At 53.4% G+C, this 278,271-nt stretch overlaps 7 protein-coding genes across 8 annotated transcripts; 4 read left to right on the forward strand and 3 right to left on the reverse strand.

The window, feature by feature from the left end:
• Positions 1-2,051: 2,051 nt before the first annotated feature.
• On the forward strand, positions 2,052-52,898 carry SDK2 (sidekick cell adhesion molecule 2). Its single transcript, XM_054394081.1, has 45 exons — positions 2,052-2,130; positions 21,882-22,041; positions 31,233-31,339; positions 32,631-32,778; positions 33,989-34,122; positions 35,295-35,406; positions 35,568-35,758; positions 35,930-36,013; positions 36,088-36,282; positions 36,482-36,598; positions 36,781-36,948; positions 37,219-37,321; positions 37,580-37,756; positions 37,844-37,980; positions 38,176-38,323; positions 38,395-38,535; positions 38,630-38,811; positions 39,078-39,193; positions 40,647-40,842; positions 41,108-41,206; positions 41,402-41,593; positions 41,683-41,804; positions 41,874-41,983; positions 42,072-42,222; positions 42,360-42,597; positions 42,681-42,796; positions 42,991-43,180; positions 43,398-43,496; positions 43,967-44,161; positions 44,254-44,455; positions 45,053-45,156; positions 45,270-45,340; positions 45,487-45,622; positions 46,280-46,336; positions 46,467-46,568; positions 46,755-46,870; positions 47,462-47,648; positions 48,082-48,219; positions 48,316-48,477; positions 48,608-48,733; positions 49,566-49,730; positions 50,065-50,205; positions 50,842-50,980; positions 51,314-51,440; positions 52,545-52,898. Exons 1-45 carry the CDS (start codon positions 2,052-2,054, stop codon positions 52,896-52,898), a joined length of 6,534 nt encoding a protein of 2,177 aa, XP_054250056.1.
• Positions 52,899-65,057: 12,159 nt separating this feature from the next.
• CDC42EP4 (CDC42 effector protein 4) lies at positions 65,058-65,987 on the forward strand. The gene has a single exon (XM_054393912.1). The coding sequence runs from the start codon at positions 65,058-65,060 to the stop codon at positions 65,985-65,987; it is 930 nt and encodes a 309-aa protein (XP_054249887.1).
• A 5,957-nt stretch (positions 65,988-71,944) lies between these two features.
• C29H17orf80 (chromosome 29 C17orf80 homolog) lies at positions 71,945-75,949 on the reverse strand. Its single transcript, XM_054394082.1, has 4 exons — positions 74,590-75,949; positions 74,084-74,191; positions 73,360-73,476; positions 71,945-72,836 (listed from the first exon to the last, which is right to left on the reverse strand). Exons 1-4 carry the CDS (start codon positions 75,947-75,949, stop codon positions 72,808-72,810), a joined length of 1,614 nt encoding a protein of 537 aa, XP_054250057.1. The 3' UTR covers positions 71,945-72,807.
• Positions 75,950-76,247: 298 nt separating this feature from the next.
• FAM104A (family with sequence similarity 104 member A) lies at positions 76,248-84,367 on the forward strand. 2 transcript variants are annotated; one of them, XM_054393837.1, is made up of 5 exons: positions 76,248-76,329; positions 77,985-78,081; positions 81,921-81,962; positions 82,240-82,302; positions 83,931-84,367. In XM_054393837.1, exons 1-5 carry the CDS (start codon positions 76,283-76,285, stop codon positions 84,156-84,158), a joined length of 477 nt encoding a protein of 158 aa, XP_054249812.1. In that variant the 5' UTR covers positions 76,248-76,282; the 3' UTR covers positions 84,159-84,367. The 2 variants fall into 2 exon arrangements, with proteins under 2 accessions (XP_054249812.1, XP_054249813.1); XM_054393838.1 differs by lacking the exon at positions 81,921-81,962.
• An 830-nt stretch (positions 84,368-85,197) lies between these two features.
• On the reverse strand, positions 85,198-94,957 carry COG1 (component of oligomeric golgi complex 1). Its single transcript, XM_054393745.1, is given in 16 exon segments — positions 85,198-85,338; positions 86,682-86,757; positions 86,858-86,967; positions 87,402-87,510; positions 88,086-88,213; positions 88,523-88,684; positions 89,561-89,707; positions 90,381-91,169; positions 91,314-91,524; positions 92,269-92,422; positions 92,502-92,672; positions 93,330-93,511; positions 94,376-94,416; positions 94,418-94,599; positions 94,602-94,620; positions 94,700-94,957. Coding segments are annotated over 16 exon segments (2,880 nt in total).
• An 8,094-nt stretch (positions 94,958-103,051) lies between these two features.
• SSTR2 (somatostatin receptor 2) lies at positions 103,052-104,167 on the reverse strand. Its single transcript, XM_054393867.1, has one exon. It carries the CDS (start codon positions 104,165-104,167, stop codon positions 103,052-103,054), a length of 1,116 nt encoding a protein of 371 aa, XP_054249842.1.
• A 7,638-nt stretch (positions 104,168-111,805) lies between these two features.
• Positions 111,806-212,152, forward strand: SLC39A11 (solute carrier family 39 member 11). The gene is made up of 10 exons (XM_054393895.1): positions 111,806-111,819; positions 113,028-113,141; positions 114,168-114,206; positions 120,202-120,360; positions 139,556-139,700; positions 168,811-168,981; positions 190,083-190,152; positions 210,384-210,482; positions 211,756-211,914; positions 212,074-212,152. Exons 2-10 carry the CDS (start codon positions 113,034-113,036, stop codon positions 212,150-212,152), a joined length of 1,029 nt encoding a protein of 342 aa, XP_054249870.1. The 5' UTR covers positions 111,806-111,819; positions 113,028-113,033.
• Positions 212,153-278,271: the final 66,119 nt, after the last annotated feature.

The raw sequence follows: 278,271 nt of genomic DNA on the forward strand, positions 1-278,271 counted from the left end.
TGAATTTATGGCCCTGGAGACAGGAATTCCTGTTCTCTATGGAACAAAGCCCTGATCCCACAGGGGCTTGGGAGCGTGCTGAGCATTTTCATGGCTTACTCCCTGCTGCAGCGTGTGTGGTGGGACCTGGGGAGCAGGGTCCAAGTGAAGTGTGGGGTGAGGTTGGCTGAGCTTGCCCCTGGCAGGGCAGCTTCTCTCCCTGTGCTTGTTCCAGCCTGTACTGATAAACACCTCCTCGAGGGGTGAGCCAGGATTGCAGCCTCCCACAGCACATCGATCCCTGTCATCTCAGTGGAGAATGCCAGCCACGGAGCTGATTAATGCCGGGGTGGGCAAGTGCTGGGTTATTGTTCAGCCTCTCTTCATGAGGTCGATGGGAAATTTGGCAGGAGCTCTCTGGATCTGCAACGTGCACACAAGCATTGTGTGTGTCCCCCCCACCACCCCCTGAGGACTCTGTGTGATTTACACGTGAGTGGGTATGATGAAGTGGAAATGCACACCGGTGCCTGGGCACTAATGCACACTGTTGGACTGATGCTTGGGAGTGCTCCATCTGTCCCTGCCCTGATGTGACCCGGCCTTGCTGGGCCTGGCTTCAGGCTAATCTGCTCATGCTTTCGTTTCACCTTGATCCTTGTAGGTCCCTTGGCTCAGAGATGCTGTATGTGCTCAGGAGGCTGATCCAACAGTCAGGGTGAATATTTCCTTCTGTGTGGATGGTGTAGGTCCTTGGGTGTTAAAGCTGACTGAGCTGCTCTCCCACACCTAATGTACTGTACTGGTATAAAACACAGGTATCTCTGAAGGATGTGCATTCAAGGCCTGATCCTGTTAGAAGGTCTGGGCTTGAGGAATTGCAGGATCAGGCCTGAAGAGGTGATGTGTTACCTGGGAGGTGCCATTCACTCGTCTCGGGGGTTAGAGCTTTTACATTTTGAGATCCTTAAAATGTTCACTTCGATAATCCTGTGGCACCGAGTACTGTTTGCGAGCTACATCGGGGATGTGCTGTGTTCCCTTCCAAAGGACCGGCCGTTGATGCCCTGAATGCTGTCAGAGGGGCTAGGGACTGCGGGGAGTAGGGGGCGGCTCCAGGCTCTTGGAGAGACCAAAGCTGCAGAGAGGAGCTGCTGCTTCCACAGCCGGGGGGGAGACCCGCACGAACAGGGGGCGGACGTGGGGGGACGCGCCCGCCGCGCCAGCTCCCCCCACGGCTCCGTGCGCACCCGTCCGCGGCCGCTGGGTAGCGCTCGGAGCCGCGTCGTCTCCCCGCCTCCCCGGCTCGGGCTGCCCCCGGCTCCGCCGAGCCCCGCCGCCGCGGCTCACTCCGCTGCCGAGCCGCGCAAGGAGGAGCAGGCAGCCGGCCGGAGCGCCGAGCAGGGTCGGCTCGGCGTCGCCAACCCTCCTGCCGCGCACTGCCGGTGGCCCCGAACCGGACTCCGAGCCGCCCAGTGCTGCCGCCGCACTTTCCCCGGTTCCGTGCGGCTGCCGGGGAGCAACGAGGGGAGAACCAACCCCCGTCGCCCGTAAGCCGCCGAGGTGGAGATGTCCCCAGGCAGGAGCTGAGCGCTGGGGAGGGGCCGCCTGCCGCCCCCTGCCCCTGGACCCCAAACTTTTCCGCGGCTGCAGTGCGCTCGGCTGCGAGAGCGGCAGGGATCCAGTCCCCCCATGATGCCCGAGCGGGCAGGAGGGGCCGGGGGCTCGCAGCCCTGCGCTTCCCGTCCCCTTCCCTGACGCGGGGCGCAACGCTTGGGGAGGGGCTCGGCTGCCGGCCCCGCTTCGGATTTGGGGGTCTCAGCTCTGCACATCGCCGGAGAAGTTGCACATGGTGGGGAGCTGCCTGCGGACCGCCCCCGCCCCACGAGGAGCCTTTCACCCCTTCGTCTTCACCGCCCCCTCCCCGAGCAGCGCTGCTGCGGGTGTCCCTGTGCCGGAGCCCCGAGGACTCACGGGTGCCTGGAGCAGCGGGGAGCGGCGCCGCAGCCACCCGGATTATAAAGTCGGGGAAGTTGCCCCCACCATCCCCGCAGCCACGTCTCGGCGGAGCCATGGCCCGGCTCGGGAGCTGGGGGCTGCTCTGCTTTGCTTTGCTCACTCTGCCCGGCCTCCCGGGAGCTGGCGCCCAAGGTAAGGGGGTGAAGCCGCGGGGATACCCTCCACTTCCGATTCGTATGATGGGGATTGACCACGGAGGGTTGGAGTCGGAGAGGGTCCCAGTGCTGCTTCCCTCAGCCGAGCCCCCCCACCCTCCCACGTTGGGGAGGCTTTGTGCCAGCCCGGGGGGATGGGGGCTGAGGTGACCTCGGAGCTTCTGCCGGGGGAAAAGGGGGCTTAGCGTCGGTGGTATTCAAGAACACCACCCCCCACCCCAGGAGCTGGGCTTCGAAACCCCGCCGGTTCCGAACACAGCGCGGTGTTCGGGAGGGCTCGGCGGGGGTGAGAAGCAGGGCTGTGTTCTGTCGCCTCCTTCACCCTGCCCCATAACTGCCCCCCAGGCTGACGACTGGGGGGCAGATGTCGTGCTGAGCATGGGGGTAGAAACTGCCTTGGACCACTCTCGGGAGGCTAAGCGTCCCCGCGGATGGTGAAGGCACCCATTTCATCCCCTCTCGGGGCATCTCCACTGCACCCTAGACCTGGGACACAAATCTGGGGAGCTCCCAGAGAACACACTTTGCCCCGGGGTTGGTCCTATCGACCTCCAGCCAGCTGGTGAGAGCGGGAAGGGGGGTGAGGCTGCAGGGAATCTGCAGCCCTGAGCCCCCGTGGGTGCCCGGGGCTCCCTGTGCACCCGGCCAGTCCTAGGGGCGAGGCAGAACTGCCGTGCAGGGCAAGTTCCTCTCCACGCCATACCTCTGGGGCTCTGGCATGGCATGGTCTGTTTTTCAGCTGCTCCCGATAGAGATGTAGAAATAGTTTGTGGCCCTTCGGGGTGCAGGTGGGGTTCAGAGATGGTAGGGGTCCTTAGGGTCCCATGCCCTCCCCGCGGGGAGCTGCGGAAGAGGCTCCCATCAGGAGCATGGTCACCTCCATCCCCACTACTCGGACCCAGCAGATCCAGCCTGTGAGACGGGAGGGGGACACAGTGGGGCATAGCGCCGGGGGTCCTTGCCCGCGACATTTCTTGCCCTTGTTTGCGGCAGCAAGTGGAGCCAGAAGTCCCTGTGTGCTGCCGTCCTCCCGCTCCCCCTGAGCCCTCCCCCCCGAGCCTCCCCCAGCACTGCTATAATTTCTCAGTAATTAAGTTCAGAACATAACATCTAAAGCGGCAGTATATTATCCGGGCAGGCCCTGTGTGGGGAGCTGTGAAGGTCTCTTTGATTGATTCACTCCCTTGCCGAGTTTCTCTTCTCCTGGCTGGCGTCTCCGGCTGGCGGGTCCCCCGTGCTCTGTTTGTTCCCCGCCTGCGGGACGTGTTTCCCTGACCCGGTCTCCTTTCCATTTCTCCGTGGGCGCTGCGAGGTCTCGCCATGGGGTGGGAGAAGTGGGGCTGTTTGTGCTTCAGCCTTCTCGAGGGGTGGGGAAGGGGCTTTGCTCCCCTTTCCTGGTGCCGGAGCTCAGATTTGTGGCTTTGGCTCCCTGCGGCATGTGTCACGTCCCTGCGGGCGGTGTGACATTGCTCCGTGCCTGGCCCCGGTGCTGCATGGCAGGTGGCAGCCACGGGTGAGCAGTGGATGCCTGTGGCGAGGGGAACATTGCCAAAGCCTGGCATGTGCTCATCTCCCCTGCTGCAGATGGCACCGGTGATATACCAGCGGGGTCACCTCTCTGGCTGCGGTGCCCAGCAAATGTGGGCTGCTAATGCCACCACGGCCCATTGGGGTGGGCTGGGTGCCGGGGGAAGAAAGCTGGTGGGATGCCCAGCTTTGGCCTCCAGCTTAACCTGGCTGTGGTGGGGCAGACAGGGCAGCCTGGTGTGGGCATCCCTGCAGGGCTGGCAGTGCTTTGTGCCAGAGCTATTGATTCGGTCAGCCAAAGAAAATGGGATCGATAGAGAAGGGAAGGAGGAGGAGATGGTGTGAGACCTCCCTGGCCAGGGCTCCCCGGGTGTGAGTTGAAACACTTTAATACCTGCAGTTGGTAAAACAAAGGCCCTGCACTGCTGAGGAGAGAGGGGACGGAAGTTTAATTACAGCCCGTCTGTGCTGTGTAATTATTAATTAGCCACGGCAAAAAATAACTTATTGATTAGGGGCCTCGCGCTAATTACCCAGCACTGAATGCGGTGCTGGGTAGAAGGCTAATCAGTCAGAGCTGCCCGGGCAGGAGCTGTGTCGCAGTGCGATCTGTGCTGGGGCTGGTGCCATGGCTGGGGGGCTCTGTCATGGTTGGAGGGGCCATGGGCAGCCCACTGCTGCCAGCTCTCCTGCAGCAAAGGTGCCTTCAGCTGATTAAGCAAGACAGTAAAGGGCCCATCAAGTGCTGGGGGAGGTATGCCTGAGGGGTGCCACCCCCTGCTTCCCACTTTTTGGTGGGTTGAGGTACCCTCAAGGGTGCAGCTTCTCACCTGTGGTTGGAGGGACACAGCCTGGGGCCCACTATACTGGCACAGCATCTCTAATGGGATTGAGGAGGTGGTGGCCAGTCCCAGGAGGGATTTGGGAGGCTTAAGGTTCCAGACGGGATTTGGGGCAGGGGCCTGAGATGGGCAGCTTCCACCAAAGAGGCTTATTAGAGGCTTGAGTGGGGGGGCATTGGCACCTTCTGTCACCCATGCATGGTGCCTGGGCACGTCCACATGTATGGAGTCCCACAGGGCAGAGCAGGAAGGGGGTTCAGCCCCTGCTTCTTCCCAGGGATGTGGTACTGGTGATGGGCTCACACCAATTCCTCTGTGTAAGGTGCTGCTGAGCGTGGGTGCCTCTGCCCTGGCTCACCTTTGCCCACGAGCATGGCTGGCATGCTTGCTGGTGGCCTTGTGCAAAGCACCAGCTCAGGAAGGAAAGTGGCTTTTAGGGGAGAGGAAGGGAAGATTAAATTTTGATGCGTTTTTGGAAGCCATTAGTGACCAGGCACAGTAATGAAATTTTGATGACCTGATAACTGTAAGAGGAGGGGACATGGTCACATCCCAGGCAGCCTGTGTCGCTGTGCCCCATCGCTCTGCTTGCTGCCTTGGCTAGTCCCCAAAGGTTTGGGCTGCCAGTGATCTGAGCCATGGCAGCACTGGGAGCCACCACTGTGCCCATGGACTGGGAGCCAGGTCCCTGGGGGGAGACCAAGCAGGACAAAGGCTGCCAGTCAGGGAGGAGGATGGCTGTGGGCTTGTACCCATAACCAGCCAGTGCTGCTGGCACATGCCAGTGAGCTGAGCAAGCTGGGTGCATCCCAGTGGCTCCTGCCCCAGTGCCAGCCAGGGTGGCAGTGTTGAGTGGTGCTGGTCCCTTAGTGATGGGGATTAGGCTGTGGTGGCTTTTCTGCTCAGCAGGAGCAAATGAAGGAGCTGGAGGAGAGAAGGAAGGAGAGAGGGAGGTGGTTGCAGGTTGCTTGTGAACCTGGGAAAATGCTGATAATTAAACTGGGGAGGAGGGAGGCTGCCTCGTGGGGTGGTGTGATGAGGAGTGACCCTGCATTTTAAAGAACTATTTCCTTGTCCCCAGCCTGTGCCTGGAACTGATCCCTGATGTGTCTGGTTCCTGCCTTGGGGTGAGCTCCAGCTACAACACACTTTACTGTAGGCTCTACACAAACTGTTTGGGGTGCACTGATACCTTGCAATAGTAGCACAGGCTGTTGCCTGGGGTGAATAAGGCCCTGCACAAACTGGGGTGCAGAGCTGGGTGGGAACAAAACCCTTTGTGTGCTGGGTCCCAGCTGGGGTGAGTGAGCAGCAGGTCCCCTTGCCTCTAACAAGGTTGGGGAGGTAATGAGGGCTCAATGTGTCACTGGGTGAAAAATGGTCAGTGCCAGGCCAGTAATAAATATGCTGCTGTCAGTGGTGATGTGATCGTGCTAACAAAGGGCAACCTGAGCCCCTGTGGTGGTGCTGGGGCTGGTGTCTGGGCACAGGGTGGTGCAGAGGGGCTGGTGGCCACAGTTCTCTGTGGTTCCTGCACATGGCACCAGGTCTTGGTCTTCTAGAGAGTCTGTGGGCATCCAGCACCCCCGTGGTGGGTGTGGGGAACAAAGGGATGTCCTGGAAGCTGCTTCTACTGTGTAGGTGTACTGAGTGGAGCTGCTGGAGAGGACACCAGGCCAGGGTCACTCAGAGTCATTGGAGATATGGTGGTAATGCCAGGGACCTTCCCCATTCCTGCAGCTTCTGATTTGTTTTGGGGTTTCCACCCTTTGCATCCCTAAAGCCATACATGGAGGTGGATCCAGACTTGGGGTGTGTTTCTGCTACCCTTCTCCTTGCCAGCAGACAGGAATTTGCTGGCAGCAGCTCTCTGCCTTGCTGGCTCTGCTTGGCATCCCTCACACTCTGAGCATGCTGGCAATGCTACCTGTATGGACACAGCCCTGGGCACCCCTGCATGGGGCTGTGGTACCAGTTGTCAGGGTGCACCCTGCTCCTTGTTCTCAGTGATGCTCTGGGGGGAGGGGTGGGTGTACACCCCGTACCTTGCTTCCAGCGATGCTTCACCCTTCTCCTCTGCCTGCTGCTGACCACCTGTCCACACCCAGAGCAGGCAGAGGCCCCCTCGGTGGCCCCCTCCCCTTGCCCTGAGCCCTGCAGGGTGCAGGAATGCCTGCGCCTGGAAAGCCATGCCTGGCTCGGGTTGCCTGGGAACTGGGAAACCTGATCCCTGGGAACGGGGCCGAGGGCAGGGGACATTCCTGGGCTGCAGCTGGTCCCCTGGCCCCCTTTGTCTCCCTTCCCTGATGGGGTGGCTACACCCCTGCCCTCGGGCCCCCCAGGAATGGACACTTGGGGTGTGGGGGGCTCTTGGGCCTCAAGTGGGGCTATCCATGGGGATGCTGTGACTGACAGCTGCCAGCTGCTTTGGGTTGTCACTGCCTTGCATGGATCAGTGTCACCTTCTGGTCAGCAGCCGCTGTGGGCTGGGGAAGGCTGTGGGCACTGGGACCAGCTGCTGCTGAATGCCAGCAGCTGGGCATCCCTACCAGCAACGGGGATGGCACGGTGGCAATTCTAGGAATGTTGGGGTCTTCTGTGCCGAACCCACCCTCTGCTCCTCACCAGCAGTCATTGTCCCTGTTGTCCATCTCAGTGCATGGCATCCGTCTCGAGCATGCTGACAGCTCTCCCACTGCCCTGTGGCAGCTGGGGTGAAACCTGAGGTGCAGGGCAGAGGTGGCGGTGGGCATGGTGGGCAGAGGATAGGGATGTGGTGCTGGCTGGTGTCCTGCTGCCCTGCATAGGCAGGCACACGTGAGCAGCTCCGTCAGCTCTCATCCATCACTGCCTGCCCACGCAGAGGGGCTGAGGCCCCCGGTGTAGGGAAACCTTGATGAGTTTGACCATTAGCAGAGAGAAACGGCTGAGCTAATTTTAGCTGGGATGGCTAATTGCTTTTTCGCACTGCTGGGTGAGATGACAACCTGCAAGTCCTCGTCTGTAACCTTGAGCCCTCCTGACTCCATGCAGCAGCCGTGCCTGGGTCCTGCCAGGGCAAGGATGAGATGTGGGTTTGGTCATGGGAGTGCTGGTCCCTAGAGGGGGTTCTCCAGGACACTCAAGTCCGTGCTTGATACTGGCTAAGGCTGGGCTGCCTGGCAGGGTCCTGCTAGCCCTAGTTGCAAGGATGGGTGTCGCTTGTGCCTCTGAGGGAGTGGGGACATGTCGCATGGAAAGAGACCCTGGCTGTGGGATGAACCTCCCCCCCCAGCACTCAGCAGCGTGGTTAATGTTCGTAGCTCAAGCTGCTGAAGGGAAATGCTGGGTTTAGAGCCTCTTCACTGATCAGGGCACTATGCCTGCACCTGGGGATTTGAATTGCCTGAGCCAGAGGGCAGTTTCCTGGGGTGAGCATGGGGCTTCAGATCCATGTGCTCCTTCTGCCTGGTGTCTGGGGTGGCTGGAGGAGCTTGTTACCTTCTGCCCCCATCCTGCTGTGCCATCACCCTCAGCTCATCCCAGTTCGTCCTGGGAGAGGAAACTGGGTTGAATCTGGGGCATGCGCTGGGCATTAACTGGGTTTTTATGAGGTCATTTATGTCCCTCATTCATCCTTTCCGGGAGCCTGTGTGTCCCCTGCGGGGAGCAGTAGAGCGCTGGGTTGTGTAGGTCCTCAGGGCTCAGCCTGTACCTGCAGATCTCAGCGCATGGTGGGACTATCAGTGCTTCCCCTCCTTCTCCCCCTCCCCCTCTTTCTTGCTTGTGCTTACACCGTGGGGTCAGGTTGAGAGCTTGGGGAAGGTGAAAGGGAGTGGGTCCTGCATGCACATCCCCCAGCCGTGCATGGAGGTCTGTCTGGGGGACAGTGCTGGGACAGGAGCTGGTGTGGACGTGCTGCCGGATCCCGGCCCAGCGTGGGGCTGGGATGGGTGGATGGCTGGAGGGGGCTGGGATGCAGTGGACACAATAGCTCTGGTTTCAGCAACCCGCCTCCTGAATGCCTGAAAAACAGCTGATGGCCGTGAAGGGGGATGAAATGGGATTAGCCGCTGTTTCCAAAGGGAGCGCGTCCTGCCGAGCCCGACAATGCTCCCGCTGTGCCCCTGCTTCATGCCTTGGTGTGCCAGCCCTGGCTCCCTGGGGCTGGGCTGCTGCCTTCTGCCTTGACTGTCCCTGGGGGTCCTTAGGGCTTGCCAAACCGCCAGTGCTCTCCATTTCTGCCCGTCCCATAGCGGCACCGAGGGCTCAGGATTTGGTTTCTCACTCTGCCCCGTCAACACCAAGGAGGTGCTGGGGTACCTCACCCAGTCCATACTGGGGTGGTATCAGCTTGGGGCTGTCCCACCCCAGCGAGCAGCGCTGCTGAGTGCCCAGCCTGATACAGGGAAGCAAACCTCGTGGTGCGAGGGGCTTCGCGGGGGGAGGGGGTGTGCCTGCTGCCCCTGCAGCCCTCTCTGAAGGCAGTTTGCAGTGAGTGCTGGGGATGGGGTGCAGAGGGGAGTATCAGCACGTTGCGGGCAGGGGCTGTTTGTGGCCCCAGCTGCAGCGCTGCCGGGGGTGGGGGGCATGTGTGTGTGCGTGGCACCGTGCTCGGTGGAGTGAACTGATGTTTATTTTGATAATGAGTTCTCAATGCATTCGCAAACTAATAAAATCAACTCATTAAGGTGGGATGTTTAATTCAGAGCTCTGCCGTTGGGAGAACCCCTCCCTGCTGGCTGAGCACTGGGAAGCGCTGAGCACCTGGCCTCTGCCTGCACACCTTGGGTGCAAGGGGAGGAAGTTGATGAGTGCCTTCCTCTCCCTGTTTTCTCCATTTTCTTTGCTCACACGGTGGAAAGAAGGGCTTGGGTGGAGGGGAGGGGGCCAGCAATGGGGAGCTGTGCTGTGCAGTGGAGGGTAGAAACAAAGCAGGAGCAGCAAGCAGGGGTGATGAGCTGCTGGAGCACTTCACCTGGGGCGGTGGTGGAGTCTTGCTCGCTTGGCTTCTCCCCATAAGCTTCATGTCAGGCTGGGCAGCGGCGCTGGCTTTGCCGCTGGAATTGCTGGCCCAGCCTAGCTGCCTTGGCTGGAAGAGGCCCTCTGGCAGGGAGAGCCACAAGTGTGTAAATAAGTGCAGTGACCAGGGTTTGCTGCTTCTCTGCTCTAGAAATTCAGGGCTGTGGTGGATGGCTGGGTGGGGGATTGCCGGTCTGTGAGCTATTCCTGTCCCCCATCTGCTAACTGAGGTGTCTGGGAAGGGAAAAGCTTTGGAAAAGGCTTTTTCCAAAGGAAACTCTGTGCTTGCTGTCATGCTACAGCTATTCAGGTCTCAAGTAAGCAGTGCAATGACTAATTAATACTTCGGAAAAAAGGATGTCTGGACAGCACCCCAGCACGCTGGCGAGTGCCTGGTGCCCGCTGGCTTGAGGCTGTGCCACAGGGAGGGGGGACCACAGCCACCAACACCTTCATCCTGCTTGGCACAGGGGGAGCTGGCAAAGTGTTTTCCATCCCGCGGGGCCGGGGACTTAATTACGTCAGTGCCATGGGAAAGGCTGAGTGGGGTTTTTCTTGTGGTTTCTGCCTTCTGTTTTTCTTTCCCTGCCGTATTTTTGTCGGTTGGGGAATGCTGCCTTGTTGAGATTCTCAGGGTGAGCCTGGAAAGCGGCTGTGTGTCTGTCTGCAAGGGCTGTGCTGAGCATCCTGCATGGCTGGGAGGTGTGGGGAATGGAAGGAGCTTGGGGATAGCAGGGGGACAAGGATGGGTGCCCCTTGCAGAAGAGATGTCCCAGCTGCTGTTAGAACTCTCATGGGATCTGTCTGGTGGTGGCTTTGCTTTCCCGTCTCACCTTGGCTGTGATGGCTCTGGGAGTCACTGCAGCTTAGGGCTGTTTTTGCCTTCCAGGAATATCTGGAGGATGCTCTTGATGTGATCCGTGGGGTCAAATCCAGCCTGAAGCTATGCTGGGCTGCACTGGGTTTGTGTGCCATCCATTCCACCCAGTGCTGGGAGCAACCTGGGGTTGGAGTCTGGGGCTGTTGGGACTTCACAGCTGGGTGTGGAGCTTGTTTCTCCCAGACTCTCAGGGGGAAGCTCTGATCCTGGCTGGGAAGTCTCTGGGGTAGGAAGGCCCCCTTCACTCCTCAAAGGCTGTGGGGAGGGGGATGAGTGTTTGCCTCCCCTTCTGGCCGGGCAGTGTCTGGCCGGTGGCAGTGGAGGGTGTTTGGAGGTGGTGGCTCTCTGTCCTCCCCCTTCCTCATCGTTTTGGAGTCTCTCCTGGGGAAATCAGCTGCAGGATCTGGCCCCTCTAATAGCGTTGAGTCACTCTCCGGGTGTCCGTGACTCACAGCAGTGACCCAGATACAGCGGAGCTGCGGGATCGGGAGGATCTGGAGCATTGGCAGGAGTTTGCTGGGGAAGGAGTTTTGGCCAGAGCCTGGATCCCCGGCTGGGGACAAAGCTGTGCCCTGCATGGGGACATGCTTGGTGGAGGGACAGGCTCACTGCAGCCCATGGTGACCTGGGATGTGCCCCCAGGCTGGCGGGGGCGGGGGGTTCTCCTGTTCCCCAAGGAGCTTCTGTATGTGGCCTCTTTGCTAGGGGTCTCCTGCAGCTTCCCGCACTTGGGTTTGGATTTGGAGCCCCATGCTGTGGGCTGTGCTTTTGGGGCCAGGTTTGAGGCCAGGCATTGGGGTCTGGGGGGGTTGCCTGCACAGTGCTTCAGAGCATAAAGCTCTGCTTGTTTGCCCCTCTGGGCTCTTAGGCTGGGAGCACACAGTGGTGCTGTGTCCGTTTGGGGTTCCCTGTGAGGGGAAATGTTGTTTTTTCCAGCCAGGCTGGGCAGGCAGAGGGGCTGGGTGTGCGAGGGCAGGCAGGGACGGGCAGGCACACAGCCCTGCTCTGTTCCCAGCCACGGCCTTGCCGTGGGGCTCAATGTGATGCTGTTCCTCAGCCAGGCCTGACGTCTTTTCCTTGGCTCCAGAAGCATCCCAAGCCTTTACCTGGCCAATATCAGCACTGGGCTGGGTGCTGAGGGCTGCCCTGCATTGCCTGCCTTGGGCAGAAGCACAGGAGCCAAGAGGGTATGATGCTGGCACAACCCCAGCTTTGCCACAGTGAGAGAGGGTCGCAGTGAGAGAGGGGTCAGTCACCACGCTTGAGCCCCTCTGATGACTGAGATGTGCATGGTGTTTAGGGAAGGGATTGCCAGGGTGGGACTGCAGAGAGAGGTGGTGGCATCATCTCCAGCACTGCTGGTGGGAGAAGGGAGATCCTGAGCAGGCACCATGGTGCTGCTGAGCTCAATGTCCCTTTTGCAAACATCCCTTGGCTTGGGGCAGCTGTGCTCACCCTTCCCCATGTGCCCCATCCCGGGGGGTTTGGCCAGGCATGGTGAGGCCCCCAGCTCATCCAATGGCTCACTGAGCATTCCAAGAGCCTGGCTGTGGCTTGTTATGGAGCCATCCTGCTTTTAATTAACAAATTAAAATCCTAGTTAACAATCCAGCCCCAGGGCTGTTGGAGGCTGGGAGAAGCTGGAGCATTTGTTATGGAAACAGCAGTTAATTAACAAATAAATAAATAAGTATGGGCCTGGAGACAGATGTGGGAGGAGGAAGGGGAGATGGCAGCAGGGTCAGGGTGTCCTGCTGGCCTGGCAGGAGGCAGTGCAGGATGAGGGCATCCATCCATCCATCTGTCTGTCCTGGGGGATGCCATGGCCCTGGTGAGCAGCACCAACCCTGCTTGGAATCACTGGGTATGAGGAGCTATCCTGGTTTGTGCTGGCTGTGTCTTGCTGAGTTTGGGGCTTCTGGTGTCTGCCTGGGCTTTGCTGAGTGCTTCTGGCCCTGGAAATCAGACCTACTGCCTCTTCTTCTGCCCTGAGGCTGGGAAGTGTGGTGAGAGAGCTCTGGTGAAGATGGATGAGTTGTGACACTTGCAAAACTGCTGTGCAGTTTGCAGGTGACACTGGTGTGGTGCTGGGGACTGTGTGAGGAGCATCACTCCTTGGGCCACTCCTGCACCCCAGGATGGCTGCAGTCCCCATCAGTGTCCCCTTTGTGCTGAGCTGGATCTGGGCAGGGGCATTTGGGCAGCTCCCCGGGGCTGGGTGCAGCCAGGGAGGGGGTTGCTGAGGCCATGCTCCCCGGGCTGTGCCCTGCAGTGGTCAGCTTGAATTAACCACAGGGCTGTCAGCAAGCCGGTGCCTGCTGCCGGTGGGGATTATCGCCGCGGGTGGTGGGTGCTGATGGAGCTGTATGGGGCTTGGGGTCCCCCTGCTGCTCTCTGAAGCACTGTGGGTGCCTGGCTGGTGCTGCCCGAGGTGGTGTCACCCTGCCTGTGTCACTGCCAGTGCCAAGGACGGGGTAGTTGCAGGGACTGACGTGGGGATGTGACCCTGCTGCCAGCCTGTGCTGGAGCCCTGCAGGGTTTTTGCAAGGGGTGAGGAGGTGGTGGAGCTCATATCTCTCCTGCAGCTTCACCTTTCCCAAGGCTTAAGGGAAGAAAATCAGTGTAAAAGCCGGCTCTGCAAATTCTGCCAGTGTCACACGGGCAGGGGCTGTGCTCTGCTGAGCAGCTCCTCCAGGTCTGCATCTCGCTCAGCCTCCCACCTAATCCAGTTAACACACCTCTGCAATCGGCTTATGGCATGTAAGAAACCCCAAATCTCCTCTGAGGGAGGGGCAGGAGAGTGGGGCAGCAGCACCAGAGCTGTAGGTTCTGCTGGGTCTGGTCTGGCTCCTTGCTTGGGTGGCAATGGTGGGTCTGGCTCCCCTCCACTGCTGGACCCCTCCTGCTGTGTTGGTGTCACGTTTGCAGCCTTGCTGGGAGGTGGTTCCATGCCCCAAGGGCTCTCCCCCTCCAGAAAAAGACCTTTTTCCACTGCAAGGAAATTGCTAAAGCAATTGCACAAATGTGCACAGGATGGGATAGGGATGAGAAGGTGCCCAGCCCCACTTGCACCTCTCTGGGAGGGCAGGAGTCATTGCCTGAGCCTAGGGGGCTGTGTGCCCTTGGCAGACACCCCCTCCTCTGCCTGTGCCCCTTTGCCATGGCAGAGCAGCAGATGCCCATGCTGGGAGCAGACTGATGGGCTCAGCGTGAGGCAGCAGAGCAGAGGTGGATGTGCTTCAGCAGCAAGGTCGTCACAGGGTGAGTGCTGATGGCAGATGGCTGGAGGGTACAGGGTGCCCATGCAGCCCCTCAGCTACACCATCCTGTTCCAGCCCTTCCCCCAAGGTGCCCAGTCGTAGGCTGGATGGGCATGAAGCCTGGCACAGCTCCAGGGTTTGCTGCTGGAGATGCTCCTGCATCCTCTGGAAGGATCCTCTGGATGCAGGTGGTGCAGCCCTGCACTGACCTGCTGAAGGCTGGGGCCTGAGGGACCTCTTATGTGCAACAAAGATGTTTTGTTCCTGTGATCTCAACGTGATTGGGGCTGAGTGAGGGAGGCTCTCCAGGCTGTTCTGCCTCTCTTAAAAACCCTCTTAGCTCTGCTCTGCAATTGCTTTAGGAGAAGCAGCTCCTTTTTGGCATGGCTGCCAGTGCCCACCGTTTCCCCACTGCTTAGGGCTTGGCTTGGGCAGGGGTGCTGCAGGAGGGACTGAACTGAAGCCCCCCCTGCCAGTCTCAGACCACTGGGAAGGCAGAACTAGCTCTGCCATGCCAGAAAAATCACAGCCAGTGTGGGGTTTTCTGAGCAGCAGAGGGCTGTGATTAGCAGCCTCAGCATGGAGAAGCAGGAGGTGTGGGGCACCGTTTTCAGGTCTCCCTCCATCCCAGCTCACATTTGCTGCCTGGGAACCCCCTATGATGCTGGGGGAACTGCTGCAACTAGGATGGAGCTCAGAGGAGGTCTGGGGTTGGAGTCTGGTACAGAGCTGCTGCCGGGGAGGATGGTGATGTGCGTGGGGCAGGGGCCACCCTGGGATGGCATCACCTGGGGTAGGTGTGTGGGTCCTCACTGGCATCCCGGAGCTGCATGTGCCCTTGGGAAGCTGTGTGCAGTGGGAAAGTACCTTGTGGATGAGGAGAAGGGAGACCTGCTGGGCCAGAGATGAGGGACAGTGATGGGGGACCAGATGTTCTCCTGGGTGCCATGACAACTCAAGGGCATCCCTCTTAGCTGACCCCACAAGGAGCTGTGCTGTTGCCCTGCTGCCTTCCCATGCCTTCAGCAGGAGGAATTCCCACACTTGCTCTTGCAGCTTCATGCTGCCAGTGAGCACTGAACCCCCAGACTCTGGCTGTGCCCTCTAGACAGTGCAGGCAGGCGAGTGCCATCCATGGAGGCTGTGGATAAAGGCAGTAAGTGGGTGAGAAATGGAGCTTGGCTTTTGGGAGCCACCTCCCTGGTTAGCAGGCTGTGTCCCTAAGCCAAGGCAGTGCTGCTGGAATAGCACAGGTACAGGTGTGGGTGAGGAGGAGGAGGAGATGGAGCAGAGCTGCCGAATCCACTGGAGCATTGGAAACTGCATTTCATGGCTGGGTGGACTGGGACAGCAACCCCAGCACCGCTTGCTGGGTGCTTGGAGAGGAGATAAGATTTGATTAAGAAGGCCTCCATTAATTTATGGCAAGTACACTGATGATAGCAGAGAGCTTGCTGGTGATTAATAGCAGAAGGAGAGTTTTAAAGCTCCTGGTCTCGGTGAGGGGAGAAGGGGAGGGGGAAAGCAGGGGAAGGAAGGGAGCAAAGTTAGTGGTGAAGGATTAATGACATACCTGCCTCTCTATGCCTTTTTCTGAATAAAAAGGAAAAGGAAACCTGTTAAAAGAGACACCAGAGAGTCTCTCAACTGTAGAACCATAGAGAGAATTGTTTTGATTGGAAAAGACCTCTAAGATTATGGAGTCCAACTGTTGACCCAACACCACCATGGCCATCAAACCATGTCCCAAAGTGCCATGTCTACACTTTTTTTGGAACGTCTCCAGGGATGGTGACTCCACAGTCCCCCTGGGGAACCTATTCCAATGCCTGACCACCATGGGTAGAGGTGTGTGGGGTGGCCTGGCTGATCTATGGGGTGGACATGGGCAGGATTGTGCTGGGTATCTTTGGCACTGCTCCATGTGCCAGTGGGGACAGAGATCATCCTGTGTCACCCCATGGCCACCACCCTGGCCTGAGAGGACCAAGGGATGGCTGAACTTTCCCCATGGCTGACCCTGTGCTTCTGGACCAACCCTTTTTGCTGCCAGGGACTGAGGGCTGATGCTGGGATGGATATTGGCTTTAGTAGGTGATGTACTGGGGAGGATGGAGCTGTCTTGCCTGGTCTGAGTTACCTTAGCCTACACTGTGCTGTGCCACACATGACTTCTCCCATGGGGCCACAGCACTGCCATGCTCTGCTGAGGTTGGTTGTGTGAGCAGTTAGAACAAGGGTGCTTTGGCATGGTGCCTCTCATGCTGTCCTGGGGCACCAAAGCTCTTTGCTGCTGGGTTTTGCTGACAAACCTGCAGTTGCAGGGTGGTGAGATGAAAGCTGGGCTCTGCCAGGAGCCCCATGCTGGTGGGTGTCTTGGCATTGCCCCACTTAGGGGCCTGGTTCCCCTGTGGGGAAGCACTGCTGGTGCTTCTCCATCACCATGCAGCTGGGTTTGGTACTTTTCCTGTCACCCTTTCCCTGAAGTCGAACCCAGCATCGAGTTGCTGTAGGAGAGACCATGAGTTGGAGGGGACATCAATCTACTGAAGCATGATGTGGGCACCAGGGCATGGTGCTGGCATGACTGGGGGCTGCCAGTAGGACAGATGGGTTCTGGCAAGCAAAGGCCAGAGGTGTGGGGAGTTTGGGTGGGGATGTCTGTTCTCAGCTCAGGTGTTGGCAAGGGGACAAGTGGGGCTCATAAGGATGCCCATGCCATCTCAACCCTGAGCTTGGCTTCACCTTTGGCAGCCCCTGGCTGCCTGTGTCCCCTGGGTTGCCTGAGTCCCTGCTTAGCAGCACATCGTGCTCCACAGCTCTCCAGGTGCTGGGAGCGTTCAGCATTTCAATTCTGTTTGCTTTTTATTAATGGGATGAAACCTCCTCTCAGGAATACTAATGGCTCCAGCAGTGGTGGAAAGCTCTACTAATCCCCCAGCACCTGCTGGCCACCCACTCTTCATGGCCCCTGCCACCACCCCATGTGGGGACCATGCTGGGGACACTGGGGTTTTGTGGTGACAGGAGCTGCCACAGCAGGGCTATGCCCTTGGTGCCCACAGGGACGTGTGCCATTTGATCAGCCTTATGGCTTTACCAACAGCCACTGAAAAATTGATGCCTCTCAACCATGGGCTGGCATCTGACAAGCAGAAAATGTAACTTAGTCAAGGGCTGGCTCCTTGGGTGCTGGTGTGGCATGGAGCTTCACCTGTCCCCAGCCAGGTCCCTCCCTGGACATGGGCCCACCTAGCTGAGGTGGCCACAGAGGGGACGTGGTTTGTCCCCTTGGCCAGGATGGGTCTCCTGGGTGGCCACAGAGGGGATGTGGTTTGTACCCCTGGCCAAGATGGGTCTCCTGGGTGGCCACAGAGGGGACGTGGTTTGTCCCCTTGGCCAAGATGACTCTCCTGGGGTGATCTCTTGCTGCACCCACCCAGGGCTGTGACTGCTCAGGGATGCTGTGGTCCCCCAGGGGCACCATGTTTGGGTGCCAAGAGGTGTCTTGGTGCTTTTAACCCCTTCCCTGCCACACTGGCTGCAGGTCTCCCTGCTTCCTCCCTCCAAACTCCCCCCCTGACATCCCTTCCCCCCTAAACCCCCCCAGATGTGGAGCGGCTGCTGCGGCGCCAGGGGGAAGCTGTGCCGTGAATATGTTACCCAAATGAATAATAAAAACAAAGGAAAATTACCCTCTTATTGAAACTCCTTTTATGAATAAAACAATTATTCTGGTAATTGAAAAGATGTGTCGTTAAATTAAATGCAGTGGTTCCTATTAAAATTTTAGTGGATTGCTGCTTCTCTCCTTCTTTTTTTCCCCTTCCCCCCCCCCCCCTTCTCCCTTTTTCCTTCCCTGCCTCCGCTGGCGGCTAAAGGCTGGTAATTATAGCAGAGGGTTTCGCTTTCTCTTTATTGTTTTTTTAATCTCTTCGTGCTGTGGAGAGCCAGCAATAGTCTGATGCAGAAGAGATTTAGCTCCATCTCCCCATGCTAATGGGTGGGGTGGGGGGGGGGGTGGGGAAACAGGGTGGCCAGAGCAGGAGCTGTGCTAGCGGTCCCCGAGGGATGCCATCCTGCTGTCTGCATGGTGGTGATGCCCTCAGGAGGAGCACTGCAAAGCTTGGGGACCAGGGACACAGCTCTGTCCCTCTCCTCCCCATACTGTGTTTGAGGTGCAGATAGTGGAACAGACTCTTCTGTGGCCTGATGCTGTGTGCTGGCTGCATCTTGGCAGGACTGAAGAGGTGGGAAGGGAGGAAGATGATGGTGTGGTTTCATCTAGGTTGAGTGTTGGTGCTGGTACCCAAGGGTTGGTTGGGCTTCACTGGGTGCTTGTAGCCCACAGGGATTTATTCCAAGTGGAGTGTTAGTGCTGAGTGCTGGTACCTAGGATTGGTTGGGCTGCAACTTAGTGCTTGGAGCCCACAGGAACAGTTGGACTGGATTCAGAGCATCCCACCAGCACTGGTGGGCATTGGCTTGGTTGGGCAGTGCAGTACACCCTGCTGTTTCTCACTCTGATTCATGGAATTAGGAGGAATGAACGCTAAGGTGATCAACTTCTAATTAGCCAACTGGGGATGGGAGCAGCTGGGTGTCACCTCCTGTCCCTGGGGGCCAGCAGGGTGGTGACCTTGTGCTGAACAAGGGTTGAACCCAGGCAGGGAGGGGCACCTGTGCCAGCCAGTGCTCGTGTGAAGCATCCACAGCAAAGATGGGAGAAGGACCTGGGTGTCCCATGAGCTGCTGCTCCTTCCTGGGTGGCTGAGGGGACCTGTGGAGTCAGGCTTTGTGCTCTCCTCTCTTCTCAGCTTGCTGGAGTTCACCAAGCATGGGCTGGTCGTACCCTCCTTCCCACCCCCACCAGCAGCTGCCTGGCAGAGCCCTGCCCTTGGCAGGCATTCTGGGATTCCTCTGGGCTTAAAAATCCCTGTCCCTTCCCATCAAGAGGGATTTGAAGCTGGGGAGAGGGGACTTAGTTCCCAGCTCACCCATTACACCCAGGAATTAGGATCCATTACAGCTCTTTCAGCAAGACCAGGGCCCCCCTGCCTTACATCCACACCCCCTCCCTGGCACTAATGCACCAGGCTCAGGCCCAGCTCCTGGCAGCCCTTCTGTAAATAAAGTGCAGGGGCAAAGATTGTGATCCCATTAGGCAGGATTAGTGCCTTGTGAGGCCCTGGCATTAAAATGTTGTGGGCAGTGGAGGGAGAAGGCTGGGACCATCCCTGCTCCTGTCCCCCTTCCCTCTTGCTAGCTCTTGGCATCCTATTTGTCCTATCCATCACTGCTGGCAGCTTGGGTGTGATGGCTCAGAGCCACTGGTGTGGGCAGGATGGAGATGGCATGGTTTGGTGGCACCTTTCTGAGTGGAGGGGACCGTGCTGGCCTGGCATGGCATGGCACAGAACCCGGCTGGTGCTGCTGGCAGATGTGCAGATGTTCCTGGGGATGCCTCTCGCTGCTGTTTATGTTTGGAAAGTGATGAATTTCTGCACCAACTAATTAGTCTCTAATTAGCAAGTGAAGTGTAAACAGTCACAACAGATGGGGGATAGGCGGAATTAGCAGTAATGACCCTTCCTTTTGGGGGGACATGGCTGTCACACACTGGGGAATCCACCCACTGGGTCCAGGGCTGGGGCAACTGCAGCTCTGTGGTGAAGTAGCGGGCATCCTTGTGCCCCCCAGATTTGATGGTGCTGGGGCTTGTCATGCTGCCAGGATGGTAGGAGAGAGGAACTCTCCCCGGACTGCCAGGAGCAGAGCTGAGATGCTGTGTGCTGCTAGGAAGCAGAGGGAAACTGAGGCAGGGAGGGCTGCTGGAGGGGCTGTGCAGCCTGCCCTGGGTGATGCTGCTCAGGCAGGGTTGGTCTCAGTGATCTCTGGAGGTCTCTTCCAGCCTCTAATGTTCTGTGATGCTGACATCAGCTCCCTCTACATCCTTCTTCCCTCCAAGCCATGGCACTGTGTGCTGCTGCTGAGAGCTGGGGGGGCTGGTGGGCAGGTGAACACTGGGAGCAGCTTCCTTGTTTCTGGAGTTCTCTCTGGAGCACCAAACCAGCTATGTTCCCCTTCCTGGCTTCCTTCTGCTGCCCTGGTGCTGGACTGAGGTCCCTGGTAGGGTGCTGAGCTCCTGGGTGGCCTCACCAGCTGGGAGGATGATGAGGATTTCACACATGGCTGCTCATACGTGCAGCCGGAGCCGCTCTGGCACAGACACCCCAGGGGAGCACGGCCAGATCTCAGTGCCACCTTCACCCTCACAAGGATGCACAGTGCTCCCGGGCCTCCCAGCCCTGCTGCCCCTTGCCATGGCTGGGATGGTTTTGGCTTTCCCAGGGCTGCAGAGGAGCTGGTTGTGGTGAGGGGGGCAGGAGCCTCTGGGTGCAAGGCGGCTGCCATGACCTTGGCGGGCGGATAACGATCGCAGGATCAATAGCGGAGTTAGGAGCTGCCTCTCCTCCTCTGCACCGTTTTTCACCCCTTAATGCAGAACAGATGGCTGGGGTGCTTCAAAGCGAGATGAGCCTTAGCTGCTTAAAATCAAATTAGGTTGTATGCAAACGGCGTGCAGGCCCAGGGGGGAGGGTGTGCCAGGAGCACCCTGCTCCCCAGATGCCTCCCAGGCGCTCCCCAAACACCTCCCAAAGGCTGCTGCTGGCTGTGGTGGGGAGTGTGCACTGAACGTGCCACATCTCAGTCCCACTCTGCCACTGGCAGACTCAGCCAGGCCCTGGCAGCACAGCTCTGTGGTCTGGCTTTCTGGTCCAGCCCCTGCATGCGTGGCCAATATGCATTGCCTGGGCACCAGCCTGTTTTGCAGCAATGCATCTGCTGCATCTTGCCCAGCTGAACCTCCAGGCTGGTCCATGGTTCATTTACTGGTTTTGTGCATGAGGTGTTTAGCCCTGGAGCTAGCCTCTGGCCCTGCTATGGCCCCACCTGAGCACTGTGGTAATCCCAGCTGTCTCCAGCCCAGGGTGGGCAAAGCCTTGCTGTTGCACGTCAAGGTCCTGCCAGGCCATGGTGGGGACATATGTGCATGTCACTGCTCCCATGTGTGCAGAGTGTGACCCATGCCACTGCCAAACCTCAGATCTGGGGCACTGAGCTGCCATGGTGCCCGTGGGCACCCTTATGCCCCTGCAGCTGGGGTGCTGGGTGGCTCTAGAATTTGTACCCAGTGTCCCATGTCTGCTTTGTGGGGTGCCCTGATGCTGAGTTCCAGCCTGGACCTGGGGCAAAGGCACTGGGAAAAGGACTGCCCATGCCAGCCAGTGCTGCTGAAGGCCAGAAAGGAGGATTAAATTAAGGAGCCATGAGCAGCTCCTTCCCTCCTAATGATTTGCCTGGCAGTCAGCACTGCTGTGCCCACCCTGGGGACAGGGTAGCTGGGTGTGGATCAGATGGGTATTTCCACATGGATGCAGCAAGCAGGCACCCCAGGGTGTGCAGGAGCTGGACCCTGCCAGGAAGGAGAGGAGAGAGACCCCCTCAGTGCACATCTGGAGGTGTCTGAGTGCTTCTGAGCTCCTGCAAACTTCTGACACCGCCCTCAGAGTGCTGCTCAGGAGCTCAGAGGTGCTCAGGGCATTGAAGCAGGTGGAGCCCACAGGCATGGGAGCTGCTTTGGTGTCAGCTCACAGTGCAGAGAGCCCTGGCAGGAATTCAGCTTGCAGACACAAGAAAGCAAAGCCCTACCCCAAAGTAAAAACCTAAAGCCGTGATTGAAAGCGCACTTGAAAGCTGCTGGGGAATATGAATGTGTCTTTGAAGTAAAAGGGCTTCCATTTGTTAAGCAGAAAATGGAGCTGTGTGTTTGGATTTATAGTTTTACTTAGCAAATAAAACAGGAGAGGAGTAAGTGTTTCTGCCTCACTCTGCTCCCAGCCCCTCCACCCCCTTCACCCCCCCGAGTTAAAAGCTCAGTGCTTCTGAAATGCTACAAAGGCAGCCGGGAATAAAGCAAAGCAAGCAGCTTAGATAAACCCTAGATGGGCTAAGCTCTTGTCAACAGGCTTGGGAGATGGCTCAAGGCAGGGAAAATGGTCAGTGGAGGGGTCTGGTTGGGACAGGGAGCCAGCGAGGTGACCCCCAGCGTCCCCCCCTGCTCACATGCTGCTGGGTTGTGGTCGTGCTGCTGAGGAGCTGGCAGGCGATGGGGCTGGCACATCTCTCATCCCCTCTCTCTCCTCTCTCTCCACAGATGATGTCTCTCCATACTTTAAGACAGAGCCAGTGCGGAGCCAGGTCCATCTGGAGGGGAACCGCCTGGTCCTGACGTGCATGGCAGAGGGCAGCTGGCCCCTGGAGTTCAAGTGGCTGCACAACAGCCGGGAGCTCACCAAGTTCTCCTTGGAATACCGGTGAGTCCCCACTGCCCAGCAACTGGGGCGAATCCTGCCTGGCACACCAGTCCCTTCTGCTAGCCACCATGGCACAGTTGGGTATGGCTGGTGCCCCTTCAAGACAGTGCCACGGTGGGGAGGAGGCAGCCATTAGCATGCCAGGAGCTGCTGCCTGTGTTTGGAGAGCAAACAGTGGATTTAAGCAGGGCACCGCCAGGGAGGAGGTGTTGGCACAGGCAGGATTAACACTGGGCTGCAGATCACGGCCGGCTCGTGGCTCACCGAGAATGGCCTCACCAGGGGAAGGAGCAGGAAAGGTTGGCATGAGAGATCACCCTGGTTTTGGGCATACAGCTCCATGTGCCAACTCATCCTGCCAGAGAGCAGCTGGGCTGTTGTCGCAGCCTGCTTGGAGCTCTCCTCTAAACGAAGCCGGGCACCTCTCGCGTCTCCTCTGTCTGCGTGTGTCATCCTCTGGGTTTTAATCAATAATTCAGCCTGAGATGAGCCCTTCCCCTTCTAAAGGCGCTGAATCCAAAGGCTTCCTGTTGCTGTAGCAACGCGGCACTGCTCCGGGGTGCCAGGAACACAGACAATGTGCCTGGGTGACGTCCCCTCCCTGGTGTCCTGCTGGGTGCTGCGTCCCCTCCCCAGCACTGTGTGCTGTGTCATATGCTGAGTCCCAGTGCTGTGTGCTGTGCTGAGTGCTGGGTCCCTTCCCTAGCACTGTGTGCCATGCTGGGTCCTCCCTGTGGCACCATGTGCCATTCTGGATCCCCTCCCTAGTACTGTGTGCTATGCTGGGTGCTGGGTCCCCTCCCTGGCACTGTGTGCCATGCTGGGTCTCCTCCCTGGTACCATGTGCCATTCCGGATCCCCTCCCTAGCACTGTGTGCCATGCTGGGTCCTCTCTGTGGCACCATGTGCCATTCTGGATACCCTCCCTAGTACTGTGTGCCATGCTGGGTGCTGGGTCCCCTCCCTGGCACTGTGTGCCATGCTGGGTCTCCTCCCTGGTACCATGTGCCATTCCAGATCCCCTCCCTAGCACTGTGTGTCGTGCTGGGTCCCCTCTGTGGCACCATGTGCCATTCTGGATCCCCTTCCTAGTACTGTGTGCCATGCTGGGTGCTGGGTCCCCTCCCTGGCACTGTGTGCCATGCTGGGTCTCCTCCCTGGTACCATGTGCCATTCCAGATCCCCTCCCTAGCACTGTGTGTCGTGCTGGGTCCCCTCTGTGGCACCATGTGCCATTCTGGATCCCCTCCCTAGCATTGTGTGCCATGCTGGGTCCTCTCTGTGGCACCATGTGCCATTCTGGATCCCTTCCCTAGTACTGTGTGCCATGCTGGGTGCTGGGTCCCCTCCCTGGCACTGTGTGCCATGCTGGATCTCCTCCCTGGTACCATGTGCCATTCTGGATCCCCTCCCTAGCACTTGTGTGCCATGCTGGGTCCTCTCTGTGGCACCATGTGCCATTCTGGATCCCCTCCCTAGCACTGTGGGTACTATGCTGGGTGCTGGGTCCCCTCCCTGACACTGTGTGCCATGCTGGGTCACCACCCTGGGACCACATGCCATGCCAGGTTCTGAAGCAGTGGCCATCCATGGGGACCCTCAAACCAGCACACCAGCTATGGTGGCTGCAGCTCTGCAGTGTCCCCAGTAACCCAGGCTTGGTGCTGTGTGTTTGCAGCAGTGCTGGGTGCTCTGTGGGGTGGGTCCCTTGACCCACTGTTAAAGCTCAGAGATCTGTTGAGCCCCACGATTCCTGTAGCTCATATCATGGTGGCTGCAGTGGGAATGAAGCAAAATGTCAGCCTTTAACTGAGGCTGTGGGGATGGTGGTCTCAACAGGGTGGGGGAATGCAGAGCCCAGGCAGGGGCTCCTTGAGGGCAGCCCCACAGCGCTAGGGCAGAGCCACCCATCCCAGGCAGGAGAAAGACACCAGAACACTGACCTCTGTCTTGTCCTCAGAGCAGGTTGGGGGCACTTGGGGGGCACCTCCGAACGCAGGATGGGGCCTTCTGTCTTCCTTTCCTGGCTTTGCTTCTGGGTTTCCTTCAGTTTACCCTTCTGTAGGAAAGGGGCCAGTGCTTGTGTCTCTGCTCTGGGATTCCCAGCAGCTCTGCATCCCTGTGTCCCTGCACCAAGGTGACTCCCTTTCCCCGGAGCCCCCCAGCCCTCGCCTCCAGCATCCAGCCAGAAAGGATTAAGGGAGGAAGCAAGAAAATAAACAAACACACAGGGAAAACCCAAACAAGCCGAGCAGCAGCTAATGAAGCAAGCAGCCTCTATGCAAATCTGCAGATCGCTGCCTGCCTTTAACCCCTCCGAGCCGCGGCGAGGACACAGCCTGCTGCCATCGGTTTCCCTCTGCCCGTCCCTGGCTCTCCACAGGGATTTCCTATGTGGAGATGACAGTCTGGACATCTCTCCTGGAACTGAAGGCTGCTGGTGGAGAAGGCGAAGTACCAGAATTAGTTATGATGGGCAGAAATTGAATTTTAATAGAGATGTCGGTGGCGTGGAGCCAGCCTGCTCAGGCAGTGGGAAGGTAGTAATTAAAAGTTAACGAGTTTAGAAAAGGAGTAATCCTTGGAGAGGGGAGGGCTGGTGCTGATGGCCGAGGAGGCTCAGGGATGCTCCTGTCCGTGCTGGGGCCAGGAATGCCTTTGGGTGCATTGGCAGTGTGGCTGAGGGACGTGGGCTGCAGCTGGTTCTCTCCAGCTCAGGGCTGGTGTGTATGCCACGGTGTGTCCCCACTCTGGGGGCAGGAGGGGCTGTCCCCAGGTCCTGGCTGTGCCTGTGGTGGGATGCTCTGTGCTTTGCAGCAGGGCTGTATGCTGTGGTGGGGGTGTGCCCACGGTGCTGTCTGGACGGGGTGGCATCACCTCATTATTCCCAGCCAGGACAGTGTGTCACTGAGCATTTCATCCTCATCATCCTCACTGCTCCTCCTGAAATCCTCTCCACCCACACCACTGCTGCTATCGCCCTTGTGCATTTTACCCCTTTTGCCGGGGGGAGGCTGTGATCTGGGCTTGCATCTTGGTCCTGCACTCCCCATGAACCACCCTGGTTCATTCTCGTCTGCTGGTCAGACGAGCTCACACCACATTTTAAGGGAAGGAGCCTCTCTCCCCGTTTGGCAGCGTGTTTCCATGGCGACCGCCCTTTTCTTCCCGCAGCGATTCAGCCGCCAGCCTGCCACCGGAGAGACCTGTTGGTGTGCAGCAGAGGGCAGGTCCCTTGCCCCAAGCCAGGGAGAGCCAAGGCAGTGTCTCTGTGTGCAGGTAGAGCTAACACCTCAGGAGCATCCCTGGTGGCCATATCGGGATCGGGCACCAGCCTGGCTTCATGTGCATGCAGAGCCATCCTCCCTCAGGAGCATCCCTGGGGACCACCGTGGGATTGGGGACCATGTGCATCCAGAGCCATCCTCCCTCAGCAGTATCCCTGGGGATGAAGTATGATCAGGGATGAGAGAGAGAGATTTGGGACCACCTTGGCTCTGCGTGTGGAGCCAACCCCTTGGGAGCATCCCTGAGGACCACAGAGGATTGGGGACCAGCCTGCCTTCACCCACATGCTGCCTCCATTGCCGGCTCCTGCTCTGGGGGGTGTGGAGACAGCTCTCCCATGGGACCCCCATAGTGAAGCCCCATCCCCTCCAATGCCTGCTGTGGCCTTTTGGAAGGTGCTGGCAGGGCAGGCGGCTGGTGGAGGCTTGCCTGCGTGCTGCACTCCTGTGCCCTGGCACGCTGGCACTGTTCTCTCCAGGGCCAGCTCTGTTTTTCCGTGCGTAATCTCGCCGGTGCTGGGCTCTCTTGCGAGCTCTCCAGAGCCTGACTTCTTCTCATACCAGGAATCATAACATGCAAATCAGGCAGCTTGATGTCTTTAATGAAATCCTCGGAAGGAAAGAGCTTCTCTGGTGAATTGAGGATATTTATTTCTCCTACAAGAAATTTAACATGCAGATTAGTTGGGTCTGGTAATTTATCACATGAGATTGTCCTATTAAGGGTTGCATCGAGTCCTGCTGCCTTCAGAAATTACCTTATGCATAGATTACCTCTGGACAGACTTCCATCCATAGAGATGCATCTTCTACCCACTAAATCAGCCCTCTTGCCTCTCCCCACGTCCCTCCACAGCTGGTGTGGGAGCCCAGCAGCTGCTGAAGGATCCTCCACCTCTTCCCAAGAGCCCAGATCCCGTTTGCTGGGAGCTCAGATCCTGGAAAGTGTAATTACATCTCCAGCACTGCCTGCTTTTGCCGCTGCGGTGCTCACCGCACCTGCCCCCAGCTAAACAGGGTCTGTCTGGCTGAGCCTCCTGGAGCTCAGCACAGCCCCATTGCCCCTCACCAAGACCCGCTGAGCCCAGGGGTTGGTATTTCAGCACATGGTGCTTTCTACCCATCCCCATCTGCTTCTGTGCATGGGGTGGGTTGGCAGGAGCTGCTATGTGTTGGCTTTCAGAGGAAGGGCAGACCTAGGGCTCTTTTCATCCCCCATCCTGCTGGGTTGGGATGTCCCCAATGATGCATAGAACTTGGCATGCAGTGCACACAGGACCCCACTGAGCTTTTAAGGCCTTTGGAGGACCCTAGAGTTTTGATTCCAATACTTAACCCCCAGATTATCTATAATGTGGAGCCAGTACCCTTTCAGAAACACAGACCTGGGGGAAAATGGGGTGATTGTCCCCCAGCTCCCTGCTGGGACCCCAACTTGTGCTGCTGCCCACCAGGAGCACATCCCTGCTCTGGCTGGACCAGCTCTTTGCCAGACCAAGGCTGAAGCCCAGCCCTCTGCTCTGGGGAGCTAATTGCCATTTGATAATCTAATTAATTAGAGCTGATGTACATCAGAGAAGCTTCAACCAAGCTCAGTGGGAGCCCAGCAGTGAGTTTCTGGTGCCTGTGGCTCCAGCCTTACCAGCTTCCTGTTCAGCATTGCTGCATGTGGCAAAGCCTCCAGCAGTGCCAGTGAGGCAGCACCAACCTGGTAATGGGCAGCACAGGGTGGGCTTTGCTGGGGGTCCTTGTGCTGTGAAAGCTCCAGCTCCTGCCTTTCTCTGTGCCTTGTTTGGCTTTGAGGGGGACAGGGGAGGGCTGGCAGCAATTGCCAGGCACAGGGGGCATGCAAGAGGTGTACAGGACGAAGATGATAATTGAGATCTTTTTGCCAAGATCTTAAGTGGGCTCATGCAGCTGCAAGAAAGAGACTGAGGAGGGGCCTTGGACCTGAAGGTGCCACTTGAGCTGTGCTGGTGGCCGAGCTCCCGGTGAGGGATGTGCTGGAGCCCTCTAGATGCTACAAGAGGGATGGAGGTTTGTGTGCTCACTCCTCTCCCCGCTCTGCACGAAGGTGGCAGATTAATACGAGGGCATTAATTACTAAATGGCTCATTGTTCTGGCAGGGCCAATTGAGGCTGCGATTTACAGGGCTGTCGGCACCCGCCGAGTTCCCCTGACCGCAGGAAAACGCTTCTGGCAGGCGGAGAGGTGAAGCAGCTCCAGCCACTTGTGTCAAAACAGAGCCCTTGCCAATCAGGAGCTAATTGAGATCCAATAATCCAGTTAAGAGGGGGCTGATGAAATACCAGGGGGTTGTTTAAAAAGACGCCGAAGGGGAGCCCAGGGCGGGGCTGGGCGCGGGCGGAGGTTCCGGGCCGCGGGGCTCAGATGCTGGAGTCGTTAAACCTTTGCTAAGTGTGTTTTAATGCTCACTTGACATTTCATTATCTCACAGTAACTATTCAAATACATGTCCCCTCCAGAATTAATTAGTCGTTATACAGGATATTAATCAAAGGGGACCGTGCCAAAACCCGATCCAGCTGTTGCTGTTACTGGGCGACATTGGAAGAAGCACACAGATTTCTGCACCCTTCTGATTTTCAGTTTGATGGATCGAATCTTTTGGCTGCTGCTTTTCCCGACCCCTCTCCTCCCCTTCAATCTAATAATGATTAGGCAGCGTCAGCCCCGCGCTTCGCAGCAACCCCACAATAACAGAGCATCAGCCAGGGCTGGGGCACGGCTCTGCCGGAGCGGCGCCCTGCCGTGACTCAGGTCACGGTGCATGCAGCCGGCGTGCCCACCAGAGTGCCCATGCTGCCAGCACCTCGCTAGGGTTGCACAGCGAGGGGTGTTTGTGGCTGCTCACGGTGCTGTGACCTGCCCTGCCTCACCATGGTGGAGCTTTTGGGTCTTTTTAGTCTGGAACGGTGAACACTGAGAGGAGTGGGAGGGGTGTCTCCTAAATGCATGTAAATATCTAAAGGGTGGGTGGCAGGAGGATGGGAGCGGTCTTTTTTCAGTGGTGCCCAGTCGCAGGCACAAAGTTGAACACAAGAAGTTCCATCTAAATGAGAGGAGGAACTGCGTTAGGGCTGACAGAGCACTGGAACAGGCTGCTCAGACAGGTGATGGAGTCTTCATCTCTGGAGACACTCAGAGCCCACCTGGACATGTTCCTGTGTGACCTTCTTGAGGTGAACCTGGATTGGCAGGGGGTTTGGACTCAATCATTTCCAGAGGTCCCTTCCAACCCCTACAATTCTGTTATTCTGTGAGCTGATGGATGGATGGATAGATGGAGAGGTTGTCATTGCTGACATTCAGCCCATCTATCTGTCAGCTCGACCCAGTGCCAAAGCCTTCTGCTGACCAGCGGTTTCTGCAGACCCACTGGTTCCCTGGCACAGGGCTTCTGGCTCCCGATCCCCATCCTGACCCTGAGGCTGCGAGTGGCACAATTGCTTCCTGCCCGAGCCTTGGGGACTGCCACTGGTTTCCATCAGTGTGTTTTCTTGAAGCCTGGGTCACTCCTCACTTCGGAAGTGTTTGTCCCCACAGACAATGCCCTGTCAGCCTTCGTCTCTGCAAGCAAACCAAACAAGCCTCTGGAACAGTGGAGTCAGCAGCAAGGGCTGTGCTGGGAGCAGGGCCAGACCTCAGCCCTGGCTCAGTGCAAAATGTGCCTCCGGGTCAGGGGATGGGCAGAGTGACCCGGTTGAGGCAGTGCCCATGGGCACCGGGCACCAGGATCAGCCCCAAGTGGAAGAGCTGCTTGCTTGGCATGGAAAAGCAGGTAGCTCCTGGCCATGGAGGAGCAGCCGTGGCTGTGGCTTGTGGCTGCTCAATCTGGGGGTGGCTGTGTGAGGTGCTAGGGCTGCCTGCTTCACCCCTCCACCCCCTCCTGCCCTGCAGCACTTCCCTCTGCGGGGGTGTGTGTGTGTGTGTGTGTGTGTGGAATCGGTTACCATGCCCTGATGGGGGAAGGAAATCGAATTGGAGTGGTGGTGGATAAAAGCCTGGGTGGAAGCCGAGCGGCAGAGAACAAAGTCTCTGCTGTCTTTGGTTAATGACTGCGGGCCAGGCTGCCCGGTAATTGATTTCCTTTCTCCGGGCTATTTTCAGCCTCTCAGGTGTGTGCAAAGCTCCGCTTCCCGGTAATTCCTGCGGCTCTGGTGGCATGGGCAACAGGACCTGTTAGTTGGGGCTGCAAGGTGTCCCCATTGCGGGGGGGTCGGGAGAGTGGGTTAAGACTCCCTGTGCCCACAGAGGTGTCCTGGCTCCTGCTGCGTGATGACAAGACGCTGCAGTGACCTGTGTGTGGGTGTGGGTGATGTGGGTGGTTTGGGACCCACAGAGTAGCCCATGGTCTGTGCCTGGGGCTTTGCAATGGTCCCCTTCTCCCAGGATGAGGGTTTGGAGGGGATGTGGCAGCAAGGATGTGGTAAGGGGATGCACAGGAGGTCTGTGTGGGAATCTGAGCATCAGTGAGCGTCTGTCTGTCCACCCACCCACGTGCAAATGTGTGTTTAGGAGCCATGGTGCATGTGTGTGATTTATGAAGGAGGACACCCCAAGGAGAGCAGGGCCATTATTCCTGGTGTCCGCCACAGCTCCTGACAGCTCCCTGGAATTGAAATATCTTATTTAAAGCCTCTGGGGATCATTTTTAAATATCAGCTGTGACACTCAAGGACTTGTTCTCAAAGGGCAGTCTCCCTTCTCCCGAGAGGATGGGTGACCCCTAACACACCACGTGGGTGTTGGGGGGTGGGTGTTGGCAGAGGGTTTGATGCCAGCCCTGCTGTGCCCACCACGGCTCAGCAATGTCTGTGGGCGATGTAGGAGTCCTGTGTCCCCAGTGCCATCTTCCACACTGGGGAGGTGGGCACAGGGGCCCGTCGCTGTTCCTGGCAGAGGGGACGTGCTCCTCATGTCTTATGAAAGTTTAATTTACTCTCAGTTATTAAAAGAACAAACAAAGCTCTGCCGAAAGAGCCCACGGCGTGTTTTAATGCAAGATTAGATTTTGGGCAGGGAGGGCTGAGCTTGGTTCTTTATTTCCTTTCTGCTTTATCTTGGAGCCCCACTGGGGAAGGTGATGCAGCAGCCCCTCCTTGTAACCCTCAGGGTCACCCATCTGCAAGGGGGCCCAGCCTGTTTTGGGGGGTGAGCTGGAGCACCTGCATCCCTCTTGGGAGCTGGGAGGAGTGCTTGGTGGAGGTCTGGTGGCAGCAAAGTCCAGCTTAGGGACTGGGGCAATGCTCAGGGGCAGTGGGTGAATCGAGATGTGGTTATTTCCTTTATCTGTTCATCAGCTGCTGGTGGCTGATAAGAGCAGCGGCTGGGGCTGATAAGGCAGCTCAGTGCCGGCTGATTGGAGCAGTGCTGGGCTCAGCTGCTTGTGGGGCTGAAGTGGAGAGACCCCAGCAGGTCCTGGCAGACCCCAGCATGCTTCTGGGGTTCAGTGCAGGGGTCAGGACAGCAGGTGCCAGGTTGCTGGCTCTGCTTTTGGCAGCTCAAAACCACATGCCCAGTGCATCCATGAGTCTCCATCCATGGCTGCACTAGGCAGGGGATGGACATCAGCTCATGTGTGCATGCAAGGTACAACAAAAGCAGCTCCTGTGTGTGTGGCCATAAGTCCCTCTGTGGCAGTGAGGGACACTGTATTATCTGCTCAGCGTGCACACATGCATGCCTGCATGGACACAAATACACATGGACTAAACATACCTCCAGCAGCTGCTTCTCAGGGAAAGAGCTGGCACTTGGAGCAGGGGTTGCTGCCTAGTGGTAAATGGCAGGCTTGTGGAGGACTTGTAGCCTCTCCCAGGGGCTGTGATGGTGGCTTGGATGTCCTCCACCACTGCTGAGGTGGCTTCTCTCTTCCCCAGGTACATGATCACCTCACTGGACCGAACGCATGCCGGCTTCTACCGCTGCATTGTCCGCAATCGGATGGGAGCTCTGCTGCAGCGCCAGACTGAGGTGCAGGTGGCCTGTAAGTGACAGCCCTGCTTGGCAGGGCACTGCTCAGGGACCTCCGCTGCTCTAGGGGAGCAGCTGGGGATACCCAGCTTGGCAGGGGACCTGCCAGGGACAGCCAGCTCTCGAGCACTACAGAATGGCTCCAGCATTGGTGCATCCCAAGGCACACACAAGTATGGAGGATCTCTGGGGTGATGCTGGTGGGGATGGAGCTGTTGCTGCTGCTCCCATTGCCCAGTCAGGCCATGGTGATTGGATCTTCAGGGGGTCACGCCATGGGCAAGGCAGAGTGTGGAGTGCTGGCAGGGTGTGCTGGAGCTGGGGAACCCATGGCACCACTGGCTCCCTGGAGGGGCAAAACCGTTTGCTGTGTGAATGCAGTCTTGCTCCTGCTTGGCTGTGGGGAGCACTGTGAGCAAACTCTGTCATCGTTACTGGAAGCAAATGGGGTACACAAGGTGGGGTGGCTTGGCACAGACACTGCACAGGGGTCTGTGCTGGGGGGTGATGCAGAGGCATTATGGGGAGTTAAGTAGGATAGGAGGCTTCTAGGACTCAGGACACTATCTTTGTGCCCCTAGGGGACCTGCCCCTCTCTGTCGCTCCTTCCCTCTGGGGTGCCCCCGGTCCTGCCCCCTTAAACACCTTCCTGAGGAGCAGTGACAAATCAGGAAGCTAATGAGAAATTAATACGGCAGCTGTGCTAACAACTAATGATAATGGCAAAGTCATTAAAAAAAGATTCTTTACATGTTTTTAATTACAGCAATTAAGGGAAGTCAATAAAAATCCTCTGCGCCCCTTTCTTCATGCCCCCTGCTTCACTCTGCTTTCCTCAGCTGCTGTCTGCTGCCAGCCTGCCAATGGCTGGGCAGGATGCAGGCAGTGGGTGCCTCAACCTTGCCCATGGAGCCAAGGTCATGCAAGGATGCTCCAGGCAGGGAGAGACACTGGGAAGCCCCTGGACTGGACCCTCCTCACTGCAGCTGCACCCAATCCTTGGTGGGGCACACATGGGCTGGGGTGCTGACGATGGAGCTGGGCAGCTCTGGGTACTGCAGGGATGGATCCTGGTGTGAACACAGCCCATGGGGTCTGAGCTACTCCACTACCACCCCATCCCAGCCAAGCTGAAGAACAGAAAGCAGACCCCAGGGCACCCCCTCTTCATCCCTGGGAGGAGACCACCCCCATAGCCCCCAGCTCTCCCCCAGCCAGACACAGGACTGCATCCCGATGGGTCCCTGGGTGCTTTGTAGCCCCTCTCCCTAGCCCCTAACATGGTTCTGTCACATGTTCTGCAGACATGGGGAGCTTTGAGGACAGCGAGACGCAGCAGAGCGTGTCCCACGGGGAGGCAGCCGTCATCCGGGCCCCCCGCATCGCCAGCTTCCCCCAGCCCCAGGTCACCTGGTTCCGCGATGGGCGGAAGATCTCCCCCAGCAGCCGCATGTGAGTACCCCTACAACCCCCTCAGCATCCTTCCAGCATCCCCCTGGCATCCCCCCAGGGTCTTCCTGATGTAGCTCTGGCATCCTCCCCAGCATGCCACTGGCATAAACCCAGCATCCCCCCCAGCATCCCCCTGGCATTTCCCCTAGGATCCCTCTGTCTTACGCCTGGCATCCCCCCAGTATCCCCCTGGCATCCCCCTGGCATCCGGGAGGGGGGCTGCATTTCCCTCGGCTGCCGCTGTCCTTGCACTAAGGATGTTTAATGGGTATCTGGAGTGCCTGGTGCTAAAACCCAGGCTGGGGGACTGCTGGCTCCCTTTGTCACGGGAGAAACTATTTTTTTTTTTAAAGAAATGAAAATAAAGAGCGAGGAAGGCAAGGGGAAATGGGCACAGCCAGTGTGACAGAGCTGGGCACACCACATGCCCAGGGGTCCAGCGGGACTGCGTCAGGCCCCAAGCGCTGCCGGAGCGGCGAGCTGGGCGCTGACAGACGCAGCGTGAGGGAATTGAATTTGTAACCCACATTATGCAGGAATTGAACTGGTCTCCTTTTCGATTTGCAAAGCAGGATGGAGGAGATAAAACTCCTTTATCTCGTATTTAATGGTAAAAAACTGTATTTCTCAAACCATTTTATGGTTCCAGCAGATTAGATCGTTCCATAAGAAAAAAAAAAAAAAAAAAGAAAAAGTCCTATTAATCTGCGCTGTCTGATGTGCTCTGCTTGCCAGGAGGGGTCTGGGGCTCAGTCTTGGAAGGTCCCAGCTCTTGCCTGGAGCTTGGTTGAGCCAAGCCAAGCCAGTGCCTGGGGCAGGTGGGAGGCAAGCTGGGGGTCACAGAATCACAGAATTATTGAGGCTGGAAAAGACCTCTGAGATCATCAAGTCCAGCCTCTGACCTAATACCACGATGTCAGCTAAACCATGCCACCAAGTGCCACATCCAATCTTTTCTCAAAGACCTCCAGTGATGGTGACTCCACCACCTCCCTGGGCAGCCCATCCCAGTGCCAGTCAGCTTTTCTGTGGCCATGCCTGTCTCCGGACTGGGGGTCCTGTCTGGCCCATGTGGATGCCCCAAGGCTGCTGGGGGTGCTGGGGGTGGGTGCAAGGGTCCCAGCTCACCACATCACTGTCCCCGTTGGGTTCAGTGTTGTCCCTGCTGGGTTCACATCCCCATCCCATGCCAAGCCTCCCGTCCCTGCAGAGCCATCACGCTGGAGAACACCCTCGTCATCCTCTCCACGGTGGCCCCGGATGCAGGACGTTACTACGTGCAGGCGGTGAACGACAAGAACGGTGACAACAAGACGAGCCAGCCCATCACGCTGACTGTGGCCAGTGAGTGCAGGGGACACTGCCCCCTCCCCAGCCCCACTCCCCCTGCGCTGCCTGGCTCTCCCCCAAGTTCAATTTGCAGTAAATCTCTTCAGAGGCTCCAGCTTCTGCTGACTTCACACTTCAGCCACCTCAAAATTTATTTAGGCGCTTGGGGCTGTGCTGCAAACTCTTAATTGTGTCCTGGGCAGAGCCTCCCACCCCATCCCATCTCTGCTGCCAGGGCTGGATCTGTCCATGCCCCAGGACTAGGGGATGGGATGGGATAAGGTGGGATGGGATAAGATGGGACAGGATGGGGCAGTGTAGCCCCAACAGAAGCAACCTTGCTGCAGGACATGCTGCCCTGTTTCTGCCTATGTTCCCCTCTCAACTCATACTGCTCTGGATCACTTCTTGCCAGGGGGACACAGAATCACAGAATTGTCAGGGACCTCAAAGATCATCCAGTTCCAACCTGCCGGCCATGGGCAGGGAAACCCTCACACTAGATAGACATCCCTATGGCCCCATCCCTCCAGTCCCCTTGGACTCTGCAGGACCTGGCTGAGGGTCCCTTGGTCTTTGTTGAGGCAGGAACAGCCCATCCCAGGGGCATCAGTCCTCCTGGTATTCTCCCTGCATCTTCCCTCCCACGGCTCCGTGGGGGGTTTATCCCTTTCGGTGAGGGCTCTGCGTGTCCTCCTGCCCCATTAATCTGTTTGTTGTTTTTTTTTTCTCTACCTCGGCCTCCTGCTGTGCAATAAACAACCTGGAGCCCATGTTTATGGATTCAGCTCTATCAGCAGCTTTCAAACCGATCGCATTTTTACAGCGCCTACACGAGGGTTTTTTATTGTTGCAATCATTTTGCTTTATATACTTCCCTTCTCCCTCCTCCCTGCCAGCCAGAGCTGCTGCACATCCTGGGGACCAGGCTAGTGCCGTGGGGGTGCCACAGGCTCCCGTGGGAAGAGAGAGCTTAGGGAGAGCTGAGTGAAGGCACCCTGATGCCAAGGTTGGACTTGCTTCTCTTTCCTGTGGAAGAGCAGAGCCTTTGGTCCCTGCCACCTTTGCCTCCTCCATGCCAGGCAGTGGAGGCACAGGGCTTTGGGTGCCACGTCAGCCTTGCTGAGATGCTTTGGGAATGAGCAGGGGATTTCTGATGGCTGTCTCTGTGGTGTTTTTCTCCCCAGATGTGGGTGGCCCAGCAGATCCTATTGCACCAACCATCATTGTCCCACCCAGGAACACCAGTGTAGTGGCTGGCACCTCAGAGGTGACCATGGAGTGTGTGGCCAACGCCAGGTATGTAGCAAGATGAGGATGGGGAATCTCCCCAGGGCTGGGTGCTCCCAGCTCCCCCCAGGTCCTTTCCTACCACAGAACTTGGGTCCTGTGGGATGGAGAGAGGTGGGGGGCCCAATGGAGGCTGAGGCTGACTCTCAACATGCTCCTGGCCCCTGCAGGCCACTGATCAAACTGCACATCATCTGGAAGAAGGACGGGGCGCCCCTCTCCAGTGGCATCAGTGACTACAGCCGCCGGCTCACCATCCTCAACCCCGTGCTGAGCGACAGTGGCTACTACGAGTGCGAGGCTGTGCTCCGCAGCAGCAGCGTGCCTGCCGTGGCTGAGGGTGCCTACCTCTCTGTCATGGGTGAGGAGCTGGCAGTGGGCAGCCCAAACCATGTGTGCAATGAGTTGGGGTGGTCTCAGCCCCAGGGCTGAGATGGGAAGCAACAGGGTCATTCAGGATGGTTTGATAGTGGGTCTGGAGGGCCTGAGATGTAAGTCAACTCCCTGCCCATCACTGGGCTTCCCTTTGCAGAGCCACCGCAGTTCATCAAGGAGCCAGAGAGGCACATCACAGCTGAGATGGAGAAGGTGGTGGCCATCCCCTGCCAAGCTAAAGGTGAGCCACTCCCCAGCTGCCCTTCCCGTGCTACTACTGTGACCCCATGCCTAGCATGGCCCTGTCCCTTGCAGGTGTGCCTCCACCTGAGATGGCCTGGTACAAGGACGCTGCCCTTATCCAGCTGGAGAAGCTGTCCCGCTTCCAGCTCCTGGCAGATGGCAGCCTGCAGATCAGTGGCCTGGCCCCCGATGACACCGGCATGTTCCAGTGCTTTGCCCGCAACGCGGCCGGCGAGGTGCAGACCACCACGTACCTGGCCGTGACCAGTAGGTGCCAGCACCCCCTGCCCTGGATGTCACAGTGGGATGAGCCTGGGACCCTTCAGCTGGGCTCCACAGGGTGCTCAGGGACCCCAGGAAACCCTGTTGTGGGGACAAGATCCTCCGTGCCCTGGGAACCGGACAGCTCCAGGCTGAGCACTGGGAAGGGCTTCATTGGGGGGCTGTATGTCTGTCTGCCCCACAGGCATTGCTCCCAACATCACCAGGGGGCCCCAGGACAGCACGGTGATTGATGGCATGTCTGTAATCCTCAACTGTGAGACCTCGGGGGCCCCACGCCCGGCCATCACGTGGCAGAAAGGTAAGGGGGCTGGGGGCACTGAGCTGTGGGCAAGGCTGCCCTCCCAGCCCTGTGGCTGCCCTGCCCGCCCCTGCCTGCCTGCATGCCTGCAGGGCATCCTCTTCGAGCTCCATGGCCACCAGGATCAGTGGCCACTGGGCTTGGGGCACTGGGGGCTAATGAGGCTCCCCCGTGTCACCCAGGGGAGCGTATCCTGGCCAGTGGCTCGGTGCAGCTCCCACGTTTCACCCTCCTGGAGTCGGGCAGCCTCCTGGTCAGCCCTGCGCACCTCTCCGACGCTGGCACCTACACCTGCCTGGCCACCAACTCCCGTGGTGTGGACGAGGCGTCTGCAGACCTGGTTGTCTGGGGTAAGGCACCTGCCAGTGTGCCCATGTCACCCGGCCCTGGCAGCCACCCTGCCTGCATCAGCAGTGCAGGATGGACCCTGCACATCTCCATGGGTGCCTGGGTGCTGCCTCCCACTGTGCATGATGCGGGATGGAGCTCTGTGGGGATGCCAAGGGTGGGCACTAGCATGTGGCCAGTGGGTTTGGATGGATGCAAGCTTGGGCTGTCCCTGGTGATGCCACCCCTGCAGCGCTCTGGGCAGTGCCAGTGACTCATCTTGTCCCCTGCAGCAAGGACACGTATCACCGACCCGCCACAGGACCAGAGTGTCATCAAGGGTACCAAGGCTGCCATGAGCTGTGGTGTCACCCACGACCCCAGTGTGGATGTCAGGTATGTGTGGTGGGGCTGGGAGGGCTAGGGGGGTCTGGGCATCCTCAGGCTGCCTGTCTGCCATCACTGCTGCCTGCATGCCTGGGGAGGGAGCAGGGAGATGGTAGGTGCTGCCATTCCCAGCAGCTGGTGATCCTGCAGTGCCACCTGGTGCCCTGTGCACAGGGATCCCGGCGCACCGGTGGGACCCCGGTCCCTTCTCCTTGTTGGGGGGCTGCAGGGTGCCAGCACTCCTGGACATACCTTACCCTATCACAGGTATGTCTGGGAGAAGGATGGGGCACCACTAAGCCCAGAAAATGGCCCGAGAGTGCGCCTGGACGAGATGGGCACCCTCCACATCTCCCAGACCTGGTCGGGTGACATTGGCACCTACACCTGCAAGGTGGTCTCAGCAGGGGGCAACGACTCACGCAGCGCCCACCTGCGTGTCCGGTGAGACCCCCACTCATCCCTCCTGGCATGCCACACTCTGGGCTGTTCCCCATCCCTAACCACCCACTCCTTCACCCCCCTGTCCAGGCAGCTCCCCCATGCCCCTGAGAGCCCTGTGGCCACCCTCAGCCCCCTGGAGAAACGTGCCATCAACCTGACCTGGGCCAAGCCCTTCGATGGCAACAGCCCCCTGCTCCGCTACATCCTGGAGGTCTCTGAGAACAGTAAGGGGCTGCTCCCTCCTCCCTAGCACCACTGGCCCCAGCTGCACTGGCACTGGGTCTCTGGCATCACCTGGGAGCTGTGGGCAAGGGATGCTGCAGGGACCTTGAGAACCACAGGGCTCAATAGCTGGGCAGGGGGCTCAAGTGTCCCACAGCCCAGGTCCTCCACCCTGCTGGCCCCCTCTCCCCACACAGATGCACCCTGGACTGTGTTGCTGGCCAGCGTGGACCCCGAGCTGACATCAGTGATGGTGAGGGGCTTGGTGCCAGCTCGCTCCTACCAGTTCCGCCTCTGTGCTGTGAACGATGTGGGCAGGGGACAGTTCAGCAAGGACACAGAGAGGTGAGCTGCAGCCGGGGGGTCCTGGGCAGGCTGGTGGCCCTGGGTGCTCACCTCCACCTCATCCCTTGCAGGGTGTCCCTGCCCGAGGAGCCTCCCTCTGCACCCCCGCAGAATGTCATTGCCAGTGGCCGCACCAACCAGTCCATCATGATCCAGTGGCAGCCTCCTCCTGAGAGCCACCAAAATGGTGTCCTCAAGGGCTACATCATCCGGTAGGCACCAGCAAAGGGAGTGTGGGTGTCCCATCCCCAGCATCCCAGGGGCTTGGTGGGGTTGCTGGCAGCTTTGACAACCTCGGGTCCCCAGGTACTGCCTGGCTGGGCTACCCGTGGGCTACCAGTTCAAGAACATCACCAACGCTGATGTCAACAACCTGCTCCTGGAGGACCTCATCATCTGGACCAACTACGAGATCGAGGTGGCAGCATACAACAGCGCTGGCCTGGGGGTCTACAGCATGAAGGTGACCGAGTGGACACTGCAGGGAGGTAGGCAGGGGTGGACAGTGCCTTGGGATTCACCCTAACAGCAACAGGCTGTGGGTGGCAGGAGGATGGGTTTGAGGGTCCCGAGAGAACTGGGATGTGCTGGGGAGCGATGAGCAGGGGCTTCAAGCCAGGGCAGGGTGGACTCAGCCATGGGGCAAATTAAGGCACCAGGGTGGGTGCTAAAGGTCCTGAGGGGCTGGTTCTCAGCCACTGGAGGAGATCTCGTGGAGCTGGAGCTGCTGCAATCTATCGCTTTGTCCCAACAGTCCCCACAGTGCCCCCGGGGAATGTGCAGGCTGAGGCTACCAACTCCACCACCATCCGCTTCACCTGGAACCCTCCCAGCCCCCAGTTCATCAATGGCATCAACCAGGGGTACAAGGTGAGGGATGATTCCCACAGGTCTCCCCAGAACCAGGGCAGGTGGGGTGGGAAAACTCTTTGCTGATCCTCACAAAGTGCCTTGACTCCTCCTCGCTGAAACCCCAGATTTGAATTGGTTCTGGCCTGACTTTTATTTACTGAGATTTAACACTTGCGTGGGCTCGGAGTCTCCCATGTTCTGTAATTATTTCCAAGTTGCAATCAATTCACATTTACATTAATTAAATTGGATGAAAACATTAAACTTGTTTCTTAATCCAATGGAGGAAAAAAAAAAAGGGAGAGAAGTTCAGGAATTTAATTGCCGCTGAACACGATAACCGGAGCAAGGAGGATGTTTAACGTTCTTATTAAACGCCACTTAGTATTTTTGATTAGTATTTTTAGGGCCTAATTAGTGTTTAATTAAGCTTGCTATAGGCTATGGTGCACAATAACCAATTAAAAGGCCCAAACATCCCTCCTAAAGGCAGGCGAGCGGCTGGCTGCGCCTCGTTATCGATGGGAGTCAATCGCGACGCGCAGGCTCCGTATTGGCAGGCGCGGGGAAGCGCTGGCTGAGGGAGGCATCCGGCCTCCCCGGCCCCCCTCATTGATATTTAATCAACTCTGAGTAAATAACGGGAGGCCAGGGGTGCCTGGAGGTAGTCAAAGTGTCTCTGGAGATGTTTGAAACCTGCCTGGGTGTGTTTACAGATGGCGTCAGGTTGGAAGTGACCCTCAAAGGGCATCTTGTCCAACTCCCCTGCAGTCAGCAGAAATGCCTCCAACTGGATCAGGCTGCCCAGGGATACATGAAGTCTGATTTTGAATGTCTCCAGGGGTGGATGGGGCTTCAACTATATCCCTGGGCAATCTGATCCTGTATTTTACCACTCTCATTGTAAAGAACTTCTTCCTAATGTCCAACCTGAATCTACCCTCCTTTGGTTTCAAACCATTGCCCCTCTTCCTGTCACCACAAGCCCTTCTAAATAGCCCTTGCCTGACCTTCCTGTAGGTTCCCTTCAGATATTGAAATTCAGCTCTAAGGTCTCCCTGGAGCCTTCTCTTCTCCAGGCTGAACAGCCCCAATTCTTTCAGCCTGTCTTCATAGCAGAGGTGCTCCAGCCCTCTGACCATCTTTGTGGCCCTCCTCTGGACCCACTCCAGCAGGTCCATGTCTCTCTTGTATTGGGGGTCTAATAGCTGGGCAAAATACTCCGAGAGAGGTCTCATTGGAGCAGAGCAGAGTGGCAGAATCCCCTCACTTGTTCTGCTGGCCATGATTCTTGTGATGCACCCTAGGCTGCCATTTTTCCTGCATGATCTTCTCTGGGTGAGCCTGCCTTGGAATGGGGCACTGGACTCAATGATCTCTGAGGGTCCCTTCCAACCCTACCATTCTGTGGAGGGTGGTGCTTGGGGTACCGGAGGGGACGCCTCATGGGCTCAGCTCTATCTCCCTGCAGCTCATTGCCTGGGAGCCGGAGCATGAGGAGGAAGCGACAGTGGTGACAGTGCGCCCCAACTTCCAGGACAACATCCACGTGGGCTACATGACAGGGCTGCGGAAGTTCGCCGAGTATCTCACCTCAGTGCTGTGCTTCACCACGCCGGGGGACGGCCCACGCAGCCCCCCCCAGCTGGTGCGCACCCACGAGGACGGTACGGGGGGCTCTGCGTTCCCCGCGGTGCACCCTTGCCTGCCTGTGTGGCTCCTGGGGAGGGTGGGAGCAGTCCTGAGGTGGGGAATTGGTCCCACTGGTGCTGCCAGTGGGGATGTGGAATGAGGGTGAAGCTGAGCGGTGGGAAGCCCTATCCAAGGAGAGCCCTCTCCATGCCTCAGTCCTTGCAGAGGTCCTGTGGGTGCTGAGGGCTCCTGGCCCTTGGGTGCATGGCTGCCTGCTGAGCCTGGGGTGTCTTTGGGCAGTGCCTGGCCCTGTGGGACATCTCAGCTTCAGTGACATCCTGGACACATCCCTGAAGGTCAGCTGGCAGGAGCCACTGGAAAAGAATGGCATCCTGACAGGTAAGGGAGGAATGGCAGGTACCCAAGTTCCAAATCAGACCTCTTCCCACCCTGCAGCCTCTGCTCCCAGTCCCCTTCCTACCCCACAGCACCTCCTCCCAGTCTCCTTCCCACCCTGCAGCTTCTCCTCCTGGCCCCACTCAGCTCCTTGGTGTGGGCACTGATGGGGTCTGATGTCCCCGGGGCACGTTTCAGGCTACCGGATCTCGTGGGAGGAGTACAACCGCACCAACACGCGGGTCACTCACTACCTGCCCAATGTCACCCTGGAGTACCGAGTCACCGGCCTCACCGCCCTCACCACATACACCATTGAAGTGGCTGCCATGACCTCCAAGGGCCAGGGACAGGTCTCCTCCTCCACCATCTCCTCAGGGGTGCCACCAGGTAAGTGCAGCAATGCTGAGATGTCAGCAGGCTGCAGGCAGTGCTGGGGATGAGCAGCCAGTGCCACCCACCCTGCTGTCTCCCCACAGAGCTCCCTGGTGCCCCCACCAACCTGGGCATCTCCAACATCGGACCCCGCTCTGTCACGCTCCAGTTCCGCCCAGGCTATGATGGCAAAACCTCCATCTCCCGCTGGCAGGTGGAGGCACAGGTATGGAGTGGCTTGGGGTGGGGGGGTGAGGGGTGCTGGGGTGCAGCTCACCCCACTCCCATCCCACAGATGGGCCAGAGTGGTGAGGACGAAGAATGGGGAGTCATCCACCAGCTGGCTAACAAGCCTGATGCCCGCTCCATGGAGGTGCCCAATCTGAAGCCCTACACCTACTACAGGCGAGTGGCCAGGATGGTGCCACAAGGTCCTCCCCAAGGGGACCGGAGCCCTCTCGCCCCCACTGTGACCCTCCCTCTCTTCTCTCAGTTTCCGCATGCGGCAGGTGAACATCGTGGGCACCAGCCCCCCCAGCCTGCCTTCCCGGAGGATCCAGACCCTGCAAGCCCCCCCAGACCTGGCACCTGCCAATGTCACCCTGAGGACAGCCAGTGAGACCAGCCTGTGGCTGCGCTGGATGGTGAGGGAGGGGATGCAGCTCAGTGAGGTCTGTGCCCATGGGCACAGGGCTCACAGGGGCAGGTGGGAAGCTGAGGTGGGGTGGAGCTGGGCTGGCTGTGGGAGCTGAGGAGTGATGGTGCCTGTGTCTGGGCCCAGCCCCTCCTGGAGCAGGAGTACAATGGGAACCCCGACTCGGTGGGCTACAGGATCCGGTATGCGCGCTCAGACGGGCGAGGGCAGCCAGTGGTGCACATTGTCCACGACCGTGTGGAACGGGAGTACACCATCGAGGACCTGGAGGAGTGGACCGAGTACCGCGTGCAGCTCCAAGCCTTCAATGCCATCGGCTCAGGGCCCTGGAGCCAGCTGGTGGTGGGACGCACCCGGGAGTCAGGTACTGCTGCCCATCCCATAATGCTGAATACCCACCCCAGCTGGATCCAGCCGCTGACCCCCCACTGTCATCCTTTGCTCCAGTGCCTTCCTCTGGCCCCAGCAACGTATCAGCAGTGGCCACCACCTCCAGCAGCATGCTGGTCCGATGGAGTGACATCCCTGAGGCAGACTGCAATGGCCTCATCCTGGGCTACAAGGTGAGCTCCTACCCCAGCCCTATGGCCTGCCAGCCTCATGTGGCTTTCCCTGGGAGGAATCACCCTGCAGACTGCCAGGTCCCTGCTTGTGCCACCTTCAAGAGATGGTGCCTAGTCGTGCCAGACCTGGGGAGTCCAGGGGGGTCCCAGGGGCTGTGGCACCACCCACCCATGTCACACAGGGTCTGTTGCAGGTGATGTACAAGGAGAAGGACTCGGACACAAGTGCCCAGTTCTGGCTGGCAGAGGGCAATGCCTCCCGCAGTGCCCAGCTGACCGGGCTGGGCAAATACACCCTGTATGAGATCCGTGTCCTGGCCTTCACCAGGATCGGTGACGGGGTGCCCAGCTGGCCCCCCATCCTTGAGCGGACACTGGATGACGGTGGGTAACAGCACCTGGATGGGCAGAGAGACCCAAATGGGTTATGGAGTCCCCCGGGTGCTTAAGGCCATCCCATTCCATCCCATCCCTGTTCCCTGAGGTGATCTGTTTCCCCCCTGCCTGGGCCACCCAGGGCTGCCATCCTTAGGGGACAGGAACTGGCACTTCACATTCACTTGGTGCCCTCCTCACTGAAATCCATCTCTCCCCTCTCCAGTGCCTGGACCCCCTGTGGGGATCCTTTTCCCTGAAGTGAGGACCACCTTGGTGCGGCTCATCTGGCAGCCACCTGCGGCACCCAACGGCATCATCCTGGGTAGGTGGGGAGCTGTCCCAGTTGTGCCATGCTGGGATGCTTTGCAGATAGATGCAGAGCTCCCATAGAAGCAGAAATCAATATGAGAGGGCAGAGACCATCTCCTGAGGTCCTCCAAGCTTCTTGGAATCAATTGCCCCCAGGCCTGGGGTTCCTTCACAGCAGGCTGTGCTGCATCCCTAGCTGGGTGTGAACTTTCCTGTGCAGGTAGCCAAAAACCTCTCATTGCTAGCAGTATGGGTGGGCAGGGATGGAGGAAGGAGGCATGCATGGGGGGAGAACAGGGAGAACAGTGTGGACATCCAGACGCAACTCATCTGGATGCCTTTCTGTGTGGCCTGCCCTGGGGTGATCCTGTTTTGGCAGGGGGGTTGGACTTGGTGATCTTCAGAGGTGCCTACCAACACCTACCATTCTATGATTCTATGGTGTCCCCTCCACTACCCCACTGTGCACTCCCTTCCTTGCAGCATACCAGGTCAGCCACTGCCTCAACACCACTGCAGCCAACGCAGCCAGCGTGGAGGTGCTGGAGCCCAGTGCCCGGCAGTACACAGCCACCGGGCTCCAGCCCGAGGCCACTTACCTGTTCCGCATCACGGCACAGACCCGCAAGGGCTGGGGCGAGGCAGCTGAAGCCCTCGTGGTGACCACGGAGAAGAGAGGTAATGGGGTGAGGTCAAGCCCATGGTGGGGTGAGGGGGCTGTGCATGCCCGTGGTGTGCCCGCAGTGCTCCCAGCCCCTTGTCTCTTCCAGACCGGCCGCAGCCCCCTGGGAAGCCGCTGGCGCAGCAGGAGGAGGTGCGAGCCCGCAGTGTGCTGCTCTCCTGGGAGCCTGGCAGTGATGGGCTCTCCCCGGTCCGCTACTACACAGTGCAGAGCCGCGAGCTGCCCGACGGCCAGTGGGCACTGCACTCTGCCTCCATCAGCCACAATGCCACTGCCTTTGTGGTGGACAGGTGAGCCACGGGTTGGTTCTCAAGTGGTGCCAGGGAGATGAAGGACTCTGCTTTGGGTTCAGTTACACAGAATCCCGGAGTCCTAGATTGGCAGGGGTTGGAAGGGACCTCTGGAGGTCATCCAGTCCAAACCACCTGCTAAAGCAGGGTCACCTAAAACAGGTTGCCCAGGATCATGTGCAGGCAGGTTTGGAATCTCTCTGGAGAGGGAGACTCCACAACCTCTCTGGGCAGCCTGTTCCAGTGCTCCAACACCCTCAGAGGAAAGCTTTCCCTCGTGTTCAGATAGGACCTGTGTCTATTGTCACTTGTCCTGTTGCTGGGCACCACTGAAGAGAGCCTGGCCCCATCCTCATGACCCCTGCTCTTTAGATATTGATAAGCATTGAGGTGATCCCCTCTCAGTCTTCAGGTCTCTCAGCCTTGCCTTGTCAGAGATGCTCCAGTCCCCTCATCATTTTTGCCACCCTCTGCTGGACAATGCAAATGCTTGCAGCAGGGTTGGGAATCACCAGCCAACGGGCCCTGCAGGAGGGAGGGTGGCACATGGATTCATCCACCAGCCTCACTATCACTGCCCACTTTGCTTCCATCCAGGCTGAAGCCCTTCACCTCCTACAAGTTCCGTGTGAAGGCAACGAATGACATCGGGGACAGCGAGTACAGCGAGGAGTCGGAGTCACTCACCACCTTGCAGGCAGGTCAGCACAGGCTGGGGCATCCCCTCATATCCAGGGCATTTCCCTGCCATGCTCAGGCATCTCCCTGTGGCTGGGGCTTCTCTGAAGCCTCACCACCTTCTTCTCCCTGACAGCCCCTGAGGAAGCCCCCACCATCCTCTCCGTCACCCCCCACACCACTACGTCGGTGCTCATCCGCTGGCAGGTACCATCCTCCCTGCTTGCAGATTGTCACAGGACCAGTCACCCACCTCCTTGTGAGGTGGCACCAAGGTGTCCTGGGGACAGACATGTTGGGGTGCCAGGGAAGCCCCCAGGTCAGAGCAGCCTCTCGCTCTGCTCCCCACACAGCCCCCAGCTGAGGACAAGATCAATGGGATCCTGCTGGGTTTCCGCCTCCGCTACCGCGAGCTGGTGCACGACAGCCTGCGCAGCTTCACCCTGCGTGGCATTGGCAACCCTGGCACCACCTGGGCTGAGCTCACCCGTGAGTGCTCGTAGTGCCACTGAGCCTGGGGACATGTAGCTTGGGGGGTGACCCAGCCAAGATGGGTGGAGGACATGGCAGGGCTGCATCCTGTACTCCATGGCCTCTCCTGGGTATCAGCCTGGAGCTGTAAGGGTCAGACCACGGAGCTGCCACCAGCCCCTTGATGCCACCAGGTCCATGACACGCTTAATCTGCATTGTCAGTGACTCAGTCCTGCTGTCCTCAGCCCCCATATCCCTGTAGCACAGGTGTCCACATGTCTGCATCTAATGTGGGTGTTTGCACCTAATGTGTCTGTGACATCCTGCTGTGTGTCTGAGTGTGCTGCCATCCTCAGAACCTGAAGGGAGTGGGGTTCCAAGATCTCTGGGAACAGCAGGGGAAGGATTGACTCAGCCAGAGTCAGACCCCCATGGAGACCCCGATGCTCAGACCTGGCTCATGCCACTTAAGCAATGGGGCTGGAGGATGGAAAGGCTTCTTGGTGCTGTGACAGCCCTGTTGGCACCTGCAGGTGGCAGGACCCTTGCAGGGGACCCCTGGTACACCCCAGGTTGGGTTATAATGCTGGAGTGAGTGCTCTAAGGTGGGAGCCCTCCCATGCTGTGTGTGGAACTAACCAGTTTCCTGCTCTCCCTGCCCCCTGCCACCCAGCTGTCTACGCTGTGCACAACCTCAGTGAGGTCTCCCTCACCCAGTACGAACTGCACAGTAAGTGACTGCTCCCCGTGCCCGTCCTGTGTGTGTGTCCTCCCCACTGTCACCCCCATGTGTCCCCTGGGACCCCCACACCAGTGGCCACAGGGAAGGCTCTGCTCACCCCTTCTCCCTTTTCCTCCAGACCTGAACAAGCACCGGCGCTATGAGATCCGCATGAGTGTGTACAACGCGGTGGGTGAGGGTCCCCCCAGCCCCCCCCAGGAGGTCTTTGTGGGTGAAGCTGGTGAGTCTGTGCTGGCCCTGCCTTGGTGGGGGCTGCCCACAGCTGGGAGCTGCAGGGAGGGGGGCCCCACTGCCCTTGTACCCCATGCTTGTGCAAAGAGAAGGCAGTGGTGCCTGATGTCGACAGGGGCTTTGCCTTGTCCTGGTCCCAGCAGGGTTGTGACACTGTCCCTTTCCTTTGGCACAGTGCCCACTGCTGCACCACAAAACGTGGCTGTGCAGGCAGCCACAGCCACGCAGCTGGATGTCACCTGGGAACCACCACCTGTCGAAAGCCAGAATGGGGACATCCAGGGCTATAAGGTACGGCATGCTATCACCTGGGTGGGTGACAGGGACACTGGGTGCCTGGGAAGGTTGGGCTCCTGGGAGGTACTGTGTATGTCGGTGGGAAAGGGAAGCCGGGGGAGGTGCCGCGTGTCCATCCCAGCGCTAAGCGGTCAAGAGGCGGCAGGTGGCGCAGTTGGTTCTCGAATGCATCCGGGATGCTGCCGGGATGCTGCCGGGATGCTGCTAGGATTCCCAGTCCTATGCTTTGGGCACCTCTTCGGCCACGTCCGTGATGGTTCTTCCTTCTCAGCCACATCCTTTGATGGCTCAAAGGTGATCTCAGGGCACTTGGTCTGCTGAAAAGTGGTGCTGGATCCTGAGCCAACTGCATGTGGGTGTCATGTCTGATTCCCAGCACAGCCTGGAATCACCCTGGAAGAAAGATCATTCCTTCCCCTCTGGCTCAGCACCGGGCTGGCACTTTGGCATTGGGGCTTAGCAGCCTGGGCAGGGCTTTGTGGAGTGTTTAGGCACAGCAGAGGGCCTGGGGAAGGTGAGATGGGCTGAATCCATGCATCCCCACACCCCCTGCTCCTGCTCCTGCTCCTGCTCCTGCTCCTGCAGATCCACTTCTGGGAAGCCCAGCGGCAGAATGAGAGTGCACGGGTGAAGACCCTTTTCCTGCCTGAGAGGGGAGTGAAGCTGAAGAACCTGACTGGCTACACCTCCTACTGGGTCAGCGTCGCTGCCTTCAACGCTGCAGGAGATGGGCCCCGCAGCACCCCCGTCACAGCACGGACGCAGCAGGCAGGTGGGGCCCGTGGTAGCCCTCTGCTCAACACAGTCCCCTGGGGAAATATCTCTGTGGGTCTAGCTCTGGTGACGTCCCTGGGTGATGTTCCTTCATCCCACCCTGGCTCCAGATCCTGCAATTTTGAGCAGAGACCCTCCCTAGGCTCAGCACAGAGTGTGGGTTGTGGGGGGACATGGAGGTGAAGGTCTTGTCTGAGTCTTGGTGAGGATGAAGGTCTCAGGAGGAGAGACAAGGAGGAGACTCATACCCCTGGCTGCACTCAGTGATCCAGTGGAGGTGGGGACATTGAAGGGTGGCATCAGGATGGTGTAAGATGGTGAGAATGAGTGCTGCAGCCCCATTAGGGTAGAGGCAGGGATTGCGGCTGGCTTGGTGCCTGGAGTGCCCCTCAGGAGTACTGAGCTGGCCCCTGCCACCCTGCTCCTCATAGCCCCCAGTGCCCCTGGATCCATCCGGTTCAGCGAGCTGACCACCACATCAGTGAACGTCTCCTGGGAACCACCACCACTGCCCAATGGCATCCTCGAGGGCTACAGGCTGGTCTACGAACCCTGCATGCCTGTGGACGGTGAGGGCACAGTGGGGGCACCGTAGGGAGGCTGGGGGCACTGGGGGGAGCTGGGAGGGCTCCGTGAAAGACCCGGCTCAGCCTCCATCCCTGCAGGTGTCAGTAAGATCGTGACTGTGGACGTGAAGGGGAACAGCCCACTGTGGATGAAGGTGAAGGACCTGGCTGAGGGTGTGACCTACCGGTTCCGAATCCGGGCCAAAACCTTTGCCTATGGGCCGGACGTTGAGGCAAACATCACCACGGGGCCTGGGGAAGGTAGGGGGGGATGTGCAGGATGCTCTGCCAGGCTGAGGGAGGAGATGGGCTGGGGACAGTTCCCCCGGTGCCACTGAGGCTGCATGCCACTTTGTACTGCCGTGCCTCCAGCTCTGCTCTGGGTCCCCAGGTGCCCCTGGCCCCCCTGGTGAGCCCTTCATCTCCCGCTATGGCTCAGCTATCACCATCCACTGGTCAAGTGGGGACCCTGGCCAAGGGCCTATCACCAGATATGTCATCGAAGCTCGTCCTTCAGGTACTGCAGCTCCTCTCTGCTTTCCACCCCCACCTTGATACTGGCGCTGCCTTGGGTTCAGGCGAAACTGAGGCAGGGAGTGCTGACCTCTCCCAGGCCGCCTGACAGGTTGGGCTGGGGGTTAGGATCCAGGTGTCTGCTGTGGCAGCCATATGCTGGTCCACGAGGACCAAGTGGACACTGACTGGGCTGATGGAAAGGGGCTGGTGAGTTGTGGAGCAGCACCAGTCAGATCTGCTGTTTTCATGGGCATGGAGATCCTGATGCTTCCCCAGCAAGGCAAGGGGGTTCAAGGGGTTCCAGGGCTATTCCAAAATGAGAGGGCCCTGCTCCTGTACGGGCAAGGTCAGGCAGGGCTGGTCACCAGGACTCCCCATCCCCATGGCAAGGAGCCAGCAGGCACAGCCACACTGTGTCCTGCAGCCCCAGGTAATGATTTCTGCCTGCCACAGAGACCACAGCTCTGATGATCATTAATAGATCACTAATGGGGATCGGTGCAGCTCCCCATGTGGAGGTCAGCACCTGGGAGGGAAGCCCCTCACTCCCATGAGCACATGGGACTGCCAGGGGTGCTACAGGGCTGTGGTGGGAGCAGGTCCCCAGGGAGCTGCTTTGGCCTGGTCTGTGAGGGGGGCAGGTGATCGATCAGCTCTGTACATCACTGTGATTTGTTAATGATGCTGCCACAAGCGAGCTCTGTGCCTGCTGTGGCCAGGAGGGCCAGGCAGACAGTGAGGGCACATGCTGCTGGAGGCAGGGAGATCAGCCTCTCCTCATGGGGAGTCCCACAGAAATGGTCCTCACCTCCCAGGCCACTTCTCTCTTCCAGATGAGGGGCTCTGGGACATTCTCATCAAAGACATCCCCAAAGAGGTGACCTCCTACACCTTCAGCATGGACATCCTCAAGCAGGGGGTCAGCTATGACTTCCGTGTCATCGCTGTGAATGACTATGGCTATGGGACCCCCAGCACGCCTTCCCCCTCCGTGTCAGGTAGCCAGCAGTGGCAACACGTGGGTGTCCTCGTGGGGATGCTGTCACCCCTGTGCTGGAGGAAGAGCCCCAGCACTGCTCTGTTCCCATGGCCCATGCTGAAACCCACATCCTTGACCCTGCCTAGCTCCTACAGAGCCCCAAATCCTTCTGCCAGCAGTGCCTACCAGTGTTCCCCTTGCAATGCCTCCTGCTATCCCCCTTTAACCAGCTTCCTGATGTCAGTCCAGGTCTCACAAATCTTCCCAATGCAGCCCCATGCCCTGCAGCAGAATCTTCCCATCTGCACTGGTTTGCCCCCCACACCCCTCTTATCCTTCCTGCTGTGCCCCAGCCCAGAAAGCCAATCCGTTCTATGAGGAGTGGTGGTTCCTGGTGGTCATCGCCCTGGTAGGGCTCATCTTCATCCTGCTGCTTGTCTTTGTGCTCATCATCCGTGGGCAGAGCAAGAAGTATGCCAAGAAGTCCGACTCAGGTGAGCACCAGGGGTGTGGTGGGTGGTGCTGGGACCCTCTGGGGTGCCAGCTGTGGGGTGCAGATCCTTGACCCTTTCAGAGTCTCCCTGCCTGCCATTAGGGTCTGAGCAGGGTGATGGGAGCCTGCCTTGGGGCACAGCTCTTCTAGAGACCTGGTGACATTTGATAAAGATGCTGTGGGCTTCCTGGAGAGTGCTGGGAGCTCAAGATTAAATAACTGACTTGTCCTGTTGTCAGCTGGGGAGGCAGGGCAGCGCAGGGGCTCGGCAGAGGTCACTGGGATTAATCAAACACAGCTCTGTTTTCTTAGCTGTATCAAGGGCTCAAATTGTGGGGAAAATCCAGACCTCCTCGTTAAGCAAACAGAGCTGCTGAGCCGGGAACCAGAGGCGACGGGGCAGGGCAGGGTGTGAGCTGAGGCAGGCAGGCTCGGCACGGCTGGTGACACTGGGCACGGGGCTGTGTACCTGGGACTGGCACCTCACAGGCATCCCTAGGCTGTAGTTTCTCCAGTGCCAGAGCTGGCACAACCATCCCTGGGCCATTATCTAGCCTCCACTGTGCTGGGTCCAGACCCCTCCATGCTGTGCTGCCAGGGGAGGGTGTGGGAGGAGGCTGAGCATCCCACCCTACAGGGAACGGCTCCAAGGCGACAGCCCTGAGCCATGGTGAGATGGTGAGCCTGGACGAGGGCAGCTTCCCAGCCCTGGAGCTCAACAACCGGCGCCTCTCAGTCAAGAACTCCTTCTGCAGGAAGAATGGCATCTACACCCGGTAGGGACCCCTCTCTGCAGCCCCCTCCCTGGGCAGGGGGGAGTTTTTTTCAAATCATTGTGCCCATCCCTCCGTTGTGCACTTGCCATGGGATGGGCATGGGGCTGGCACCCTGGGGAGGTTATGCTGTTCTGCCTGTTGTGCCCCCTGCTGTGAGCTGCAGCCTGGATGTGCTGAGAGCTGAACAGCCTGAAAAAGGAATCCCTGAATGCTCATGAGCCATGGGCAGGGTCCTTGGAGGAGGCTTGGCATGGCTCAGGTCTTGGCTGGGCTCATTTCTATGTGGCACAGCCCCAAGGGGGAACCTGTACTGATCACCCACCTATCTCCAAGGTCCCCACCACGGCCCAGCCCTGGTAGCCTCCACTACTCAGATGAGGACGTGACCAAGTACAATGACCTGATCCCTGCTGAGAGCAGCAGCCTGACAGAGAAGCCCTCCGAGGTCTCCGACTCCCAGGTGACCACCTAGGGCTGCCTATGGGGATGGGGACGTGGGACAAAGGGACATGAGGACAGGATGGATGGTGCTGGGAGCCCTCCCTGAGTGTCAGCCCTACCACTTTGACCACCATGTGATGCACATTTTGGAAAAGCAATGCTGGTCCTGCTCTCCTGACCCCTCCTGCTTTTTAGGTAGCAACATCCCCTGTGACTTCATGGCACAGAGCCAGAGTGAAGTTGGCACAGCCCCTGGCCCGTGTGCTGGGATGTGGCACCGCAGGGGACCCCCAGGGCTGCTGAGGACAGGGGACGAGAGGGCAGAGGGGTTGGGGACTGTGCTGCTGCCCGGTCGCTGGTGGCAACGGCCGTGGCTCTGCCAACCCCACAAAATGGCATCTTTGTCTCCTCCGGGAGAAACGGGCAGCTGTGGCCGGGCAGGAGTGTGGCTGTGGGCAGCTCCCAGGGCAGGCAGCTCTGGGGAGGCCACAGGAGCATAGTCTCCAAGACAGATACTGGGTGGCATCTGAAAAGTGGAGGCTGAATCCCAGGAGAAGGTTCTTGGGGGGTCCCCATGGCTGTCCCCAGGCAGGAGGGGGACCGGCCCTGGGGGGTCCCTCATTGCTGCCTGCCTTGGCTGTTCCTTTGCCTTTGCACAGCAGATGCCGGCTCCACTCCCTCCTGCCTGAGCAGGACTTGAGTGGCTTTTGAGGAGCTGTGAAGAGCGGCGGGGGCTGGTGCTGGCACGGAGCAGCTTCCCCGCCGCCCTCAATGGGCCCTTTGTGCAGGGCCAGGGGAAGCTGAATCCAATTACCAACAGCGGGGAGGCTGGGCCGCCCAAAAACACCCTCCCTGGCAGCCTGGGAGGGGGGCATCAGAGCCTCGAGGACCCCCCCCTGTGGGGCCCCAGGATCCTGCAACCCTTTTGTTTGAGGTTTTGTTTTGCTTTAGCAAGAGGCAGAAATCACCCCAGTGGTGCTGCAGATGTTCCAGCTCCTAAAATCTTTTGGGCCATGCCCACCAGCATCCCCAAAAAGAGCCACCAGGGTAGCTCACTCTGCTTGCGGGGCTTGAGAGTGATGTCCCCTACCCCACGCTGACCCTCCCCATCCTGTTTTTTCAGGGCAGTGACAGTGAGTACGAGGTGGACCCAGGCCACCAGAAAGCGCACTCCTTTGTCAACCACTACATCAGTGACCCTACTTACTACAACTCCTGGCGGCGGCAGCAGAAGGGCATCTCACGGGCGCAGGCTTACAGCTACACCGAGAGCGACTCGGGGGAGCCTGACCACACTCCCCTCTCCAACAGCACCTCCACGCAGCAAGGCAGCCTCTTCCGCCCCAAAGCCAGCAGGACTCCCACCCCCCAGACCCCTGCTAACCCCCCCAGCCAGCCTGGTACCCTCTATCGCCCCCCCAGCAGCCTGGCTCCTGGCTCCAGAGCTCCCATCGCTGGATTTTCTTCTTTTGTTTGATATTTAAACAGAGGCAAAAACAACCAGAAGGGGGGGGGGGGGAGGGGGGGAGGAAATAGAAAATAAGAAAAGAAAAAAAAAAAAAGAAAGAAAAGCCCCAAGAAATCAAGGAAAATGAAGATAAGCAGCGAGGGAGAGAGGAGGTGGAGGAAGCAGCCCCAGGGATGGCAGCAGTGCCATGGGGGGAAGCAGTGCCAGGCTCTGTGCCATGGTGGGTGTTTGGCTTTCTTGGCAGTGCCCAAGCTAAATACCCAGCACCTTTCCTGGGGCTGGGGAGCAAATCCCAGCTCCTCTCCTTGGCCAAAGCTCTCTGCGTTCTGGACTCCTCAGCTGAGATGGTGCAGGAAGGTTTGGGCTGCCACAGGATTGCACCGAACTTTTCCATTGGCAACTGCTGTGGCTGCCCCTCAGCTGCTGCCAGCCTCGTCAAAGTCCCATGGGTGCTGCTGGGCTGGGTGCAGGGGCTCTCACTGTGCCAAACCCCAGCCCCTCTGCCAGCCTCCATTTGCGGCTCCCCCAGGGCATGGGGACAAACGGTGACACAGAGACTCTCAGCTGCAGAGGGGAAGAGAAGCTCTGCTGATCTTAGAACCTCTGGACATAAAACCCCCACCCTCGACCTCCCAGCCTCTGGGAGAATGGGGCAGACACCATGCCAGGAACCTGTGGGACAATTCATTCCCCCTCTCATTGGTGTTTGGCCCAGCACAGCCGCCCCAGGACTTGAACCCCAGGAGAGCCCTGCCAGGGTGCACATGGTGCTGATGTCCCCCTCCCCAGTTTTGCAGAGGCTCTGGCAAGGGCTCTGACAGGACAATGAGGTGACCACAGCCACCCCTCTCACTTCTGGTGGTTTGTTTTTTTTTTTAAATGGGGTTTTGTGCAGAGGCCAGGGAGCATAAGGGGCATACAGGGGCAGCGGTGCCTGGGTGGATCTGGAGCTGTTTTGGTGGTCTCTGCATAGCAAAACCCCACAGTGCCTACTGGTGAGTCAGGCACCAGCCTAGCAGGGCCATGGTGCCCAGGCTGAGCTAAGGAAGATGCCAATAAACAGCCTGAGGATCAGCTCGTCTTGCCTCTGTGTCACCCTCCTGCAGTGGAGAAGGGGCTGGCAGGATGTGTCTGTCTGTCCTGATGCCCTGGCTGGGCTTGTGTTGGCCCTGTGGTGCCAGGAATAGAGCTGGGCAAAGGGTTCTTGGGGCTGTGTTGCCAGGATACACCCAAGATAGGACCCAGAACATTCTGGGGAATGTGGTGTCCATATCCCTTTGTGTTTCCATCCTCTTGGGGTCTGTAGCTGGACAAAAATGGGACTTGGTGGTGGGGCAGGGGAGGAGGGAGATGACCTCACTGAACCAGGTGCTTTCAGCATCACCAGCCCCACATCAGCAACATCTGAGGCAGTTTCCAACTGCCCTCAGTACCTGCTCTGCCCTTCAGGCCTGGCAGGAAAATCCAGGTGATGCACCTGGGATTCATCACCCCCCTAGCAGCTAAGAGCATGAGACTGGGACAAGGGCTGGGGAAGGCTCAGAATGCTGGCAGCGCCAGCAAAGCACTGGCAGCACCAGCAAAGCACTGGCACCTGCTTCCGTGGCCAGGGGCTGTTCCCTTGCCAGGGGCTACAAGGTCCTGGGGCTGTGGGATCTGCATAGACTCCACTGCTGGCACATCACATGCCCAGACCCTCATCCCAGTATGGGAAAGAGTCTGGGGCTGCATTTGGGAACCAGTTGGAGCTGGGGATGTGTAACCCAGTGCCATGGTCCCACTTCACTCAACCCGTGGGCTGGAGAGACACTGCAGTGGCATCACTGCCAGGCTGTGGCCACTGGCAGAAGCTCTGTCCCCATCTTGGCACATCACCACAGCCCTGGAGCCAGAGAAGAGGGCGTTTCTGACAGGTGACTCATCTGACCTATTTGGGAGCTGGTGTTGAAGGGAATGCAGCACCCAGGGGTGTCCATCACTTCTCTGGGCAGCAAAGGGAACCCAGACACCCTGCTTGGGCAGAGGTGTTTGTATGGAGGTAGAGATGGGGTCTGTGTTTGGCTGGACAAATCCTGTCCCTTGTCTGCAGCCTGGCTCCAGCCCCAGGCATCCCAGCTTGTGCAAGAGAGACCTTCCTCCCACCAGGGCTGGGACATGGAGACGCCAGAGACAGACACCGGGCGGAGCAGGTCTGGGGAGTTGAGCAGCACAGGTGAGCTCCCTGTGTGAGGGATGCTCCTTGTGCAAGGGACACTCCCTGTGCAAGGGATGCTGCCCTCCAAGCAGGGCATGTGCCAGCCCCTGTGAGCAACCATGACCCAGGAAGCACCATCACAGCCCCTGGGCATGTCCTTCATTGCAGGACAGTGGGATGCAGGTCCTGGGAGGTACCATGCATGGGGGTGTGCCTAGGCTCTGCTCATTCACCATGGCCCAGCTCATCCCTGGCTGTAAGGAGGGGAAGCCAGAGGGTGAAGCAACATCTATGGCAGGTTTGGAGCTGGTGCCATGCCAGGAGAGGAAGCTGCTGGTGCAGCTGTGACCAGAGTGCCTGGGGCCCTGTGGCAGCAGCAGTGGCCAAGCCAAGGTGAGTCCTTTGTGCTCGTGGTTTCCCACAGCTGAAAGATACAACACCCGAGGAAGCAGAGGATCACACATCCTGGTGAGACAGCAGGTTCACTCTCTGCTCCCCAGGGAACCTCCTCAGGACAGTCAGTGGGCTGCACGGGGCATGAAGCCTAGTGTGGGCACAGCAGAGATGGGCCAAGTACTAGTGGCACTAGCAGGAGCCCTCTCTTCCCTGTACTGCCTCACTTTCCCCATGGCAGAGATGTAACTGGTCTGGCTGGGCCCATAAGGGAAGCTGACATGCTTCCTGTCACCTCTTTCCCACCTCAGATTTCACCACATTGCTGCCACAAGTGGCTCTTGCCAAAAATTCCTCCTGCCACCCCAGTCCTTCCAGGCAGGTCTGAGCTGCCTGTGCCCAATTCCACTGCTGCCTGCACTGCCAGCTCTCCTGGCTGCTCTGTGCAGCAGCCAGGCAGGGCGAGCTGTCGGCAGCAATCAGTCCCTGGGGACCAAATTGTCCTTGACGTCTCTCCCGACCGCTGCTTGGTAGTGGCCTGCAGTCCTCCCAAGGGTAAAGCACTGCTTGCTTATCAGGTGATAAGCCAAAGCAGGGCAGAGGGGAGAGCTGCAACCCCAGACCTCACTCGGTGGATGGGGCAAGCAGGAACGGTTCCCATTTGCTGCCCCACATGTGACTGGGAGATGTTTTTGTGCCAGAAACAGGGGTGGTGGCCTGCAAAGCTGGGCTGAATTCTGTCATTTCTTTTTTATTTCTTTGTTTTGGAGGAGTCAGGTTTGTTTTCTAGGTTGAGATAAGCTCAGGCAAGGAGGAATCAGAGAAAAGAAAAATGCTAGGTGTGCAGTGGAGGAGACCAGCCCTGCAGCCTGGGCTCTTCCTTTCCTCCATATTTCTCCAGTTCCCTGCCAGCTCTCAGGGCAGAGCCAAGTGTCCCCACCTTTCCCCTGCCTTGGGCCACAGGGACAGGGACAGCCTGTCCTGCCATGCCAGGGGCTAGATGGGACTCAGCGCATCCTCAGAGCCCCATGTGCCCCAGGCCCTGCTGCCTCCTTTGCTGTGCCAGCTTGCGAAGATCACTGCACAGGCAGAGCTGCTCGTGGCAAGGATGGCAGCAGAGTCCTCCTGGGATGGCAGGGAGAAGAGAGCAGCGAAGAGAGAGGACCCAGGTCTGTGCACCCACAGGCTTGGGTGCCCAGCACCCTGGCCCAAAGTGTCCCTGCGCTGAAGCTGTTGCAGGGAAGGGGTTTTCCATGGGTGCTGCCAGCCGTGGTGGATCCTTGCAGCAGCTGCGCTCCAGGTGGGATCCCTGCGGGAAGCTGGGCAGGCACCAGTTGTGGGAGCCTGTTCCCTGGCACTGCCAGCCAGGGGAGCACTCCAGGTGGGAAAGGTGAGTGGCTGCATGGAGAGCCTGCCTGCAGCAGGCTCTGACCTGTGTACAGCTTGTGCTGGTGCTCACCAGTGTGCCCAGGGGTGTGGAGGTGCCAACATGGTGCAGTCCTGCCAGCGTGTGCTGGTAAGATGAATAACTGTTCACCCCTGTGCAAACAGCAGGGGGAAGGGGTGAAACCATGCATCTGTGGGTGCAAACTGGTGTCTGTGGGGTTGGTAGGGGTTCTTGGGGAGGTTTTTGGCAGCAGCACTGGGGCTGGAGGAAGTGGGGAGGTCTATGGGGGCAAATGAACCATTCCTGCACCCTGGGATGTCTGGATGGTGATCCTCACACCCTGCTGTGGAGGTGGAGCTTGGGGAAAGCACCCACCTCGCTTGGCAGCTTATCCTGCGTGGCCAAGGCAGCATTGGCAGACAAAGCTGGCAGGCACTGGCAGCAGGAGGAGGGGATGGTGCTGCCGGGAAACTTGGGCACTTCTCCCTGCCCTGCTTTTCAAAGTGCTTTTCAAGCCTTTTCTTTTTTTCTTCTCCGCTTTCTAAAGCTGCTGAGAAGCAATAAAAGGAATCAGCAATGGGTTCAGGAAGGGTGGGAGGGCTGCAAGGACTCGCTCTTGCGCTCCTGAGGCTCTCAGCACCCCGACCTCACTGCCTTCTCCCCAAGGCTAGATCCAGTCCTGGGGCTCAGCGTGGCCCAAGCTGCCACAGAGGACAGGGAAGGGGGCCTGTCTCTCTCAGGCAGTTTTTCAAGTTGAGTGGGTGCCTGCTCTTCCCAGCCAGAGTTAGGCCAGCCCATGGGAGCCTTCTCTGCCGGCTCCCACCAGCCAGCTGATGATAATCCCTCCTGACTGTGCTGTCACAGCCGGCACCATGCTCCCGTGACAGCATCAGGTGAGGTGAGCAGCACTGCACGGTGCCACACTGGCCTTCAATCAACGCCTGCTGGCCCCACATGAGTGGGTAGAGCTGCTGTTAGGGGTGCTGGCAAACACTCCTCCTCTTCCTCACCCACCAATAAACCACTGCTGAGTCCAGCAGTGGCTCCCAGGCAACCCCTGCTCATCTGTGGGCATGAGGCTGCACCTCCTGCCTCAGTTTCCCCACAGGGAAAGCAAGGAGAACAAAACCTGCTGACCACACCTGCTATGGAAACAGCACTGCTGTGAGCCAAGCAAACATGGCCTGGGAAGCAGCCTGGAGGCATTGGCGGAGGTGGGGAGGTGTTGGACACCAGGCTGGTGGACAGAGGCTGTGCCCTGGGTGATTTGGTCCTGATGCTCAGCCCAGCAAAGCCTCTCCTCTGTGTCACTTCCAGCATCTCCACAGTGCCTCACTTGCCCCCACTGCCTCCATGGTTATGTCGCAAGTGGCTGCCTGCCCTTCTCATGGTGGGAAGTGTCTGCAGCAGATGAGCCATCAGAGCATCCGGTGCTGCCCAGCCCTGGCTGCTGCTGCAACCACAGACCCTGGGTTGGTGGCACCAATCTGGTAGAACTGGGGGAACATAGGAACAGAGCTTCTTGCACCCCTGACATGAGAAATCTTTGTCTCCCTGTGGCATTGTGTTGCAGCACTCAAGCCCCCAGAGTCACACAGCTGAGGCATCCCAAGACCCCACTCACCACCCCACACTCCCCAACCTGGCTCCTTCCACCAGACGCCACCAGATGCTCTGGAATATGCAAGAAACGCCGCATTAGGCAGATTGGGGATAATCTCATCTCCCCCGCCCCTTTCCTCCCACAAAGGTCTCCTTAATCCTTGAGAGAGGCTCTGCAGCCCTGCACTCTCCCTTTCAGCCCATCTCCAGCGAGATGGTGGCCATGGTGGTCCCACCATCGTGTCCCAGCCATGGTAGCCCTGCCATCACATCCCAGCCAAGGACCACCCAACCACCCCATGGCCTGGAGGGGCCTCACAGCCCCCTGAGGTGGATGGAGCAGTGGGGATGGCTGGTGACAGGGAGCTGGGGAGTGGTGGTGGGGGAGTGTGGGTGCTGCAGCCTCATGGATGTCACAGTCATGAGTGGAACAGGGCCACAGTTGCTGGTCTAGGGTTGAACCTGCCTTGCCCTGACGTTGCAGTTCGGCTCTTAATTCCCCTTAATTAATTAGAGTCGGTCACATCCCCCTTTGTCTGCCAGAGCTGCAGCCAGCCCGTGGCTCCGCTCCCGAAGACCCCACTCGGGACCCCTTCGGAGGAAGGAGATCTGGGACTCCCCACTATCGCAGACCCCCACACCTCGCCCAGGGGGACTGGAGGACCCCAACAATGACTCTACTTCGGGGGACACAGCTTCATCCCCACACATCCCGCGGGACACACCCGGGACCCCCACGGGCGGGGCCGCGCCCGGGACAAGAGTTGCCTCTCCCCCCGCCCCACTCGGGTTTGAATGGAGGGTGTGGGGGCTGTCCTGTGACGTGGCACCACACCATTGGGCCGGGCGGGGCGATGACATCATACCCGTGGCGGCGGTAGTGGGGGTGCAGCTCCGCTCTGGCTCGGCTAGGCTCGGCTCGGCCATGGACCGGCAGCGGGTCCCGGGCGCGCAGGTACAGGAGGGTAAGGAATGGGAGGGGGTCCGGATCACGCTGGGCCTTGGTTGAGCCCGGCACGGTTCGGTTCGCCTTAGCACCGGAGCACTCAGCCGGGGCCATTGTCCGGCGGCGGGCGGGGTCCCTGGGGCTGTCCCGAGCCCGGCGCCGGTACCGGACTGGGGGCGGCGGTGACCCCGCCACAAACACACTGGAGCGTAAGGCCGGTCCGCGACGAAAGGGTTAACGGGATACGGAGCCGTGTTTGCCCAGCGTGGGGCAACCGGTCGCGGCTCACCCCGCCCCGGCGGCCGCTTTCTCGCGGCTCCCAGGGGAGCCCCGACGCGGGGGTTCGCCGTGCCCGGGGCTGGTGGTGGCCTCAGCCGGGGCAGTGCCTGCCTGTGGTCCTTCTCGGAAAGGCTGATCCTTCCCGTGCTGGACCGGGTCCAGCAGCACCCCATGGCTGGCCGGGGCTGGGCTCAGGCGGGTGCTGAGTCAGAGCCGCCCGAAATTCCCCCTCTAGCCCTTCCCCCTGCAGCCTGGGACAGGGTCAGCGCTTCCCAGCCCGCTCAGCTCGCCATCCTTAGGGAGCACACGCCAGGTCCTCTGGGTGCCCCGGACAACACGTCTCGTGTCAAGCCTGGGAATGGGGCTGTCTTCCAAATCCACTCTGGTGCCCAGAAGAGTCAGGGGCTGGTGGGCAGAGATCCCTCATGGGGAGCTGGACTCAGCCCTCGCCGCCCTGGTTTGACCCTGGCGGTGGCCGCGTTAAGTATGGATGTTTCCGAGTGCCGAATCTATAGATCAGGAGGGCTGGTTTAAAGGCAGCTTGGATCGTTAGCGGTTTTAGGGGAACAACGGAGACAAGGAGTGAGGGAGCGAAGGGAGCTCAGGTCTCTGCAACCCGGGACGGGGTTTTCTCTCTGGCTGGACACGCAGTAAACAACTCTGTTTTGGACACAGCTCCCTCGGAGACCATGGAGTGAATCCAGCACCGAGGAGCTTCAGTGGGTTTAGGTCCTGGGGAGGGAGAGCAAAGCTGGCCTGATTCCCCATGGGCTGTGCCATGGGCTTGACCCAGTGCTGGGGTTCCTGCCGTGACCCCTTTGGGCAGCCCCACGGCGGTGCCCACAGGCTGCCCCGCTGTCGGCGGCGTTGTGCTGACTCTGGCGGTCTCTCCCTTTGTTCCCTGGGTTTTTGTCGTGAGCGCAAAGAGCAGCCATGGACCCTCTGAGTCGGCCAGCTGCGGGGTGCTGGGCCCCGTCGGCAGGTATGGTGCTATGGCCAAGCCGTGGGAAGCCTGCGTGTTTACTTCCCGTCCACCCCAGCGAAACCGCAGGAATTCGGAGCCTGGCAGAGGTCGGGAGGTCTGTTTAGCCCCGGTATCCTGTCGGACCCCAGCCAGACCCCGCTGTGAGAGATGGAGCCAGGGCCAGCGAGAAGATAACCTTTCCCCCCCCGGAAATGTCCCCTCCTCGCCGTGCAGAGCCTCAGGCTGGTTCGTGGCCCCATGGCAGGAGGATTTATGATCCTATGCTTGTTCTGGCGTGTCCTGCCAATGGTTCCTCGCTGAACTCTGGCTAGCTCCCGGTTGTCGGCAGTCCCTTGGGAGGCACTACTTTGCTTTTGGCACCAGCGTGCTGGCTCTGGGGCGATGAGTTCCTCAGTTTGGTGCTGATCAGAGTGCTGAGAGCCCTGGCTAGAGTCAAGCTTTGCCTCCCGGTGAGCTGTCTTGGTGGCCATGGCTCCGATGCTGGCTGCCAGCTGACTTTCCGCTTCCAGGCTGCTCCGTACATCCCACATCTTGAACTGGGATGCTGATGCCAGGGACAGGACCAGACCTGTCACCCGCTCTGGGAGGAGGCGGTCACTGGGGAGCCTGGGCTGCCCGCACTAACAGGACTGTCTACCCCCAGGCCCTGGGAAGACTCACAGGGGAGCCCAACGCCAGGGTGTGACAGCAAGCTGGTCCCCTCCTGGGGCTGACGGTGTCAGGGTGTGATCTGTGCCCTGTCTCCAGCAGTTGTCTGTCAGGCAGCAACATCAAAGGGACGTCTGAGCCAGATCCCTGAGGGGCATCGCACCAGAAAGTGGTGCTGAGAAGCCGGCGTGCCCTCCCTGCCCCTGTGCGGGTTCTCCCTGCCCCCTGGCAGTGAAGTTGGGGGGGGATGGCTGGTCCAATTCAGCCCCTGCGCCAGCAACTCCCAGGGTGGGGAGAGCATCCTCTGATCTCTGGGCTGGAGGGTGCTGCCTGGGGTGCTCTGCATGACAAAGCTGGGGAGGCTTGTTTGGAGCCAGCCGGGCCAGCTGGGATGCTTTCCCCTTCTGAAGGTTTGGTTCTCCCAGCCCCTGGGTGGGACAAGCCAGGGGCAGGATGTATGGGAATGCGGCTGGACTTGGTGTTGGACTGGCCTCTTTCTTTAAGCCGCTTGTGCCTGTAGTGCCTGTGGGTGACTAGTGTTGAGTGGGATGAAATGAGGAATGATGAGAGATGTCTTGTGGGAAGGCTTGCTGCCTGCTCTGTGCCTGGCTGGGGCTGCCCCTACCTCCACACTGGCTGCAGGAGCCCACTGTCCTGCAAGCACTGCCCCATCCAGGTGAAATCCTGTCCCCAGGGGCTTGATGCTCTCACTCCCTGGAACTCATGGTCCCAAAGGGCTGAGAGGATAGGTGGAAAGCAGCGCATGGCCTGTTGGGACACTTTATTCCTCTTGTTCTTGATGCACACTTGCCGATCCCATCCCCTCCCCTTTCCTCAAAGCCCTGCTGGGACTTGGCCATGCTCTGGGCTCACTGCCCCAGGACAGGCAATGCTGCCAGCCTGCCTGTGAAGTCTCTCAGGTTACAGAGCAGCTTTCCCTGGTAGGTAAGGCAGCAGCGAAGCCTTCCTGGCCTGGTTTCCTTTGTGAAAGTGTCGGGGGTGGGAATATCACAGGATCTGCTTTCCTCTTCCCCAAGTGAGAAGAAAAGGGCTCTGTGTCCTGCTCCCCCCAGACAGTACGGAGCAGGCAGTCAGGCTGCTCAGGCAGCAGTGTCCCACCACACTGCTGTCACCTCTCAGGGTGACCGAGGAGTGAAGCACTGAGGGATGGAGAGTGGATTTTGGACGCTGCGAAAAAGCTTTGTGGGCCCGAGTGGTGAGGGGAAACACGACAGCTTCTTTGGAGGCTGTGATGGTGATGGAGAGCTGCTGGCCAGGGAGGCTGCTGCAGCACACTGGTAACACTCCAACCTCCTGGTGGCCTCTTTGCCGAGCCTTGCTAAGTATCTCACAAATGCTGAACTTGGCCCCGAAATCTAAATACAAGGGAGGGACAGTCCCCAGATGGCCTAAATCAGCAGCACGGTTGCCTGGCCCAGCTGGGGAGCTCGCTGGGAGTGTTTGTTTTATGTAAAACCAAAGGCTGGAGGAATGCTGGGCTGGAAGGAGACCTCGTGAGGGGAACACGTCTGTGCCATGCACACACTCTGCTGGGTGGGTGTGAGATCCTGGGCAGGGCAGCAGGGCTCCGGTGAGCTCCCCATCTGCGTTCAGATGGTGTGAGCAGGAGAAGAATTTCACCCAGCTCCTGGTTTGGAGGTGCAGAGGGGTGGTATGGCTGCTCTGTCCCTTCCCCCATGTGCTCAGAAGGGTTCATATATAGTCATAGAATCATGGAATTGTTTTGGGTGGAAAAGACCTTTAAGATCATTGAGTCCAACCCCTGACCTAACACCACTATGGCCATTAAACAATGTCCCAAAGTGCCATGCTCACTTGTTTTTTTAACACCTCCAGGGATGGTGATTCCACCACCTCCCTGAGCAGCCTGTTCCAATGCCTGACCACTCTTGCAGTAAAGAAATGTTTCCTGGTATCAAACCTAAACCTCCCCTGGCACAACTTGACACCATTTCCTCTCATTCTATCACTTGTTACTATGGAGAAGAGACCAACACCCAGCTTGCTCCAACCTCCTTTCAGGTTGTAGAGAGCAATAAGGTTCCTGTTTCTCCCTCTCTAGGGTAGTGGGATCATGCATGGACGGACAGGGAGCATGGCCACTTGCTGCCAACTCTGTGCCATGGGGCATGCCCATGCTGGCTGGCCCGACATGGAAGCTGTGCGTAGGTGGGACAGGCACTGGGACTTTGCACCCCTGTGAGGTCAGAGTCTATCCTGCCTGCACGGGAATGGCCTGGCTGTAGCTTCCTAAGGCCCCACTGCTATGGCAGGGGACAGATGAGGAGGGATAGAGGGCAAGACCCCTGCCCTAGCTGTGCTGGGACTTGTGACCAGATGCTGTGATTTCATGTGGTGTCCTGCCTGAGTGGGTACAGGACAGGGTTGTGCGAGGGCAGTGCTGCCATCGCTGCCCATGGGCTGTGGCATGGGGCCTTGACCCTGCAAAGCTGTTCGGCTACACCTTGCGACTGAGTAGGAAATGGGAGGGATGTGGCCCCTGCCCTGAGGCTTGGTCAGAGGAGAGACATTGGGCCCTTCCCCATGTGTGTCATGGGGCCACAGTGTCGCCAGCAGTGCCTGAAGGGAGGAAGCGGGCGGCCATGAGCCCTTCCTCCCCAGCAGCCTCTCCCAGGACCACCTGGGGCTGCCTGGCGCCAGGGGAAGTGCAGGATACAGTGACGTGGTCACTGTCCTCCCCTTCTGTGTGGTCATGGGCACTAGGCTGAACAGATCAGCCGGTGGCACTGTGGTGGCCATGGGGAAGAGGAACATGACTCTCCACATCCCAGGGCCCTCGTTATCTCTGCCACACCCTTGAGTTACAGTAGTGACAGGTGGCCAGAGAGGGTAGGCACAGCCACGTATGGCCTCAGAGTGGGGTTATAGTGAGGAGCATCTTTGAGGGCTTTGTGGAGTTCAAGGGCATCGGCAAGGCTGCTTTCCAATGTCCCCATCCCGCCAAACACAAAGTGGTACCCGTGGAGTGCCTGCCTGTCCCCATCCTGGCCCCCCCATCCTACTGCTGTGCTGACGGTGCCTCCCGGGGGCTCTGCGCCCTCCTCGCACACTTCCTGCCGTCTGTTTCCAATTCCTCCTGGCGTCTGCTCCTCCCTGCTTTCTTCCAATTAAAAAAAAAAAAAATCCCAGGCATCCTCTCGGCGTGCAGCTCCCGGGCTGGACTGTCGCTGTACCCTGCTCTGGTGGGCTGGGGCTGTGCGGGGAGGGGACAGTGGGTACCCACCCACGGTACCCTGCATCCATCTTTGTGCCTCCTCACATGGGGCAGAGGGTTGGGAATCATCCTGCACCAGCTTCATGCTCAGGTCTTGCAGTCCTTTCTGCGTGCCTGGTCTGTGGATGGGGTCTAGGACCCACTTGTTTAGGAACTGTGGGGAACTTGGGGCTGTCTGGGGACCTGGCCTCCGCAGAACCATCATGGAGGCTGTTCCTGGCAGAGCTGAGTGGCTCTCAGGCCACGTTTTGCAGCCTGGCAGGGTGAGGGCTGGTGTCGTCATGAGGTCCATGCCCATCTGCTTCTTCAAAGCCTGACCACCTCCCTCTCTCCTATTCCCTAGCAGTGACCTGTCTGTGACACCGGTGGGAGCGCAGGCGCAGAGCACCGAGCGTGAGCACCAGCCAGGTCCGTGGGACACGCAGCTGCATCTTGGACACCCTGGTCGAGCACAGCAGAGCCCTTTTCCGGCGCAGCGATGCCCATCCTCAAGCAACTCGTCTCCAACTCTGCCCACTCCAAGCGGCGCTCCCGGGCCGACCTGACGGCCGAGATGATCAGCGCGCCCCTGGGGGACTTCCGCCACACCATGCACGTGGGGCGGGCGGGGGACGCCTTTGGGGACACCTCTTTCCTCACCAGCAAAGCCGGGGAGCCGGGGCCGGAGGTGTGCGAGGAGCCAGGCGCTTCCAAGCCCAGCCTGCTGTCCCGCCGCTTCCGCAGCAGCAAGCGCTCGCAGTCGGTGACCCGCGGGGACCGCCGGGACATGCTGGGCTCGTTGCGGGACTCGGCGCTCTTCGTGAAGAACGCGGTCTCCCTGCCCCAGCTCAACGAGAAGGAGGTGGACAGGAGCGCGGGGCAGCTGCCCAAGAGCCTCTCCTCCAGCCCCGTCAAGAAGCTCCCCGAGGAGATGAGCCCCGAAGACCAGCAGCGCGCGAACGGTGCGGCCGCCGGGCCCCTGAGCCCCGGCTTGGATGAGCGAGACTTCGGGGACATCACGGACCTGCCAGTTGTGGTGGCCAAGAGCGGGGCAGGCATGAAGCATGCCGAGTCCATCATGTCCTTCCACATCGACCTGGGGCCCTCCATGCTTGGGGATGTCCTGAGCATCATGGATAAGGAGCAGTGGGAGCAGGATGAAGACCCTGAGGGAGAGGACAGCCACGATGAGGAGGCGGACGCCACCTTGCCTGGCTCCCCAGTGCCGGCAGCTGTGCCAAGCCAGAGCCCCTCTCGCGGCACCGGCGGCTGCTGCCCCAGGGACAGCACTTCGGTGTCCAGCTGCACCTCGGGGCCAGAGGAGCGCAGCCCCATCCCCAGGCCACCAAGCCAGCAAGGAGGTCCCATGAAACGCCCCGACAAGGAGTTCTCGTTTGCCGATGAAGACGATGATGAGATCAGAGTATAAAACGCAGGCGGCCGAGCCGAGGGGTCTGGTTCTCGTTTGCGGTTGCTTGGACACGGAGCCGAACACCCTGGTGCTGCAATGGGTGGCACTGGGGAAGACTCATCTCCTCCCTTGTTCCCTCTCCCCATCCGATGGAGGATGCGCTGCAGCAGGGCAGCGTTCAGGGGCAGCCCTGAAGGTGTTTTGGCCCCCAGAGACCTCCAGCACATTCCAGGAGAGGAAAGCAGACTCGATTTTGGTTCTTTCTGTTGGACTTTGGATATTAGCTCTTCTCTTTTCTACCCCCTGCCCATGTAAAGCAATATAGGATTGAACAAGATGAGGCTTCCAACTTTTAGCCCCTTTAGTAATATATTATTTGTTGTTTGTTTGTTTGTTTCCCTGATGTACGGTTTTTACTGCCCTCTGATTTGTACTTAACTTTCTTTACTCTTGCTTTTGGTTTTCATGGAGGAGAGATTTCCCATGAGGAAGGACTTGGCTCTGGAGCTCAGAATGGGCTCTAGATTGTGGGAAGCTCTAGCTTCCCAGGTTTCCTAAGGGCTTTCTGCAGACCAAGAGCCTCCAGCCCTGTGCTGTGGTAGGGGCTGGCTGGATGGGTGGATACATCCCAGATGCCTGACCTGTGGGGGTGCCCCCAGACATTGGCTGCTCCCAGGGGTGCTGATGGGAGCATGGGTCTGTCCCCTGCACAAGGAATGCCTGGAAAACATCCCTGTGAGCCAGGGCGAGCCCAAATATTCTGTGTGCCAGGCAGCCACCATTGTGGAGCTTATCTGGGCAGTGCCAACACTGGGCTGCTGCAGGCAGGTGGCAGAGGAGGGTTTTATACCATGTATGTACAAATGCAAAGAATAAAAGGAAAAGGTAGTGACAGCAGTGGCCTGGCTTCCTGGGGGATGAGATGTATGGGGCCATGTGTTTGCTGCACAGCTGGGGACTGGCTTTCTCTGTCCTGTCACTAGCCCCAGACCCTGTCTTGCTGCCTGGCCCTGGATGGTGTCCTGCCCAGTGGCCAGTGCCCTGGCTGGCATTTGGGCACCCGCAGTGGCCACACGTTCTCTGCCCATCCATCGCGTGGGGCTGCCTGCAGCGGGAGGAAGCAAGGCGAGCTCCTGCTGTCCGGATCTGGCTCAGGGCTGGGACCCTCCGGCCAGGCTGGTTGCTGCCAAGGGACAGCCCTGCCAAGATGCTGCTTTCCTCCTTGCAGCCCTGTTCCCTGCCAGCCAGGGAGGAGGGGAAGGTAATGGTGGGGTAGGACTGGCTGTCCCCACTCCCATGGGCTGGGGGCCAGAGCTGGGGTTGCCCTGGGTGCTGCCAGCCCCGTGGGGATGTTGTCGCTTCTGGCATGGTAAGCAGGGCAGGTCACTTCCCATCCCACACCTCAGCCCCTGGTGCAGGTAGGGTTCTGTCAGGGCTGGGGCTGCCTCTGCTTCCCAGCACCACTGATGGAGCTGGACTGTGGTGGAAAAAAGCTCTGGGAGCAGCCCCAGAGCCACTTCTCAAGCAAATGGAGGGCATGGCTCTAGTGGGAGCACTGTCCAGGCTCTTGTCGCTGATGATGGAAGGGGAGGAAAGGATTTGGCCACTCTAGCATCTCCTGGCTGTAGAAGGGTGCTGGGTGCCCCTGTCCTGGAAGGATCTCCCCTGGTGAAACCAGTGGGAGCAGGCAAGTGCTGTGCCACAGTGAGGACACAATGGGGTCCTGTGCACACGCCAGGCCCTACACAGCAGCCTGTGGCATGGGACATTGAGCCATTGTCTGGGATGGGGAGAACAACAGCAGCTGGTGGCTCTGAGCTCACCGGGCTGCTTCTGCCCTGGTGACTGCAGCACAGCCCCCCCTTACCCTGTGCCAGGGTCCTGGGCCTGCTGTCCTCCCCCAACCCCTCCTGCTCTCAGCACCAATTCCTTGAGCTGATGGACCTGGTCCCCACCTCCTGGGAGGTCACCGGGCTGCTCTGGTGACCACCTGGATCCTTTTGTCCCTTAGGGATGCTCTCATGTAAGACAACGGGGCAGGGCAGGTCACAGAGTTTTGTACCCTCTCCTAGGAGCACCTTGCTCCCTGAGGCCTCACTAGTGCTGTAGGGAGGGGAGAGGTCCTGGGGTGCCCCAGCCCTGCCTGCCTGTGAGCATCACTTGGCCATGGCCATCTTTGTGACGCCTGTCAGCTCCAGCATCCTGCTTGGCAGCACCGCACTGCTGCGAGCCGACAGGGCAGAAAGCATCCACAGAGCAGGCATGGGACATGGCCACGCTCGATGGGACAGGATGGTGGCCCTGACACACCCTGAGCAAGCAAGCAGAGGGCTAGCACAATGGGTCCTAGGCTAGTGGGGGGGGTAACTAGGGAGGGCAGACTGGCTGGGCTGCTCCCACAGCCTGCCCAAAACTCTCCATCTATGCAGCACAGGGTGGGCACCTCAGTGCAGGGCATGGGGGATGTGTGTGGGACGCAGCTGGCATGACTCCTTGGTGCTGGGTGGGTGCACAGCACCCCTGTGCTGCAGCACCCGCAGGCAAAGCTCTGGCAGCACTGGTCCAGTGGATTTATAGCTAGTGACAGAATGGGAACAGGTCTCCATCCCTGATGTGTCAGGGCCACAGTGCTCCGGGCGTGTGCCAGGATGCGTGCGGTCCCGGGAGCTGTGTGGTGGAGGAGGGATGGAGCACCAGTCTAAACCCAGGGGCTCTGTGGTCTTTTCTGGGTGAGCCTCAGGAAGCAGCATGGCACCATGGTCATGCCTGGCACATGCTGCTACAGCCTGGCATGTGTGCAAGCTCCCAGCCCAGCAGCAAGGACTGAAGGGGTTTCTGATGGGAACCCAAGAAGTGCTGGGTCCTCCACTTTGCTTGCAACAACCCCAGGCAATGTTACAGGTTTGGGGCAGAGTGGCTGCAAAGTTGCTTGGCAGAGAAGGATCTGGGGGTACTGGTCGACAGCTAACTGAACAGGATCCAGCAGGGTGCCCAGGTGGCCAAGAAGGCCAACAGCATCCTGCCCTGGATCAGAAATAGTGTGGCCAGCAGGACCAGGGGCATGATCTTACCCCAGTCCTCAGCACTGGTGAGGCTGCACCTTGAGTACTGGGTTCAGTTTTGGGCCCCTCACTACAAGAAGGACACTGAGGTGCTGAAGCGTGTCCAGAGAAAGGCAATGAGGATGTTGAGGGGTCTTGAACACAAGTCCTCTGAGGAGCTGCTGAGGGAGCTGGGGTTGTCCATCCTGGAGAAAAGGAGGGTGAGGGGAGACCTTCTTGCTCTCCCTGAAAGAGGAGCCAGGTGGTGGATGGCCTCATCTCCCAAGTAACAAGTCATAGGATGAGAGGAATTGGCCTCAAGCTGTGTCAGGGGAGGTTTAGATTGAATGTTAGGAAAAAAATTCTTCACCAGAAGGGTCATTGGGCACTGGAACAGGCTGCCCAGGAAGGTGGAGTCACCATCCCTGGAGGTGTTTAAAAGGTGTCTGAATGAGGTGCTTAGGGACATGGTCTAACAGTTGTGCACAGGGAGATGTTAGGTTATGGTTAGACTCAGTGACCTTAAGGTCTTTCCCATCCAGGCAATTTTATGATTCTACATCAGGTGTGACCTGACCAGGGCCCTGAGGACGTGGGTCTGTCCTGGCAGTCAGCAGGCACTGGAGAGCAGGGCTGGTGGTGTGGTGCTGGTGCTGTTGTGCACCCAGCAATGCTCCAAGCACTGAACTCCCCCCCCCGCCATGCAGGATCCATCTCCTGTTACCTGAGCATTTCCTTACAGCATTCAGGCAACTCTGGGCCCAGTTTAAGGCTGAGCAGCAGCCCTGGTGTGAGGGAGCTAACCCAGCTCACAGCCAGCCCCAAAGCCCCTGGTGATGCTCCAGGGAGGCTCAGGCCAGTGCTGTGCCCCAGAGCTGGGGATGGAGGACAAGCAGATGTCGGTGCAGAGAGGCAAGAGGAGGAGGTGGGGATGTGATGGGGGCTCAGGGCTGGGCTCCCTGCAGCTGGGCTGCAGCACCAGGCCATCAGGGCTGCAAATGGAGCTCAGATGTGGGCAGCTTCACTCTTTAAATGCAGCACTCTGTGCTGCTGCCTTCTACTGGTTTTGCTCTGCCTCTGGGAGAAGAAGGAGGAGGGTTTCTGAGCATAGCTGGGGCTCAGGTTGGCTGCAGTGACCTGCAGAATGTGGTGCACCCTTAGGGGAACCTGTGCTGTCCTCAGACAGCCCCACTGCCAGCTCCTTTGCAGCTGTGCTCCCTGCCTGGGCTGAGCTGAAGGTGCAGGAGTGATGTGGGAGATGGTGGCTGGTGTGAAGAAGATCAGGTTTGACTCAGAGGCTGATGTAGAGGAGCAGGAGCTCAGCCCCTGCCCCTCCTGCCTATGGACAGTAAGTTTGGGACAGAGTACTGTGGCATTCTTGAGGTCTGTGGCATCCTTGGAGGGTGAAAGGGGTGCAGGAGTTTCTGGTGCTCTCTTCTTGCTGGTGCTTCTGGCTCTTGTTGCACTCACCAGGATACCTGAGTGCCTCTGGTCCTGCCTCCTCCCTGGGCTCTGGCCTGAGGGAGCTGGGTGGCTGCCTCTGGGCATTGCTCCTTTAGAGATGCAGCTGGCACAGTTGCACGTTGGCAGGTAGAAGATGATGGTGCCCATGTTTGGTAGGTGAAGGACCAGGCTGGGGACCTCAGGGAGCCTCTCCCACCCCAGCACCCATGTCCCTCGGGTCTGGCCTCGAGCAAGTGCCTGATGCCACCTCCTGTCTGTGGGATGAAATGTCACTGGCACCCACCTACGGCCAAGTAGGTGTCTCCTGGGCACCTTGGTTCCCCCCAACCAGCCCATCCTTGAGCATGTCACTGTGTCTGGTTTGAGTGAATGTTGTCCCACCCCTTGCTCCAACAGGTGAGTGCAGCAACAAGGACTGTCCCTTCTTGCACCTTGAGGCCACCACCAGGACCATGGGCTGTCCATGGTATGACTGGTTTCTGCAGGCATGGTGAGCTGCCAGGAAGGCTGCTGGGGGGAGCTGAGGCTGCTTCAAGGTGAGAATGGGAGGGCTGGGAAGTGCTATGGCAAAGGGCAACATGTGGCATGGGGACTCCCACAGTGCTCTCAGAACAGCTTCCTTGACTCTGGATGTCTTATTTTTCCCCCTGGGCTGTTTCGGGGTGCTGGACCCTGCCCCTTTGGCAGCTGGGGTGTCAACAGCTGGGGAAAGAGGCTGTATGGGGCTGAAATAATCTGACTGCATGGTGAGAGAAAGGTACTTTGGTGGTAGAAGACACTTGGAATGCAGTGGAACAGCCCTTGAGAGCAGTGAGCTCTCTTTGTCCCTCTGAGCCAGAGGTTTGTGGCAGCTGGAGTCCTCGGGTTGCTGCTCATGTGGGAGTTGTGCTGGAACAAGGCTTCAGTACAGTTGCTGGGGAATGATGTGAAAATGAACATGTGCTAACATGGCACTGAGGTGATCCAGCACAAAATTGATGCCTGCCTCTCCCTGTTCCCCCAGTGCAGTCAGAAAGGTCACTGCACCAGCAAGTGTGGGAAGACTCAGCTGGAAATGCTGCTGGGCAAGTGACTTGAGTGTTCCTGCAAGGACCATGGAATGAGGACACCAAAAAGCACCATGGAGCCAGTGAGACGGCAACTAGGGCACTTGTGGGACCAGAAAAGCCAGTTGGCTTTGCTCTGCACAGGCTCTCACAGCTCTCTGCACAAGCAGCAGAGAAACCACAGCTTCCCTATCCCAACTACAATTGGGCTTTTCACTTCTGCTCCCTCCTGCACAGCTGGACTGGGGCAGCAGGAGCCACCACAGGTCTGAAGGGGTGTGGGACCAGCTTAGTGGTGGGTCCTGGGCAGGTGAGGGTGTGAGTGTGATTACCCCCTGTGAAGGGGGCAAGAAACACCATGTGTGAGAGCAGACAGTAGCAAGGAGGAAAGGAAAACTCACAAAGTGGTTTGTTTTGGTTTTTTTTATTGCTGCTGAGAGGAGATTTGGGTGAAGCACCTCTGACACAGAATTGTTTTCAATAAAGGGTTCAAGTTGGGGTTTTTTCTTGGCACGTTATTTCACCCTTCATGCCTGTAACATGACCAACCCTTTTCCAGACATGTCTGCTGATGGCAGGCTCCAACTAGCTCTCTCCTAACTGTCCTCATTTGTCTGCTGTTCCATTGGTTTGCCCTTTGGGCACAGCAGCTAATCCAATGGATTTTCCTTCTCCAGAACTAGGGCGCTGCGGTCTGAGCGCTGCTGCTGCTTTAGTGCCTTCACCAAGGTGCTGCCTCAGAGCCTGGCCAGTCCCACCAGTGCTGTGCTGACAGGACCTGGGGGCTCTCAGTGGAAGGGTCCTGCAGGGGCCACCCTGCAAACACCATCCATCTTGCTGTGGAGTGGGGTAAGTAGAAGATGGGCACAACTCTGCCAACTTGATGGGGTGGTTCTGGCTGAAGCCCACTCTGTCGCAACCCATCTGCTGCCAAACACTCCAATTACACATCAATTAGGCTATTCATCTTAGGTCATGTTGTCCTGTGTCTGGTGTTCCAAAGTGAGCTATCTGGGCTTCTGTGGGCTACAGGAGTTCCACTGCACACAGCCCCCCAAGGGGCAGCTCTAACGCTCTCAGCACTAAACGCTGCCTGAACCACAGCGCAGTGACCACAGGCTAGCACTGTCACTTCTGTCTGCAGCAGGGTCACTGAAAAGCAGCCTCCTCAACGACTAAAAATCTGTCTCTGGTGATAAATGGGCTTCTGCTGGTTTGAGCTCCTATGTGGACACTGGTTCTGAGTACTTCTGCTGGCTCCCAAGCCAATCTTCTGTTCCAGCCTCCTCAGTGGTACTTCTGCCAGCGATGGCCCTCTAGAAAAACCCAGGAGAAAGCAAACCCAGCAGTGTCAGCATGGTGCTGTGCTTGGGGACTTCATGAGTGTGTGCTCTGCCCAGCAGCCAGAAGCAGAACGACTGCAGCCTCCTCTCTTTGTGCTGTGGAGCTGCACAACAGCAAGTCCTGCTGGGGAAACTACACAACCCCCAGCAAACCTCTTGTCAGTTAGGAATAAACTCAGGGAATGGGTGTGGAGTGTTGGAGAAGCTCTTCCCTCCACTTTGGGCAGGGTTTAAAAGTGCTTCTGACTCTTGCTGGTGTTATCCAGGGAAATGCTGAGAATCAACAACTGGTATCCCCACCTTTATTAGCTCAATTCCTCTGCCTGCCTCAGCCAGGTGAGAATGCTGCTCTCTGAGCTCTAAGATTTAGTCTTAACTGTCAAGTATTTGACTCATTTCAGAGCTGGAATTAATGTGAATGGCAAATGGAGCTTCCTGCCTGCTGCAGAAAGGGGAATTGCCTGAAATAAGATGGATACCAAGAAGGAAATCTTACTGATGTGCTGGTAGTTCCAGCCATAGCTGAGGAGGCAGTATCCAGCCAGCAGCATGGAGATCCCTGCTGGTCCACCTCTCTTCACGTTGATGTACTTGTTGTAATAGCTGCTCCAGGCTGTTGGAACAGAAATCAAGGGTCAAATCATGTGCAGGTTTGAAGAGTTCTATCTAACTTGCCACAAGTGGTCAGGTCTGTTGTGTCTTTGTGCCCAAAGAAGGGCAAAAAAGCTGGTGGAGCTAGAGCAGAAGTCTTGGAGGAGCAGCTGAGGGAACTGGGGTTGTTCAGCCTGGAGAAAAGGACACTGAGGGGAAACCTCATTGCTCTCTGTAACTTCCTGAAAGGAGGCTGGAGCCAGGTGGTTCTTCTCCCAGAAAAGAAGTGCCAGGACAAGAGGAGAGAGTCTCGTGCCAGGGGAGGTTTAGATTGGGCATTAGGAACAATTTCTTCCCCAAAAGGGTTGTCAAGCCCTGGAACAGGCTTCCCAGGGCAGTAGTGGAGTCCTCATCCCTGGAGGGATTGTGGTGCAAGGGGACATGGTTTAGTGGTGACCTTGCAGTGCTGTTAATGGTTGGACTTGACCTTAAAGGTCTCTTCCAACCAAAACAACTGTGATACTATGATTTACTTCTTCATAGGATCCAGAGTGGGCACTTGGGCCAGGCTGTAATAAGTAAATCACGTAAGTGATTTACTGCCCCAAGACCCAGGAATTCAGTCTCACCTTTCTGCACTCCTCCAAGCAGCCCCTGAGGAGAAAAGTCACAGGTGGCCAACCACATGGGAAGCTCCCCCAGCCTCATGTCCATCAGACGCTGTTCTGAGAGGGGACCTGTGTGATGAGAAGTCAGAGTGGCCAAAGGTAGGAAAGTGAGGACAACATGCATGGTGCTTGGGTTCCCTGTGCTGGGGGGAGAGCAGAGAGCTGAAATCAGACATGGTTGCAAGTGACTTGGGACCGACTGCTTGGAAAGGAACAGTGAATCATCTCCACCATAGAATGGGTTGGTTCCACCAGCCCAAACACGCAAGAGCCTGACTCAAACCTAAATAAAAACAAAGCATTGGTTTTGCAGCCTGGAGGGGTGAGCAGTTAACCTCCTCGGATCACTCCTGATCCCTTTTGGGAAAGCTCAGCATTTCCTACCCCTCCTCTGCCATTCACAGGGGACAGGTGAGCCTGACAGAGCAGCAAATCTCAGCAGCAAAGACTTTTGTTTCTCACATTACCTTGCTGCCTCCCTGAGAAACCACCGGACGGTGTTTCTGTTGTGACCCCCACGTCTTCTTGGAAATACTTCCCTGGAAAAATACTCAGCCCATGGTAATTAGGATATAAGTCTGGAAACCACTCCAAGCCCATGGCACCTGCTGACGTGCTCCTGCCATAGGCCTGGGAGGGACAGATGGGCTGGCTCTGGGAGGTGTGGAGCAAGGACTGGTGCAGTGCCAGCTCAGGGTCCGTCCTCACATTCAGGAGGGGCTGGGAAACGGCAGCCATCTGCTTCTCACTCTCTGGAAGCTTTTGTATGCTCGTTAGGTAATTTTTGGATGCCCCTTCCTCGTGACCTCTGAAATCTCCTCTCACTGACAGATGGAGGTCCTTGGTATGCAAAGCAGAAAGAGGGGCTTTATATTCCACACCAACTTCTACGTACATCTGTTTCTCTTCTGTCATGGTTTTGTCTATTGCCTCCTGCTGAAGGAGGTCACCGGGGTTACTTCTGCAGTCAGCTTCAGGGGCATCTCGAAGCAAGGGTGTTTTTGTTGCCTTTAAGCTAGTGCCCTTTTCTCCCTTTGAGCTCGCAGCCGCGTTCTCCGCAGCTCCAAGGCCACGTGTCTCTGTGTTTGGGGTTTCTCCAACAGCTCTTCCCTCCCGCAGGCCAGGCAGAGATGCGTCAGGACGGCTAACTGCACCGCCTGGATCCGGCCTTTCCACAGGCGAGCCGTGTGAGCTGGGGCTTTCTGCGGAAGCGCCCCTGCTCTTGGAGCCGCTCTTCTTCCTGATCACCCTGGCGCGGTGCTTCTCTATTACTATTTCCACTCCATCACTCAGGTTTTCGGGTACATCCTTCACCTCCTCAGGGAGCAAATCCAGCGACTTCGCTACGTCCTGCACCGCGGGCTCCACCTTCCGCTCTGCGCGGCGTCCGTCGGGCTGGCGGCGAAGCCCGGGGCTGGACGCTCCGCCTTCCTCGCTGGCAGCTTTCTTCCGCTCCCGGACCGCCGCAGCTGGCTCCGCGCATCCTTCTGCTGCCGTCTTCTTGGAGGCCGCACTGCGCAGCCCCTGTTCCACGATGGAGCTGGGCGGCTGCTTGCTGCTTTTACCGGCCGCTCCTGCCCGCGGCCTGCTGCCTGCCTCCGAGCCGGCAGCGGCTCCCGGGTTGGTGCTTTGGCCTAGGCTAGAACTTGACCCCGGAGCGCTGGTGGCGGCCGGGCCTTGCGCTACACCTGGGCTTGACCTCGGCCCCGGCGCACTGGCGGAGGCTGGTCTCGGCGCGGCCTTACAGTGCGGCAGGTGGGTGCGGAGCCGCTTGAAGGGCCTGTGGCAGTGCGGGCACAGCTCCTGACCCGGCGGCGCCGCGGCCATGGCAGCACCGCCCCGCCCCGCCCTCCCGGGGACCCTTTTCCCGTCAGGCACCGCCGTGGTCACCCCTAGTATGTGTATGTAGGGTCCTGGCCCTCACGCAGCACGCATGCGCGCCCTCCCCGCCCCGGCGCACGGTGTGACGCAAGGGGGCGTGCCCGTCGCGGGGAGGCTATTGCGCAGGCGCAGAGGGCGGGGACGCCGGAAGCGGCGGTTGGAGCCGAGCGGGGCCGCTTCTCCTCAGCGGTGGGCGGCGGGTTGCGCCGCGCCAGGCCGTACTGCGCTGCGTCGCAGCCTCTCGCCTCGCTTTGTCCAGCCTCCAAAACTCAGCTTGCCATGAGCTGCAGGCAGCCGCTGCCGAGCGAGAGGGGCGCGAGACAGAGGTGGGAGTCGAGGCGCTGTGGGGGAGGGGTCGCGGCCTGAGGGGAGGCGGCGGTTGGGAAGAAGGTCTGCAGTGAGGGGTAAAGGTTCGGCCTCTGGGGGCAGCCTGGAGGGGACAATTCGGAGTTGAAGGTGTGTGTGGTGACCGGGGGAGGCGAGTTGACGGGCAGGAGAAGGAGTGAGGGTTGTTGGTTTACAGTGCCCCGGAAGGGTTGTCTTGAGTAGCAGGCGGGAGCTGTGAGGTGTAGATGTGAGGGGAAGGTGGGGAGCGATACTTTTATCTCTGGAAAGGGTTAAAATGAAGCTGGGAGTGCGGCGGCGGTCAATGTTAAAGGTGTAGCCCGGGAGCTTTTGCGAGATCAAACGGCATTAGAGAACGAAGAGGATGTGGCGAGGTTTGCAGGGTTCTCGGCTTAGTGGGGAAGACTACGAGATAGGTTCTACCTAGGTGGAAGGCCAGGATTGGGAGTGAGACAGGAGGAAACGTGAAGTGTGTAGGAACTGGGCTGTGTGTGCCCAGTGAGGCAGCAGGGCAGGCTGTGGGGATGGATGTGTTGAGTTTGCTTGTGCACTGCAGGCGTAAGGAAAAGGAAAGAACGAAAGGTGATGCAAATGTGGAGTATGGTGGGGAATATCTCTTCTGAAAAGAGTGGTGCTAGGAGAGTCAGGAGTCGATGGGCTGTGATGGATGTGCACAGTGGTTGAGAGCGCTGTGGACATCCCAGGGGTAGCAGAGTGAGGAGGCAGTTCCTGGTTTGTAGGCGGGGACCAAGCTGAGTCTGCTGCAGAAGCTTGTTTGCAAGAAAAGACTGAGTTATAAATAACCACGCTTGACTCTATTTTGACTCATTGAAATATGTATTGAGTTTTAGGCACCAAACCCGCTCCATGTGATACTTTGGGTAGCTCTCAGTGTGCTGAAGTCCTGGTTGACCTGTGGGCTTTGTATTTTAGTATTTAGTATTATTTAGTGTATTAGTAATAAGATTCTGCAGACACCGAGGGAAGTTGGTTCACAAGAATTCTACGTTGCTGTTGTTGATCAACTGCTGTGAAGGAGCTTTGATGTCAAGTGAGGGTGGTGAATACATCAGTAACAGGGAAGGATTTGTCTTCTTTCACATGGAAAATAATGTTGCTCAGGAATATGACTTGACTTCAAATGCTGTCAGAGCAGAGAGACTAAAGAAAGTCCTCGTAGGCGCGAAGTGCAGACTCATGTAAGCAAGATGAGCCTAATTGGGTATTTATTGCAAGTGTGGTCACTGCTGCTCTTCCCGGGTGCTTTTCTCAGCCTGTCAGACATCATTCAAAGTCCCAGGCTTATTTTTAGATGTGCCTGAGTACTGAGAGCAGATGCAAGGCTGAGAATTTTCAAATGAGTTTATTTAGAAAGATGCTCAGCCCTGGTTTTAACACCAGGTGTGAGCTCATGTCCCTTAAACTGATAGAAGAACATCTGCCTGGCTTCTTGGTGGGGAATGCGATTGTTTCAGTTCAAAAGTGAATATGAAAGCCCTCAGCATATCGAGGTTTAGATGCATCATTAATTTAATGAGTTTTCCTGGCTTTTTTGCCTTTATAGAACAAAACAGAAGGTGTATCAGTAAGCTGATAACATTTTTCCCCCCTCTTTTTTCCCCTGAACTTCCTTCAGAAAACGCAGACGGAACGGAGGGGAAGATGAAAATCACGTTCCCCAAACAAAACGTAGCACTAGGAACACTGTCCTTCAGGACTCGTGGGACACCGAGGTGAGAGCCTTCTCAGGCATGTTGGGTCTCCTTTCATGCTGAATTTAAATAGCAGTTGGAATATGTATTCTGTGAAATGTCATTCTTGGAGAGTAGTTCATGCCAACACTTTTTTCTGCTGTGTGTCTGAGCTCATGAGGTTTGACTCTGTTCTCGACTTCAGATTGAAATCTGGAACATGTGGTTTGGAAATCAGCATGTTTTCCCCTGAACCCAGTTATCTGTGGACTGAATATTTTTGTTAATGTATTTCGAATACTGGTGTGTAGTACCCAAGTGAAGGACACAAGAAAAGCCTTTGCAGCCACTTACATATTGTTGTCTGAAATGAGGGCTAACCTCTCCAGGACCAAGGAGATGACTGGAGTGGATTGCAAGTGCATGTGTCACTTTGCCTGGCCACCTACTCTTCCAGCTTTGCTTCTAGTAACGTGATTGTTTGTGGTGGAAAGTCAAAAAAGCATTCCAGCTCCAACTGATGTGATACACAGAGTGCCTGCTGCAGGCAGTGCTACTTACCTGATGTTTAAAAATGCTCTGCTAGAGCTTGGCAGTTGAAACAAGGCTCGCTCATTCAGGGCTGAAATACTTGAACTCAAAACTATTTGCTTTCTGCTTGTTTACCAAAATCTTTTGCTGGGGGTGGGATAAATTCTCTTATCCTCTCTTCACTCACATGACAGGTGTTCTGAGAGAGGGCAGTTTGCTAGCTATGAGGCTTCTTTTAAAACCTGCTGATTTCCAAACTGCTGCCAGATTTCCTGAATTGTTGTCTGTATGAATCATCTGAAAATCACTTTCTGCATTTTCTAACTAGCGACATGGTTCTGCTGTAAAATGCTTATGGAAAAGAGACTGCAGAGCAGCAGCTCTTTCCAGATTTATGTCCCTACAATGTACTGAAGTGGTTGTGTTTTAAGGGTTTTTGAAATACCTTCGTTCGGTTTTGTACAGCCTCTCACTCTGAAGGTTGACTGCAGTGAATAACTACAAATTATTGAGTTATAGTCAACTATTAACCATACTTTGAGTGCAGAAAATATTTTGTGCTCTGTATCTGTGAGCAACATCTCTTCTGTCATATGGTAATGGTCTCAAATATATATTTACGTTTAGACAGCTACAAAGCTCTGTGTCCCACCATCCCTTTTGAGAGGGAGGCTCTTTTAACTGGGGTACACTTCACAAGTAGCTGATCGATAGTCAGTGACATTGAAAACTTTCTGACAGCCACAATGTTTATCACAAAGGAATTTGCTGAGATGGGAAATGTTCCTGGTTCCTGCACTGCTGTTTTGCCAGGAGTCAGACTTGCTGGGCTGAAGTTGTGTTTGCTCCTCGGGTATAACGGGTAGAACCATAAATAGTTGCTTGCCTCTGACCCTGAATCACTTGTCCAACAGGTTAAACACCTCTCCCTCTGTAGGGTAGTTAATGGCTAAACAAGCTTTGTGGCAGCAGGAGGAAGAATTTAGTGTGGAACAAGGGCTTGAAGTAGGAGTAATGAAATTTAAGAATATCAGGAAAAACCTTAATGGTGAGTGGCAGAAGCACCTTTGCTTGTTGTATAAACACTTGGCATTTGGGCAAAGCCACTAAAATGCAGCGATGGAAATAGTCTTGCAGCAGCTACAGGAGGTGGCTGATGACCTTAACCCTGCCTCTGTTTCGTTTGAGCTGCCTGTGAGTGAACAGCACGGGCCTGAACTGCCTGCAGAGCTCTATCACTGAGGCTAACATCAAGGCTCCTGCTTCATGCATGCACTCGCGGTGTCAAAGGATGTTTGTAACACGTTAAACCCTGATGTGCAGGCAAGGAGGATCTCTTGCTGCTGACGCTGAAGTGGAGGAATGTGCCTGCTGGACACACAAATCACTGTTCCCTTTCTGAAGGGGAAAAAAAAGTCTGCTGATGAATAGAGCTTTTTTTTTTTCCCAGTTGTTTTCTTGTAATCACTGAACTGAGCGTGCCCAGAAATGCAAGCTATGAGATTAAATCAGTGTTATTTGAATGTTTCTCTAAGGCCTTCCCATGCCAAGTGGAGAAATTCTTGTGCTTATAGTGCACAAGTGCTTCCGATTGATGTCACTTTGCAACTCTTGGCCATTTGTAATACTTCTGTTTAGTTTTCTGATGCTTTGCTGTTTGCAATGCCAGCTTATTAGAAATCCTCACTAGCTTTAGGATGGTGAACTAGGGCAGCAAGAGTGTGTAGGAGCATTTGTAACTTCAGAGAGTGAGTGAGGAGAGAATGACTTTTCATCAGAGGGCATGCTCCTGCTTTTTGTGATGTTTTAGCTTTTTGCCATTCTTCAGTGAAAAGATGACTGCTCTTAGAGAGGGTAGTTTCCTTGAGAGCATAACCTCAGTAGGAAAATCAGGCACTCATGTTACTAAAACTGGGCTTGGCCTTTGTCAGAATCTCTTTCTATTTTTTTCTGTTACTCTTCAGATACCAATGTAGGTTAAGATGGAGTTTGTTTTTTGGTTGTTTTTTTTTTTTTTTTAGTTCAGACATGGGCTGTGATGGGATGTTATTCCTTCAGTCCCTTACTTTGAATCCCACTGCTCACTTGAGCTAGATTTGATGCAAAAGGACATCACACTTTTCTCCCACTGGAATGTCCTTTCATCCAGGGGAGGGTCAGTTGCATCTGACTGACCCAACAGAAACTGAGATTGTCCTCAGTCCCTGTCAGCACTGCTGTAGGGATATGCAGTTCCTGCTGTTCTTGGAACAAAAAGGTCCCACACTTTGCAGTTCAGCCCATGGACAGGCCCGTGGTGAAGGCACTGGACTAGAACTACAGCAAAGGTTAAACATGAGCACAGTAGAGCATTTGCCTCTACATTTCACTCCCTGTTCAGCCTGCCCTCCACTGACCAAAAGGTTGCTATGGTGTTTTCCCTGGTGCTTGGTTATAAATCTGGGGAAAGCCCTTCGTGCTCTCCTGGCATTGCTGGCCTATTGAGTCCAGTCAGGCAGAGTTGTCCTAGCTCTTCTGAGGAGCCAGAAATTAGGAGAATGCACTGTTGTGCTCTGCAGCCTGGGGAATCACCAATGAAAAGCCCTTTGCTCTGATTTTCCCTGGGAAGGAAGAGAGTCTGCAGTGTTCTGGCTAACTCTCTTCCTTCCTGAATAACTTCTGTAAAGCCTCATTTCTTGTGGTTCCTCTTCACTGTTCTGACCGATGAGAGGATTCCCCAGAGCTCAGAAACACACACAGTTTGACCACTGGAGATTGCTGATGCATGGCAGCAGCATTGCAGCTCTACCACTCTACAGAGTTACTCTCTTGAGTAAGGGCTGGTCTTAAGTTCCAGCTAAACCAGAGAACGTCTCTGTCAAACTCCTCAGGAAAGATTTTGTGAGCTGCAGGGTCTGGATTGGTGTTTAAGTTCCCATCATCGTTCAGATCATAGAATCATTTTGGCTGGAAAAGACCTTTCAGATCAAGTCCAACCATCATCTAACTCTACCACGTCTGGTGCTGAACCGTGTCCCTCAGCACCACATCTGTCTTTTAAGCACCTCCAGGGATGGTGGTGATTCAACCACTACCCTGGGGGAGCCTGTTCCAGTTTTAGATGCTATGTCAGAGATCAGCAGATGAATACAGTTAAGTGAATGCTTGTTTGGAAATGATTTAAAACTTCTGTAGCTACTCAGGGTGATGAGTCAGGTAAACCTTAAAGCTGCCCTTTTGATACTTAGAGTGCTCATAAACTCATTGGGCTCCTTTCCTTCTCCCTTTTGCTTAAAGCTGTGTTTCATTGTGTAGATGCCTGCCGTTGCTGACATGATGACTTTAAGGATTCTTTTTTTGTCTAATTGTAGTCCAAATGCCTAACAGAATGTGCACCACAGCCTGGGGAAATGGTAGGTCTTTGATGTGATTTGGGCAATAAATGGGCTTCACGTGCTAGTGAATCTTTGCACTAGAGAAATGGAAATAAAGAGGGTCTGACAAACCAGCTCTGCCAACAGCCTTAGGTGTAGGAAGCACGTCCCAGGACACTGACTCGGTTTTAAAAAAAAAAAACCTAGACACACAGAAAAGAATCTTTACTAACTGCTCTGAAATGTTTGTTAACTTGTGAAACTGCAGCAGTAAGTAATCCTAGGTTCTCATTTTGATTTTTACCTTGATTTCCAGAAGGTGGCTGTAACGAAAAACAGTAAGGAACGCAGACTAAAAGGAAACAAAGTGTCCTGTGCGGTGGGTTTCTCTCCAAGGCTGCTGTGACTTGTTCAGCATTAACAGTATTTGTGCTTCTCTGTGAAATGAGATGGCCTTGCAAGCACTATTGCTGGTTCCTCTCTGTCCTTCTGGTGTTGTCTCCCTCTCTAGTGATAGTGGCTTTAGGAAGAGGAGCTGGTTGCTCATGTAGCTCCTCTGTTGCTTCCTGAAGAGTGATTTCACGCAGTTGTTTTCTCCTCCCTAGCTGATCCTAACACGCCAGCACAGTGCAGCCTCGGGGCCATAGTCTTGCTTGCTCTACTACAACAGAACTGAAGCATTTTTTTGGTGTTTAGCAAAACAGGGACATTGATATGAATTACCATGATTGGCTGTGGAGTCAGTGCTGTCAGGTTTCCAGTCAGCACTGAGACGTGGCCCACCTCAGTCACACAGCTCTGTCCTGGCCCTGTCTCACTGCTTGCTGACAGACATGTTTGGTGCAATTTGCATCATCCTTCAGATTTACTCTAAAATGAGGCCTTCTAGACGTGGTGCTGTGAAACTTTTGTGGGCTTCTTTACATTTCTTTTTCCTTGCTGTGGCCACCAAGCTTTGACTTCTGTAGTTTTAGTTTAATACATCCAACATGTGGGGTGTTTTTTTTTAGCTGCTGTCACTTACACCGGCTGCTTTCGTGAATTTACATCTTACAGGGTGGCAAGGTGGCCATTCTGTGGTTCTTAAGCACCTAAATCCTTGCAGTCTTGTCCTGAACAGCACATCACATGAAGTATTTCAGCTGTAATTAATGCAACTTTTCATTAGCAGCCCTTAAAATGGTGTAAGGTGGAATTTTATGTCATTGAAACACTGAAAATGATGGTTAATGCTCTTCAGCTATGACCATGAAATGTGTTTATCTTAAAGGCTGGCAAATGAGCCCTGTCCTCTCTGCAAGCTAAACCAGGAGGTTGCTTTTCTGCATGTGGAAGTCTTGGATGCCTGCCACTCTTTCACTGTTGTGTCAGCTAAATGATGGAAACCTACCAGTTCACATTGCCATTCCAGTACTGAACTGGGAGAAAAGTAGCTCTATGTGTGTCAAGGTGTCCAAAGACTTAAAATGGGTATGGTGTTGCTTTTGATTTATAACAGCCTGGTGCTTTGGATGCTTCAGATCTCATTTTAGAAAGTCTGACTTGTAGGACAATGCTTTGCATGGTGCTTACCTAAAATGTCTGCTATAAGAGCAACGATGAACCTTCCCTTTGCCCTGCCTGCCTTCACTGACACTTGCAGCCCAGCAGCCATCTTCTTTATTTTCCAGTTCTCAGCTGAACTCAGCAAACTTCACTAGTGCTAACGTGGGTCAAGGGGGCAGATCTGGGGGGCCTGAAAGATTGAAATCCAGTGCCCTGGAGGTCAGTGACCCTCTGGGTGAAGGCTGGCTCATCCCTTCAGCTCTGTGCACTGGCAGCAGCGGAAGCTCTGAATGCTGCCAAGAAAGCACTCGGTGGATTTACCTTAGTCCATCAGGCTGAACCTGAGCCTGCAAATCTGGGAGGGAGGGACTTACAGTAAAGACAGCTTGCTCACTTGAGGAGTTTGATGGTGGACAGCAGAGAAAACAGTGTGATTTTGCTGTGACCTTCTGTGTGTCTCAGTCCTCCAGCAGCGACAGCGGCAGCACGAGCAGCAGCGTCCACAGCCCGGACCGAGTGTACGGCGCAGAGAGCAGCCTGAACCCCATGGCGGCCGGCTCCAGTCCCGTCTCCTCACAGTCCTTCCATGAGCAGTCAGCGCTGAGCCAGGGGCCTTATTTCTACATTAACCAGATCCTGAAGGAAGCACACTTCCACAGCTTACAGAGCCGGGGGAGGCTTCCCACATGATGGACCACCAGATCCCCACCTTCTGTGAAGGGACAGCTCTGTAGATTTCATATTTCAACATAAAAGAAGTTTGTTAAATTGAATTGCACAGAAAGCCTGTTGCCTTTTAAGTCTATATTTGAAATAACAGGTTAACAGGAAATTGTTTACTTGTGGTTTGCTGCACTATTGCAATGCAAAAAGGGGCTTTGAAGCAATTTTTATAGGATTCTTGGGGTTTTTTTTTTGGGGGGGGTGGGGTGGGTGGGTGGTTATAAAATACATTGGCAAGAGGATACTCGAGGAATTCACATCTGTGTTTATAGGATTGCAAACTGTCCAGTTCCAATCGATTGCCTAATCTGTTTGTTAGCAAGTTGCTTTATGTAAAGTTCTCTTAAATGTTCATCTTCAGTTTTATAAGTCTTTTTTTTTTATTTCAATAAACTAGTAAAAAAATTGAGTTGGCAACATATTTTTTTGGAGGATTTAGAGTTAATGGGTAAGAATTAGATGTTGTCACTGGATTTGCTTAGGACTGCCCCATATGTGACCTTTCTACCCAGCCTGATGTGCCAGCACCTTGGTCTCTTTGATCTTTACTGTTGCAGTGCTGAAAAGAAAGCATCAAATGAGAACCAAGAAAGCTCAGGCAGCTGGAACTGAAATGTCAGGTGCCTGCTGGCTTCACCACGAGCAGGTTTATGGTGCCAATGGAGAAAAGGCTTTTGAAGGAGAGAGGAGCCTTTACCTTGCTCCAGTGCCCACTTCTAGCTGTGAAATGTTTTCTGTTAGCATATAGGGTGGTTGTGGTTGTTTTTCTTTAATTTGACTTAAGTTGTTAACCTTAAAGGAATAGGAGGTGAAAGAGCAGCTCCACCTCTGCTCCAGGAGCCAGATGGAGAGGACAGACCTGACCTGGGCCTGTTGGAATGACCTGGCTAAGGATGGAGAAGTAGCCCTCTTCTGACAGCACCAGCAGAAGCGTCAGCACTCCCCACTAAGAGGAGAGAGCAATCTCGGTGAGGATGAGTATGCAGACAAACTATTTTTTATTGCATCACTTGGTCATGCCCGAAAGCCATCCCAGCTTGAAGAGGGAAGGTGTGGCTATGTTTTCCTCCTCTGTGACAAGCTGCCTGAACAGAGAGCCAGGGCGTGCTGCCTCCTCTTCTGCTCTTGTGAGTGCAGGAGGTGGAACCTGTTCAGTGTTTAAAAGCAGAAGTGTCAGGACCTTGCAGCCTCTCTTCAGCTTATTCCATACCCCATCTAGAGTAGCTGCAAGAAGTGTAGGCTACAGCAGAACAGCTCCTCCAGGCAACTTGAGCCTGAACCACCACCCAAGCGGTGTCACTCCTGGGGTTAGTGACAGGCAGAGGCAGTTCCCAGGGGCTGAAGCACAGTGCCTTGCTGCTCTTAGCAAGGGGGAGGCTTTTCTGATGCCACTCAATGCTCAAAAATCCCCCAGAGCATTTGGACCTGCAGGGCAGGGGCTGTTGCTCAGAGACCAAAGGGGTGAAGTACACACAGTAGAAGTACAGCTGCAGCCTTTGCAGAGAACTGTTCTGGAGTAATTACGGGCTTGAACCTCTCCAGAACTTTTAGCATGAAAGGGGGAGCAAGCATCTGTCAGGGATTCTGAGGAGCATGGCTAGCACAGAACACACGTGGGCCAGCACACCACTTCCACACTGCAGTGCAGCTGGGGTGTACAAGGTAAGGAATACCTTCACTGGGAAGCTTTGGGCTGTTAAACAACCCTCATGCTGTGTCTAGTCCTTAAAGCTTCTGAGTAATAGAGAGAAGGAGCTGCAGAGGTAACCCTCTGCTCTGATAAAATCAGACCTCTACTCTTCTCTCCCACTTGGAAAGACGTCACCACAGATGGATTATTGAGTTAATAATAGCTAAAGGAAATGGATTACTGCTACAGGATGTGGCCCATTAGTGAGGTATTCCTTAGCTCTCCCAGTCCTCAACAGAGAGGTCTCCATCTAAGCAGATGTTTTAAAGTGGGGGAAACGTAGCAACAGAGTGGTTGTCTACTGCTAAAACTCAAACAGGACAACACAGAGCCTTTGCAGGAAAGCAAGACACTCGCTCACACAGGCTTTAAATACCCAGCCAGGCCTCCTCAGGAGTTAAGGGTCAGCATCGCACTGCAAAGGAGTTCAGACAGTTAGCTGGTGTCCTTCAATGTCTCTTGCAGCCATCTTCACATGAACTGTCTGTTATGCATTGATCTCAGAACGCCTCATCTGTGTAAGTCTTCTCTGCGTTTTCATGGTGGTTGTGGCCTGTGTTTTACCACAGAGCAGTGGGTCCCAAAACAGAGGGGCTGTGAAGGGGGGATTTTTTTTACGGGTCAAGGGGATATCCCAACTATCTCCTGCTGTGTTGCCGTAATGGTTCTCTCATTTTACACACACAAAAAAATCAGGTTAAATATTCACTCTTTGGTAATTTCCTTCTTTCCCTGCAAGCTCTAATGGTTGGTGAGAGAATGAGCACTGGCAAGGAGTTACTACAGCTCAGTTTACCAACCTGAACTCTTTCTGTGCTCCTGGTAGCAGACTTGCTCTTCCGTGAACTCGACATGCTCAGTGGCAGAAGTCCAAATCTTAAGAGATGGAAAAAGGAATTATGGCTGGTCACAGAGAAGCAGCAATTCCAGACCCACTTCCCAAAGAGGCAGCAGGACACACAGGAGAGCCAAGCACCTGATCTGGCTGGAGGCTAATGGCAAGATGTTGTGGAGCTCCTGGGAGCTCGGAGCACTGCTCCGGCTCGTGTACTGATTCTCCGTCCCCGTCAGCAAGCCAAAGAGAACCTGGAAAGCAGGAAGGAGCTGTTTGGTTTTGGGGTCACACAACACACTTCTGGTGAGTCTGTTGGCACACCTCTTGGGACTGGTTTTAAGTCTGAACATGAAGCATCTCCCTTCCCCCTTCAACTCTTGCTTCATTTAATTGGCACTGCTCGTTATGACCACAGTTGAGTTTTAGGCCTGTTTCAGCACCACTTAACCCAATTAGCATTGCACAGGCTCCAGTGAATCCTGTTAGATAAAGTTCAGCCACCTCCAGGCACAATGACGTGCTATGCAGCCAGCTCAGCCTCCTCTTATCTTCAGCTGGCATTAAACACCCTTCCCATTCCCAAGGAGCTGCCAGCAGTTATCTTTAGGCTTTAAGCAGTCTGTAAACCCTCCCCAGCTGCTCCTCAAAACCTGCTTCCCAATCCAGCCCTTCTCCTTCAACTTACAGAGGTCCGCTGGACCAGGCGGTTGAGGTTGCTGTTCAAGTGTGGAGTGAAAACATCCAAGTCAAATGGGTCAATGTGGCCCTCCAGGAAGTCTGTCACCTTCTCAATCCTAAAGTAGAGCGGAGGAGTCCCATCAGGGGTTACATCCTAGTGATGGCTGTTGATGCCAACAGGGTGGTTTCACTGAAGGTCCTTCTGAAGCAGCCCCAGAGGTGGCTGAGCAAAACAGGAATTGCTTGGAACAGCAGCCTGAAGGATTTCCAGCTCCAAACAACCTACATCATCTGCTGCTATGGAGGAATCTTCTCCTTGTGGTACCTCTGAGAGAGAGATGCCTCGGTTCAAGCCTGGAGCATCCACAAGGTTTTAACTCTTGGGTGGAAGCTGAACTGTTCTCTCCAGGACCACCTTCCAATGCTGTCCCTGCTGCATATGCAAGCAGGGAAGACCAGTCTGCTGCCTGAGATCTCAGCCACAAAATCCCACCCCTCTTCTATTTTGAGGATGAGCTTAGCTTGGCTGACAATGACAGAGCTTAAAGTCTGCATTGCCCTTCTGCCATGAGGCCCAAAGGCACCACCACTCCTGTAGGTAAGCTCCTACCAGCCAGGAAGGCTCCTGCTTTAAACCACTTCAGAGCCCCTCAAACTTCTGCTGGTATCTGAACCCCAGAACTGCACACACCTGGCGTCGTGCTTCATCCTGCTGCTCTTGGCATCCTCGCTCTTGGCTGTCAGGATGATGCTGAGGTACTGCAGATCGTAGAGCAACTGCAGAGCTCTGTTCTGGGTCATGGGGAAGGTGCCTGCTCTCTGCAAACAGGACAGTCAGGACATGGCTCTGCTCACACTCGGGGTTGTCAGAGGATTGCTTCAGGGGAGATGTTTAAAACACCAGCACCAGCCTAAGTGAACTGTTCTGAGCCTGCAGTCTGGTGTCTGATGCCTTTTTTTTTGCCTTGCTCTTGGGGGAGGCAGGGGAAGAACCTACCCACCCCTCCACCCCAGCAGCCACAGACAGATGTCTTCTGTTCTGAGGGACAGGAGCCTCTGCACCACTGCCTGCCCAGCAACCCTCCTCTCCCACAGTAGGTGCAGCAAGGGCTGATCCTGCTCACTTACCTTCTCCTGCTTCTCTTCCACAAGCTTTTCATAGGCAGTGAGCACTTCTGCCATGCAGGCTCTCAGCAGCTCCTGCAAGGTGACCTTGGGAAGAGTGTGACCACCGACCCTGTTCACCTCTTGGCACAGGCTGAAGAGGAGGCACTGGACATACCAGGAAGGCTGTTTAAGGAGACTCTGTTATCTTTGTGTGCACTTCAGCTCTCCTGACGTGAGCTTCTTACTTCCTCAGAAACCATAAAGCTCTGCTACTGAGACCCACCTGCCCCCACAGCATGGCTCAAGTATGTCAGGGGTTTTGTTTACTGACACATCAGGCTTTTGGTGATAGCAATCCTCAAAGTCCCAGGAGAACTTTACAGGAGGTATTCACCTGAGTGTAGGCAGGACAGAACTGCTTGTTGTGCCTCTTCTGTCACCACTGACCCTGCTCTGACCACTCACTACCTGGACTTGTTATTTACTCCCTCCTTCTTCTCCTGGGCCTCCCAGCTATCCTGAGTTCTCATCCCGATGCTCTTCTCTTCAAAAATCAGCAAAATTCACCTGATTAGGTTCACTATAAAAGTTCTATTACCCTGTCCAACCCCTCCTGTACTGTGCAAACAGAACTTGCTCTTGCCCAGTCCCTCCATGCAACTGGCACCTGTGTCATTTCTGCACCACCCCCATGCCCACAGAAAGCTGCAACTCTTGAGGTTTTGCAGAGTCAGTGCATCCATAAGATCTCTCTCCTGGGGGGCTCTGTGTATAAACCAAGTATCTTTCTTTGGCTCAGTTTTACAGGATCTGGGCCAATCAAACTCATTTGAATATCCTACAGCAACTATCTAATTTCTTTCCTCTGACCTCTGTCCTTCAGAGGCAAGCATCTCAAAGAGCAAATAAAGAGCACTGCAGAGTGTTTGCCCTCTGCTCATAACACCAAGCAATCTCCACAGCTGGTCAGCACCATCTAACAGATGGTTTTGGAAACCAGAGCTTTTCTCCTCCCAGCAGACTGCTGCTCTGTGTTTACTGAGAGGGCATTCCTCATACCTGCACAGGCAGCCGGATCTTTGAGGTTACACTGCTTCCAGATTCTGTCTCCTCCTGGATTTCAATTTCATCCCAATTGGTGGCTGTGGCCAAGACAGAGCCAGCTGTGTCGAGCAGCAAAGTGTGGGCAAAGCACTGAACCAGACCCTAGAATGTAAAACACAAAAGCAGCAGTCACAGCCAGCCAGCTGTACTGGGAGTCCCAAAGGGTAAGCAATCTGCTTCTGCCTGCAATGAGACCAACCTCCTGCATGCCCCTGCCACTCCAAAAGCAAATCTTCATGGAATCAGAGAATGGGTTGGGAGGGTCCTTTAAAGATCATTTATCCAACACCCCTGCAGTCAGCAGGGACGTCTACAACTAAAGGAGGGTCCTCAACCCAGGCCAACCTGACCTGGAATGGTTCCAGGGATTTGGCTTCTACTGGCAACCTGGGCCAGGGTCTCACCACCCTCTGTAAAATTTTTCCTTCTCTGTAGACTAAATCTCCTCTCTTTTAGTTTCAAACCATCACCCCTTGTCCTGTCACAACAGAGCCATCTTTCTTCTCAAGACCCTGTAAATACTACAAGGCCCCAACAAAGCCTCCCTGGAGGCTCTCTCTTCCAGTCTGAACAACCCCATCTCCTGAAGACCACTGCACAGGCTGCCACCTCTGAGCTGCCACTGCCTCCTGTCCCCACAGGCTGACTAAGCAGAGTGGCAGCAGCAGGGTGAGCTCTGATCAAGCAGTGAAGGAACAGCAGCCCTGACCACAAGCAGCTGAGTGAGTGAAACCCACAAAGGAAGCAGCTGTGATGAGAGAAAACAGCTCCTTACTTTGGTAACAGCTGAGCTCCAGATCTGGTAAGCAAACAGGCTCCGCTGCTGGAGCTCTGCCTTCACCTCCTGCCACTTGGCCTGCACAGGGGTCACCTCCTGGGCTTTCCCCTTCCCCAGCTTCTTGGTGGAGCGAGTTTCCTTCCGCGCTGGCTCCACGCTGCCTGACTGGCCCAGGATACACTGCTTCAGGTGAGGGCACAGCTCGGTCAGTGACTGGCAGAGTCTCGCCATGAAGAGGACAGCATTGAGCCTGGCATCACTGGCAGCATCTCCCTGCCCCCCCAGAAGGCTCTTGGCACTCTGGAGCTCCTCGTGCACACAACCCAGGAGGTGGTGGATGCAGGCGATGCAGTGGTCGCGGAGCAGCCCCTCCACGGTGCCAGCATCAGCGAAGCGGTCGAAGGCAGAGCGCGCCTGCGCCACAGCAGTGGTCTCCTTGGTGGCAGAGCAGCCTGCGGGAAGGTAGGACAGGAGATCATCCAGCCTGGCCTTCAGCTTTGAGTCCAGAGCCGAGCAGAAGCTCTGCACACAGGGTGTGAACGCCTGGGCCTTCATGGACAGGCCGCTCCTGGCCAGCTGCCCGCGGTTTGCCACGTTGACCCAAGCGGCGTTGGGAGGGAGGTCGCTGGAGCTCTCCGACCACAAGAACAGGGCCACGTTGTGCTCAAACTGGATGTGCTTGCTCAGGGCAGAGGTGTTGGATTTGACCTCAAGCTCCTGCAAGGCTAAGGTGAGAAGCTGTTTGGAGCCACTTGAGATGGATTCAAAGCCTTCTTTGGTCAGAGTCTGGAACAGAAGCAGGGGAGGAGAAAAATATAAGCACCCTTTGCATGTGCCACTGAGCACTTAAACCAGACACTGCAGGCACCAGGGGGCTGTTTGAGACAACAGAGCATGGCTTCTCATGAACTGCTGCAGCAGAGCACCCACCTCTAGCCTGTCCAGGAAGAGCTGCTGCAGCAGGTCCTCCCAGAAGGAAGCAGGCTTGTCCAAGAGGCGTTGGCACACAGCAGCCCAGTTCTGGCTCATGGAGTCGCTCGACAGCAGCTCCCACACCGCGTCACGAATCCCTGCCAGGCCTTTCATGCTCTTCACATAGATGAGCAGATTGCTGACCCCAGCCCTGATGTCATCACTGCACCTGAAGACAAAAGTTTTGCTTCAGTCTGACCTGCTCAGTGAGCCCCAGGCAAGGCAGAAGAGAACACTGATTACTGAGGTGGGGGAATTGTTAACCTGCCACTAAGAGGCTCTGCCTGCACAATCACCTGCAGGGCTGAGGGCTGGGGAGGCAGCTGCACCTGGGCTGTGGTGAGTATCAAAGCTGGAAGCAGTGTCCCAGGAATGGCCTAGGAAAGCTGGCAGGGCAGGTGGGAGCTCTAGAAGCATGGCTGGGGAAATATCCCATGGCCAGCAAGCAGACCATGATGGGCTGCAGCTGACAGCAGGGTCCAGGTGGCTCCATCCCTTGTCCACAGGGCAAGGCATGGTGGGATGGGGTGGGGCTGGCAACTCTATAAAGGGGCTCTGGCTGCCCTCACACAGTCCAGGGAAGGGCAGTGAGGAGAAAGGAGGGGCTGGATCAAGAGCCAAGTGAGGCTGGTAAGAGATTTTCTTCTCATTCTCTCTGTGTTTGTTTGCTGGTGGTTATAGCAGCATAAGGCAGCTCTAACAAGTATCCTCACATGCAGCCCAGGTTAGCTCAGAGTGCTTCAGCCTGGTTCTTAGGACATGCTGTGTTGCCCCTTGCTGTTTAACTGTTAGGGAGAGGGGATGCTAGGCCTGGCTGGAGTGAGCAAGCTTGGGTTTGCTTTGTGCTGCTGCCCTGGCAGAGAGGCTGTGAGAGCCTGGAAGAGCTCTGTGAAGGGGATGCTGTCCCACTCACATGGCAATCCACTTCTGCAGAGTGTCTCTGAGGTAGTCCTGGCTGATGGGGTGTGCCAGAGTCCGCAGGGCTGGCTGGAACTGCACCACGGACTCTGGGAGGTATTTGAACCAGCTGCTCAGCTTCACCTCCTCCTCCAGAACCCCACCTCTGCCTGGAAGCACATGGTCAGGGGATGAACACCACATGAGAGGAGCCTCCTGCCCACAAATCCAGGCTGCCCATTCACTCACCTGCTGGGTGCTGGCCTGTGGTGGTCTCCAAAGTGGAGAAGAGCAAGCCACAGGGCAGGGCTGGATCTGGTGGCATCCCTTCAGGCATGGTGTAGAAGAGAGCATGAGCCTGGTACAGGGTGGTGGTCAGCAGCTCTATCAGTGAACACACCTGAGCTTTTATACCTGCACCTGCAGAGAAACCACTTTCAGCTGAGCCAGCCCTGTGGCTCCAGGGATGGGCTGGAGCACAAAGGACTCAGCCCCAGGTACCACCTGCAGTTCAGAAAAAGGCTCTTTTCTCTGCTGTGCAAATATTTAAGTTCTCCTCTAGAAACGTGGGGTTTAGTATTAAAATCACCACAGGTTATTCAAGGGGCACCTTGATGGTTTGATCTGTGTCCAAACCTCTCTCTGGTTTCTATCCAGAATCCAGAACAATGCATTATCTACAAAGGTTAGCAGAATTTCACCATCTTTAAATACTGCTCTTAATTCCTGTGTCTTGTTTCTGGTTATGTCAACCTTTGAGGTCATTTTGTTCTTTACTCTTGGGGACCTTCCATTCCTGTTACCCTGGTTTCAGACCAGCCCATGACAGGCTTATTCAGCCTAGATATTTTTCACTCCATCTTTTCAACACCAAGTTGCTTCCTCATTACAGATGGGCCTGGCTTAGGACCTTGAGCACTGCTCATGTTTGTGGCCACTGCAGCAGAGTGATGTGCTGCATCTCCCCCATCATTAACTCTATGGGATCATTCTACCCTCTCCTCAGTGGGGCAAGAGGGAGATGAAGCCAAGGGGGTTACCTTGACCTTAAAAAGGAGGCAAGCCCATGGTACTGACCGTGGTGTGGCTGGTTGAGAAGCTGCTGGATGGCAAGCTTCCTGGCCAGGAGGAAGTCAGCAAGAGCCTGGCGTGGTGAACTGTCCTCCAGGAGCATGATGGCACACAGTGCTTCTGCCACTGCCTGGTCTGACACAGTCTGGTTCTTCAGCAGGGACTTGCTCTCCTGCAGGATGGTGGATCTGGCAAGGGAATGAGGTGGACAGTCACTCAGTGCTTGACCAAGTATTCAGGTGGTTACATGGTAACCCACCAAGGAAGGATGTTCTTTTCCCCAGGCAGAAGGGCACTATCTGAGTGGTATGGTTCCAGGTGAGGTTTCTGGTGCCTCAGCTGGCACAAGACACAGGGTAGCTGGCTCTAAGACATCTGTGAGAGAAACTTCTCATGTCATGGGCTCATGGGATGGTTTGGGTTGGAAGGGACCTTCAACGATCACCTAGTCCAACCCCTCTGCAGTCAGCAGAGACATCTTCAGCTAAAGCAGGTTGCTCAGAGCCACAACCAGCCTGATCTAGAATGGCATCTGCCACCTCTCTGGGTGACCTGGGCCAGTATCTCACCACTCTCACTGTCTCACTGTCACTCTCTGGTCTAAATCTCCCTCTTCTAGTTTAACCATCGCCCCTTGTCTGGCCACAACAGGCCCTGATAAAAAGTCTGTACCCATCTTTCTTACCAGCTCCTTTAAGTACTGAAAGGCCACCCTAGGGTCTCCCTGGAGCCCTCTCTTCTCCAGGCTGAAGAATCCAAACTCTCTCAGCCTATCCTCACAGCAGAGAGGTTCCAGCCCTCGGATCATGTTTGTGGCCTCCTCTGGACCCAATCTAACAGGTCCATGTCTCTCCTGTGTTGAGGACTCGAGAGCTGGACACAGTGAAGTATCAAGTCCAACTTCCCTGCCACAGGCAGGGCCATCTGCCACCAGACCAGCTTGCTCCAGCCCCCATTCAACCCGACCGTGACCACTTCCCTGGTAACGTGTCCCTCCACTCTGCTCCTCCTTTATTCCTTCCCAGGGCCACCGTGGCCTCAGGCTGCCCCACCTGAGGTGGCTGGCGGCGGCCACTTGCCGCAGCAGGATGGGGAAGCGGGCGAGGATGGGGCTGCTGCGGGCACGGGGCACATCGAGCTGCAGCTGCCGGCGGAGGTGGCCACCGAGCAGGTGGAGGCGAGCAGCGGGCAGGTACCGGCCGGCCTCCACGGCACCCCACACCTTCTCGGGGACGTCCAGCAGCAGCTTCAGCTGCGCCGCTGCCCGGTAGAATGTTTCCTGAACAGGCGGCCGAGCCTGGAGGGAAGGAAGGAGCGGGTCAAGAGCTGCCTCCGGAACCACCCCCAGCTGCACCGCTGTCTCTCGCCCCTCTCACCGGCGCTGCGGGGCCAGACCGGACCGCTCCGCCCCGTTGCAGGCCCCGCACGGCACCCAACAGGCGCTCGGCGCTGAGCCGCATCTCGGCGATAGTGTCCGCCGCTTCGATCAGGTCGCGGTACCGTTCGCCCACCATCTGCCGCAGCTCCTCCCGCTTCTGTTCGATGCCGGCCCGCAGCCGCCGTTCCACCTCCCGCAGCTCGGCCGCTGTGTGCGTCTCGAAGAGGGCCTCGGCTTCGGTGCCCCGCGCCGCCATAGCTGCCTCCGCCCGGAACCGGGGCGGTGCTGACGTGGGTGCCGCCGCTGCCGCCATCTTTGCGACGGGAAACGAGAGGGCACTTCCGGGCTAGCGGGTGGGGCGAGGCGAGGCACCGCCGTCTTTGTGACGGGAAGGGGAGGAGGACGCCGCCATCTTTGTGCAGGGCAGAGCCACGGCTGGGCGTCGTTGCCATGGCGACTCGGCCCCGGGGCCAGGGGAGGGGGGTGGGGAAAACACGAATTTAAAAATATTTATTTAATTATATGTCCGTTTCTCGGGGAAGTGGGCCGGTTGTCGCGTCCTGCGGGTGCCGCTCTCGCTCCACACAGCCCGGGAGGTGGGTTGCGCCAGGCTGCTTCTAACGGAGCGGGACCGCAGCCCTGCCTCAGCCTCCAGGCAGCGGGGTCGTGGGTCCCGTAGGGACGGCTGCGGGATTCTTCTGGTGTGTCTGCTCTAGAGGGGCTTACCCGATGCACGACAAGACCCGGCAGCCCTCGGGGGAGGCATCGGGACGGTGGTGGTGCCAGGTCTGCATGCCGGGAGGTGGAGGGAGCAGCCCCGAGCTCTCCTCCTGAGTGGCCTTTGTGGCTTCGGAGGGTTCTGTTCAAATAGGGAGGTGTCGAGGCTGCTGCTGTTGGGTTGCTGAGGTCTCCTTCTGCAGCGCTACTCTGTGCACTAAGAACCTGTGTGTGCCCAGGTCTCCAAGGTGGGCAACGGTATCCTGGTTTGTATCAGCAAAGCGTGAGCCCAGCAGGATCAGGGCAGGGATCGTCCCCCTCTGCGTGGCACTGGTGAGGCTGCACCTCGAATCCTGGTTTCAGTTCTGAGGCTCTCGCTACGAGCAGGACGTTGAGGGGCTGGGATGGGCCCAGAGAAGGGCAACAAAGCTGATGAAAGGTCTAGAGCGCAAGTCTGGTGAGGAGCAGCTGAAGGACCTGGGGTCGTTCAGCCTGGACAAAAGGATGCTGAGGGAGACCTGGATGTCTACAACTCCCTGAAAGGAGGTTGGAGCCAGCTGGGGGTTGGTCTCTTCTCCCTAGGAACAAAAAATAGGGCAAGAGGAAACAGCCTCAAGTGTTTCAGGTGGTTTAGGTAGGACATGAGGAACAATTTCTTCCCCAAAAGGGTTGTCAAACCCTGGAATAGGCTGCCCAGGGCAGTGGTGGGGTCCCCATCTCTGGAGGGATTGAAAAGCTGTGTAGATGTGCTGCTGAGGGATATGGTTTAGTGGTGACCTGGCAGTACTGGGTTAATGGTTGGACTCAATGATCTTAGAGTTCTTTTCCAACTGAAGCAATTCTATGATTTTCCCCTAGAATGCTTTCATCAAAACTTTTCTGTACTCATCTGATGTGTTTTTAGTAAAAACTAAATGTTCCTCTTGCACATGGTTTTGGCAAAATCATGCTGAATGAAAGTGTGTCAGAGGGGGGAAGTGGGACACAGCTGAAGACAAAAGCCCCTGTGAGTTGTGTTTTCTTTCTCTTTTATGCAGCTTGAACTTGCAATACCTACACTTCCCATCAGATCGCGTGGTTCCACCTTCCGCAGCAGACTGAAATCAACACGCTCTGCTTTTTGATTGCCAGGTCTTCCCTGGGCAGTTTCTTTGTGTCAGCCTGGGTGTGAAGACTTAATATTTTCTGACTGAATCCCAGAGCCAGCTCTCTGTGTACCTACTGCTGTGTACACAGAGATCAGAGCTCCCTGGAGCTAGAATACCTGTTCAGCACCTCACGCTGACTCAGCCAGCTGCAACGCAGTGTAGCAACAAGCTTGATAATTGCTGCCTTCCAAATGCTTGTTCCCAGAGGGAAATGCTGTCCCTGTTACCTGAGAGGCAGATCTTGAGGGGAATGGCTGTCTGCATGGCCTCTACCGGGCAGGAGAGCAGGGAGATGCTGGTGTGACCAGAGTGTGTGGTCTCAGGGGAGAGGCTTTGCTGCTGGAGGTTGTATCCCAGTCCTTTAGTGTTACAAATTGAAGGAGAGTGGGAAGAAATAATCTGTGGTGTTCAGGAGTGAAGGGATTTATTTGTGTGGAAGCTGTTGATGGCAGAGCTGGTCAGAGCTACACTTTGTGTTTATAGCAGAGTCAATTTCTTCATATCAGTGTTTCCCAGCAGTGTACCTCTTCTGTGAGCACTCCCACCCCTGCCTGCACACCCCTTCCCCATGCTCATCCGTCCAGCAGATTAAATCTTCACCCATGGCACTTTGCATTCCCTGATCTTATCAAAACCAGCCTGGAGGGTTTACCATCTTGGGATCAGAAGCTTCTCAGTCCAGCTGTTCAGTCTGGAGTGTCTGCAACCCTTTGTACTCAAAGAGCTGTTTGTGGTCATGCTTCATCTGTGGCCCATCTAATACAGGGGTTGATACCTCTACCTCAGTGCCCCAGGTCTGTGCTGACTGGGGAGTGATTTGTGAGGCTTTTGGGCAAATGCAATTCTCCTCCTGCATGGACCCTCTGAAGCTGAGACCACCCTATGGATGAAGATCTGATCCGGGTGTGTTTGGGAGGGTGACAGTGTGAGTTATCCTTGCTAGGGCTTCAGTGTTGGTGCCTCTCCTCTCAGGGGGGGAATCCAAGCCCTAATTGTACCCTGCTGTTCCCACCCAGCTCTGACAAATGCACACGGAGTCAAAAACTATAGGAAAACTCTTTTAATTCCCTCCCACCCCATCCATGACTCCCTCCCTGGAGCAGAGACCGTGGCAGTTGGGAGCCTTCGCTGCGGGAAGGTTTAGTTCACACTGAGACACCGAGAAATAATGCTGGGGAGGAAAGCAATACATAAAGCAGAGAAACACTCTCTGGTGTGCTCCAGTCACAATGTGTCACACACCAGACCCACGCACGCTATACAGAGCACAGCTAGAGATACAGAGGGTGTATGTACAGGAGGTGGGCAGCGTGGTGCAGTGCTGCTGGTGGGGCATGATCCCCACATTGCTACAGCCCTGGCTTGGCAGGGAAGGACTCTTGTGTTTAATGTAGAGGCTAAAGTTTGCCCTCCCTTCTGCCTGTCAGCATGGGAGCAGCCTCTACGGTCCCTCTTGGCCCATGCATGGTGCCACCAGCCCCATGGCACACAGGGAGGATCCAAGGGACCTTTGAGGGGCTGGGTCAAATTTGCTCCAGCAGTCACAGCAAAACAGGGGCTGCAGAATGTCTCCACAGCATCAGTATAATAAACTCCTTTGCTGGCATGTCCAGTATATACACATATGTACAATCACCCACCCCTTCCCTCCTCCTGGCCATGCAGTGTGGGTAGCATGGTTGGGTTGTCCAGGCTTGGCATCTCTCATCATCTCCTGATCAGGAAATGGCTTGAGGCAGGTTCCCTGTATCTCAGCTGGAGCCTGGCTGTCCCCCTGCCCTGGCTTTTTGCATTCCAGGTCCTGGAGCAGGCAGGGAGCAGGCTAAAATCCTTCAGGAGACACATGGATGAGAGGCTGGCAAGGGAGAGCAGAGGTGTTCTTGGGTTGGAAACCAACAGCTGTCATTTCAGATCTGGCAATGGGAAGGCTGTTTTGGGGTCTGTTGTGCTCTTTGCTCGTGCCTTGCTGGCGATCCCCTCTTGGAGAAGCCCTGACCAGGGAGAGCAGCCGTGGCAGCCCCAGCAGAGGGGATGGAGACTCTCCCTGAGTGGTTTCAATTCAGCTTCTTCACAGCAAGGTCTGTAACAACTCCCCAGGGTGTGAGAGTTGAGCCCTGCTCTCAAGCAGTGACACAGATCCAGAGCCTGGGAGCAATCGTTGCAGGGGCTGAAGCTGGCTGGGGAGCACAGGTTGCACAACTGTCTGCAAGGCTGTTTGTGTTTGTGCAGGTCCAGGAGGCAAGGGACCTCTCCATGGAGTTCCCAACAAAGACAAAGCTCTTCCTGTTGTGACGGAGAGTCAGGAAGCCCTCCAGAGTGCAGTGCAGTTCTTTAGGAGTTCATTATCTTAAAGAAGTCCAAGGCAGCTTTGGTGCTGATATGAAGAGCTGTAGAGATGCAACAAAAAGGCTCCAGCTGCAAACTCTTGGCTTTTGAGCTCTTGGGGGCACTGACCATCAACAAGCCAAGTTTGGTCTGAGGTGGGCATGGTTGGAAGTGTGCCCAGGGTGATGCTCAGCCCAGCCACAGCACCAGGCTTCACACCTCAGGGATGGAAGGAACAGAAACAGCAAGGATGCCTCCACACAGGTCAGTCCCATGGAGGCTTCAGAAATGCTGTGGAGCTGCCCCTCAGCTTTTCTGGGGTTCCTTGTCTGCATAGGGGGAAGCCAGTGGCTGGGAGGGGAAGGAGAGTTGGTTTCTCTCAGGCTTTGAGGGTGTCACACAGGTTCTGGCAGTCTCTTGCAAGAATGACCCACTGCAAACACCTCTGGTGACAGCCCCAGCCAAGGTAGTGGTCACACTCACAGCCCTGCAGCAGAGCGACCAGCCCCAGCCCTGCTCCGAGGAGGGTCTAGATCCATGCTCCCAGCACACAGGGGAGCTCTGTGGGACACACCAGTCCCTGCTTCCCATTGCCTCAGATATGTGATAAATCTGCTCCTGCTGCTCCAGCCGAGCAGGTGGGAGCTGTAATTAATCTCACTTGCCTGGGGACAGTCTGTGTGTGAAGTGGCAGTGGAGCCACTCCAGCACTTGCCAGGTTCAGCCTATTTGCTCTGCAATAACCAGGAGAGATTTCTTATTAATGCTGCCAACAGCCCTATGAGGATTTTCCAAACAGATCCAATATCAGGTCAAGTTCCCACTAAAATCAAGTGGTTGGGCAGGAAAACTTTGTTAGGCACAGCACTATAACAGTGTTGGTGTTTATTAGTCAGCAATGGGCCAGCAGAAGGTTTTATTTTACTGGTTTTACTGCAAGTGCTGGGCTGTGGTTCCCTCCCCTGCCTGCTCCACCAAGGCAGCACTTTTTATCCTCCTGCCCTTTTTTCCTGGAGTGAGCTGTGGTAGGGTGGCCATGGGGTGCCCTGGTAGCCCCCCAAAAGCCACCTCATGCAACTTCTTTGCAACATCCTAGCATTGGTGGCCATTGGGACATTAGTGGCAGCCTACCCATGCCCCTTGCTCCTCACCTGCAGCAACATTAACTCCAGCCCAGACCAGGAGAGCCCTTGGGTGCAAAGGAGGCAGGGAAGGGGTGTTTCAGATCACAGCCCTCTGGCACAGCTCTGAGCTGCCAGAATGTCACTACCTGGAGCAGTTTGCCACAACAAAGCTGACCTGGGCACATGTAGTGCTGGGCATGGGTCCTTCCCAGGACTTAGGAAGCTGGGCTTTCCATATCTGCAACATTAAATCAGCAGAGAGGAGATGATCCCTGCTGGGGAGTCCTGCTGGGGATTCTCATGGGTATGTGGCTGGCAACTGGCATCTCCCCCTGCCATTGGTCTGGGCTGTTGGCGGCAGGGCTTGCATGGTCAGGACCAAGGCAAAGTTGACTGCTGGTGGGTCTGGGTCTGCTGCAGGTGAGTGCTGGGGGGTGTGAACATCAGGAGGCTCAAGGCACCACCCTTCCCACTGCCTCTCTTGCTTTCCACACAGCTGACTCCTTCACCACCCACCAGGTATGAAATACCCAAAACTGTGCTGACGCATCCCCGCAGTGCTGACACTGAAGCCTTCTCCTGACAGAGGGCTTTGGCTGCACCAGGTCTGGCCATCACCAGCCAGTATTTCACTGTAGCATGACATGCTGCTTGTGTTTGAATTCCTGCAGCATCAGCAGGGCTGCCTGCACTGTCTCAGAGCCAGGTTTGGCTTTGCCTTCCCTTCAGGGAGCCGGCGCAGAGGTGCTGGGTGAGCAGCTGCCCACACAGCCTGGCACAGGCAGCGAGGGCCAGGCAGGTGCCCGCTCAGCTCTGAGCCCCTGAGCAGACGTGTTCCTTGGAGGAGCAGCAAGGAGTTAAAAGCAAATAAATGCTGACAACGCCCCACAGAAAGTCCTCCCTGAGCCTTGGGCCGTGCCTCCAGTGCTGGAGCTGGCGTCCAAAAGAGCTGTGCCAGGGAGCAGGCTTAAAGTCTGGCACTGAGCCCTTTTTCAGAGGTGGTAGGGGGGCACAAAATGCTTCGGTGGCACAGCATCACGGGTGTGATGTGCTGGGCAGAAACTCACTGCAGGGGCCTGGCAGAACCACAAGAGAACTTGTCCCAGGGCTGGCGCTCTCAGAGCATTGACTGGGGGTATGTGGCTGAGCAAGGCGGCACCCCAAAGCCAGTGGGTGGCATCTCATGGGCAACGCTCATCCTTTTCTCCTGCATGGCTAGGACTGTAAGGAGCAAGCTCCGTGTCTGCTGGTGATGGAGCTGGTGTAAGGATGTTGGGGTGGGATGGGAAAGGGGAGAGTGAGCAGGACCCGGCTGTTTTCTCCACCTAAACTGCTGTGTTCCCACGGCAGGAGCCTGTGAACAGAGCCTGGCCTCTGGCACAGAGGCTGCTCCGGGTGCTCTGGCAGGAAGAGAGCTCTTCTCCTGCTCCCCTGGGCTTTCCCCAACGCTCCCCCTGCGCTGGCCAAGGAGGGCGGCTACGCCGGGGCGGGACCAGGCGGTCAGGGCTCCCGAGCCTTGGGTTTATGTGCTGAGCTAGGAGTGGGGACAGGGGCAGAACTGAGTGCTCCAGTAGTCTTGAGAAGCTAAATGTACTCAATGCCAGGCCAGACCCTCCACCCTGACACTGTGGACTGCACCTCATGTCCCCCATTTCCCATGCTATGATGCAGGAAAGGGACTGAGTGGGCTGGATGCATGCTGCTCTACCCTTCCTCATGCTATGTTGCTGGAAGTCCTGTTGTCTGGTCTGTCTGGTCCCTTCAGCTCAGGGCTAAGTCCCTGGCACACCCCATCTCTTATCCCCCATCCTCTCCATCACCCCTTCCTCTGGCATGACTTGCCTGGATGGAGCAGGGCAGGTGCCACCAGCGACGTCACCGGCAGCCACTCAATGCTCGCTCACTGCTTGCTGTGGGACCAGCAGCTCCAGGGATCCTCAGAGCCAGGGCAGGATGAGTCCAAGTCTCACCCTGATGCAGAAGCTGGTGGCAGTGGGATGTGCTGCTGCCCATACCAGCTTGCTCCAAAGCCCCCCGGTGGTTTTCTGCTGTTTAAATGCTTCCGAGGATTTCCCACCAGGAGCTGGTGCTGGGGGATAGTCTGCAGCTGCTCAGCCAGCCCGGCCGTGGCTCACAGGGGACAGCAGCGATTTCGGCTGCTGGCACAGCATGGGACTGATCCCGAGAAGGAGCAGTGGTTGCCGGGGAGGGGGAAGGGGACATCCTCCATCTGAGCAGAAAACCTGCGGGCAGGTGACGTCACGGCGGGAGGAGGGAAAGGGCTCTCCTGCAGCGGGAGACGGTGGGGCTGGAGGAGGCAGAGTGGGACTGTGGTGGGGGCTGCCTGAGCAGCTGAACTGTTCCTCATGGGGCAGCCACCTCCGTCCTGGTCCTGGCATGCCGCCTCTGGGCCGGGTGGCTGTCACAAAGGATGCAGTCAAATAGCAGCAGGGAGTCTTCAGGGAAGGTGATGAAGTAACTTAGAAGAAGGGCAAAATGTAATCCAAATATCTTGTCTCCTCAGGGAAGGTGACTGCAGGTATCTCCAGGCAGGTATCTCCAGGGAGCTCTTGCCAGGTCTTGGCCATAATATGGTGCATCCCTGCAGTGGCATAGGTGTTGGCACACACCTGTGGCCTTGGCTCCTCCTGAGGTTGCCCTGCTGTGTATGTGTGTCCATGTGCAAGCACCATCCTGAGGCAGAACACTCAAAACCAATCAGCCCCGAAGCCAGCAGAGCCACTCTGGTGATACCTGTGGCCCGTGGTGGCACTTTGGTGTTGAAATGCACTGCATTGCTACAAGTTGTCTTTGTTTGCCTGGTGAGGCAGCTCCTCTTGAACAGTAGATCCTTCCCAGCACTTGAAAGCCAACTCACCAGCAGCTCAGGAGGAGCCCAGCTGAGGACCCCACCGTCCATCAGTGTGTCACCGCCATCCTCTAAGCTGGCTCTCCTGTCCTGACTCCGTACATCCCATTGCCATTTGGGAGCAAGTGGGAAGAGGAAAGTGAAGGAAGGACAATCTTGCTGTCCTCTCAGATGCTCGTCTGCAGGTCACCATTGAGCAGGGTCCTCTGGGTTTCTGTGGTCTCGTTGAGCCTGGATTTGTCCTGCTTGCTGTCGCTCCGGTCTGCCTCATCCATGCCACTGACCTTCACCAGGCAGAGGACGTTCTGAAAGCTCTTCTTGAAGTTGTCAGACAAGAAGGCATAAAGGATGGGGTTGGCACAGCTGTTGGCGTAGCTGAGGACCACCACAAAGTCGAACATGCCCTTGAGAACAGGCGTGGGCACGATCAGGATGGAGACTGAGGAGACATTGAAGATGTAGAAAGGAAGCCAGCAGAAGATGAAGACAGCAACCACGATGGAGACCATCCTGGTGACTTTCTTCTCAGACTTTTTCCTCTTGGAGGAGCCCACTCTGATGCCCGAGGACTTGACTTTGATAATGATGAACAAGTAGCAAAGGCAGATAATGGTGAGAGGCACCAGGAAGCCCAGGATGAAGGCATAGATGATGAAGCCTGTGTACCAGGCACCCGACTCTCCTGGCCAGATGATGGTGCAGCTACTTCTGCCGTGATTATGCTGCACCCCAGCATAAATCATGATGGGCATGATCACCAACAGGGAGACACCCCAGACGGCCACGTTGATCATTTTGGCTGTCCTGGGCCGCCTCCACTTGGCAGATTTAATGGGGTGGACAACAGCCAGGTACCGGTCAACGCTCATAACTGTCAAGCAGAAGATACTGGTGAACTGGTTGATCCCATCCACTGTCATGACAATTCTACAGATGGCTTTGCCAAAGGGCCAGTGCACCAGGGCAACCTGCATGGCCAGGAAGGGCAGACCGAGCATGAACAGCTCGTCTGCGATGGCCAGATTGAGGATGTAGATGTTGGTGATGGTCTTCATCTTGGCATACCGAAGGATGACATAAATCACCAGGGTGTTGCCACACAGCCCTATGATGCAGACTACGAAGTAGATGAAGGTGAGGATGGCATTGCTGGTCAGGTCAAAGTGATGACCTGTGGCGTTCTGCGATGTGTTGGTGGCTGCCTCCACAGAGAAGTTATCAAAGGAGGAAGCTGGGGAGAACCAGAATGCGGTGGCATTGGGCAGCTCGTATTCCAGCTCCATGGCTGGTACTGCTGGTTCAGAGGAGCCGAGATGTCATCTTCCCTCACTCTGGGGATAAAGGAGAAGATTCTAGAAGTCAGAGATGGAAGTGTCAGAATTCCTGAGGAGGACTTGCCCACCCTGCTGTCAGGGTCGGTGGGAGAGATGCTCCCCAGAGGGGCTTTCCCCAAACCAACCACCCCATGCCCGCTCCGGAGCGCGTGCAGTGCCAGCAGTCAGCTCCGGACACACCACAGCTCCTGCTGACTGGCGCTATGGGAGTCCCAAAACCCGGCCGGTGAGTCGCCAGCTGATGCCCGGAGCACCAAGTACGGGGTAAAACCTGCCAGTCCTTTTCCCTCCCGGCCACGACCCAAGCCGGGACAGGCACCCCGAGCTCGGACGACTCCGATGGGCGCTGAGGAGAGCAACCCTCGCTCCCGGTTACCCACCCTGCACTCCCTGCCGCTGTAAGGGGCACGGGGGCGATGCAGTCCATCCCCCATCCCGGTTTACCTGCTCCCGCCGTTGCACCCCGGGCCGGCGGGCAGCGAGGGGGTCACCGGCAGCGCTCCGCTCTGAACAGCCCCTCACTGAACAGCTCCGCACCGTTCCGCTCAGCTCCGCGCTCCCGGCGCAGCTCCGCCGCTGGACCCAGCGCACCGGCTGCGCCCCGCCCCGTGCGGGGCGGCTCTGCGGGGCCGGGGCGGGGACAGCCCGAACAGCCCCGCTCTGCCCACCCTGCCCTGCTCTGCCCACCTTGCTAGTTCCCCTCCCTGCCTGCCCACCCTACCCCGCCTGCACTGCTCTATTGCCCACCCTGCCAGCTCTCCCCTCTGCCCACCTTGTCCTGCCTACCTTCCTCTGCTTTCCCTGCCTGTTCTGCCCGCTCTGCTCTGCTCTCCTTCGCTCACCTCGCCTGCTCCCCTCCCTGCCTGCGCCGTCCACCCTGCCTGCCTGCACTGCCTTCCCTGCCCGCTCCGTTCTGCCCACCCTGCCTGCTCACCTCCGTGCCTATTCTGCCCATCCTCCTCTGATTGCCCTGCCCACGCTGCCCACCCTCACCGCCTCCCCTGCCTGTCCTGCCGTGCCCACCCTGCCTCCTGCCCTGTCAGCAGCCTGTGAGCCAAGCAGGGCACCTGGGCTGCCTGTGGCTCTGGCTGCGAGCCATGCGGTCTCAGGATTTGTGCCTGGAAGTGGAGCATCTCTTGCCTGTGGAGGCTGCTGGTGTGTGGCAAAGGGTGCCCAAAACCAGGGGCTCATAGGGGGTCCAAGGGACATAATCTGGAGGTGTTGTGCAGGTGATAGCATGGGTGCAGAGACCTTGCTCCACCTCGGAGCATGGCAGGATTTGCCTGGCTCCATATGGCTTCCAGCAGAAGGAACCCCACATGGCCACGCATCTCTCAGCTCTATCCTTTTCTTCTTTGCCTGGCTCCTGCTGCAGAAGCTGACTCTCCCCAGTTTGATTCTAATGATAATGCAAAGAGCTCAGCTTCTGATGGTTCAGGGTCACCAGTGAGGAGGGATGGAGCAAGGTGATGGCAGCGTGATGGCTATGCTGTGACCCCAGCTGGAACTCCCCAGGAGGTGTCTGAGAATCCCAAAGTCTTCTGGGAAGCTGGGAGTACCTTGACCTTAGGATTTTGGACTTTGCCACCAAAGGCAAGGCAAGGCAAGTCCTTGATAGCTTGGGACAGCCTGGGGGAGGTGGGAAGGTGAGGGGGGATTGGTCACGGCTTTGGAGCCTCTGGGGAGTTGAGCAATACAGGTGGCTACTGCCTCAGCCTCTCCCTCTGCAGTTACCCAGTAACAATGACTACAGGAGGAAAACCAAAAAAGAGAGGGTTGGGGGAGATAACCTCTGCTCTGGTTTGTTTGAGATCTTGAAAGCAATTAAATAATAGCTATTGGTTCCCCCCTCCCCTTTCCATCACATACCAAAGAGACAATAGAAAACAGGAAATTAAGAGTGACTTGGAACAAAGAGCCCAGAGCAAAGCTGCCGATTGTGGCAAGAGGGGCTGAGAGGTTCTTGTTTGCACTTAGCCATCCACTTCCCAAGGTGAATCTGAAGACACCAGGTCCTGGAGCAAGAGTGAGAATCACGATCAGCCTCATAAATTTTTAGGAGACTGGGAAAAGCTTCTGAGGTAAATGATGTGCAAATTATTATCTCAGTAAAAGCGTGCGAGGAGGGAAGAGAGGGAAGAAGATGGTTTGGCTGATGGATGGGGGCCTGAGTCTCTGCAGGGTGCTACCCACTGGGGTTGGGGTATCCCAAGGAGTAATACCTGTGCAAGCCCTGGGGCCAGTTCCCTGAGATGCTGCTCCAGGCAGTTGTCTACACAGGGACCTGGGGACCACCACTGTGGTGTGCCTGCTGGAAATGCAGGCAGAGGTGTGGGCAGAGCAGAGATGCTCCCTGATGTCAGGGAGGAGGAAATGCAGCACACCAGCATGCCACAGGAGAGGGGGTTGATGCCTTGTGACTGTTTCCTGGTTGTTTTATCCTCTCAACTGGTTCCTGTGCCCAGGAGGGATGTCCTGACTGTGCCCTTCCCTCAGCTCTGCGTTGGCAGCCGTCACCAGTGGGACTGGTAGTATTGAGTCTTGCTGTGCTCCTTTCCAGTGCTGCCTCCTTGAATTTCTCCCCTGAGTAGGTGATGCTGCTGCATCCCTCCCTGGGGTCCCTTGGCATGCAGCCCCTGCAGTTGGCAAATCTTGCTCGTGCTGCCGTCCTTCCTTGCCCTGGCACCCAGACCAGCTCCCAGCTCAGATTCAAAGCCGTTTCTCCCAGCATGGTGCTGAGAGTCATCTTCCCACTCTGCTGGAGGCCTGGAGCAGCAGGTGGCTGAGGCAAGATGAATGTTGAAGTCCCCGAATGTCTTCCACTGGTGGTGGGGCTGCTCAGAGCTGCCTGCAGAGCCTTAGGGCTTCAGCCACCCTCTGCCCTTCACTTTCACCTCTGTGGAAAGCTGGTGTGGGAAGCAGGGGCCAGAGAGCTGCATGATCTTGGCCAGAGAGCTCCTTTGGTTAAAATAAGATCTGAGCTTCATTAAGAAAACACCCAAACTAATGAAATTATGGGCAGTGTGAATTAAGGGGCTGAGCTGAGCTGATAGCCATGCAGTGAGGAGCAAACAGGAACCAGCTGAATTGGGAAGCCATGCTTGAGCCTTTCAGAGGTACTTTTTTCTTTTATTTTATTATTTTTTTTAATTCTGCTTAGATTTAGGTTGAATTAAAGCCTAGCATTGAGTCTGATCTGTATCTCTGGGTGGTCCCTGAGAGATGTACCCCAGCAGCTGCTTTGGTGCTGGCAGATAAACTCCTCTTTGTCCTTTAGCCTGGGAAGCATTCACTGTGCTGGCAGGGCTGGAGAGAGGAGAGATGCACAGCCTCTTCCCACATGGCTTCAGTGGCCAATACAATCCATGGGATAGGGGCATGGGGATTACGTGACCACAAGGCAGTTTTTAAAGTCTTTCCAAGTTTTCTGCCCTCCTTTCCCAGCTGTCCTGCAAGAGTCCCCATGGAAAAGAGTGTTTTCGACCCCTGTCCTGGAAATGAGTGTTGTAAGGAGCTGGGCTTTGGTTGCCAACAGAGAGGTAGGGTGAGTTGCCCTTTCTCCCTGATGCATGGAGGGGAGGCAGTGAGATCTCCAACAGTCTGCAGGAGTGAAGGAGCCTGTGTTGGGCCTGTGTGGCTGTCTGATGGTGGAGGCAAACTGGGAGGCAGCTGCCATTCCCTAGCAGTCAGGATTTGCTCCTCAGTGCAGCTCACCCTGCAATTTGCTCCTCCTGTGCTCTGCTCACTTGCAGCATCCTGTGCTGCTGGGGCAAGAGATGGGGGCTGTGTGGGGCCAGTCACACACTTTTGGGTCTCAAATGGGTGCCAGAGGGTCCCTGCACATGTCCTGCTTGTCTCAGCCCTGTTCATTGCTATCCTCAGGAGTACTGCACCCACAGTCCTTCTTCTGGTCTCCCCCATTGTCTCTGTAAATGACTGATGGCAAAAATTACTCTGGATCCTGCATGTGCTGGGGGACAGGATCCTGCAAGTTGAAGCTTCCTCTCATCTCCTTTTCTCTGGGTACCTGGCTGCAGTGTCCCATGGTGTGGTGGGAAAGACCTTTGCAGGGAGTGAAATGATGCCACACAGCCTCACTGACTCCACTCACAGTATTCAGGGTGTAGTGCCAGCCTGAGGAGCCTCAGGGCTTCTCATCAGTTTGGAGAGAAGTGCCCCCAAACAGCTCTGACTCCATTCATAGAGCATCCATGCCCAAGCTCCCTGCCATCATAGAGACTCCACTGTTCCCTGTGGCTGTAGGGACAGCGCCAGCACAGGCAGAGATGACTGAGCAATGGGTTTAAACTAGAGCAGGGTAGGTTTAGACTGGTCAGTAGGAAGAAATTCTTTACTAGGAGGGTGGTGAGACACTGGAATGGGTTGCTCAGAGAAATTGTAGATGCCTCATCATTGGAAGTGTTTAAGACCAGGATGGATGAGGCTTTGAGCAACCTGGTCTAGTGGGATTTGCAACTAGATGATAGATGTGGCAGGGAGGTTGGAACTCGATGATATTTAAGGCTCTTTCCGACTCAGGCTGTTCTCTGGTATGACTGTGGTGTATCCTCTCCCATGAGCACTTCAAGTGCTACTGTTCTTTCCCTGCCCTTTCCCTTCCCATCTCCTGCCCAGCAGAACAGAGCTTTGGTGACTCTGCTGACGCCGGGCTGGAGGCTGCCTGGCTCAATTACAGAGCTGTCTGTGATGGGGGAGGCTTTGCTTTCTGATAATTATCCAGACAAACAGGCCTGGACCATCTCCCTGCACCCCCCGAGGCAGGGCAGAACCTGGCTGGTCGAGGCTGGACAGACGTGATCTCATCGGGCAGCAGTGATTGATGGGCAGAGAGAGGAGCTGCAGCCTTCACCTGCAGCCAGGATGGGCAGCAGCATCCACACCCTGCGGGATACAGCTTTCTTTGCAGCCCTGGAAGGTCGGAAGCTCTCCCATGGGAGCTCCACACCCTTCCCACACAGCTCTTTCCTCCCGCTCCCTCCTCTCCCCTTCTCACCCGGCCGTTATTTGCCTTTGTAATGACTTTATCGATCTCTCCGAGGGTACCGGGGCTGGGCTGCAGTGAGAGCTGCTGCACACACTCCCTGTGAATCATCTTGCTAAACCCTTGACGCTAATGAGCCTTTGGAAACGCAACCCAAACCCTCTGCTCCTGTCTGTGCCTCTCCCTGCTGTGCCTGCCTTGTCGGAGGCTCATGTGCATTAAATAGGGACTAAACAGCTCTCTCTGCATTTGGCAGCCAGGCTCCCTGTTCCAGCCTCAAGTGTCAGGGTTAGTTACAGCAGGCACCCCTCTGCTGGTGCCCACATCCCCTCTGGGTCCGAGCAGCCCCCGGATTGTAGCTTAGTTCTGGGGTGACTTTGAGCTCCCCCAGCCTTGCACCGTGTCCACCAGATCTCTCATGTGAGTCTAAACCCAGCAGAGAAGCATAAAGCTGTCACTTTGTTCTCTGTGCCCTTAGATGTGCCAAATAGTTGCCACTAGCTGGTGGGATGGAGATAGTGTGGCCCTGCATGGCAGTGCCTTTGAAACTGCTCTCCCATACTCTGTCCTCTGGAGTGGTTCTGGATGTTCTCATTCCCTTGCTCTCATTCCCCTGCCTTGATGCAGGTCCAAGCTGGCTCTATCCACCTCCTCAGCTTGACACAGATGGATTTGGGTTGGGAAAGAGCCCAGCCATGAGCCCAGACTGCACAAAGAGGACACAAGATGGGAGCAGAAGGACCCTGCTTGCTTTGCCCTGCAACAGGCACGGCTGAGGCATCTCCAAACCCGCCTCAGCCTGCTGTGCCCTGGGCCATCACTGAGCTGAGATGTGTCTCCACCTTCTGCCTGCCACATGTGCTCCAGGCATCACCAAGGAGTTTTATTGCAAGAAAATTAGACATTTGGGTCTGCCTGGTGGTCCCAGAGCTCCCAGGAGTCAGGGCTGTGGTGCTGCTCCTTTCAGCATCTCACACACCTTGAGGAGATTGCACAAGAATTTGTGCCCCTTTTGTTGATTAAGATGCATTTTAGAGACTCCAGGTAACACAGGGATGTGACTTTACTCTTGTCCTTCCTGGTGCTGCCCAGACAAGGGCCAGGGAGTGCTGACTCGCCATCTGCCTGGCATGGGGAAGGGGCTGGACTGCACCCTGTCCCCATCCCACTGTTATCCTGGAAAAGGTTATGCACACAGAAATGACACCAGGCAAGGTGGGCTGTGTGTTGTCTCTGCTGCTGTTCTGCACCAGGCCTCGATGCCATCACAACTGTCCCCATCGCTTGGGGCTGCCCACATGTCCCCAGGCAGGGAGATCGCTGCCAGATGCCCTCAGACCATAGCAGTGTGCAGGGCAGACTCCTGTGTCAGTAGTGTCCCCAAGGCTCACCAGCTGCCCCCAGCCCTGCCAGAGCCTCTGTTGTGGCTGGCTGGGGAACCCTGGGGCAGCGATTGGAGCTGCTTGTTCTGTCCCCATGTCCCTCCCAGCTGGCACCTCCAGCTGCATCTGCCTTGTTGTGGGAGCTAATGAAGGATGGAGGCAATTTCAGGGGAGATTGATTAAATCTTAAATCAGGAAGGTTTCAGATGGCCTTGACCTTTCCCAGCTGTGGCAGAGGAGGCTGATCAAAGGCTGTTAAGAGAGAAGCACTCTAATAAAGACGTGTTATGCTGCAGAAGAGCTGGATGTATCCTTTGGCCACCCCCCTGCGTCTTCTGGTGCAGCACAAGTAGGAGGCACCAGCAAGCCCCGAGACTGGGCTGACCCCCTGTGCTATGGCTGTCCTCTCCCACTTGCCAACAGGGCTGAGCTACTAGGGAGGAGTCCGTGCTGGGGCTGCTTCTGCAGGCAGCCCATCCAGGGCTGCAGTCTTGGCCAACGTGTGTCCCATGATGGGGCTTTGAGAAGACATCAACGAGAGTTTGAGGACATGGTGGTGCCCAACGTGCCATCTGAAGGCAGCGGTGAGGGTGGATGCCAGCAATAGTGGTGGGGGGGAGGGGGTTGTTTCCATCAGACTGCCATGTGCTGGTCATTAAGGTACAACCCATGGGATGTTGTGCATGGCTGATTGCGCTGCAAGGACACAACTCATCACACCGATGACAGGGACGTGCCTTGGGTGGCAGGAAGGGATGCTCTCAGGGCACCCAACCCAGGCACTAGGAGCCGCTTTTGAGCAGCCCAGCGGGAAGCCCGGGGTGGGGGGGCGGGGACGTCACCTTTCTGCGGGGCTGGAGGGGCTGTGCTATGCCCTGGGGGTGGCAGTGGCGGTGACAGTAGCAGTGACAGGAGAACTCTTGCCGCACCCGCCCAAGCCGCCCGCCCGCCCGCTTCACTTTGTACCCGCCTCTCGCGCCCGAACCGAAGAGCCGAAGGCGGCCCGCCCCCGCCGCGCTCCCATTGGCGGAGGCCTCGGTGGTGGGCGGGGCGGCGGCGGCGACACGTGCGGCGGCACCAGGAAGTGGCGGCGGGGCCGCGGTGGGGAGTGCCGGGCGGTGAGCGGGGACTGGGGGTTGCGGCCGCTCCGGGGGCAGCACGGCGGCTGCAGGGACCGGGGGGCGCAGGGCGACGGCACCAGCGTTGGGGTGCCTCCGGTAAGGCTTGGGGAGAGGTCGGTGGAGTGTAGGTGGTCTCCGTTTTTGGGGCCCGGGGGAGTGTTTGGGTCCCACCTTCGGGCCCAGCAGGGTGTTAGGAAGTCCCTTTTGGAGCCCAGGAGGGTGTTTGGGTCTCACCTGGGGGCCTGGTGAGGTGTTTGGGGTCGCCCTTTGAGGCCAGAGAGGGTATTTGGGTCCCACCTTGGGGTACGGTGGGGTGTTTGGGACCACCCTTTTGGGCTCAGGAGGGTGCTGGAGTCCCATCTTGGGGCCCTGTCAGGTGCTGGGGTTCCCCTTGGGGCCCAAGGGTACTTGGGGCGCCGGGGAGTAGGGGCTGTAGGAAGGGAGAGCCTCCCTCTCTCTGGAGTTGGGCATCTGAGGGAGGGTCAGACCCAGGCACCCACCGTACAGGGTTTGATAGCAGCCCTGGGGCAGGGTTGGGGGTCCGACAGGGCCTCGGAGGGGTTAAGAAGGCAATGGTGTGTGTATTTCTGATGTGTTTTTCTATGAATGTATAAATACATCTGTGTTTTGATATATTCATGTATAAATGTATAAATATTTGATGTATTTCTATGTCTATTTTTATACACATGTGTGTATTTTGTCAGCAGTGCTGCTCCCAGGGCCCTTTTGCCAGTGCACTGTGTGCTCAGATAACCTCCATCTGGTTCTCAGCAGCCACTTGGGCACAGCCCTGAGCCATATTTTGGCAGCCACAGGACTTGGTCCCGTTTTGCTTAGTCTCAGGACACCCTTAGCCAGATGCTGCAAGGGTGTTCGCCTTCAGCACGAGCAAAATTGGGTTTCAGCACAAAGAAGTGCCACCAAGAAGTGGGACATGACACACGTGCCCAGAAACCGCCCTAGGAGTGTGGGACAAAGTGTCCCCCTCGCTTGGTGAGGTTTGAACACCACTTCTTCCTGCTCTGTCCTGGTGCTGGCTTGAGAAGCTGAGCCCAAAGTCATCCTGGGGTTGTGCACTGCATGGGATGTAGTGGATTCCATCCCTCCTTGGTTCTTCCTGCTCCTCTGAGCTTGGATTAAATTGCAAAGCCTTCCTTAGGACAGGAAGGATGGTTAGGTTTGTTCTGTCCTCTTTGGTGGGGAGGGGTTTTTGGGGCACTTCCCCATTAACCAGGGTAGAATTTGTTATTCTCTGTTTTGAAACAGCAGGAGCTTCTCCTAATGCACCCTGTCTCTCCTAGGTCAGCATGATCCCGGGGCATGGGCCGGTGATCCAGTCGGTGCTGGGAACTTTCCTCACGTGGGGGCTGACAGCAGCTGGCTCAGCGCTGGTGTTTGTGTTTTCCAGCGGGCAGGTGGGTGCTGGGATCAGGTCCTCCACCCCCAGGAGGAGAGCAAGGTCTGGGATGGAGGGCTGTACCATGCCCGTGGGTGGGTTTGGCTGCCTGGTCCTAAACATGAAAGCCTTGATGTTGTCCCTGGCATGTCCTAGGGCAGGAGGAGAGAAAATCCAACTTTATTTCTTTCCTGTGTCAACACAATAGGAGAAAGAAATCAAATTCCTGAGGCTGAGCTGTGGTATGTGCTGTAGCAAAGCTCATGGTGCTCAGGAGATGGGGCAGAGCTGCAGGCAGGGCTCTGTGTTTGGAACACCAGGTGGTTCTCCTTAACCTGGTTTTGCTGCCAGGCCTCCAGTACCAGATTCGGGTCAGAAGCAGCAAAGGCATCTTGTGTTCCAAAATTAGAGGCCTCTCTTGCTGTTCTGCTCAAAACTTGCTGGGATGGATTTATTATTTATGCCTCTCTTGTGATGATTTATTCAGGAGTTCGTTGCAAAGTGAGATTTTCTTTGCAGCAGCAGTTAGGTTTTGTTCCTGGGGGAGGGTGATGTGCTAAAGAAATAAAACTGTGTTGGGAGTGAAGTGGGCAGGATCTGTGCTGGAGTACTAGAAGACTAATGGCTTTGTTTATAACAGCCTCTAATAAGAGAAATCAAAATCTTCAGGAGTAGAAATGCAGGGCAGCATGCACAGGTGGGCAGGAGAGCTTCTGGTTTGCATTTCCACATCCTTTGGTGTGGGCACTGGATGGGCCAAGCCCAGTCTAGAGAGTGTTGGTGAGTTGAGGGAGCCAGGATGCTCTTGGTGATCGTGGGGTGCCATCACCCCAGGATGCTGGGTTCCTCTGCCTGAGGGGCATGGCTCTTGCCTCAAAGCACAGAGACCACTTGGAGTGCAGAAATGGGGAGAAGAAAGTTACCTGAGCATGGCAGCAATGCAGCTGGCTTCACCTCTCTGCATGCTGGTTGCACTCTGCTGCTTCTGCCTGGAGCCCGTGGTGGCATTTAGTAACTGCTGTGGTTTGTGTTTGGTTTTTTGCAGAGGCGGATCCTAGATGGGAGCTTAGGCTTTGCTGCAGGGGTAAGTACAGCATCCTTCTACTCCTTATCTCTGCCTCTGTTCTCCTGCCCACACCTCTGAAGCTCCATCATGCTTCATTTGGTTGCCCACTCACATTAGTGTTTCTTGGGTAACTGCCTGAGGTGTGCAGGTGGAGCAGGGAAGAGCACAGTGGCAGCAGTGGTGGTGGTCAGGTCCTGTTATGTCTTGGTGCCTCTTCAGTGAGGGTGGCATGAGGAGGATCATGAGGATGCCAAGCTGCCCATGCTGGATTTGGCTTGCTTGTATTAAACTCTTCTCATTTCCTTGGGTTTCTGTATCGCTGGTGTGATGAAGATAGGAAGAAGAGGCTTTGTCCTGGAGCCTAAATGTGCAAAGCTTGCTCTGAGCTTCTTGCTGTCCTGCACAGCGTTGGTGTTTTAAGCCCTTGGGAGAAGGGGCAATAAAGACACTGCAGCTCTACATCCAGACTGCACACTAAATGTGGGGATTATTGCATCTTCCTTGAAGGAAGATATGAAATTGTGTGGTTTGAAATTGTGTTTGGGCTGGTGAATTTAGCTCTTCTCCTGCTGCCCAGCTGTTAGTGTGATGGGGAGCAGGTGAGGGCTCATTCAGACTTGTTAGATCACATTTGTTTTCCTTCAGCAGAGCTCAGTGGATGTGCTCTGTGTGGAAGCTGCATCTTCCCAGGGGGATGGTGAGTGCAGAAGGCTCTGCCAGGTGCCACTCACTATGTTCTGGCTGTGTAGCTGGCACCTGGAATGTGGGTGATGCTGTCAGCTTCTGGATGAACCCCAAGCTCAGTAGCGTGGGTGATGTGTCCAGCAGAGCCTGGCAACTCTGCTCATGCCAAGGCTGGGTGTGGAGCAGGGCTCCTTCCTCCCTCTGCACCCCCAGACGCTGTGCTGCCTCTAATCAAGACACAGTTTGAGCATTTGCAGCCCTGGAGATCGTAGATCTTCTGCTGTTCCCAGTGCTGGGAGCAAACCCAGTTGCCTGCCCTGGTGGTTGACATGAAAGGCTACAAAGCTCTCTGACAAGCTTCCCTGGAACGTGCCTGCAACCTGCTCATGGTGTGAATAATTCATCTTGCCTGCTGGATGGAGTGGATACTTGTGCCATCATTTGTAAATTAATCTGTGTTAGGAATTGTCTGCTCTGAAGCTTTCCTCTGAGGTTTGGGTTTCTGAGCTCTGGAAGACACACCCTTGCCCCTGCAAGCCAAGTCAGAGCCACTTCTGTGGTGGTTAGGAGATGCTGCTGGGGACACAGGGTGGGCTGGGCTGTCCTCTTGCTGTGGCATTGCTGTCTGCTGGCATAACTGTGCTGCAGGCAGGGGGATACTGGGGCATGGCAAGGTGTTTGCCCTGGCCGAGGGCTAGCTCGGGTGCTGCCCCATCCTGGCATGATGCTGTTCTTGCTGTGGCCACTGTGTCACCCTGCCAGGCCACTGAGTCATCCCTGCGTGGCAGAGGTGTGGCTTGGCTGGGGCAGCAGAAGTCCTGCAAACACTTGCTGTTCCCCCAGCTTCTTTCAATTTGCTGTGCTTGGAGCAGCAGAGGGGAGGTTTTTGCCTGGGGCTGCTGCAGTGTCTGGGTTGGAACATCAGTATGGACACCTTGTGATGACAGGTCCAGCTGGCAGAGGGTGGTGCCACACAACCCACCCACGAGCTGTGGTTTGTGAAGGTTTCTAGGCCATGTTCAAGGGCTTCAGCTGCCAGAGCAGGTGCTGGTTGGGGTGAGGTGTCTTTGTCACCCAGGATTACTGCAGCTCTGCCCTGATCCTCTGTGGCCAGGACCAGCTCTTCCAGAGGAAGATGCCAGAGAGCCAGAGGTGATTGTGCCAAGGTTGTTTCTAGGGCTGCTGGGCTCACAGGGAGCAGGTCCTTGCTTGGTGATTGAGGGTTTGGTTGCCAGTAACATGATGAAAGCACCAGAGGTTGGAACTTTTATCCTCCGTTTTGCTTGGTTTGCTCCAGATGTTCCCCTTGCAGCTCTGTATCTGACAGGGGCTGAGTTATCCCCCAGCCTGGCAGGTTGGCTTCATGTAGGGGGGGAAAAAAGCAGTTGGGTTTGATACCTGTTTGTGATGTTTTCTCTTTCTTCTTCACTTCACACAGTGGTGGTGCTCTGATCATGGACACTGCTCTTGCTCTAAAGGAGTTCTGTTTAAAACACCATGACTTTGATGTAGATCTCTTGCAGATATGGCCAGGCTGTTTCCCCAAGTGCTGGGATAGAGACAGAACTTAAGCTCCTCTTTATCTGTGCTCTGAAATCTGGGCTGCTGGGTTTAATTAAACTCCCTCTGTGCTTTGTCAGAGCTAGCAAATCTTTTTCCTGCACTTTTAGGGGCAAGGTAACTGCTTCAAATCTTGCTGTTTTGGTGCTTAGCTCAGGATCCCTGACAGTCTGTGTTCCAGGGAGTGAGCGAGGAGCTTTCTGAGACCAGGATCACCAGGGAAGTGGGATAACAGATCCTTCTCTGCCCTGTTGGTAACCATTTGCCTGCTTGTTTTGTGGGAACTTGCAAAGCAAAATAAAGTCAGGATTAGTAAAAATCTTCTCTACCACTGCTGAGCCATGAGGAGGATGTGGGACAGGGATGGCCAGGTGAGCTCAAGGATGATGATGTGGGATGCAGAGTGTTAGTTTGGGATCCAGAAGGTTGTGGCTCGGTGCTGCAGATGCATCATCTGATCAGGAGGGAAGCCAGAGTAAGCCTGGGCACAGGGTCAAACTGGGAGAGCTGCCTGCATGTGCTGGGAACATCCCAACTGCCAAGCGAAATCTCCTTTTGGCATGGCTCAAGCTGACCACATCTGATGGCACAAAAGTCAGACCCACATGGCTGGTTTTAATGGCACAGAGGAGCTCAGCTTCTTCCAGCCTGGTACCTCTGCTTGAGTGTCTGAGCATTTAGCTCCTTGCTGCCTCAGTGTCCTCTCTGGAAATCATGGATAAGGAAGGGTTTGCTATGTGAAAGCCTCTGAGGTGATGTTTCCATGGAGACAAGACTTCACTTCCTTGGGCATCTGATGTGGAATTCTGGCTTTTATCTTAAATCTTGATATTCTGACAGAAGACAATACTATAGATGTTCTCTGTTATCTTGGTGTTATCCTGGAGGTGCTGTTCTTGCAGTTCTCCTTCCCCTGCAGCCTTGCATGGCTATGCCTCTTCCTGGGTTGTGGTTTGATTCCTTCTGTCCCAGGTGAAGCAGAAAATTGAATATTCCCTCTCAGTGCTGCTTAAAACAGCATCAGCAATGTACAGGGCTCTGCTGAGGCTGGCTCTCATTGTTGGAGCCTTAATGAAGTCAAGCTAAAAGGTTTGGTGGTGAAAGTGTCCTGCCAGCTCCTCACCTTCCACTTCTCCTTCCCACCCTTCCCACTCGTGATCACCTTGAGTGTTCTGATCCACACCCTGTTGAGGTGGCTACTTCCTTTGAAGCTGCTGTTTGCATCTTGGTCACACAGGAGTGTGTTGAAATGTTGCTGCTTCCAGTGCAGCAGTGTGATACCAAAGTTGGTTGTGCAGGGCCTTGCCCTGCAGCCCAGCAGGACCAGCTGTGGCTGGGGATGGAGATCCTTGTCCTGTTTATTCTGCATTTGCAGAAGAAAAGCTCTGAAGCTGCGTGGGCTGAGCTGAGGCAGTGCTGGCTGCATGGTCTGGGTTGGGGAGGAGTGTTGGCACCCCAGCATTTGGGAGAGCCCAGATAGGGCACCCACATGGAGTCCCTGCCTGGAAGGAGATGCTGGTGCCCAAGGGTCAGTGATGGACACCTGGTGAGCCCAAGGAGAGGTGCTGGGGCACAGGGTGGTTATAAATCCTGCTGCCTGGCCCATTTTGAAGGTTTCCCTTTGGTGGGGGGGACACAGACCTGGGTTCAGTCATTTTCTGTGGCACAAGGCAGTTGAGTTTTGTGCCCAGGTTTTGTCTCTGGTTATGCTGACGTGTCCCAGGGAGGGGCTTGGCCTCCACAACCTGGGGTTGCTTTAGATACGCAGCTGCCTTCTGAGTTTTTTCTCCTCCCCCATCTACCAGAGTTTGTTCTCCCAAGAGCTGGTAGGTTTGCAGCCTTGTTGCATCTTGGCTCTGGAACACAAAGTCTCTTTGCTAAAATGTCCAAATCCAGTTTGGCAGGAGGTGCATGTCCTGGTGCCAGCGAGCTGGTGCTGTGGGTCCCCTGCTCCCTATCTTGGCTGTGCTGAGTGAGGGGAAGGCTTTGTGCAGAAAATTGGAGTCTCTAGCAAAGTGACTTCATGGTTTACTGATCTGAGAAGAGCCCAGGCAGGCTTTTTCTCTTCCTGCCTTTGACAGCAGCTTGCTTGGTGACGTTGGTGGGCTCTGGGTTCCTGTCACCAGCTGGACGATTGCACAGACTGTTGTGATTTTTGTGACTTCAATCAGGTTGCTGGCAGAAGTCCCCACCCTTTTCTTAGTTCATCAGCATGATCTGATAAGGGATGCTGCTGAACCAGAGGGGCAAGTGCCAGTGACACTGAACAGGGTGGGCAGGAGCTGGCATCCTTGAGCAGAACCTTGGCTGCTTCTCTAAACCTACACCTGAGCTCCAAGATGGGTTGAGGGGAGCCTGAGGGACATTGTCCCTTCTGTTGGCTGCTGCAGGTTAATGACTTCCAGCTCCTCCACCAGGCGGGGTCAGGAAGTCCCTCTGCATAAAAAATTGTAGAGCTTTTTCTTCCCAAACAAGTGAAGGTGCTTGCTGCATCCCAGCAGTTTGCTTCTCCAGCTGGTGGGGCTGGGGTGACTTTAAACTCTGTCATCTTCTCCCCCCAGAGCCTGCGTATGGCAAAGCTGGTGGGAGCTTCACTGCTGACTTCAGTGGTGATGGGATGTGGAGGCTGAGCAGTGTCAGGCCTCTATTTTCCACAGGGAGATCCTATCTTAACTTAAGCTGACAATATAATTCTGCAAAGCCTTTCCCTGTTGCTTGTGTTTCATGTTGGGGAGTGTGGTTGTTTTTTACAGGAGGTGGCATTTGAAATACGAAGTTTGACAGCTGTGGTTAAGCCTGACTTGACAGCCTGCTTTCTTCTTACTCACAACGAGCTGAGATTTACTCCATCCCTCAGGGTCTGGTGTCTCCAGCAATTGGCTTCTCCTTCCTTAGTTAGAAGTGATTTAAAATGTAGTAGTTTATTACACACTTCTCTCCCACAGCACTCATGCTGTCCCCTGCAGCATCTCCTCTGAGCATCCTGCAGGTGGGACTGTGAGGGGTTCCTGGATGGACAGGTGGGGTCAGCTTTTCCTTGTGGCATCCCTCCCACTGCTGTCTCCTGGCTTGCTTTGTTTGTTCCCACTGGATCCTGACCCCATACACCTTCCTCGGTGGTATCCTGGGATGTATGAAGAAGAGTGTGGCCAACAGGTCAAGGGAGGTTCTCCTGCCCCTCTACTCTGTCATGGTGAGACCCCATCTGGAGTATTGGGCTCCTAGTTTGATAGGGACAGGGCTATACTAGAGAGTGTCCAATGGAGGGCTACAAGGATGCTGAAGGGAGTGGAATGTCTGTCTGATGAGGAAAGGCTGAGAGACCTGGGGCTGGTTAGCTTGGAAAAGAGCAGACTGAGAGGAGATCTTATTAGTGTTTATAAATATCTGAAGGGTGGGTGTCAACAAGAAGGGAACAGTCTCTTTTCAGAGGTGCCCTGTGACAGGACAAGGAGCAATGGATACAAACTGGAACATAGGAAGTTCCACCTCAACATGAGGAAAAATTTCTTTATTGTGAGGGTGACAGAGCATTGGAGCAGGCTGCCCAGAGAGGTTGTGGAGTCTCCTTCTCTGGAGGCTTTAAAGCCCCTTGTGGATGTGTTCCTGTGTGATCCTGCTTTGGCAGTGGGGCTAGGCTTGGTGATCTCCAGAGGTTCCTTCCAACCCCTACCGTTCTGAGATTCCAAGAGTGGATTGCTGACCAGGGTCAAGAGCCTCACAATGTTGGTGCCTAGGTGGCTCTCACCACTCCCATTCTGTCTCCCAGGTCATGCTGGCTGCTTCCTACTGGTCCCTCCTGGCCCCAGCTATCGACATGGCTGAGGAGTCCGGCAGCTTCGGAGCCTTCGCTTTCTTCCCGGTGGCCGTGGGCTTTGCTCTGGGAGCAGCCTTTGTCTACTTTGCAGACCTGCTCCTCCCAGCACTGGTAAGTGGATGTTCCTGGGCCGGGGAATTCTGCTCTTCCTTCAGCTCTGCTTTGACAGGAGCTGCATTCAGATTGCTTTCTATCACAGGTTTAATAAAACTGAGTTTCCTCCAAGCCCCAGGCTGGCCCTGCCAGTGCTGAATGCAGCTTCAAGGCTGGCTGCACTTCCATTTTCATTTACTTTTTTTTCCCCTCCCTTTCCTATTTTTTTTTTTTTACTTCCTTCATGCTTCTGCTTTTGTTCTTTTCACTGGCAACATTTGGCAAGCAGCTCAGGTGTGACCTCCTGTTTCAGCCCAGGGGTTTAATTTGCAGTGCTTGCCAACCCTCTGAGCATTTCAAAATCGAATGAGCCATCCTACCCTTGACAAGTGTTGCTAAATAAATAAATAACTTGAAAGCTGTTGGAATTTTTTTTTTTCTTCAGTTCAAAACAGCAGAATGGCTTAGTCAGGAAAGATGCTTTCAGAAACTTTCAGAGAGCTGTGAAAATTTGCCATTTGTTTTAGTGGAAGGGAGGATTGTCTGTGGTTAGGAGGAGCGTGAGGCTTTTGGTTTGAAGAGTGGTACAGCTGTGTCCAGCCTGCAGCATCAGCTTGTCCTTTTGCCTTGCTTTCTGAGCCTCTCCTAACAGCTACAGTCAAACACATCCTCTGCTATGAAGAAAATTGCTTGATGTTATGGTGTGGCACTTCCAGTGCAGATGGATGCATTGGAGTGAAGCACAAAGACATAACAGCTGATGGCTGAAAGCCTGGCCCTGCTCCCCACTCTCTGCCTGCCCATGTCCTGCCTCTTTTCAGGGCTCCCAAACCTTTTGCAGGATGCAGTGTGGGGCTGGGGCTGCTGCTGGGCAGCTGGAGCCTTTGGAAGCTGGTTGCCATCCAAAACTGCCTTTTTCTTTTGCTGCCCCAAGGTCTCTTGCCTTTGTTGGCCTTGGCAGTGACCCTCGTTACAAGGTGCTGGATGGGGCCCAGGGTGTAGCTGATTGACTTCCTGGAGCTGATGTTTCCCAACAGGGAGGATAAACAGTTGCACCACAAACCCCACTTCTTCCTGATGCCTTGGTGTTCATCTCTGCTGCCTTTTGAAGTGGGAGGAGGAGATCAGGGGAGTGGAATTCTTTCATTGCAAAGAGCAGGATGGAGTGGAGATGAGGGTGGCCAGCAGGTGTGGTGGGAGAAGTGCAATATATATGAAAAGTACACAGTTGTATCTTGCTTTAAATCCATAAAGATGAGAGAGGAACTGCTGTGTCCTGGTTTCACACAGCTCTTTGCAGCGTGCAGGAGAGCACATCCCACTGCATGCTTGTCCTGTGGGACTTAGGGTAGCTGCATGTGCTAATGATGAGCTCAGAGAGGGTCTACAGCCCCTGGCTAATGCTGCTGCCTGTGGGGTTTGTTTCCTGCCAAAGGGGTGTCCCTGCACTGGGGTGTCTCCTGCAGCTAGGCAGCAGGCAGGACCCACCTTGTCAGAGCTGGTGACAAGCTGCAAAATGCTGCTTGTCCTTCCACTGGATCACTTGGGCAGGGTCAGGAGAGCTGAAGATGGATGAGCCTTCAGTTGATTCCCTGACCAGAGGCAGGAATGATGGCTTCTGGGGCTGTTCAGAAGCTCTGCAATAGGCAGGGGATGGGACTTTTGGGGTGCTTTAGGAAGAGGACAGAGTAGCCTGAGACTTGAAGTTATGTGGGATGCTGTGGAAGGGTAAAGCTTAAAGCTGAATATATTGAAATAAAAAAAAAAAAAATAGCCAGTGCCTGCTCAGTCCTGAGCTGTCCTCAGGGCTGTGCTGGCTGGAGAGTTTGGCTCAGGATATGTCTCCCTTCACTTGGAGCTCAGACTTCTCCCTCAGGAGCTAGTGCTGCTCAGACAAGGGTTGAGCCATTGCCCTTCACTTCCAAGAAGTTTTGCTTCTTTCCAAATCAGCTGAATTCCCAGGGCTTTGTTTTTGATCTCCCCCACTTAGTCAGGTGGGGAGGCGATGCTGGTGAGACCGTAGGGCACAGTGCCCCTGGGAGGTCAGGGCAAGGGATCTGATTTTAGCAGGCTGCTCTTTGCACAGGGAGCTTGCTCTCTGCCTGGCACTTCTCCATAATTGGTTTGCTGGATAGCAACAGGTAGTAAAAGCTGCTAATGACTCCTTATCACTCCAGCCCTGCTCCCCAGGGAGGGAGCAAGGCTCTGCTCCTGCTGGAGCTCAAGGTAGTGCCCAAGTGTTTGCTTAATGCCCGAGCTGAGGGTTAAACCTCCAAGACAAACTGGTTAATGGTGCTGAACAGCTGTAGTCATTAAATTCCTTACAAAAGACAAATCTAATCTATTACATCTTTATCTTTCACTGCTTCCTTCTGTGAACCCTTTAAAGTGTTTGTTCACCCTTTATGGAGGAGGAGATGCTGGCTTGGGAGTGCTCTGCTGAGCTGGTGGAGGACAGCAAACCCCAACAGGTCATTTGGGTGCATTTGGAGAGCAAGACCGTTGCAGAAACAGACCTCAGGAGGGCTCTCCCTTGCTTTGGCCACTGTCTCCTGGCATGGTGTGTTCAGCCAAAGTGTGTCTTCACCAAAGTAGGTCTCCTCACATGTGTTGATCAAGTGTCTTCACCAGCTGTGCTGGATTTGGGGGCAGGGGAGGTGGTGACAGAGCTGGGTCTGCAGCAGGATGTTGCTATAGTTCCTGGAATATCTTAAACCACTAATGAACAGCCCAGGCAGCCCATCTGTCTCCTCCCCCTGGCCATGGTGATGCTGCAATAGGCTTCTCTCCTTCCTTTGCTCCAGTTTAACCCTACAGTTACTTTTTAAGTAAGAACTTGGCTTTCAGGTGGTATTTGTGGGAGGCTTCTAGATGGAGAGGGGCAGATGATGGAGTGAATGAGATGCTATTGCCTTTGCTAAAAAGGGTTGGGGCTGAGGAGCTTCCATGCCAAGACCTGAAGCCTTTGAGGGAGAGTTCACTTCAAAACACTGCTCTGTGCTGTAGGTCCTTGATTGCTCAGTAGCTATTTTGGGTCTCCTGCACAAGAATGCTGGAATATTAAGTATTATTATTCTCATCCTTCAACTCTGTCTTGCAGCTCTGCTGACGTGGCTGGGTTTAGTTCAGAGTGGGATGTTTTATTTGGTTTCCAGAATGGATTTTCTTGCTTTAGCCTCTCTCTTCCTGGAAGAATCCAGCAAGAGTTCAGAGGATGCATCCAGGTTTTTCAGACAGTCCCTGGCTGCTTTGGCTCCTCGCATGCACATGTGTTGATGTTGTCTGTGAGCTGCCAGATCCTGCAAAGCTCTCCTGAGTTGTGTTTGAGTTTCCATGGGCATTGCCATACCCATGTGGTTGGCTTTGGGTGGGATGCTGGGTCTGGGCACAACCAAAGTGCCCAGGTTGAGGCTTTTAGGAGCTTACTTGCTCCTGTGTTTTCCAGATCACTGCCCTTAAATGCTCCTCCAGGCAAGCAGGAATTCACAGGCATGAAGAGACATCGAGGTGCTGGAGTGGTGCCAGATATGGGCAGTGAAGCTCTGGAGTCTAGGTTGTATGAGGAGAGGCTGACGGAGCTGGGGTTGTTTAGTCTGAAGAAAAGGAGACTGAGGCTCCCTTCTCACTCTCTACAACTATCTGAAAGGAAATATGAGCTAGGTGAGTGTTGGTCTCTTCTCACAAGCCATTACTGATAGGGCAAGAGGAAATAGCATCAAGTTAGGCCAGGGGAGGTTTAGTTTGGACATTAGGAAAAAAACTTCAACACTGAAAGGGTTCTCAAAGCCTGGAAGAGGCTGCCCAGGGAAGTGGGTGAGTCACACCATCCCTAGATGTAGTGAAAAGCTGTCTAAATGTGGCGCTCAAGGGTGTGGTGTAGAAGTGGCCCTGAGAGAGTTAGACAGTGGTTGGTCTTTTCCAGCCACAGTGATTCTGAGATGGTGGTGGGGTCGGGAAGGTGGCACAGACAGGGTTGAGGAGAAGGCAGACTGCCCACAGTGGGAGATAATGAGCCCCTCGTGGGCTGCACAGCAGCTGAGCCATACCTGCCCATGTGCCCCCAGCTATTACCTGCCTGGTTCTTTCCGCTCCCGGCTGTGTGACGTCCTCCTGGCTCCCAGATCGTTACACTAAATAGCATAATGAGGCTTAATCAGCTTCATCTCCTCTACCTTGAGGCTTCATTTTGCTTGGAAACATCTGTCCACACGCAGAAAGCAGCTCTATCACTCCCACCACGCTGGCTGCATGTCTGCAGCCAGAGCTGAGCTTGATCCAGGAACCCAGATGGGTGCTGTGGTGTTGGGGGGGCCTGGGGTCAGCCCTGAGGTCTCCCCTGGGAGGAGCTGATCACATTCAAGGGGGAGGGAGAGGGAGGGCAGATGTTGCAGGAGAAGCAGGAGTTAATGTGTAATCCAGGGAGGGAGCTGATGGGCCATTACTCAGTTACAACTAGGAGCCTGCCAATACTTCTCATGTAAAAGATGATTGGGGATGGGAGTATGGGGAGCCAGGGCTGTAATTCTGTCCTGGAAATACCATCTCCATTGGACTGGTTTTTCTTCTTGTCAGCAAGATGCAGGCTTTGTAGTTTGTTGGGTTTTTTTTCCCCCATAATCAATAAAGCTGCATGTGGTGGCTGGAGAATTCCTTAGATTTAAAACGAAGAGTAACTCCAGTGCCCTTTAAAAACCTTTCACCTGGCATGGTGGGTGCCAGTGCTGGCTCCTCATGCTGCAGGACAGACCAACAAGGCTGAAATTCCTTCCTGGGGGCCCAGAGGTTGTGTTTCATATCCATTTGGAAATATTTTTGGGCTGTGTTTTGCAGCTGGGTAATGGTTTTCAGGAGCAGGCTGGGGATCTTCACGTGGGATGGGAGGGAGCGGAGCTGCTGTGTAGATAGCAGGAGGCTGGATCCCATTAACCCTCTCCAAACGTAGCTGCTTTGTGCTCCTGCCCTCTTTTTCTTTTTGCAAACCAAAGGCTTGCAAGCTTTTTTGGAGTATAGCCTGGGATTGGGCATTTTGCAGAGTGGATTTTAGGCTATTTTTGGTGAGCACCCCTGGGAGAGATTTGCAAACTTGATGAAGAGATATGTGAGGGCTACTCTTCTGCTTTAGAAGGAGGGTGCCTTGCTTGGCTCAGCTTGTGCCTCCAGGATGTGCATTTTGCCTTCTCAATCTGTGCAAGTCACGTATCAGGGGAAAGCTGAGAGCAGTGTGTGGATGGTGAGGCTGCAGGAGGGGGAGGAGAGACCATCACACCCACTCCAGGCGTGGATGCATGTCATTTAAAATTGTAATTCCTTTCTCAGGGCTAAACCACAGCTGGATCAGACCATGGCAAAGTGTCTGTTTTGAGGGGGCTCCCTAGACAGTGATCCCTAGCACATTCCTGGTGCCCTAGGGTAACAAGGCAGAGAAATCCTTTAGTTCCCTGGGTGTAGCTGGAGGATGTTAATGATCAGCTCAGTGCTGGTAGCAGTGTGTGCTTCTCCCCAGCAAAGATAGGCAGCTTTAAATCCTGCTCTCCCTTCTGATTTGCATGGAGCTGGATCTGATGGGTTAATTGTTTCAGGAGGCAGTAAAAATGTGCTGGGTCTTGTGGCTGGTGTTAATTTATAATCAGAATCAAGGTTTGTCTTGGGCAATTTGCTGATTCCTCCGAGACGTGCCCGTCACAAGTTCCCATCCTTAATGTGCCTTTTCCTGTTCATCTGCAACTCCTAGAAAGTTAATTAGCTGCACATCCTCATTGCTGTGCGAGGTAGAGGCTTTGTTGATTCCACCATTAACCAAGGGGCATGCCTGTCTGTAGGGCAGCCCATGTGTATTTTCTGGCTTATTAAATTTTTGAGTGTGGGATTGAAGCAATGTCCAGAGAGCAGCCCAGGGACCCAGGTGTGGTGGCATGGGTGGCATCTTGCTGAGCTCAGGCAATCTTGGGGTTCCAGTGAGGTGGCTTTGGTGGTGTGGGGCATACAAAGTGACTCCCAACCCCTCTTTGACATGCAGGCTGTGTTCAGTCTCCCCTGGTCTGTGCTGCTGCCAGCCCTGCCTGCTGGCTCCTGCTGCCTGCAAAGACAGCTTGGCATCACCCTCTGGTGAGAGCTGAGCTGGCATCGAGGGATGCCTGGATGCAGGCAGTGGGAATGGGCAGGCAGACAGCTGCATGACTGCAAAGCTGTGTCTGCATCTTGCTCTTGCTGCCCTGAGCTCCTCAAGGCAGGGACGATGGAGCCCTGCTGCCATTGCTGCTCTCTCATACCACCTCCAGGCTGAACTGGGGTTTAGGTTGGGCAGGAGCTGCCTTTGCCCTGCAGGGTGGGTGAGGATGGGCTAGAGGGTTGCGTGAGCTCCAGCTTGACACTTGCATTCCTGATGTGCTCTGATTTCCCTTGTTTGGGGGAAAATAAATAGCAGCCCTTCTGTTTGTTTTGGTTTGTGGCATTCTGTCCCTTTTCCACTGACTGTGGAAGGAAGGAAGGATCTGGCTCTGGTGACTGAGAAAGGGAAACCTTTTTTTAGGAGACTCATAAAGGAATGTAGCGAAGTCTCCTGTTGTCCTTCCCCTTCTAGCTGTAAGCAAGCAGGAGTACCTGGGCAGCAGGTTTATGAACTTGGCAAATAAACCCAACCCAACTCTGCCTTGAGGCTGGGTGTGGAAGGTTATGGATCTGGGTGGGACTGATAGAGAATTGTTTTGGCTGGAAAAAATCTCTCGGATCATAGATACCAATTGTTGACCTAAGATCACCACGGCCATTAAACCCTGTCCCAAAGTGTCATGGCCACAGGTTTCTTGAACACCTCCAGGAATGGTGACTCCACCAGCTCCCTGGGCAGCCTGTTCCAATCCCTGACCACCAAGTCAAGAAATCTTCAAAATATCCAATTTAAACCTCCCCTGGTGCAACCTGGGGCCATTTCCTCTTATTCTATCATGAGGTACTAGGGAAGGGAGACCAACACCCACCTTGCTACAACCTCCTTTCAGGGAGCTGTAGAAGACAATGAGGTCTCCCTTCAGCCTCTTTTTCTCCAGACTAAATCATCCCAGTTCCCTCAGCTGCCCCTCATATACTTGGTTCCAGCTCCTGAATGTCCTGTTCCAATGAGAGGATTCTGGCCATGAAATCATCCCTGGTGCTGATCACAAAGCCCACCCCTGGGATCCTCTGAAAGTCTCTTGTTAGTCTCACTTCTCGAGGCCAGCACCCAGGCACCCCTAAAGCTTTCTTTAAGGTCTGTTTATCCCTATGATCCATGACAGCCTGCTGGCCTCCCACCCCTTCCCTGCCCATGTGCAGTGGTTGTAGGGTTTGAAATTCAGTTGTAGCTGGATAGGGTGAAATTATTTGCAGGGGTGGGGGGGGGGGAAAGACGTAAAATAGTAATTATCCTAATTTCTGGAAAAGCATTTGGTTTTATTAATGGAGGTAAAGAGTTATTTTCTTCCAGAGAGCAATTTGTCAGCTGCTCTTAATTATAATTCTCTCTCTCACTGCATATCAGGCATTTCACAAAAACCATTACATGGAAAGCAGCTCTGCAGAGAAGGACCTGGGAGTGCTGGTGGGCAACAAGTTCACCATGAGCCAGCAGTGTGGCCTCATGGCCAAGAAGATCAGTGATCTCCTGGGGTGCATTAAGAAGAGTGTGGCCAGCAGGCTGAAGGAGGTTCTTCTCCCCCTCGACTCTGCCCTAGTGTGGCCACACAAGGAGTCCTGGGCCCAGTGCTGGGCTCCCCAGTTCAAGGGAGACAGGGAACTACTGGAGAGAGTCCAGCAGAGGCTACAGAGAGGGAAATGGAGCAAACTGTCTGAGGAGGAAATGTTGAGAGACCTGGGGCTGTTTAATCTGGAGAAGAGCAGATTTAGAGGGGATCTTCTCAAGGATGATCAATAGCTAAAGGGTGGAAGGCAAGAGGATGGGGCCAGACTCTTCTCTGTGGTGGCCAGTGATGGGACAAGGGGCAAGAGGCACAAACTGGAACCTAGCAGGTTCCCTCTGAATGTGAGGAAAAGTTTCTTTGCTGTCAGGGTGCTGGAGCCCTGGAGCAGGCTGCCCAGAGAGGTTGGTTGTGGAGTCTCCTACTCTGGAGAGATTCCAAGCCTGCCTGGACATTGTGATCCTGGACAACCTGCTGTGGGTGACCCTGCCTTAGCAGGGGGCTTGCACTAGATCTCCAGAGGTCCCTTCCAACCCCCACCATGCTGGGATTCTATGAATACACAAAGCTAGAGCTAAAGAGCTGAGGTGTTTTGAATCCAAATGCAGGTTAAATCCCTTTCCCTGTGTAAGGTTTATGGGAACAGTCCCTACCTGCTCTGGCAGCAGATGAGATCTGGAGCAGTTTGTTGACAGCATGGCTCTGCAGGCTGACAGTAGGGTTGCACAGGGAGCAAAAAAAGCAGGGATTGAGGAAACCTGGTTTAATACTTCATTCAGTGAACTCCTGCACTAGATAAATGTTTCCCCACCATTCCTCACTCTGTGTGGGTTTTGCTGGCTGATAAGGCTTTTCTCTCCTCCATGGCTCAACCTTTGCTGATTGAATTTCAATTACTGCTTGGGACCTGGCTCAGAATTGTATAAGAGGATAAATTTCCCAGAAGGAAGAGCACACTGGAATAGCAGATCTCTCCTGTACCTGCCCAGGAGAGCCTGGCAGACACCACAGGGAGGGCTGAATCTCTGTCACAGAATCACAGAGTGACAGGGGCTGGAAGGGCCCTCTAGAGATGATCTAATCCAGAGTAGGTGCACCCAGAGCAGATTGCACAGCATGGTGCTCAGGGGGGGGTTTGCCTGATTCAGAGATGGGGACTCCACCACCTCTCTGGGCAGCCTGTTCCAGTACTCCCTTAATGTAAAGAAGTTCCTCCTCATCTTTAGATGGAACTTCTTGTGTTCAAATTTGTGCCTGTTACTTCTTGTCCTGTTGCTGGGCACCACTGAAAAAAAATTAGCCCCCCTCCTCCTGACAGCCATCCTTTAAGTACTGATAAGCATTGATAAGACACTTCCCCCCCCTTCCCCCCCCCCCCAACCAGTCTTCTCCAGGCTAAAACCCACGAGTCCCTCAGAGATGTTCTAGTCCCTTAATCATCTTTGTAGCCCTTTGCTGTACCCTCTCAAGCAGTTCCCTGGCCTTGAACTGTGTCCAGAACTGGACACAGTACTCCAGGTGTGGCCTCACCAGGACAGAGTAGAGGGAGAGGAGACCCTCCCTTGACCTGCTGGCCACATTCCTCTTGATGCATCCCAGGATGCCATTGCATCTTTATGCTTTTGGGGAGATTCTGGATCCTGGACCTTTTTTGCTGGTTAATTTTGAGCACTTTTTGTTATATTTAGTCATGGAGTGAGCAGAAAGCAGGCAGCAAGCTGCCCAGGGGAGAGCAGGGTATGGGTGCAGCACACAGCTAAGTGTGGACTGGAGGGGTTGTGGGTGGTCAGAGTGCCCTGGGGTTGCACCTGTGCCTCAGGTTGGGTTCTAAAAACTGGTGGTGGTGCTCGAGAAACTTCAAGCTCCATTGTGACCACAGTGCTGGTTTGTGGTAATGATGCCCCAAGATGGCATCACCTGTTAGACTTGCTGAGCTGTCATCCATGCTCTTACACTGCACACCTGAACAAGGCTCCCACAGGGAGCCATAGATGGTTCCTTGGCTGTTCTTTGATCTTAAAAAAAAAAAAAAAATCTGCCTTTGAATTTGCTCATAACATAACCCCAAATTAATGCCTCCACTGTGAAAAGTAAACCTGCCATTAAAATGTCAAAGAAACAGCAAGTGAGGTTGCAGTTGGTTGGGTGGTGAATGTCAGGGAGAGGAAAACTGCTTTCATGTAGATCCCAGAAAGTACAAATGCACAGATCTAGAACTGCAGCACAATGCCAGCTTGCTCTCAGGGTAAACTCTGACTCACCCAGGCTGACTTGAGAGTCAGGCAGCCTTGAGGGAGGTGGTTCTGCCCCACTGCCCTGCTGAGACCCTGCCTGCAGTGCTGGATTGAGCTCTGGAGTCGTCAGCATGAAAAGGACATGGACCTGTTGGAGTGAGGCCAGAGGAGGCCACAAAAGTGAACCCCTCTGCTGTGAGGCCAGGCTGAGAGACTTGGGGTTGTTCAGCCTGCAGAAGAGAAGGTTCCAGGGAGACCTTCTTGTGGCCTTGCAGTGCTTAAAGGGGCCAATAAGAAAGATGGGGACAGACTTTTAGCAGGGCCTGTAGTGATAGGACAAAGAGGACACAGACTCAAGCTGCGCCAGGGCAAGTTTAGGCTCGAGGTGAGGAGAAAGTTATTCATGGAGAGAGTTGTTAGCTGTTGGAATGTGCAGCCCAGGGAGGTGGTGGAGTCACCATCCCTGGAGGTGTTCAAGAGGGGATTGGACGTGGCACTTGGTGCCATGGTTTAGTAGTCATGAGGTCTTGGGTGATAGGTTGGACTTTGATGATCCTTGAGGTCTTTTCCAACCTTGTTGATTCTGTGTAAAAAGGGGAGATTTGGACTGGAGAGAAGAAATGTTTTACACTGAGAGTGGTAAAACACTGGCACAGACTGTCTGGAGATGTGGTAGATGCCCCATCCCTGGCAACACTCCAGGTCAGGTTGGTTGAGGCTCTGAGCAAGCTGCTGTAGTTGAAGATGTCCCAGCTGGAAGTTCAGCCCTGCAGGGACAATCCTGAGCTTCCAAAGGAAGGGAAATGAGTTAGCTTCTTGATGGTGGTAATCAGGAAGCACCTTGTCCCTTATTATGCCTCTCTTCTGTAATGAATTAACAAATTAATTGCATTAGGTGCAGAGAAGGATGAGCCTCTCCTGTGGATTTATTGCTCTGTGCTCCAGGAAGGTGCTGGAGACTCCCCTGGCTCTGCCGCGGCTCCTGCAGACGAGCAGAGGAGTCGTCGTCTCTCCTGGACTTTGGTGCTCTTTTGGTAATTATGGGATGTGTATGACATGGAGAGGAGAAATGGGCAGAAACCATGTCCTCGGGAACAGGAGCTGGCTGGGGCTGCAGTGCTGGAGGGGCCTATAGGGAGAAGGGGCTGTGGGGAGAAGGGGCTGTGCACCAGCAGTGCTGCTTCTCCAGACGTCTTCTGCGTGTCCCAATGTTGCTAATTGCAGGTCCGAGGGAAGTTGTGCTTTAATGTGATGTAATTAGGCAGCTCTGGCATGGTGTGGCTCTTCTTTTGAGGGTGATGGATTGATAGCCCAGCCCTGTGAAGGGCTCCTGACATCCCACCCTGCAGCAGCAGCTGCCTGCTTTGTTTACCCTTTCCCATTAATTCCGTCTGCACTGATAGCAAATTGCTCCTGAGGAGAATCCTGTGTAAAAAAAAAAAAAAAAAAAAAAAAAGAAAAAAAAGAGCTGTTAGTTGAAGTTTTGTTTGCTTTTTCTCTTACCCTTGCAAAAACAACCACAAGGAAAGAGCCTTGCATAAGAGAGGACTGTGAAAATACATGTTGCCACGCTACAAATACACAAGGTGGGGAGGGGAGGCAGGGAGAGAGAAAAGAGGCAAGGCTGGTCTCCATTAGACTTTAATAAGCATGTGGAGAAAAAGCTCTTGTTAATCCCATCCGAGGCTTAAAGGTTTATTGCTAACAATTAAAATCCCATCTTGGAGTGCTGACTCCATGCCACAAACAGCTCTGCTGTGTCCTGCTGAGCAAAGCCTGTGGGCGTCGGGGTGGTGCTGATGTCGGGGGCAGTCCTTAAGGAACTATCCCTTAGGAAAGGAAATGTTCCTGAAGAAAATAGCTCTTAGGAAAAGAAAATAGGACCTGGCTGTGACTCTAACAGGCAAGTTTCCTCCCAGTTAACGACTAGAAGTGGATATGCATCCCAGCTGGTTTGGTGGATCTGCATCCTAGCTGGTTTTAATGGATACAGACCCAGGCTGGTTTTGAGGGCTATGGATCCAGGCTGGTTTTGGTGGGCAGCACTTATGTGCTCAAACCCTCCACCTAGAGCAACCATCTTTTGAAAAATGAATTTCCTGGTTGTGTTTGGAGGTCTCCCTAAGGGACAGGAGGTTGGTGACACAGAACCTGTCTCCTGTTGCTGCTGCAGGGGTGGCTTTTGTTTGGTTAACCAGTTGTTGGGGGTTATTTTTGTAAGGGTCTCATGGCAAAAGCAGCAGAAGCGTTCCTGGGCTTCTGTTTTGGTAGTGGCAAAGGTTACAAAACCTCCCTCCTTCCTTGCCCTGTAAAAGATCACTGTTGCAAAACATCACGTTTTGTAACAAACCTCCTGGGTTTCCCCAAGAGCCTGGGAATTACATCTGTGTTCCTTCCTCCAGGCAGTGCTCGTCCCAGCCCCATGCTGCTGGGGCTGCCTTCCCAGACCTGGTGCCAGCAACATTCCTGCTGTGTTTTTACTCCCTCCTGGAAAAGCACAAGCCCCCATGTGCCAGCAGGAAAAATCTGTATGTTTTGCTTTAATATGAACATTATTTTGGCCCCAAAAGATGGATTAGGCTGTGCCTGTCTCCCCTTGGAGCCCCTTGGTAGGTCTGGGGCAGCTGCTGCTCTCAGGGGCTGATGCTGATGGCATGTTCCTGCTCCATGGCATTGATGCTTCTGGGGTCCAGCTGTGCTGGGAGTGGGTACCCCAGCATCCTCTGATTGAAAGGGCTGTGGGATACTTTCCTTTCACTCCTGTTGGAGGACAGATTTGGCTTATTTGAGGATTTGGGGTGAATTTTGATAAATCCACCTTTCTCCCTAGGACTGCCAGAACTAGTTGCTGGGTGATCTCAATGTTGTCAGGTCATGAGGTCACTGTGGGTTTTGGCACTGCCAAGGAGGTCTCCCTTCAGCTGCTGTCAGATGAGGCAGCTCCCAGGGGAGCCTCTGTGGCTGGGACTGCTCTGGGTTCACCCTGCAGGACACCCTGGCTGTCCCCATGCTCCTGGTGACCCAGGAGGGAGGTGATTTATCCCTGCAGCCCCTCAGCAGAAGCTGGTGATTAGAGCTGCTGTTTGCAGTTTTCAAGAATTGAGTTATCAATGGGGCTGATAATTAGCAGTGAATAAAATGTACTTGCAATAGTATTACATTAGTTGCAGATAAACTGATAGCAGCCTGCCTTAATATTCACTTAAGCTACCCTGTTTGTGGTTATTAGGGAATGGCTCTGGTGTCATGTTGCTGCCAGCTGCACTGTCAGGACAAGAAAAGCCTCCCAGCCTTGTGTGATCTGCTCACCAGAGAGGTTCCTGGAGCAGCTCTGCCATGGAAGTGATGAAATGGTTGTCTCTGGATGAACCTTTCCTCCCTGGTTCCTGTGGCAGTGCTGCCATAGCTACAAGCTGCGTGCTGGGCTGGGGGAGGATGCAGGGCTGGAGGAGCCAGATGGAAGATGCTTGGTGTGGGAAGCAGGAAGCTCCTGGGCCTCCCCCTGTGGCTCTGGAAAAATGTTGGTGATCCCAGTGTGGGCAGCAGGGCTGGCACGGGGAGCACACACCAGTGAGCTGTGGGGAGGACTGAGGTGCTTGGTGTGTTGCAGGATCAGGCCCTCAAGGTCTGCTTGTCCTTGGACATGAGGCTACTCCTGTGTTAAGCAAGTGCTGGATTGATCATTTGGCTCCTGGTGCCTCTGCTCGGGGTCACCCTGTTCCTGCCTGGTGCTGAGCGAGCTGATGCTGAGGGATTTTCACTGGAGGTTCATCAAGCTTCATTCTTGTCCAGCCCCCTCACTGGTGGAGAAAGCAATTTAGGTCCAGTGCTTGGCTCTGGAGTCTGCCTGATCAGAAGGGTTTGGGTGCTGCTGCTGGGACCCACTTGTCGCCCTGAGCAGCTGGACTGGGCTGTGCTGGGGATTTGGGGCTGTCAGGGCCCGTGGGAGTAGAAGTAAGGGAGATTTGCTTGTGTTCTCCAGCTACATATTGGATGTCAGTAATCACAGCCATGACTGCACCCACTTCAGCCTTTTCTATTGTCAAGTGCTTACAGTTGCTCTTGAGTTGTTGATTTTAATGTTTCAAGTAGGGGGTTGCTAGTGGTCCTGGCTTTGAGAGGAGCTGCAATTCAAGTCATCTTGAATGCATGCCTGCTAACTCCTTCCCTTAACTCATCCCTTTGTGCCAGGTTAATCTTGACCAAACTCCTGCTTTTTTTTTTTTTCCTCTCAAAAGAGGTGGAGGAACACTTTGGTTTGGGGGGATGCTGTGCTGGGGGAATGCAGAGCTGGCTGAGCATCTTACAGTGGGATACCTGGTGGCATCATGGCCTTTGAACCCCATCCCTGGCACATCTTCACCTGCCTAACTCTTTCTGCTCTTCTAATGAGCACAGAAGGTCCTTCAGAGCAGTCAGGTAGTGTTTGGCTTTTTTTTTTTTTTATATTTTTTCAAATTATTATGTTTAAAATGTTGAGCTTTTGTAGGTCAGTGATAGGGCAAGAGGAAATGGCCTCAAGTTGTGCTAGGCAGGGTTTAGGAAAATTTCCTTCCCCAAAAGGGCTGTCAAGCCCTGGAACAGGCTGCCCAGGGCAGTGGTGGGGTCCCCATCCCTGGAGGGATTGAAAAGCTGAGTAGATGTAGTACTGAAGGACATGGTTTAGTGGTGACCTGGCAGTGCTGGTTTAATGGTTGGGCTTGGTGATCTCAAAGGTCTTTTCCAACCCAAATGATTCTGTGATTCTATGAAATGAGGAGGGCTTTGCAGGAGTGTGGATGTGAGCAGGAGGAGTTGCCTTCTGCACCCTTGGTGGTGTGGCTGGGGTGCGGCGCTGCTCATTGAGGGCTTGGCTTATCCCTTGGGACACCAGCTTCCTTGGGGGTTGCTGGTGCTGTCCTTGGACAGCCCTTTAGGAACTTTGGGAATGATGTGACCAGCTGAGGACTCGAGAGAAGAACCTAAAGGGTGCTGAGCAGCTCTCGGTGGGTTACAAGTGAGCGCTGCTGGCACTGGGGATCCATAACCGATGGAGGTTCACTGGGGAGCATCCAGCCCTTGAGCTGCTGTTTCAAACAACAAAATAGCAGCCTGTGGTTTTACATGCAAATGGGAGCTCTCTGAGAACTAAGTGCTTTCCAAGGGAGCTCTCTTCCTATCCCCTCCTGTTTCATGTTTTTAACCTAAATCTGTGTATCTGCCTGGGACGAGCCAGGGCCTCGCTGCCTGCTGCCTGCACAGCCTCCCCACAGGCACAGAGCTCAGTGTGGATGTGCAGAAGGGAAGCTGAAGGAGAGACTGCACTGAGCTCACTGGGGGTATGGGGGTTGAGGGCAGGGTGGGGCTGGGGGGAACAGAAACATGGGCTGGGGATGTGCAGCATCTCTCCTTCCTCTCCTTGCTCCCCAACCCTCTTTTCTTACCCTTATGGCCTTCAGGTCTCTGATCTGTTATCACTGTCTCTCTTTTAATAAGTGTGAAATGAGGGCCTCTGGGCACCATCAAAGCATGGCTTGTTGTTGTCTCTTATTGCCTCTGTGTTAGCTCCTGGGCAAGTGAGGAACATTTTTATTATTATTATTTTTTAATACAGTAGTAAAATTTATTCCATTTCTCTTCCCTGTTGAGCAGCTTTTTGCTGCTAGTTGATGTGTTATGGTCTCTGTTTCCTGTGGCTTTATGGAGCCTATTCCAGGGCATTTGCTGGGCTATAGCCAGTAGTGAGATATCCCAAGGGAAGAGCAGCATCACCAACCTTCCCAGACAGGCAGCACCTCCAGATGGTGCACCAAGTGATCTGCCCAAAGCCAAACCATCAGCTTTGTCATCATGATTCCTTTATTAATTTATTCTCCTTCACTGGCCAGGTGGGGAAGAGCAGGTTATTTCTCAGAGGTGTCACTCTTTCTTTTCAAAATTGGATTCACTTTAACAGGGAACTTGTGTATGAGGTTGACTAGGCAGCAGGATGCAATCCAAGATCTTTGCTTTGTGTAAAAGCAAGTGGCTGCCTTCTCCTCCCTGCCTCACCCTTTTGCCCAGCAATAGCAGAGTGATGCCATTGGTACCAGGGTGATGGCTGCAGTGCCTAGGGGCTGGCACTCTTCATAGATTCAGAGAGTGGTTTGAGTTGGAAGGGACCTTAAAGATCATCTAGTTCCAAGCCCCCTGCCATGGGCAGGGACACCTGTTACTAGATCAGATTGCTCAAGGCCTCAACCAACCTGGCCTTGAACACCTCCAGCGAGGGAGCATCCATGACCTCCTTGGGCAAGTTGTTCCTTTTGGGTAACAAAAGCAGGATCTGCCCAGTTAGGGAGGTGCTGCATGGAGTGGGGCTCTTCTCTGCAAAGATGCCTTCTGTTTTCTTGTCTGTTTTCACACGTGGGGCCCTGACAATCTGGTGACCTTTCAGTTATAGCTCCATAAGCAGAGCTGAGTGCACTGGGGGACTCCCGCATCCCAGAATAGTTTTCCTCCAAGATCTTCCTGTCCAAGTCTCTCGTTGCATCTCGCTTGCTGAAATAATCGGCCCCCGTGGTTATTTCAGATAACACTAATTGCTGGCATGAACTAATTAATGTGGGTTGACTCTTCTCATTCTAATGCTTTTTTAACCCACTGACACATTCCAATTAAGGGCCTCATGCAGGGACCTGACTCAGAGCAGTCACAGTTGGAATAAATCCTGTGCTTCACTGAAGGTCACTGATGCTGCTCCAAGCCACCAGCATCATGTGTTTGTGGTTGCCAGCAGGGAGCTGACCTGACCTCACCATCAGCATCTGAAATATCTTCAAGTTTGCCCTCACTGAGATGCAAGCAGCCTGGTGGGCACCATGTCACCAAGCAACTGATGTGCTGAGAATGGTGGCACAGCAAAGAGCTGTGGGGGAGCTTCTCATCAGCACTCCAGACCTTGAGGCAGGCGGGCTTGACCTCCTGAGGACTTTGCTTGTTTGCATCTGTAGCTGTATTGCAGTGGCAATAGAGGGCACATGCTGAATGTCACTTGCCTGCTTGTGCTCCTACAAGTAACTTCAGAGTCCTCCAGGCTCTGGCCATGCCCTGGGCTCGCTGCCCTGCTTCTGCTGACCAGACCCAGGTGAGAGGCAGCTGGTTGTGGGCTAAGGGAAAGCCACAAAGCTGGTGGGGATAAAGCCTACCTACAAAGCTGCTGTCGCAGTGTTTGTAGCTTGTTTAGTAAAATACCAGTAGGAGCTAGACGGAAGGAGAACCTTCTGCTCTGTGGAACCTGGTGTGCCCAAGTCTGAGGCAAGAGGGGTGGCAAGTGGGAGTCAGCTGTTGGCTGGAGAATCTGTGCAACACTTACAAATCCTTCCTGTGCACTTAAAAGATTGAAGATTGCCTTCTGCAGGGCCAATTTCCTATCCTTGCTTCTCCCTAGGTTGATATTTTCCAGAAAGTGATGCTTTGCAGAGGAGAAAACCTCTTTAGCTTCAGCAGGACTGGACTCTCTTGAATTTGGGGAGACCACACTGCAGAAAGGCCAGCAGCAGGGCGAGTCTGTGAGCTTCCATTCTTGGTCTCTTCCTATGCTGTCCAAGTCAGGTCATGATGCTGGAGTTCCCCTCTTTCCTCGTTGTGTTGTGTCACTCAGCTTTTGCTGGAAAGTGCTTGTGAGACGCTGGCACAGGTTGCCCAGGGAGGTGGTGGAAGCCTCATCCCTGGAGGTTTTAAAGGCCAGGCTGGATGTGGCTCTGAGCAGCCTGCTCTAGTGTGAGGTGTCCCTGCCCATGGGAGGGAGGTTGGAACTGGATGATCCTTGAGGTCCCTTCCAAACCTAACAATTCTATGATTCTATGATTGCTACCTGCTCTTCCAGCTCTTGCTCAGGAGCTGAGGTGCAGAGGTATTGCTGTCTCTCATGGGCAGGTGGGATGGATTTCCCTTCACCCAGGGGGATTTCAGCAGGGCACCTCCTCAGGGTTTCTCTGGGTTAATGGAGGTGAAAGTACCTTCATTAAATTGCAACAGAGAGCAGACAGCAAATCCGTGATTGGTATTAACAGTGGCGGTCAGACTGTGTTATGCAAATGATGGGAGGATAGACAATTTAGTTATTCATCTTTAACCTTTAGTTTTGTTTAAGGTGACCTTAACACATGGAGGATCTCCTTACCCTCTCTGGTTGTTCAGTGTATGTTTGTTTAGTCTGCTGCCATCAATCCAGCAGCTAACGCTGTGTTCCCAGCCTCTGATGCCAGGTGCAGCCAGGACATCCCTCCCTGTGTGTGCTCCTGAGGACTGATTCCCAGCCCTACAACGAGCCAGGGACCCAGGGTTCTGCTCCCTGTGTTTTGAGCAGAGCTGGTGCCACTGGGTTATACAGCCACTGTGGTGGGACACATTCCTTTCTCTCAACTGTGTGGTTATGCCTCTATCCTCATGTTTCCTACTGGTTTGTGGGTTTGAGCAGCATGGGGACATCCAGAGACACCTTTCTGCCACGTGTCCAGCACTGTGGGGAGAGGCAGGAAGAGTGTTTGCTAGGGTTTGTTGGCTGATGGAGATAAAGACCCTGGCACATCCTTGAGCTGTAGCTGGTTTTGCTTGGAGCTGTGTCCAGGTTGGCAGGAATCATGGGAGCAGCATGGATGTCTGCTTGGGTTCCCTGCAGACTTTGCACGTAGCTGGACAATATTGACTTTGGCCATCTCTCTGCTTTCTGGAGGTTACAAATGAGTCCAAGTGAGTCTGAAGTTTCATTGGGCCATCTGAACGAGTCTCACTGAACTAACACTGGGTGGCTGTGAACTTAGTGTCTCATTTGATGCTCACATGGATTCAGTTTTCAATGAACTAGTTCCCTTGCAAGCTCAATCCACGTTGAAGACATGGTAGCCTACTGCAAACTTCTCCAGGGGTTAACCCAGCAGCTCCACTGTCTGACAGCAGTGAATGTCACTCCTTGTCTGCTGCTTTCCTTCAGGTTGATTTTGGAGGGAGTTGTGCTTATGGAATTGCATTTTTTTGTGCTTATGGAATTGTGTCTCTTGCTCTTAGTGCAGTGGAATTTTGGCTTTCTCTCTTTAGCCTCGTGCTGCTGGGCCCACAGCTCTTGTTAACCATGTTCTGGATGTTTCTGCTGGAAATGCACATTTAAATCTAGACGAGGGGAACCCAGAAGACATGTCCCCATGCAGCTGTGAGAAGCTGCTGTGATGAGTGCCCTGATCAGCTTCCCAACCACACAGATGCCAGAGCAGTCCCTGAGGATGGGGCTGAGAGAAAGTTGAAAAGGTGATTTGGGAAAAGACCTTTAATTTCTCTCTTGCTTTGCAGGGTTTCAGTGGACCTCCCCATGCAGCATTTGCCTTGAGCTGTGACCAACGAGCAGTGAAAGAAAAATCTGAGCATGAACCTGCCCAGCAGCTGGACTATGAGAGCGAGCTGTCCATCCGGATAGGTAGAGCTGGGCTCCATCCAGGCAAGCATCCTGTCATATACCAACAGGGACAGTACCCCTGTCTGTTAAACTGCCACCTAGGCTGTCATGTATGTGATTGAAATTGGATTGGTTTTGACCTGTGCATGCAAAATGCACCTTTTCCCCTCTCTGGGTCTGGCTTTCTGCTGGCTCTCACTCCAGGAATCTTTGCTTCTCTCTTCCCCCTTCAGTTCTCCAAACCGCTTGCACGTCTGTCTGTGCCTATGAATTATTGATAATTAGATATCCCATTCACCAGGGAAATGAAATCATCAGCTTGCTTGACAGAAGCTTATTTTCAGCGTGGGCACAGCGAGCACTAACCCTGCCCTTGCCAAGCTATGCCACGTTGAAGGTGCTTCACGACACCGACCCTTGGTGGCCCTCCCTAATTACAGAATAGGACTGGCAGTCATGCTGTCACTCCTTGTTTTGGAGGTTAATAGAATTGTGGCTGCCTAAGTATGGAATAAAATGTCTTGCTGACAGCTATTTCCTCTTTAAATAGGCTTTAAAAAGGGAACTTTTTAGGTAAGGTGGTGAAACCTCATGAGGCTTCCTCAGGTACAGGGTGTCTATAGGGGATGGATGGTGACCACCCTTGCACCCAGCTGTGTGTGGGGGGACATCCCCTGAGGAAACACAGTTTTCTATTCCTCTGCTTAATGGCAGCTCTTCAGTAGATAAAGGAAGTGTAATTTAGTGAATTAATCTTATTGCTCCTCTACATTTTCTTGGTTGGAGAGGAACTGAAATAGTGGCTTGCAGTAGCTGGAGTACAATGGGGAGCAGATTGAGCTGAAGAAACGCTCCTTCATTTTGCAAAGAGTCTTAAATTGGGCTCTGCTATCTAACTGCATTGCTTAATTACACGTTTGACAAAGTGATTCAAATCCACAGGATTTTTCAGAGCTCAAAATACCAACTTGGCTTCTTCCAAAAGGGTGGAAGGAAGTTTTGTGTGTGGGACTCAGGGGGCTTTGCATCCTTGAAGTCTCTTAGCTCCTGCGGAAAGTGCAGGTTTGAAGGCTGCTGTAGCCCCGCAGGCTGTGAGGCTGGGGCGGGGTGTTTGATGTTGTTGTAAGGTGGAAATTTTACATCCCAGGTACAGTTTAATTTATTCTTGGAGAAAAAAAAAAAAAAAAGTAGGAAACCCTGCAATTTTCAGAAATTTCAGCTGCTGGAGTTTTCTGGTTTGTCTTTGCTTAGTTGCAAACAATTACCGTGCAAATGGTTTTGAGAATACAAAGTTTCCATCAGATTTCATTGTTCTTCCTCTCTCTGGGGAAATGGTGTTAAGAATCTACAATACATTAATTCTTTCATTGTCTCTTGCTGTGGGTTTGGGGTTTTTGTTGTTTGTTTTGTTTGTGGGTTTTTGTTGTTTTTTTTTTTCTTACTGAAATGAACTCAGTGTTTTCACAAGATACCTCCAGCCTTCCAAGAAAGCAGCTTTTCCCCAGCTCTGGGTACTGCTTGTGTGTGCTGTGGGGAATGCTCTGGCAAAGTAATGGGTGTTTTCAAAGTCTAATGGCTACTAAGAGGAGTGTTTCAGACTTAATCACTGTTGAATCATTGACCCTTCCTTCCTATTTACCTCTTTTAAAATTGCTAAAGCTGTGAAAACAAAGAAAAATCCCAAAGCACACTGCTGCCTGGTTTTGTGGTTGTCTTTGCTGCCTGGAAGTGGTGGTGAAAAGCAAGGGAACTGGTATGAAGATGGTGGAGACTGTGTAAATGTGCAGCTCTCCAGGGCCCTGCAGATATGTTGTCAGCATATCTGGGGCCTTTGCTGTAGGAGATGTAAATGTGTGTTTAATGTGGCTGTGTGAGAGCTTGGGAGCAGAAGTGACTGTGGTCACACTGGGGTGGTAGGATCCTCATAGCTGCACTTAGCCAGTGAGAAGTTTGTGGTTTGTTTCTCTTTTTTTTAGAGCTGTAGAAAGGGAAATGGAAGAAATGCAATAGAGTCACAGAATTGTTTTGGTTGGAGGAGACATTTGGTTTAAGATCATAAAGTCCAACCGTTGACCCAGCACTGCCAGGGCACCACTAAATCGTGTCCCTCAGCACCACATCTGCGTGGCTTCTCAATCCTTCCAGGGATGGCAACTCCACCACTGCCCTGGGTAGCCTGTTCCAGGGCTTGACAACCCTGCTGGAGAACAAATTGCTCCTCATGTCCTATCTAAGCTGCCCCTGGCACAACATGAGACTGCTTCTTCTTGTCCTATCACTTGTAACGCAGAAGAACAGACTGCCTCCCACCTCACTACAACCTTCCTTTGTGGTAGATCTATCCCTCATCTACTCTGTTAGGAGAAAAAAGTTCTTATTCTACTTTTCCCCCTAGTTAGCAGTGTATTGGGGTGGCTCTGTTCTTCCCCACCATCCCAAATCCTTTGGTTTTCCCATCCATGGTACATGGAAGCATAGTATTGTCTAAACCTGGCTGAGAGCTCCTTTCTGACTCCATGGCTGGGGCTCTGCTCCCCTTGTCCTTCAGCTCCTCTCCAACCTTCTGCTGCCCTGTGGTCACAGGCAGTGCTGCTGAATTGAAACAAGATCTTTGTGGGTTGCCTCTTGGATGCCTGAAGTAAGGCTCAGGTATCCATGTGGAGTGGAGTATGGGTGGATTTGGTATCAAATGCAGTGCAAAGTCTGTGTCTAGACTCAGTATTTGATGAGTGGGATAATCACTAGGCTTTAATTACTACAAAGGAAAGAGAATTCAGCCTTGTCTTTAATATACCTGGGTAGGTAAGGGATAGAAATCCCTATTTCTCTGCTTCCCTTGGAGCAGTTTGGGATAAAGCTGAGGAGGGTTTGTCTATTCCTCTGGGTGCAGGTGAAGCCTCCGCCACATTGCTGTGAAGAGACCCAGTGGGCTGTGACCTTGCTGCTGCCTGCCCTGATGCCTAAACCTCCCACTGCCACAACCCAAGGTTTTGGAGCAGCTCAACCTGCTTGAGTTGGTGAAATTAAAACCAGGGGAAATAAGTTGGCAGGGTCACCATGGGCTGTAGTGCTGGAAGGCCAGGTTTGACCCCTGGAATGGTAGCTACATGCAGGGTGTTCTTGGGTAGTTCTCAGAAAGGATTTACATACAGCAGTGCACCTTGAAACCTGAGCTGTGACTCATGCTCCTCTCAGCTGTATATTTAACAGCCAGGCATGTTGGTTCTTTATCCTGTCCTGGTGCTTAGTGATTCACATTGCTCCAAATCAGATTACAAAGTGGAGTGGAGTGGGAGAGCAGTGATGTTCCTCAGCAGCCTCCTCTGCTCTTGCTTTTTCACATCCTTGCTACCCTGTTGCAGGTGGAAGCCCTTCTTGTGTTCAAGGATGGGCTTTCTAAGGTATGCTGGGGCAGAATTTACAGCAGCAGTGTGGTTGTGAAGTACCCAGAGTAAAATAATCAGTATCACTTTGGTGACCAGCTGGGAGCATCCTCAGTGGTTGTCTCAGCTCCAGCCCTGAAGAGTTAAACAGTGGTAGCCTCTGAGTTGGCTGCTGACCCAAGCTGCAATTAAAGCTCTGCTGAAGTACCTGGCTGACCAGCAGGACTTCTGCTTGCTTATTGTCCATCCCAGATGGACAGACATCTGTGCCAAGGGGGTGTGATGTGCTTCTGGCATCGTGCTGCCAACACTGCTCAGGCACTGATGTTACTAAAGGTGATCAGGGTTTGTTTTAATGGCTTGATGGACATTTGGTGTCAAATGGTACTGTGGTGGTGTTCCTGCATGGATGTTCAGTAGGTGAATCCAAATGGGTTCAGCAGTTGGAAAGATTCTGCTGTTTGAAGTGGTGTGCTTAAGAAATTAAGTGGATTGGAACTGGTTACTTGAACGAGCCATGGGGTTTGGAGGCATCATAGAGAACCCTCATTACATGGAATTTGTGTTTTCTTTCCCTTAAATTTGAGCTGCTGCATCAAAACAGCTGCAGTGTCGCAGAGGCTTGGGTGATGTTTGAGCCAGGGAAGCTCTGGAGCAGAAGAAAGGGCTGGGTTGAGGTAGCACATGGACTTGGGAGGCCCTGGTGCCAAGGGGAAACCTCCTCCATAGAATTGGCCACTTCTCATCCAAAAAGCACCACTGCTTTGCTGACACTTCCCCTATAAATTTTCTCCTGCTTCCCTCCTTCCCTGAACAGAAGCAGAGGCCATGAAGGAGGAGGGATGATGATGTATAAAGCCTCTCCAGCCATGAAACTCATCTTGATTCATTGGGGGAATATTCAGTCAGAGCCTTGTGCGTGAATCCAAAAGGTTCGTTAAGTCATCACAGCTTACATAATGCGAGGCTCCTCCTGCAGAGTGGGATGCTCACCAGTTTGAGATGGTTCCAACTGTATTTGGGATAACATTGACACCCTCACACTGTACTTCATCTGGAAAACTGCTGCTTTCAAAAGGCATCAAGTGACGTTGAGGTTTAATAGCCAGGCTCAATGCTGAATGCCTCTGGTCATGCCTGAATTGATTTAAAGATGTCCTAATGCCCTTTTCTGGAGTGATTCAAATGGTTATTGACCATCCTTGTCAGGCTGGGTTGTGTGGTTGGTTTTTATAGTCATGACTAGATGTGAAATTATATAGACAGAGCTGCAAAAAACCCCAAATCAGCAGTCAGTAGCATAGGAGCACATCGTGCCTCGTGAGGTGATGAAATGCTGCCTTCACACAGGGATCTGCCCCCCATCACTCTGGCCTTTCTCCTTGGATTAGGGATTTGGACTTTACAGGACTACATGCAGCCTGGGGGGGTTCATGAATCATAGAATGGCTTAGGTTGGTAGGGACCTTAGAGATCATCTACTCCAACATCCCTGCTGCTGGGAGACCTTATTGCCATCTACAACTACTTAGAAGTGGGTAGCTTCAGATTGGATGTTAGGAAGAAGTTCTTCCCCATGAGGATGGTGAGACACTGGCACAGGTTGCCCAGGGAGGTGGTAGAAGCCTCATCCCTGGAGGTTTTTGCAGCCAGGCTGGATGTGGCTCCGGGCAACCTGCTGTAGGGTGAGGTGACCTGCCCATGGCAGGGGGGTTGGAGCTGGATGATCCTTGAGGTCCCTTCCAACCCTGACAATTCTATGAAGGGAGGTTGTAGCCAGGTGGGGGTAGGTCTTTTCTCCCAGGCAGCCAATGACAGAAGGAGAGGACACTGTCTCAAGCTCCACCAGTGGAGGTTTAGGCTGGGTGTTAGGAAGAAATTCACAGAAAGAAAGATTGGCTATTGGAATTGGCTGCCCAGGGAGGCAGTGCAGTCACTGCCTCTGGAAGTGTTTAAAATAAGACTGGATGAGGAACTTAGTGCCATGGCTTGGTTGATTAGATGGTGTTGGGTGATAGATTGGACTTGATGATCTTGAAGGTCTTTTCCAACCTGGTTAATTCTGTGATTCTGTGACACCTCTCAACTAGACTCAGCTGCTCAAAGCCTCGTCCAGCCTGGCCTTGAGTACCCCCAGGGAGGAAGCATCCCCAACCTCTCTAGGCAGCCTGTTCCAGAAGTTTGTTCTCTTTTGCTCTTGGTCAGTGTTGTCTCTGGGTCTAAAGATCTTCCTTTCTTCTGTTTTCCAAGAGGCACGTAAAAATGTCTTGGTTGTATGTGCAGAGGCCCCAATTCTGCACTCCTACACTTGTGGCAGCCTGCAGTGAATAAACCTCCCAGTTGGGCAGGTCACTCTGGGTGTAAGTCATGAGGATTTTCAACTCCAAACAGCCTGATCTCCGAGGAAATGTCACCTTGTATCCTACCAGGAGAGAGCCCTGGCTTTAGGTGTCCCATGCTGTGTCAGGACTGCCTGTCTCCATCTCAGAGGGCTCTCAAGGTGGACATCTTTGTGTTTTGTAACCCATCTGTTTGCTGCTGCTCATTTCCACCTTGCTGGGGTGAGCAGAGCCTGTTGTCACACATTGTGGTGTTTGTGTTATTACTGCTAGGGAGGAGGAGGACAGCCAGCCTGCAGCAGCACTGGCAAAATGACTTCCAAATTCCTTGGGGGGAATTCTTTCCTGTGAGGATGACTGAGCTCTTGAGCAGGCTGCCCAGAGAAGTTGTAGAGCCTCCTCTGGAGAGATTCCAAACCTGCCCACGTGTGATCCTGGGCACTCTGCTCTGGGTGACTCTGCTTTAGCAGGGGGTTGGACTAGATGATCTCCAGAGGTCCCTTTCAGACCCCACCGTGCTGGGATTCAGTGAATTCAAGATCCCTGCGAGATAGGTCTCTAGGTTCAGCTGCCCTTTGAGAAGTCTTGAGGTTGTCACACCCTTTGAAGAGAGGTTTTGAGTTGGAAGGCTGGCAGACCCTTTGAAGATGAGGAGAAGTCTTGAGTTGGAAGGCTGGTAGAGGTTGGGGGCACTTGTGGAACGGCTCCCTGGGGTGAGCCTGGCATAACGTTTGGTAGCTTTGTCCTTTTGCTTCATTCTCAGCTGGACAGTGCTGGAATGGGCATGAGAGCTGCTGGCAAGTTCAAGCAGCTGCTTTAGCGGCCCAAAGAGGCATGAGCTGCCTCCACATTTGCTGCTTTCATGATTGCTTGTACGGGGAGAAGTGCTGTGCCAAGAGGAAAGAACCATCCGTCCCTCTCCGCTGATGGCATCTGTGCCTGTGAAGTGTGCCCTTGGCATCTCACACTGCTTCCTGCTGTTCTTTGCAAGTGTTGTCTTTCATGGCTCCTTGTTACTGCATCCTTCTTTCCTGGTCTTTATCCAGTGTCCTCCTAAAAGAAACGTGGCCAGAATGGCTTAGCCTAGCCACAGGCTTCTCTGTTTAGTTCTGTTCCACTGTTAAAGTTGAAGGAGAGCTACAGCCTTACTTCCATCATCTCCCTTTCAAGTTGAAGACTCTGCAGTGAGGACCTGCAGGTGGCACTTGAGCTTTCCAGGGGAGATTGTGTGGGTGGAAGAGGCCAACACAAAATGCATTTGCTAGGGATTTGGTGTGCACCAGCACTGGTGGCATCACTGGAGGACTGAGCTGTGCCCTGCAGGCATTGCAGTGGAGGATGTGCTGTGATGCCTCATGCTGGGCATGGGGCACAGAAAGGGTCAGACACTACCTGATAATTGGAAGAGCCTTTGCCTTTGAGGTGGCTTTTCTTGTATGCCTCTTAACCTGTCTGTGTCCACACAGGCACAGATTTAGCAGCACAAGGACATGACTGTCCTGCTCTGCTGTTTGGTGTAGGGTCCAGCCATGTCTTTTGCCTGCAGAGAGGACCAGGCAGGTGCATAATGCAGTAGGGTACCATGAGGGTAGTGGAACACTAGAGCAGGTTGCCCAGGGAGGTGGTTGGGGCCCCATCCCTGGAGATATTCATGGTGAGGCTTGACAGGGCTCTGGGCAACCTGATCTAGTTGAGAATGTCCCTGCTGACTGCAGAGGGTGTGGACCTTTGGAGGTGCCTTCCAACCCAGACCATTCTATGATCTGCAGTGCTTGGTGGCTGACGAGCAGGTGTCTGCATGCTGGCTGTGTGTGGTGGTGCTGGAGAGGGAGCTCCTGGGGAGACCTTCTCACCTGGCACCATGACCTGCACACCCAGCCTGTAGGACCATGCAGTTAGCACCATGCTGTGTGTGCTTGCTGCTCTGTTCTGTGCTCATTTTGAGGTGATTTGTTAATCTTTGAGGTTTATTAAAGTCTGTTGAGTGATGTGCTGGTTAGGACCCGTGCTCCAACATCAGCTGTGTGGGCAAGCTTGGAAGCTGCCCAGGGGCTTTCTGTGTGTGGTGCTTAGGGCCATTAATCAGAGGAGTCATTTCCCAAATTGAGCCTCGTTAACTCTGTGCAATGTTATCAAGGAACTTTAATTTCCTGGCTACACCTGACAATCTGTTAAGTCTTTTTAATCCTGCAGCTGTATAAAACAGGCTACTCAAGCTCCTTCCCATCTTCAGCCTTTAGACTGCAGGCACCTCTGATGGCTTCTGTGTGATGCTGAGGGAGTGGTGATGGTGCTGGGGTCAAATGTGTACAGGCACTGGTGCTGTGATCAGTCCTCTGGTAATAGTTCTCCTGGCTTAGCAAGGTAACAGGGTGTTAAAACATGCCCTGAGGAACATCTCCAGATGCATGTTGAATCACAGAATGGCTGGAGTTGGAAGGGAACCTTATAGATCATCTAGTTTCAAACTCTCTGCTGTGGACAGGGATACCTCACACTAGACCAGGTTGCTTGGAGCCTCATCTAGCCTGATCTTAAACACTTCCACAACCCATTCCAGTCTCACCACTCTCCTAATAAAGAATCTTCTCCTGATGCCCAATCTACATTTACCCTGCTTCTAGTTTAAAGCCATTGCCCCTTGTCCTCTCACCACAGATCTTTAGAAAAAGTCCCTCCCCATCTCTCCTGTAGTCTCCTTCAGGTACTGGAAGGCCACTAAAAGGTCTTCCCAGAGCCTTATAGAATCGTAGAATCAAGAAGGTTGGAAGAGACCTCAAGGATCATCGAGTCCAATCTGTCACCCTACACCTCATGACTATCTAAACCATGGCACCAAGTGCCACGTCCAATCCCCTCTTCAACACCTCCAGGGATGGTGATTCCACCACCTCCCTGGGCAGCACATTCCAATGGCCAACCACTCTCTCTGTGAAGAACTTTCTCCTCACCTCCAGCCTAAACCTCCCCTGGCACAGCTTGAGACTGTGTCCTCTTGTTCTGGTGCTGGTTGCCTGGGAGAAGAGACCAACCCCCTCCTGGCTACAACCTCCCTTCAGGTAGTTGTAGACAGCAATAAGGTCTCCCCTGAGCCTCCTCTTCTCCAGCCTTTTCCTCTCCAGGATGAGCAGACCCAACTCCTTCAGTCTGTTCTCTTATGAGAGGTACTCCAGCCCTCTGATCATCTTTGTAGTCCTCCTCTGGACCCTCTCCAACGGATCCACATCCTTCTTGCATTGGGGTCTCCATAGCTGGACGCAGTACTCCAGGTGGAGTATCACAAACCTATATCTTGCCAGAGTTAAGGACAAAAATCCTGTCTCAGCCCAGCTCCAGGCTGAAAGAGGATTAGCAGAAGTGGAGTTTGGGTGAAGCCCCTTTCCCTGCAGCTGCTTTCAGGAAATGCTTAAATTTCAAGGTTTATTAAACTGAGCTAGCAGTCAGCATCATTGCCTCTGGAGGGGGCATTGTTTTGGCTTCATTCAGTGAGCACAGTGATTCATTTATTTCCTAGCTAGGGTTCTTCAGTTGAATGGGGATGGGAATAATTTTTAGTCACCCTAAGGAGGCTTTAGAGGAGTGAAATGAAAATCAGGAGCTCTAGCAGCCACCCTGTGTTATGGCAGTGATATTGGCTGAGTTGCTGGAGCAGGTCCAGAGAAGGGCAGCAAAGCTGGTGGAGGATCTGGAGAACAGGGCTGGTGAGGGATCTGGGAGTGTTTAGTGTGGAGAAGAGGAAGCTGAGGGGAGACCTCATTGCCCTCTGCAACTATCTGAAAAGTGACTGAAGCCAGGTGGGGGTTGGTCTCTTCTCCCTAGTCTCAGGTGGTAGAATGAGAGGAAATGGCCTGAAGTTGTGCCAGGGGAGGTTTAGGTTGGATGTCAGGAAAAATTTCTTTCCTGCAAGAGTGGTCAGGCATTGGAACAGGTTGCCCAGGGAGGTGGTAGAGTCACCATCCCTGAAGGTGTTCAAGACATGTGTAGACATGGTGCTTTGGGACAGGGTTTCAAGGCCATGGTGGTGTTAGGTCAATGCTTGGACTCAATGATCTTGGAGGTCTTTTCCAACCAAAACAGTTCTGTGACTGAGTGATGCCAGAGCTTGTCTCATGAAGTGTAGGGAGGCCATCACCTGTGCTTTGGAGGAAAGGGAATAAACTCCATTTAAAAAAAACCAAACAAACAAAAAAAAAGGCTGTTCCTTGGATTCAAACTAAACCAACCTTCTGAGGATAACAAAGTGTATGAAGAGCCACAGCCCAGCTGTGTCACCAAGGATTCACTGAAGCTTTGAGTGTAGAAGTGCTTGTAATGGGGTTTGCAATGGATGGGCAGGGATTGGAACCCTCCCAAAATGGAGCTAGGGAGGGCACTGAAGTAGTCCCCAGCCCCCTGCACATCTGTGCAGAGCAATTTGACCACATCATGGAGCCAGGCAGGTAGATATTTCTATCTACAGAAGGTGTAGCTATCTAGCTATCTAGCAGCTTGCCCTGTGGTTCTGGTCATGCTTTTAGGTGACCTCTTTTCTTCTTTGCAGTGTGGCCATCAAGGGAGCTGTGTAGGTAGAAGCCTGTGCTGCTTTGGGATTTTTAATTGCCTGGTGGTTGGAGTGTGCTGGGAGCATCCTGGCTTCTGCTTTGAGTTAGCTCTGAACAAGTGCAAACCTCTGCAGCGAAGCTACAGCTGTTCTCTGAGTGCAGGGAGGGAGGTGGAGGAACACCACTGACCATCTTTTTATTGTCTGCAAGCATGAAGTGCTGGTGTGGGGCTCTCTGTCTCTGCAAGGCTGTGCAAATGGTTCCTGAGCTGCTGAAAGACAGTGAGACGTTTGGCAGTACCCACTGCTGGGTTGGCACCCTCTGTCTCCCCACTGGGACCAGTAGGTGTTTGGGTGCTCAAACGCCTTTGTGGAGCTGAGTCTACTCCCCCCCAAAGATGGATAAATTAAGACTTTGATATTCTTTGTGATTTGGAGCTGATGGGTTGGGGTTGGGAGCGCTTGGTGAAGTCTTCTGCACCACTGCTGCTGCACCTGATGGGTTTTGCTGCTGCAGACCAGTTCAGCTCCAGTTAAATCACAGCTGAGCAGTCAGGGAAGCTGCTGGGACAGAGCTCATCCTGCTTGGGAGCAGAGAGGGGTCAGGAACCTTTTTTTTTTTTTTCCTTCTGAAAGCAGTGGGCTTGTTTTCCCTAATCACTGATTCTGATGTGATTTGTGCTGGTGATTTCTTTCCCATCTGATTTCAATTCCAACACGTTTTGATTTCAGTTCACTGTGTCCTGAGACAGTTGTTCATGTCCAGGCCTCTCTTTTATCCTTTCCCACGTGGTATATGACACAGGATGATGGAATATGCCTTTTCACTAAAAGAAAGAAATAATAATCAATGCTTTATTTCCTTTCCCCTTGCCAGGAAGCTTTCCCAGATGCAAATATTGACTGTTCAGATAAAAGCCACATTTGTCCTATAATTGCTCTTTAAATAGTAGGACTGGTGGGTTTACACCATAATTGCTCTTTAAATCAGTGGGACTGGTGGGTTTGGACCAAAACTGCTCTTTAAACCAGCACAGTGCAGGGTGGGTGCTGCACTGTTTAGACACCTGCCAAATGTTGGTGACCTGAACTGCTTGGATAATGTTTTGAAGCAGCCTCTGCTGTTGCCCAGGTTATGCACAACAGGGAGCTGATGTGGCACATCCATCCTCTCCTGCACACCAGGGTGACTTCAGCAGCATCAGTATTTTCAGTGGTGTTTTCAGTGCATGTTTGCCCTGAGAGGACAGCTGGGCAGGTGAGATACCTGCTGTGGGAAACGACAGGGAGCTGGTGGTGCTCTGCAGCAGAGGTGGGCACCTTCCTGGGATCTCTGTGCCAGGATGTGGCACCCAGCCCATGGGGAGCCCATGGGTGCCTGCTCTGCCCCAGTGCCTATGGGGTGTGAGAGGATGGCTTCTGCCCACAGCCACGTGGGATGGTGGTGTGGAGCCACAGAGGGTGTCTGATGCAGGAAGGCAGTATCAGGGCCTTTCCAGATCTTGGTTTTTACCATGAAAATCCCAGGGTGCTTTTTAGCAGCTGGTTCCTCCCCACCCCCAGGAAAGGTCATGCTTGGTGTGGTTAATGCTGTTTGTGTACCCACTCACAGCTGTGCAAGGCTTGGTGGCCTTTCCTGAACCGATCCAGGCTGCATTTCCCTCAATCCTGGCTCTGTGACACCACCCATGACTCAGGGGCACTGGAAGACCCAGAAGCAGTGGGATCTGGTCCATCATTCCCAGGATTCACACTGCTCCCTGAGGAACAGCACTGCAGTCCCTGTGCCAGGCTGACTGGTGGGAGGGTGCCCGGAGTTGGAGCAGGAGATTCCCTGTGCTTACAGAGGGATTTTTAGGCATTTGAAGGCAAAAAGCTCTGCAAGGGGCAGAGGTAATGAGGGCTGTGCTCTGGCAGCTCCTGCCTTGTGCAGAGACCCTGCTGCCTAATAAGGCAGAGGCTGTGATTGAGGCTTTGTCAGCTCCTGCTCTTTTGCAGTGCCTCTATTTCATTTGAATTTCTCAGCATCAAAAGAGAATGAGCTCCTGCTGGTGCTGTTCCCGAGGAGGGAACTCAAACTGCAGAGCATCTTCCCCTTCATCTGCCTGTTCCCTTGAAAGGGAGAAGAGCTTTGAAGCAGCTGCTCTGCCTTCCCTGCCTCCAATCTTCCTGCTGCTGCCTGCTGCATCCCAAAGCCATTCAGTAATGTGAAAATGTGCTTTGTGGCTGGGACATGAGGAGGGGGATGTGGACCCCTGCCCGAGCTGGGACAGGTCCATGCACCAGGAATCCCAGCCTGCACGGGAGAGGTGTTGGATAAATAACCCCAATTAGAGAGTATTTTTCTGCCTTTCACATCGGCACTGCCAGACTGAAATGAGTTTGGGTTTCAAGCTGAGCCCATGTAATGAGTTAGTTGCTTAGACATCCTGTCCATCACATAATGTCCCTCTCAGTGGGCTGCTGTAAATAAGGGCTTTATTTCATCCCCTTACGGAGGGCAAACAGCTTTCAGCCTGGCTGTGTGGATGATTGTTTGGCTTGGGCTTGGTTTTTCCTTGACTTGCAACAATGCACAGAAATAGAATGGGAGAAAAATCCCAGAACCCCAGACTGGTGGGGTCTGGAAGGCACCTCTGGAGATCTAGTGCAACCCCCTCCGCTAAAGCAGGACACCCAGAGCAGGTTGCTCAGGATCATGTCCAGGCAGGTTTGGAATCTCTCCAGAGGAGGCTCCACCACTTCTCTGGGCAACCTGCTGCAGTGCTTCAGCACCCTCAGCAAAGTTTTCCTTTCATGTTCAGATGAAAAATAGGCTGTTCCTAGCTTGAGCAGGATCTGGGGAAGTGGTGCTGTCCTCCTCTTCAGAGACTGCTCCAGGAGTTACTTCATCCAGGTTTCGCTGCAGAATTGCTGCAACATATGAGCAGAGATCTCAAATCAGCCTTTTCTCCCTTATTTTGTAGCAGAGTGTGGAAGCATGAGGGGTGGTGAGGCTGGAACAGCCCCAGCACCTAGAGCAGGAGCCAAGCCTGGCAGCTGCCTATAAGGGAGGTGTGAGGAGAACGTGCTGCCCCTGAGTGTCTCTGTACCTAGGGCCTGGGCTGGGGTGATGAGGACTGATGGCAGCAGGGCAGGACCCACTGCAGGCAGAGCTGGCAGTGGGTTTGGGTTAGATTGGATATTAGGACAGACTGCATCTCAGAAAAGGTTCTGAAGCATTGGAAGACACTGCTCAGGGAGGTGGTGGGGTCACCATCTCTGGAGGTGTGCTTAGGGACAGGTGTGTGGATGTGGTGCTTAAGGACATGGTTTAGTGGTAGTGGTGGGATTGTGAGCTCCAGACAAGCAGTTGGACTCAGTGATCTCAAAGGTCTCTTCCAACCTCAACAGTTCTCTAATTCTTGGGAGCTCAGCAGGAAAAGGTCTTTTTATCGTTTTTTTTTTTTTTTTTGTCCCCCTGCTTTTAAAGACTTGGTGGTTTCTCTGTATCTCTCATAAGCTTAAATGAAATCTCTGTTTTTCAGGCTATGCTACCTGCAAGTCCTAAAGCTCCAGTGTATTCCTGGCCATCTGTGTGTCTCTGTAACAGCAGAGCACTTGCCCCAGGCCCCAGTTTTGCCATCCCTGTGTGAGCCAAGCGGGTGATGCCCTGTGGGGCACGTGCTGCTCGATGATAACTCTGGCCTCTGGGGATCTGGAGAGAGGGAGCAAAGCTGAGGCTGATTCTCTACAAAGCCCTGAGATGTGTCTGTGGCAGCAGATGGTGAGAAGTGCCTTAAAGTCAGGATGAAACAGCACTGAATTCCCAATTATCTATAATTAAAATGCTGCTTATTTATTTATTGTGCTGCTGATGGGCGGCTCCCCCTTTGTCAGGGGCTCTGACCGTGGGCTGCAGCTTGGTGCTTTCTCTGCACCTCCTGGTGGGAGTTTACAGCACCCACAAACCATGCTCTGATTTAAAAACAATGAGTAAATTGTTTGCTAGGCTCTTTCTGCACGGGAATCTCTTTCCAGCATACAGGCCATAGAATGGGTTGAGTTGGAAGGGACCTTAAAGATCATCTAGTTCCAGATGGGGACTGTCTCCCATTATCCTATCCCAGGAAGATGCAATTTGTAGAATAATATTTTGTCTGTTGTTTTCTGGGTGTTTGTTTTTTTTTTTTTTTTTTTTTTTAGTTGCATATCCTTTTCTAGGTGGCCTTGGGCAGCTTTCCCAGAGTGTGGCAAGGTGGCTGACACACTTGACTCTGAACACTTCATTAGCTTCAGAGGAGAACTCCGCCTGCTCTGAGTCACAGCCATGCCAGGCTTGGGGGCATTGGCCATGCTCAGGAAGATGCCTTGCTGCTGGGTGCAGCAGCCCTGAAAAACATTTGTCATTTTATGCACCATGTCAGTTTTTTGCTGGTTTGGTTCTAGGGGGTAGATTTGGGGAGAGCAGGATTTGGCCTCAGCACCGCATCTCTGCATGTCGTAGGCATCGGAGCCCTACTGCCTAGGGATCAGAAATGCCTTCAGCTGGAGTTGCCTGGGAGGCTTAGTGCTGAGGGCTTTTCCGTGGAAAGGCAGATAAAGGCTGCTTAAAATAATCCTTTAGTGAAATACTAGAGACAAATGTAAGAAATGGATGTTTTTCATGTGTGTGTGTGTGTGCTTCCCAGCTGAATTCCCGTGCTGCAGTGGAGGAAGGAGAGCTTAGTGCTGTGCTGCCGGCTGAGTCATCCCTGGCTTCCCACCCCGGGATGAGGGAGATCGATTTGCTTTGGATTCAAGGGAGAGAAAAACAGAACCCAGTTCTTTCCTGTCATAAACACCAGTAGTGGTTCAGATCCCTTATTTTAAAAGTGATTTTTGAGAGGTATTTGATGCCCTCCCTTAGTTCTGTGGCCTCTGCCAAGCTGAGGGGAACCCCCAGGAGATGTGGTCCTATGGATCTTCTATATGTTGAGGAGCAGCAACCTGCTGGAGCATCCCCTCTGCCCCATTTCCAGTGAATGCAGTGAGCTCAAGCCTGGTTGCTGGGGAGGACAATGATGATGTTTGGCACAGCTTTGTGCTCCGTGTGGCCTGGGCTGTGTGCTTAACCCTCTGGAGGGGAAGATGTGGTCAAACCCCTGGAAAATTGGCACATCCTTGCTGCAGGGCTTGGAGCGATCACAGAGGAGTCCTGGTGTGAGAGGAACTGTCACAGAATCACAGAACGTTAGGGGTTGGAAGGGACCTCGAAAGATCCTTGAGTCCAACCCCCCTGCCAGGGCAGGAGCACCTAGAACAGGTCACACAGGAATGCACCCAGGTGGGTTTTGAATCCTGACCCTCTCCAGCTGTCCTCAATGGCTGGCTTGGAGCTGAAGGCTGGATCCTGTTTCTGCTTAAACTCTGCCAGAGACAGGAGTTTTTATTTCTGAGATGTTCATCCTACATCCATAAATCAGAATTTATTGAAGGCAGAAAGCCCAGACCCTAAGCAGAGAGTCTCACCCTGCAGCTGAGGCTGTGGCTGAATCCTGAATTCTGCACAGCAGAATGCTGCAGGTTGAGCCCTGGTTTTGCTTTTTTGGCTTTACCGTAAAGAGTGCCTAAAATAGGAAAATGAAGCATTTAAGAGGAGGCTGGATAGTGCTGTCACACAGAAGAAGAAGTCTGGGATCCTTTCAGTAACATGGAAATGTTCCTCTGGCTCAGTTCAGATCCATGTTATTCCCTTTGGGCATTGCCCTGCTGCAGTGGCCAAGTGCCTCAGAAGTGGGGTAAGTGAAATCTGCTGCTCTGCTTGCTGGGTGCTCATTACATACCAGCTAAAGAGCATCCCTCAGGCATGGACTGGATGTTGGTGTGGGAGCATGCCCGTGGGTGCTGCTGGGATCCAACCCCTATGTGTTGACATCACTGCAGGATTTAGGGCAGGGTCTCATCACCTGAGTCCATGTCAGCTCCATGTAGCAGTGGTGCTCCTCTCTGGCCTCTTCTCTTTTCCCTCCCACAATCCATTTAAAATTTGCCTTGTTTGCAAAAACTCTGCTGTCTGCTGGAGTTTGTTCCTGTGGATTGAGAGGGTGGCTTATGTGTGATACCATCAGGACATCACACTCCGAAACTCTCCTGGCTCCGGCTGCGGGCGAGCGGGCGATGATGGATTGTGCTCCCAACAGCAGCCTGGTGGTTTGGCTTTGCCAGGAGAGTGGGCAAAAATCCAATCCTCTTATCCCTTCGGGAGGCGCTGGGATTGATTTTGTAAGTCCGAGGGCTGAGCTGCTGAGAACAAAGGAGCACTTTATTTATTTTCCTCAGAAATCGATTACTCATTTTATTTCTCAGGCTGAGAGTAGCCTCTTTTCCCAAGCCTGTGCTTGGGCTGCCCAGCCATGGCAGCCACAGATCCAAAGGGATCAGTGCCTTTCCCAGCTGTGGCTGGTGGGGAGTGAGGATGGGAGCCCCAGATGTGTCCCTCCAGACGTGGGGTTATTGCAGAGCACACGTGAAGCTGCTGAGCAACAAATGCAACCTGCAGCTTGGGGTAGTCTGTGTCTAGGAGCTGAGGAAACAGCAACATCTGCAGAAGTTGTTGCTTTACAATTTCCCCTAAGTATCCTCCACCTCAGGAAGCCTCATTTTCAAATGAAAGGTGGTGATTTGGGAAAGATGCTATGTGGAGAAGATGTTTGGTTCAGAACAGGGCAGCTTCTGCCCCTAGCTCCTGCTGTCACTGTGGGCACTGCTCCATTGTGCCTCTTGCATCTCTAGTTATCATAGAATGGCTTAGGTTGGAAGGGACCTTAGAGATCAGCTACTTCAACTTCCCCATCATGGGCAAGGATATCTCTCATCTAGACTCAGCTGCTCATCCTGGCTTTGAACAACCCCAGGGAGGAAGCATCCACAACCTCGCTGGGCAGCCTCTTCCAGAGTCTCACCACCCTTGTGCTGAAGAACTTCTTCCTAAGATCCAGTCTTACCCAACTGTCCCTCAGCTTACAACCATTCCCCCTTATCCTATCACTAGCACCCTTATGAAAAGTCCCTCTGCAGCTTTCCTGCAGTATCAGAATTGTTTGGGTTGGAAAAGACCTCTAAGATCATTAAATCCAACTGTTCACCTAATACCACCACGGCTATTAAACCATGTCCCAGAGTGCCATGTCTACTCATTTTTGGAACACCTCCAGGGATGGTGACTCCACCACCTCCCTGGGCAGCTTGTTCCAATGCCTGACCGCTCTTGCAGTAATGAATTTTTTCCTAATATCCAAGATCTGGTTAAAACCCTGGGCTCTATTGCATTTATTTCCAGACAAAAATTGATTTGCAAAGAGAATTTCTCTAGCTGGATGCACTGTGTCCTTTCTAAACAGAAGAGGAGCAGGTAATGTTAAGTACTGGCTGAGCTAGGGGGAAAGAGTAAGAGAAATAATGGAGAGCAAGGACTGAGGAGCTGATCTTGCTTGTCTCTAGTTTGGTGTCTTGTAAATGCTGCTAAGAGATGTCATGGTGGAAAGCAAGCAGCAGTATCCACCCTTCTGCTCTCTGGGATATCGATGGCATGGTCATGTTTGTAACTGATAGTTGCTCCTGGAGGTGGTGCCAGCCTTGGTTTCTGCTCTGTGGATCTCCATGCTTTCATTCAGCTTGAATTAAAAGCAGCAGGCAGCAGGGAAGTGTAGAAGGAAGATGAGCCTGGGTATAATGTGGCAGTAAGAACTGGATTGAAATGCTGAGGGGGTGTGGAACAACTTTGTCTGAGGAGGAAAAGCTGAGAAACCTGGGGCTGATTAGTCTGGAGAAGACTGAGGGGATTTTCTCAATGCTGATCACTAGCTAAAGGCCAAACTCTCTGCACTGGTGGCCAGTGACATGACAAGGAGCAATGGGCATAAACTGCAACCCAGGAGATTCCATCTGAATATGAGGAGAAGCTGATTTGCTGTGAGGCTGCCCAAGCTTTGGAGGTTGTGGAGTCTTCTGCTCTGGAGAGATTCCAACCCCACCTGGACATTGTGTTCCTGGGCAACCTGCAGTGGGTGACCTTGCTTTGAAGGGGGGTTGGACTGGATGATCTCCAGAGGTCCCTTCCAAACCCCACCTGCTGGGGTTCTGTGAAATTGAGGTTTGTGTGTGGAGGGGACATGATGCCAGAGCATCCTTGGGCAGGAGGCAGAGGCAGCTCCTTTGCAGATGTAGCCCCAACATGCCAGGACAGTGCAGGGATGCCCTTAGTGATGGCAGCAGGCACTTCCTCCAAGCCCATGGTTGCATGCCCCCATGCTGAGCTGCCTTGAAGCTGCTTGGAGGATCATGAGCCCCGTCCTCCTGTCTGTAAGATTATCATTTGAGCCCTAATAAGATAACTCCTGATAAGAATCCCTGTTTTCTTTTTAAGCAGGTAATGAGATTATTTACTTTTTTCTCCCTTCAGAGATTTGCTGCCTCTGATCTTGCTCAGATCAGAAGCTGTTCCCTGCCAAGGATCAGAGACCCAAACATAGCTCAGCCACCTGAAATGATTAAATTAACTGGAATGTGCAAAACTTTCAGCATGAAACGATCCAGTGATGCACTTTATCTACTGGGAACTCTTTAAAGAGCTCTTGGAAGTTAGAATGAGTTAGTTTGCTTAAGAGGACCTGGTGCATGTAATTGCAGCCAGCGTCGTGCCGTCGCTCTCGTCCAAGAAATTAATCTTTAAACACCACTAACGTGGAGTGAGGAAGGTTTTGGCAATCCTCCTCTCTTCTGACGTTGGGCAATCTGTGTTGCCTAAGGGACAAGCAGCACTGTGGCCTTGCTGTTACTGCAGGTTGCCACCACATGCTTGGTTGATGCTGTCTCACCTTGTTGTCGCTCTGGTTTTGGTCCTTCACCGGGATGCTTGGTAGCACTGTTCAGTGGGAGGTCCCATGCCTTACTGGGGAAGCTTCTTGATTTCTGGGTTTCTGGTGGTTCTGCTGGGATCTCCCTGTAGAGCATTACCCCTTCATGAAGTTGGGAGAAGATCACAGCAGACGGTGGGAGCTCTTTCTTCTCCTAGACTTCTCCACATCCTTCTATTCCTTGCCTTTCTTTTGCTGCTGTAGCAGGAATTCATAGAATCGTGGAATCACTAAGGACTCTAAGATCATCCAGTCCAACCACCAACCTAACACCATCATGGCCATTAAACCAGGTCTCAAAGTACCATGTCCATGTTTCTTGAACATGGGATGATGACTCCACCACCTCCCTGAGCAGCCTGTTCCAATGCCTGACTACTCTTTCAGTAAAGATATTTGTCCTAATATCCATCCTAAACCTCCCCTCACACAATTTCAGGCCATTTTCTCATTCTCTCACCTGATACTAGGGAGAAGAGACCAATCCCACCTCACTCCAACCTCCTTTCAGGGAGCAATGAGGTCTCCCCAATGCTCTGGAGCAGTTGCTGGGAGCATGGCAAGAAAGAGGTACCCTGGGTCCTGAGGGAGTGCTGGAAACGTGCTGGGTCTCTTCGGGCTGGGGTGCTCCCAGTGTGATGTTTGAGCTGGGGTTTGGGTATCAGACTCCCCTTTGCTCACTCGCTGATGCTCTCTTTGGAGGTGGAGTGGAGGAAGGACCTGGCAGGGCTGATGTAGGGCAGGTTGGTGTGCTCCAGTCCTCTTGACTCCAAACTTCAGACAGATCCCAGCAATGATGGTGTGTCTGGGAGCGAGTGGCAGTCAGTCATGCTGAATTAAACAACCTTTTATGAAAGCTCCTGTGCACGCTTGGATAAATGAAGGCGCCTAATAGACAGTGAGTCATGACACTCTATTTATCTTCCTTGCTGAAAGCCTGAGCAGATGCAGAGACCTCTTTTATCTGCCAGAGACATTGGAAAATGAATTTGTTACGTACAGGGTGGGGGCTGGAAGGGGGGAGCTCACGCCAACAGGCTGGGGCTGTAGTCCCTGCAAACTGGTGTCCTGCTCCTGCCACAACCCCTGGCACAGTGATGGGGTTGGTGGTACTGGGCTCTGCTTGGGCAGCCTGTGCTCTCTGCTTGAGCAAATGAAGCTTTTGGTAGCAGTAAAGAAATGCTATTTTTAATAATACATCCTTATTATGACTATAGTTGGGCAAATCCAAGGAGCTCCTTTTCTAGCAGTTTTGTAGGAGCTGGATTTTTCCCCTGCTTTGGGGACTCATTCCTTTAAAGACAACCTTTTCCCTTGGCAGTTTTATTTCCAGCTCCAGCATGATTGGTGCTGTCAGACTCGATCAGAGCAGAGATGTGCAACCCGGGACTCCTGCCTGCTCCCCTCTGCCTGGCTCAGAGCCTGAGGCACTCACTGCCTCTCCCCATACCTGCCTGTGAAGGGGAGAGCAGATATCCCTAAGAGGTGCTGTGCTTAATTACTTACAGTAATTAAAACCTCTTCTGGAGGTGTTGGGTAAGAGCAGTGTGCCTGCACGGTGGCAGGGAGCAGATGCTCGCTAACAGCCATCTGCTCTTTAGCTGTGAGGCCCTTCTGTGCTCCTTGAAACTTAGATTGGACATTAGGAGAAATTCTTTTACTACAAGAGTGGTTAGGCATTGGAACAGGCTGCCCAGGGAGGTGGTGGAGTCACCATCCCTGGAGGTGTTCAAGAAATGTGTGGCCATGGCACTTTGGAACCTGGTTTAATGGCCGGGGTGGTTTGGGGTTGATGGTTGGACTTGATGATCTTAGAGGTCTTCTCCAACCTTAGTGATTCCATGATTCTATAAATTCCTGCTACAGCAGGAAAAGGAGGGCAAGGAATAGAAGGATATGGAGAAGTTTAGGAGGAGAATGAGCTCCCATTGTTTGCTGTGATCTTCTCCCAGGTAATTAACAACAGGACAAGATGAAATGGCCTCAAGATGCACCAGAGGAGGTTTAGGTTGGTCACTAGAAAGAGTTTTTTACTGCAAGAGTGGTCAAACGCTGGAACAGGCTGCCCAGGGAAGTGATGGAGTCACAAGCCCTGAAGGTATTAAACAAAATGAGGTGGGACACTTTGGGTCACAGTCCAGTGGTCACAGAGGTGCTGGGTAAAAGGTTGGACTTGATCTTAGAGGTCTTTTCCAACCTTAATGATTGTATGGTTAGCCTCAATTACTTGTGTATGTTATGGGATGGGTGGTTGGTGTCAGGGAGAGCAGTTGGTCTGATGGCTTCAGAGCCAGGTGCTGCCACTAATCCTTGAAAAAAAGCCTTTAAAAAAAGAAAAAGAAGATGAAGAAAGGTAATTGTGGTGTCCCCAGAAGGCAGAGAGTGCTGTTGCTGTAATGCAAAGCAAAGCGTGGGTGCTGCTGGGAGCGTGCCTGTGTCTGGCTCCACTTCCTGAGGGCTTGTGCTGTTGATTTTTTGATGCAATTTCTCTTCTGGGGCTTCCTCGTGGTTTAAAAAAGAAGGAAAATGAGAGGCTAGGGAGAAGAGGATGGTATGTACTGGTCCTTGTGTAGAGGAGTGTGCTAGGGAATGGTTCTGTCTGCCTCCTGCAGGCACTGCTGTGCCTTGTGCAGCCTTCAAGCAAAGGAGGAATGCTCCTCACTGGCCTCCTCTGCCCCCCTGCCTGGGGTCTCTGTGGACCCCCAGAGATGCTTCCACTGCCTGGCTGTGGCCGTTTGCACCACAGCTGAGCGGCGATGCCTTTGTGTTGCAGCAGGACGTGGAGCCCAGGAGGGATTTTTGCAGAGTGGAAGCACCAATGGGGCCTGTGTGCTGCAGGGATGAAGCCCAACTGCCACAAAACATTTGTAACATCTGCTCAAAGTTAATGGAGCAGGGAGGGTTTACAGAGATGAGTGGGGAAGGGGCTGGGGTTTGCTGAGAGAGACCTTAACAGCGTCACGCTTGCAGTACGGCTGAGCGTTTCTGTTAGGGCTTGGATTGACTATCAGGCCTTTGGGAATCCTAGAAATTTTCCAAGTAATTTTGATTTATTTCAGCCATTAGGGGAGAGAATTTAACATGCAATTATCTCCTGCACCTTGGGAAAGAGATGTCAGCTACTTGCATCATCGTTTTCTTTAGCAAGTCGTTCCTTTTTCCTCACCCTACACCCTCTGCAGACGAAGGGTCAGACCAAGCTTGCTCAGCTCTGGTTTGGATGGAGCAGCTGTGGTGCATAATAGACATTTGCAGCTGCAAGTGAGCAGGTACTGGCAATAGTGAGGGCTGTGTGGGGCTCAGAGGAGCTGAGAAGAATTTGGCAGCACGTTTGCTGGCGCCGAGCAGCTGCAGCTCTCCCGCTCTGTCCTGGTGATTTGCTGTTACCTGGGCTTGGGGGCTGCTGCCCCATGGGTGCAGTTAGAATGGATGTTGGAGAAAGAGGTGAGAGAGCCAAAGTGAAAGCTTTTGAAAGAGGAATGTGTGATGCTTTTCTTCCTCTGCCTCGTTCCTGGGCGCATCAACACCAAACAATTTTTACAACTAGCCAGCAAGCGACAGCTAATCATAGACTTTAATAAGTCTGTTGTGTATCCCTGCTTGGCACTTTCTCTCCTTCCCTTCTCCCACACTTTGGAGATGGGAGCTGACAAATCTTTATAAATGAGGCTGTTATTTCATCCCTTGCAAGTTTAAACTGAAGGGAGAAACACCAGAGCTGCAGCATGGGACTCATGTTGCTGTGAGAGCCTGGAGATCTCTGCTTTGGCTGCTGGCAGGTCCAGAGGCAGAATCTTATTACGGGAATTTGATGGGGAGAAGATGGAAAAGGATTTTGGAGCTGTAAATAATTTTCCTTCCAATATCTTTAGCCAAGGGAGGCTCCAGATTCACGTGAAAATGTTTGCTTCAGCATGGAGAAAGGAGGAGATACTGGGATGCTGCTCTGGAGAGCGTGCCTGTGCCATGGGTACTGGCTCCTGCCAGCCCCAAGCCCATCTGCCCCCTGGTGCTACGGGGCTGGGCTGGAGGGGGAGACTTACAGCTGATGGGAGACTGAAATGAGCCTCACAACTAAGAGGGGGTGCACAGGCTCCTCGCTTTGCCAAAGAGTGGATTAAGTAGCCTCATCCCTGGTTCAGCAGCCTGGTTGAGTATTTGAGATCTGTAGGAGAGAGGCAGGACTAAGCCAGGCCTAATTAGAGGGGAGGAGAAGAGCTCTGAAGCAGATGTGAAAAGCTAGAGAGCTCCACAGACGTTCATTTGAATCGGGGAGCTGGAGTGCTGCAGTGAAGAGGGTTGAGGTTTTTTTGTGAGCGGAGAGAGTAAATAGTGTATTCATCTGTTTGTGTACCCCTTGTGAGTGCAATAAAGCTGAGCTCACAGCTAATGCAAACAGTTTTCATTAAGAAATAATCAAAAATAAAAAGCCATTTCAGATGCTGATAAGAAGCCAGTTGGTTTGTATATTTCACCAGGAGTTTAAGCCATACTCAAAGCCATTTATCTTTTTCCAAGTGCTGGCTGCAGAGGATATGAAAAATGCAGCAAGCTGCACACATGTAATTAAACTTTTGGCAGACTCTTTGCCCTGCAGCTTCACTAAAAAACTCAATAATGATAAATTGAGTAGAATCTATAGAGGACTTCTTTTTTTTGTGTTGGTTGTTGTTGTGATCAAGCTTTAAAATAACGTATGTGGCACAGATAATGATTTGCCACATAATAGCCTTGGCATCGTTCTTGCCATCCCCCTTGTGTCAGCTATTCTTTAAAAAGCACCCCTTGTCCTGCTCTTATCACTGCTCCAATTTGCTATTGAAGCTTTTCTGATTGCCAGCCAAGCCTCTGTTTAGCCCTAATTAGTGTTTTGTTCTCCTCAGCCCGTGCAAGATGCAGCGTTTCAAGCTGGGAGTGCTCAGGGTGCTGCATGTTGTGTGGCAGCCCCATGAGTCCCCCTCCCATGCCGGTGGCTGAGGCTGGGAGCTGGTACCAGCACTCCACTGTGATTATCCTTTTCTTTTTTTAATCTTTTCCAACAGCAGCTGGAAGTAAAACACATCACTTGACCTGCGTGCTGTTTGTAGTCCTCCTGTTGGATGTGACACTCCTGGGAAAATAATGCAGGGGCTGGTTTTGGTGGTGCTGCCTTTATCCTCTACTAATGCACTGATAATTTGTACAAGAGGCAATTTGGTGTTCCACTTGTCCATCCAAACCACCCTCAGCACTTCCCCTCTAAAAGCTGCATCTATCTTGTTTATCCTCCACAGATTTCCCCCCACTTGCAGCTGGTGGGAGCAAAGCTCCTCATCCCCGTGGGCACTGTGGCATCTCTCTGTCCTTTGTCACCACTGTCCTCAGGGGAGCTTCAAATATGCTTGAAAAAAGTCATCTCTTAGAAGTTTTTTTCCAGTAGTAGCAAGCAGACTGCTTGTGAGTAAAATAAAATAGTAATGATGAAAGATATCTGCCAGGAGTAGTATCTGTGTGAATGGATCCCTTAGCAGGTGGCAGGGTCATGCCCAGCAGTGGAGCTGGCCTGGGCATTGGCTTTTGCTAGTGACAGGCCTAAAATGGATCTTTTTCTGGCAATTTGATACTGGGCAGAGAGTGCTGTTGGAATGCTGTGGTAGTTCTTAACAGAATGGGGACATCTGCAACTTCTCCAGTTATGCAGTGGGAGGAGGTGAATGTTAGTCATGCATAGAATCCCAAACCATGGAATGGTAGAATGATTTGTCTTGGAAGGGACCTTTAAAGCTCACCTGGTCCAAAATCCCTGCAGTGAGCAGGGACATCTGCAACTAGAGCACGTTGCTCAAAGCCCCATCCAACCTGATCTGGAATGTTTCCAAGGATGGGACATCTGCTACCTCTCTGGGCAATTTGGGCCAGTCTCTCACCCTCATCAGCATAGAAAATTTCTTCTTTCTCTCTAGTTTAAATTTCCCTCTAGTAGTTTCAACCCATCACTCCTTGTCCTGTCACAACAGGCCCTGCTCTGTCTGTCCCCATCTTTCTTATCAGCCTCTTTAAGCACTGAAAGGCTACCATAAGGTCTCCCTGGAGCCTTCTCTTCTCCAGGCTGAACATCCCTTGCTCTGCTCCCCTGCATTTTTGTGTCTGATGGTCTCAGGCAGCTGGTTTCCAAAGGTATAGACAGCCCTGAGCCACAGCTGGGTCACTCTGTGATGTTCATAGCTCCTCTCCAGGGCTTTTCCCCATGCCCCTGTCCAGGCATTCAGCAAACACACCTTTTCTTGGTGAAAATTCACCTACAAAGAGGAGTCAGGAGAGCTGAAATCAAAGCCTGGGCAAGGGAGCTGAAAAGGCTTCTCTTAGGTGTTTAAATAGCAGTAAAAGCCTTGTTCTGCCTTGCTGCAAGAGTCCTGGGGGACACTTTTATGGTGAATCCATCAAACTAGAGACAAGGGAAATAAGGAGAAAGAACAACTGGAATAAGGCAATGAAAATCCCAATAAACCAGCAGCTCCCCAGTGCTGGGAATTCTGTGTGTGAGTGCATCATGCTGGCTGGGATCAGCTGGGTCAAGGTGGCAGCAGGAGGTGGCTCTTCCCTTCCTGGGGACTCCATGTGTGCCCTAAGGAGACAGCCAATGTTCCTGGGCATCATGCCACCATGGGCTGTCCCTTCCCTGCTTCCAGCCCAAGGAAAGGTGCCATTCTCCAGGTGATGCTGCAGGAGGAATAGCTAAAAGGGAGATAGGAGCATCACAGCGTGGGGACAAATGAATGTCTGCAAGCAGAGCAGATGCCAAGGCAGAGCTGCTCTGTTCAGAGACAGAAAGTTGGATTTTTTGGAAGCACTGATGACATTTGGTTTATCAGTTTTGTGAAGTGCCAAGCAAAAAGCAGCTGGGAGGTTTCAATTATGTTGGCTCATTTTGTCTAAACCATCAGGACAGGAACTGAGACATCTGAGGATTCTCCCCATAGCTCTGTGGTGGATTTGCTGCCTGGTTCTGAGTGAGGTTGTCTTGCCTCCCGTGCCTGTCCCCTGCCTGGGAGCACACAGCCATGAGCTGTACTCTTATAATCAGATCTTCCTCAACAAAATAAATCCCTTGTTTTGTTTATTTAGTTTAGTTTATCAGAGAGGATGAGGGTAATGTACTCAAGGACTTGGCTGGACAATGACATGGGGAGATGGATGAGTCCTTGACTTGGCATTTGTATGTGCTGTGCTGAGGCTGGATAAATCCAGAGGAGGAAACTCCAGCCTGAGCCTGGTCCTGGAGCAGAGCTGGGGGCAGGTGAGAAAGAGGTAAGGGAAGATCTAAGATTGCAGAGGAGGATGTGTTGAGCACTTGCTTCTCTTGAGTCAACAGCTGGGTTTGTTTTTAAGCACAGAAACAGCCAGAAACACTAAGGATGGACTGGAGTAGGTCACATCATGAGGTGAACAAAGAGAGAAAGGGAAAAATAAGATGATCTGCAGTAATGGAGTGCCCTGCCTGATATCAGTAACATCATTCTTAGCTGGTGCTGTGGGAGATGAGAGCACAGCAGAGGTGCTGCTGCGGTGTCAGCAGGCAGCCTGTTTTGGCCTGATGTAAGAAAACCCAAGTCACTGTCAGGACATTCTGCATTTTCCCTGCATTCCCCTAGCAGATACCTGAATGTCAAATGCAAAGCCTCCCCAGCAGCCACCAGCACCTCTGCCTTCAGCAAGTCTCCTGTGTTTGTTCCTCCCAAAACCAGTCTCAAGAGGTGACACTGCCTAGGCTGGCATGGCATTGAGGTTGCTCCTGTTTGGATTGAATGCTTATTGCTCTCCATGTTTTGTCACTTGGATGTGAATGCTCTTCACTAGCTCTCACATAAACTGTTTTTCCTCCTCTCTGGAAAGCCCAGGATGCTGGAAGGGGATTCCTGCACCTCTCTGCATCCTCATATCACCATGGTTCTCATGGAGGTGGCCCTGCAGTGTGAGTGATGTCAGGAACACAGGGGCAGCATGGGGATGGTGTCGTGGTGCAAACCCTTGCCATGCAGACCCATGGGTCGGTGTTGGTGGCCAGAGCAGGGTCAGCTGAGGAAAATCCTGTGTGTGGGGCCAGGGGGATGTGTGCCAAGCAATTAAAATATTCCAGTGGGCTGGCAGAAGAGGAGAATTTCATCTGTAAGTGGCTTCAGCCCTGGCTGCCGCATTGCTAAGGGTCTGCTGTGCCAGCGTTCCTGCGGTGAACTGGACAAGCCTCTTGGCTGGATCTGGTTGTCCTTGTTATTGCTTCAAAAAAATATTTATCCGTGTCCCTGTGGGCTGGAATGGAGCTCTGCCATCAAATATTACTGCACATTATTGTCTGAGCTAGGGTTTGGGGACAGAGAGTGTCTGGCTCTGTCCAGCCACCGCCAACATTTGTCTGTTTGCAGAGTGACAGCAGGCGTCACGGTTTGCAGCCCTGGTGTGGCGATCCTCCTCTCACACAGGAGGCAGCAGGAGGTGAACCCACCTGTGAGAGCTGCCCAGTCCTGCTGCCATCAAGTGGGGTTTTTAGTCTTTGCCTTGTTTGGTTTGGTTTTTTTGTTGGGTTTGGGGTTTTTTTTGGTACTAAAATCTGTCAAATCCTTGGGTTTATTTGCTGTGGCATCAAGCACTGTTTTTGGGATGCCTTCAGTGCCCATAATTATCTCACAGGTGGAAAGATGTGGAGTGTGGCTGACATCTCTGCTTTCCCAAGGTCACCTCCTGTGTCAGTTTGCATGATCTCTCTTACTCTGAGGTCCTTAATTGCAGCACAAGGTGAGATGGTCAGGCATCATCCTCCCAGCACATGGCAGGGGAAGCACTTGGCATTGCTTCAGCACAGCTTCAGACAGCTCCTTGCACTCTGGCTGCAAAAAACATCTTGGAGTGGGTCAAGGGCCAGGAGAGAGAATTATAATAATAAATAATAAATCCAGGGGGAGAGAATTGTATTGCTAAATGTCAAACACCTAATATGAAGCTGTAGGTGTGTGAGGTTGAGGAATGTGTGCTCCTTGTTCCTTGGCTTCCTTTTGCCTTTTCATGCTGAAGGTGAATGGTGAAGGTCCTGGTGTGTGTAGGCTTTACTATGATGCTGTCTGGGGATTGTTTCAGCCTTCACAGCCCTAACTGGGGCTTGGGTTTCAGTGGTGTTATTTTCAATAGCTGGTTAAAATAGAGCTGGTAGAAATGGTCCTGCTGGGAGCAGAGGTTTGGGAGGGCCTGGGGTTGTCTGCTGATGTCTTTGCAAATGGCAGTGGCAAATCTTTTGGTAGCGGAACAAATAGTTGCTAATTGCAGCTCAGTGCAACCGTTTTGAGACCAAGATGGAATCAGATTGAAGTGTTTTGAAGTTTTCCTTCATCTGCAAAGGCAGTGGAACTGCAGATGTGCCAGGGTTGGGCTGGGTGGGATGATGTCACTGTGGGTCCCCGTGGCTGCTGCCTGGCAATTCTGTTGCAGATCCCAGAATCCAGTCATGGTGGGGGTTGGAAGTGATCTCTGGAGATCCTCTGGTCAAAGTGCCCTCCTCAAGCAGGGTCACCCAGGCAGGTTGCTCAGGACTGCATCCAGATAGGCTAGGAATCTCTCTAGAGAAGGAGACTTTACAATCTCTCTGGGCAGCCTGGTCCAGTGCTCTGGCACCCTCATGTTAAATATGTTTTTACTCATCATCCTCATCAGCCACTGGCTCCAGAGCTTGTCCCCACCAGATCAGGACTTCACAGGTGGGTGTGAGCCTGGAGCTGGGGAGTGATGTGGGACTAGGAGCAAGTCTCAGGAGGAGGTAGCAGAGAATGAACTTCAGTCTCAGAGTCTCCCTGGTCCTTGGGCTGTGTAATCTACATATGGGGAAATCCCTTACCCTAACCTGAATCGACAGGGCCAACGCACCCCCCTGCAGCCCTGCTCTGGTCAGCATTCTTCCTTCTGTCTTTTCCTTCTGGGAGGGGAGGCAGGAGGTGCCCAGCTGCCCGTCCATCACCCTCTTGGCTGACCTGGCTGTTCTCTTACCCCCAGATAAAGGTGAGAACGGGGAGCCCTATCAGCGGAGGAGGGGCGCAGGGGCCAGCCTGCCGGACACCCCCCCGGTGTTCGCTGTGACCAAGGACGGGGCCCCGACGGCTGGCAGCAGCAGCTGGAGGCGAATTATGCTGATGATCCTGGCCATAACCATCCACAACATCCCAGGTGAGTCCTTATTGCTCTCTACAAATGCCTGAAGGGTGGTTGTAGCCAGCTGGAGGTTGGTCTCTTCTCCCAGGCAACCAGCAACAGAACGAGAGGACACAGTCTCAAGCTGTGCAGGGGGAAGTTTAGGCTTGGATCTTAGAAAGAAGTTCTTCCCAGAAAGAGAGATTGCCCCTTGGAATGGGCTGCCCAGGGAGGTGGTGGGGTCCACATCCCTGGATGAGGCACTTAGTGCCATGGTCTAGTTGATTAGTTAGGATTGGGTGATCAATTGGACTTGATGCTCTTGGAGGTCTCTTCCAAGCTGGCTGATTCTGTGATTCTGTGTCTACCTGTCCATCCATCCCAGCTCACAGGCAGCCCCTTCCCAGGCTTGCTGCCATCCTGGGAGGATCATCCAGGGCTGTTGCCTCCTCTCCCTCCTCCTTTCCCTCGCTGCTGGCAGATGGCACTCGCCGAGTGGGTGCTGGGTGCCTTTTGACAAGGTTTAGCACGTTAGATCATCTGCTTTTGGTAGGGATGAACCATGTGAGGCCTTGGCAGCAAAACCCTGTATGGGGAGGGGGCTCAGGGGGAGAGCTTGGGCTCACTGCTGTGTCGTGAACATCTGCAGCCTCTCGTGCTACTGCCAGGCTGTTGTGGGCGAAAGTGGTAAATCCAAGAGTGTGTTGAGAAAGATGAGATTGTAAAGATAACCAATTCTGGTCTCTTTTCTTTTCTCTCCTGGTCTGTGTACCAGCAAGAGCTGCATTTTAATAGCGCTGAGCTTCTCAGCAGGAGCAGCTACAAATTGGGGTTTTCTTATTCAAGGGATGGAGTTTGCCAAGAGATGGAAAACTGCAGAGCCCTGAGTCTTGGAGGGCTGCATCCTGCCAGGGGCTGGCCTTTGAGACTCCAGAAAAAGATGCAATAAAATAGAGATGAGATAAATCTGTAACAGCTGAGGACATTTGGCTGCTCTGCAGTTCTTGGTGATATTGGGACTATTGTAGGGGAACCATTTCAAATGCTTGCTTTGCTGGTTTCTTCCCTCCTCCTCCCCTTCTCCTTCCTTTCCTTTTTCCTTTAACCATCGGAGCTGGGCGGGAGCAGCTGCCTCGTTTCCTCACGCGTGCTTCTTGATTTTTTTTTTTTTTTTTTTTTTTGAGAGGGGTTTTTATCAGATGCCAGGGCACCCATCTTAAATTCCACCCCTGGGTGAGAAGCCTCTGTTATGCGTTTGTAGTCACAGATCCTTCAGTTCTCCCCCTGCAAGGGCACCCCAGGGTCGAATGGCAGGAGGTAATCGAAGCAAGCACACCATGAGCTGCCCTTGGCATTGGAGCTGTGCCATGTGTGGGTGGTGTTCTCCTTGAGCACTCAGGAGCTGCTGTCCCCTCCAGCCTCCCTGTGCTTGCTTGTCTCTGGGCAGGAATTGCATCATTCCAACTGGTCATCAGTTCCCAGCACATCTGGGGGCTTCTGCTCTCATGGCCTGGGCTGCCCACCTGGTCAGGCTCTTGTTTTTCCCATGAGAGCATTGCTGCACCTTCTGAGGGTTCTCTTCCCATGCACCAATGGTGTCTGTACGTTAAGGCTGCTCTGGTCTTGTCATCAACAGCAAAATCATTTTCTTGATTTCGTCCCCTTTTTTTAATTATAGGTAGATAACTCAGATGCCTTAGTTCAGCTCCAGGTAGTGCCAAGAGAGGCAGATGCCTGGCAGATGAGGCAAGGAGGAAACTTTGAATTAGCCACACACACACAAAAAGGGGGGAAGCGTTTGCACTGGGTGAGCCATAATTGGATTTTATCCTTCAAATGAAGTGTCAGGGAGCTGAGGTGAAGACCTGGGCTGTGTGTGCATCTTGCTGCCTCTGGCTCTGTCAGATAGAGATTTCTGTCTCTGACACCAGCAGAGAAAGAAAGTTTTGTGGAGGAGTGAACCAAGTGTCACCTGTAGTGATAGGTTAATGGTGACACAGCCCTGGCTGCTACAGTGGCACCAGTCTAACCTTTCAGTGCTTCTGCAAGAGCACAAAGCCGCCCTTGGAAGGCTGCAGAGGCTGTGGAATTCTCTCTTGCATCTTAAAGGTTGCAATATTAAAGCTTAATGTCCCCAAGGGTGTGTGGAAGTGATGGCCTGTGGCTGCTGCTGCTGCCTGGCCCCTGCCCAGAGGCTCAGCTCTGCTCAGTGAGCGTTGCTGGGTCGTGGTGGGGTGTCTGTCCCTGCCAAGCTCTATCCCCAGAGTCCCCTTCCTGCTGTTTTCCATCTGGTCTGTACCTTTCCAGCAGCCCCACAGTGCTGTTGTGGGGCTGGCTGGGTGACAGTGGCTGCTTGTGCTCAGTGGGGTCATTCACTGCCTGCAAAGCCCAATGCCCTCCTTTCCACAAGGATTTGCCCAAAGCCATCCAAAGGTTTCAAGGTGCAGAGGCTGGATTTGAGCCCATGGCTGCCATTGTGCTCCCCAGAGCCCTGCCTGCAGGTCACCAATTTCATTGATTTCACCCTAATTAATAATGCAGATTAAAACAGGAGCTTGTGGCCTGCCCAGTTGTCACCAGGGGCTCTGGTCTTTCATGTCAGGTAGTTATAGGACTAGGGAAAATTGAGCAAAAATAGAGATGGGTAGATTGAGATTGGATGTTAGGAAGAAATTCTTCCCCATGAGGGTGGTGAGACACTGGCACAGGTTGCCCAGGGAGGTGGTAGAAGCCTCATCCCTGGAGGTTTTTGCAGCCAGGCTGGATGTGGCTCTGAGCAACCTGATCCAGTGTGAGGGGTTGGAACTAGATGATCCTTGAGGTCCCTTCCAACACCAACAATTCTATGCATGAAGCAGAAGCTGGTCCAGCCTTTGGTGAGCAGCCTACAGGATGGGGCTGGTCTTGGCTGTCACCAAAGTCCTTTTGCCTTCCCAGCAAAGTCTCAGCAGTGCTGGTGGCACTTCCCCTGTGTGCTGTGGAGCAGGGTTTGGCAACACTGTAATGTTCTCCCTCAATTAGCTCCCCGCAGGCGGGAGCGCTGACACTATAATTAGCACAGACTCCAGCAGCGTAATGACACCTCAGGAGGCGTGGGGAGGGGGAGGCAGGAGGTGCTGAGCTGACAAGTTGGGGATGATCAGCACCTTGGCACCTCAGCTGGGCTGCCAGACATGGGCTTAGGGGCTTGCCTGGCCCTGGGCAGGCAGAATTGCTTGGTGCTGGTTTTCAGCAGCAGTTATCTGGCTCTGCTTCCACATCTGCTTGCTCCCCTGTGAGCCCAAGGCACTTGCAGGGATCCTGACATCAGAGGTTGTCCAGGTGGTTCCCTCATCTGTATAAAGCTCCTTAATGGGGATAGATTTTTTTTTATTTTTTTTAGCAGGGCCTGTTGTGACAGGACAAGGGGTGACGTTTTGAAACGGAAAGAGGAGATATCCACAAGAAGGTAGAAGGAAGAAATATTTTGTGCTGAAGGTGGTGAGACACTGGCCTGGATTACTGAAAGAGGTGGTAGATGTTCCAGCCCTGGAGCCACTCCAGGTTAGGTTGGAAGAGGCTCAGAACAGCCTGCTCTGGTAGATGTCCCTGCTGATTGCAGTGAGGATTGGACTAGATGGCCTTTAAAGGTCCCTTCTAACCCAAACCATTTTTTGATTCTATAAAACTTCACATTCCTTAGGTAGGATGCAATGCTTGGATTGCTGCAGCAAGAAGGATGCAGCTGGGGGGTTGCTCCTGTCCGTGCTCACCTTGGTGAACCTTTGGTCTGGCCAAGTGCCTCTGGAAATAGTCTCGGTGAAACATAGTCTTGAAACACCTGTGGTGTTTCATATCTGAGCCCAAATTCTACAAAGTTCCTCCATCCAGTGATTAAAACCCTTGCAAGGACCAGATCTGGCTCTGTTCTCCTTAGTTTTTGGGGAACAGGCTCCCTCTTATTACTGAGGGAAAACTTTGGGGGTAACAGAGCACTGCATAGAGACTGCCCAGAGGGGTTGTGGAGCCTCCTTCTGTGGAGAGGTTCCAAACCTGCCTGGACACGACCCTGGGCAACCTGCTGTGGGTGACCCTGCTTCAACAGCGTGGCTGGACTAGATGATTTCCAGAGGTGCCTTCCAACCCCCACCAGTCTGGGATTGTGTGATGGCCAGCAGAGCACAGTTTTATTTACTCTGAGCCCCGTTTTAGGGTGAGCATGTTTGGGTTCTTGGCACTGCCTCTCCCTCTGCTTTCAGGCAAACGTGCTGGAAGCCGCTTCATGTGCGGCTGAGATAATTGACCGTGGAGCTCAGCCTGTGCTCACTTCAGCTCTGCCAGCAAGTGAAAGGTTTGTTAATTTGTTCCAAAGCTGGGGACTGTCAATGTAAAGAATAAATTGATAATGACAGGAGATGCCAAACTGCAGACTGTTCCTGCTAATTAATATGCATATATGCCGACTTTAGTGGAACATTAATTATGTATTTAATCAAGCCCTGTTTATTTGAGTTTATCTTTGTACCTTGGGTGGTTGTTATGCTGAAGACTTCAGATTAATTAAAACGTAACTGGTGTATCACAAATAACAATTAGTGAGGTGTGAGTTGAGCTGCCTCTCTCTTTCTTCTAATTTAGGAGGAGAACATGGTAGGAGGTGGCTTGCGAGGCTGTGGGTCCACTGCTGGCTCCCCAGGGAGCTCCTAGAGGAGCCTGCTCTGCCTTGAGCTGAGTTGTGCCTGTATGTGGGCAGGGATATCCCTGCTGTGTGAGATCAGGGAGTTCCTCCAGGGTGGAGATGCTGCAGGAGTCCTGAATTCTTACGCCAGCCTAGTTGAGGTGGAGGACAGGACCAAGGCCATGCTCTGAGACTCTGGTGGCTCTTCATAGCATGTTCTCAACCTTCATGTTCTTCACGCCTCAGCTTTCTCTCTGGAATCATGGTGCTTGCATGGGTTATGTAAGGGTCTGTGCCTGCCTGGGACCCTTGGTGGCTTAACCAGAGCCTGGCTGGTTTTCTGGTGGGTATGTGGCAGTGGGCATGGCGGAAAGAGTTGCAGATGTTGGGTTGTGGTGACACCCTGCCTTGCTTTCCTCTGGCAAGTGGGAATTGCGGGTTTCTCTTCCACAAAAACCACGTGGCTGATGGCAGGCACCTGGCTGAGATCTCACTGCTGAGTGGACCACCGGTGCCCCATCCTTCCCATCACCCTGAGGAGCATCCCCAGGCACAGTCCCCTCGGCTGCCACTTGCTCTGGGGGGAGGCAGCAGGGCTGCTGCTGGGGCAGGTTGTTGGCAGGCAGGAGGTGATGCTTCCAGCCACCCTAACGTTGCCATGGAAACTTGAATGTTCCTTTTTCCTTGCAGTGCTCTGGGGCTGGAGGGGTGGGCAGAGCAGGGTGGCCCCATCCCCAGGAGCTGTGCAGAGCTGGAGTCGTTCTTTTTGCTCCAGCCCTTTCCTTCCTGCAAGCAAACATCTTCTCCACGTTCAGTCCTATCACTCCTTGTGCACTCCCCAGTCCCATTTCTGTGGTGTTTCTGCCTCAGATGTCACTGCTAACTGGAGGTGCTAGGAGCAGCAAATGGGATGTGGCAGCGGCGCTGCGGCAGGCACAGAGCCACCGGGGCACGGTGTGAGGTGGCACTGACGTCCCCTGCTCACCCTCAGATCTCACGTGGCTCCACCTGAGACTGCCTCTACAGTTGCCAGAAACCCATTAACAAGCTGGAATTTATTATTTTTTAATGAGAAGGAATAAAGCAAGGAGCAGGAAAGAGTGTGGGAGCTAAATATGGAACAGGTTCACCCTTGGCAGTGAAGGTGCTGCAGGCAGGAGGGGGAGAGGTGATGGAGTGTTGCTGTGGGCAGGAGGGACAAGATTTCAAATGGAGAAACTTTCAAGTCTATGGGAAGGATGAATAAGTCTCCTGGAAAGCTGCAGTGGCTTGAGTGGAAGGTCCCTGCACCCCCAGGTGACAGTGGCCAAGTTCATCCCCCTTGGAATGCGCCTGGAGCTGGCAGTGAGAGGCACTGGCTGCTGGCACCAGCACCATGCTTTGGCATGTGGCAGGGGTTCTGGGGACCCTCCTTCTCTGCGTGCCCAGGAGGGAAAGATTTAGCCCCAAAACTCATAGGCTGGGTTTTGGCCAATGTGAGATGATGTCTGGGGGAAGGTGCAGCCCAGGGCTAGCACAGAGGAGAGGGTGCATGTTTTAAATGTTGGCACCTGGCTTGTGTCACCCTGTCACCAGGCTGGCACCAGTGTCTTTGGATGTCCTCACATCAAGGTACAACTAAGTCCTTTATTGAGGTGTTCCTTGTGTTGGTGATGGATTTAGGCCAGGCTCCTCCTGCCCAGCCCTGTGGCTCCTCTCCATCCCAAGGTGCAGGCTCTGGCAGCAAGTGCTGCCACCACTGTGTTTCATCCTGAGGACACAGGGGTGGAAGGGATGTCTGCACCAAGGCACAGTAAATGTCAGGCTGATGTGAGACAGCCTTGTTTGCAGCCTCTCCTGGGAAGGAGAAGGGCTCAGCTGAAGGCCCTGGGGCCAGATAGCATGAGACCTGCCACTGCCCTCTGCACCACCTCTGCACAGTGGGATTTGGCTGGGCACAGTCCAGGAGTGAGGGCTGCCTGCTGAGATATGGGAGCCTCCTGGACTTTGCTTTATGGCTTCTTACAGCTTGAACCAGTTTTAGTGTCCTTTGACATGTCTCCTGTTTATGGGTGTCTGGGGGAGAGGAGCAGACAGTGAGGTTTGCTGTTGGCTGATGGGTCTGAGCTGCTGTCATCCTGCACTGCCAGCTGGGATCCAGCCAACTGCAGGTGGGGGAAGCTGGTGGGGACTTCAGTGTTGTCACTCCTTGACCCAGTCCCTTCTTGTGGACATCTCCAGTGGTGGGCTCCATCCGTTGCTCCTTGGCTGGCCTGTCTGTACATCTGCTAAGCCCAGCTGCTGGCATTGAGTGCTGTAGGTGTGCAATATCTCTTTCTGGTGACCAGCAAAGCCAAGTGTATCCTGGGCTGATCCCCAGCAGTGTGGACAGCAGGTGGAGGAAGGGGATTCTGCCCCTCTGCTCCACTCTGCTGAGACCCCAACTGCAGTGCTGGGGCCAGCTCTGGAGTCCTCAGCACAAAAAAAGGCAATTACAACTGTTCCATCCTTCCCTACTCTCCTCTTGCTCTTTCTCAAACTTTTCTTCCCCTCTCCCCACTGGCACAGCTCCCTCATCCCTCCCAGGAAAAAAAGAAAAATCTTATTTTCAGAAGGCACCAAATCATTGCTAATTTATTTTTCTTTCAAAATCCTCATCTTTCGTTTTTTGAAGCCTCTCTGCTCTTGCTCCCCTCTGAGCCAGGCAGGGGGAAAACCTCCTAAGAACAAAAGCAAACCTGATTGTGTGGCTGGATGGGTTTTACAGCCTTTAGGGGCAGCAATTACCTGCCCAAGCTGCTGGCAGCCCCACGAGGGGACAGTGGGGACTATTCAGATGAGCATTTAGACAGGTTGAAAATGTCACTGAGGGTGTTTACTTGTGTATTGGAGTGGAGGAAAAGGTCTCAGAAGAAAAGGACCTGTGTGTGTGTTTGTGGTCTTCTGAATTTCCAGTTGCCTTGGAAACAGAGCATAAAAAGCAGCACTAACTTGGGTAATCACAGCATTTGCATCCTTGAGTCCAGGCTGAGAGCTGAAACACTCAACAGCTCCTCAGAGCCCTGATCTTGTGCCAAAGCTCAGGGTGGGCATAGGGAAAATGACAGCAGCCATCAACCCTGTGTACAGGGCAAGTAGACTCCAAATTGTTTCTAAAATACCAGGACTGGATGATAACTCCATGTAGTGAAACAGCCAGAGGAGGTGAGGCACACCTCAGACCCAGGAGGCATCACACACTTGTGCAAAGCTCTTGTGAAAAGCTCTCACACTGCCCCAACACTACTCATCCAGGAGATGGGGTTGCTGCTCTTCCAAGTAACAAGTGACAGGACAAGGAAATAGCCTCAAGTCGTGCTAGAAGAGGTTTAGGTTGGACATTATTGCACAATTTCTTCCCCCAAAGCGTTGTCAAGCCCTAGCACAGGCTGGCCAGGTCAGTGGTGGAGTCCCCATCCCTGGAGGGATTGAAAAGCTGTGTAGATGTGCTGCTGAGGGACATGGATTAGTGGTGATCTGTCCTAAATGGCTCTGTGGGTGAGCACCTGAGGGCAGGAGCAGAGCTTCAGTGTCTGAAGAGGTTGCTGATTGTGCTGGCTCTGGAGGAGCTGCTCAGTGACAAAGCTCCTCACAAATGGCTCTGGCACTGCTCTTCCAAAAGATTTCCTCTGAAGTGAGACTTGCCCAGAGAGCTAAATGCAGAGGACAGAAGTGCTCCTTTGTGTGAAGGACTAAAGGAGCTTTGACAGAGGGGGAAGGAAGAACCACAAAGGCTTCCCTGCTGCAAAGTCAATCTCATGGAATGAGAAGCTCAGCAGCACGATTTAATGGAAGCAGGAATCACATCTACATGGAAACAAAGGATGGGGAATGAAAATCACCAGATGGTGCGTAGTGAACTGCTGATTTGGAGAGGAAGAAGCAGCCTGTGGTGGAGATGCTCACAAATGTGGCGAGGAGGAGGTGACACAACAGCCACTGGCCAGGGGCTGGTCCAGGTCCCCTCTTCCCGTGAGAGGATGTGAGAGGTGGAGCAGGATGAGTGGAACCACGAATCAGTCAACAGGCTGCTGACCCCAGAGCATCCAAAGGGACTCACAGCCAAGCAAGCCTGGGGTTATGCACGGTCCAGGGGGACCTCAGCATGTCCCACAGTCACTGCTGAGGCTTGGGAAACCTCTGATTCTCTGCAGCAGATCTTGCTCAGCCCATTGCTGTGATTCCTTTCAAACACTCCATTTAGAAAAGCCTGCCAAGATGGCACAATAACTCCACTGCTTCAATAGCACAGGTTCAGCCTCTTTCAAAGAAGGTGTCAAACCTCCAAATGACTCTGCTTTGCTGGTAAGCAAGAAGGTACAAGGATTTACATGGGCAATGAACACAAAGAGCTTGCTGCCAGTTTGCCCACACTCAAAGCTCTCAGCCAGCTCAGCCCTGTGGTTGCAGCTCCTCTCTTGGGAATTCTCCACGTACTCCAAAAATTCTAAGTGGCCTGAGCAGCTTCTTCAAGTGGGAAAAGACACAAAAAGTGAAAGGTTAATGTTTCTATGTCAACCACTTACAGATCCACTGCCCTGGAGGCTCTGCAAATGGATAAGCAGGACATTAGGTCACTGGAGATGGCTATGGGAGAGCAGATCTTACCCACAGAGGGCTCTGACATCAACTTGAAAAATAAACAGCTCTGTGCAACTCCTGGTTCTTGGCCCCATCAAGAGCAAAGGCCAGGAGAAGCATGGTCCTGAGCAACCCTGAATGGTGGAAGGATTTGTGGTGGGCCACCACTCTGCAGAGGGCAAGGCAAAAGCCCCACGGCTTGGTGTGTGAGGAAGGGTGAGAGGCAGGTGTGCACATCCCACAGGAAAGCTGTCCATGTCAGAGAGAGGTTTTCCAAGGATTTCAGTGGCTGAAGCAGTTGTCAGCCCCTCTTGCAACCAGTGAGAGCTGGAGAGTCCACACAAGGTGGTGAAGGCTCCGGGATGGGGGGGAGGGGGAGGTGTGTGGAGAGAATTTGGCATCTCTTTGCAGAGCTGCAGGACAAAGAGGATAAAACATGACCAATCTCAGCCACTGTCAGGAAAATGCTTCTATTTAACCTAAACAAAGGGATTTTGCCTTCCTTGGCATTACAATTCAAGATGCTTTATCCTGATAAGGCATTACCCAGGGATCAGACTAATCCTGCACTAACTTCAGGATCAGCTGCAAACCCTCAGTGGGCAGTGTGTGGCAGAGGCTGCTTTTCCTCTCTGCTTGTTTTCAGAGAAAACCCCCAAACTTCAAAACCTGAAATTGGAAAGAGAGAAGATCATGCTGGAGGGTCACCCCAGAGCCTTCTGTTTTTAATGATGGTATGGAACCTGTTCTGGCAGCCTGCTGATGGTGGTGGCAAGGACAAAAAGCAGGATATCCTTCCATGCTCCATCTGATATACAGACCTGACCTAAACCAGCTGTTTTAGGAGCACCATGGATCATCCACCAGCTCCAAAGCCATGGGGAATCCATTTTCCCTGCTCTGGGAGCCTAAGGCTAGGGCTAAGCCCTCTCATCTTATCCTAGAATATTTTGGGTTGGAAGAGACCCTTGAAGATCATCCAAGTCCAGCCCCCCTGCAGTGAGCAGGGACATCTACAGGAGCAGGTTGGTCAGAGCCCCAGCCAACCTGACCTGGAATGGTTCCAGGGATGGGGCATCTACTGGGCAGCTTGGACCAGTGTTTCACCATCCTCATGGTAAGAAAGTGTCTCCCTTAGATCTAGTCTATTGTCCCCCACACTCCCTTCCCTTCTGGCAGGATCACCTCCCTCCTCTGCACCCTCAGAAGGCACGTTCAGTGCCACATGGATGGCAGCCATGGGCACAGCAGGAGAGGACCACACAGGAGCTGGGGCAGCAAGGACAGCTCTAGTGAGGGTGCTGCCTGAAGCACAAAAAGCATTCTCCCAGGGAAGGCAGCCAGCACAAAACTTAGAAAGGGAAAGCCAAGAGGGAGCATCACAGCAAGGAGGAGCCAGTGCAAAGGGAGGGCCATGGAAAGGGAAGCAGAGCAAAGCTAGACCAGCACTGAGTCATGTCAGGCCCCCACGGGCAGGCTGAAGGTTACAGTGTGGTACAACATGACAGCCACAGCACACAGCAGGGCAGCCAAGGAGAGATGTACACAGTGCATGAAAAGCTGGCAAGGAGGATATCAGCCAAGGGAGCAAAGTGAGGGCCATACTGCTCCCTGAGCACCTCCACCACCTTCATGCTTGGCTGGAGGTCCCCAGCTCCCCCCGTGCTCACCCACCAGTATTCAAGCCCCAGTGAGCAGAGAGGACTGGATGTGTGCAGCAAGCTGCTGCAGCCTGGACTTTATTTTTACTGTAATTTCACTTCAGTGTCCTGTCAGCAGAGCTGCAAACCAGCACAAGATGTTCTGTCTTGTTGAGCCAGGAGGACAATGACAACGTTCAGGCCTGCTCCAATCCACAGGAGCACTTGAGTTGGCTGGGATGGGCTTTGGGATGAGGCCCAGCACTGATCCATCTCTTCCTGTTCACCGTGGAAAGCTTTGCATGCTCCCACTCCACACTGGAAAGTTCCTGGGGAGGCCAAAGCTCTGCAGTCCTGCTGGGTTTCTGAGATGCTGCATCACTGTGGTGCTCTGGGCTACAGGAGTGTGCCTTGGCTTGGGACTTTCCAGGGAACTCCTCTCCTTGATAGGGAGGAGAGGAAGGTTTGCTCAGACAGGAGCGAGGTGTTGGCATCAAGGCAGCCTACAGTAGATGTGGGATAATCCTGGGATGTCTGGACATGGTTCTGTGATTCCAGTTCCTGACCAGCCATGACACCAAAGATCTGGATACACAAATAAATTAAAAAATAAGAGATCAGCTGAGGAGTTGTTTCTACTTTGAAAGCAGAAGGCTCAGCCAGCAAGAGACAGCTCTGGCCAGTCCAGACTTGCTGCTCATGTTCTGTACATGCTTGAGCAAAGGGAAGGAAACCCCAAACTATGCAGAAGTTGGGAAGCCAAGAGACTGAACTCCCACAGGAAGCTGCTTCACTTCCCCTGGTCTGAAATCGCCGTTTGCCACCACTCACAGCACTGAACATTGTTTCTTTGCTCTTGCACTGTCCAGTATCCATTTTCCAAGAAAGCAGTATTTTCCCCAGCTTCCAGGAGCACCCTCTCCCAGGCTCTCACCATAGCTGGGCTCATCCCACTGCACCTTGGCTGCCAACGCCACCTAAGCCTTAAGTTCAAAGGATCAACTTGAAAGCAGCATGGCTGATCCCATCCCATCAAACCTCTCCCTTATCACCCTCTGCCCGGGTCTGCAGGCGCTTGGCAAGCTGAAAGGCTGGGATGAAATTAAGGAGGCTGCAATTTTCAATCCTATTCAGAGCAGCTTAAGCAGCCTGGCAGGGATCACAGCCTTCTGCTGCTGCCTCTCTGGCTCCGTCAGCAGCCAGAAAGCCTTCCTGCAAACACAGGGTGCAGGCTTCGCTGGGCTCCCTGAGCTCCTGCCCTCATCAGCTCCTGTGCTGAGCATGAAATGAGCTTTGCAGCACTGTGGGAAGCTCCTCGTAATCCTCATGAGAAGGCTTGTTCACACAACCAACTGAAAATCAAAGCCCTTTAGATTCCCTGGAAATCCAAATGAGTAAACAGCAAACGCCGCTCACGGGGCCTCGATAAATTGCAGCAGTCGGAAGTGAAGCCCAGTTCTTGTGTTACTGTGTGCCAGAAAGGGCAAGGAGATGCTCTTCATCCACAGACTGTGGAGAGAGAACAATATCCTACAGGAATGTTAGGAAGAAAGTAAAATCCACGCAACAGTTTTGGGCTCCAAGAAGGACATTGAGGTGCTGGAGCAGGTCCAGAGAAGGACAATGAAGTTGGTGAAGGGGCTAGAGCACAAGTCTGGTGAGGAGCAGCTGAGGAAGCTGGGGATGTTCAGCCTGGAGAAAAGGAAGCTCTCTACAACTCACTGAAAGGAGGCTGGAGCCAGCTGGGTCGATCTCTTCTCCCAAGGAACAAGCAATAGGACAAGTGGAAACAGCCTTAAATTGCACCAGGGGAAGTTTAGGCTGGTCATGAGGAGCAATTTCTTCCCCAAAGGATTGCCAAGCCCTGGAACAGGCTGCTCAGGGCAGTGGTGGAGTCCCCATCACTGGAGGGACTGAAAAGCTGTGTAGATGTGGTGCTGAGGGACCTGGTCTAGTCCTGGGGTCATGGTTTGGACTTGATGATCTCTTCCAACCAAAACCATTCTGTGATCCTGACTCACAGATCCCACAGTCTGAGTGAAGGCAAAATCTTGATCTTGGCAGGAGGGCAAAGATGAGAGGACAAGCAGGGTTTGTAAATGACTTCTACCTTAGCAGCACTACCACAGCTCTGCCTGCCAGGGACGTCAGGTTTCTGGGGCAGACAGGGAGAGCACAGCTCAGTGGAGCTTTATGCCTGCAGAGCTTTGAAAACAATGGGAAGAATTCTGGATTCCACAGCAGTAATTGCCTGTCTTTGTGAGCAAAGGAAAGCACCTGCAATACTGACAATACCCTTTGCATGGCCTAAAACAGGCCTGAAGAACACAGGATCATGGGCACCAACACAGATGCTGGGACAGACTCTTACAGGGTTCATCCTCTGATTATCCTCTGGAGCACCTCTGCTATGAGGATAGGCTGAGGGTATTGAGATTGTTCAGCCTGGAGAAGAGAAGACTCTGGGAGGACCTCAGAGCTGCCTCCCAATACCTGAAGAGATCTTACTGGAAGGCTGGAGAGGGACTTCTCATAAGGATGTCTAGTGACAGGACAAGGAGGGAAATGGCTTGAAGCTGAGGAAGAGTAGGTTTAGACTGGATCTTAGGAAGAAGTTCTTCAATGTGAGGGTGGTGAAACTCTGGAACGGGTTGCCTGGAGAGATTGTGGATGCCGTCTGCCTGAAGGCCAGGTTGGATGAGGCCTTGAGCAGCCAAGTCTAGTTGAGAGGCATCCCTGCCCATGGCAGAGAGGTTGGAGTAGATGATCTCAAAAAGCTCCTTCCAACCCAAGCCACTCTATTATTCTATGATTAAACAAAGCAAGTTCATAAATGGTTACCCAAGACCTTCTCCTTGGTCATGCCAGTCATCACAAACACTGGACATGCATCAGTGCTCTGCAGCCACTGAGCCACACTTCACCTCCCAGGCTGGTACCATGCATCCCCCAGCAGCACCTCGAGCCTGGCAGCAGCATTAGCAGAGCTGTGAGTGAGGTTATCTCCCCCTGTGAGGACTACTGAAGCTAATTCTCCAGGATCAGCAAATGAACACAGGAAGGTACTACAGATGCCAGCATGTCATCAATTATTCATCCTGCTCTTTGCAGAACTGTTAAGTTCCTAGTGGGGAGTTAATCTTGCTCTAATGAGGTTTTGGTTTAAGCCTGTCACCACTGTTCAAACTCTGTGGTTTTCCCCCTCCAAGACTGAATTCCAGTTCCCCTTTAGGTAACATCATTTTGCCATTACTGCACAAAAGAAATCACAGAGATTACCAGATTTCAGAGATCTTCATGTTTCTGGGTGTCCACCATTAGAAGAGGAGCAAGCAGGAGGCTAAAGTCATTTTGGAAAGACCTTTTTTTTTTTTTTTCCCCTTTTCTAACTTAACCAAAGCAGAAAGCAGTGGATCTCCCTTTGAGTTGAACCACAAATCCTGTGTGACTGCTCTGGAGGTGACCTTGCTCAGCCATCACTTGCACAGACACATGGCAGCACATCCCACCAGCTCTGGTCCTGGTAAGTCCTCAGAGCTCCATCTGCTCTCACTTGCACAAGACCAGAAGTCCTGGCACAGCAGTGCAAGTGCCCTTCCTCTTGACCTGCTGCTCAAGGCAGGTGACCCAGCCACTCTCTGCATTGCATTTTCTCTTCCACATCCATAACCACAGACTCTTCCAAGCGAGAGCACCTGGATTTCTGGCATGACTTCCCCCTAAGAAGCTGCTTGGCTGGATTCCCACCTCCCTGTGCAGCACAGGACCCTTGGGACACCACCTGCCTCCTGCTTCAGCCCATGTGGCTGCTCCTTGGGGTGCTGACAGCACTCTCCCCACTTCCTAGGACTTCCAGCAAAATGCCTGGAAAAGAGAAGGTTTCAGGGAGACTTTCTGGTGGCCTTTAAATATTTAAAGGGACTTACAGAAAAGCTGGGGACAACTTCTGTGGGCAACCCATTCCTGTGTCTCACCATTCTCCTAGCAAAGAACTTCTTCCTAATGTCCACTCTCACCCTACCCTGCTCTGGTTTAAAACCATTGCCCCTTGTCCTGTCAGCAGATAGCATAACCATGAAGGAGTCATTGTCCTCTAAATGTGCACGTGAAGAGGATCTGGGCAGCAGCAGCAGATTGTGCTGTGGACAGAGCAAACACCCAGGAGTCCCTCCAGCATTACCTTGCCATGAATTGTCATTAAGTGGTGACAGAGTGCTTGACCTGAAGGGAGCCCTTCATCCACAGAGATCACAGCTCCAGCAGGAGCTGTGGCAGAGTCACATTGGCCAGGCAGGATTTCAGCTTGTTCTGTGCCTCCTCTGCTGCCAGCTAACGAGGCCAGATCCCTCCTAATTATTATCCCAACCGAAAGTCCTTTCAGCAGAACACAAAGGCAAAATGTAAATGATTAATTTGCTGTTTATAGCAGAATGTATCATTATTTGTGCTATGAATTATTCACACATTCCCCTCTCCTCCACTGGGATCCTGACAAACAACAGCTTTTGTCTGAGGGGAGTGTGGTGGGCTAGGGAAGTGTCCTGGTCCTTTTCCCTGTGGATTTGCATGCTGCAGCCCATGCAGTGCTTGCATCCCCGCCAGCAAACAGTGACAGGACAGAAAAAAAAAACCCAAACCCAAGGCACCAGTGGGATTAATCTCAGACAAAGCAGTTCTGGGCAATCATTATTCTCAGGATTATTTGCAACCATGGGCAGATGCAAGCAGCTACCAGGCAGAGCTGTGAAGCCTCACGGATCTCATCCAACAGAGTCCAAAGTGCTGGCTGTGATAAAAAAAACAAGAGAAATAAACACATTTTGGTGCTGTCTACAATCACAGAATTGTTTTGATTGGAAAAGATCTCGAAGATCATTGAGTCCAACCATCAACCTGACACTACCATGGCCATCAAACCACGTTCCAGAGTGCCATGTCTATGTATTTTTTGAACACCTCCAGGGACGGTGACTCTGGCACCTCCCTGGGCAGCCTGTTCCAATGCCTGACCACTCTTTCAGCAAAGAAATTTTTCCTAATATCCAACCTAACCTCTCTTGGCACAACTTGAGGCCATTTCCTTTTGTTGAATCACTTGATACTAGGGAGAAGAGACCAACACCTCACTCCAGCCTCCTTGCAGGTAGTTGGAGAGAGCCAGAAGGTCTCCCCTGAGCCTCCTTTTCTCCAGGATAAATCAACCTCAGTTCTCTCACAGCAGCTCCTCACAAGCTTTGTTCTCTAGACCCTTCACCAGCATTGTTGCCCTTCTCTGGACCTGCTCCAGCAACTCAGTGTCCTTCTTGCAGTGACAGGGAGCCAGCAACTCCCATGTGTGAGTGTGGCTGGGCACATGGGGCAGAGAGCTGCCAGCTCCAGCACAGCTGATACCAATGGGAAGTGCCTGCTCAGGTAATCCCACAAATAAAAAAGGTGTGTGGGAGGAAAACCTGATAGAGGCTTGTGAGGAGGCAGCAGTAGGAAAGCACAGCAAAGCCAGGAAGATTAGAAATGGAGAGAAATGACGTTTCTGGGTAGGGAACTGCAGGAAAGCCACCACAGAGCTGCACACATTGGCTCAGCCCCTCTCTCCTGCTCAGGGACAGCTCTATGAACCACTCAGGAGTTCACCCATGAGAGGCTTTACTGATGCACCAATTCAGCAGTGTCTGAGGCCCATGACAGGCATGCACTGAGCTGAGGGAAGGTGAAACATCTCGAAAGCTTCTGACGTGCCCGGACAGCTCAGCTTTGCTGCTTTGATTTCAAAACACAACAACTAATGGTGCTTCCAAGTTTTCCAGGGATTCACAGATAGCTCCCATCAAGGTTATGCAAGAGGTGATGAAAACCAGCAGATGATGACAAGGTCAAGCACAGCCATCACCTGCGAAAGCAAACAGCTCACTGGTGCTTCAACAGCAGCTTGGGCGTGGAGAAAGCCAAACCCTACTGCTGTGTGTGACACTGTGGATTTAAAACCCCATTAAAAGGAGATTTTAAGCCCCAGTAGGCTACCAGATGTCTTACTCTGGGGGATTGCCAGGCAATGCCACAGGAGCTTTGTCTGAAAAAGCCTCCAGACTGGGTGTTCACAGCAGTGAGCCCACCTGTGTGCAACCAGCCAAGCTCAAGGGGTTTGGAGGGGACCAGCGAGCGAACTTGGTAGGATGTGATACAAGGTGACTCTGGGTGACAACAAGTACAGGGGAAAAGCCAGCCCAAGAGAAGCTGAAGGTTTGTGCCCATTAAACAAGGTGGAATTTGTGGAGCACAAGGCAATTTCCATAGTTCCACCTCCTGGTTTACCCAGCGGGAGCCAGACCGTTCATTTTCCCTCCCGTTCCACTTTTCTGCCCCTTTCACCAAAGCACAATGACATGGAGCAAGCTGTCCCTTCAATCCATCAAGCTGTGACATCTGAACAGGAGCTGACGAGGCAGCACATGGCCACTGCTTACCCCAGAGGTACCTGGTCTGAAAGAATTAAAGGAAGTGCCCAACATCCCAAAGCTCCTTCATTGTGGAAATGCTTCTCTGGAAGAAGAAAACTCATTCCAAAATTAATAAAGCTAAAAGCAAGAGACCAACCTGTGCTGGAAAGAGGCTCTCCCTGACCCCACACAACCTGAATCCCTCACAGATATTTAATGTTTCATTCCTCTCACGCAAATGATTTCTCAGGCCGCTGCTCACCAATGTTTAAATGCAGGAGACCTGTGGGCTCTGATGGGGATAAAGAAAGAAAAGGAGCTTCCACATGCATATTTCAGCAGACTTTCATTCCAGCTGGTGAAAATCCTACATGTAATAGGCTTTTGTCACGTTGGTGGCTGTTACTGCTCACAAAACACCGATCGCCAGCTCCCAACGATGCTGCAGAGATAAATGGACATTATCAGTCCTCTGCTGGCTGTCCAGGTGCCTGCCTACAAATTGGTTTTTGAAATATGAGCTGCTGTCAGGAAGGTGACTCTGGTTCCCCCTGCCCACGCTCTTCCCCCCCTTGTAGCAGTGCCAGAGTGATGAGCTGTGACACCCCTGGGCTGCAGAGGAGAAACCTCCCAACCGTGTCCACGTAACACATGGAGTTACATTTACATCAGGCTGTTCTTCCTGCATTGTTTCCTGAGCCACCCTGGGCTTGACATCTTGGCCTCTGTATGCCCAGAAGGAGCAAGGGGAAGTCTGGAGGGACCTGAGCTGGTGGCCACAGAGCAGAAAGCAGCCCCAGGGCCAGAGCCCTTCCTGTGCCCAAAAGTGCCACAGATGGGCACTCACACCATTGAGGACAAGGAAACAGTGATGCATGGCATGCACAGGCTCCCACAGGCTCCCAGGAGAGCCCTGCTGCACCCAAGAAGGATTTTTTTTTTTAGCTTCCACCTTCACAGGACCAGGTTTTTGCTGGTGGCATCTTTCCTTGATCAGAGGAGTGGGACAAAGCTGTCCATGGCTGTTGGGGGCATCACCCACGGCTGGGGCTGCACTCACATCCTTCGCCTGGCTGCCGGCTCCTCACCCAGCTGCCTTCCCCACGCTTTCCAGCTTCTCACACAGATGCTTAATGACTCTGAGCAAGTCCTTTCAAACCATCGAGCTGCTTAATAGATGAAAATGTCAAAATATGTGCTGATGAGGTGACAATTAAGGGGAGGTTTAATGAAAGGTTAAAGCAACCTTTCTTAGAGTGGCTGAGCTCCTCCTGATCCCACATGAGTCATTGTCAAGCCAAATGCTCCAGTGAACATGGAACACCCAGCTCTGTCTTCATGGGCTGCATCCTACCTGACCTTTCTCCTCGCCCCCTGGTTGCTCACAGGGCCATGGCACCACAGCACCACTGCAAACAACAGATGCCCCATCCCTGATACATCCGTGCCTGAAGGCTCCCTCTGGAAATCAGATCAGAGATGTGATGGGCAGCAGCCTCGGAAAGCCACATCCCAGGCTGGTTTTCCTCCCCCAGAGCAGGAAACACTGTGAAAAATTAATGACTGTTCCAGTGTGCTTCTTTACATCCTTCTGGGTCATGAGCACAGGCTGGACCAGTCCCAGGGTCAGCACTCTCCTCTGCTCCCCCTGACCCTCTTGCAGCACTTGAACTCCATCAAACTGCTGCACCACAGATTCACCACACGTGTGGACTCCTTCCCGTACCTGCATCTTCCTTTTCACCACCTTCTCTGAAATTCAAGCTACAGACAAATCTTCTCCTCCTGGTTTTTCTCACTGAAAACAATGCCTTTCAGCAGAAAGCGAAGGTGCTCCAGGAGTGCCCAAGAACAGCTGTTAAGAAGCAATGTAACCAGCAGAAGCGAGAGTGGAAGGAGCTGTGCTGCAGCTTCAGAGGGCAGCACCACACAGACGAGGCACAGATTAATTGGCACAGTTAAATGGCTCCCATCCTCACGCTCTGGCGAGCCCCAGTGGGTACCAAACACTTATTAAAGTCAACAATTGTGAAATAGTCTCAATTTCAATAGACTACCACAAAAAAACCCTCATCATTCAACATGAATGTTACCAACCTCTAATGGATCCCTGAGAATATTCATGGAAATAATCACTTGGCTTTCTAATGGAGATGCAATATCACACTCATTGCTCCAGCCTTGCTCTCCGGAGGCTGAGTGCATGGGAGCACCTGTCCCAGGAGTATGAATTCAATCAGTTCTTGCTAATGACAAAGTAAGCAGCCTGGAAATCAGCCCCTCCCAAGGAACAGCAATCTGGCAGCACAGTCTGCAACCCCTGCGCTGCTGCAGCCATCCGCAGCCATCCTCTCTCCGTGCTCTCTCCTTTGCAGCAACAAGAGATTGCATCCTAATTCCACCAGCTCCACCACAGCAAATACCAGCTCTGCTTTCAGTCTGAAGGGCAAGCTCTGCCTGAGTCTTGCTGCCTTGGTTTAAGGTTTAAAAACCTGGACTCAACCACTGCCACGTGGCAGCAAGACGCTGCAGGGAGCTCCCCTGGGAGATGTCAAACCAACCCATGGCTTAGGTACAAACATCAGTGTGAAGCTCCCTCCTCACCAGTGGGAAGATATCCTTTTGTTTTGGACGCATCTCCACTAGCTGACATCCAAGAAGCACATCACAGGATCAGAACCACAGAATATCTCAAGTTGGAAGGGGTCCCTAAAGATCATCAAGTCTAGAAGTAAACCAAATGACTAAGAGCATCATCCAGACAGACACTCCTTGCACTCTGACAGGCTTGATGCTGTGATCACTTCCCTGGGGAGTCTGTTCCAGTGGCTGACCAACCTCTTGGTGAAGAATCTTTTGTTAATATGCAGTCTGAACTTCCCCTGATGCAGCTTTTCTGCAGGGCTGCTCTCCAGCCCTTCATCCACCAACCTGAATTGATGCTGGGGGCTGCTCTGACCCAGGTGCAGGACTTTGCACTTGGCCTTGTTGAACCTCATGAGGTTCACCTGGGCTCACTTCTCCAGGTGCCTCTGGGTAGATCCTGTCCCTCAGATGCTTTATCTGGACCATTCAGCTTGGTCACTAGGGTGGGTAGGCAGGATTTGTCCTTGGTGATCTCCAAAGGAGCTGCACAGAGGAGGCAGTGGTGGCTTGCAGGTCTTCTACTGCTGTTGTTTTTCTGGGGAGGCTCCTCAGGTAGTTTTATTTGGAGTTTATGGGATTAACTGTAACCAAACTGGAGGGATTAACTGGAGTCTAAAATAACCTGGAAGGTGGGAATTTGGAGTTTGAGTTTTCTTCTGCTTTGGAGGCTGTCTGTACAAGTGTTGCACTGGTGCTGTGGGGCACAGGGAGACCAGAAACTGGGGAGGTGGCATTGCTGGGCTCCTGGTCTCATCTGTCCTTGCAGAGGTGACTTTCTGCAGAGAGGTTTGTTGAGCCTGAACCATTTTGAACAGACTTTGGTGTTTTACACTGCTCAGCCCTTTGTTGAAACAGCATTTTGGTGGGGGAGGGTCCTGATATTTTCCTCTCCAGTGTCCTCACACATACGGAAATCTCTCCTTCTCTGTGCTGGCTTCATAAGAAGCTGCTGGTTTGGGTTCATGGTGGGGAAGTACCTGGGCAGTGTGGCAGGCTCTGGTATTGATCTCAGATTAAATGAATTTAGATTTTAGATTAAATGAGAAGGGTAATGACTTGACCTGGAGTTCTGCTTTCTTCCTCTATTGAAGTGCAGAAGGAGGGATGGGCCCAGGGCTGTTGTAGGCTTTGGTCTTACTGTTTTTTTCTTTCCCATTTCAGAGGGTCTGGCAGTGGGAGTTGGATTTGGGGCTATTGGAAAATCCACATCTGCAACCTTCCAAAGTGCCAGGTAAGCCAGCACACTGCTTCTGCTCTGTGTGTGTCAGGTTTTGTGTGTGCCTTTGCTTCTTGGAGGTTGTCTGTCTGTCTGTCCCACATTGCTACTGAGCTGGGGTGGCTGGAGATGCATTGGCTGAAGCTTGTCTGGAGGTACAAGTGTGAGCAGAAGGAGCTGAAGAATTTCCTAGTGCTGCTGCATTTTCCTAGTGGTTTGGCTTGTCAGCTGTGGCACAGAAATACTGAGATTTTCCACAAAAGCAGCATCCCTGTGGGTAGGGGCAGCTGCTGGAGCTGTTGGAGAGTGTTTGGTGGCTTTGATTTCCATCTCTCTCAAGGAGAGCCACTGGACTCTGGAACTGGTGGCAATAAAGGCTCTCAGTTCTCCTGGTGTCTCTGCCTGCCTGCCTCTGCCTCCTGCCCACCCATTCCTGGCATTCCCTGCCCACCTCCTCCAGCCTCACCAGCAGCTCCACTTGACAGGCTGCTTTTGGCAGTGCCAGCCTTGCCCCTGTGCTACCAGGCAAACCCTTTTGTGCTTCTCCCCAGGACTGGTGTGAAAACAGGGAGTTTGTTCAGCTCCTCCAAACTCTTCAAGTGGGGGGGGTTGGGGCTTTGGGTGCATTTTCACTCCAAGCAGAAGCAACACCTGGGTGTACAGGGTGGGTGATGGCAGGGAGAGCCCTGCTGCTTTCCCACTGCCAGTCTCCCCCAGGCAGAGCTGAAATTGGCCTGACAGGGCTACAGAAATGGGAAAAAAGGAAGAAGTCTGGTGCAAAGCAGGAGCTGGAGGAGCTCTGGAAGAGCTGCTGGCACCTCTCTGTGGCTGGCTGGCAAATGGCACCCTCCTGCCGAGCCTCCTTGATGTGCTGATCCTCAGCACTTGTCTTTTTCTGGTTGAATTTGACACTCGAGGCTCATGGCACAACGTGGGCCCTTTGCCCTTTGTTTCCCAGGCCCATGCTGTAGTTTCTGTGGTTTGGGGACACACAATGTGGTCAGGCTGTGAGTAACCTGCCCAGCCCTTGTGGCTCATGGATGAGCCTGCTGTGGAGGACAAAGGATGAGGGGTTGAAACTAAAGGAAGGAGATTCAGACCAGAGAGAAGGAAGAAATTTTTTACAATGAGGGTGGTGAGACACTGACCCAGGTTGCCCAGGGAGGTGGTAGATGTCCCATCCCTGGCACCATTCCAGATCAGATTGTTTGGGTCTCTGAGCATCCTGCTGTAGCTGCAGATGTCCCTGCTCACTGCAGGGGGGTTGGACTATGTGACTTTTCAAGGTCCCTTCCCACCTGAACCATTCTGTGATTCTATGGCTATGTCTCAGCCACTCTGTTCCTGCCAGATGATCTAGGGGACCCCAGGGCTGGTTGTGGAGCTTTCCAAGTTGTCCAGCCCCTTCTCTGCCTGAGCACAAACTGCACTTAGACTCCACAAGGACATGAAAAAACCCTTTTGTACCCTGTTACATCCCTGGCTGATGGGGGACCCATCCTGACAGCATGAGCCAAGCACCTGGATTGCACCAGATACCCTCCAGATCTGTGCTGAGCCAAGCAGGATGCACCCTCTCTAGACACCACGTTTTTCTAACCTTTTGAAATAAAAACCTCTTCACAAAGTCTGCAGAGGCTCTAGAGATGCTTGAACAAAAGGACTTTTTTTTTTTCTTCCTATCAGCTGCTCAGTAGAAGCTAAGAAGCCAGAAGCAGCTGGTTCTTTCTCTGTGTTTACAACAGCATTAATCATGTTAGATGAAAGGTGGAGCCTGCACCATGAAAATACCAATGCAAATGTAGTCAGCTGTGAAAGGAGACAAAACAACTTCATTGCCATCCATCTGTCTGTCACTGTCATCTGTGGGCAGCCCCCAAAAATCACTCAGTGTAGTTGCTTCCCCGTGAAGCCATTTGGAAATCTCCAAGAGTAAAGTTTTAGGTGGCTGATTTGTGCTGGGCAGGCTTAAAAATAGCAGTGGAATGCTGTGAGAAATAGAGCCAAGTCTTGACACATCCAAAGGGCAAATTGCTTCTTGGCCAACCTCAGCTCTTAGGGGGCATGACAGTTGTGACCTCCTCGTGTCCATTATGATGCAAGAGTGTTTTAATCCAACATCAGCAGGACTTGATTTACCTCCTCCTTTCTGCTCCTGCTTCCCCCAGGGTGTGACTAACCACCTCAACACTGAGCTGAGCTGGAGCAAGCAGCTTCTTGGGGTACTTACTTAGAGTCACAGAATTGTCAGGGTTGGAAGGGACTTCAAAGATCATCTAGTTCCAGCCCCCCTGCCATGGACAGAGACACCTCACACTAGATCAGGTTGCTCACAGCCACATCCAGCCTGGCTGCAAAAACCTCCAGGGATGAGGCTTCCACCATCTCCCTGAGTGGAGCAAAAGTATTTGTGAACCCTCTGACTCTTAAGCAAAAGATGCCAGCACCTGGGGATGTTGGTAGATGTTGGTTGATGTTTCCAAGGTTGGCTGTGATTTGCCCACGCTAACCAGAGGACCCTCCTGGCTGACTTGTGCTTGGAGAATAAATCACAGAATAGTAGGGGTTGGAAGGGGTCTCTGGAGGTCATCCAGTGCAACACCCCACCCCCACCCCCCTTGCTAAATCAGGTTTGCACAGGAACATATTCAGGCAAGTGTTGAATATCTCCAGAGGAGGAGACCCCACAAACTGTCTGGGCAGCCTGGTCCAGTGCTCCAGCACCCCCAGAGGCTTTTCTCATGGTCTAATGGAACTTCCTGTGTTCTAGTTAGTGCCCATTGCTGCTTGTCCTGTTGCTAGGCATCACTGAGAAGAGTTTGACCCCATTGCCTTGACACCTGTCCTTTAGATATTTCTAAGCTTTGAAAAGATCCCCTCTGAGCCATCTCTTTTCTTGCTCTTCTGGCCTAGTTCACTGTGCAAAGCTCTCAGGGTGAGCTCCTGTGCACTGCAGCAGCTCAAGAGTGGGTGCTGCAGGGTCCCTGCCTGCCTCAGCTGGATGCAGTCCCTTTGTTTTGATTTTTTTTTTTTCATGAGGCACAGCAATGCTCCCCAGCTTTGTTTGGTTAACACCTTGTTCCTGATGCCTTGCAGAAGTCCCACGAGGCTTTTCCCCCTGCACTGGGGATTGAAAGGCTTCTTGAGGAGCTGTGGGGCTCCTGCCCCAGCTGTGCACTTGAGGCTTTGCTGGTGCAGAGCTCAGCAAGGTCTCCAGCCTGGTGAGAGACTATTTTGGGGTTTTAAAGCATGTTGGAGCCAGATGTGCTGCAGAGTCAGGGCTGGCAGGGAGCTGTGACAGCACCAGCACGGGTGGTGTTAGCAGAGCAGTGCAGGCACAGCATGAGCCAGGGGGATGCTGCAGGGTTTGGTTCCAATCCCCAAGCCCCCTGATTAGGAAGCAGGGTTTGCTTCTCACCTTCTGCAGCACCCAGTGTTTCGTATGTGTGCCATCACCTGTGCCACTCCTGTGGAATAAGCAATAACACAAAAGGAAATGGCCTTAAGTTGGACCAGGGGAGGCTGAGGTTGAACATTGGGAAGAATTTCTTCCCCAGAGGGGTTGTCAAGCCCTGGAATAGGCTGCCCAGGGTAATGGTGGGGTCCCCATCCTTGGAGGGGTTTCAAAGCTGTGTAGATGTGGTGCTGAGGGCCATGGTTTAGTGGTGCCCTGGCAGTGCTGGGTTAACGTTTGGACTCGATCTTAGAAGTCTCTTCCAACTTCAAATATTTGATGATTCTGTGTCTCTCTGGACTCGGGTAGGGTCTTGCCTCACATCTCGCTGCTTGCAGGATCCACCAGCCCTCTGAGCTGCTCCATCCAGCTCGGTGCTGGCTGCCAGGCTCCTGCCCGTGCTCGTCTGTGTTTCTTTGCTGCCCCCGGGTGTGCAGGCTCCGTTCCTGCGATCTCGCTCCTCTGACGGGGCCAGGGCTCTCCCCTGCATCACAGCCCCCTCAACCTGAGGGTTTTTCCTCTGGGGCTTGCGGCATGGAACCCACTTCATCTGGCCTCTCCGGGGGTGTGGGTGAATTGCAGTCCTGTGCCCTTGCAGGTGGGGTCTCAGCAGTGGGACTGGAGCTTTGCTGTTGTGGGCAGGTGGGTATCGATGTTCTTTTGACTGGACACCACATGCAAGCCTTTCTTGGAAGGGTGACATAGGTTTTTATAGCAGTTTAAATGGGGTTTAGGGTGACCTAATGTCTGCTTTTGGGGTGTTTCCCATGGGGAGCTTAGCATCTTTTTGTCCTTGGGCAGGAGCAGGCTGTTGTAGAGCATCCTTCCCTCCTTGCTGCAGGAATGTCTGCCTGCCTGCCTGGCTCCTTGCAAGGATGAAGCCATCAGAAAAACATCAGAACTGGAAATAGTAGCTCAGGATAAAGCTGCTGCAGTGACAGAAAAGGAGTAAAGCCCCAGTGCCCAGAGTGGAGAAGTGATGCCCATGCAGAGGAGCAGTGCCATGGGTGGGGTGTGCAGTGAGTCCCCACCAGATGTGTGCAGGGAAGCATGAGCTGCTCCTGGCTGCCTTCCAGGCAGGAAGGTAAAAAGAAGGGCAGCCATGTCTTAAAAAAGCTCTTTTACCTCCCCCTTCTTTGCAGGCTGTAGCATAGGGGAAAGAAACCCTCTCCACCTTGTGTGGCTGATTTAACAGGAACCAGATGGGGCTGGAGCTGCTGAGATCAAGAGAGGCTGAATGTGCACTTCCCTTGGCTGCTCTGGGGGTGCAGAGTGGGCAGGGGGTGCAGGCAGGGCTGTGCAACCCTGGTGCACTTTGTTGGTGGCTTCCTCAGGACTGGGTGCAGGAAGAAAAGGGCCAGGGCAGGTCTCTGCTGCTGGCCACACTCTGCACATCTCCACTCCCCATGCAGGGAGAGTGTGTGTTGGGGTGGGCTCCCTCTCTCCCAGCCCCTGCTGTATTTAGAGGGCAAAAGCACTCCCCAGCACACCCTGGGGTGACCCTGAGCCCCTCTTCCAGTGAGGCATATGCCTGCAATGCTGGACAGCTGTGATAAGGAGCCCAGGGCTGGCAGGGAGGAGATCCCCCATGCCCACTCTGCCATCCCTTCCCCTGGGACCTGCCTTGCTGCTGCAGTGTTGGCACGTAGGACCCTGCAGCGTCTTCCCGTGTGCCCACGCAGCATGAGCTGATGGCTTGGCTGGAAACACGAGAGCAGATGGTGAGGTGAGGGCCCTGGGGACCTCTTTTCTTCTCTCCACACCCATCAGAGGCTCTTCTTTTGAGAATCAGCACGAAGGGCCAGTTACCCTCTTCCCTGTTGTGCACAGAATCATCCCTTGGTATGATGATTGGGATTGGAGAGAGCCCACGGGAGCAAAGGGAAGGGAGCAAGGACAAGGGAGCCTGGTTCTGCTTCTTGCCCCTTACAAATCCTCCGTGTGCTGTTTGCTTTCTGAGAACAGGAGGCAGCTTGTACTCATGCTGCAGACAAGCACACAAAAGCCAAATCCATTTTTTTACAGATTGTTGCCTCTTCCTGCAAATTCTTTTTCTGTCAGAGAGAAATCCACCATGAAATTAATTTCCTCCGTCAGGATTGCAGAAACTCCTGAATGTACCTGTGTTATGCTGCAGAGGGAACAGAGAACTACCAGAAAAACTCATGCTGGCAATTCTGATTTTTAGCAGGAGAAAGGTCTGGGAATGTCTTTAGGATGTGGACCCTGAGGAGGTTGCTCAATCCCCAAGAATGATGATTGGAAAGCAGGATGGCAGCAGTGGAGGGAGCCCAGGGGGAGCAGTGAAAGCAGGACCATCTCTGTGACCAGTGTCATCAGTGCAGTGAGCAGTGCCTGGACTCAGATGGCTTCATTGGCTGCTTAATTTGGGGAGGAAAAAGGGAATCTGTCTCACTATTAACTTCGAACGGTCTGGATTTTCTCTGCCAGTCCCTCTCTGGCTGCTCTGCTCCTCTGTAAGGAATCACAGTGCCATGTTCCCAGCTGCTGGGACAGTCACGGGCTGGCAGCACAGGCAGGAGGTGATTCACCAGCTAGAGTCCATGGATTTCCCTTGACTGTGCTGCTTTCCAGCTGGGATGTGAAACCTGTGCACTCAGCATGCTGTTCCAGTGGGAATAACCCCCATGTGCCAGTCCCCCCTTCAGTGTTGAGTGCCCAGGGGCTGACCCCCACCCCAGTCTCTGTATGGCATCTGTGTGGGTGTAACCTCCCAGTGCTTCATTTTGCAGCCTCAGTGTTCTTTTAGTGCCATTTGTCTGTCTAATTTTTAAAACTTGATTAATCAAGTTTGGTTTTAAGGCTGGACAATCCAGCCTGTAACTCCTGGGAGATGCTGGAAACCCTGGTGGTTTCTGCAGGGCAAGAGCTATCCCTATCCCCATTCCCACTCCTGGTTGCTGCTCCTCTCCCAGCTGACACTAGGTGGTAACATCCATGTTCCCACCAGCCTGTTCCTGGCAGATTGGGAGCTGATTTCTGGTCTTGTCCTGCAGCTAACAGGGCTCCCAAATGTAGCTTTTTTTTTTTCCTGGCAAAGCACCTGCAGAGCTGCTCCTTCAGGTGTGAGAGGAGGTTGAAATGAGTGGAACAGATAAGGAGCTAAATGCAGCAAATTACTTTGAGCAGAGGAAAGGACTAAAGGTGTGAAACATCAAAGTGAGATGTTCTGGGTGGTGTGGGCAGTGGCTCCTCTTAGGATCTCACCAATGCAAATCGTTTAGAGAAGATAAAAATGGTGTGGGCAAAGTTTTGGCAAACCTGTGCCTTAGGCTGAAGGTGAGTACATTTAGGGGTGGGGGCTGAGGGGCTGTCTCTTGCTGCTTCTGGTTTAAAGCAGAGGGAGCTGGGGGCTCTGTCGATGATGGCAGCTTCCCCTGCATGGCTGGGGAGCAATTCTTGGGGTTCATGTGGATCCCCTTCAGCAGCTATCACAGTCAGAAGGGGAGCTGGCAGCAGAGGGAACCCTTCAGCACTTGGGTGGGGAGCAGAGGGGTCTCCCTGCCCTGGGTGTCACCTCCTCAGCACCCTCTTTTCCTGGGCACAGCTGGGTGAGTTGGATCTGGATGAGTTGGACCTGCACCCAGTGAGCCTTTCTCACCTAAACCCCAAGCTCCTTGGGCAGGTTTCCTTCTCCCTGCAGCAGCACCCAAATCCCACCAAAGAGTTTGTTGCATCCTCTTCTGCAGGTCATGTTCTGTGTGTGGGTTGAGCTTTGCTTACTGTGGATGCAAGGAATGGGGGGAACTGCCTGGTTTTGTGGGGGCAGTGCTTAATTTGGCCTTCCCCTGCCCCAGCACAGCTCAACTTGCAAAGTACTTTCGGTGCTGCTGGACCATGGCAGCAGAGCTCCCACCAGCATCCCACCTGCCCCAGCTATCTCCTGAATGAAAGCTCCTATTTAGGGCAGCTGGAGAGCGGGTGTGAGTGTGGAAGGGATGTAAACAGATATATTTCCCTCCCCTCCCCCCTCGATGATGATGGTGATGTTTCCTCCACCACAGCACAATGGTTCCCATTCATCGGCCCTTTTGCTGGGAATGTTGGCCTTGTTTTGATCTGTTGTGCCCACAGATTGTTTCCTGTCCAGCTTTGGTTAAAACAGACAGAAAAGAGGCTTCGAGTTGACAGGCAGACTTTGAGTGTGGCTTGGAAAATATTATTTCATGGGACAGCCTGTGCCTCCCACGCTGTGTCTCTCAGGCTGCAGAGAAAAAAAAAAAAAAGAAAAAAGAGGGGGAAAAAAAGGGAAAGGGGGTGTTGATTAATGTAGGGAGATTGAAACCAGGCAAAAATTTTATACTGTGTTTTCTCTGAATGAATGGAGATCATTGTGGTCTGAGAGACAGCAGAAGACACACTGAGGTTTTTCTCTCCTTCGCACACACGCAACCTCCTTCGCCTGCTCGTGACTGGAGCCACAGTGCAGCTAATGAAGAGCTTGCTGGGGTAGGAGCAAAATGTGGGGTTGAATCCCAACCTTTTTATCAGATCGAGGTTGTGCACAGAAACACCTCATGGAAAGAAAAAAAAAACCAAAACCAAACCACCTCTTGATGGTAGGTGAGGTGGGGCTGGATGGGGATTTCCACCTTTCCCGGGGATCTCAGACAAGTGCTGCTCCTGCCCTGGGTGCAGAACAAAGCCCCTGGTTACAAAACAAAACTGTTGGAAGATGCTTGTTAAGCACCTTTTAATTAGCCCCTCCTGAAGGTAGATGTTTATTAAGTGAGAGTCAATGAGTGGGGTATGTTTCTTGAGGGCTTTTCCTTGTGAATGGTGGGCATGGTGTGAACCTAACATTTTCACCGTGGCTGATGCTCTGGAGAAGAAAGAAGAGGGTGTGGAAGGGCTTGGTGAGCCACAAACCAAGGCTGTGCTTCCTCAGTTGCTGTCTTTCTGATTGGGACAGCAATGGTTGAAGAGGTAGAGAGGAGGCTCCTGTTTGAAGCTTTAGGAGATGCTTCAGGGCTGCTTCACTGTGCTTGGTTTGCAGTAGGTGAGATCTCACCAAGCAGCCCCTGGTGTGAGCCTGAATGGGGCATGGCTGTGGCCAGCAGAGCACTGTAGCCTCCTTCCCCTCTCCTTCTCCTCAATACACAGACTTGCACCACCAGCAGACAGAAGCCAGGCTGATCGTGGTGTCTTGGCTTCCTCCTCTATCCAAGAAAAATCATTTCCGTGTGGATAATGAAATCCACTGAACACCACAGTGTGTCCAGCTTCTCCTGGAGCTGCTCCAGAGCTATTGACAGCTCACATCACCTCCCAGGGCCAGGTCTGTGGGATGGGCAGAAAAAGTGTGGTGGGAAAGCTGTGTGGCCTGTGGTGTTTTTTACTGAGCTGCCTTCAGTGCTGCCAGATGTTTTCCTCACCAGGAAAACATTTCTTCTCCTACAGTGCTGGGACAGTCTATCATCCTGCAGATGGTCCTGCTTCTCATTTTGGTGTGATGCAAGGAGGTAAATCCGGGGACTTGCAGTGTTTTGCTGCTCAGTCCCTGATGTGGAGAGGTGTGGACAGGGAGCAGAGATCTTGTTTTCCAATCTTTGGATCAGGGGCAGAGTGGAAAGATTTCTCTGAGCCTCAAAAATGTGGTGTCTTGGTTTGGTCACAGAGATCTGGGTTGCTGGAGACTGGGCGTGGGGTGAATTTAAATTTGGGAGGAGACTTCCCTGATGCATCCCAGGTCTTTGGACTCCAGCAAGGACTGTCACCTGCCTGCAGTGCCACAGGTTCCTTGGGTGATGGATGGGTGGTGGGAAGGCACTTAACCCCTAACATCCTGTGATCCTGTGTGTCCTACCATCAAGCAGAATCATACAATCACAGAATGGTCCAGGCTGGAAGGGACCTCCAAAGGTCATCCAGTCTGACCTCCCCACAGTCAGCAGGGACATCCCCAACTACATCAGGTTGCCCAGGGCCTTGTCGAGCCTCACCTTGAATATCTCCAGGGAAGGATCTCAACCATCTCCCTGGACAACCTGTTCCAGTGTTCCAGACAAGCCCCCCTGGCAAAGGGAACCCATTTGGATCAGCAGCTGCCACCAGGCGAGGCTCCAGCTGAGAGGGTAGCTCTTTGGTGGTTCTTGGCAGCAAACCATGTCTTGAATGGTTTACCTTGGCCTGACAATGCTGGTCCTGCCTCCTGCCAAGCTGGGGAGGTTGGGAGGGGGCTGTTCCCCCTATCTCTGTGCACCAGTGTTGGGGGGATGCTTTTTGGAGGATGCTTTTCTTTTTTTGCTTTTTGAACCTTGCAGAGGGGTGCTTGGGTGCCTGGGGAGGGTTGTCCATTGCAGGGCTGCTCAGGGGCAGCTGCTCTTTCCGAGGCAGCCAGCTGCTGGAAGTTACTCTTGGCTGATGGTGCTGCTGGGGAGCACATGGAGATGCTGAAGAGGGAATTGTGGAGTGGAGCTGTGCACCAGCTGCTGGGTCTCGTAGAGGTGCTGGGCAGGGAGGTAGGGAACATCTTCCAAAAGCAGCCAACCTGCAGGAGATGGAGGGCTGCTAGAGAAAATGGGGGCTTTGTGCTGACCTGACATTCAGAAACCAAAATTCAAGGCAGTCCAAGTCGGTGCCTCAGCAGGGAAAACCTGCCTGAAGTGGTGCAGCCTGTGGTAGGGCCAGGCTGAGCAGAATCCCTTGGGATCCGTGGCTTCTGTCTGTGTGTTGGAGGCTCCTTCCCCACATAGGTGCTGGCAGGTTTGGTGGCCACTCTCCTTCTTCTTCACTTGTGTGTCCCTTGGCTGTGAGGGGTGGGTTGAAAGCCTGTAGCAACACAGCCTCCACTGGGCCCCAGCTCCTGGGGCTGGATGGGTGTTGCAACCTATATTCATTGCCCCAGGCTGGAAGAGGAGAAGACCTCCCAAGTCAGCAGGGAGGTCTCCAAAGCCTGGCTGGGAGTTGGGCTCCTGGCTGCAATTCCCTTGCTGGCTGATGGTGTTTACATCACTATTTGTATAAATATTCTCCCTTCCTCTTCTCTCTCTTTTTTTTCCTTGTCCCTTACTCATGTGTCTAGACCAAGGAGGGTTTTTGGTTTGATTTGTAATACTTAGAGAGACAGCTGGCCTGCCAAACAACATCTGGCTCTGTGGAAAGTCTGTGTAACTGTTGCTTTCTTCTTTCTGTGGTGGTCACTGCATCTGCAGATACAACCTGAAGGACAGGGGATATGTGGAGCTCTTTGGTTTCTTATGTCTCAGAGAGAGCTTCATAGGGAGCTGCCTAGACCTTTCCCTGGGTGTGCTGTTGGCCAGCTGGAGTGGCTTTTGACCAAGCTATGGCTGGGTGCTGCAATGGCCAGGCAGCCTGTGGTGGCCCTGCAAGAGGAGAAAGCTTCAGCTCTGCATTTGTGAGAACCCCAGAGCTGTGGCTCAATGGGTTGCAATACTTGTTCAGGGGCACAGCTCACCCTGAACTCCATGTTGGAGGTGAGGCACTCGTGGTTTTCAGTGCATCCCTGTTAGGTGTCTGCATCATCTTCTGGTGTTATGCAGGAGAGCAGCTGAGCATGGGAGGACCACAACGGGGTCCCATTCCATGGTGGTCTGGTCTGTGTGGGAGGTCCAGAGGATGGCTAGCAATGCAGACATTGCAGAGAATGGGCTAGGAGGTGAGCTGGGGCTGATGGTGTCAGTGTGGGTAAGCATCTGCCTTTGGACATGGTCCCTGCTCTCTCCCAAGCCCCAAAAGCCAAAGCCTGGCTGTCCAGGACCTTAGCACTAAGGTCTCTCCTGCCTAGCTTTGATCTGCAAAGTGCACCCATTCAGTTCCTGTTCACCTCCAACTAAAAGAAAGAGGGCAAAGAAATAAAAGCAGAGAAAGCAAAAGCCATTATCCCTATTTATCTTATCCAGATAATGCCCAACAAAGCTCACTTTCAGCACCAGGTTCATCTTTGCATCCCCAGTGGCCCGTTCCTCTCTTTAGCAGCTTGGTTTAAAAATAAACCCTCTGAGGAGGGGAAATGATTTGAATGAAGACATTGTGACTGTACAGGGTGTGATAATGGGGCCTTTTATAGCTACAGCTGTTAGTAAATTGTTTAGTTCCAGGTTTTGGGGCTGCATAAAGGAGCTGCTCTGCTGCTTTCACGCTCTCCTCCGGCGTGGTTTAACAGCCAGGCTGCAGGAGAGAGGGAAGAGGAGAAACCACTTCAGTGCTTTTCGTTTTGCTCTTGGCTAATGATCCTCCTTTAGGATGCAAACGTGGATGGGTGGAATCTTTGTGAGCCCTTCCATGCACCCCTGCCCTGGCAAGCAGCTCTGCTTGTGTGGCCAGTTAGCTGCCCAGGCTGGGATGGGAACCAGTGGGATGCTGAGCTCCGTCACCATGCTGCTGCAGGCACCTGGGAGAGGAGTGAATTATGTACATGTATTTATCTAGACCTATAGCTGGGCTTTGGCTCCCTTCAAGTTCTGTTCACCCCACAGCAGTGCTGTTATTACCTACACTCATCCTTCTTCCCTTGCCTTGCTCAAGGCTTCTTTTTCTGGCAGCAGTGAGGGCTGTGTGTTGGTTGCTGCCTGAATCTGGAGGAGAAAGAAAAAAAAAAAACCAACCTAAAAAATACCCCTGAAACCATTCACCACCAGCCCACCTCAGCCTGTTACTCACACTGAGATTTCTGTGGCAAGTAAAATCATTTTTCTGTGTGAAATGTCTTTACAATTTGAAGATTCCTCCAGAAAGGAGAGGGCTGGGGGGGGTGTGGGTGTGTGGGGGGAGTTCCATGAAGCTATCACCATTGCCTGGCACCTATTATTGGGAATTTTTATAGGAGAGGCTGTAAGCCCAGTGCTGCTTTGAGACCACCCAGCTTCTGCCTGTGCTTAATTGTTTAAAAAAATATTTTAATAACCTTTAGAAGGTTTCTGTATCTCCCTCCAGCTCTAGCCCTGCCTGAGATGAATGCAACCACATCATTAAAATCCTGCTTTATTTATGGGTGTGTGCTTATATGAATATGTAAACATTTAAATTAGCTGCAGCCTGATGCTGTTTAAAATAGAATTAATGAGGTCTCATGTGAAGGTCTTCTTAAGGTGACTAAAAATAGATGCTTCTGACTTGCAGGGTCTTAACTGAAGCCTCCTGGTGATGGCTGGTGTGGGAAGGGGCTGGTTGCAGCTCCTCAGTGGCTCCCAGGGAAGGATGTTCTTGGTCTCTGATTGACAGTGGGGACATTTCTGTCCAAGCCATCACCTTTGGGAGTCAGCTCTGATGAGGTGTGAGCTCTCACCATCCCTGCAACTCCTCTCTTCATGGTCATTGCCATTCTGCTTGTATGGGTTTGGTGGGAATTACAGAGTGGCTGCAGGGCTCAGGGAGGCCCCTAATGATGCTGAGCTCTTCTCCAAAGATGCTTCTGAAAAGGAAAAGAAGCTGTGAACAGTGGGGGGGTCCTGCAACTCTGCATGCTGCTTTTTAATCCTGCCTGTCCTTAAAGGAAAGTGAGGCAGAGGGGAACCCATTGCAGGGGCTGAGCCTCTGCCAGGGCTCACCCACCCATCTGCAGCCAGAGCATTGTCCCACCTTGGACCAGGTCCCCACCTCCCTGCCTGGCTGAGGACCACCTGCGGGAGCCCATTTGTGTGTTGGTGATGCCAAGCCTGGGAATATTTGGCTCTTGTGCTGGTCATTTTCCTGGGGCAGGAACTGAACCCAGTAAGTACAAGGGGGAAGTGATGCTGGGAATGGGGATTGATGGCTCCATCCAGTTATGACTATCTGTTACCTTTTTAGCTAGATAGACCAGAACTGTGCCAATGGGAATTTGTCCTGGGATGGATCCTGCTTTTGATTATGTACTGCAAGAGCAAGTAGCAGGACAAGGCCAATCACTCCTGGCTTGCATCTCCTGCCAAGGGGGTGTTGCAGGGAGTGACTCTTGGTCATGTCTCCAGCTCGTTTTGCCAGATACCAACCTTGGAGAGACAGAGCTGGGCGAGGCTCAGCTGAGGCTGGCTGTGTCCTGCACTCACAGGTCAGGTTCACACTCTTATCTGGCAGCAGGAGAAAAGCACCAGGGCTCCCTGAACCTTTCCTGCTGCACAGCTGAAGTCAAAACATGGTGAAAAAGAGAGAGGAGAGCAGGACCGCGCGGAGCTCGTGAAACGCCTCTTTGTGCTTCCCAGGTCAGGGGAGATGTGAACTTTTACCCTGTGCGTGAGGCTGACTCATAAATCAAACAGTTACCTAAATAACCAGGTAGATAAGAACAAAGATTTTAAAAACCCAGAGGAGGAAAAAAAAAATAGTCACTAGACAATTTGAGCTCTCCTTGCCATCCGGCGGTGGATGCTCACCTGCCCCAGCACAGCCAGCACTCGGCGCTTATCACCCCCTCGCCCGACGCTGAGGCTTTGACCTCGCTCTTGCCAGCAGCCACTCCTGCCAGGGCATGGCTGGCATGGGTGTCTGGATGTGTGTCCTTTCCTCTGAGCCTCCCCCTGCTTTGCTGGGATGGGAAGGAGATGCCTCAGCTCCACAGAGCATCTGAGCCCAAACTTAGTGCTTGGCTGAGGGCGCTTGCTTGCACCTTGTATCTCATAGCATCAAGGAGTGGTTTGAGTTGGGGGGGACACCTTTAAAGGTCATCTAGTCCAACCACCTGCTGTCAGCAGGGGCATCTGCAACTGAAGCAGGTTGTTCAGAGCCCCAAGCCACCTGGAATGTTTCTAGGGATGGAGCATCTACCACCTCTCAGGGCAACCTGGGACAGGGTCTCACCACCCTCAATGTAAAACATTTCTTCTTTACTTATAGTCCAAATCTCCCTCCTTTAGTTTCAAACCATCACCCCTTGTCCTATCACTACAGGCCCTGCTAAAAGTCTGTCCCCATCTTTCTTATTGGCCCCTTTAAGAACTGAAAGGCCACCTTAAGGTCTCCCTGAAGCCTTCTTTTCTCCAGGCTGAACAACCCCAGCTCTCTCGTCCTGTCCTCACAGCACAGGAGTTCCACCCCTTGGATCCATTGTTCTTCCACCCTTGGCCAGCTGCATCCAAGGCCTTGCCCACCTTCCTGTGCCAGTCCCCATGAATGTGTTTGGATACTTCCTGCACAGACCCATCCCTTGGTGTGGAAGTGGCTGTAGAGGAGCAGCACTGGAAGGGCCAGGCACTGGGGAAGCAGGTGGTGTTTCCTTTGGGATGTGCCTAGCATGCACAGCTCTAGCAGGGACCTGACAGGAGCTTCTCTATTCCCCGGAGCAGGCTGGTAGAGCAGCTTGTGCACAGGCCACGTAACCCCATGCCCCTTCCATCTTCTGCTTTTGTGGTTCTCCTTGGAGATGGGTGTCTATGCAGCTGTCCAGCCCATTCCTGCCTCCAGATCTCTGCAGCTCTTCACCTGCTTTGTGCCCCAGATTCTTTCCTGCTGCTTCTTTTCCCTTAGTTTCCTTTCAGATGCACTGGTGTCTTTGGTGCTGTTTGGAAAGCACCTTGCTCGTGGCACAGTTTGAGTGGAGGTTCTGCTGTTGACTTCCAGATGAAGACAGGGTGCCTGCTTTGCAGATAGGTGATTCTCAAGGTGCCTTGCAACCATTCTATGATTGGGCTTTTAAACACCTACAGCAAGAGTCCCCAGGAGCCCCATGTGCTCATAGATTCATAGAATGGTTTGGGTTGGAAGGCACCTTAAAGATCATCTAGTTCCAACCCCGCCTGCCCCGGGGAGGGGCACCTTCCACTAGAGCAGGTTGCTCAAAGTCTCATCCAGCCTGGCTTTGGACACCTCCAGGGAGGGGGCATCCACAGCCTCCTTGAGCAGCCTGTCCCAGTGTCTCACCACCCTCACTGGAAAGAATTTCTTTCTAATACCAAGCCTAAATCTGCCCTCCTCACACTTCATTCTATTCCCTCTTGTCCTATCCCTCCAAGCCCCTGTACAAAGTCCCCTCCCAGCTTTCCTGTAGTCACCCTTCAGGTGCTGGAAGGCTGCTCTAAGGTATCCCTGGAGCCTTCATTTCTCCAGGCAGAACAGCTCCAATTCCATCCACCCAAGGGGTGGTTCAAGGTGGGATCATGATCCAGCAGGCATCAGGGCTGGCCGTGGGGGGTACCACTCCCACCCTGAGCAGCAGCTGCAGGGGGGAGAGCCTCCCATGCTGGGGGCAGAGCGGTGTGGAACAGGTAGGGCAGGTCTGGGGGAAGCTCGGAGAGCCCTGTGCTGGCCACAGAGCTCCTTCCCACCTGCCAGCCCTGATCAAACACCTCGACAGGCCGCCCGAGTGGGAGCCATGATGTAATCTGGGGAAGCCAAAACAATCAAGCCTTTCATGGCAGGCTGATAACAATCAAAACAGTATGTAAGGGCCTGCCATGCAAGAATACACATGCACATTATACACTGGAGGGAACTGAAAGCTGGAGTGAAAAGGGGCTTGTTAAGAATATGTAGCCTGCTTTCATAATCAGTTTGTAAAAGAATAGGCCCTTGAAAACAAGGGTTTAGGCTTATAGAAGGCTTTCTGTGCCTTGACCTTGCAAATATGCTGAGATGCCAACTTTATTTTTTTTTAAACTCTTTTTTTTTTTTTTTTCCCCCTTTTTGAAAGTGAACTTGGAGTCTCCCAGCGTGCTGCCGTAGCAGTTGGCAGGCGAGCTGGGGGTAGGAAGTCCAGCCCCAGTATGTTCCTGGGGGTCATGGAGTGTTTTGCCTTTGCCACAAGGAGCTCCACCACAAGGAGCTCCACCAGGAGGCTGTGGGTTTGCCTTTTCTTCCTTAAAACTGCAGCACTGGGCTCTGCTGCAGAAGAGGAGCAGCCAAGGCAAGGGCAGATCCATCCCAGCACTGCTGGCTCTCTGCAGAGCTCACGTGTAGATGGTACAGGTCCTAGGGGCATTTCTCTTCAGTTTGAGAAGGTCGTGGAGGATGTCAGGGTCATCACCACCATTTTACAGATGGAGAAGGTGAGGCAGAGAGCTGGGAACAGTAGCATATCCAGTGCAAATTGGCTCCTCGATGCTTCCAAGGACACGTGAGTCCATTGTGCCCAAATGGAAGAGACCCAAGTGGCATTCCTGTGTTGAGCAGGGTGCTGGTGGCAGAACCATTAGTGGGGCACACACATCTCCAAGCAGAATCCAGTGTGCTTTCTCCTGGGATGCTCTTTAAACACACATCTGTAGGTTGGGGATGAACTGCAGGTTATTCCCCTTGTCTGCAAAACGTCTTCTAGCTGGACATGGGTGACCCATCAGACCAGAAGGCATCTGCTTGTGACACCAATCATCAGGATGAAATGTTGAGATACTTTAGGGTCTCTACCTTCCTTGCTTTGGAGCCCCTAATGTCTCTGAGCATTTCATCCTGGTGATCATCCCTCTTGTTGGCTCCTATCCCTCTTGTCATCTCCTCCATGTCCCGTAGCTCGGAGGCTGAGGTCCCCTGGGTCAGGCTGCTCCAGTCTGTCTTTGTGCATGTGTTTTACAATGTATTTCTTTGCAGAGGGGGAAGCCTTCCAAGAATCCCCACCTATTTCCGTAATAAGGCTGCCTTTGTTTGCCTCCTACACAATGCAGCTTTGATTCAGTTGCTTTCTCACCAACCGTGTTGCCATCAGCTCCGCACGGGAGCTACGGAGAAGGTGTGAGGTGTGCACGGCTCAGGGACCAAGGGGGAGAGGAACATCCCTTGGGGTGGTTGTATTTCACAGCTGGGGGCATTGGAGGTAAATCTTCTTTGTTTGAGCATCCAGACATCTCCTGAGATGCAGCACTGGGCAAACAGAGGTGGTCCCTGAGCAGCGAGTGGAGGTACCCTTTGTGGAGGTACCCTTTGTGGAGGTACCCTTTGTGGAGGTACCCTTCGTGGAGGTACCCTTCGTGGAGGCACCAAGGCAAGGCAAATAGGAAGGCTTTTGTGTTCCTGGCCTCCATGTTGGCACAGAGGTGATTAGTGTCCCTGGGAGAGGCTCAAAAGGCCTCAAAGTCCAAGAACTATTCAGACAGGGCTGTGGTGGGAGGAAATATGGGTGGAACAAGTGGTCTTAGGAGTAGGGGAATGCGGTCTCAGCAAGCAGAAGACCTTTGTGGGGACATGGAGGGTCTGGAGGCCGAGAGATGGCATGGAGAGCTTCTCAGGCTGATGCTGAGCCCAGAAGGTCCTTTCTGCCCTGTGGACGTGCCAAGGCAGGTAGTGAGAAGCCAGACATGCAGGGACACCTGCAGCCAAGCATTGAGTGGCTGGTGGCCTTTGCCTCTTGCTGTGCCATGTACTGAAGCTTTGTGTGCCTCCACCCCATGCCCACCTCGACTTTCAGCACCCGCATGACATGATGCCATGGGGGGACAGGTTAAGATCTTGACCTGTGAGGGAGCACACAGTGCTGCCTTCCTTCCAAGGGCTGGGGGATGTGTGTGGCTTGGCCCCAGCAGGTCCCCATTGGTTTTGGGCAGACTGTGACCCGATGCACACCGTTGCACGTTGCCTGCCATGGTGTGTGCCATGGCACATGGCATGTTGCTTACTGCAGCCCATTGCTTGCTGCACTTGCCACGCTGGCTGCAGCTCTGTCTCTGGCACATACCAGACACACTGGGCACCTGGTGGTAGTATCCAGGTGGCCCAACCTGTAGGGCTGTACCCAGTTCTTGCCTCTGGGGAGTCCTGATGGGTTTTGCTAGGGGTGTGCATGGGAAAGAGGAGGAGGATAGCAGGGGCAAACCCACCTTCTCCTGCTGGATCTTTCCCCAGGTTTCAATCCTTCCCCTTGGGGCTTTCTCTGCCCCGGGGGCTGCTGCAGGGCAAGAGGTCAGAGCAGGGTTCCCTCCTCCCAGTGGGAGCAGGGGGTGAGTTGGGGGCGGGGGCTGACTGCCCTTCCCGTACAGACCCCTCCATTCACACCTCCCTCTCCCATCCCATTAATTTGTTGTGGTCGGGGCCAGTAATAGCTGCTTTGTGCCGAGGCGAGGGAAGGAGGAGGGAAAAAAAAAAACCCAGGGCACAGACAGCGGCTCCAGTGTTTTCTAAAAGGGATGTTTTTCCCCCCCTCCGTTCTCTCTCTCTCTCTCTCTCTCTCTCTCTCTCTCTTTCCCTTGAATAATGTTTTTGATTGTAATAGGCTGTCCTGGTTAGGGAAACCCGCAGCCTCTCCCCCTTCTCCTCCCCTCTTCTGTAAACCCTGGTAGAAGTTTAAACAACTCAGAGAGATTTTTCTCACCAGTCTTATTTTACTAATAGGAAACAAGTGTTTAAAGCAGCAAAAGGAGCTTTCAGCTGCTGGCAAAGCAGTAAGTGACCTTGCAGAGAGGCGCTGGGGTCCTGCTTGCAGCTGTGGGCTGGGGTAGGTCACAGCCCAGCACCTTGTTGCTGGTGCTCTGAGCCCATCCTGGACAGTCAGTGTTCCCCCCAGAGATGGGTCCCAGCAAGCTCCACCAGCACACAGAGGTAAAGCCATGACAGGAGAAATGCTCCAACTGTGGGAGGAGTTGTTGTTCATTCAGCCCAAGGAGCCCCCTCCATAAACGCCAGCCTCATTCAGTTTGGTGCTTGCAACATTCTTTGAGTGAAGGAGAACCCCACCACATTTCAAAAAATCCCAAACTCCCACTGAGCTGGAAGGAACCCTGGAGCAGAAGGGAAGAACCATTCCTGAGGCTGGAGCAAAGTCTTGCTGAGGGGTGCCAGGAGCAGCTTCTGCTCTTGGTGCCCAGAGCTGGGGTACAGCTGCCCCCAGTGCAGAACATCTAACAGACCTTCCCACTGCAAATCCAGCTTTGGTGACTCTTCATGGAGTTGTTTCCATTTTGGATGAGCTCCAGGTGATGCATATGGTGCTTCCACCATGGGGTTGCTGTGTGAGTGGCAGCAAGCGGGCACAGGGCGCTCTGAAGCTGGGTGCTGAAAAGGCATTGGGTCTAAGTGTTGAAGGGGAGAGGGCAAGCAAGGAGAATCCTCACCTAGTTCTCTGCCCTTGCATGCTCCTTCAAACCTCTCCTGTCTGTCCTTCAGTTGCCAACTCTTAGAGCTATGTTTTCTGCTGCTGGGGATGTGGGGCATTACTTGGAGCAGTTCAGGTTCACCATCCCTGCCTTCCTAGTCCCCTTTATGAGACTTTTTATCTCTTGTGCCTGGAGAATTGGTCTTTACAGCAGCCTGCCTCCTCCTGGGCTACTTACTGATGAACAGAGCAGCTCTTCTGGCTGGTTGCTTTTGGTTCTGCAAGTCCAAGTGCTGCCTTTCCATTGGCCGCAAGAGGGATCAAAAAGAGAGAAAGAAACAAAATCCTGTGGCAAAAATATTTTCCTCTGATGAGCCCCAAGGCTTGTGCAGGGGTGGTTCCAGTTAAGGACAATGCTGGTGAGAGCTGGAGCAGGTTATGGGAGAGAAACTGGCTGCACTGGGGCACTGCTGGCAAACCCCACTGGGAGGGGGGACCCCCAAACCCAGGGCTGCTCCAGACACTGGGATGCAGTGATGCTGTGGCTTCTGGGAAGCCTCAGGTTGGAAACACCTTGCAGGGCCTCCCTGGACAGGTCTTTTCTCCTCCATCTGGTCTCTGTTCCTCCCAGGGCTGGTGCTGAAGCTGATGAAGTGCTGTGGAGCTCTTTGAAGATGAAGTATGTGCTGTGTTCCTGTTAAATATGAGCATGACTAGCCCTGGGGCCAGCAGCACTTCTATTCAAAAGGCTCATCTTTAATAACAGCTTTTATTCTTTCCCCCCAGCTCCCAGCAGCCCACCCCAGGCTGTGCTTTCCAATTATTATCTACCTGTATGTGTATTTGTGCTTTTTTTTGGTGTGTGTGTGTGTGGCTTAGGAACTTAGCCATTGGGATTGGGATTCAGAACTTCCCAGAGGGCCTGGCTGTCAGCCTGCCTTTGCGTGGTGCTGGATTTTCAACGTGGAAAGCATTCTGGTAAGCCAAGTTCCTCTTCACTCCTCTTCACTCTTCTGCCAGCAGCTCCTGATGAGTGGGTGCCTGTAGGTTTCCTCCCCATATCCATTTGCTCCATCACTGAGCTGCCTTTGGGATAGGCTTGCTCTAGCCAAGAGTTGCTTCCCACAGTCTCTATGGATTGGATGGTTTTTGCTGGGGCTGGAATTAAGTTCCAGACCTGCAAGGTTCCCTCCTGGCATCACAGAGAGCTGATGGTGGGAGCACTGCTGATTTCCAGCTTGGAGGAAGGGCCATGAGCACTGCCTTGCTCTGAGCCTGTAGTTCCCAAGGGATGCAGCAGTGATCCCAGTGGGCCACCCCATCCCAACCTGCCTGCTGATCACCTGTGGTGAGCTCCCAGATTCTGCACTAAACACAGGGGTTAACTTTATTTTTTTTTTTTGTTTACTTATTTAACTTTCGTTTTGTTTCTTTTTTCTTTTGCCCTCTCACTTCACTCTGGGCTGGATTTCAACCTCACTTTTTATTATTTTTGCCTTTTCCCAGAGGTGAAAAAGCCAAGGGCATGAACTCTGCGAGTGCAGGGCTGCGTTCCTGCCTGTGCACGTGTGCTGGGCTGGGTGATGGATGGCAAGGCAGGGGGGAAGCTTGGAAATGGCTCCAGCCAAAGCTTTGTTTTCTTTCCCTCCCACCCAGCTCCAGTTCTGAAAGTGCAGCCAGTGCTGGGACTTGCACTGGGATTGCTGCTGCGGGGAAGGGAGCTCCCATGGTCAGGAGAGTTGAAGCAGTCCTAGAGGGAAAGCAAGCGAGAGGGAAGAGCACAATTTCATCCTGGTTGAGGCTGTGGCCAGGGGCCCTCTTTGGGATTGAGCTATACTCGTTGGAGATGCTTCTTCTCTCACCCTTCCCTGCCCAAGAGCTGGATCCCTGGATCCTGGAATTGTAGGATCATAAAACGGTCTGGGTCGGAAGGGACCTCCAAAGGTCATCCAGTCCAACCCCCTCTGCAAAAAGCAATCCTGCAGAGCTCCTGGGGGAAGGGCTTGGATTGTGCTCTATTTCCCTTCCTGAAAAAAATCAGCTAGGTTAGATCAGCCACTACTCCAAGGTGGTTACCTCCGTTGCCCTTTTAAAATAATCCTGGTGGCTTGGCTTTGATGTGCTTGGGTGCCTGACCTCCTCCCAGACCCTAGAGAGGACTGTGGAGATGAGGAAGTGCCGAGCCCCAGGGGAGGGCTCTTCTGCCCCTTCAGCCAGGTCCCTGGTGGCTTTTAGTCTTGGCCTTTTGCAGGTATGGGCAGCTGAGCGGCATGGTGGAGCCCTTAGCTGGCATCTTCGGGGCCTTCGCCGTGGTGGTGGCAGAGCCTCTCCTCCCCTACGCCTTGGGCTTCGCTGCTGGAGCGATGGTTTATGTGGTGATGGATGATATCATCCCCGAGGCACAGACCAGGTGAGACTGCTTGGTGACCACAGATAGACAGAGGGGGAAACACCACAGACTCTGGTAGATCCCTTCCCTTGCCCAGATGAGATATAAAGCAGCGCTCGCCTCATCCGAGAAGCCAGCCCTGGCTCCCAGGAACTCACACTTGCCCTTTTCTCCCTGCAGTGGCAATGGGAAGCTGGCATCCTGGACCTCCATCCTAGGATTTGTGGTGATGATGTCCCTGGATGTGGGGCTCGGGTAGGGCAGCATGCTGCTCCCCCCAGGAAGAAGACTTCAGAGCCGTTTGTGCAGCGGTGTTTGGAACTGGACTCACCTTATCCTCTGGACTCTCTTTTTGTACTTTTTTTTTTTTTAATATCTGGTTTGGTGTTGATTTCCTCTAATTTTATCTCTGTTCATCCCTCCAACATCATGTTGATGGTTTTCTAAGCACAAATACGGGTGGTTCCTCGCAGGTCTTGGTTTCCTTTCACCAACAGATTTTCTTTTCCTCTCGGGAGGGATGTTGGACAAGGTGTAAGTTGGGCTGCAGATCACCCTGTCCTTCCCCTTCCATGCTGGGATGGTTTCTCTGAGTCCAGTTGCTCTGGGTTTTGATCATCTTTGTTCTGTAGAAGGTTAGAAATTCACTGTTGTGTGTTGAAGCTGGTCTGTGGTTGAGTACCAAGGCATCCGAGTGGAGAAAACTCCTGGCAGAGGCTCAATTTCCACCCTTTTTTCCAGAGGGCATTAGGGCTTAGATCTAACACCTCCAGCACTCAGTGGGATCACACCTCTCCTGCATCCTGCTGGTCTTTGGGAATGTTTAGGGTAGTTGTTTTGGTGGATGCAAATAGTCCAGGTAAATAAAAATGAATTTCCCTGGGATGTCTGTAAGAGGGGAATGTCTTTTTTTTTTTTTTTTTTTTTCCCTTGAATTTATCTCCAAAGTGGAGCTTTTTTCCAGTACATTTTGCCCAATACTCCAAGGGTTTCTCTGGGAAAAAAACAAACCAGAACAAAACAGGAAAGAAGGTTTTTGAGTTTTCTAGCATGTCCTCTTTGACAAGGCAAGGTGTGGTCACCCATGTTGTTGCTGGTGTGCTGCCTGACTGGTGTGCAGCAGGACACACTTCCATGTGGGCCCAGGACTGTGCCTGGCCTTGACAAGCAATTCCTGGTTTATAGCTGCTGGTTCCAATGGTCCATAAGTCATCCAAGAGCCAGGGCAGGTTTTTCCTGGTGGTGGCCCTGGCTGCACTTCACCCCACTGGAGAGCTTGGAGCTGAGTCAGGATGGGAGTGTGCCAGGAGCTCTCATCTTCCTGAGCATCCTCAGGATGAAACAATTCATCAAGGTGAATTAATTTCCTGCCTGGGGAACCAGGAACATGCATGGTGTGTACTTGCCTCCTCACCCTCTGCTTTCCAAGCATCTCATGTTGAACAGCCATTCCTGAGCAGGCAGGGTTGGTACCTTCCAGACTAAGGAGCAAGCCCTGCCTGAGCCTCCCTGGTCTTGGAGCAGCCAAATGCTGAAGGAGGAAGGATGCTGCAAACCCACCTCACTTCTGTCTTTGGTAAGAAGGACTTCCTTAGACCCTTCAGCTGGAATAACTGGATCTTCTGGCTGTCATCTCTGTCCCTCTGCAGCTGTGGGGCTTTTGGGGGAGCAGTGTGATGAGCTGGGGGGTCACAGACTGCTGTGAAGCTGCAGGAAGAGCAGCCAAGGGGAGCAGCCTTGACCAAACTGAGCTAGAGCCATGTGGATTTGTTTGGTTCCTTATTTTCTTTTGGTTGGATTTCATTTGTGGGTCATTCCGGATGATACAAAACTACTGTTTGCCAATGGATTTGACCTTTTAACTGTGATTGGTTTCAATAAATGGGAAATTCAGAGTTTGCACTGAGATTTTCTTGCCACAAACCTGTAACTCCATGTCTCTTCCCTCTGTTTCTTTTCTCCAGGCTAATTGTTCCTGGCTTGTGGAAGGTCCTGCCTCTCAACCAGGAAGGCAGCCTCTGTGGGGAAGAAAATACAGGGGGGAAAGAAAAAGCTTTGCAGTGCCTCATCCAGGCACCCATGGGTGTCTTTTAGTGTTTACTGGGTTTGTTGCAGCCAGCCAGGCCCAACCCTGACAGTGCTTCATGCCTCGTGACTCAGAAAACAGAAACCACAAGGAATCCCTGGGGATACAAAGGAGCTCTTCCTGCACTGACCTGGGGTGTGGGTGCCACAGTCACACAGGGGCTGGTCACCTGTGCACACATGTCTAGGGCCATCCCTGGTGCCACGTGGGAGGTTGTGACCCCATGCCACAGCCCTGGAGCAAGCTGCTAGGGTGATGCTCATTTGGGGAAGCCCAGAGTGCTGGATGGGGATGGGAAGGAGGACCTGACCTTCCTCATGGACCTGTTGGAGCAGGTCCAGGGGAGGCCACAAGCATGGTTTGAGGGCTGGAAGCCCTCTGCTGTGAGGACAGGCTGAGAGAACTAGGGGGCTACTCTGGCTGGAGAAGAGAAGACTCCAGGGAGACCTGGTTGCCTTTCAGTACTTAAAGTGGCTGATAAGAAAGCTGGGGATGGACTTTTAGCAGGGCCTGTTGTGACAGGACAAGATGTGACAGTTTTAAACTGAAAGAGAGATTTAGACTAAAAAGAAGGAAGACATTTTATACCATAAGGGTGATAACACAATGGCCCAAGTTGCCCAGGGAGGTGGGAGATGCTCCATCCCTGGAACCATTCCAGTGCAGATCTGGGCTCTGAGCAACCTGCTCTAGTTGCAGATGTCCCTGCTGACTGCTGGGGGGTTGGACTAGATGACCTTTAAGGTCCCTTCCAACCCAAACCATTTCGTGATTTTATGATTCTATGGTTGATTCTATTCTCCTTCCCAGTGTGACCAGTAGAAAGGTGGACCATCTCCCTCTGCTCTTCACCTTATTTCTGGATGCACTGGGAGCATTTCTGAAGCTTTTAGCCCTGTATTCAGCCCAAACCCTTTACTTAAACCTCAAAACACCTCTGGGGTGTCTACAGGCAGGAATTTCTCACAGGCTGCTGGGGGTATTTTCTTATTTAATTTCTGGCGTGTGGTGCAAGCTGGTACAACAGAAAAGAAAAAAAAAAAAAAAAACAACCCCAACACCTCAGTATAGATTTAAAGGCAGCCTTGTAATCAGATTGCTGCAAGCTAATATCATGTAAAGCATTTAATCCTGCTTGGATGTCGCCAGGAGAGATAATTATGTACACTGGAGCCGTAGGGAGCGAGCGGGGAGGGTGATGCAGAAAGCACACATGAAAAAAATCCTTCTTTTTCTGTTTGTACCCTGGAGGTAAATGAAATTATATATCTGTTCCTTGGTGTGACTGAAAAGCTGGCTGGGGGCCAGGCCTGAAATTCCCCATGGAAACAATAGCTGTCAGTGGAGAGGTGGAGTTGGGAGCAAAGGCAACGTAAAGACGGCAAAATGGAGAGGGACTCGGCTGGCTGGCAGGGAAACCGAGCTGGAGGGGGAAAGAGGGAGGTTATCCCGTGGCTGGAGCTGGTCTGGGGAGGCTGGGGTGTGCTTGGCCTCAACCCCTTGCCTGGATGTGACCTTCTCTAGGTGTACTTGCCTTGGCAGGGAGGGAGGACTGGATGACCTTCAGATCTTCAGGGATTGGAGTCCAATCCATACCCTAGGCAGGATTTGGAATCCAGAGCTCCCTTCCAACCCTCACCCATTCTGTGACTCTCTGATTCTGTGTGATGTGCATGCCAGGATGCACACAGGGCTTTTCCCTCCTGGGGGCTCTGGCAGCAGTGTGGTCCCTCCCCATCACAGGCTGAGCCCCCTTGGTGAAGCTCTCCTGTGTCTCTGTCTCTGCAAAGGTCTGAAGGATACCAGGTCTGTAATTGTGCCAGGGGAGGTGTAGTTTGGATATTAGGAAAAACTTCTTTAGTGAAAGAGTGGTCAGGTGTTGGTACAGGCTGCCCAGGGAGCTGGTGGAGTCCCCATCCCTGGAGGTGTTCAAGAAACGTGTGGACATTGGCATTTTGGGACGTGGTTTAGTGGCCATGGTGATGTTAGGCTGATGGTTGGACTGGATGAGCTTAGAGGTCTTTTCCAGCTAGAACAATTCTGTGATTCTGTGATTCTGTGATGAGCACAGAGGGAGGGAAGGAGGGAGGGTTTCCTATCATTCCATCCTTTTGATGGATTGCAGATGGTCTTTGAAGAGGTGCCTGGACCAGGTGCAAATGTCCTTTGGTGCAGGAATCCGTGGGGAAACTCCTCTGCAGACAGGAGAGCTGCCCAGGATGAGTGTCAAGTCATGCTTATGGCTAAGTGGTGGATGGAGAGGCTGCTGATAGCTCGGGTGTGCAGCACTGTGTCTGTGTTTGCCAGGGGATTAGGGCTGTAGAGAAGGGATTATCTGGGGCTGTGAGTGTGTAGTGCAAGGCATTAGGCTTCTCCTTTTGGGCTTGCAGCTGATCCATCCTGCCCAGAGCTGTGGTGCAAGGAAAATCATAGAATCATTTTGGTTGGAAAAGATCTTTAAGGTCATTGAGTCCAACTGTTAGCCCATTGCTGCTAAGTCATCACTAAGCCATGTCCCTCATCACAGACACTTGTGCTCTAGAACCTTCCTCAGCTTCATTGCTCTTCTCTGGACATACTCCAGCACCTCAATGTCCTTCTTGTAGTGAGAGGCCCAAAACTGAACCCAGTATTTGAGGTGTGGCCTCACCAGTACCAAGTACAGGAGCACAGTCACTGCCCTGGTCCTGCTGGCCACAGTATGGCTGACACAAGCTAGGATGCTTGTATCAGAAGCATCATTCCCTTTACTCCCAGCAAATCCCACCATATTCCCTGGCTCTGAGCAATGCCAGGCAGCTCCTGGCAGGTGCCAGGGTGGCATGTGGTAGGAATGGAGGTTGGCCACACAGCTTGAGGGAACTGGAGTGGTTTAGTCTGGAGAAGAGAATGCTGAAAGGAGAACTCATTGTTCTCTACAACTACCTGAAAGGAGGTTGGAGTGAGGTGGAGGTTAGTCTCTTCTCTCTAGCATCAGGTGATAGGATGAGAGGAAATGGCCTAAAGTTGTACAGGGGAGGTTTAAGTTGGATATCAGGAAAACTTTCTTCCCTGGAAGAGTGGTCAGGCATTGGAACAGGCTGCCCAGAGAGGTGGTGCTCCAGAAGCGTGTGGCCATGGCAGTGTTATGCCAATGGCTGGGCTGGGTGACCTTAGAGAGCTTTCCCACCCAAAACACTTCTGCCCTTCTACAACACCTGCTCAGCCGCCGCTCTGCCCTCCCCAGCAGCTCCTTCCCCCGGGCTCGCTCTGTGCCATGGAGCAGGTGGCGAAGGGCCACGGTGCCAGTTGTGTAAGGGGGGCAGGAGGAGCAGCGCTGCCCACGCCGGGCGCCGTGAGTCAGGGAGCAGGAACGGGCAGCAGGGAGCAGGAATGGGCGGCAGGGAGGGCCCCGCACGGGTGCCGGCCGTGCGCCGCCCCACGCTGGGGTGCTGGGGAAGGCGAAGGCAGCTGCGGTCTGCAGGGCTGGGCGTGGGCAGCAGGAGCCCGAGCGAGGCCTTTGCACGCAAGGGAACAATAATCCCTTTCTTAGGGCCCACGCCGGCAAACCAAGCACGGCGCAGAGCCGCGGCCGGGCTTGCGAGATGCGCGCCCGGGGGAAGCTCGTCGCACCTGAGTCATTGCTTATAAAGGGATGGATTTCACCTCCCTCCCCTCCCCTTAGGAAAGGAACAATTCAAAGCTCCAGACAGCATGACTTCTATTCTTTGGAAGTGGACTTTGTTGTACTTGGCAGCCGGGCAGCAATTAAAGCCGAGACGCTCGCTCTCGTGCACGCACACGCAGGCCCCCAGCTCCACAGCAAACCTGCAGCTCCTCTTCCTGCTTGCAGCTCGGGAGGGTGGCCCAAGCACATCATGCTGGCCTTGGCCATGCCACCTGGATGTGCTTCGTCCACAGCTCAGGTTTGGGCCACTCGGCTGCCCAGGGAGGTGGTGGAGTCAACGTCCCTGGAGGTGTTTAAGAAAAGCCTGGATGAGGCACTTAGTGCCATGGTTTAGTTGATTAGATAGGGCTGGGTGGTTGGTTGGAATTGGTGACCTTGGAGGTCTCTTCCAACCTGGCTGATTCTGTGATTGTGTGTTGGAGTGGGTCCAGAGGGCAACTAAGCTGGTGGAGGGTCTGGAAGAGAGGTCTGGTGAGGAGCAGCTGAGGGGACCAGGGTTTGTTTAGTCTTCAGAAGAGGAGGCTGAGGGGAAACCTCATTGCTCTCTACAACTACCTCAAAGAAGGATGGAGTGAGGTGGGGGTTGGTCTCTTCTCACATGCAGCAAGTAATAGGACAAAAGGAAATGGCCTCAAGTTGTGCCAAAGGAGGTTCAGGTTGCATACCAGGAAATATTTCTTCACAGAAAGGGTTCTCAGCCATTGGAACAGGCTGCCCAGGGGAGGTGGTGGAGTCACCATCCCTGGAGGTGTTTAAAAGATGCATGGATGTGGTGCTAAGGGACATGGTTTAGTGAGAGTGGCTTAGCAGTAGTGGTGGGATTACAAGCTCTAGGTGACTGGTTGGACTTGATGATCTTAAAAGTGTCCTCCAGCCCTGACAGTTCTATGATCCTGTCCCCAGCGTGGATCCTCTAACCTCAGAACAAGCCTGGTTTTGAGGGACCAGAGGGAAGAAGAGAAATTTGAGCTCCAGGTGCCCTCTTCCTAGGACAGATATTATGGAATCATCGAGTTTCTAGTGGAGATTTAAACAAATTCAAACATAGGACGTTCCATCTAAACAAGAGGAATAACTTTTTTACTCTGAGGGTGATGGAGCACTTGAGCAGGCTGCTCAGAAAGGTGGTCTCCATCTCTGGAATCATTAAAAACCTGCCTGGACACCACCCTGTGCAACCTCCTGTGGGTGAACCTGCTCTGGATTGGACTAGATGATCTCCAGAGGTCCCTTCCAACCCCTATCATTCTGTGAGTCTGTGACTTAATGCCAGTCTCTCTTTTTTTGATACATATTGGTACTCTTTAAGTACAAGTATTTAGCCTTGTGTGGCCAACCAGCCCTCAGAAAGCTGCATGCTCATGTCCATGTGGGGTTGGTGGGGCTGTAGCTCATGGATGAACACCATGGATGAACAGCTGGTTGCTTTAGTGAAAATACTTCATTTCAGCTGATTAGACTTAGATTTAGAGGGGATTTAATAAATGTTTATAAATATCTGAGGGCTGGTGTCAGGAGGGAGGGGCCAGGCTCTGCTCACTTGCTCCCTCTGATAGGACAAGGAGCAATGGATGTAGGCTGCAGCACAGGAGGTTCCACCTCAACACAAGGGGGAACTTCTTTACTGTAAGGGTCACAGAGCACTGGAGCAGGCTCCCCACAGGGGTTGTGGAGTCTCCTTCTCTGGAGACTTTCAAGGCCTGTCTGGATGTGTTCCTCTGTGACCTGAGCTAGATTGTATGGTCCTGCTCTGGCAGGGGGGTTGGACTGGATGATCTTTTGGGTCCCTTCCAACCCCTGACATCCTGTGAGCCTGTGAGTGATGGGAGGGTGATGGCCACAGAAAGGTTCCTTGCTGCCATCTCAGAGGGGTGTTCTCCATGTGGTTTCTCCACTGAGGTGGGCAAGGTTGGCTTGAGGTTCAACAATGGCTCCACTACACATTTTTCAATCTAGGGGGTTGTTCCTGATGGGAAAAGAGAGAAAATGACACAGTGTGGGGGCCTGCATTCTGCACAGCTCCATTCTTAGCATCTCTTTTCTTGTTTGAAGGCTTTTACAGCATGGAGGGCAGTGGTTTGTGCAGAAACAGGGAGAAAATATTCTTAGTATGTCCTTGGTTGAGATTTCTGGGATATGTTTCCGTGCCTTATAATCCTACAAGGGAGTTCTTGGGAGGAGGAAATGTAGCCTGAAGGTTTACTTTAATATAATCTTACAAAATGCTGATGATAACTAGAAAGCTTTTTTTGTCTGGAGCTGGTTTCTATGAGGGATTGTTTAAATCTTTCTCTTTTGCTGTTCCCTTCTGGTGCTTTTGCAGGAGCAGGGAAAGCATTACAGACCCGACACAAGCTCGCTCCCCATCCTGCCTCCTACAACCCTTCTGCTGTGCCTGAAGCAGAAAACAAAAGTGCTGCTCCAAAAACCCCATGTGAGAACAGGAGGGGAGAGAACAGCCTGGATCTGCTTTGCTTTTACTGCAAAATCATTTCCCTGCCATAAAATTACCAGTGAGAGCCAAGGGAAGATTAGGTCATAGGGAAAACTGCTGGTTGGGAAACAATGGAGGGAGGTGCTGGTAATGGCTGGGGTGCAGGACTCCCAGGGCTCCCCTCAGGGACCCCCATCTCTGCTGGACACCCACCTCTGCCAGGATCTCTGTCTCTGCCAGGACCCCCATCTCTGCTGGACACCCACCTCTGCCAGGATCTCTGTCTCTGCCAGGACCCCCATCTCTGCTGGACACCCACCTCTGCCAGGATCTCTGTCTTTGCCAGGACCCCCAGCTCTGCTGGACACCCACCTCTGCCAGGATCCCTGTCTTTGCCAGGACCCCCATCTCTGCTGGACACCCACCTCTGCCAGGATCTCTGTCTTTGCCAGGACCCCCAGCTCTGCTGGACACCCACCTCTGCCAGGATCCCTGTCTCTGCCAGGACCCCCAACTCTGCTGGACACCCACTTCTGCCAGGATCTCTGTCTCTGCCAGGACCCCCAACTCTGCTGGACACCCACTTCTGCCAGGATCCCTGTCTCTGCCAGGACCCCCATCTCTGCTGGACACCCACTTCTGCCAGGATCCCTGTCTCTGCCAGGACCCCCAACTCTGCTGGACACCCACTTCTGCCAGGATCTCTGTCTCTGCCAGGACCCCCATCTCTGCTGGACACCCACCTCTGCCAGGATCTCTGTCTCTGCCAGGACCCCCAACTCTGCTGGACACCCACTTCTGCCAGGATCTCTGTCTCTGCCAGGACCCCCAACTCTGCTGGACACCCACTTCTGCCAGGATCCCTGTCTCTGCCAGGACCCCCAACTCTGCTGGACACCCACTTCTGCCAGGATCTCTGTCTCTGCCAGGACCCCCAACTCTGCTGGACACCCACTTCTGCCAGGATCCCTGTCTCTGCCAGGACCCCCAACTCTGCTGGGCCCTCCACCTCTTCTTGGATTCCTACCTCTGCTGTCCCCAAGCCCCAGCACTGCTGCCCCAGCTCCATGCAGAATAAGCAAACAGCATCACCACTCCCAGCCCTTTTTATTTCCCTTTCTTTCCCAGGGTTAAAATGCAGTAAGGGTTGAAGCATCCCAGATCCTCCTGACCTGGTGTTTCAGTCTGGGCTGGCAGCAGAGGCAGGTGTGAGGTTGGATTTGGAGCACAAAGCAGCATGATTTGATTTCCCCTTTCCTTTCTAAGCCATAATTTGTCCCAGAGCTGCTCTACAGGGAGTAGGGATAGAGATCCCTATCAACCTGCTGGTGGATGGACAAACCCTCTTGAGGGGTTGGAAGTCTTTTCCCCTAAATCCTGAATTGCTGTTGTGTCCCTGGAGGTCAGAGATCCCCAGGAATTTGGGGAGGGAATAGATGTCTTAAATCTTGTCTTGCTGCAGGTTTCACACAAGCTCTCCAGTGCTCTCCAGTTCTGGGTGGTGGCTGCCCAGTAAAATCTTTTGGAGACCCAGGAAGCAAATCCAGACAACAAGGGGGCCTCGGGGCCTCCCAAGTCATTAAACAAATTAAGTTGTTTAGAAGAAGGAGGCCCAGGTGACTGGGTGTGAAAGCCCCCGAGGCCTCGGTAATTGCTATGTAAAGGCAGCTCTGGTGGGTGGAAAAGAGACAAAGAGCTCTGGGGGGATTTTTTTCTCCTGTCTGGTTGCCCTGGTGCTGCCAGCAGCAGCTCTAGCCCCGTTTGGCTTCATGGGGTCCTCGGGGGCTTGGTCACAATGGTCCTGGGAACCCGTGCTGGGATGGCTGACATGATGCTCTGGTCCAGAGAGGTCTTGTCCTGTCCCTGGGCTTAGGGATGGGGCAGGGGGAGAGATCCTCCCCCAGCCTTCCCAAGTGTGCTTCATTCCTTTAAATGGACCTTGGCTCTGAATCCTTTGAGGTGTTTTGCTGCCTCTGAGACTGATCCTTGCTCTTTCTGCTTCCCCAGCCTCAGAAGGGGCCCAACAGCAAAAGGGATTTTAATACTTTTTTCCCCTTGTGCAAATCTTTTTGCCTTTTGCTTTGTACAAAGGTGAGCTAAGAGTCCACCTCCAGCCCAAACCACCAGTGTGGTTCACCTGAACCTCCTGTAGCTGCAGAAGGAAATAGAGGAGGTGCTGCCTTGCCTTCCCTTTCAGCCCAGAAAGACACAAAGTTCCTGAGCTCAGCTGCCTCCTGATTTCCAGGGTTGGCCACACGCTGTGCTCAGACAAGATGTCAAGTTCATAAGGTTGGAGCATTGCAGTCTCTCTTGGCAAGATGCTGTGCCTCAGGAGATGCAGGAGGGAGCAGGAACCTGGGGACCCCCAGTTCCAGCTTCCCCATCCCTGTGTGCCAGGCTCTGAGGACATCAGCCTTTCAAGTCCCTTTTCTTACTTGATCAGCGCTTCTCAAATCAAGAAATCTGAAAATGCCAGTGAGAAGCACCACCTTCTGCTGCAGAGCTGTGGGCCAGCAGGGAGCAATGGCTCTTCCAGGGTCAAATATTGAGTATTTAATCACAGTTATTGACTATGGCCAGGATCAGCCCCACAGGGCTGCTCAGCACCACATGCCTCGGCTCTGGGCTTGGATTAGAGGTTCCATTTGCAAAGGATTAAAATGTAGTCAACACTGAGAGGTCTCTGCAGGGTCTTGGGTTGCTGTTAATAGAGCAAACCAATGTGGAAAACGCTGCTGAGCCCCAAGAAGAGCTCTGAGGTTCTTTCTCCAGTGGGCTTGGCTTCTCTCTCATCTTTTTCTTTTTGCCTTCCCTCCCCCTCTCCTTGAAGCTCTCCGAAACAAGTGCTGTTTTATTGCAGATAATTTACCAGCTGCACAAAGGCTGCCTTGTCCTGCCCAGCTCCAGATGTTTAACATTTCACCAAAAACCTGATCATAAAGTACCTGTTTCACTGGAACACCAGCTGACCTGGATGGGGAGAGAGCTGCCTTCCAGCCTTTGCTTCCCCTTCACAGGTAGCTGCTGGCAGACCCCAGCCCTTGATGGAGCAGGTAGTACCTGGTGCAGCAGAGGTGACTTGGAATCATGGATTGTGCTGCTCTTGTTTTGGGACACAGGGTCTGCAGACCTGAGCCAGCATGGCTTTGCCCAAGATGTGCTTGGAAGGGGCACCTGTGGGGGCTGATCTCTTTTGCTGATCCCTTTGGCAGGGGCTCTCTGCAGTGGATCGGCCTCTGACAGCTCTGTTGGAGAGTGGCTGCAGGTAGGGCCACAGGCAGGAACATTCATTTCCCACCTCTGGCCCTTGCCTGTGGGAAATGGGTGTCTCCAGGATGGGAGATGCTGCCTCAGCAAGAGCAGCACGTCCTGCAAGGGGCTGCCAGGAGGAGAGCTGGAAGGGTTCATTCTGGGAGTTTTGTTGGCACTGGAGACTGTGGTCTGCAGGTCTGGTTTGTCCTCAGGGGCTCTGGCACAGCCGTGGGTATCTGGCTGCTCCATGACCCTGTGTGGAGGCTCTGTCCTTGCCATGATGCCAGAGGTGCAGGAGGTACTGGGATCCTTCAGGAGAAGGTGGCCCCAGACCCCCATTGGGACAGATCCTGCAAAGTCCTGTGGTCCTGTGGGAGGGTGGTTGCCTGGTTCTGTTCAATCCCCACCCCATTCCTTCGAGTGCAATCCCTTAATTGTTTCAAAACAGCACATGACAAAAGGCAGGGAGGGAATCACAGTCCCTTGCCCGCCCTTATCTCCAGGCAAACAGAGAATTAATTCTGGTGGTGGCCGAGGCTGGCAGGGCTGGCAGGCAGGGCTGATTTACTGCCCATTGCAGCTATATTCAGCTTTTTTATTGCAGCCATCACCATTGTTCTCACCAGGACTTCACCAAGATGTCAGGCCAGCACCAGCTGTTCCTTGCTCCCATTAGCCAAGGGCTGGGCAGGTAGGGCTGCCCCTGGTGTGTCCTGCCTGGGTGGAGGAGGGCAAGTGGCACTGCCCAGTGTTCCTTGGGGACATGCTGGCTACCAGCAGTGACTCCCCCTGCCATGCCATGGGGCTGCCCTGCTGATGAACTGGTGTTTATGGGATGCCTTCTTCCCCAAAACCTGGGACTGAGAGAAATGAATCATAGAGTCACAGAATTGTTGTGGTTGGAAGAGACCTCTAAGGTCATCAAGTCCAGCTGTTAACTCAGTCAGGTGACTCAGGCCACCACTGAACCATGGCTCTCAGCACCACATCTACATGGCTGTTCAAGCCCTCCAGGGATGATGACTCCACCACTTCCCTGAAGATGCAAGGGGCAGCCAGCCCTGGACTGCAGGTCCCCTGTGCCCTGGACAAGTATTTTCTGTGGAAGGTTATGGTGGAGGGAGCAAGCAAAGGAGCTGATGATGGCCAGGGGAGCCTCAGATCTTGTGTGGACAGGGCAGGATCCAACCCATCCTTCAGCCAGATGAGGCATCTCATCTTTAAGCTCCGGCACAAGAACAAGCCGCCACTGTGACAGTGGAGGTCAGAACCTTCCAAGTCTCTCCTGAAAGGAGGTTGGACACAGGTGTGGGTTGGTCTCTTCTCCTAAATAATAAGGACAAGAGGAAACAGCCTCAAGTTGTGCCAAGGGAGGTTTAGGTTGAGCATGAGGAACGATTTCTTCCCCAAAAGTGTTGCCAAGCCCTGGCACAGGCTGCCCAGGGCAGTGGTGGAGTCCCCATCCCTGGAGGGATTGCAAAGCGGTGTAGATGTGGTGCTGAGGGGCATGGTTTAGTGGTGCCCTGGTGGTGCTGGGTTAGCAGTTGGACTCTATGATCTTAAAGGACCAAACCGCCTGTGTGATCCTAACGCAAGCACAGGCGTGTGCTGGGGAGGCAGGGGAGGAGCTGCCCCATCCTTCTCACCGCAGCGCTCCACCGTGGGCCAGCGCAGAGGGCAATCAGCTCCCCTGGCAGCTGGGCGGCCTCAGCAGCAGTGGCCTGACCCACTGGCAAGTGCTCCCCAGCCCAGCAGCTCCCTCATTCTCATGCAAAGCGTGCAGGGGGGGCAGGGAATGAATCCCTCCATTGGGGAGCAGAGCCGGGCAGCTTCCCGCAATGAAGTAATCCTCCCCCGGCACCCCGAGCATATAAAGCACCGCGGAGCACAAGTGCCTCTCTGTCCTGTCTCTTTCTTCCCTTTCCCTTTAATAATCTTACTCCTTTGTCCCCATACGTTTACCCTTCATGTCATTGTCCCCTCCTGCTCTGGTAGCTGACTGCCCATCGTGGCCGGACCCTCTGCCTGGGAGGTGCTCATGGGACCACTTCTTTTTTCTTTTTTTTTTTTTTTCTTCCCTCCCGTTTTATTTTCCAGGACACCTGATGGATTTCTTTTCTTTTCTCCTTTTCTTTTTTAATTTTTTTTTTGCCTCTGGTTTAGGGTCTATTAAGTTTACTCCTTCTTCCCCTGCCCTGGGAGCCCTGGTTAATGAGTAACCATAGCGTGCTTGGAGGCAGCTGTCTCAGACAAACTGACGGAGACTTTTTTGGAGCTGCATAAGGGAACGTTTGTTCTGCAGCTTCTCAATAGATCCTTGTGCAGGAGGCAAGAAGTGTGGGGAGAGAAAGAAAGAGACACTAAATCACTGGACTCCTTGAAAATCTCGCTCTGTGTGTGTGTGTGTGTTGTTTTTATTCCTCCCTATAATAGATGTTAGATGAGTCACCTTTTCAGGCTGGAATAATGAATTTATCTTCAGAAGGCAGCACACAAAATACTTTTTGAACAGCGTTTCAGCTTGAAAGTTCTTTTTAAGTAACTTAAGTATAAACCACACAGCCTCATATACACACTGGCATGGGGCTAGCATCACATGAGTGTGGATTTTCTTTGTCCCAGTCCCAGCATAGAGCAGATTTTGCTCTTGCAGTTTAGAATTTTACCTGTTCCTTTGCTTTTGTTGTACAAACTTTTGGGGGTTTTCTCAGATCTTTGCTATGGTGGCTGGGGGCTAAAGGCTGTTTTGTCTTCCCCAGGATGCCTGGCTGATGGACTGGGCAGGAGATGGAGGACCCCACTAAAGAGTAGATTGGGTGAGTGGGTGCTGTGCCCTAGATGTCCTATGTGACCTTGGCAGTGCCTTCTAAACCTCTCTTCCCTGCTTTGCTTTGTCACTATGCAAACAGGTGACGGATGTGCCTTCTCTCATGCCTGCAGCAGCTTTTGCCCTCCTAGCACCCAGAAAGCTTGTGGAGGGTGGATGGAATGTTGTGAGCAGGCAGAAAGCTGTGGGAACAGGGTGTGAATTGCTCCTGGTGTCTTGAAATGTCTCTCCCTCTCTTCATGGCTTCATAATTCTTTGATTATTGTTAAGCTTTGAGTTTCTTGTGGCCTGCTGTGCACCTCACATCTCCTGCTTATTGAAAGCGAGAGAAAGACATCGAAGGGCTGGAGCAGCTCCAGAGAAGGGCAATGAAACTGGTGAAGGGTCTAGAGCACAAGCCTTGGAGGAGTGGCTGAGGGAACTGGGGTTGTTCATCTTGGAGAAAAGGAGGCTGAAGGGAGACCTTCTCACTCCACAACTCCCTGAAAGGATGTTGGACACAGGTGTGGGTTGGTCTCTACTCCTAAGTAACAAGTGATAGGACAAGAGGAATCAGCCTTAAGTTGTGGCAGGGGAGATTTAGGTTGGTCATGAGGAACAATTTCTTCCCCAAAAGGTTCATGAAGCCCTGGCAAAGGCAGTGGTGGAGAGTTTGAAAAGCTGTGGAGAGGTGGTGCTGAGGGACATGGTTTACTGGTGACCTGGCAGTGCTGGGTTAATGGCTGGACTCAGTGATCTTAAAGGTCTCTTCCAGACAAAACAATTCTGTGATTCTCATCACATGGCACCAGGACTTCAAGCCCCCATCACCCAGCTGCCTGTGGCATCTCTTATCTGTCAGGACCAGTGATGGCAGTGAGATCTTTCATGTGTTCCTGCTGTACACTTGCTTAGGACAAACTTCCCTGTACACTACAGCTCCACATCACTCAGGGTGGTTTGCACCTCACAGACCTCAGCCCAAGCAGAGTGTGTTTGTGCCGTCAGTAGTAGTAGGGAAGGGAAAAGAGAGTTTCCCAAGTTGTAGCCATGCTTCCCTTAATGCTTCTCTGGCCAGATTCACTCCAGCTCCCTCTGAGGAAGTTTCCCACTGCTCCTACAGCCAGATGAGGCAGCTGGAGCAGTGTCCATGCTGGAGCAGTGTCCATGCTGGAGCAGCTCATCCTTCCCAGGGACCTGCTGGTGCATGCTTGTGGTCCAGGCTGTGATCCAGCACCAGAGAGAAAACCAAAAACATGTAACCACACTTTTCCTCCTCTCCCACAAAACCTCCAGGTGGGTTTGTGGGTTTTTTTTTTTTTCTGCCTGTTTGTTTGGTTTTTAAATATTATTATTATTATTTTGAACTTTGGGATTGGTTCAAGTTTTGGGTAAAGATTCAGGTTGTTTGTGTTTTACCTGAAATGCAGCTCCCTGTTCCCTGGAGCAACAGCTCTTTATTGGCTCCTGCAGACACTTGGCACTCACTGTGCATGAAATAAAAAGCTTTTTGTTTCCATATTTCAATATATTTATATATATTTAACTGGTTTGAGGAGGGTATTTGAAGGTCAGAGGACTTTCAGAGGTTATGGTGCTGGCCAGGCCCTGGGAACAGCCACCCTGTGAGAACTCATTCCCAGCTTGCCCTTTCCGAATCCCTTTCTCTTTTATTTCACCATTATTTATCTTCTCTTTTATTCATTTGCTGGTGCCCATTACTAAATGCTTTTTACTTTTGGTTTTGATTTTTTTTTGTTTGTTTATTTGTTTTTTTTAATGGTAAAGATCAACAGCAAAGTCCATGGTGAACTTTACAGATGTGCCATTCACAAACCAGTGTGGTAAAAGTAAAACAACCTCAGGCTGTGAACCCAACCCTGCTACTGAGAAGGTGTTTGGACAAACAAAACTTTTACAAGAAGCAGCAGTTTTGGGGCTCCACCCTCCCAGGAAAGGCTGCTGCAGCTGCAGGTTAGGGCAGATGGGCTCCAGTCACCTCATGATGCTTTCCCTGTTTATCTGGAAGAGTCAGCAACCCAGTTCTTTCTCCCTGCCAAATACTGACTATTTGCAATTCAGTATCTCAAGGATACTTGCAGCTGGAGAAGAACCAGTGCCCACCCATCCTCCCAGTCCTATTTCAGCCCCATTCAGCAGTATAGCTGTGACAGAGAGACCCCACAGCCAGCCCTGGAGGAAGGTACAGAAATTGCCTCTCCAGCAAAACCCTCTTCCCTTTCCATTCACCATTATGCTGAGGATTTCCTCTGCTTAAAAGCCTTCACAAAACAACCCACAGCCAGCAGCCACAGGCAGTTTTACCCTGTGTGAGGCAGCCCTCAGCCCAAACTGCTCTGTCCTCCTCACCCTGAGTCCCTGCCTGGCAGGATAAAGGATGCTTTCAGCTGCTCTAAGTGGATCTGTTGGGAAACCACTGATTTTCCATGACTTGAAAACATCTGGTTGACATTCTTACATCCACAGGCTCTCGTGTAATTATCTTTATTACCTGATCCCCATGCACTTTATCTTGCTTTATGGGCAGCTCTGTTCTCCCTCCCTGCCCACACCACCCACCATCATCACACGAGCACCCGGGCCACTTCCCTAATTAAAACTTGGTGCTTTCTTCCCCTGGCTCAGGTCTCCCCTCCCCATCTCAGCAGTGGCTGAGGAATGTGAGACAGGAATGCTGTCCTCTCCAAAGGAGCCAGGGAAAGGGGGGGCCTGGCTATCACTTAAAACAATGTCTTTGTGTTCCCAGCCTGCTGTAGTCACGCAAGGCCATGCCTGGGTGTGCAGGGCCATCCATCCCATGCCAGCTCCCCTCCTGCCTCACCTGGCACCCACACAGCAGCGTTCAGCATCTTCCAAAACCTTTTACCATCACGTCATGTTCTTGCAAAACCAAGGCTGGGAGCATCCCATAAATCAATGCCAAGCAGCTGGGTGAATGAGTAGCTCACCTTTCCATTTCAGTTATTCCCTCAGACTGGCCTCAGAGGCTGAGTGTGGGGGGCTCTGTGTAGAGCAGAGGCAACTCACCAGCACCCAGGCATTTTGCATGGTCCTTTAGACCAGTCAGACATAGCTGGCAAAAGCCCATGGAGCTGCAGCAGTCATTGTGAGTTGCTTCAGGTGATGATGCCTAAGAGGACCCTGTCCTGTGGGCATGTGGCTCTGAAGGAAATGCCACTAGAAAAGGGAGCAAAGCTTCTTAATTAAGCTATAAAAATGGTCCTTTGCCTTCTGAGGTCCCAGGCCATCCAACCACACTGTGCTTCCAAGCGCTCCAACTGACAGCAGCCCTTTAAAAACCAGTTTCAGGTCTTGTTGGGTCAGAAGAGCCTTTCCACTGACTTTAGGAGCTTTGAGTCTCATCCTGCCCCTGAGCATCACAAGGCCAAGTACTCCAATCCAACCCAGCACCATGAATCTTTGCTGCAGAGCAGCTGGGCCAGCTCTGTATCCTTGTGTGTCTGCAACCCAGTCCTGGCTTTATGGTTTTGAGACACTCTGGGGAGGGTGTTCCTGGCTGAGACAGGTGAGGGACAGCACACCAGACCTTGGCATGTCCAGCACCTTCCTCCTTGCTGTAAATAGCACATTAGCATTTGCCATTTTGGGTGCTGATGCTGTTATTTTCCACACTTGGTAACCACTCCTGGAGGTTTCTCACCTCCCTGCCTGTGTTTCTCATTTGCTAGTTCAAATCCTACCACGTTTAGGAAGGTGCAACCTCTTATGGGTGAAAAATTCCTAAGAGCAAAGGGAAGTTGGAGCCAAGCTGAGCTCTGGAGGAGATGGGAGAGGAGCAGGCAGCTCTTCACCAGTGACTCAGAGACAGAGCAGTGAGCAGCTGCTCAGCCACAGCCAGACGGAAGAAATTCAGCTCCATCGTTTTACTGACTCACGAGAAAAAAGGAGCAGCCAAATTTCTGTGCTTGAACAAAATCAGTGGAGCTCTTGAGGGCTGGAAGCAGGACTTTCCTGCTACTTGCTAGCAGTGAAGGATCCTCAGGCAGACAGTGCTCTGAAGCTGCAGTGACATGCTGAAGGGCAGCTCTGGGCTGGCACAGGAGAACCCCAGGGGAGCAGCACCCAGAGCCCCAGGTGCTGCTCCCCCAGGGTTCTCCTGTGCCTCACAGTGTCACCCCTTTGGCTCAGGGAAGAGGCCTGGATGAGGTGCCTCAAGGGGCACGTGGGGGCTGTGGACATGGAGGTGAGAACCCAGCATTGATGCATTTCCCCAGCCCGGCTCTTTGCTGGGAGTCACATTCTGCTGCTTGCCAAACAGGTTTTCATTTCCACAACGTGGGGATGAAAAAAGCAGCACAACCCCCTCCTCCACTGCACTGAAATATCATTTTTTTTCTTTTTAATATACCATAAACCATGACCTTTTACCTCCTTCAGCAGGCAGCCAACACAAGCACAACAATGTGATTTGTGCAGCATTTCAGCTGCGGTTTCTTCAAGAAATTCATCTGGTCGCAAGGCAATTAAGGGAAGGGAAGCATTTCCACTCCAGCTTTGGGCCCTGAAAACCTGCCAGGAGTATTTTTTTTTTCCCCTTCCCCTTCACTTTCCTTCTTTCTCCCCCAGCCCCCCTCCTCGTCCCCCCTTCCTCCCCCCCACCTTGCTCACTTGTCCTAGAGAACTTCTGTGGTTTCACTTTGGCAGCTCTCCTGAGCTTGTGAGGAAAAATCCTGACCTGCTGCAGGTGGGAAGATGCAGGATCTTGATCCTTGCTGATGAGGTAGGACATTGCCCACCTGGAGCCAAGCCCAGTGGCCAGCTGGATGAGGGGTGACCAGGATTATTCCCACTGACTGGCACCTTTGCACACTCCAATCTCTCCCTCACCCTGAATTCAGTCTGGCAGAGGGATTGTGCTTGGAGAAGGCATCAGGCATGGTGGTGTTGGCCCTGCCATCACCACCTGCCTTGTGCTGGTGTCACTTTTAGGACATTTCCCTCTACAAGCCCCTGGACAGAGGCAAAAGCATGCAGGGTTCATCAAGCAGCAGGGAAATATGTGGGACAAGGAGCTTGTCCTGTAAGGACGTAGGGGTGACTTTGCCAGGACTTGCAGGAATGAGCCTTAAATTAACCCCCAAGCCAACAGCACAGTTAATTGCTCATTCATTCCACAGGTGGGTTAATAATTAAGTTAAATTAATAATTGGGACAATAATTAAACTAAACAATAACCAATACACGGGACAATTGAAGCGATTGCTCTCCATGCTCAGGATTTGGTGGGGTTATTCATTTACCCAGCAGTTTACGGGACAGATTCTGCCCTCGATGGGCAGGTTGGTGTCAAACTGGTGCCAGTGCCTTTGGGATGTGACTCCTAGAGTCCCGTGAACTACGGGGGACGCTTTTCCATCCCAAACCACTGCCTCTTCCCGAAGAATATCGGGGTCCCGGTGAGGAGCAAATCTAACCAGGACCCTGCCGCCACCTCGGGACCTCCCCCACCGCTTGCCCCGTCCCCTCCCCACAGCTGCCGTCCGGGACAGGCGGAGGGAGGGAGAGAGGACGGCAGGAGGCGGCTCCCGGCCCCGGGGGGAGGAACTACAAGTCCCGTGAAGCCGCGCCGCCCGCCGCCGCCACCGGGGCTATATAAGCGGGAAATGGCCCTGCCGCCCCAGTCGGAGCATCCCTGGCCGTGATGTCGCCTCTGTGTTGCTCCTCTTCCCTGGCCACCTGCGGGCCCCGGCCCTGCGGGACCACATCCTGCACCGGCAGCCCCGGGGCCATCACCCGCGGGGGCTGCTCCGTGCCGGGGAGTGAGGAGCGGGGCCGCGCTGGACCCCCGGAGGGGAATAAGGATATGGAGGAAGATGAAGATGATACCGGAGGACACAGAGCCTCGGGACTGTTCCGGCGCTAGCAGCGCGGGGCTGCGGAGGGGAGCGGCTCGGAGGTGCGGCCCGACCGAGGTGGGTGCACGGCCCAGGACGGGTACAAAAGGGGGTACGGGGTAGGGAAGTCAGGTCCTGCAGCCCAGTCGTCGCAGCTCCCACCTGCACTTGCTCCTGCTGCGGTTCTCCCAGTCCCGTTACTCGGCGCAGCCCCCCGGAGAGGGGTGTGAGGGGGTGCGTGTGAGCCTCGGTGGGGACTGTTGCCCTCGGGTGCCCCCCGGTACCGTTCCTGTGTCGATCCCCTCCCCTCCCCACCTGCTTTTGTGCCCCACCGGGTCTCGGCCGTTCTCCGCACCCCGGGGGCTCGGGGCTGTGACCCGGGGATGCTCCTTGTCCAGAGGGAGAGTCTGTTCTCGGCTGGCAGAGAGGGTCGGTGCTGCTTCTCTCTAAAAAAACGTGTGGCTGTTATTTGCCTTTGGGATTTATTTATTTATTTATTTTCCCCTGCGGGAAGGAAGGGGTACAGGGGAACAGCAGACGCAGACACGAGACTTTCCCCTTTTCCTCCCATGGGAAAACCTTGCTGGAAAGGCTGACAGCGACTGTGTGTGCCCGGGCACCTGCCCCTTGGGGTGATGGATGAAATATGGTCCTGGGGAGCCCCTCTGCAGTCCCTTCCCCTGCTCTGCTGGGGGTGCTGAGGGGGTCTCCCCAGCCTTTGGTGCTGTCTGGCAGGAGTCTGGGAGTGAGAAACACTTGATCAGGGTTGGTGATGCAAAGTATCTGTGATGGACAAGAGCACTTTTGTGTGAATTCTGGAAAAATATGAATGACTCCCTTCTTTTGCTCGCTACAACAAAAAGACCACACCAGTCTAGACCTGCAACCAATAACACACACAAAAATGAGTGCTGTCTGCTCTGAGGGACCCAGCGTGCTGAGGAGAACACCAACCCTTCCAGTGTGGAGCCTGCTGATCCATATGGAGGGCAAGGGATGCCTGTTTGGGGAAAGGATGTTTGAGGTTACTTTGATATATAAACAAGAGAAGCTTTTATTGCTGGGACATTGTTAGTGGTGCTCGTTGCTGGCTTGGAATGTGTTTCCTCTGAAGGGTTTGGAGACTAGAGGAATTGCTCAGCTCTTACTAATTGAGACATCTTTTTATAATCACAGTCACAGCTGGTGGGATGAAACTGGGTGGGGGGGAGGGAAAAGCTGGTGTGCAGTGACTCAGGCCTTGGGAAGAAGCTGCATCTCTGTTTGCCTGGCAGTGTGAAGGGGAGATTGCAGGTTGGAGGCTGAAGCAGGGTATGCAAGGACACCTTTCTTCTCTGCTGTCAGGCAGGTGATGTTTTCAAGACACCAGCTTTCTCATTTACCTCTGAAATAAAGGATGGGTGGGTGGGGGGAAAAAATCTTTCCAGCTCTCTCCACCACACTTCAATCCTTCCCACAGGTGTGAGATCCAACATTTGTGGTGAGTTTGAGCCCCCTGATGGGGAGTCATTATGGGGCAGAAGGGTGTTACAGTGGTTTTGTGCTCTCCTTTCTCTTGGACCTGCTCTTTCTGTAAAGCTGCTTGTTTGCCACTTGCTGTCCATGTTCAGGTGTCTCAAATGAAAGGTAGTGTGGGACAGGGCACCCCTCAAGCTTTGTCTGATATGATGATGGTCACTTTTTTTGGGCTGCTGTTGAATGGCGGTGAGGTTGCTCTCTGCAGCCCCTCTGACAGTGGGGATATCAAGTTGGTGGTTTTTTTTTTTGTTTTTTTTTTTTTAATGGGAAAAGGGTCCCTAATTCAATTGTGGAGGTACTTTGGGAGCACAACATGTGTGCTGGCCAGCCTCATCTAGTGTGGGGTGTCCCTGCCCATAGCAGGGGGGTTGGAACTAGATGATCCTTGTGGTCCCTTCCAACCCTGACTGATTGTATGCTAATACAATCCATGTCTTGCACTGGCAGGAGGGGGTAAACTTGCTTTTAGGGCCAGGAGTGTTCCCTTCATGGTGTTTCAAGGGCTTTGGGAGTTTGATATCCACTTGCATGGCAGAAACCTGCTGTGGAGCTTGGGGAGGCCTGAAGCTGGCAGGGTGAGATATTGGCTGTGGTGGGCACTGGTCGCTGGTGGGTTCCTCTGCAGGACTCAGGTGGTGCCCTCAAGCAGATTTCATTGCAAGGGCTGGAGGTGCTGGTGCTACAGCTTCTTCTCCTGTTCAGTGGATCCAGAAAGGGTTGTCCTGCCTGTGACAGGGCTGTGAAAGCCATGAGGAAAACAACCCAAACAGTCTCTTGGAGAATTCAGAGACACTGAACTGGGGCTGTTCCTGGGCTGCTCTTCCTGACAGAAGATCCTGGCCTCTGCCATGGCCATGCTGGAGCTATGACCTGGGGAAAGTGGATTCCCCAATTCTGACTGGAAGAGGAAAGATGGTGTAAAACAGAAAACTGGTGGTCACACTGTCACTTCTAGCAGACATCAGCTGTTCGAGGACCAGCTTTAAATTAAATTGCACATTACAGGAGTTTCAGTAGCCTCCAAACCAGGTTCAGATGCTGTCTCGGCTACACTTGCTGGACTTGGGGCACAGTGTGTTGCAGGGTGCAGAGCAGAGAGGTCCTGGGAGATGTTGGGGCCTGGGGCTGGGACCTGGTTCTTTCCTAAGCAAATGCTTCTGCCTGCTGCAAAGCACAGCTGTGAAATCTTCCTGGGTTCCAAAGTGGCTCTTCTGAGGGCTGGGTCTTGGTGTGTGCATTCTTCTTGTGCTTGGTTTCAAATGTATGTGCTACAGTAGCATCATTTCTGCTCTTGATGGGTGGTTTTAGTAGCAACTTGCTGAGATCTAAATTGCTTTGGACTCCAGCTCTTCTATCTGGGGGTGGTTCTGTGGAAGAAATGGTCAGAGTGTCTTAAATTTTTGGAGATCAAATGTTTGGGGCCACACCTGCTCCCCCTCTCCTCCTCCCTCTGGCTCTCTGAGCCCCAGAAAATGGGGGGATAATGCCAGGAGCACAATGAAGCTTGATGGTTTTTTTTATTGTTTTGTTTGTTTGTTTGAACTTTGAACAGAAAAGCAAAGCAACAAAAGAGGAGGGCAAGAAAAGCACAGGGGTTTGCCAGTTACCCAAGGCTGGCCAGAAAGTTATAACTGCATTACAAAGGGTGGCCTTGTTCAGAATGGCTTGTTTCATCAGAAAGATGGATTTAAAACCAAAACCAAGAGGCAAAGGCAAGCATGGAGTCTCCTCATGTTAGTATAAACACCACATGAAAACACTTTTTATTACCTCCTATAACTTCCCAATAAATACTATTCCTTTTTGATGAAAGCTCTTAACACAGGATTAGGGTTCACAGTGCATTGCCTTATTAGTCCCTGGAGACAGAGCCCATGTTCAGCGTGGCTTCGTGTCCTGCTCTGCAGCCTGCTTGCAGAGCTTTAAAGCTTCCCCTTGCCTTCGTTTTGGGTTCTTTTCCCCCCGTGTGGCAGCACCTGAATTGCAGGCAGGACTGCTACCCAAGAGGGAAACTGGAATGAGTGTGGTTAGGGAGGTTGTTCTTGCTTCTAGCTCATCTGTAAGTGTGTCCTCTCCTGAACAGAGCTGATGAGGTGCAAAGACCTCAACCCCAGGGTTATGCTGCATCCGTGGCTTAAGAAGGTAACATTTTTCCTGGCTCTTTCTGACAAGCCACAGTTTTTTTTTTTTTTTTTTTTTGAGGGGTAAAACCTAAGCTTTTAAATGTGTTTGATCCCTTGGTGGTTGTGCAGCTTTCCTACAAAAAAAAAAAAAAAAAAAAAAAGAAAAAAAAAAAAGAAAAAGAAAAAAAAAAAAGAAGCCCAGATTGGGTCTTCATGTCAGGAGCAAACCTTATCTACTCAAGCTTCTTAAAAACCTTCTTCCTCTGGGGCTTTCATCTTGCCTGTTCTCCCTTGGTGGGGATCAGAGATGTCATCTGTGGTATGTAAAACCTTCTGTGGTCTCATGAGCAGCAGTGGCTCCTAAGCAAAGCTGAGCCTAAACTGGCCTTGAACCTCTCAAGTGATGCGACTTGGTTGCAAGGACTGAAAGGTTTTTGTGTGATACTGAACAAGAGCTTTGGGCTGGCTTTAGGGCTGCTTGCCTGTTCTCTACTGGGTCAGATAGAGGCAGGGTGCTTTGGGACTTCAGTGTCACATCCTCTGCAGTCTGGGATGGATGGGGGCTTCACTGCTGTCTTTCAAGTTGACTTCAGCTCCTGCTGGTGGTACTTTAAAACTGCACTTCCAGGCCAGCCCACTTCAACAGCAGCTTCTGAATTTTGGGACAGCCAAGCTGGTGTGAGAAAACACATCCCTGGTGTGGGGGCTCATGCTGGCAGCCAGAAGGTGCAGGGGAGGTCCCTTTAGGAGTTGTAGGTTGAATGACTGTGGTGTTTCTTTGTCAGGTGGCATTCTCCTCTGTCCATCTTTATTCTCAGCACTAGGACTGGCACATACCCATGTTGGCTGTGCTGCTGCTGGAGGGACAGGAACCTGCTGCCAGCCTCTGGGACCTGTGGTGCCAGTGACACCAAGAGGCAGTCAGACTTGTTCTGTAGCTGGATGGCCAAGTGCTTATCTTTGATGCAATGCACTTGGAAGTAAACTGTAGGAAGGAGCTTCTCTACACTGCCAGCACTATGGAGAACAGGTTTCCTTGCCTGCTGAGCTGGGGTTGTGTGAGATCTAGCAGCTTTCATTATGGCCAGCCAGAGCTCTGCTATGGATTTGAGGTTGCACATGTGGTTCCAGCATCATCTCAGCAAGTGGGAAATGAGGGACCTTGGTAGAATGAGGTCCTGATGAGATGTTTGCACACCTGGGGTGTCGGTGTGATGAGCAGGGCTCAGTTTTAGGGCTGTGAAAATGTCATCATTGTGGCTTTGCTTCTGCTGGGTGTGATACCAGAAATGCTGCACTGCAGCCCTTGGTGTGGGGGGCAAGTAAATGTGTCCTGCTTGGCTGTGCTGTGGAGGGCACTCAGCCACCAGTGGACATAAGGATAACAAGAGCTGGTATTGGTCACTCTGGAAGTGGTTGGGAGCTGTGTGGGTTCTAAGTTGGAGCTGAAACTCCTGTGGCTTTAGCTCTTCTTTCTGCTCTGTGTAAGACAGTGCTCTGCAGAAGACTTTGCATCATTGTTGGAGAGGAAGAGCTGCTCAGGCAGGTCTCATTCCATCCATGTGAGTGATGGGCAGGCTGTGTTAGCCATCAAGTGCCATCCTCTCTCTGCCTGGGTATGGGGGCAGGCTTGCATCTCTGGGGCATGAGGGGGTACACAGTTGCTCCAGTATCACTGGCAGGATGGGGGCATCCTGGCCCATCAGTGGTTGAGGCAGATGTCACTGCTGGGAGATTCCCTTCTTTGCTGCTTATTGCTTCTGAGGCAGGAGGTCCTGGAGACAGCAAGCAGCTGGTCCTGAGGAGCTGAAGGTGGCTTGTGTAACTGGTGTCTGTGGGAGGGTGAAGGACATCTCCAGCAAAGAGAAGCTGGATGGTGACCATCGTCCTGCCTCTTACATTTGTCCTAATGGTGTGTGTCCAGCCTGCCCAGGGGAGGACTTAGGAAGGTGGGGGGAGGGCTTCCCAACCCAGCAGACTGGATGGGAAATAATGATCCTCTTTTTACAGCTTCTTCAATTGTTCCTGAAAATCCTTTCTAAAAGGAGGAAAGTTCCTTCCTTCCTTTCAGCTCCCGGTATCTTTAAGAATTCACTCTATTGTGAGCCCAGGACAGAGATCCTTCTATGAAAGCTGCATAGCTGCTCTTCGAGGCCCCCTCCCCACACCCCCTCCCACCCCATCCCAACAAGCCCCCATTCTCCTCTGAAGAGGGTCCCTCTGTCTAACGCCAAGTAACTCTTAAGGGTAGCATTTATCCTCGGGCACTCAGCTCACAAAGAGTGCTGGAGTGTCAAATAAACTCACTCCAGCCTGCAAAGAGAAGAGGAAGAAAATACAAAACCCCCTTTATTTCCACCCCTGCAGGGAAACAAATACAGACTTTGTGTTGGAGAGCAGCAGCACCCTAACGAAGCCAGGCAGAGCTCGTACCACTCTATCTCTAATAAAATGCTGTGTGCCCACACACGTCATGCTGTGTGCGTGGCCTGGCCACCACAGCCACAAATCAAAGCCCTCCAAGCAAGTGTGGGCCATCCCCTGTGCCTGCAGAGCTGGGCACCGCTGCCTGTGACAGCGTGCCCCTGATCTCTGGGGGCTTGCTTTGGAAGAGGGGTGCGGGGAGGAAGGCGCTGGTTGTGTCCTGGGTTCTCTGGAGTTGTCACTAAAGGTAAGGGACAGTGGAAGCTGGGGCTGTGCTTGGTCGCATCTTCAGTCTTTAAGCTGTGGCATTTGGAAGGGTTGAGCTCAGCTGAGCTCTGCTGCAGGTGCTGACTTTATGAGGAAACTCTTGCAGGAAGGGAATGCAGCTCCTCGTCCTGCTGTGGGGGACTTCACCGTGGGAGATGACTGAGCTGCCATCGCTGGGATTCTTCACCTCTCTGCCAGCCTGCTGCCTGTGTTTGCCTTTGCCACTGCTGCTGCACAGAAAAGATGCTGCTCTGCAAAGAAATCATTGTCTCTTTTCTGTGGGTGGATTTAAACTGTAGTTCTACATGTCACAAACCAGTGGGACCAGTACTGACAAGACAACTGGGACATTAACCTCTAAGCAAGGAACTGGCCAGTGCTGCCTGCTCCCTGGGAATGTGTCCAGCAGCAAGAAAAGTCCTGCTCTGTGATCCTTCATTTCAACACAGTCCTGGCTGTTTTGTGCTGGATTTGGGAATATCTTGCAGCTGTGCTACATGGGATGCACTTGGATGCCCTCAAATGTTCCTGCAGCTGACAGCAGACCTGGAGAACAAGGTGCATCTCTGGCTGTGCTGTAGTGGCCAAGGGTCACTGCTGTTCCTTCATCCTCACGCATTCTCTACAGGTTTTGGTAGCTTGTCCTTCCTGGAGGGGGCAGATGCCATCAGCCATGATAGTTGTTGGACTGTCCTTGCACCTAGAAGCAAGAAGGCAAGAGTCTGATCATGTGCAGGCTTTGGGACTTCTCCCCCTCCTCTGAACAAATGGTTCTGAGCCAAAAGGATTTCTCTCTGGATGGTTTCTCTGCTGGGATCTCTCATGGACTGCTGTGGGCTTTGGATGCTCCCTTCTGTCTGTAGTTGGGAATGTCACAGCTGGAAGGCTGCAGGCACCTGCTTGTCTCTGAACCTGGTGGATTACCTCTTTTGGCATTACTCTGCCAAGTGCTGTGTTTTTTCCTGATCTGGTGGAACTGGCTTCATGATGTGAAATCTCCTGACTGACAGATGTGGAGAAGCAGCAGCTACAGCCCAATGCTGCTCTCCCCTCTTTCTGGCTGCTTATTCTGAGCATCGTGGCTCTGGAAGAGGAAGGAGTCCATGTGTAGGACAAATCCAGCTGTTCTTAGGTGAGTCAAGAATGTGGACTTTTTCTTCCCTTTTTCTTTAAAGCTTGAGGGGGGAAAAAATGCTCAATCTGGTGACCTGCTGCTCTGAGGGGAATAAAATGGATAGATTCTTCCTAACAGCTGGAGTGGCTTTTCCCTCCTGTTTTAACCAAAACATTAACTTTTTAGTGCCATTTGAGCCTGAAATCCCTGATAAGAGTTTTCCTCCTGAAGGAAGGGACAAAGGAGTTGAAGTGAGGCAGCTCCCAAGCAGGTTTTTCTTTCCCTGGCAAGGAGGAACCCTGCTGGCTGTCCCCACTTGAGAGTGTGTCCTGTCCAAGTGAGCACTGGTGGCTCTGCAGGCAGCCTGCTGCTTGTTGGGCTGGCAGGGAACAGTGTGTGGCTGGTCTTGAGGGTACCATGGGGATCCCAGTGGCTGGGCAGATGCAGGGGATGAGCTAAAATGCTCCTGTCCAAGGGGAGGGTGGTGTAAGCCTCCTCTGAGGTGTTCAAAAAAGGACTGCATGTGGCACTTGGAGCCATGGTTTAGCTGTCATGAGGTGTTAGGTTGGATTTAATGATCTCTGAGGTCTTTTCCAACCTGGTTGATTCTGTGATTCATGGAAACTTCCCTTTCCTGGGAAAGGAGAGGAACTGGTAGAAAATGATGCCAGAGCTTTGGATTTTGAGGGGGCTTGTATCGGCATTGACATCTTGGGGACATGATCCCAAAGAGCTTTGCAGGAGCAGCTGTGGATGTGAGGGTTGTGTGGCCTGGGAGAATGAGGACTCGAGGGCGAAATGTGGGGATTTGTGCTTGGGTGGACAATGATCTGCTGATCTGTGCCTGGGGAAGATGGAGTCTATCCCCACCAGCCCTGCGTGCTGCCTCTGCTCCAGAGGTAAACGGAACGGTCCTGTCTTGGCTTTCTTCTGGGACTGGCTTGCCAGTGACACCTGGCTGCCGTGCTGCCGGTGTGTTCTGGTGAGGATGCTCTGCTTGGGTCCCTGCTCCCTCTGGAGGCTGGAAGCCTGCGGCTGCTAGGACCGTTTGCTCTGAACTGGGGAGGCTCCAGCCTGGTTTGGGTACCTTCTGGGAAGGTGCTGTGGTTCACCCTGCCCAGGCTGTCGTCTTGTGTGCTTTTTATTTTTTTAGTGAACTTTCCTCTGGGAGAATGAGGCTGAGAAATGTGGTGAATAAAGGGAAAAGTGCTGTTAAGAAAGATTTGGTTCTTGAAAGTATACTTCTGGCTGTGGTTGGAGCTCATCTGCTCTCTGGTGATAGGTCAGCCCAAGAAGTCTGATGCAGGCTGGTAGGAATGTGAGGTCTACTGTAGTGTCCTTTTGGGAGCAGTACAGCTGTGGCCATGTTCTGCAGCAGCTGAGCAGTGGACTGTGCCAGTATGGTCAGAGGGAAATGGAGAAAAGCTCTAGAGCTGCTGCTCTTGCCTTTTGCTGGAGGCAGATCCAGGAGGATCCTGGTGTATGCTCTCCTCATCAGAGGCAGCTCTGCCAGCTGGGTGCTCTTCAGGGTGGACAGAGATGGCAGATGCAAACCTGAAGAGCTGAGTGGCTGAAGCTCTGTTCTTCTGTACTGCAAACTTCCAGCTATTGAACCATTTTAATTTCCTTCCCTTCTCAGGCTCTGACTGGTGCTGCTTGAGCTTAGTCTTTCCTCAGACCCTTGGTACTGTGATGTTTTTCTGTGATGAACATCTGACTGTACCATGTACTTGATTTCATCTCTTTGCAACATGAGTCTCTTGGCTTCCTGGCCTCTGAAAGGCAGGAAGGAGGCAGGAGCTCGTGCACATCCTCTTGCTGGTGGTACAGCAGCTTCTTGTCCAACAGGACTTGGAATGGTTCCAGGGATGGGGCTTCTACTACTTCTCTGGGCAACCTCTGTCAGTGTCTCACCATCCTCATTGCAAAAAATGTCTTCCTTGTATCTAGCCTGAGTTGCCTTTCAGCTGCAGGCAGCAAAATCTTTTGATATGTTCTGCAGTAGCAATCCCCTGTCATGCTCTCTGGCCTGTAAACTGTTTCTTGTCCAGAGACACTTTGTCACTTTCTATTCCTTAGTGGAGAGCAACTCTCCATGTCCACCACAGAGCAGAATTTGTCCCCTGCCAGAGGCCCTGGTGAACAGTGTCCAGTACAACTGGTCTGACAGAGGAAGCCCAGCGCTGCTGGGTGATGGGTTTTGTGCCCAGAGAAACTCGTATGTACAAGAAGGCCATGGACCTGTTGGAGCAGGTCCAGAAATTATTAAAGGTGGAACCCCTCTGCTGTGGGAACAGGCTGAGAGAGTTGGGGTTGTTCAGACTGGAGAAGAGAAGGCTCTAGGGAGACCTTGTGGCTTTTCAGTACTTAAAGGGGTCAGTAAGAAAGCTGGGGACAGACTTTAACAGGGCCTTTTGTGACAGGACAAGGGGTGATGGTTTGAAACTAAAAGAGGGAGCTTTAGACTAGAGAGAGGGAAGTTTTTTTTTTTTACACTGAGGGTGGTGAAACACTGCCCAAGGTTGCCCAAAGAGGTGGTAGGTGCCTCATCCCTGGAACGGTTCCAGATCAGGTTATCTGGGTCTCTGAGCAACCTGCTGTAGCTGAAGATGTCACTGCTGACTGCAGGGCCATGGGATTGGATGACCTTGAAAGATTTGGGTTGGAATGGACCATTCTGTTCTACAAATTGCCCCAAACCTTTCTGGACTCGCCGACCCAGCTCACACTCCCGGGGCTGCCCCAGTGCCCAGCTCCTGTTTGGGGGTGTCACCCCATCTCCAAGCGCATCCCGCGAGTCCCCTTCCCGGGCAGGGCTTTGCCGCCGGGACTCGCAGCGCTCCTGGGCTCGCGGTGACCCCTGCCGGCAGCGGCGGGCAGGGGCCGGGCAGCACCCCGCGGGGCCGCCAGGGGGCGGGCTAGGGCAGGCGGCGCACGCAGCTGCCTCTCCATAGGTGGGTGCACCGTGCTGCGAGCCGGGGTCCCCGGGTTCGAGACCCGATAGAGCCCAAGTGGTTGGGGACGCAATTGGAGGATGCTTTGGGTTGGAAGAGACCTTAAAGATCATCTCGTTCCACCCAGCGAGCGGTCGCTGTCTTCTGCGGCTCACAAGCTTATGTTGTTCAGCATATGAATGGGAATTATAAATTCTAGCTGCTTCGAAAAACCTCTCATCCAGGTTTTTCCAATGCAACAGAATCATCCAGTCCTAGTGTGACAGGAGGTGGAAGGGACATCTTGAGATAATCCAGTCCAATTCTGCTAAAGCAGGGTTACCCAGAGCAGGCTGCACAGGATTGTATTCAGGCAGATTTGGAATCCCTCTGGAGAGGGAGACTCCACAACCGCTCTAGGCAGCCTGGTGCACTGGTTCTGGCACCCTGTAACTGCAAGCCCTGCTGAAGTCCAGGGGAGCTGAAACCAGGCCAGTGTCTCACCAACCTCTCTGTAAAAAAAAAAAAAAAAAAAGTCTTCCTTATCTAGTCTAAATATCCTTCTTACAGTGTAAAACCATCACCCCTGCTCCTACCCTGATTAAAAAGTCAGTTCCTCTCTTTCATATTGGCCCTTTTAAGTACTGAAAGGCCACCAGAAAGTCTCTCTGGAGCTGTCTCTTCTCAAAGCTGAACAACTTCTAAAAAATATGCAAGTTTGTTGAGGGTGCCCTGGATCCTACTTGGTCATCGATGAAGATATTAAACAGCACAGGTCCCAGTACAGACACTAGGGACACCAGCTTGAAGTGAGATACAGGGAAGCAAAAAAGAAAAAAAAAGAGAGACAAATACTCAAAGTGGTGTCTGCTACGGACAAAGTAGAGAAGGAGCTGACAGTCACTTCCCCGGGTACAGGACAGGGGCTGCCCGCGCCCGTCCCGTGGCCACTGGATGGCAGCGACGCTCCGCGGCATACCCGGTCCCGCTCCCGGCGCTCGGCTCCGCTGGTGGCGTTGCCTGCCCCTTCCCTCCCACCCGCACAAAATGGCTGGACTGCGGGGGAAGAGGGGCCCGACCGCTCTGGGTGGGAGTGGGTAGGATGCTGCTGCTGAGGTTAGGCGCTGCTGGAGCTGTGCTAAGCCCGCAGGGAGACGTCCTCGTTCCCTCCTGCTCCCCAAAATGCTGCCAGGACTGAGCACAGCCTGGGCACTTGTGACATCTCTGCAAGGGTGTAGCTGGCAAAGCTGGGCTTCGGGGCTAGTTTCCCTTTGGATGTGTTTGAGGACAGAGATGGAGAATGGCCCTCTGAGGGCAGGAGAATGGGAAAAGTGATTCTGGATTTGGAACATCCTTGTGCTGGATGGAGTGTGGGATACAGTGTGGTAGCTCCCAGTCTGTGCTTGGTAGGTGGCTGATCCACTGCTGAAGACTCCCATGGGTGCTTTGAGACCTCCTTGCTGTCTACAACTTCCTGAAAGGAGGTTGGAGAAAGGTATAATAACTGATAGAATGAGAGGAAATGGCCTCCAGTTGTTCCATGGCAGGTTTAGGTTGGAGATGAGGAACAATTTCTTCCCCAAAAGGGTTGACAAGCCCTGGAAGTGGTGGGGTCCCCATCCCTGGAGGGACTGAAAAGCTGTGTAGATGTGGTACTGAGGGGCATGGTTTAGTGGTGACTTGGCAGTGCTGGGCTAACAGTTGGACTTGATGACCTTAGAGGTCTCTTCCAATCAAAATGATTCTATGAATCAAATCCCTTGCAAGGGCACCTTTGTTAATGGCAAGCACCCAAAGAGGCTACTCCAGAGTTTCTTCAAGCTTTTGGGGATACCAGCAGTCCCTAACACCCTAGGATAATTATCATGGAGATACAACTGAAAAGGAATTATGCTAAGACCAGGGTGTGAAGGCAATAAGGGATGAGGCTGGGGAGGGAGCAGATCTGGGGCTAAAACAGGACATCTACAGATCTGGTTTTAGCCAACATCATTTGACACTTAGGAAAACTGTTCAGCTATGTCTAAAAAGTTGCTGATCAATGAGTGTGACCTGGAAATATGGATGACAAGGGCAAGGCTGGTCCTGAGGACACCACCTCATGTAGTAATTTGATACTTGAGGCATCACCTTGGGAATCAGGGCTGGTGTGTGTGCAGGGGCAGGAGGACACTGAGCTGGAGGCTGGTGCTTGGGTGATGGTTGCCTTGGGGGTGTGATGCAGAGGCATCTGCTGTCTCCAGGATGCTCTGAGGAGGCCACCTATGTGGTATTCCTGGAGCTGTGAAGCTGATGCAGGAATGGTTCAACCTTTTGCCTTCCCCAGAAGAAAAGGTGTTGGAAACCTCCTGCTCTGCCTCTACTTCTCTCCACGTGTTTTCCCTCCTTTCCCTGACTCTCCCAGGAAAAGAGGGGTTGGGAGCTCTGTCTGGCTCCACTTCCACATCGCTCTGTCTGCAAGGGGGTGAATTATTGCTGGATAAGCCAGCACATTTGGCTGCCTTGAAAAGCACTTCCAGAGCAGCTACAGACTACTTGCTCGGCACCATTCAGGCTGAAAGGTTTCACTGTCCAGGCTGCCTCCGCGATAGCTGCAGCCAAGTGCAAATTCCACCCATGCTACCAGCCCCAGAACTGGGTTTCCATGGTGAATGCATTTTGATTCTGCACCTAAAATCCTGGAGCTTTTGGGAAGATTTTTTTTTTGCCACAAGTGTCACAGTTTGCCTGTTGCTCTGTCCTGTGCTGCAGGAGGTCCTTAGGCTTGCCCTTGCTGGCAGCTCCCTTTGCAGGGAGAGCAGCAGAGATGCTTTAAAGTCCTCTGACAGCTGATGCCTTGGGGGCAGGCTCACCAGCTTTGTTCTCACGCTGCTGTGGGCTCCAACACACCCCTCTGCCCCTGGGGTGCAGCATGAGGCTCAGGTATGGCTCTGTCCTGGGACCTGTTTTTTCTCACGCCAGGACATGTCCCTGCCAACACATCTGCCTGCTGCACCATGCTGCTTCTGTGCATGCCTGATGCCTTCCACTGGCTGTTAGAAACCCCAGTAAATCTATTTGATTTCATAGAATAAAACCTTGACGCCTGTAGTTCTCTATTCATAACAATCATTCACAGAGTTGGAAGGGACCTTAGAGATCAGCTAGTTCCAACCCCCCCCTGCCATGGGCCCCTCCCAGCCTTACCTGGCCTTAAGTATTTCCAGGGATGGGCTATTCGATTTGCCAAGGTTCCAACCCTCCTGACCCAGCTTGCATGAAAACCAAATCACTCTTTATCCATTTCCACAGGGACTTTGCACTGAGTGAGCTGCAAGTTGCACCTTCAAGGAAATGCATGAGTGTGGGTGCTTACGCCAACCACTCTGCCCAGCCCTGCCTGGAGCCTCAAGCTGCCCTGCTGGTCCTGACTCCCTTCTCAGCCTTGCATGTTATCAATTGTGGGGCAAAAAAATTTGTTTAAAAACTTTATCTAGGCTTCCCATATGTTGCCTTGTGTGGTGGTTTTTTTTTTTTTTTTTTTCCTTTTTCCTAATGCAAAGGAGGTTTTAGAGTTTCTATATTTGCCCTTCCTCAGGGCTGCATCTGCCCAGCTGCTCTGCAAGGACATCTCGTGTGCCCTGGGAGCTGTGTTGTGCCCTTGTCCTCTGGAATGTTCTTTTCAGTGATATTTTCTGAGGACAAAAAAAAAAAAAAGAAAAAAAGAAAAAAAGCCTGCTTTGTATCCACTGCCCCTTTCTCTCCCCACGCAGAAGGGGAGGGAGAAAAATGACTCAAATATTTTCTAGCAACAAAAGGCTGAGGGTGACTCTAGATCAGCCGTTCTGATCCATTTAAGGCGAAACCTCCAGGGTTTTCAGCAGAGAAATGAAACCCCTGGAACTTTCTCTTTTCTGCAGAAGAACAAACAGGAGCAGTTACCACTTCCTCTAGCTCATAAACAAAACCAGCCCGACGTCTCCAGGAGAAACCCTGCCAAGAGACTTTTCCTTCCTAATTGTTTGATTTTATTTTTTTTTTCTTTTCCCTTCAGTTCTGATTAGTATTCAGGAGTGCCTGGCACACAAGTGGGAAGTTTCAGGGACAGGCTGGAGATCTGGCTTCAAGCAGATCCTACCCTCTTTTTTTTTTTTTTTTTTTTTTTTTTTTTTCTCTCCTCCCATCCCTTGCCCTCCTTGTCTGTCCCACTCACCCTCTCCCTCCCTCTCCCTCCCTCTCTTCCTCTCCTTCCTGCTTTCTTGCCCTTCATCTGCAGAACTTGGCTCCTTCCAGGGCTCGTGCTGGTGTCTTTTTGGCCACCAAAGTGGTGCTTGCTTTTCCTTTTGAAGCTTTGCTGCATTTGCAGGAACTGCAGCAGGGCTTTTATTGATCTGCTCTGCTCCTCTCTCTTCCTTTCCCTTGCTTTTGGGCTTTCTTCTGCTCCTGAGAGGGGGCTTTGGCTGCACCAGCTGTGGAGGGTTACATCTTTCCCTGCGGCAAAGGGCACTTTGGTGTTTGCACCACACTTAGTAAATGCTGTAAAAGAATAGAGGGTGCAGCTGCCTCAATGTCCCCCAGTGCAGGGCTGATCTCTGGGATGGAGTTTGCTGCAGAGCCATTCCCCCTGAGATCTCCTCTACCTGCCCCAGCATCCTCTGTTTAAACTCTGAAACCAGTTGAAAATCCTTTTAATGAAAGGATAGAAACTTTCAGCTGGCCTTAGAGGTCCCTGGCAGGGAGTCCTGTGCAGCCACTCCATCCTCTGTCATGGGACAGTGACTCACTGGGGACAATCCTGATGGGAGGGGGAAGCTGTGGGTTTTTTTTTTTTTTTTTTTTTTTTACTTCTGAGCTCCTTCCCCAGGCAGCCAGCCTGGGGCTGTGCCTGCTGCCAGTGCTCCTGGCCAAGGAGATGAGCTGCTGCCCTCATCCCGCTTTCCCCAGTTGCTTTATTGTGCAGAGAAGAGCTTTCCCACATCCCTGCTTTGTGGCTGGGTTTTGATGTGTAACGTTCTGAGTTCTGCTCTTGCATCATGTGCTGGAGATTAGGAAATCAGTAGCGATAATAAATATCTCTGAATGAGTGGGTGTGGGCGGGAGGGAGGGAGGGAGAGAGAGGAGTGATTTAAAGGGCAAGGAAAATCGTCTGCTCCCCATGGGCAACACTCTTTTTGCAGGGATGAGTGAGAGCTTTTATGTCCCCTCTTGTGGGAAGCGTTTTGTGTGATGGAAATAGCTCCTGGTGAGTGTGTGCTCGGAAAAGCTCAGCTGTGAATCACAGAACCATTGTGGGTGGAAAAAGTCTTGAAGATGGAGCCCAACTTGTAGCCCAGCACTGCCAGGTCACCACTCATGCACCAGCACCACATCAAGCTGTGATGTGCATCTGCTGAACATCCAACCTGCCCTGCAAGTGATGGCCCAAAAGCCTGCTTCCAGCAACCTCCATCCCTGCCAAGGCTGGAGCTGTGCTGGTGGGCAGCTCAAGACTCAGGGTTCTCATCAGCCAGGTGCCATTGTTCAATCCCTTCTGAGAAAAGCACTGTTGCTTTTTCTCTGGAAACCAGTCTGGGTGCCTGGTGTGTGCTCCTTGTCTCTGGGAACACAGAGCTTTGCCTCTCTGACTCAGCCTGAATTTCTTCATCGTGTGCTGGGCTTTTCTCACGCCTTCCCTGCCATGCTCTCATTGCCAGACCCAGACTGGTACAACCCCTCTGGGTGGGCAGCTGAAGTGGCCTTTGCTTCCCTTTTGCTTTTCAAGATGGGAAACCGAAGCTCTGAAAGGTGAAGTAATTTATCCCAAGTCATATAGGGAAATAGTGGCAAAGCTCAGAGCCCTGAGGTCCTGGGGTGGCTGAGCTGATGGTTTTGCTCCTTGCAGTCTGCTCAGTGCTGTGTTTAGGACAGAGGGGCAGAGCAGTGAGCTTGGGTTGCTGTTCCTGGTGTCAAGCAGGGATCTCTGGATGTAGTTTTCCTCTTTCCATGGACACTGCTGGGGCAGAAGGGTCTACTTTCCAAAGCAAAGGCACTGCTGAAGCTGTCTGGGGAGCAGTTCCTTGCAGAGCTCTGCTCAGCTTGTTCCAAGGCTCTTATCACTGCAGGGTCTGAGCGTGGAGCTGATGTTCCTTGGGGGCAGGAAGATATTATCCCCTTTTTACAGAGGGAAGGGGGCAGCTAATACAGCACAGAAGGATTAGGGCTGGGATTTTCTAAAGCCTCCTGGTTAAGGAGCCTGGGACTTGCAAGTCACTTAAGTTATTCCACAGCCCGTGTGTAAAATTTCTGACTAGAGCAGAACATTGAACTCAGGTCTGTGATGGTCCAGTACATCCAGGCTCTTCAGCAGCAGAAACAGTAAAGCACCACAAGGTTTACAAATTCCTGAAGACATTTTCAAAGCACAGGTTCCTCCTCCTTGCCTTTTACCTGGTGAGGTTTCCATCGCTATTTTTTTTTTCCTGATGTTTGCCCCATGACTGAGCCTGGATGGGATGGGAGAGGCTCAGCAGGAGGGTGAGGATGGGGCTGATAAGCAATTCTTTGAAAACAAAGTTCAGGCAAATATATTGACAGAGTGAAGAGCAGGTTCCCCTCATGGATGCAGCTCACCTTGGAGCAACCTAAGCAATGTGTGAAGGCCAAGGGAGCAGCTCTGGTAGGCTGAGGGAGCTGGGGTGGTTCAGCCTGGAGGAGACTCTGGGGAGACCTAATAGCTGCCTTCCAGTACCTGAAGGGGACCTACAAGAAGGCTGCATAGGGACTGTTTACAAAGGCCTGTAGGGATGGGGGATAAGGGACAGTGGTTTGGAATTTGAGGAGATTCAGAGTGGATCTTAGGAACAAACTCTTTACAGTGAGGGTGGAGGAACACTGCAACAGGTTGCCTGGGGAGGTGGTTGAGGCCCCATCCTTGGAGATATTCAAGGTCAGGCTCAACAGGGCTCTGGGCAGCCTGATCTGATGGAGGATGTCCCTGACGACTGCAGGGGGGTTGGACTGGATGACCTTTGGAGGTCCCTTCTGACCCAAAGCATTCTATGATTTTGTTGGTTGTGGGGAGCTCTGAGCTGCAGCCTGCCTCACTGGTGCAGGGCAGTTGTACTCCTGCTCAATTCTTCTTCTCATGGAAGGCCAGATTCCTGTAGGCTTGTAGGTGCTCTTTTATTATTTTTTTTTTTTAAATCCCCTTGCACTTTTTTTTTTTTAATGTGAAAATGCAACATTTGACTTTCAGGCCTGCTGTGCACTGTTTTCTGCAGCTGGTTTCTCTTTGGGCTGCCCCACTGAATCGAGACATCAGGGCTGTGTGTGTGGCTTTATCACATGGTAAACCTGAAGTCAGTTTTTAACATGGGGCTGTTTTTTTTTCTAGCTGGGATAGAGAAATAGCTGCCCATGGAGCCCAAGCACCCTGGGCACAGGAAGTGCTGTGTGGTTCTCTTCAGTCCTGGGAAGCACTTTGCCATGGGGCAGTTGTGGATGGGAATAGTCCAACTTCTGGTTTCTGAGGTGGGAGGGTTTGGCCTTTTCCTTTGTACTCTCTTACTGGGACTGGGTGAGAGGAAACAGCTGCTGCTGGCAGCAGTGAAGCTAGATGTCTGGCAAATAACTCCAATTTATACAGTGAAAAGCCCAAAGGGGCAGGGGCAGAGTAGTCTGCAGATGGGAGGGCAGGAGATTGGTGCTGCCAGCATTGAGCAGCTGCATTGTGTGTTCCTGCTGGGGCATCTCCTGGTCCAACACTTGGTAAAGTTGTTTGCCTAAGAGCTGTATTTTGTTTTGATGGTTTTTGGCATCAGTTCCAGCACTTGGAAGAGGGATGCTGTGATGTCAGTACAGGTAGAGTGAGCTCTGTGCTGACTTCCCCTTCTTGGCCAGGACTTAGCTGGATGCTCATAAACCCTGTTTTCTCCAGCACCTGAAATGAGTTCCAAGAGGCTTTGACTGGTTTTGGAAGGCATGAGCATTTGCAAGACATCAAGGAGCACTAGCTGGAGGGTTGTAGCTGGAGGGTTGTAGCTGGAGGGTTGTAGCTGGAGGGTTGTAGCTGGAGGGTTGTAGCTGGAGGGTTGTAGCTGGAGGGTTGTAGCTGGAGGGTTGTAGCTGGAGGGTGGCTTCCCACTCTTTGTGTGAAGCCATAACCACTCCTTAATGCAAAGATGACCTCAGATGTGCTGTTCCCAGAGTGGTGATGCTGGGAAGCTCGAGGCCAGGTGTGTGGGCATCCATGGAGCAGGACCTTGCCTTTGGTTCCTCCCTTGGATGGGGTCTATCTCCAGCCCCAAGTGGGAGCTACATGACAAACATCTGACCCCCAGGGTTGCTTGCTTTTCTTTTTTCCTCTCCTCCTTGCTTACCTCAAGACAGCAGCTGGTTATTGAGCCCTGCTGGGTGGTTGGGGAGGGCAGTGCCAACGAGGCTGCTGCCTTGCTTTGTGCTTCAGGGTTTCTTGCTCAAGTTGCTCTGCTGCTCTGCAGACCTGGTGGGTTCCCTTGCTGCAGAGCAGTGCTAACAGAGGATTAATGGTTAATCACTTGTTGGTGGAGGGTTATAAACAACCTGTTGGGCTCTTTAACACCTTTAGCTGATGTGCTGGTTGCCCTTCCTAACACATTCCTGTCTGTCTGATGCAGCCTTGTAACCTCTATTAATCACTCATTAGCTCCTGCTGCTGAATGCAGCTTGGATGGTGCTCAGCAGCCTGTGGACCTCAACTGCTGTGCTAGGATTTCCCAACTCTTTTTGGGAGACGCAGTGAGGGCTGTCAGAGGACCTGAGAGGGCACATGAAGAGCAGGGAGGCTTTTTGGACCTTGTGCTCAGTGCTGTGCTTTCTCCACAGTCTGCTCTTCCCCAGGAGAAGGGAATGGAGCAGTTGCTGGGGGAGGTCTTAGTGTGTCAACAATCACTTCAAAGGGCAGGTCCAAGAAAGGCCATTGAGGTGCTGGAGCATGTCCAGAAAAGGGCAACAAGGCTGGTGGGGGGTCTTGAACACAGTGAGGAGCAGCTGAGGGAACTGGGGTTGCTCAGCCTGGAGAAGAGGAGGCTCAGGAGACACCTCATTGCTCTCCACAGGAGAGCAGTCTGACAGGAGGTTGGTGTGAGGTGGGAGTTGGCCTCCTCTCCCAGGTGACAAGTGACAGGATGTGAGGAAATGGCCTCAAGTTGTGTCAGGGGAGGTTTAGATTAGAAATGAGTTCTTCCCTGAAAGGGTGGTCAGGCACTGGAACAGGCTGCCCAAGGAGGTGGTGGAGTCACCATCCCTGGAAGTGTTTAAAAGATGTTTGGATAAGAAGGTTGGGGATGTGGTCTAGCAGTTGTGCACAGGGAGATGTCAGCTTATGGTGGGACTCATGGTCTTAAGCCTTTTCCAGCCAGCTTGAGTCTATGATCTGGGTTGGCCCCACTGTGATGTGGATCCAGCACTGGAGGTTTCTGGATCCATCAAGCTGATGGACTATCCCACTTCCTAGGAGATGAGTCCTGGCCCCATGCAGCTGGCTGGCAGAGAAGCCTCCAGCTCTCCTGTACTGGTTGTGGTACTCTCTCCTCCTGGCATGTTGGGATATGGCTTGCACCCTTCCTCTGGGCTGCTGGGGAGCTCTCCTGGCTGAGCAAACACTGCTGGGCTATGACCTGTCTGCTAAACTGGCAGCGCTGCTTTGCAGCTCCGTTTAATCTCCGGGTCTGGAATTTTCCCTGCAGTTTCTGCCCCCCCTTCCCTCCCCCCCCTGCCCTTGCTGCCCCCTTCCCACGACCAGGGTAATTAAATATTGTCTGTGCCCTGTCACTTAATGGCCCAGGTGTTTGCCAAGGGCAGATAACTGAATATTTGCTCACTGTAGGCCAAGGACATGGGCAGCTCATGCCCAGACAGGGCAAGTCACCAGGCCATGCAGTGATGCCTGTGTGTGACATCTGGCTGAGGTGGCAGAGCCCTTCCCACGGGGCACAGCCAGCACCTGCAGTCGGTGCTTGAAAGGGATGTGTCTGAAGCAACCTCTGCCCTTTGGATCTGCTTCTACTATGGCCTGACTAGTTAAATACCACTGCTGATGTGTCTTCAGAAGCTTTGGCTCAAGGAAGGGGAACCTCCTTTCATGGCTAGGCACTGTTTAGGTTTTTAGATTTCCCTTTTTTTTTTTTTTTAATTTTTTAAATTGTATTTTACCTTTTTTTCTGAAGCTTGAGGCTGTTGGTAGATGTTCCCCCAAGTCTAGGACAGAAGAGCTGACCAAGCAGTGCTGTCTCTAGTGTCCCCCCTCCCACAGTACCCTGGAGGAGGAGACAGCACTTGGTTCTGGGTAAAGGAAGTTGAGACCAAGGTTTCATCAGGAGCAAGGTTGGGGGGTCCTAGGCTCTGTTGTGTGTCCTGTAGTTGTGTGCTGGGGTTCCAGCAGACAAGCTGGAAGCTGCTATGTCTGAGGAAGGCATGCTCCTTTGCAGAGACTGGTCCCTCCTGACCGGGTCTGTGCTGTTTGGTGAGGGTTGGTGGTTTCTCCAGTGATGTGAAATGATCCCACAGCCAACAGGCAGGCTGGGATCATCCTGCAGAGACCATGTGCCAGGGACGTGAGCCCTGTCCTTCCTTTGTGAAACGGTGATGGGGCTTTCACAGCCCAGCATGCCCTAACCAAAGCCATCCTTAACCCCTTGGGATGGCACAGGGCACGTGGTGTGTGTGCCAGGAGAGCCCAGCTTGCCTTCCTGTGCCAAGTGGATGGATGCTGGGGAGGAAAAAAGAAAAAATCCCAAGGGCCTCATCAGCCTGGAAGCCCATCCTGGTTATTTTTTTTCAGTCATGTTCAAGTCTTTGCCAGGTGTTAAGCTAAACCTGGTGGCTGGGGATGAAAGTGAGCTGCCCCATCTGGAGCACACCCGGTGGAGACCACTGGTGATGGACCACAGCTGTCACCTACCAGATATGCAAACCACCCACTCTGGTTTATTGCTGTTTGCTGTGCTGTGGGGTGATAAGACTCACCTGGTGGCATGGCTGCTTTGCCTCTGCACCATCCCTTCACCCTGCCCAGGGCCCCCTGCCTTGCAGTGCTGGTTTGTGTGTCTGTGGCTCCGTCTGAAGCACCTCGATGCTAGACAGCTTCATGCTTGGACAGCAAGAAGAGGTTTATAGACCTGCTACTACTTCTAAGTGAAGAGGCAAGTCAGGTTTTAAGTCCTAGGAGCTCTGAACTTGGTGCACATGATCTGCCCAGGAGGTAGAGTTTCCCTTGCAGAGGGCTTTGGGATCCTCTGGGATGATGAGCCATATGTCAGTGCTGGGTTTAATACTTATTTAAGAGACTCTGTGAAAGCCAACTTTTGTAAGCCAGAAACAAAGTCCTCTAGTGGAAAGCTCAGAAGAAAGAAAACTCCCAAATGATGCTTTCTGGATACTCTCTAATTTTAGGGATTAGGAGTCCAGTTCCTGCCTTTCTCCAAGGTTACCATGAGCAGTCATAAATTAAGGTTGCTGCAGAACTGAAGGCTGCTGCCAGAGCTCTGGAAGCCTGGATGAGGCTTGGCTGCAGCTGTCCTTGCTTCACCTTTCCACAGTGGAGGGAAAAAACCCTTTGCACTTGGCTAGAGAAGAGAGCACAAACAGTGAAGCACTGAGCTGGTGCCCTGTGAAAGTCATCACGTAGCTGGGTCCCCAGCCTGGCCCCGCTCTGCTTGCTCACTCTGGGCACCCAACGGGCTCACAGGGAGGAGCTGGGCTGGCCCTGCAGCCTTCTCTGTGCTGGAGCTTTCTTCCAGTGCAGACCTGGCTCTTGGTTGGTGCCCGACCTGGCCCCACCACTTGAGATGGATCCTGAGACATGGCGATGCCATGGAGAAGTCTGCCCCAGGCTGGAGCTGCCCATGCTTGGCTGCTCCTCAGTGTTGGGTGCTGGAGGCTGAAGAACAAGCTGAGACCATCCATCTCACCCCAGCTCTGGATTCTTTTCAGTGAAAGCCTGCTCCCATACCATGCTCCCCAGGTCTGTCCTGTGATGCCAGAGCTGTGTCTGTGGGGCTTTCCTTGCTGCCTCTGACAGACAGCAGGTTTTCTCTCTGGGTTTGAAAGGAGCCATGCAGCAGTCTGAGTGGAGCAGGGACTTCCCTTCACCCTTCTGCAGCTGCAGGGAATTTGGAGGTTAACCACCCCTGGTTCTCCTCCTGTAAGATGCTAAGCCCGTAATTCCATGTATTGTGTTTTGTGTTTTGGAGCCTGGGCAGTGGGGCTCTGCTCTCACAGCTCTGCTCCTGGCAAGATGAATGCCCTGAGTAAGCAGGAGCGACAGCTCTGTGGGATGAAAGCCCAGCTCAAGACATCCAGGAGCCACCTGGGAGGGGGCCAGTGGCTCCCCCAGCATCCCACTGCTGCAGGCAGGAAGCTCCACTAACAGTAACTGTTTTCCCCAATCCCCCTGAGCCCTGTTTGGTACCTGCAAAGGATTCTGGCAGCCCCCCACCCCAGCTCCCCCTGTCCCTGCACTTGAAATGAAGTTGCTGAGTGTATGGGCTCCCTTTTGTCTCTCCTTCCTGAAGCTTGTGTTACCTCTTGAGCTGGCTCAAAGGCTCTCCTTCAGGGAGGCTCAATAGACACTACAGAGAAATGAGAGGAGGAAATTAAACACGGTGGGTGTTGGGCCAGCACCCTGGAAGCTGCTCCGTGACCAGGCTGCCAAAGACCCTGGGCTCTGCTCTGTGGCTCAGAAGTCCTTTGCTGGGGTGGGAGGAGAGCAAAAGGCTTTCATTTAACCCTCAAAAGACAGCAGAATTCTTCCCAGATGGCATGTGAGATGCAGCCAGATCCCCAAACCTGGTCCCCCAGCACTGCTCTGGGAGGATGGAGATGTTGCTGTCCCCACGCTCAGGGATGGTGTGGGTAGGGGCCAGGCTGGTCTGAGCTCTTGTGGCTGAAGTGGTTTGGGCAGGACAGGTCTGTGCCTGAGAAAATGCACGTGGTTAACTTGCCTTTCATTTAGGATCAGGTCTTGGTGCCAGCATTCTTGGGGGTGATGGAGGCTGGGCCCCCATTATCACAGGTACCACATCCTCTGGTGCTCATGAAACTTCATCTTAAAAATAGCTCATCCTTGGCTTCATGTGGCTGCATTTTCTCCTTGCTCCAGCTTTGGTAACACAGGCAAGTTTGGGATTGCTGCTCAGGAGAGCTGTTGAGCAGATGTCACTGCTTGGGGCTGTCCTACCCCATATGGTCCATGTACCCTGCACGTCTCTGAGCCAGAGCAGCGAGCGCTGCAGTGATGGCAAGCTCTGGAACTTCATGCTCATTAAAGGCTGGAAATAGTTACTTGTTCTTAAAACTTGCTGTGGGGTTGAGTGCACCATAATCTGACTTTTTTTTTTTTTTTTTTTTAGTCAAAAAGAGCAATGTTTGTTTTTTAAAAATAATTTCATAGCTCTTTTCTCTGCTAAAGTCGAGTTTGAAAACACAGCCCTGAAGTTTCAAAATCCATATAGCAAACCAGAAGGAATGTGAGCATTGTTTGCTGTGTGTTCAAATCTCAGGATCTTGTTTTTTTTTTTTTTTTTTTTTTTTTTTTTTTTTTTTAAACCCATCTGATGATTTTTTTTTTTTTTTAAGAGTGCTGAGCTTGAGGAATGATACAATTCCCATCCCCTGGGTGCTGGTGGTATCCTCTAGTGCCTGGGGAAGTCTGCTATTGATGTTGGGTTATCCTGGAGATACCTAATTAAGATTAGTCTAAATAAGAGCTGCTTTTACTGGAGTTGGCAGCACATTAACTTCCCTTTCTTATACCACAAGCTTAAAAGTTCCTTGGAAGGACTTTTGAAGGATGTTTCTATGGCTGAGCACTGACATGATGCCAAAGAGGCAACCCCCCAGCCTGGCTTAGACTGGTGTCACTGCAGTGACTGGGCATTGTGGTAACCCTGGGGGTGCCCAAGCTTGGCCTTCTGCTTGCCCACCCTGGCAGGAACCTTGACTGTCTCAGCCAGCAACTGCTTTGTTGCACCAGCTTCTGTGCCAGGCCAGCAAGGAGCAGGGGGGCTGCCTGTTTTGGGATGAAGTGACATGTTGTGGCAAGGGAGATTTAGATTGGATATTAGGAAAAATTTAATTACTTGAAAGAGTGGTCAGGCATTGGAACAGGCTCCCCAGGGAGGTGGTGGAGTCACCATCCACAGAGGTGTTCAAGAAATGTGCAGACATGGCACTCCAGGACATACTGGTGTGGGGCTGGCTGTTGAACTTCATCTTAGAGGTCTTTTTTTCCAGCCTTGGTGATTCTGTGATTCTCTGTGCCGTTGGAGGTGACAGCCTGATACCAGAGGTGGCTGTAACCTCTCCACTGTCCCAGGGAGGAGCTGTTGGAGCCTGGGCATTTGCTTACCAGCTTCGGCAGCACAGAGGCAGGCTGCAGGGTTGCTCTGGCTTAATCATGGCTGGACCTTTCTCCCCAAATCTCTCTTAAGATTTTATTTATTTATTTATCCTCCCTTCTTCCCCCCCCCCCCCCCCCTCCCCCAGTAGATTCTGTCTGGGGCTGTTTTAGAGGATTAAGGTCCCCAAGTGTGTGTTGCTCTGCTGCGCAGGCAGCGTGCGAGGCTGGCTTACCTGTAATGGCTCATTACTGGGGGCAGAGAGATTTTGGGTTTGCTTTCTCCTTCAGCCACGTGAGCAGCCTGGCTGGCACTGGATGATTAAATTAGTTTCTAGGAGAACAAATCCCAGATTAGCATAGCCATTTGCCATGCAGAAAGCGGAGCCCTGCTAATTAGGTTTATGTAACGGGCTCGCATGGCGTTCCGTAATCGGCGAGGGGCACGGAGGGGAGAGCTGGGGCTGCTTAATTGGGAAGCATGCTGGGGTCTCTGGTGGCCACTGGAGCTGCTGAAGGCAGGGCTGAGCTTCTGAGAGTGGAAAAAAAAAAACAACCATAAAACAAGCATTGCAACGCATTGCTTCAAGCTGTACTGAGAAACGTGTGCTGAGCAGTTGGGCTACAGCTGCTCCCCGCTTCTTGCTGAGGCTGGAGAAGTCTCTGACTTTTTGTTTTGGATCACAGATGTCTTTTCCTTGGGATCTTAGAATCATAGACTTGGTTTGGTTGGAAGAGCCCTCCAGTATCAGAGTATTCCTTCAATATCTTCAGCCTAAGACCACCATAGCCATTAAACTATGTCCTGAAAAATCTTCACGGAGCAGAGGCTGGGGCTGGGGCTGGGGCTGCTCCCGGGCTGGGGCTGCTCCGGGGCTGTGGCTGCTCATCGTCGAGCAGCCTCTGCTTGTCTCAAGGGAATAGGTGTCTCTGCACCTGGGAGGTGGTTATTCCATCGGTTTCCCCTCCCTTTTGTGGCACTAATGGAAGTGACAATGACATGGCATCAACGACGTGCTGCAGTGAGCAGCAGCTCAGAACCCCTTGTATTACCGACTGCAGTCCAGCTCCCACCGCAGGGCCAGGTCTGGGCTTTGCCAGAGTGCCAGATGTGGGCAGATTCCTGCAGGAGAAGCTTTGTTTCCCCAGGTCTGTTGGCACTGTTACAATTTCCTGGCTAGGGAGGCAGCGTGTGCAGCATCTGGATGGCCCAGCCAGCCCCCTCCCTCCTGCTGAACAAACCCCAGTAAAAGCTGCCCAGTGAACCCCAGTAAAAATTAATGGAGTAGCCAAAGGCTAATCCATCCCAGGGAAATGCAGATTAAATCCCTGCAGCAATGGGAGACTTTCCTTCCAGCTGGGATTGAATTGTGAATTTTCCCGTTTGCCTCCCCAGCTGCTGCTCCACCTCCTCTGCCAGCACAGTGAGGGTGGCACAAAGGGATGGACCTGTGACAGCTTGGTGGGATCTGTAGCTGAACTGCTACTCCTGCAGATAATGAGGTAGAGATTGTGAGGGGCTGTGGTTGGGAACTGCTCATCAGAGCATGTTCTGGGGTTCTGAGGGGAGAAAAACCTTTGTGCAACTGGTGATTTTTGCTAGATGTAATGGGAGCATGGAGGTGAGGGGGATGCAGACACCAGTGCATGGCAGAACTGCAGCACAACCCACCCTGAGCCAACCTCTCCCCTCTCCAGGCATCCTGGAGTCAAGGTGAGGATCCTTGAGGGATTTAAGTTGGGATGTGTCTAGGTATTGCAGGTCTGCTGGGAATGCTCCAAGTGTCCTCCAGGACATCATCTCCCCTCTGGATGGATGCTTGCACAGGGGTGAACATTGAGTGTTTGCAGCCTGGGCTTTCTGTGCTTCCTGGCAGAGGCAAGGTTCTTCTGGCAGGAGTGTTTGATTATGGCAGCATATGACCAGCCCCTCCCAGAAGTGCCAAAGGGACTTGAGCAGAAGCTGGTGGCTGTGGTTGATGTCCCTGTTAGTGACATGGATGAACTGTAGGTGGGAGCAGGGCCAGGCCAGCAGCATGTAACTCTCCTGCTGCAAGCATAAAGCATTGGTGGTGGCTTAGGAAGCAGGAGATGGTCTGAGCCAGAACCTCCTCCTGGGACTGGGTCCATTTGGCTGATGCTGCCAGTGCTGTGATAGAAAAATTGCGGTGCAAGGATCTCTGCAGCCCTGAGCCTTCACCAGTGGGAGCACTGGTGGCTGGTCCTCCCTCTTTGCTGACATTTCATCCCTTGAGGCCAGCCCCCAGCCCAGCTGTTGGCCTCTAGTTGCAGGCAGGGACTGCTCGGCTCCAGCTCCCCATGTTTCCCATGGCCCTGCAGAGCTCTGACATCCCCCAGAGAGACAATCCCCATGGGCAGGTGACGTCCTGGGAGCACGCTGGGGCTGTTGCACGTCGTGGGAGCTTTTCCTGCTCCTCACACTTCATCCTCTGCTTTATCCCTGTGTGCCCAGCCCACCACCAATAGTGCTGCTGAGCTTTGATCTGCTCAGAGTGATTAAATTCATATCATCCAGACTGACAGCTTAATACACCTCAGCGAGGCTACGCTAAATTAGTTGTGTCTGTCTTGCCAAAGCTGCAGAAATGCTTTCTGACAGCTACAGGCACTTGAGACATTTTTATTTTTTAATTCCTTGGGTTTTTTTTTTTTTTTTTTGTTCTTTTCCCCCTTGCTGTAGCCCAGTTTGCCTTTGCTCTGTGAGGGCATCTTTCCTTCAGTTTCATATGAGTTGCTCCACTGCTGCTGGAGACACTTTTTCTGCCTGTTGAGTAGAAACAGCTGCCCTGGAGCTGTAGGCAGAGGGTCTGTGTCTGCTAAACGCTCTGTCGTCAGAGAATCATGGAATGCTTCAGGTTGGAAGGGACCTTTTAGGCCATCTAGTCCAACCCCCTTGCACTAGCAGGGTTATCTTCATCTAGAGCAGGTTGCTCAGAGCCCCAAACAACCTGAGCTGGAATGGTTCCAGGGATGAGGCATCTCCCACCCCTCTGGGCAGCCTGGGCCAGCGTTTTGTCATCCTCACTGTAAACAACTTCTGCCTTCTCTCTAGTCTGAATCTCCCTCTTTTAGTTACAAACTATCACTCCTTGTCCTTTTACAACAGGCCCTGCTAAAAAGTCTGTCCCCAGACAGTGGCAGAGGTAACCTAATGCCATGGGTTGTTGGGGATTCCATGGAGTAGAGAGTGTCTTTCATCTCCCCATAGGTGCTCCAGGCTTCTGCCAGTGAGCTGCAGTCATTTTGAGGTGAAATATGGATCTTTGCTGGTTCCTGAGCCCAGTGGAGGAGGAGCAATTAAACCACCTTTGATGAGGATCTGCTGGCAGCACATCTGTTCTGCAGCCTTAGATTCGTGTATCAAATGTTCTCCTGGGGTTGGGACAGCTTCTGTCTTCCTCTGACAAAAACTGATCACAGCTTTGGATTTTCCTGTGTACGATGCCAGGCTGGGGTTGGGAGACAAAGGGCATGGCTGTGTGCAAGAGGTTCCCAGGACTTTGATCTGAGAGGGGAAATTAAGACTTAAGATCCACTTTCAGCTAACCCTTTTCAGCCAACTTGGAGAAAGTGTTCTCCTTGCCAAGACCTTAAAGAAGGAGGGGGAAAAAAAAAAGCCAACAAACCCAAACCAACCCACAACTAAAACCCAACCACCCCTCATAATTGCCACTTTTAGAGGAAGGAATTCTAAATAAAAAGTTAATCTCCTCCAAGGATTAGCAAAGCGTGCGGCGTCTTGTCAGATGTGGAAGCAAAGTGGAGGCTTTAATTTTTTAAGACAAGAGAGATGTTTCTGTTGGAGCCTGTCTTCACCATGTGCTGGCCAAGAGACCCATGCAGGCTGGATGGGTCTGAGGGCCCTCATTGTGTCCAAGGAGGATGAGTTGTTGCTGTCAGGCTGTGTGCTGACCTCCCTCTGGTGGTTCTGCACTTAGTCAGCTGGAGAATTCCATGTAGGACAATGTAGGCAAGAGATGGGGATGCTGCTCGTTGTACCAAGGGCTGTCACCTTGAAAGGAGAGGCTGCTGCTGCAGCATCTTCTGGGCTCCAGGAGGTTTGATTCTATGGTCCTGCTCTGGCAGAGGGCTTGGAATCAATGATCTTCGGAGGTCCCTTCCTACCCCTAACATCCTGTGATCCTGTGAGGGATGAACTTACTGCATCAGCTGCAGTCTGGGAGAGGTGGCCACTGGCTTTGGTTGTTGCTGGGGTTGGCAGCTGAGCTGTGAGGACCATGGGTATGGTTTGGCTGTCACAGGGCCTGAGCTCCAGGAGTTATTAGTCACTGTTAGTTGTGGCTGGAGGTTTGGGAGTTGATGCCTGGATGTGGATGCATGGAATGAAAAGCTGCTGTTTCCAAACAGGGGAGTGCTGGTGAAATTCCCATGTATCCCAGATTGGCAGGGTTGCTTTCCAGCACAGGATTTGGGGAGCTGGCTCTTGCCCCCCTGTGTCTTCTCAAAAGAAAGCAGCAACTTGCTGCAGGTTTGGTTTGTTTGTAGGGTGTGGATTATCTGCTCCTTCTCTGCTTCACCCCTGGTACAGGCATATGCAAACCTGGGGCTTGGCTTCTGAAACACAGATGCAAATTTGACACAGATACCTTGAAGATAGTGTCTCCACCAGGCAGCAGGTCAGGTCTACCTGCAGCTTGGCATTCTAGGCACTAGAGCCCCAGGCTGATGGGGAGAGGCGTGACAGGAACTGCTTGTCTTCTACTCCATGACACGGCCAAGCATCACTGATCTGCTACTGAGCAGGAAGAAAACAGTTCAGTGGAGTTTCCTTTGCTGTCCCCAAACCCCTGCAGCTTGCCCAGAGTCCCTAGGAGTCTGCAGTGCCCTGGCCACTCACTGAGCTCTGGTCTGTTAATATTTTCTCTCTTCTGGGAGAGCCTGAATGAGTTGAGTTTCTCCACTCTGGCCATGGAACATCACAGAGGGAACTGTTCACCTCCACTGCTCATCCCCATGTTTTCCATTTTTAGCCCCTGCTCCAGCAATTTTCTATCACTGTATTTACTTATTTACTTACATTTATTCTAGCGTTACTTACTGCTTACTAGTGGTTGGTGCATCAGCTGTGTGTCGGTGTGAGCTGAAATTCCCCCCCCACCAACAATAACCAGGCTAGCTCAGTCTGGAAGCAAATGAAAAGCTGTATTTACAAGCAGAGTCTAAAATCTACAATGAAATGCAATGAATATGTACAAATATACAAAATTCACAACATTCACAAATATATACAATCAACAGAAAAAAGCACAACCGATCTCCCTTTGCTTCCCCCCAAGGGGACCCTCCCAAAGGGGCCTCTCTCTCCCAGGAGCTTCCCCCCCCCAGACCCCCTGGACAGAGAAGCAGAGTTAGTTAAGCAGAAAGGTTGTTAACTTAGCTGCCAAGGTCAGTGTGTTATCTTCAGCCAGAAGAGAAGAAGAAACAGCAGCCAGACAGCCCAGCAACTGCCCCCACTGCCGAACGCAGAATGTGCAGAATGCCTACTTTGTTTTGGGTAATAGTTCTTAAACATTTCTATCTATCCAATGGAAGTGTTTAGAACAATCGTTATTTTGCTTTCTTACACCCAGTAGTGACTTATTTACATTCTTTCACTTTCTCTGTTCTGAACTTTGCAAGGAAAAATTAAAAAGACAGTTTCAAACCACCACAAGCTGAAAAGGCTTGCAGAGGTCAGCATGTGCTGGTGGCTCAGGTTCTCACTGCAAGGACATTGAGGTCCAAAGAAGAGCAAACAAGGTGGTGAAGGGCTTCAGACACAAGTCTTTTGAGGAATGGCTGAGGGAACTGGGGTGGTTTAGTCTTCAGAGGAGGAGGCTGAGAGGGAGACCTCATCTACCTCTGCAACTACCTCAAAGGAAGATGGAGTGAGGCAGGGGTGGAGCAAGTGACAGGACAAGAGGAAGTGGGCTCAAGTTGAGCCAGGAGGGGTTCAGGTTGGATCTTAGGAACAATTTCTTCATGGAAGGGCTTATCAGGCACTGGATCAGCAGGTTGTCCATGGAGGTGGTGGAGTCACCATCCCTGGAGGTATTTAAAAGACACATAAATAGGTGTAGTGCTTAGGGACGTGGGTCAGTGGTAGTAGCTTTAGCAGTAGTGGTGGAATTGCCAGTTCTAGGTGTGAGTAGTTGGACTTGATCACAAGCTGGACTTGATAACTCCAACCTCAACAGTCCTATGATTCTGTGATGCTCAGACACAACCTGCCTCATCCCTGCTGAGGGCTCCCAGGGAGCCATGCTGGGAGGGGGAGGACGTGGGGAGGACCCTGAGGAAGATGCTTTTGCTGCTGGTCATTTACACCTGGGCTTGGCTCGGCGGGGGAGAGCCTCTGCGACTGCAAGAGGTTAAAACTTTGCCCCTGTGTTTACTTTAGTTGGCTGCCACACTGCATAATAACCTGTCAGCACTTCAGGTGGGGATTTATTTGTGCATTAAAAATTGCCTGGGGCGGGCGGATGCAGACACTCTGCAGCATGCTGGAAAATGTGCCTCCAGCGTAAAAACAGCCTCTCCAAATATTTCACCCTTTTAATAAGTGCATTTAATTAAAGTCATATAACTCTTTTTTTTTTTTATTATTATTATTAAAAAGGAGGGGAGGGGACGGGGGAAAAAAAAAAAAAGTGGGGCCTGCTAAGGCTGCAAGCAAAGGTTGGAATATAAAGAGGGGGTTTAAATGTGAGTGTTTAATGGAAAAGTCATCAACAACCATGTTGTGCTTCTCTTTATTTCCCAGCCTTGCTTTTGATTGTGGGTAGAAAGTTGAAGGGAGGTTCTGGATTTCCAAGTTGCCCTTTTTTTCCCCTCTTCTGCCCCCCCCCCCCCCCCCCAAATCTGTTCTCTTGAAATTCTGCAGAATTATTCATTTTTCCTAATGGGGTTGCCAAATGATGTTGCTCTTGGATGGACTCGTGGTTGCTTTCTCTTTGCTTGTTTAACCTTCTAGTTCTTTGAGTTGGATCTGGGGGAATCTTCAAGCCTCTGCTTTTATTGTGAGCACTTTAAGGTCTTTGAAAAGCAGGGCTGTGTCCCAGTGCCTGCAGAGGAAGAGGAGGAGGAATAGGAGGAGCATTGGGAAGGGGCTGTGAGGTGGATGGTATTTTGAGATCCTTTGATGGGAGGGTCCTTGTGTGGTTGAGGTTCTGCACACATTCCCATCTGCACTGGGTGAAGGATGGTGGGTACCTGGGGTGCTCAGGGGCAACCCAGTGCAACCAGCCCTGCAGGACAAGAGCTATGAGGTCCCTGTGGCCCTGAGCATGTCCACCCTGAGCAGAGGTCTTGTTTATTTTCTGTTCCATTGCCTTGCCCCTAACCAACAGCTTAAGATGGGCTTAACCTGTCACGCAGGAGCATTGCTGGGCTGGTGATGCTGGGGGGCTGCTGGTGTGCCAGCCTCCCTTTGGTGTCACAGCTGGCGTCTGCAGTTGTACTGGGAATGGGAAGGGGGAGGGGGGAGCAGGGATTTCAAAGCTCTGCTGAGATAAGTCCAATTTGATCAAATTCCATATGGGAATGTGTTGAGAGATGGGCGTTACACAAAGCCTCTTTATCCCGGCGCAGATGGCATTAGCGCGAGGAGCGTGGCGGGGGGTGGGTATGGCCAAGGGTAGGACAAAGCTGCTCCACAGGGGCTGGCTCACCTCTGCTGCAGCCACACGATGCCCCGAGATGCAGCTGGGCAATAGCAATTTTGAAGGATGATTCTGCATTTTTTTTTTTTCCCTCCCCCAGAGCTGAGTAGAGAAGCTAAAGAGAAGAGATAGGAGGGACCACTTTTCCTAGCAAAAGGGCCACGAGGATGAGCAGAGGGCTGGAGCCACCCCTCCTATGAGGACAGACTGAGAGAGTTGGGGCTGTTCAGTCTGGAGAGGAGAAGGCTCTGAGGAGACCTTATTGTGGCCTTCCAGTGTCTGAAGGGGGCTACAAGAAAGCTGGGGAGGGACTTTTTCAGGTGTCAGGGAGTGATAGGACTAGGGGGGGAATGGAGCAAAACTAGAAGTGGGTAGATTCAGATTGGATGTTAGGAAGAAGTTCTTCACCACCATGAGGGTGGTGAGACACTGGAACAGGTTGCCCAGGGAGGTGGTGGAAGCCTCATCCCTGAAAGTTTTTAAGGCCAGGCTGGATGTGGCTCTGAGAAACCTGCTCTAGCGTGAGGTGTCCCTGCCCATGGCAGGGCGGTTGGAACTGGATGATCCTTGAGGTCCCTTCCTGACAATTCTATGCTACTCTTGAAAGACATTGTGTTGCACCTACAGGCTTAGCACAAGCTCCATGTTCTCCAGTGAGAGCCCTAAACGCTGCTGCATCAACAGTGGGAGTGTGAAGCCATGCAGAAGATTGCTCTGAGATGTGATCTTGCTGCTGATCCCTGTGAGCATCCCTGAAATGGGTGGATGGAATTGGAGAAGGTGGGGACACAGGGTTTGTCCTGCATGGTGATGTCTGTGTGCATAGTAATGGTGGGGATGGGATGTTGTGATGTTCACTTTCTTCTCCCTCCAAGGAAGATAGGACTTGCAGAAAATCAGTTTTCACTGCAGGGCTTTTCTGTGCTGTAGGATCGTTGTGAGTTGTGTTTCCACACCCAGCACCCAAAGAGCTTTCCTTGGGTGTTTCTCTGAAATGCAGTTTTGCAAGACTTTGGTGCTGCTCTTTCTAAGCTATCCTGTGCTTCTGCTCCCTCTCTCTTATTTTTCTGAACACAAAAATTGAAACCTGAGGAAGGGCAGAAGGGTTGTGAATAATAATGGGTGCTGTCCTTGGGGCTGGAGCCTTGCTGGTGATGAGGAGGTTTGTGGGAAGAGGAAGCTTTGCAGAGCTGCTGATACAAAATAAAGATGTGGTGGGTTTTGTTTTGTTTTGTTTTGTTTTTCAAATGAAGATTTTAAAGCACTGGCCCAGGTTGCCTAGAGAGGTGGGGCATGCCCCATACCTGAAACCATTCCAGGTCAGATTGTTTGGGGCTCGGAGCAGCCTGCTCTATTTGCAGATGTCTCTGCTCACTGCAGGGTGGTTGGGCTAGCTAACCTTGAAAGGTCTCTTCCAACCCAAACCATTCCATGATTCTATAATTTAATAGCCAAGAGCTCAGATGAAGGTGGGCACACACAGTCCCTTGGCCCCCTGCACTTCAGCATTGTTTAAGAGTGCCTGGTTTAAGGGTGGGATGTTGAAGACCAAAAGATGTTTTTGGAGTGCAAGTACATTTGATGCAACTCCTAACTCATACTGGAGGGCAGGACCAGTGCCAGGGAGGTCAGGGCAGGTGGTGGTGCAGGCCTGGGAGCTGCCAGGGACAGATGCTGCTGTGGTGCTGCTCTCCACACCACAGCACAGAAGGTGGCCTTCCTGTGCCTGCTGAGTCCAGTCCAGAATAATGCTCCCTTCAGCCAAGATCCACAGAAGGATTTGGCCCTTTGCAGCTCACTGATTTCCTTGGGAGCTCAAACACTGAAGGAGGAGCTGAGAGCCTTTCTGGTTGCTGTTGGCAGGCATGAAGTAGTGATCTCTTCTGAAGATGCCCTGTTCATGCTGAAGGAAGAATTTTTCCTCATGAGAGTAAAGCAGCAGAGATCACCTGGGTGCAGGAATTAGCAAGTGCCTCCTGGGCAATTGGAGCAGTGTGTGGAGCTGTGGGATGGTGGAGGGCTTTCAGCTTTCCAGCTGGAATGGGACCTGGGGAAAACTGCCTGGGAGAGAGGGAAGCCCATGCTTTTTGCCTCCCCTTTGCAGTGGGATAGGCACAGGCATGTGTTGCTCTGCAACTGAAGTTGGCTTGAGGGAGGTGGTTTCTGCTTCTAGTGACTGGCTGGACTTAAAGGCCAGGGAGAAAACTGGATGGTTTTCTTCTGGGTAGCTGGGAGGTCCCTGCAGGCTGGCTGCTGCTGCAGGCACAGGGGGAGCATTAATGACTTCCCCTGAGGTGTCACAAGGAGCTCAGTGCTCCCAGCTGAGCAGGTTTCATGGGCAGGGTGGAGGCTTTTGGAAGACACCAAGTGGGGCTGTAACGGGGCAGGAGCATGCAATCCCTCTGTGGTCCTTGGGCAGTCACCAGATCTCATCCCACCCCTAAATCCAGCTCATATGAATCTTTATTTTTCTTTTCCCCTCCCACCTGCAGTCCTCTCTATTCATTTTTGTTTCAAGTGACTGAACTTGCTGCAAAGGAGCCTTGCATTCCCCTCTAGAATCTGAGGCAAGCATGGCCTGGCTGCCGTGTCTCAATTAAGCAGAGCTTCTTTTGCCTTTCGTTCCCTGCTCCCTGGCATCCTAATTGGAGGCTCTGCACCCTGCCCAGGCTCCGGGGGGCACCTGGGTGCCTTAGGTGCGGTGGTGCCCAGGGTCAGCACTGGCTGCATTGGCACAAGGAGTGGGTTTGCCATCAGGGTGCTGCCTGCAGCCGTGCCAGGCTGTGCTGTGCCCAGCTGCTCCTTTGCACTGCCTGCTCTGTTTTGTTTTCTCTCTGGCAGAGGGAACAACTTCCCTTTTGCACGAAACTGAATTCATTTGGCCTCTCCACAAAGCCACCCTTTTGTCTTTCTCTCTCATGCAGGAGCCTGTGTTGCCTCCTGCTGAGCTGCTGGGCTGGAGCACATCCCCTTACCTCCCTCTTCTCTCCCCATTTCCCCTCAGTTACCTGCAGCAGCCGGAGGAGCTCTGAAATGAGAAGCCTTGTGCCATGTGCTGAACCCTCTTTTAATGCTTGGGACCCAAACCCAGCTTTCTGTGTCCATCCCTGGTACTGGCCTTTGCTGATGGGATGAAGATGGAGAGCCTTTGGCAGCCCCAGTGCTCCTGCCTCTGCTGAGTGCAGCTGTTCCCACCAGTGGCTGATGGAAACAGTGGGAAACTAAAAACAGGGTTGGGAAGGAGGTTGCTGACATTCCATGTGTGCCCTGCCCGGGTTCTGTTGCTGTAATTGTATCAGTCCTGGTGACACAGCCAGATCTCTAAGGGGCTGTAGGCACCATCCTGCCAGTGTATCCCACTGATGCTGCAGCTCTGGCTGGTGTGGCTGGGTCTTGCCATGGCTGGGTGGTTTCTTCCTCTTTGTAGCAGCTTTTTCCATAGGTGATGCTCATGAATCACAGAATGCCAGGTTGGAAGGGGCCCCAAGGATCATCTGGTCCAGTCTTTCTAGGTAATAGAAGAGTTGAAACAACATAACCCAGCACCCTGTCCATCTGTCTTATAACTGCGCACTTGCAGGAGAATCTGCCACTTCTCATGGGAGATGATTCCAATCTCACAGTTCTCATGGGGAAAAAAATTTTCCTCTAGAGTCCAACGGAAATCTCCCCAGCAGTGACTTGTCCCTATCACCCCTTGAGTTCCATGGGACTCCTTGTAAAAAGGTGTGGCAGTTTAGGCTGGGTGCCCCCTGCCACTGCCGCATGAGATACACCTCTGGTGTCCTGGGTGCCCACCCACAGGGGTGGACACAGGAAACGACGTATTTCTACCCATAAATCCTGCACCCTATAAGGCCATCAGCAAAGTCATTCTCTTCCTCTTTCTTCCCTCTCTGCTCCCACGGGAGATGTCCTCTCTTATCGGGTAATGCCGGGGGAGTATCCTCAAGGCCTCTTAGGCCTGTCTAGGCCTAATGCCAGGAGGAGAATGGAGGGGGGGGGCAGTCTCAGACCTGGCCAGCCTGAGACTTGCCTAGCAGCGGGAGGGGGAAGAAAGAGCCCTGGGGGGTTTGGGCTTACCCTCAGGTGGGAAGAAGGGAAGGATTGGGAAGCCTTTGGGAATTCTGTGAGGGGTTCTGTACGCTTTGGGATACTCTTTGTCGCTATGCTTTGTAGTTTGTAGTTTTTTTTGTAGCTTCACCAATTGCTTTTCCATTTAAACTTTCCATCACTCTCCAATCCGTTTGTGTGAGTCTCATTCTTTTGTCCCTTTCAAGGCAAGAGAGGATCTGTCTGGCCCCAAACCAGCACAAAAGGGAGTCTCCATCTTCTTGTAGCCACACTTTCTGTACTAGTATGTGAACTCATCACAGAATTAACCAGGTTGGAAAAGACCTTTGAGGTCATGAAGTCCAAGGGCACCTGAACCTGTCCATGCCCATGTGGGTGACAAGGATGTGACTGCCTCAGCCCTTGCAGCTGGGAGGAGAGCTTGTGGCCAAGGGTGTCTGCAGGGTCCAGCCATGCCTCATGATTCCCACAGGGTCTGCTGGCTCCCTTGGCAGCCTCAGCTGCTCCGCTGGGAGCACAGGGCTGCAGGGGATGTTCTACAGGACTCAGCTGGGCTTATGAGACTTCTTAAATTTCACCCAAGCCTTTTTCTTCCCCTTCTTGCCTCATTTCTCCCTGCCCCCTCTTCCCCCCACTTTCCCTTCTTTTCTGTTAGACGAAACTTCAACTCTGAGCCACCAAACCCAGCCCTTCCTTTTAAAAGGGAGCTTTGCTGCAGTGCTAAAATAAACACAGGGGCACTGCTGCTCACGTGAAACCATGCTCAGCTGCTGTGTGAAGAGAGTAGAAAAGGGGGTGTCAAGATCTTGGGGGCAAGGACCTGCCTTCAAGGTCTGAAAATGTCTGCAGAGGGGCATCTGTCCAGGCACCAGCACAAGGCTGTACGTACCTGCAGGTGATTGCTTGGCAGCAGTTGCTGGCACCTCATTGCTGATATCCTGGCTCACAGCTTCCCCCTTCCCCAGAATTTGGCTATTTAGGGTTTTTTTTTGGTGTTTTTCTTTTTCTTTTTTTTTTTAAATATGTATTTTTTTTTTTTTCCACACCTGCAGTTTTTAGCCCCTTTCACACCAGCTTCAGCTTGTGGGTCTTGGTGCCAAAGCGCAGCCTTTGCTTGCCAAGGCTGTGGTGAGCTGTTACCAGCCCTGGCATGCAGTTGCCAGCGGTGATGAGCTGTGGGGAAAGGGAAGGTCTTATGGCTGCTTTGCTCTGGGGAGGGGACAATAAATTCATGTTTTGGCTTCCAGAGGAGATGGGGCTACCCTTGCAGGCTGCAACATCTCAAATGGACATTTTCCTCTCTAATGTACCCCTAAGGAGATTCCAGATTCCCCCTGAGCTTCTCATTGCCCTCTGCTTCTGGGAAGGAAGGAGAGATGTGCTGTTCAGTGTCAACAAAGTGGATGTGACCTTGGAATAGAAACCCTTGGGGAGGGTGTGGGGAGAGAGGGAGCCTCTACAATCTGGTCTGTTCCTGCAGAAAGCAGAGACAGAGCTCTGTGTGTGTGGTCAGAGCAGGAGCTCCATTGGATTTCCCCTGGCACAGCAATGTGGGGCCAGCAGGCAGTCTGGGGAAGGTGCATCAACCAGGGGAGAACAAAAGGGCTGGAGATGTTTAATGCTGTGCATGGACCAAGAGACCAGCAATGAGGAGGGCAAATGGCTGGGGTGTTTGGGAGGAAGTTTTCCTTAAGTATGTGAATAATGGAAAACTTCTGTGGAGAAGAGCAGCTTTGGGATGCCTATGGGGAAAGGAAGGAGCATGGCTTATGACTGTGGGGTAAACCTTCCTGTCCTCCCAGCTGGGCACAGAGTGGAGCTATGTGGGTCTCACTGGGGCGGCTCAGAGGGAAGACTGGGAGAAGGCAAGGCTTGAGGTTTGAACAGGAGCAGGGTGGAATGCTGAGCCCCACCATGGGGCAGCCACTGTGTCTGCAGCACGGTGGCCACGCTGCCGCTGGGCTGTGTGTAAATCACTGGAGTGTGTGGGTTTGGGATCTGCCTCCCCTGCTGCCCCACACCCCTAGCCTGCTGCCACAAGGGGTTATTATTCAGCCTGCAGATGCCAGGTCAGTTCTGTTCCTCCATAAAACTCAGGCAGGCGCTAGGAAAACACAGCTCTGCCAGGTCCATCTGCTCTGGGCGAGGGGAGGGTGAGTGCTGTGGGCTGTGGGGGAGAGCTGTTCCTTCTCTGTTGCCCCAGACAGGCCCCTTTCCCATCACTGCTACTGTGGGGAGCTTTATCCCACCTAGAAAGAGGAGCAGGATGGGAGAGCAGGAGCTGTTGCTCCCTGGTGAGTGGAGCAGAGTATTTCCCAGGTTTCTTCTGGTCTGCTGGTGGGTGGCTGCTCTACAGAATCCCAGCATGGTAGGGTCTGGAAGGGACCTCTGGAGATCATCTAGTCCAACTTCCCCTGCTAAAGCAGAGTCCCCCACAGCAGGGTGCCCAGGATCACTACCACGCAGGCTTGGAGTCTCTCCAGAGAAGGAGCCTCTGCAACCTCTCTGGGCATCCAGCTTCAGGGCTCCAGCACCCTCACAGCAAAGAATTTTCTCCTCATGGTCAGATGGAACCTCCTGGGATGAAATTTATGCTTGTTACCCTTTTGCAGGTATTGCTGAAAAAGAGTGGCCTCATGCTCTTAACACTCACCCTTTAGATATTGATCAGCACTGAGAAGATTTCCTCTCAGTCTGCTCTTCTCAACCATGGGTCTCTCACCTTTCCTCATCAGAGGAATGCTCCAGTCTCCTCATCTTTGCAGCCCTACCTGCCATGGCATGAAGTGATCAGGGCAGCACTGATGATGTTTCACAGCTCCCTGTCAGAAATCACCCATCTGATCTGAGTGAGTGCTGTCAGCATCCCACACACCTCAGCAGCATGGCTTGGGGTGCTCTACATCCCCAACCATATCACCTCTGCCCCTTACTTACTAGTGACCAAGAGTGGTGCTCATCCTTTTGCTGGAAAGGAAAGATCTGTTTGTGTGGAATGTACTGGGTTGGAAGGGAGTCTTGAAGGTCATCTTGTCTAATGTCCCTGCAGTGAGCAGGGGCATCTTAAACTAGATCAGGTTGCCCAGGGCCCCATCAAGTTTAACCTTGAATGTTTCCAGGGATGGGACCTCCACCACCTTTCTGGGCAACCTGTTCCCGTATTTTGCTACCCTCATTGTGAAGAACTTCCTCCTAATGTTCAACCTGAATCTACACTGCTTCAGTTTCAAACTGTTGCCCCTTGTCCTAGTGCTGCATGCCCTTGGAAGCAGTCCCTCCTCAGCTTTCCTGTAGGTCCCCTTCAGATACTGAACTGCAGCTCAGAGCCGTCTCTTCTCTGGGCTAAAGGGGCAGGACAAGGGGCAATGGATATAAACTACAGCATAGGAGATTCCACCTCGACACGAGGAGGAACTTCTTCACTGTGAGGGTCACAGAGCACTGGAACAGGCTTCCCAGAGAGGTTGTGGAGTCTCCTTCTCTGGAGACTTTCAAAACCCATCTGGATGCATTTCTGTGTGACCTGTGCTGGATTCTATGGTCCTGCTCAGGCAGGGGGGTTGGACTTGATGATCTCCAGAGGTCCCTTCCAACCTCTACCATCCTGTGATGCTGAACAACCCCATCTCTCCCAGCCTGTCTTCATAGGAGAGGTGCTTCAGCCCTCTGATCATCTTCAGGTGATGGGAAGGACCCTGCATGAGTGGCCATGTGTGCTGCAAACAGCCTCAGCATGCAGGGACTCCTCTGCAGATGTTGCTCCGTGTTTTACGAGGAGCTGTGGTTTGGCTTAGCTGATTGATTGATTTACCTAAAGGGACTAGCTGGGGACAAAACGTTTTGGTTCCCGGGGGAGTCGCTGTGCTGCTCGGAAGGCCTTGTGGCTGTTACCCATCCCTGGCAGGGCTGGGGCGGGGGGTGGGGGGTGCCTGCTGCAGGCGTGGGTGGGCGCTGTGGGGCGAGCCCTGAGCCGGCAGGATGGGAGCGTGGCCCAAGCTGCAGGTACCGACACGCAGATGTGCGGTTGGGCGAGGGAGGTGTGCAGATGTTCCTGGAATTCCCAAGCCGGATACGAAGCAGTGAACAGGATGCGTCGGGAGGGGGGAGCTTGCCAAGGGCTTGACTTAATGAGAGTATCGGTTTCTGCCCTTCCGACGGCTGCTGCTTTGCGTGGGGCGGGCTGGGGGAGTCGCAGAGCATTGCTGCGAGTTGCAGGACATGGGCAGCAAGTGGGTGCTGCAGCTCAGCCCCCAGCTCAGCCCCATCCAGCACCTCTCACAGGCATGGCACTGGGCTCATTCCTTTCCCCAGCCCAACCACCTCTCCGTATCTCCACTCTCTTATTTGTGTTAGGCTTCTCCTCTTGGATTTCGTGCTGATTTCTCAGGAAAATAAGCTGTGCTCACGCAAAGTAAGTTGAGCTGCCAAGCAGGTTGCCTTGTCACAGGGCCTTTCTTGTCCCCCTTGGCTAAATGGAAGTGGGGAGCATTGTGAGCTGGGGCAGCCCTGCAGTGGGGAAGGGGCATGCCTAGATGTCTGCGCTTTCCTGTGCGTGTTCCTGATGCTTTCTGCTTGGCTTGTCTGTGCCATCAAAGTGTCTGATGGATTTTAGGCAGCCAGCTGCATCCCTGGAGGTGATGCTCTGGCTCTGTGTCATCTCTGCTTATGCAGGGCAGGCTTCTGTAAAATGCAGGAAGATGGAAATCCTGCAGGTGGCAAAAACTGAGTGGGGTTGGAGTTGTTGATCTCTGGAGGTCCCTTCCAACCCTTAGTGTTCTCTGAAGAGGGCAGATTTAGGCTGGTTATTAGAAAGAAGATCTTTACAGTGAGGGTGGTGAGACACTGGAACAGGTTGCCCAGGGAGGCTGTGGATGCCTTCTCCCTGGAGGTTCTGAAAGCCAGGTTGGATGAGGCCTTGAGCAACCTGGGCTAGTGGAAGTTGTCCCTGCTCATGGCAGGGGGATTGGAACTAGATGATCTTTAAGGTCCTTCTCAACCTAAACCATTCTATGAATTTGCTCTGCTTCCCTCCTGGGTGTTGCTTCAGAGGATGGTAATGCTTGTGTGGAGCAGTGGAGAAGCCCAGCATGAGGGTACAGGGCTTCAGAAATGTGTTCAGCCAAATCCTGTGCTTGGGAGAGTTTTCCTTAGTACCTCAGGGAGCACATTTGAGGTCCCTGCCAAGAATTCCACATCTGCACAATTGATACTTGGCAGGAAATTTTAAAATTCATGCATGTTCCCTGAGGTGTGTAGGGGGGGAAGTGCCTGGATCTGCAGATCCATCTCCACTCTGTCCCCAGGCCAGGATGGAGCAAGAGTGAAGTCTGTAGGGCTGAGGGACACAGGATGAAGTGGAGTCCCAGGGTGTTTTGGCTTTCAAACGTCCTTCTGATTTGTGAGCTGGAGTTTCTCTCCATTTCAAGTGGCAGTGACATGTTTCAGTGCCTGAAGGGTGGCACGGGAGGCCTTTTGCTGCAGCAGTGATGGAGACTAGGCTGTGACTTGGTGACACAGCCTGCACACATTAACAGCTCTTGTTGCATCACTGATCCATGGTCGCCCACTGCAGGCTCCTGATTCAGGCCTTTAGAGGCTCTCCAGGGTCCCTGGGTAGGGACAGGTCTCCCCCTGTCTGCTTTACCCCAGCCCAGGGCTGCTGCATGCTGGGGATGGTCAGGTGCTGGAACAAAACTGTTACTGACCACCACTCTTCTGCTTGTACACAGAGGCAAGAAAAGCCAATCTGGCTCTAGGGTCAGGTAACCTGGGGTAGAGACTAATTGTGATGGCATCTTGGGCTCCCTGTGCACATTGCCATGCACGTTGGTAGCTGGAGGCCCTGGGGATGCCAGGAGCCCAGCCAGGCTGTCCCCAGCAGCTGCAGTGCCTTTAAGACCCCCCCCCTGTGCTCTGACCAGCAGGCTCTTGGCCAGAACGGGCTCCAGGGTGTTGCAAACCAGATGTTTTAAGACCGCAAAGCTGTCCCCTCTGCCCAGTGCAGAAACTCCTCCTTCCCAAATCATCATTCCCGAGGCTTCAAATGCAAATAGCAGCTTACTCTGCTGTTGTCTTGGCCTTGAAAAAGCCTCTGGCTCAAGTGCAGCTGGTAAATACCCTCCCTTTCCAAGAGGTGATTTTGTTCCTCAGCTGGTGTCCCTCCCTGTGGCAGCGGGGTTGGAACTAGAAGATCTTTGAGTTCCTTTCTGTCTCCAGACATTCTGTGATCTTGTGCTGGCCCCAGCTGCCCAGTTCCTGCTCCTGGCCAGGTGGCAGGTGGGTTTTCTGCCACTGTCAGCTGGAGATGGCCAGGGTGATAATCCTCCCTGAAACAAAAATAGAGAGCAGAACCGGTTGGACAGAAAGTGCAGTGATGGAGGGGGAGTGCAGAGGGCAGCTGGGGTGTGTGTGGAGCTAGCACTGCTCTTGGATGAGCTCTAACAAAGTAGCAGGGAACTGCTGCAGCATCTAATTAATAAGTGGATATGATTGTCGCTGTCGTGCGTGGGGTGAGGTGAAGCTGTTTGCTTTAGGAGAGCTCTCCTGGCCTGCTGGGGTGAAACAAGTCCATCATGCTGGCAGCTTCCCCTGCAATGAACGTGGCTGAGGGCTGTGGAGGGGTAAGCTGATGGCTCTGCAGCCCTGGCAGCCTTTCTGGGTCTAGGGTAGATGTTCTGCATCATCTCCCTGTGCCTCAGTTTCCCCACCTGTATGCTATGAACAATGGTGCTGCTGCTTTGCCAGACAGTGAGGAGCTGGAGTTTTATCTCTTGTCCAAATGAAAACTTGGGGGAATTGAGTGACAGTAGAGGAAGGGGTAAAGAAAGAAGAATAAAAAAGGCTGGATTGAATGTTTGGAATGAAACAAGCCCATGGGTGAGAGAGAAGGCTTTTTGTTGCATCACCTCTTAAGGCATGACAGCTGTGGGCTGGGCTTCAGTTATTTGTGAAAGACCACCACTGAGTGGCAGTTCACTCACATCCTGTCCTGAAACAAAGGTGTGGAGGGTGAAACTCCATTATGAGATATTCACTTGTGGGGTGAAGGCAAGAGCAGACTCTCTACCGTGTTCCCCACCCCCCCAAACCAGAGATGGATGTTGCTCAGGGTTTCTATGCTCCTCGTGCCACCTGCGTGAGCAGAGGCTGCAGCACGGTGTGGTGGCCTCGGCTGCTGCAGCTCAGGGCGACCTATGTGCCAGGATAAACAGAGGCAAACGACTTGCAGGCTCTGCTGATGACTTTTCCAGCAGTAATTAACTGGGACATAGTAAAAGCCCAAGGACTTTTACCATTTCTGGGCTGTACCGCAGTTTCCACGCCCTCTCCCTTATCCCAGTCGGTGGCTCCCTCCTCGCTGACCTGAGGCAAGGATATCTCAGCACATTGGTGGCAGTTGCTTATCACCACTGCGGCTGCAGAAGATACAATTGCTTTCATTTCCCCATGTCCACTCCTCCTGGAGCCTGTGGATGTGGGTAGCTCAGTCTCAGCAGGGATGAAGAAGCACACAGGAGCTTCTTGCTCCTTGGAGGAACAACTTCCTGAAAGGAAAAGCCTACAGTCCCCAGGGCACCCTGTCTGCTGTGGGGTGTCAGAAGTGTTTGGTTTGTCCCCCTTTTTCCTGGAGAGTTGGGAGTGAAGGGACACTGTCATCTTTGTCTGCCTGCTTGGGCTCAAGACGAAATGTGAGCAGGGAATTGTAGCATCCAGGAAAAATCCTCTTCCCCTTGACCAAACCACAGGGAACTCGCTGGACTCGTGACTTGGATGGAGCAACAGGGCTTGTGGGTTTTCCTTCTTTCCCTCTTGCTTGCCTTTCCAGCGTCTGTCTGTCCTGCCTGGCTTGTATTTTGGGTAAACCCCAAGAACACTGAGTTTGCTTTGAGATGTGTCCCCCTGGGTGGACCCAGCTGGAGAAGGACGGTGGCCCGAGGAGAACTGTGCCTCCCCTGTTCAGAGGGCTTGTTTGAAGGTTTCTGTGGTCTGCATGAAGGCTGCCCACAAGGACCCGAGGATGTTTGGTGTGAGATCATCTGGCTGCTTATTTAGGGACCACCAGCGAGCTGCTGAGCACCTCAGGAGCTGGGCTGTGGCCACCTTTTGATATCGCAAAGGCAAACATTGAGAAACCTTTTTAGGGTGGGGGGAGTTGGGCTGGGTGCTGGTAGGCACCACACTCAGGGTGCAACTAGAGCAAAATGCTTGATGTATTTTAGTGGGATGGCACATAAAAGGTGTGGAGTGGTCATTAAATGGGGAATCTGGAGCCTGTGGCTGGCTCTAGGAGACCACCAGAGCTCTGTGGGGTGTTTGGTGTTCGGACAGAGCAGCACGTATTCCTCCTCCTCCTCCTTCTCCTCCTCCCTTCAACTTTAAATACCACCCCACAGATTTCAAGGAAAAAATAAATGCACTTAAAATGGCATCATTTTGTGGTGCCTTGAGGACTATTTATATTTTTATTGCTCCCACAGTTTTGGTATAATGGCCTTTTTCATGAAAGCATTGGGGTGTGTATGCGTGTGTGTGTGCAGTTAATCTGTACCTCATCTTCAAAAAGCAACTTTATGGCTGGATTTAGGGCAGTGGCACAGGGTGCTTGAGATCCCAACTGCCATCAGACCTTTCCTGTGCTCTCCTTGCCAGCTCCAGGCCGATCCTGAGCTTTTCATCCTGTTCTGAGCTAATGAGAGCTCCTCTTTTTCAGGCTGTGGTGGAGGCTCTGAGCTTGCTTGTATTTTCACAATGAAAATACATTTTTCAGTGGTGAAACATGAGGAAAGGCTGAGAGAGTTGGGTTTGTTCATTCTTGAGAAGAGAAGGCTTAGGGGAGACCTTATTACCATGGACCAGTACGTAAGGGTGGCTACCAGGAGGAAGGAGACTCCCTCTTTACAAGGAGTCACATGGAAAAGACAAAGGGTGATGGGGACAAGTTACTGCTGGGGAGATTTCCAGTTAGAGATTGGAATCATCTCCCAGGGGAAGTGGTGGATTCCTCTGCACTGGACAGTTTTAAGACCCAGCTGGACAGAGTGCTGGGCCAGCTCATTTCAGCTCCACTATCACCTAGAAAGGTTTGCCCAGGTGATCCTTGAGGTCCCTTCCAACCTGGCACTCAGTGATTCTGTGATGTAAGATAAATGTCCAGGATGCTGGTTCATGGAGTGAAGCAAGCTGACTTCACACAAACCAGGCTTTTGCCTGGGGTTTTAAGGACAGAAGGTGGCATTTGGTATTGCTTGGTGTGGCCCTCTCCTTAGCACAGCTCTGAGGCTGAGCCTGGCAGCTCTGATCTCTGCTGGCAGACTCACCTCTCCCATTCCCTGTGGAAAATGAACCAAATCTCCCCACTTCCGACTGAGATGTAAGATGTGAGATAAACGTTTACTGGAAGGCTTCCACTGCCAAATAGCCTGAAGCCCCTTTCCTTGCTCCTTCTCCAAACAAGACCATCCAGGTGTCAACTGCATCCCTGTGAGTTGCACTACTTAGCAGGCTCTGGGCTGATGTGAGATTTTCATCTTCATCACAATAGCCACTTTAAACAGTGTACCAACCCCCTGGCTGGTATTGGGCATCTTCTATCAGCTTCCATGCCTCCTCTTGATGTTTGCTGGGAGAAGAAGCTGATGGTGCTGGCTACTGCACCAGGATCTCAGAAGAAAAGGAAATAAAACAGTGGCTTCTGTGAGACAAAGCAGTTCATCAGGGCTTCATTTCTGCAGGACATAGCAGCTTGAGCCACACCGATGGTCCAGTCTGATGTTTGGGTGCTGCTATTCCC

The sequence above is a fragment of the Indicator indicator genome, chromosome 29 (assembly GCF_027791375.1).
Source record: "Indicator indicator isolate 239-I01 chromosome 29, UM_Iind_1.1, whole genome shotgun sequence".
Classification (NCBI taxonomy): Eukaryota; Metazoa; Chordata; class Aves; order Piciformes; family Indicatoridae; genus Indicator; species Indicator indicator.

Bases quoted from the DNA above. Each gene is read 5' to 3' on its own strand.
- SDK2 (XM_054394081.1), top strand. From the start codon at position 2,052: ATGGCCCGGCTCGGGAGCTGGGGGCTGCTCTGCTTTGCTTTGCTCACT. The intron at 41,984-42,071 runs GCGAGTGGCCAG...CTCTTCTCTCAG, and splicing joins AAGCCCTACACCTACTACAG to TTTCCGCATGCGGCAGGTGA. The intron at 48,478-48,607 runs GTAGGGGGGGAT...CTGGGTCCCCAG, and splicing joins CACCACGGGGCCTGGGGAAG to GTGCCCCTGGCCCCCCTGGT.
- CDC42EP4 (XM_054393912.1), top strand. From the start codon at position 65,058: ATGCCCATCCTCAAGCAACTCGTCTCCAACTCTGCCCACTCCAAGCGG.
- C29H17orf80 (XM_054394082.1), bottom strand. From the start codon at position 75,949: ATGGCCGCGGCGCCGCCGGGTCAGGAGCTGTGCCCGCACTGCCACAGG. The intron at 74,192-74,589 runs GTAATGTGAGAA...CTCATCACACAG, and splicing joins TTTCTCAGGGAGGCAGCAAG to GTCCCCTCTCAGAACAGCGT. The intron at 72,837-73,359 runs GTAAGATTTCCT...GGGTTTTTCTAG, and splicing joins CTGGAACTACCAGCACATCA to AGGGCCATCGCTGGCAGAAG.
- FAM104A (XM_054393837.1), top strand. From the start codon at position 76,283: ATGAGCTGCAGGCAGCCGCTGCCGAGCGAGAGGGGCGCGAGACAGAG. The intron at 76,330-77,984 runs GTGGGAGTCGAG...AACTTCCTTCAG, and splicing joins GAGAGGGGCGCGAGACAGAG to AAAACGCAGACGGAACGGAG. The intron at 78,082-81,920 runs GTGAGAGCCTTC...GTCTAATTGTAG, and splicing joins AGGACTCGTGGGACACCGAG to TCCAAATGCCTAACAGAATG.
- SSTR2 (XM_054393867.1), bottom strand. From the start codon at position 104,167: ATGGAGCTGGAATACGAGCTGCCCAATGCCACCGCATTCTGGTTCTCC.
- SLC39A11 (XM_054393895.1), top strand. From the start codon at position 113,034: ATGATCCCGGGGCATGGGCCGGTGATCCAGTCGGTGCTGGGAACTTTC. The intron at 114,207-120,201 runs GTAAGTACAGCA...TCTGTCTCCCAG, and splicing joins GCTTAGGCTTTGCTGCAGGG to GTCATGCTGGCTGCTTCCTA. The intron at 139,701-168,810 runs GCAAGCATCCTG...TCTTACCCCCAG, and splicing joins TAGAGCTGGGCTCCATCCAG to ATAAAGGTGAGAACGGGGAG.